The 249,336-nt window shown below is 51.7% G+C and overlaps 11 protein-coding genes across 12 annotated transcripts; 7 read left to right on the top strand and 4 right to left on the bottom strand.

Annotated features, from left to right (window-relative positions):
• Positions 1-10,121: 10,121 nt before the first annotated feature.
• On the top strand, positions 10,122-13,441 carry LOC128275072 (rab GDP dissociation inhibitor alpha). The gene is made up of 4 exons (XM_053013451.1): positions 10,122-10,223; positions 10,315-10,995; positions 12,280-12,755; positions 12,829-13,441. Exons 2-4 carry the CDS (start codon positions 10,602-10,604, stop codon positions 13,288-13,290), a joined length of 1,332 nt encoding a protein of 443 aa, XP_052869411.1. The 5' UTR covers positions 10,122-10,223; positions 10,315-10,601; the 3' UTR covers positions 13,291-13,441.
• Positions 13,442-28,922: 15,481 nt separating this feature from the next.
• Positions 28,923-32,112, top strand: LOC128271040 (beta-alanine-activating enzyme). Its single transcript, XM_053008472.1, has 5 exons — positions 28,923-29,131; positions 29,196-29,765; positions 29,837-31,283; positions 31,352-31,633; positions 31,696-32,112. Exons 1-5 carry the CDS (start codon positions 28,923-28,925, stop codon positions 32,110-32,112), a joined length of 2,925 nt encoding a protein of 974 aa, XP_052864432.1.
• A 1,359-nt stretch (positions 32,113-33,471) lies between these two features.
• On the bottom strand, positions 33,472-155,924 carry LOC128269881 (uncharacterized). The gene is given in 50 exon segments (XM_053007285.1): positions 33,472-34,552; positions 34,635-35,120; positions 35,205-35,717; positions 35,784-36,218; positions 36,287-38,557; positions 38,660-39,637; positions 39,713-40,108; positions 40,427-40,639; positions 40,713-41,861; positions 41,927-42,259; positions 42,402-42,725; positions 42,805-43,137; positions 43,326-43,613; positions 44,629-45,591; positions 45,660-46,610; positions 46,783-47,106; positions 47,392-47,706; positions 47,797-48,114; positions 49,334-49,660; positions 49,774-50,079; positions 50,195-50,506; positions 50,594-50,926; positions 51,022-51,331; positions 51,447-51,790; positions 52,526-52,821; positions 53,017-53,362; positions 54,340-54,349; positions 54,694-57,428; positions 57,498-58,033; positions 58,116-58,302; positions 58,554-58,772; positions 70,800-70,949; positions 71,028-71,171; positions 75,515-76,321; positions 79,078-79,170; positions 79,237-81,051; positions 81,226-81,357; positions 81,427-81,609; positions 82,136-86,845; positions 88,552-88,845; positions 88,923-91,313; positions 91,648-91,890; positions 92,342-92,713; positions 92,784-92,915; positions 92,981-93,097; positions 93,170-93,271; positions 93,355-93,568; positions 107,445-107,500; positions 130,028-130,061; positions 155,849-155,924. Coding segments are annotated over 50 exon segments (29,085 nt in total). The 5' UTR covers positions 155,852-155,924; the 3' UTR covers positions 33,472-34,310.
• Positions 155,925-171,302: 15,378 nt separating this feature from the next.
• On the top strand, positions 171,303-174,284 carry LOC128272499 (RUS family member 1). Its single transcript, XM_053010322.1, has 5 exons — positions 171,303-171,373; positions 171,476-171,658; positions 171,747-171,885; positions 172,044-172,355; positions 172,425-174,284. The coding sequence occupies exons 1-5, from the start codon at positions 171,307-171,309 to the stop codon at positions 172,975-172,977; spliced, it is 1,254 nt and encodes a 417-aa protein (XP_052866282.1). The 5' UTR covers positions 171,303-171,306; the 3' UTR covers positions 172,978-174,284.
• A 302-nt stretch (positions 174,285-174,586) lies between these two features.
• Positions 174,587-175,441, bottom strand: LOC128273511 (RWD domain-containing protein 4-like). Its single transcript, XM_053011492.1, has 3 exons — positions 175,235-175,441; positions 175,066-175,172; positions 174,587-174,989 (listed from the first exon to the last, which is right to left on the bottom strand). The coding sequence occupies exons 1-3, from the start codon at positions 175,340-175,342 to the stop codon at positions 174,587-174,589; spliced, it is 618 nt and encodes a 205-aa protein (XP_052867452.1). The 5' UTR covers positions 175,343-175,441.
• Positions 175,442-175,835: 394 nt separating this feature from the next.
• Positions 175,836-176,511, top strand: LOC128271039 (probable DNA replication complex GINS protein PSF2). Its single transcript, XM_053008471.1, has 2 exons — positions 175,836-176,080; positions 176,142-176,511. The coding sequence occupies exons 1-2, from the start codon at positions 175,836-175,838 to the stop codon at positions 176,509-176,511; spliced, it is 615 nt and encodes a 204-aa protein (XP_052864431.1).
• An 889-nt stretch (positions 176,512-177,400) lies between these two features.
• Positions 177,401-210,053, bottom strand: LOC128271573 (TNF receptor-associated factor 4). Of its 2 annotated transcripts, XM_053009155.1 has the most exons (4): positions 209,913-210,053; positions 208,369-208,435; positions 180,881-180,985; positions 177,401-180,092 (listed from the first exon to the last, which is right to left on the bottom strand). In XM_053009155.1, the coding sequence occupies exons 1-4, from the start codon at positions 209,975-209,977 to the stop codon at positions 178,980-178,982; spliced, it is 1,350 nt and encodes a 449-aa protein (XP_052865115.1). In that variant the 5' UTR covers positions 209,978-210,053; the 3' UTR covers positions 177,401-178,979. The 2 variants fall into 2 exon arrangements, with proteins under 2 accessions (XP_052865115.1, XP_052865114.1); XM_053009154.1 differs by lacking the exons at positions 208,369-208,435; positions 209,913-210,053 and adding an exon at positions 187,774-188,040.
• Positions 210,054-214,085: 4,032 nt separating this feature from the next.
• Positions 214,086-215,131, top strand: LOC128271038 (cytochrome b5 domain-containing protein 1). Its single transcript, XM_053008469.1, has 3 exons — positions 214,086-214,235; positions 214,512-214,862; positions 214,922-215,131. The coding sequence occupies exons 1-3, from the start codon at positions 214,086-214,088 to the stop codon at positions 215,129-215,131; spliced, it is 711 nt and encodes a 236-aa protein (XP_052864429.1).
• A 14,126-nt stretch (positions 215,132-229,257) lies between these two features.
• On the top strand, positions 229,258-230,852 carry LOC128273783 (tachykinins-like). Its single transcript, XM_053011822.1, has 8 exons — positions 229,258-229,362; positions 229,403-229,626; positions 229,700-229,775; positions 229,846-229,969; positions 230,037-230,138; positions 230,214-230,275; positions 230,332-230,463; positions 230,533-230,852. The coding sequence occupies exons 1-8, from the start codon at positions 229,258-229,260 to the stop codon at positions 230,542-230,544; spliced, it is 837 nt and encodes a 278-aa protein (XP_052867782.1). The 3' UTR covers positions 230,545-230,852.
• A 685-nt stretch (positions 230,853-231,537) lies between these two features.
• LOC128271037 (origin recognition complex subunit 2) lies at positions 231,538-233,602 on the top strand. The gene is made up of 2 exons (XM_053008468.1): positions 231,538-232,168; positions 232,239-233,602. The coding sequence occupies exons 1-2, from the start codon at positions 231,538-231,540 to the stop codon at positions 233,600-233,602; spliced, it is 1,995 nt and encodes a 664-aa protein (XP_052864428.1).
• Positions 233,603-233,845: 243 nt separating this feature from the next.
• Positions 233,846-234,492, bottom strand: LOC128273332 (uncharacterized). Its single transcript, XM_053011274.1, has 3 exons — positions 234,396-234,492; positions 234,238-234,327; positions 233,846-234,161 (listed from the first exon to the last, which is right to left on the bottom strand). Exons 1-3 carry the CDS (start codon positions 234,474-234,476, stop codon positions 234,081-234,083), a joined length of 252 nt encoding a protein of 83 aa, XP_052867234.1. The 5' UTR covers positions 234,477-234,492; the 3' UTR covers positions 233,846-234,080.
• Positions 234,493-249,336: the final 14,844 nt, after the last annotated feature.

The following is a 249,336-nucleotide window of genomic DNA, read 5'->3' as shown; positions in this document are numbered from 1 at the left end:
GATGTGGTGCCCGCGATCTAAAATTGATTTATGCGTTTCGCTTTGCGGGTCTCGGGTCTCCGATTTCTGCTTTGAGTCCGTTGCGTGTGTTTCGATTTTCACCCGAACACCCGGGCCGAAAAGTGGACCACGAACTAACCGCGCGCAGAAGGCACTTACATGTGCCGAATTTCAGACCACGGACAGACGGACCAACGAAGGGGGGCCACAGCCGGCCCTGTGCCGGCCTCTCCCGTGGCCGTGGCGAATTTGTCACGCGGTGGCGTTTTGCAAAGCCCTGCAGCAGCAGCAGCAGCACCGCCGAAGCCATGAATTAGCTTGCCCTCTGGGGGGCGGTTGATTTTTCCGTTTTCGATGCGGCACTTTCCTCCCCACATTATTGCACACCATTGACTCTCACAACAAGCCAAGGCCACCGAACCCAGTCCACCCGACGGCGGCCCTGCGGTCGACGACCAATTGGGTGAGCCCACCACCACCTCACTGTAGTATATGGCCGACCGCTGGACCGCGGGAGAAACCGGTTCTGCCGTGGCCCCGGAACCAGATTCTCGGTACTTTTGGACAGACCACTAGCTCTGGCGGTGGTTTGCGTGTTCGCTGTCACACAAACACCAAGCGACCCGCGTCCCGTCCCGGGGGGTTGTTGTGTGTCATCGCCATCCGTCAGTCGACGGCGAAAAGAGAGAGGACAGTTTGTTTTAAAAACTACTCAACTAGACTCAGCAGGGCGCGGTCTCAGCAAAATTGGAGGCCTGTTTGCCGCTGCCCACGGTGTGGTTCCATTGGCCGCCCAGCTCTTTAAAGAAGGTAGTCAAATAATGAAAGCAAACTAACTTTTGCATTCCGATGTTCGACCGACATAAATCCGCTCGGCGTAAACGGTTGACCTACCGGACGAACCACCGAAATACGTGATCGTGACATCGGCGACCGAGATGACGCCATCCGCAGCCACGCTGTCTTCATCGATCCCCCCGAAATGACTCATGACACACTTCACAACGTGTCACAACGAGCCATTGGCTCAGAGCGGAGGACCGACTTCCTTTAACGCTCGACCCACCCAGAGATTCTGTCGGAGTTGCCTTAGGTCCTGTGTTTCTGTGTGTGGTTTATTTGTCCAATTTACAACCATTCGCTGGGCGATGAGTTCCATTGGCTTGCTTCCTTTTCGCGACGGCGGTCCACTTTTAAAACCAACATTGAAGGTGGTTGGACCAAAGCCAAAGCCATGTATCGGCTTTCGGTTTTCGTGTTCCACCCCTTGATTTATGCGGTTCAAATTGGCCTAATGTGCAGGACCAGGGGGGGTACCCACTCAAGGCTGACCTCTACCATGTACGGCGCCCCCTTCCGGCGTCAGATTTGCAATCAGATAATGACGAACAATTTGAGCAAAGCTGACATCGACGCAAGCCCCCAAAACGCGGGTCCCAACACACCGAGACACTATACTTTACACCGCGGAAAATACGGAGCCAGCGCCGCGGCTCGCGGTGGTTCATGCAAATATTGTGTTGGGTGTGTGTGGCGCTTATTGTTGTGGCCGCTCCGGGTTGGGAAACCGATGACGTAGCCCGGACTTGCTGTCTCGGTCTCGCTCACTCCCGCTCAGTTTTGTTGTCTAAAATGCAAAAATAAAAAACCCTTGGTACTTCCAGCTACTACTACTGCTGGTTCTTCTTCGTGGTGACTTCTTGCCACGTTGCCCACCCTGCTTTAGACCAGGGTCACTGTACAGCGGAGGACACGCACACCTCCCCCTTGAGGGGAGGCAGCCGCTGCTAATGTTTGCGTCACATTAAGTGTGAATTTAGCGTAACCGCGGATTGTTTTTTTCTTCTTTATTGTTGCTTGTATGTTTCGTGGCACACAGACTGGCAATGGGGCGAGGAGCCGTGAACGTAAGTCTAGCACGGCGCCCGATAGGGTTGCTTTCATTTATGCGTGCCTTGCCTCGACTACTTCATAAATGCAGAACGCTACATCAAAAGCGAACCCGGTGCTAATCTGTCCATTAAATTAATGGAAATTACAACGAAAAAACATGAAGCAGCCGTTCCTTTTTATGACAGATGCGCATTGCAGTTCAATGCTTAAAGACGGGCATAATTGATCGCTGATCGAGAGCGATCATCGTTCCAAGCTTTTTTAAATGACTTTAAGGGAACCGAGTTGATACCTCCAAGTAGGTTGTGTGCTGCTTAGGGTGCGATTCGCTGGGAGTGGTCAATCATGAGCAGACATCACCAGACTTAGCGACTAATTCTGAGGATTTCGATATCTACAGAAAGATCGCTTTGATGGAACAAAAAGGCCTCCAAAACGACCGAATTTTTCCCCGAGGTTGCTGCACACTGAAGGACCTAGAAATAGGTTATAGGACTGAAAATGATGGAAAACTAGAAACAAATCACTTCGACAGCGAAGCACAAAAAGGAGGTTTATTTATCGTCGAACTAATGACAACATTCCTAAACAAATGAAAGATCACGTCTCGCTCGGGTCTGCGTGTCCGCGCGAAAATGTCTCCACACGCGGCCAGCCACACTTCTGGGTCGCCCAGCCCGACCGCGGGCTTGGGAAACCAATGGAAATGGGGCACCGAGCCAACACGACCACCATCACCCCGGAACCCACCCCTTTTTTCTTACTTGGACCCCCGGAGGCCAGCAGTCGACAGTGGCGCGGAACCGCACACAGATACACACCCCATTCACAAGACATTCACGGCAACGATCAGCTTCGCGGGGCCAGCAGTCCAACACACCAACAACAACAACACCGTTAAACTCTCCGCTTCCCTGGCTGGCCACCACAATCGACACCTCCTCCTCTATTACTTCTTCCACACAACACATGCCAACCACAACCGGGGAGACTGACCCAGTTTCTAACACAGTCACAGAGAGCGCCGGCCGTGGCGCAAACGGTGCGCTATATGGGGTCCGAATTGGGGCGACCCTTTCGCTGCTTCTCTCCTCACGGGGAGACCGTTTTGCCATTTTCTGCGTGGAGTGGACGTATCATTTCGCGTCTCGATACAAAAAAAATCCATAAAAATCCAGACAGCGAACGGGCAATCGAAAGGAGGCACTCCACTTCTAAACTCCGCCTAATAAACCGACCAAAGGGAAGGAAGGCGCGACCGGATCGAACGACCAAAAACAGTGGAACGAAATTGTTGATGTCTTTTTTTATTAATATTTAAAAATTGTGAAAGTAACCTAACCGGGGCAACTGGCGGGCCGGACGGATTCGGAAAAGGAAGGAAAAGAAGGATGGAAAATTCCAATCGAAGGAAGGAAGTGAACAGAGAAACACCACCACAACCAACAAGACACATAAAAAACGGAAGTTGATGGACCAGCGAGCCGTGGCGCAGAAAATGGTCTTGTTGCATCAACACGCCGCCGTCCGTCCGTCGTCATCATCGTCGGTTGTCGGATTTACCTCACCCGCGAGCCATCTGTTTTGGCATCGCTGCCCGTGGTGGTGAGAAAATCGCAGCTCGCGAGACGCACGCACCGTGATGAGATGAGCTCACTGAGTGAGTGAGTGTGAGTGAGTGAGTGAGCCGCCACTGTGCTGTTTGTTGTTTGTGTGCGTGCGGAAAAGGATGCTGCTTTGATGGTGGTCGTCGTCGTGGTGCGGAGCGCGTGGAAAACATATGATTTCACACTGACGGCACACCAAGTGGCAGATTGCTAAATCGAGTTGGCGCTGTGTCGGAAGCGAACAGCATCACCACGCGCTCTTTCTCTTTCGACATCTTGTTTTTTTTTGACAAGCGGAGCTACAAAAACAAACACCATCCGCGGCGCGCAGCACGCTGATGAGATTTTAAACACACCTCTTCCTTCACTCTCTCTCTCACCTTGTTTTGGCCACCGCGGATGAATCGGGTAATGCCGTGCCGTGCCAAGAAAGCGCATCCCGCTGACGCACCCCGCTGTTCACCTTTCACGACAGTTCTTCATCACGCCAACACGCCTGCTCAAGCGAGCTCACGTGTCACTAACACACACGCAGCACACGTACGCACGTGCGGATCGACGACGATCGAGCCAGCCAAGCGTCCGCCGTGGGGAAGTGAAATTTTTCCCTGCGGTTCCGCGGCTCAGAAGTTGGCCAAAAAAGTGTGACTCATGAAGTGCGCAAACATACGTACACGCGAAATTTTGGGCTTTGTTTGCTTTGGTGAGATCATCTGTCACGTGAGAGCGCGCCCCCTCGCGGTGTTGCTGTGGACAGAGTTCCGGGTGAAGCAAACCGCGTATCCCTGAGACGAAACGAAAAAGCAGTGACCAGCCCCCCCCACCAGCTGTGAGCCGTTTTGATGTCGGTCCGGACATATCCGATGTAAAGTTAATCGAATCTTAAACAGCAAACATATTGGCCGAAGCCGGATATGAATCCCGTTTGCTTCCGAACGCAAACAAATTAAAACCAAACTCGAAATGCTTGCGCTGGAAAATGCCTTTGATGTAACGACACTCGCAGTGACGCGGCCGGTCACTTTGGGACCACCACCTCCTGCGCGGTCGTGTCTGTAGCGCGCGACCACCAATCGGGGTCACAGAGCCTGCCTTTCTGTTTTTTAATTAAAAGTGCGCCACAAACCGCGTGCGACTCCACCGCACCACCTTCACGCCGAGATTCGTCCATTCTCTTTGACCGGAATTGCCCAACACACACACACCGCCCCCCCGGCGGCCGTTTGTTGTCATCATCACACCCGATTCGGATGCGTCCAAGACAGGAACAAACATTATCTAAATTTAATCACATGGCGTGTGTGGCGTGTCCCGCGTCCGGGTGTCCGCCGCCCGTGGGGATTCCCACCCGTCACATATCTCGTCGCATCTCCTCCCGGTAGCTTTCTATTTTTGATTGATCGAATGTGCGTAAAACTGGCCACGGTGTTCCTCTCGTCGCTGTCCAGTTCAGTGCGCGGCGCGAGAGGTTTTTGGCTGGCTGGCCGGTGAAACTGCGGTGAAGTCACTCCCGAAGATTCGTCATGTTTTCGATGGCGTTCCGCCGTCAATCAGCCATGTGCCAATCAATGGGTAGAGGTTTCGGAGACACGGTCCCGTCTCGTTACATTTGTCTTTGTGTGAAAACAATGTAACTTTGAATGTATCGCGGGCGACCATATATAAATAACCCGAGATTAGATGTGGCGCGATCATGCCACGCCAGATGAGCCACAGGATTCCGGAATTCCCGCGTGCTGTTAACGGTCTCGAACTGCAGTCCTCGGAACAGTCCTCAATTGACTCCACCTCAAATGGGGCAATAAAGTTCTAAAAATGTACTGCGTGGCCCCAAAAGGCCCCTCTCTAAAAATATGAGCCACCTGTGACATTGGCTAAGCATCGTTCTCTCGATCTCTCTCTCTCTTTGTCTGGGCCGGATCGTGATCTACTACATTGCGAATGCTTTCCTGCTGATTGCCTAAAATTCCTGGCCGTCGCGCGCCCGATGGCGCCAGGGATAGAGGGCGCGCGCGCTTTATATTTATAGTTGGCCATCGCCAAAACCTAGCCGAGTCTTCGTGCGGTGCAGAACCATTCTAGCCAACCAAAATAATGAGCCCAAACACCACCATTAGACCTTCCCGTTCGGCCGCCAGCAGCCATTCACCGGATTATAATCGGCCGGGCCGCGCTCATTAGCCAAATCTACGCACCGGAACCCTCCGGTTGTAACGGAAGTTCGTTCCTGCCCGCTGAAAAACTGGCTGGCTGTGGCAAGTTCCAAGCAATCGACGGGATGCGATAATTGCCCCTCCAATTTGTGGCAACCAGCCAGCCGCTGGTAGGAAAATATTAACACCTTTTTGATGCTCCCTTTGCTGTTGCTGTCTCGTTTCGCCCCCGTAAAGGGTCATTCGCGGTCGTAGAAAGATTTCAAATTACTTCCGATTCGTAACGGATCTTCTTACGAAGCTTTGAAAGAGCGTTCAATATTTGAAACGGATTAACGCTAGAGTTTAGAGTCGGAAAACTTTACATCACGACCGACGGTGGTGGTGTGTGGCTTTCCATTTCAAACAACCACTGATCTGCTACAGCCGGTTCGGCTTGAAGGTCGCTTGAGAGTTTTCCGCAGACAGCACACGCAAATGCACAAAAAGATTGCAAAATAAACCAATTCCGCTGGTGGTGGTGCCACCAGCATTCAAAAGATCATTCGTTCAGTGTTTCGAAATGCTCGAAAACAGCTGGAAAACCAGCAAACGGCAGTCTGTTTTCACTCAAACATTATGCTCGTGAGGGCTGTTGAAGCTGATGTTGGCGCAACATAAGAGGAGCGTTGAACGAGTGAGTCAACAGAAAAAAAAGCGACGCAAAATCACACAATCATTAAATCATAACCGGGAGACGCCATCGCGCCTCTCGGGGCCCGGCAGGCAGGAAACAAACAATGAGTCCATGAGAAGCCCGGCGAACCTGGCGCTGGCGGGAAAAACCATAACATTGTGGGGAGTATTGCAAAGAAATCTTTGCGCACACTTGCACGCAAACAATATCAATCGGTTCCCTCCGGCAGCATATCAGTGCCATTAGACAAAGTCTTGCAACCCTTCCTTTCGCCAGTGCGAAGCCAGTGAAACCGATCCGCTTCCAGCCTCCATTCACCCGGCCCGCGGAGTGGCGGGCGTGAAAACCGAAACTGCATTTGAACTTTCCACCGCACGGCAAGACACCGTGGCGCGCGGCCACCATCCTCCCCGCCGCACAGGCCTATGGATGCTCGATAATGGACGCCACATGTTCGCATTGTAGATCCGCTCCGATATGCCAGACACAGACACCCCATCAGTCCATTTCAGCGATTCCGATCAAAGGTTTTCGAATGCATCGGAAGCGACTCGACGGCACGACGATAAACAAAAAGAGAGAAAAACAAGCCCCGGTCAGCATCCGTGAAGGAGACTTCCGAAACAAATTGGAGCATTGGGGAACTCGCTTTCTTGGTTGCCTTCAGCTCAGTTGCCAACCTGGCCAGCGGAATGCGGGACACACGCCAATCGACGATCGCCTTTATTTGATTATCAACTGACACTAGAAGTCATTGTGTCCGTCTCGTGCGACCCTAAGGCGCCGAGAGCCTTGAAAAGGTCCGGTTTCGTCGCTAGACCCCGCAGAACGCGGTGCGCGCAAAGTAATTACATACTCTTGAAAGTTGTACACCTTGAGAATTCGCACGGCCGTGTGGCCGGACCCAGACGTAAAGCGCGGATTTGCGCGGAACCGCCACATGTGACAATTTTCTGTTTCCTGATGTGGCCGCACCATTCAACCGGTTCCTGTTGCTCCCGTGCAGAACATGCACCCGCTTCTCGCGTCGTATGTAGGTCGCATTCTGGGTAAAGCTGCTCTCTGGTCCCCGCCGACTAGCGCGGACGGACGGGACGGAAAGGTGCAAATTTCACCGGACCTTCGCTAGGCGGTGGCGGCTCGGAGGAAAACTAAAAGTAGAACGTGAGCAAACCCGCACAGAACGGCCCGAGGTGGAATGTCTTAAGATAAGGGAAACCGGTGCCCGGCGGGAATGAGTGCCGCGGTGATGCTGTGTTGCTATGCCAGGCACGGTGGCGGCCACGTAACGCCACAGACACGATCGCGGCGCCATTCTTTCTCTTTCGCGCACAGTGCCGAGGCAGAACAATAGACGGCAAGGAGCTATGGCGCGATCAGTCAGACAGCTGGCACACGGATCGAGCAACACCGCAGCAGCAGCAACACGTACGCCCGCGAAAGGTCATGGCTCGCAGCCTCTCGGAACCAACACAGCGACGCGGTGCGGGAATGTGTGCGTATGCGAGCGGATACGGATCATAAACCAGTCGCGCGGACACTGCCATATTCCGTGGCATCGCTGCAGACCGCAGGTAGGAGGCCATTCGGCCATCCGGGAGTAACAACAGTTGGCATTCAAAAGATTCCTGTAGAGATCCTGTAACGATTCACAGTGATCATGGGTGATCGTGCGCTTTACAAAATGGCAATGAGGTGCAACCGAACGGACATGTTCTAACGTGAAGGGCCCTTGGGCACGCACTAGCCACACACACACACACTAGATAGCTGTTATCTGATAAAGTCCAGTTCACCACACTGTTTACATTACCGAGCACGGCACGGGTGCCACTCGCTGTTACCCGCAGTATGTCCGCAACGCATACCCTGCCCTTTTCACAGCAAGGAGGGCGATGATCAACGAAAGGTGATGTTGGAGTGGCTCACTTTGATCACCGCGCTGCCAGGCAACGCTCCGACGATAAACCATTCGCTGACTGCGCGTTCTTCTTTGTTACAGATGGCGGCGCCCACTTCTCCCCTATCTCTGTCTCTCTTCCGCTCCAGCCAGTGGCCAGATTGTTGTGCAGTCTCTTCCTCTTCGTAATTAATGGTCAGTCCGCGGTTCTTGTTACCCCGAGGAGCGCAGCATTGCAGTCATCATCCGAGAGATGAGCAACCGAAAACGGCCACGGCCGGGTGTCGGAGAAAGAGAGAACCACTGATGGTGAGTGAGGCGCGTGGCTGAGGGAGAGAAAGTATAGACAATTCTGTGGCCAATCCGTGCGCGTGAATCACCCGCCAGCATGCCTCCGCGGTTCTCGGTTCGCTTCTTTTTCGGTGGTACACTGGTCTTTTTTTTGCATTCTTTTGCCGGAGAGCAGGTTCGTAGCGCGCGTGGCGTTCCGGTCCGTATGGCCCCCGGTAGGGTCCCACGTAGCCACCGCGCTCCAGATTACCGTTGATCGGTCGGCGTTGTCACTGGGGGCAGCAAAGCACACTTAGGACACTAATGCTTCCGTAGCATGCTTTGTGATCACAACAAAGGTATTCATGTTTTCCAGCCGCCCAAGATGATGCTGCGGCGAGAAAACCACTTCTCTTCCAGAGCAACAGGCTCGAGAGCCCCGAGGCTAACTTACTTTCTTCGGGCACGGTTTCGCTCGCTGGTTTTGCTTTGCCGCAGACCTAACGGTTAAAATCGGTCTCGGCACTCGGCACGGTGGCTGGCGTTTCGCTGGAACACACAAAAACTGAACGGCACAACGCAGTCACACACAGCCAGCCGCTCGGTGGCTCTTTTTCGATTTTCCGTGCAACGTTTTAACGGGTTTAAAATTTTAAAACACTCTTCGGATAAAATATTGGCTGGTAAAACACGGAACACACGGGGGGCGAAAAGAACTCGAACTGCAATCCTGTGGGTCCGAAGCAATCGCACTCGTACCGTATTTTTGATTTCTTCTTCTTCTTTGGCGACAAAGGAAAACCGAAAAATGAAATGTGACCCCGCGCTTAACTTTAACCGAAAACACGTAAAATTCGACGGGCTATCTCTCACACACACACGCGCACGACAAATGTTGGAAATTTGTAATTTTTTGTCTGGCTGTTTCTCCAACAGATTGATGAACCCAACTTTGGTCCTTCGAACCTGATGACGAACCTGACGACCGATTCGAAAAACGAAAAAACCCGAACACATTTTCGAACATTTGGCATTCGACGATGAGTAAACAGGTTTTCGAAAAGGATCACCGTACGGGGACGTTTGTCATTTCTGTGTTCTTCGCTGATGGGAACGTCACCGACGCGAGTGAATCGGACTGACGTGATTTAAGGAACGTTCGTTAAAGAGAAACTATTTATTTATTTTATTCGCCAATTTTATCATACTGTTTGGACTTGATTGTGCGACATAAGAAGATTGAATGTTACACAGCCAACGTTTTGTGGGCTGAAGAATAAAAAGCGCTCCACTTGTTGTAATTGTAAGTTTGTAACGTTTCGATCTGCTAGAGATTTTTCCAACCCGAGTTGTGTTGCTAACATCTAGTAACCATCGTTTAGAGACTAAGCAGAGATAAACCACAACTGCTTAGAATGTTTTGAAAGTTTTATACTCTTTTTTAACCAATTTCAACGGATTTGTGGCCATTAGAACCACCCTGTGCAGCAGGGTACACTGGCCCTGAATGTTTGCTCTCTCGCTCTCTCTCGAAGGTTTCAAACGTGCGTCAAATCTTCATTGATCTAAATATATCCCGCATTTTCTTGCTCACAAACTTTCCTTTCTTCAGAAAATTGTAATAAACTTTCGTTTTCGCGCATCAGGTCCGGATAGTGTCCAGTTGTTTTAGGCGTTTATTGTTACCGGCAACGGGGGAAAACAACGCTGAACGCCGATGTGGAGTACTGCACCCGCCAGCATAACCAGCCAGTGACAACTCACGCAATTTCCAGTTTTTCTCTGCCCCAATCATCATTATCATTGCCGTCCCAGCTTTTCACACCATTTTTTTTCTCACAGTACGGCACAAGTCATCATTTGGTGGTTCGTCGTGGTCGTGGTCGATTTTCCCATCCGTTTTTCCTTTCGCGTGACAAACGGCGTGGTGTGTTAGCGGATTCGCTGGGTGCATTCGGACAAGAGCGCCAGTGTAATTATTGGGCAAACCCCAGCGCAGACCCTTGCGACCCCTTCGGCGTAGTTTGTGGTGCCAAGAACTCTCCGTACACACATCTGTGAAGGGGGCCCGGCCTGTTCGCCCGTGAACGCGCACCGTCACCATGGATGAGGAGTATGACGCGATTGTGCTGGGCACCGGCCTGAAGGAGTGCATCCTGAGCGGAATGCTGTCCGTGTCGGGCAAAAAGGTGCTGCACATCGATCGGAACAAGTACTACGGTGGGGAATCCGCCTCGATTACGCCCCTCGAGGACCTGTTCTCGCGTTTCGCCGTCGAGCTGCCGGGCGACAAATATGGCCGCGGGCGGGACTGGAACGTGGACCTGATCCCCAAGTTCCTGATGGCCAACGGGCTGCTGGTGAAGCTGCTGATACACACGGGTGTGACCCGCTACCTGGAGTTCAAGTCGGTCGAGGGCAGCTACGTATACAAAGGGGGCAAGATCTCCAAAGTGCCCGTCGACCAGAAGGAGGCGCTGGCCTCGGATCTGATGGGTACGTAATCTATTTGGTGATGGTTCCGCGATGATGGGTGGGAGGGCCTCCCCCGCTCCGTGCCGTGGCTTGATGATGGCTCGTTCGAGAGGAATCCAGGAAATTTCGGCACTTTCCAACCTCTCCATTTCGACTCGGATTCAACTCACCAATTCTCACTCACTGCGAATCTCACTCGCTCATGACGCACTCTCTCACCATCGGCAGGGCTCTCTCGCTTGTTCGCGTGCTCTCTTTCCTCCCTTCGGTGGATAAAGTCAGCTGCGGGCCGCGCACCGCATATTGCTCTCCCTGTCTGACGGTCTGTTTTGCAAACGGTTCCGAGCAAATTTCTCAAGCTCTCCCTCTCGTTCTCCCGCTATCTCTCTTTGGCCTTTTTTATTGGTTCATTTTTCCAATTGCACAGTAACGAGGAAAAAGAAACAGGCGCAACATGAAAACACGTAATGGAGTTTGGCGGCGGCTGGCGTGTGTGGCGAAAAGGAAAAAGAAAACTACTCAACGGAAAGGGGGAAATTCAGAAAGAGCGAAAGAACGGAAGGAAAATGACACGTCGCGCTGCCCCCGATGCGGTTTGAAGTTTTCCCAATACAATCCGGTTCCGATGACACGAAGGCGCATAGCCTCAACCCCACCGCTCCTTGACGTAGGAAGCCAGCAGCATACTATGATTGTTGAAGCAAAGCTTGAGCCCATCGCGATCGAGTCATCCTAGCATGCGGTGATGGTCTTTTTTCGAAGCACGACGCAATGGTCGAATCGAGTATCGTAAATTGACAAACCGCGCTCCGGTCTGACCGCTACGGTGTGTGACGAGACCACCCCATAAGACGGCGCGTGGTCAACCGAAATGTACGTGGTGTGCCCGTGGTGCGGAAAGAAGAAGACGCATGAGTCAAATGTGAAATCAGTTTCTTTTTCCGCTTTGGGGGCCGCTTTGCTCCACCCTCGCCGGGTGGCGACAAAATGCAGCGTAACCGTAACGTTGACACGGACATTGAGCCCACGGTTTACAAACTGAACCGCCAACCGTGTCTTGCAATACTTGAAAGGCTTGGTGGAGACTTATATTTTTTAATGAGAGGCATTAGAATGGCGCACATTACTCACAGCTTGCATTGATCCGTGCTGTTGACTCCTTTTGTTTTGATTTTGATACAACCTCCGTTCTCTTCGACGAGCAAATAAAGCGAAATTCGTTCTCCGCTGGTAACCGATCGGTCTATTGAATCGTCTAGTGGTTGTATGTGTGTGGTAATATTTGTCCTCCGTTTCCGTTTTCAGGAATGTTCGAGAAACGTCGCTTCCGCAACTTCCTGATCTACGTGCAGGACTTTGTCGCGGAAGATCCGAAAACGTGGAAGGACTTCGATCCGTCCACCAAGGACATGCAGGCGCTGTACGAAAAGTTCGGGCTGGAGAAGAGTACCCAAGATTTCACCGGCCACGCGTTGGCCCTGTACCGGGACGACGACTATCTGGGCGAGCCGGCCATCAAAACGATCAATCGCATCAAGCTGTACTCGGATTCGCTGGCACGCTACGGTAAGTCGCCGTACCTGTATCCGATGTACGGCTTGGGCGAGCTGCCGCAGGGTTTCGCGCGTCTGTCCGCCATCTACGGTGGTACGTACATGCTGGACAAGCCGATCGACGAGATCGTCTACGACGCGAACGGAAAAGTGGTGGGCGTTCGTTCCGGTGAAGAGGTTGCCAAATGCAAACAGGTCTACTGTGATCCAACCTACGTTCCCGAGAAGGTACGATATTCACGGCCCAATGGCACTTGTAGATGATCCCGCTTAATGATGTTTTCCCTTCGCACACACGCAGGTACGCATCAGCGGAAAAGTTATTCGTTGCATCTGTCTGCTGGACCATCCGATTCCGAACACGAAGGATGCGCTCTCCACGCAGATCATCATTCCACAGAAGCAGGTCGACCGCAAGTCGGACATTTACGTGTCGCTGATCAGCTCGACGCACCAAGTGTCGGCCAAGGGATGGTTCATCGGCATGGTGTCGACCACGGTCGAAACCGCCAACCCCGAGGCCGAGATCAAGCCCGGGCTCGATCTGCTCGGTCCGATCGCACAAAAGTTCATCTGCGTTTCGGACTACTACGAGCCGACCGACGAAGGGCTGCAGTCGCAGGTGTTCATATCGCAATCGTACGACGCCACCACCCACTTCGAGACGACCTGCCTGGACGTGCTGGACATTTTCAAGCGCGGCACCGGCGAAGACTTTGACTTTTCCAAAATCAAGCAGGAATTGGGCGACGAGGAGCAGTAAACTTTGCAGCATTAGCAGCGCTGGCAGCGGAGTGAAGCGGAGCGGGGCGGTGCGAGAGGCGCCAAGAGAAGACTGGACGAGGTGCAAGTTGCCACTACTACTACTCCGCTGGGCATTTCGTCCCGAGACCGGGTGCTTCGATCGGGATATGGCGTGGGAGCAAAAGCTGTGTATCGGTGGACAGACCAACATCGGCCATCACCCGTTTATCAATCATATGATTCCACTAGGGGTTATTTTTTATATAAATTTTCTTCGTTCAATTATGCTTCGAACCATCAATTAGCATTATCTGGCCAATGCACGTGTGGGTGTGAGTGTGTGTGTGTGGCAAGCAAAGGAATATCGAGAGAGACACTTTCCTTTCTTTTATCCGTTTGCCTCCACGAACAATTATGCCAACGTGAGGCGCGTTTCTTCGGCGGTCTGCCGCGCTTCGGTGTCACTAGGAGGGTAGATAACGGACGGACAGTGGTCTGGGCATCGCGAATCAACTATTCTAGTAAACCCGATCATCGGCGGAATGCAACCTACGCTACTATACATTATCTCTAATGAATGAAACATGAAAGCTAATCAATTACAAATCAAACCTACAAAACAAACAAACCCAACCACTGAACTTCTACTGCATGTGCATTTGTCTGGAGCGTTGTGGCAGTGCGCGCGAGGGGAAAGCTCAGAAAGGAAAGAAATTTTGTAGGGCAACGAACACATCGAATAACGAATTCGCAAAAAAAACCTCACGCTTGATGCCAGTGTTCTCCTCCACTGATGGATCATTTTATGATAGACGGTTCCTTCCGATCGTTATAGGAGGGCAATACTTTCCCTTCCACATCCATTTCTATTGCTTTAGACTGCTATTTGTTGGCCGGTTCCGATTTCCAATGCGTTTACATTCAAACAGCTTCGAAAGACAGCGAAAAGGCGGGAAACTGAGGCGGGAGGGATTGCAAAACATAACCTGTTTAGACGCTCCATGGCAGCGATAAGAGACACTAAATGTTGATATGAATACCGCAAAAAGAAGAAAAATAAAATTTAGATCTATCAAATGTATATTGCAGTTGTGAAGAAGAACGTTCGGGTACCATGATCGTGCAACATACGGCGATTACAGGGTGGATGGGTTCAGCAAGAGCGTTACTGGATCACCTGCCATAAGAACGGAGAATGTGCTCCTTATCGGTGGCATAGGCAGAGCCAATAGATGTTACTAGAGACGGCCAGCAACACGGCGAGTGCTTCCCGAGCCACAGAATCAATGCAAGCTTTTGTAGAAAAGTATTATCGAACGGTTAAGCAATTTGCATATCTTCTGTTTTGGACCGTGTTTGGATGAAGGAGGCTGTTTTGAACCCTGTTATCGTTTCCCCACAATATTGAGAAAGGTACGTTTATCATCAAGTAGATAACGGTATCAGTAAACATATGGAGCAAAAATATGCCAGCTGGTCACTCTGAAAGAAACAACCCCCGAGCTGGATTCGAATAGTCAAATCGAAAGCATTCCACCGCTAAACTTTACTCGCAACGACACTGATGTGTGCTTATGAAATTCCTTACCAATAGAAGCCATTTGATAGTATATCGCGATCGAAACGTTAAGCGAAACCAAACATATTTGTCCCGTTTTTTGTATTTTTTTCGTTTAACAATTATTATTGCACACACACTCGAATAAATAATCATAAATCACACTGAACCGTACAATAAAGGATGTATTTTCGTTCGTTGCAAGAAATAACGGTTATCTAATGCTGAAAATTGGAACAGAATTGGTTGGTTGCTTCGTAAGTTTTATGTTTCACGGACGTTACAGCTTTAGTTCATTTCCTACGCAATTTTTCAACACTGAAAAATCGTAAAATTCTGTTCTGTTAGGAAAATGTTGAAAAATATTCTTTGCAATTTGCCGACGCAAAAAATTCCTGCGACGTTCGTTCCGTTGCCGTTTAATGAAACAAATTAGACGTCGAAGCAGAATCTGGGGACTCTCAATCGAGTCCACCGGCTGGCTGCGATACGGGTCGCAGGCGCCTTCCGCACTGTATCCCTGGTGGCCATGAGCGTGGTTGCTGGAATGATCCCCGTGGGGATCCTCATCGAGTAAGACAGCGAGTGTTACTTGAGCCGAGCCCCGGGCATCCGCGCCGAGGTAAGACGGCGGTCGATAGAGCGCTGGCAAAGGGAATGGGAGAATGACGTGCACGGACGATGGACGTGCCGTCTAATCCCGGACATCCGATGCTGGCTGCACCGGAAGTATGGGGTTATCAACCCCTCCCTAACTCAGTTCTTGACTGGGCATGGGTACTTCCGGGAGTATCTCCATCGGATAGGGAGAGCTCGGTCGCCGTAATGTCCGACCTGCGAGTGCCATGTGGATACACCGGAGCACGTCCTGTTTGCGTGCCCTCGGTTTGGCGACGCTCGGGAGCAAATGCACCGTAGGATCGGAGATGGACTCACGGTGGAGAACATGGTCCATCGCATGTGAGCGAATAAGGATGCGTTCGACGGAGTGAGCGCGTGCGTTGCAGCCATCACAGCAAAACTGCTCGGTGATTGGCGACGAGAGCAACAGCAGCCGGCGGCGCAGACGTTAGCGGCATCCACCGCACCTGCCGACCGGGAGTGAGGGCAAACAGCACAAGAGTGCTCCTTTTTTGTAAAAATGGCAGACGAGGACTAGCCCTAGTCCCCCCTTCCGAAGTAAAACCGGTGACGGTAGGTCCGGAAGGGGTAAGATGGAGAACCAAGTAGAGTTTTAGTGGCTAGGACCTCGGCAGCGAGAGGAGTCCCACACACCGTGCGTAAATGCATTTCCTACTTGCAAAATATAAAAAAAAGTCAAAGGCCAGAAAGAGAGCTCAACAGCGAACAAAATTTTCTGTCTTCTTCGCACTGATGCGGCACTCGTCGCGAACCGTTCGAACATGTCAAAATCCTTGGACACTTGGACTCAAAATCCGCTTGAAAATCATATTAAATAGTTAATTATAGGGACTTGTGTATTACGGTAAGTAACGTTAAAGTGAACGCTTGGCAATCACCAGCCCATTGGATCGCTACGATGGTAGAACAATACTGCGGCAGAACGAACAAACACGAACAAACTAACTCATCGTTACAACGTTGTAAAACGCGTATATTTCATATTAATTCATATTCAAATTATCACTTCATGTTTAATTCACTAGCCAACCGCTGCTTATGAAGGGTAACTAAAGCTTTTAAAGCTCATTTGTATGACGTAAGTAAATAAGTTGAAAAAAGAAATCTATTCAGCCTTATTAGTTAGATTTTCTTTGCCTTTAGCCCGTTTTCGCATTGAAGGTTTTCTAACGCCTTTGTGGTTTCGTCTCGCATCTTCGGTCAACATCCACTTGACTTTTTTTGTACACTCTTCCTTTGTTACTTATGCTACCATTCACAAATATGGTTTACTAGGTCTATACGTTGAGAAGTGAACTGTTTTTAACACACAAAAAACGATTATAAAATTTTTATGCGATTTTCTATTTTATTCAAAGCATGTGCCATCGCTAGCTATATATTTCTCCTATCTCTCTGCTAAATCATGGATTCCCAGACGAAAGAATTCTTCGTCTTTTTAAGTAAACTAATAAGTCATCCCATTTCGACTTCCTCGTAGAAAAACGAATGGCTGCTCAGCCAATACGTGTTCCATCGATGAAAAAGAATGATATTCGGAAAGAGCCAAGTCTGGTGAATAACGCGGGGAGGAATAGCAGCTCCCATCCAAGTGATTTGATACTATCCTGAAACAATTTTGCTTTTCGGGGCGCCTGGTGCTTCAGGCCACGGAGCACCAGGCGCCTCCATTTTTATTAGAAAAACGGCGGTTTGGTCGTTTTTCGATCACTGCATGGTTCAAATTGATCATTTGATGTGAGTAGCGATCTGATTTAACGCTTTCATTAGGTTTTAGAAGCTTGTGAAATACCACACCTTTCTGTCCCATCAGAAAGTCCGTTTTTTGGAGTCCTTGGATGCTGTTTTTTGTAAAGTCAAAATCGCCATTTTGGAAATTTTTAAACCACCTTAAGTACTGCGATCATCCACACAACATCCAAACACAAGTCCCGACAAACATTTGATGCGATTCCGAAGCAGTTTTCTTCAAGAGCAGTACAAAAATTATAATCCCCGCAAAACGACATTTTCAGGCACAAAACTGGGAAGTCCCAATCGGCAGGTACAGCCATCTTTTTAACAGTTCACATCCCAACGTATAGACCTAGTATATACAAGTTACATACTTGTAACCAAATTCTCCAACCTTCTGCAGCAAGTGATTGAAGTGAAAAAAAAATCACTGCATCAGTGATACAGTGATCGCTTGAAGTGAGCGGCCATCGACAATCGGCAAAGCAAGTGACTCAGAAAGTCATGATGCATCATCAGATGCCATGAAGTGTCGATGTCGATGGAAGTGTTGTTTTATGATGAACATGCGTTGAAATGGAGTGTATAGACATCGTGATCGGGGCCGAAATATGATGATGTAGATGATGGTGGTGTGAAGAACGAATGGGTTGTTGGTGGGGAAGATGAGGACAGCCCGCTGGTACTGAAGGAATTGAAGATTATTCTAGTCGCGTCATATATTGACCACCTTGAGAGTGTGGTTGTTGTTGGCTGACTTGCAGGTGTTGCTGGCGAACTGGTTCACCGTTGTTTTCCGAGATTCCACTACTGCTAGTCTCTCCTCTATTGCCAATGGAGCCTGTCGTTTCCAGATCGATGTTAGTTGCCACTGAGCCATTAGGTGTTCGTCCGCCACCTGCATTACCACCATTGTCAGCTACACTTCCGCCAGAAGCACTGACGGAACTGCCTCTTCCGTCAGCAATCACACTGGGATTGGACGCTATCGCACCGGTAATAATTGGTAGGTGACGTGCTGCTACAGTTGGGAGACCACCAGCGGTAGTCGCGGCCGCCACCGCACTTGGAGGTGTCATCTGCGAGAGATCTGTCATACTAATTGACTGACTATAAACAGCGGCTGACGCAGCTGCAGCAGCTGCTGCGGCCGAGGCTGCCGAGTGGGTGTTTAGGTCCATCGGTTGTACACTAGACGGTGAACTACAGGGCAATCGGTGGTGGAAGGAGTAAGGCATGCTGAGTGAGTGAAGCGAATCAGAGAGCAGGTATTGGTAGTTTTCGCGTGGCGGCTGAGATGACATTAGTCCGACAGTTGAGTTAGTGAGAGCGTTGGTGTAACAGTCAGGAACTGTTGGATGTGCTGCTACTACGGCCGCTGCAGCTGGCGATCCGTACCGGCTGTCGTACTCTGTTTGGTAAAGCTTTGCGGCTGCCACCGATGGCGAACAAATTGTCGTCGAACTGTTGCTACTGATCACGCCGCAGCCTCCAGGTACACCACCGTCGGAGCATCCTTGTCCTACGAGATGCGCTCCACCAAGACTGCCACTTCCAATACCTCCGCTCACTCCGTTACTACCAGCGCCCCCATGACTTATGAGACGCTTCTGCGAGCGTACTTTTTCTTCTCGTCGCCACTTTGCACGCCGGTTTGAAAACCATACCTAAGTATGAGGAAGTGGTTGTAGAAGATTTTTCGGTTTAATTGGTTTGAGCGTTTAGTTTTTGTTTATTTTTGTTTATTTTAATTTGTTTCACAACAGTTTACCGGGTATTAGTTATTTTATACATTCAGAAGGCAAGCGTGTAGAAAAGGATAAAAGTTAATTAAAGAGAGTTATTCAATAAAGTCACTGTTATAAAAAAATATGTGCTCAAAAACGTGTAATCATTTTACCGAATAGAACACTGTCACTGCTTGAATTGTTCGTCAATTGGGTTACTTGGATCTATGTACGTGTCTTGAAACGATATGGTCTAGCGGCTAGTGCCAGCTTGATAGATAAGTCCAATGTTAATAATTTGCGGATCACACAATGGCTGTAGAAAAGATGACTTTGCTTGTACCATATTAAAAGGAAATTTAATATCCGGGACGAGTTCATTGATTGCAAAGCTACATTAATTAATAGACAGAGTAGTTTAAAAAAATATAAAAGATGGAAAAAAGGTATTGTAAAATTACAACATTACAAGTATTGTCATATTAAAACGAAAGTGTGAAAAATGAAAATGAGTTGATGATGCAGCTGGTTGATGTCATCCGGGCTGAGAAGAAAGATAGGAAAACATTTCCAGCAATCCTGTAAAAATAACTGAAGTGAGTGCTTGACGCTCTTCGTGGCTGGTTACAGTGTTGTTCGTGGTCATTGGTTAGCTGGAACTAGTGATTGTTTCATACAAATTTTACTCTAGCTTTAGTGTCATATGTGGCCTTGAAGTCGATTTACTATACTCAATCATTTTTGCAATGACTGGCTGCATTGGGAAGATATGATCAGTATTGGAATCTTCCCTGATAGTAACATTTTCGATCTCAATTAACCGATTCATGTAAATGTTGGCACACATTTTCTACATATGAAATACGTCCGCCTGCTGTTTTATATAAAAAGGTGAGAAATCCTCTTAACTAACCTAAAAGGGTTTTTTATACTATGAGGGTTTCCCAAAATGCTGGAATTTCTCGTGAAAAACTGCAGCCTACACTTTTGATGGCCATTAAAAATGTTTAAAAGAAAAAACAAATTAGACAACATCCGGAGGAGGATTTGATGATACTTTAACTCAATTTTGATTGGTTTTGATATCAGATAATTTCCGACTGAGATATAGAATAATTACTTGGACTTTGAGTGGTGGTTTTTAGAGACACATTTTTTAACTGTCTCCAATTATGTACACGCCTAGTGCAAGCCTAAATTGTACTGATCAATGAGAATGATGCTGCTGGGGTTATTTATCCTGAAGAAATGCTGATGCAGCTCAAATGGTCCGTCGTGTGGTCTGGTCCAGCTGATTGCCTGCTCGTGGTCCTATGATGAATTCGCTGACTAAGCGAGGTGGTGCTCGCTAGCGATTCGGGTTGTCCAGGTTGCAATCTGATTCTTGTCTGAATGGGTGAGCGAGTGATAGTAAGCACCGCAAATTGTTTTTTTGTCTAATATGTTTTAGAGCAAGCTCTGTCATTGGCTTCTTATTCAATATTTTCGCATGAAAACTTACAGAATATTGTTAAAAGTACACCTAATAGTGTACAAAAGGTTTGAACAAATTTGCTCAATCTACACCTCGGCAATGATAACTACGACATTCGCTTTTACTAGGCTGTTCAAAAAGTTTTGCGGATCGATAAAAAACACAATTTTATGATTTGAAACACACTTTATTATTCAATATGGTCTCCCTGAACATCAATACACTTGTTACAACGAGATTCCAATTTGTGAATTCCATCCCTAGAGTGAGAATCTGGAAGGGCTGCCAAATTTGCTTCCACAGTTGTTATGATCTCATCATTTGATGAAAAACGCTTTCCGTGCATGTATTTCTTTAGGTCTGATGGAACCAGATGGAAGTCGCTGGGGGCCAAATCTGGTGAATACGGTGGATGCTCCAACAATTCGAACTTTCAGCGATTCAGGGATTTTTCAGGGAGGGATTGTCCCGAAGAAAAAGGTTTTTTTTGTTCTGCAAACCGAGTCTTTTTTCACGAATTTTCTCCTTCAGCTGGTTTAAAAGGTTGCAATCTCTGTTACTCTCTGTAACGGGTTCATTTTTACGGGCGGGCTTGTTAGCCCCCTGCCAACCTCTCTGTCACGCCGGCATCGGGAATCGAAACCATGGTCGGCTGCATACCAACCAGCTTTTCTTCACCTCTTTTTCTAAATCTTTTCAAGGCGGGCGAATCCCTCGTCTCCAACGATTAGATTGCAGATGGGTTTGGCGTGCCCCATCGCATTTGGTCCGCCGTATTTTGCACTCGACATGTGTGCCCACCAAACATTAGACGTTCAGCAACAGACGCTCGACTGTTGTTATTATTTTTATAGAGACTTTGAGCTTGAAGCTTCTTTCATCTCATCAACAGACGCTCGACTGAGCGTCTAATAAACGAATGAGACCCTTATAAAGACTTATGGGTGCTCCACTGGAGGAGTAAAGCCAGGAGCGAATCTTTCTATAAAAGGAATCAAAATCTAATAATAAAGGCTGCCTGGAGTCGGCAGTCTAGAGTCGAAGGTCTGATGTTGGAGTAACAGTAAATGCGCGTTGTAACTTTTTCTTAACCGGCGTAAGCCGGGTAAAGTTCATCATAACATGGCAACAACATACTCCACCACACATGTTCCCGCACTTATTTTGCGATTTTTGGCCGCTTATGTCTCGCGCTCGTCTCCGTTTTTTTGTATTTTGCAAGAATGAAAACGCGGTTACGCACTCCGTGTGGGACTTCTCCTCGCTGCCGAGGGTATACCCACTAAAACCTCCTTGGTTCTCCATCCTACCCCTTCCGGAACTTTCATCAGCGGTTTTACTTCGGAAGGGGGGACTAGGGTTAGTCCTGGTCTGTCACTTAACAAAAAAGGAACACTCTGGTGCTGTTTGCCCTCACTATCGGTCGGCAGGTCCAGTTCTGCGCATCATGCCAGAAAGAGCGTCAAGTGAGTCCTGAAACTAAGCCTGTCATCGATCATCACATCGAGGTATCGTATCGCTCTCCGAGAGCGAACCACTAGGTCGCCGATCGTGATCGACACATCTCTTTGCGCCGAACGACGGACAGGCGTCCATTCATCCACGCTTCCACCATTTCAATTGACCGTTCAGCGTTCACTTTCACCTCTGTCAGGCTCTGGCCACAGACCGTCAGGACGATATCATCGGCAAAGCCGACAACTACAGTCCCGACTGATAGCTTCAGTCGCAGAACCCCATCATACACTGTTCACTCCCTCTATACATATAGAAAACATCCTTTCACAAAACATGACCCTCTGCTGAATGCCCGGTCACTTCGGAATCCGAGAAAATTCGATTGCCGACGAACTCGCCAACCAGGCCAGACTCGAGACCGATCCAATGCAAATAGCACCCTCTCATCGGGATGGTTTTAGGATAAACTTCAATGAACTTTTGACGAATTATTTGACGAACTACTCCTTTGAAAATAAATTTTTGCTTTTTTTCCAATTTTCCAAAATACTAAAATTGTATTTTATACATAAATGGAATGAATTAACCTTTCAAATAAAAGTTCAATCATCGAAAAATATTCAGCCGTTTTTTTATAACCAAATGAAAAAGCACACGTTAATCTGCTAACCCTGTACGTAGCACGCGTAAATACAAATTTATCAGAACCTTTTGAACACATTATTGTAAAACTTCTGCATTTCTAGTACTGAAGTAAAATGTGTCCGCCCCTGGCACGAAAACTCGAAGCGATCGCTACTAGTGAGGCAACGTTACTACTAGTAAACAACAGACGTTGGCGATTAAAGTTGGTTCCGCCATCGAAGAAAATAAGAAAGGGAGAGGCTGCGCAGCGAAACCAGAGCGCTTGTTAGCTCCAGCGCTGGAGCTTCTCTCCGAGCTGTCGGAGAGTCAGAGAAGGCGGTCCGAAAGAACCGGTAGAGTTTATGTACGAGGTGTGTTCAAAAATCTTTGCAACTTTTGAATTTCCGCGGGTTACGTATATCCGATTTTCGATGTTTTCATGGCGTTAGGTTGCTACAATTGTCAGTGACTTATGGTAAAAATTTCGGCCATTTTGAGTAATCAGTAAATTTTTGACAGCTGTTTTGCTTGGACAAGATTTGCCCCATCGTCGATTTTTGTGCACTCCAAAAGTAATTGACCACGAAGCGGTAATTTAAGTTTTGGTAAAAGGAAAAAACAGGAAAAAGTTACAGGGGGCCAGATCTGGGGAATAAAGTGGCTTTGGCATCACTAGAGTGTTGTTTTGGCCAAAAATTCGCGCAGAAACAACGATGTGTTAACAGTGTCGCAAAAACCAATTTTTGTTTTTCCACAAATCCAGACGTTTGTGGTGGAATGCTTCACGCAAATTGCACATAACTTTTAGGTAATATTCCTTATTACCCGTTCTATCTTTTGGCAACAACTCATGATGGAGCCGACCCTGCAATCGAAGAAAACTGTGAGCAAAACTGTTCACATTCGACCAAACTTGGCTTTTCGACGTTCACATCTTCTTGGCCCTTTTGAAATTTTGAACCACCCAAACCAAAATTTTAAACCACCGATAAGCGCTACGTTTGGTCGTAATAGCTTCACCATAAGCTACACTAAACATTTCGATTGCGTTCGTGCTCTTAATTTCGTTTTTCATACCAAATTTGATAAAGATTCTTTGCCATCCATTTTTGGAAGAGACAAAAATCGACGATGGGGCAAATCTTGTCCAAGCAAAACAGCTGACAAAAATTTACTGATTACTCAAAATGGCTGAAATTTTTACCATAAGTCACTGACATGTCTAGCAACCTAACGTCACAAAGCGGAAATTCAAAAGTTGCAAAGATTTTTGACCACACCTCGTATACAGGCGTGAGCAGAGCATTTGTGCTGCCCAAGCGCTCGAGTTTCTTATGCCATGGCCAAAGTAAACCATTGGAAGAACAAATAGAGGCAAAATCAAGTTGTTAAGCTGGGGCAACACGAAGCGTAAAACGGAGCGTAAAAATGTTAAATCGATCCCGCTTATGTCCGCGTACTTATAAACGATCTGACGTTACAGAGTAATGTCAAATCCTCTATTTTCGCTTCATGTGGCCTCCCAGTATCAGATTGGTAAAAAAAACATCATTTCCATGCAATCGTTCAATCAATTGTTTGTAGCGACCAACTAAGAACTGAGCCTTTTACAGATTAAGTTTCATATAGATCTAGACTACATTGAAATGTTATACACTACGTCCATGAGCCACTGCGGTGGTCACTTGTATGCATACAAAATTCAAGATAGATGCCTTTTGCACAACAAATGAACATAACTACTAAGACTTACAAAACATAACATTTTTTAATTTGATGACTAGTTTTAGTGCGTTGTTGATGTTCTTGTCTAATAAACCGTAATGATGATTGTTTCAGATTATAATGTTTCGTTATTTTTGGCTCAAATGATAATACACAAACAAGAGGAAGAGACAATTTATTGCTAAGAAAGGAAATATTTTCTTTTCTTTGCGGTGTGCAATTGTGTCAGATTTTATGTTACCAGTTGTGTCATCCTGGAAGCAATGTGTTCTCTTTTAACATACTTTTCACATTCCAACACAATGACCATTAGTTCGCTACTATTCGTCAATTCTTCCATTTCAACTATTATCAGAATAATTTCTTCCTGATATGCTTATCTTCAACTATACACCGTTTAACCCTCTAACGATCTCTGTAGTTGATCAAACCATCACACACTAATCATTCGTGCTCGATTTGGGTTTCTGATAATTTTCAAAACATTATGATTACTTCTGATCAGATCTGTCTGGTCTTATGCGGAAGAAGCCACTTAGACGTTGATGTTTTTGTTCTTTTCCTTTGTTTTAAGCAACCTTTAAGAATCGTTTGAAGCCCGGACTTTCCCACCAAAAGCGCACGAGCCTGCGAACCTGACAAGCATAGCCACTGAAAACCCGAAACGGTAATTTCACTCAGCAAATCTACTTTCAACAGAGTTCTAAACTGGCAGTCGCTCTATGATGCAATGAAGTTGCTGGATTAGTTCCACGCCGGTAGTCACGGCCACAGCGCAGGTGCGAACCAGATGCACCGAGGCGTGATCAAATATATTGATTTTTATATCCATTGTCGTTCGACCCTTTTCCCACCGCTAGTCTTTTCAATACATTGCGAGGGTAGGAATTGTGTTTATTGTATGTGATCATTCTGAAGAAAGAGTTTAGCAATTTCTGTCCAATTGATCATATCCTTTCTAGGCATAGTTGTGGGACATAGTGTTCGGCAAAGACAAAGCGGCTCTCTGGGGTTGTAAAATGTCGGAAAAGATTAATATATAGGCACCATCTTAATCTGATAATCTCTCACGATGATCGGTTTTCTCTTGCTAGGAATAAAAATTACATTTGAAGTGCAACCCACCGCTCTTCAATCTCTCATCGCGCGATTTGAAAAAACTCACAGTATATGCGGAAAGGTGCAGCACGTGTTATTTCCGGTTGAAAGGGCTTAACCGTTCGCTTCACTGGTTGCCATAGCAGCCGGCGCTCTCGTCACGCATCAATGGCGGATGTACGTCCCCATCATACTAACCTCAGTGCTCTAATTGTAACGTCCTGCCTCCGCATTCTTTGTCATGAACTCTCCGTTGCTTGCTGGGCGACTCGGACTCTATCTCTGACTCGGCTGGGCGAGTCAGAGATCGTCATGTTCGTTAAATGAATTTTAGGCTGCTCAGAAAACTAATTATAAAATGTTGTTCTATTCTAAAATATAAAAGTACTATAGCAATGATAGGTAGTAGCCTAGCATTCAAGAGATTAAGTATTTTGAGTTTGACTGAGTAACAAAAACTTTGCTAGATTTAAATACGAGGAGTGTTCAAACATTTTTGCGACATTTGAATTTCCGCTGGCTACGTATATCCGATTTTCGATTCTTTCTGGGCCAGACACGAGGCCAGATCTGGGGAATACGGTATCGGTAAGCATCATTTGTGGGTCAGAAATCTGCACAGCGCATTGTTTTGGCCAAAAAATCGCGCAGAAACCTGGATGTGTGAGCAGGGGCGCGACAGCCAATTTTGGTTTTCTCACAAATCCGGGCGTTTGTCACGGATTGCTTCGGGCGAATTGCACATAACTTGCAGGAAATATTCTTTATTGACCCTTCTACCCTTTGGCAACAACTCATGATGCACCACGAGCCTGTTATCGAAGAAAACTGTAAGCAAAACCTTCACATCCGACCGAACACGACTCTCCGTGAGTTCACATCGTCTCGGTCCTCTAAGAACATTTTGAACCACCGATAAGCGCTGTTTCTGGTCTGAATAACTTCAACATAAGTCAACATTTTGAATGCGTAAGCGCTCTTAACTTCGTTTTTCTCATAATATTTGATAAAGATTCTTTGCCATCCATTTTTTGGAAGAGGCAAAAATCGACGATGAGTCAAAACACACCCAAGCAAAACAGCTGTTAAAAATTGACTGGTTATTCAAAACGGCCGAACTTTTCAGCAAAAAATTAATGACATGTGTAGCTATCTAATGCCACAAAAAGAATCGAAAATCGGATATACGTAGCCAGCGGAAATTCAAATGTCGCAAAAATGTTCGAACACCCCTAAGGTAAGTTGTTCAATAAGTTCGGAGCCTCGATAAGAAAACCACATTTTTATGGTTTTGACTACATTTTATTATTCAGTACGGTGTCCCTGAACATCAATACGCTTGTTCCAACGAGACTCCCTGATTTATAAATTTAATCCCTGAAGAGAGAAATTGGAAGGATTTTCCACGTATGAATTTTTTTAGGTCTTGAAGTCACAGATGGAAGTCGCTAGGATGCTCCATCAATTAAAATTTTTATTCATGGATTTTTTGCATTGTCAAATGACTCTTGAGACACGCTGCATTGTCCTGAAGAAAAAGGATTTTTTTCTTTTGCAAACCGGATCTTTTTTCACGAACTTTTTCCCTAGCCTAGTAGAATACAATAATAATCGGAATTTATTGTTTCAGCAGTTAACAAGTAATCCACAAACAATAATTCCTTTCACCGATTCGCCGGCCGATTTCTGGACACGAGCTCGTTTCGGACACGAAGAACCAGGTTCACACCATTCGTTTTTATGCGCTAGCCTCTTGTTTTAACTCAGGATCATGGTGATAGACCCTGGTCTCATTCATAGGGATGAGTCGTCGTACAAAATACGCTTTATCCTTTCGAAATCGCTTCAAATGTTGTCGAGAAAGCTGCATTCGAATGCGTTTTTGTTCAACTGTTAGCGGTTGCGGCACCCATTGTCCACACAGCTTTCTGATACCCGACACTGTCATCAAAATATTGCTTATACTTCCCAATGAGATGCCAAGGGCTTCTACTAAATCTCTTTCAGTCACTTGACGATGTTCCAGTATGATGTCCTGTATCTTTTCTATGATTTCAGGTATTGTATCTGTTTTTGCAAGTCTTTTACGTAGACCGTCATCAAGGCTTGTACGACCGCGTTTAAATGCAACCCATCTTTCTTTAGTACTAATTGAAGGAAAAACCCCGCTGATAGAGCAGTCGGTAGTGCTCTTCGCTGTCACGCAGCTGGCCTGGGTTTCGAATCCCGGGATCGGTTGTCACTCAACCGGCGTGATAGGGGGGTTGGTGCGGGGCTAACAATCCCGCCCGTAAAAATGAAATGTTAGAGAGAGCACCAGAGATTAACATTGTCTCTGGTGCAGGCCAAGACCGCGCAGCGGTTGTAGAGCCAAATAAGAAGAAGAAGAAGAATTGAAGGAAAAGAGTCCTTGTACACTCTCAACATTCTTTCATAAATTTCCTTTACTTTGAATTACTAATTGGAATTTTTTACTAAGGCCAATATGACTCTCGGCCTCATCACTCACAGTCCCCTGACATTCGCGATCCGTGGTGCCTGAGGGCTCTTTTCTGCTGCTGGGTCCGGCCTATCCTCGAGTATGCCTGTGTTGTCTGGTCCCCCTCGTCGCCTTCCTCCATGGACAGGCTTGAGAAGGTACAACGGCGGTTTACCAGGCTGGCCATTCGCAGGCTCTTGGGTTCCTCTGCTGGGGCTCCCCTCAATAGCGTCCCGCCACTCGTGTTTCCAATCCCTCTTCATCGTCAACCTCCTGCTCCATAATACCGATGCTCCCTCCCAACTTTCCTCACTCCCTTTCTACGCCCCTTCTCGCTGCCTCCGCGACAGACCCCCGTTCCTCATCCCCCCCCGCCGATCACGCTTCGGATCCGACGACCCATTCCTGCGGGCGATCGGGTCCTTTAATGCCGCAAGCCACCTGTTCGACTTCCACCTCCCCGTCTCCTCCTTCCGCTCCCGCATTCGCGCTTCCACCGCCCCTAGTATTAAAGAACTTAGTATTTAAACCTCAATTTGTTAAGCCACTGGCGGACATTTTAATAAAATGAAATGAAATGAAAAATGAAAAATGGTGGCGCCCAAGCATCGAGCTTCTTTGTGAATCCAGCTTTTCGCCAATAACTTAAAACTGTTTGATGCTTTGACTACTAACATGCCGATCAACTTTGATTATTTCTATGATTTTATCGACATTTTCGATGATGGGTCTGCCTGGGCGAAATGCATCTTTAACAACGAAACTAACTGAAACGGGTCGACGGAACCACAATTTAACGCAACACAATTTATCGCATCTGTTAGGCCTGTAACTCACAAACGAAAGGAACAAACAATAGAAAGTGAACGCATTTTTTAAGTGTACAGTATCAGCTTCAAAACGAGCCTAAACTTGCGATCGATGCTTCACGAGATATCGATCACTAAATGCACCTACAGTGAAAATAATGGATTTCTTTTTCCCCAACCTAATGTATATAGAAGAAGAAGAAGATGAACGAATGTTTGGGCCAAGTTGCGTGAAAAGAGCCCCTTTGTTTACATTCCGCCACTGTGGAACGAAACATAAACAAACCGCTGTCAAAACCAAAACGTTAGATCAAAATGTTAAAATGTTAGATGAATCCATTTTCTCCAAATTCAGCCAACGAAACGCCGTAAAGTTTTGCGATTCGCACCAAAACTGGTCGCTGGTGACATACGGAAAACTATGGCGCGTGATACAGATAATAGCGAGAATGCTCGAAGGGCAAAATATCGAAGGGCAACTAATCGGCGTGAAGTTGCCACAATGTCCAGCGCTGATTACCGTTCTTGGAGGGTAAGAGAATCAGGTTGTTGGATGAACAGTAATCATCAAAAATAATAGTGTCGCCCTTTTGCAGTGTAATCAAATCCCGCAACAGCTTCTGTTGCATCGATCCACGGGACCGCGAAATGCGGCAAGATGATTGCAAGGAGTGTGCTGCAGTGTTTTTTCCTACCGGTGAATGGTTTCAAAGTGGCCAAGGCTTTCAGCTACTGCTGAGCATGCGGATCACGGGGATGAAAATCTCGTTGGCAGTTGCATCGTTCCCCGTTGCCAGCAGTCCCGTGCTGGGGTTTTGTGTACGAACGTCCGGAACGACGGGACTACCGAAAACGATATTCGTGCCAGGCCAATGCATTGCGCCGAACGTAACGTCGTTGATTGAACGGTTTGGTGTGAACGAACAGGATGTTATCTTTGTCTGTTCACCACCGACCTTCGATCCGTTCGTCGTAGATCTGCTTCTGGCGCTGCATACCGGCGCTACGCTGCTGCTTGTAGCGGATGAAATACGTCGCTCGCCAACCCGATTACTGCCGGCACTCTTTCCGGCCGTAACGGTGATGCAAATGACCCCCTCCATGTTTCTGCGATGGAACCATCGAGCTGTGACCGAAACGATCCTTGCGCCACACAGCACACTGAGGTACGTTGGAAACAGACGATCGACACTGCTGCTGGTGACTAACCTGGTTTTTTTTGTTTTTGTTGAAATAGAGTACTCGTTCTTGGCGGGGAACCATTCCCGGCGTTAGTGATTCCTGCCGGGTGCCGTACGAAGGTGTTCAACATCTACGGCATCACGGAAGTATCGTGTTGGAGCACAATCGAACATGTTACCAGCCACACCACCGACCAGGTGCCGCTTGGTGCTCCCCTCGATGCGTCGATCGTATTGCAAGTGCGTAGCGTCGATAACGGCCAAATTCTGACCCCAGAAAACGCTCAGGGATCCATCGTTGGCGAGCTCTTCATCGGTAGCAGCACCCGGAAGTGTATCCTGCTTGAAGAACAGCCAGACACCAGCCACGGAGATGTCGTATTCCGTGCGACCGGCGATTTAGTGGAGCTAACGAACGAAAGGAGACTCTTGTACCGTGGCCGGTGCTGCAGATTGATTAAAAGGTTCGGTTGTCGTGTTAGTTTGGAGGAACTCGAGCGCGTCCTAACCTCGCACGTGTCCGTAGAACAGTGTTTTGCTAAGGCTCACGATGACGACATGCGGCTGGTGATGTTCTTCAAATCGTCATCCGCGGATCCGCTGGTGGAGCAAAAACTGTGGACTTTTCTACGCTCACACCTACCGTCCGAAAAGCTACCCGATGAGCTGCTTCGTATCGAGCGATTTCCACTGTCCGTGCATGGAAAGGTGTGCCAGGAGGGATTGACCAGGCTGTACCTCGAATCGCAGCTCCACAAAAGTCACCCCGATCCGGTCGTATATTTTCGCACGCAACTTATAGCGATGGGTATCGGTTTCGTGGATGACCGATCGAATAAAGATGACTCTCGAAAACATCGAAACTCTTTCATCGAGAGTGGCGGTTCATCGGTCGCGGCACTCCGGTTGTACGGCTCGATGACAGCGAAATTTCCCGATCTGGAACTTCCGGAGATTCTCGCCCGTCTGTTAGATACAAACGTATCGCTGGATGACGCGATTGCTTATGTCGATGCGCAAGTACCGAAAGGTAATGCTGCGAAAAGAAGGAGAACCTCAGCAACAGACTGTGTGCCGCCGAGAATAATGGATGGTGGCCTCCTTAAGACGGTCTGCAGATACGATCTGGGCAAGTGCATTGATTCGCGACCAAGCACAACATTTTGTCCGGACATCGGTCCCATTCTAAGCATCGGAAGCCATTCGGGCCTGTTGCTGACGATCGATGTGACCACAAACGACGTTCTGTCGCGTATTACCTTGCCCGATCGTATCGAATGCTCCGTAAGCTTTCTGGAACCCTTTCTAGAGGGCCCGGGGCTCCACGCCGTGGTTGGATGTTATGACGGATTTTTATACTGCTTCGCTCCACGAGAGGGAACGATCGTGTGGAAGTACGACGCCGGAGGGATGATTAAAAGCGCACCCTTGGTTTTGTCAGCTTCGGGCGACATTGTTTTTGGTAGTTATGGGTCCGCTTACAACCTTCACTGCCTAACGATGGTAGGTAGCAGCTAGAGGGCTATGTTGACGTAACTTTCGGCCTGAATGCATCTTTTCCTTTCGGTTAGGACGGCACGGCACGGTGGATGTTGCTGGTTGGCACCAAACCAATATTGGCTCGGCCCGTCGCGTTGGGTAGCCTGGCAGATAAGAAATGTGTTCTGGTGGCTACATTAGACGGGACGATGGCGGCCGTCGAGCTTGCCACGGGAAGCCTCGTATGGAGCAGAACGAATGCCCGTAATGTGCCCGTGTTTGGTTCTCCCATTTACTTAGCGGATCATGACCGAATTGTCTCATGCGCTGTCGACGGCGAGCTCGGCGTTTATGAGGCCACCGGTGGTAAAAAGGTAAGTGTCATCGTTCGAGTATTAGTTTGAAGGCCGTTTTTTGATACTACTTTGCCTTTCAGATAACATCCCACCAGCTGCCGGGAAATGTGTTTTCGTCAATCGCGTCTCTGAAACAGGCGGATGCAACGGTTGATCTCTTCGTCGGATGTTACGATAAGCACCTGCATTGTGTAGCGTTGGATGGTGACAAAATCGTGCTCAAATGGAAGCTCCGACTGCAGTCCCAAATCTACGCCACGCCATTGATTCTGGACGACAAGCGGACACTAATAGTGTGCACGACCGCTGGTTACGTTAACGTAATTGATTTGCGTGCTGAAACTGATGATTACACGGGTTGCAAAATAATAGCAACGCAGAAAATGGATGGCGAACTTTTTGCCACACCAACTGTCTGTGGGGATGATGCACTGTTTGTTGGCTGTCGTGATAACTTTTTGTACAAACTACAAATAAACGAGATGAAACCAAACTAACCAAACCTAAAATGTTGAGCCTACGAATCCATTGATTGATCGGTCCGGTTCCGATCTGTGGATCGTCCGAGTCTCGGGAGGAACTTGTTTGACTTCTATGGCACTGGCGGAAGCCGCGCCGCGTGATATTGTTCAGCAAAGCCGGCCGCCGTTTGATTAGTATTAATGTTTATTATCGCGGGTTTTTCTTCGTTCTAATAGTTTAGTTTCGCTTCGTTTTTTTTAACTATTCGTAATCGTAGGAGGTGCGGTTGCGTTGAGAGCGACGAAAATAGTGAGTTCCGGGGACACGTAGCCCCGTACACGCGTACCGAACGAAAAACGTAAAACAAAGTGTGCATGCGACACGGCACGCGTTAGTGTTGTTGGTTTAGGTTTTGGTGGCAGTCTTCTGAGAGAACCTGAATGCTATATAACTACACTATCTAGGTCCGGCAGGAGCAAAAGTAATGTAAAGCGGCAAACAACAACGCGACAGTTGGGGGACGGAAAACTGTTTTCTTAGCGCCATGAACACAAACGATATCGCTAAAAAAATTAGCTAAACGATTTGAGTCGATGTAAAATTTAAAAAATAACGGCAGTAAATCGTTTCGAGTGTCACAGACAAGCTAGGCGGCGGTGGCAACGGAAAAACTGCGTAGCGGAGGCAAGAAAGGTCGCTGCTCCGTTCAAGCCTTGGCTACTCAGAGGTCCACGTGTGTGCCACCGATCGCAGCACGTCAACGTGTGACAGAATATACAAAAAGGGTTCCGTTTTCGTATCTCCGGGGAAACAGACTGGGCAGTTAGAGAGTAGGAGCATCAGAATGGAGAATCGTGTAACTCCGTGAAACGTGTTTGGTTTTAGCCATCGTATTACCACTTCACGTTTACATTACTTCGCGCGACTGCTGCTGATCTACGTGCGACTTTACATTTACTGCATTTAGAAGAAGTGATCCGAACGTGTGAGGAGTAACAACACACACAAACCCCCGTTTTGTGCTACCATTTTGGGTCATACACTCTCCTAAACGCCCGTTCGCTCGCTCGCAAATCCTCCGCCGATCGTCGATCATTCGGTTCGATACATAATTATATCAAGAGCATACTTTAAAATATCAATAAATTACAGTTAAAACGTGAGCGCACCGAAGAAAAAGGAAACGTGCACGGCTCAAGGGGGCGAGCAGAGGCCGAGTGGTCCGCGTTACTCATGGAAACCACATTCAAATTTACACAACCACAATCACAAACACACACTTACATCCCTACACACACACACTCACACGCGCGCCCGCGTGCGCTCTGGTGGTTCTCGTGAACCGAAACTGATTGTGATTTGCTTCGATGTTTTTTTCTGTTGCAATTTTGCCGCACTCAATGTTCGTTGCCGTTTTAACCATCATATTAACATTAATAAATAGAGGACTAGTAACGACCGACGGAGGAGATGGTGTGGTGAGCCCTGGAATACAAACGTTCAATGGGCGGCACCGGGCCGTGATCGTGCCAAGACACCGGGCCCGCGCTGACCGATCGCATTCCATAAAAACCTTCCTTAGCTGCTAGTAAGAATTATCTGCGTGACCTAATCCTAACAAAGAATGTACCTAATACAAAAAAGGACACTGGTTTCGTGTTTCGCGAATTCGTTCGAAGGGTTTCTGGTTTCTTTTTGTTTTCGATCGGTTCGATCATTGCGAAATGTTCGATCTGCGTGCGATTTTGATCGCTTTCGTTCCGCTCTTTGAGCACACCCAAAAAAAAAAACGCCGCTTGCATTGCGACCGCGGCCAGTGGGTGATTCTGTTCCGAAGGACGGGGTGGTTTTGGGTTTGTGTTTAATTTTTTTTACGTTATTTACATTCTGATTGCTACCTTCCGCGAGTGCTGCTGCTGCTGCAGCAGCAGCTTTCTTCAATCTTTCCGTCCTTTCTATCAACCTTCTGCCTATCGTCTCTCTTTCTGACGCAGGTTTAGTTTCGATTGTCTCATTAGGGTGTTAGTAGTAAAGTTCATCTAACGTCGTGCTAGTCAATTGTTAAAAAACGTCTCGTTGACGATATCCTCATACTTATGTTTCGTTTTTTGTCACATAAACTGAATGTTTTCACTTTTGTCAAGCCTTCCTCATCGCTTTTGATTTGTCACAATACGATTCGTTTAGTGCTCCGCCGACATGGGCTTCGTTCGGCGTTTCGTTCGCCTTTCCTCTAGCCCATGAAATCGTGATGTGATGGTTCCGATGGTTCGTGATGTGCGAACAGAGGGTTAGGGAACTCGGGCGGATGCGGTAATGGACCGGTGATGGTCGGTCGTCGTCGGTAGGCCATTAGCCAGCACGAGACGGCCACCGCTACGGCAACCAGTGCCAGTAGCGCCGTAATAACGAGCGCCAGTATGAGACCGATCATCGAAACACAAATGTCCTCCACGCGCTGAGCGGCCGGGGTGACTGCAAGACACAGAGTGCGGTTATAGGATTGGATGATTTGAGTTTCCGCGAGCGCAGCCGGAAGGCTTCCTTTGATACTCACTGTTGTTCGAATCGTACGATCGTTCTTCCCGCTTCTCCAGCGTCAGGATGGCGTTCGATTGGATCGTAATCTCTTCGCGCAGCGTTCCCTCCATGCCGAGCCCATCGTCGGTGGCCAGGGCGGTATCGTCCGAAGCGCGCCTGGTTCGGTTATAGACCAGCTCGATCGTGCGATCGTGCGCCGCCTCGCCAGCGATCGCGCGACGACGGCGCCGCTTACCGTACGCGTTGGCCCCGTGACAGTTGACCGGTTGGCACTTGCCGAAACACACACGGATGTTGCACTGGAAGCGGATGTTGTCGCTCGACGGGAACTTGAACGCGTTGAAACTTGCCAGCAGGCTGTTCGTCTCGGCGTTGTACTCCCAGTCGCCGAAAATCGACGGATCCGTCGCACAACCGTCCTCGTCCGTTACGATGTACTCGTTCTCGACACTCTCCTCCATCGTCTTGGCCACACAGCTCCGTGCGAATCCTCCGTAGATGGCTGCAAATTGTGCGGAACGCGCAAAAACGGGAAAACCAAATGATTACACCGTGTGCTCCGTCCTCCACTTCCACTGGCACTTACTTGCTGGTTGCACCTCAACCTGCAGCCGCAGATTGTCACCGATTTCGGCCGAATTGATCTCCTCGCCGTTGAAGGCCACAATGCGCATGGCGCAGGTCGGCGGCGGACCGGTGTTAGCGATCGTACCGGCCGTCGTCAGCATCTGCACGTTGAAGCCGAGCGTCACGTTCTGTTCGCCCGTCTGGTACACGCACTTGATGTGGTACGCTTGCGCCTTGTACGTGACCAGCTTCGGGTGCTTCTGGATGACGAGCACGAAGCTCGCGATCCCGTTGACGTGGATGAGACCGCAGCTGCCGAAGTGCACCTTAAAGATCTGCGTCCGGGCGGACGATGTGTCGCCGGCCAGGTTGACTACACGGCGACACTCTTCGTCCTTGCTGTGGCCCTTCACGTACAGCACCCCGTTGAAGGAGGACTCGGCCAAATCGATCACCACCTGCACACCGTCGGCCTGACACGTCACAACCATCTCCGGTTGCGGGAAGTCCGTCCTGAACTTGGTCGTTTCGTCTGCGAAGAGAGTGACCCATTAGCCTGACAGCCACTGCCCGGGGAGTCCGCCGCCGCAATACTTACTGCAATGTTCCTCCGGGTTTCCGGTGTATCCCGTGATGCACTGACATACCGCCTGGTGGTTGGTGGCGTTGCAGAGCGCATTCTTTCCACATACCTTGCGCGCACACGGATCATCGCAGGTCTTCTCCGGGCTACAGTACCGCCAGTCGGAACAGTGATCGTCGTGTTCGCACTCGGGCTTTTCGCTGCGAACGCACTCGCCCCGGCCCGTCAACCGATAACCGTACTCGATCGGACAGATGCAGCGTCCCCGCTCGTCGATGATGAGTCCACGCTCGAGCGCACAAACACACCGGCCCGTCTCGTCGATCTTCAGGCCGTCTTCTTCGCGGCACGGTTGGCAATCGTCGTAGGTGGACAGTCCGAATCCGGCAGGACATACGCACTCACCGTTGGCGTTGAGGACAAAGCCTCGCTCCGTGGGACAGGGGGCCACTGAAAGAGGGGTAATAAATGCAAATGATTATTCGTAGCAATCGACCCCCAGCGGGGGACGGACTTACTTTTATCGCATTGTATCGCGGCGTTGCCTTGGTATCCCCGTAGGCACTCGCAGATCATCGTGCGCACCGGCAGGGTGTCGAGTACCTTGCAGAGGGAGTTTACGCCGCACGGTTCGGTCACGTTGCACGGGTTCACGCACTCGCCCTGGATGCAGGCCGTCTGCGACGGGCACTCGCCATCGGTCATACAGCGGTCGTCCCGCAGCACACAGCCCTGCAGCGGATCGTTCTCGAACGGTGGTGGACAGGCACACTCGGGCCGATGCTGGTACACTTGGCACTGTTCGTTCTGCGCACAGACCGCTTGCGCCTCACAGGGGCTCTCGCAGCGTCCGTTCAGACAGGCCTTGTCCAGCGGGCAATCCGTATCGCGCCGGCACCCGATCAGCTTGCAGACCGCGCGCGGGTTACCCTCGTAGCCGGGCAGACACTCGCAAACGGCCCGATGGTTGACGGCGATACATTCGGCCTGCGAGCCACACGTTTCCAGCGAACACGCCGGAACGCACTGCCGGTTGTGGCAGGCGTGCTGTCCGGAGCACTCGTCGTCCGCGCGGCACTCGATCCGTACGCACTGCGTCTCCGGGTCACCGTCGTAGCCCTGCTCGCACGAGCAGACCGGCTTGTGGTCCTTGACACGGCACTGCGCGTTCGGCCCACAGTTGCACGGGTTGCGGCAGATGCTGTTGATGCACGCCGTGTCGCTCGAGCAGTCCGTGTCGGAGATGCAGCCCGCCTTCACGACCGGCTTGCAGGTGCCGCTGCCGCTGCTCACATACCCTTCCGGGCAGGTGCAGAGCATGGTGCGGACGGGTGACGAAGGTACCACCTCACACTTGGCCGGCTGATTGCACGGGGTTAGCGACGTACACGGTTCCACGCACTTGTTGTCGATGCAGGCCAGATGCGACGGGCATTCGGTATCGTAGCGACACTCGGGCACGATCTCCGGCCGACAGTCGACGTACGGGTTACCGACCAGGCCCACCGGGCACCGGCACACGACGAGATGGTTCTGGGCCCGGCATTCTGCCCTCGCGGAGCAAGCGTTTTCGTAGATGCACGGGTTTACGCACTGCCCGTTGCGGCACTGCCGATCGTCCGGACAGTCGTTGTTGCTGCGGCACTCGACTACGTTGCACTGCACCAACGGGTTGCCCCGGTAACCGCTCAGGCACCGGCACTCGGCTCGATTCGCGCGTCCGAAGCACTCCGCTCCGATGCCGCACGGATCGGTCTCTAGGCACGGGTTGACGCAGTTACCGTTGACGCACGCCTTGGCCGATTCGCATTCCGAGTCGACACGGCATCCGATCGCCCGGCAGGCCACGTTCGGATTGCCCTCGAAGCCTTCCTCGCACGAGCACACGGCCCGATGGTGGTTGATCACGCACGTCGCGTGGCTGCCGCAAGCGCACGGATCGCGACACAGTCGATTGATACACGCCTCTTGCTCCGAACACTCGGAATCGCTGGTGCAAGCTCCGACCGGTGTTTGCTGCTCCACCCGGCGACACTCTCCCTGGCCGTCCGGCACGTGCTGGGCCGGACATTCGCAGACCATCGTCCGCACCGGGACCGTATCCTGTACGGTGCAGAGTGCGGTCGGGGCGCACGGTTTCAGTTCCTGGCAGGGGTTCAAACACTTGCCCCCGATGCACGCCATCCGGCTCGGGCAGTCTCCATCCAGTCGGCACTCATCCGCTTCGACGGCTCGCGGGCGGCAGAACGAGTACGGGTTGCCTTCGGGTAGGTGCTCGGGACACTTGCATTGCGCCTGGTGGTTCACGGTGAAGCACTGCGCATTCTGGGCACACGGCGAATCGGCCGCGCATGGATCGACACACTGTTCGCGGCGACACGCCAGGCTCTTCGCACACTCGCCATCGTAGTGACACTCGACGCGGCGGCACCGTTCGAACGGGTTTCCTTCCAGCCCCGGCAAACACCGACAAGCGGCCCTGTGCCGATCGCCGTAGCATTCCGCGTTCAGCGCGCAAGGATCCTGCTGCAGGCACGGGTCGACACATGCCCCGTTCGTGCACTGGCGCTCGTTCGGGCAGTTGGCATCGCTCTCGCATTCCAGCTTGAAGCAACCGGTCTGTGCGTGACCCGAATAGCCCGGCCGGCAGCTGCAGACCGGATAGTGGTCCTTCACGAAGCAGTCCGCGTTCGGGCCACAGTTACACGGGTTGGCGCACAACTCGTTGACGCACGTTTCGCTGCGCGTACAGTCCGAGTTCGTGCGGCATCGAGGCAGATCTCCAGCGGCTAGGAAGGGACGAGAGAGAGAGAGAGAGCTTTTAGTACAAATGCCCACACCAAACGGTTACTGGTTACGGTTACTGTGTGTCTCCGTTCGGCAATACTTACGTGGTACACAGTTTCCGTTGGCGTCCATCGTAAACGCAGCCGGGCAGCTGCAGTGGGCCTTGTGCCGATCGACACGGCACAGTGCCCCCCGACCGCACGCATCTCCGGCGCACGGATTCACGCAGTGCTCGTTGACGCACGACCGATCGGCCGTACAATCGTCGTCCACCGTGCACTCCTTTGCCGGCACGACTCGTGGCTCCGGTTGGCACTCGATGTGGGCATTACCGACGTATCCGGGCGCGCAACTACACTGCGCCCGGTGGCCACCGGATGTACACTGGGCGTTCACACCGCACCGATCGACCTTGCACGCCGTCACGCACTGTCCGCGCAAACAGCGGTCTGTATCGGGACACTCGCCGTCGGTGCGACACTCTTCCGCAACGATCGGCCGGCAGCTACCGGATCGCTCCAGCAGCATGTCCGTCTGGCAGGCGCAGATAATGGTGCGCAGGGGCAGCGTGTCGATCACGCTGCACGTCTGGTGCTGCCCGGTGCAGGGCGTTAGCTCCTGGCACGGATTCACGCACCGGTTGCGGATGCAGGCTTGCTGCGAGCGACACTCGCTGTCCATGCGGCACTCGGGCTGCGGTGGCTCGGGATCGCTCACGCACTCCACGTACGGGTTGCCCCGCATGCCCTGGGAACACTCGCAGCTGGCCTGGTGGTTACGCGCCACACAGTGAGCGGTGCGGGCGCACGATTCCTCGTCACAGACTGGCCGGCAGACACGGTTCAACCGATCGCACGCTTCCTGTTCGCCACAGTCCTCGTTGTACTGGCACATGCCCGTCACGCACGACACGAACGGGTTGCCCTGCGTGCCCGGTGGACAGATGCACACCGCACGGTGACTCTGCGCCACACAGGTCGCATCCTGGCCACACTGGGCGCCACCGTACGCACACGGATCGATACACTTGTCGTTGATGCACGCCTTGTCGAAGGGACAGTCCGCGTCGTGAGTACACTCGGCTAGAGAGGGATGTGAAAGGTGAAAAGGTAAAACGTTGCTTAAGAGTGCGCCGCGTCGCGCCGTCATCTACTTACGTTTGTAGCACTGAGTTTTCGGATCACCGCCCCAACCGACCGGGCAGGTGCAGTGCGGGCGATGGTAGACCGCGCGACATTCGGCATTGCCGCGGCATGGGTTGCTGCCGGCGCACGGATCCTGGCACCGCTCGTTGACGCACGCCATGCTCGACGCACAGTCGGCATCGACGGTGCACTCGGGCGACACCACCGGCGGTTTGTAGCAGTTCTGGAACGGATCGCCGACCGTGCCGAGCGGGCACGAGCAGATGGCCTTATGGCTTTGGGCCAAGCACTCCGCGGTCCGGGCGCACGGGTTGTACGCGCTGCACACGTCCACGCAGGCACCGGACCGGCAAGACTCGCTCGGGGCACACTCGACGTCACTGTAGCATCCCGCCGTGTCCTTGGGGGCTGCAACGATCAAGTAACGTACAGTTAGTAACCGCAACCGGATATGGTACTGCGGGGACGATGCCGACACTAAGGATGGTTATTTGTACACATTGAGCCTGTGTTATGGCAGAAAGAGAGCAAAGCGAAAAGAGGACAAAAAGAGGCTGGAATGGATAGAGCTGAAGCTGAAAAGAGGGGCTGAAAACGGTCGGAAAAGAAGGATTAGCGTTCGGCCCGCACGGGCCGTCACAACTACTACTACGAAGCACGGGAACAGAGCGTAAGCGTGAAGCGTGGAGGTGGCGGGACCTCTTCGGGTGCCAACTGCCCACTTACCCGGCAAGCACCGCTTTTCGGCATCGCCCACGTAGCCTTCCTCGCACACGCAGTACATGGTGCGCAGCGGAAGCGTGTCCTGGACCGTGCAGGTTGCGTGCTCGGCACACGGTTTTGTTTCCGCGCACGGATTCTTGCACACGCCACCGAAGCACGCCAGCTTGCTGGAACACTCCGCGTCCGTCGTACATTGGGGCGGATCTCGCTCGGGAACTGCAACGGTGGAGAGAGATGTGCATTAATAGTCCTGTAGATCTGCGGTGTACTGCGTGTGCTCGCTACTTACTTTTCTCACACGAAAACAGTGGATCTCCGGTGTAGCCCGGTGGGCAGCGGCAGTTCGCCTGATGGTTGTCCACCCGGCACTGGGCGTTCGGGGCACAGTTGCACGGGTCCCGGCACTGCTCGTTCTGGCACGACTGATGGTACGGGCACTCGTCGTTGCTGGTGCACTCCGGCCGTGTGCAGCCCACGAGGGGGTTGCCTCGGTAGCTGTCGGCGCAGTGACACCGGGCGTTGTGGTTGTAGTCCGACTTGCAGTACGCATTCTGGCCGCACTGCGTGTGCCGGCACGGGTCGATGCAGTCACGGTTGACGCACGCCTCCGTGACCGGACAGTCGCTATCGCTGCGGCATCCGATCTCGTAGCACGCCAGCTGCGCGTTGCCGGTGTAGCCCTCGCGGCACGCACAGATCGCCCGGTGGAACTGCACCCGGCACTCGGCGTTCTGGGTGCAGAGTCCGGTACCGACGGTGCACGGGTTCAGGCACTGGCCATTTATGCACGCCTTGTCGTTCGTGCACTGGTCGTCGCCGCTGCACTCTGGTCGCGGGGCCACCGGTGGCGGTTCGTCCCTCTGTACCGTGCATTGCACGAACGGGGAACCGACATGGCGGGCCGGACAGGAGCAGACCGGCGCGTGGTTTATGACGCTACACAGCGCGTTTACGCCGCACGCACCGACGCACGGATCCTGGCACTTCTGGTTGTAGCAGGCCCGGGCCGGCGAGCAGTCCTCGTTCACGATGCACTCCGGGTACTGGCATTCGGCCCGATCGCCCACCACCCGGCAGACACCGTTCGTTCGACACGGCGACGGACTGCACGGGTCCTTCGGTGGGGCCACCTTGCACTCGACGAACGGATCGCCGATCATGTTGGACGGGCACGAGCACACCGGGCTGTTGTTGATCGCGTGACACACGGCCCGATAGCCGCACACGCCCGGGCACGGGTCGACGCACTTCTTGTTCACGCACGTCCGGTCCCGCGGGCAGTCGCTGCTGATCACGCACTCTGGGTAGCAACCTCGGCCGAACGGGCTGCCACGGAACTCAGGCAGACACTCGCAAACGGCATTTTGATTCGCCACGCGACACACCGTGTTCTGGCCGCAGGGCGATGGATAGCATGGATCGGATGGAGGCCGTGGTACTGTAAGAGAGGAGTTTCGGTCGTTAAACACACACTTGTTTCGGCGGTCCGGTCCGGGAACTTACCTTCCTCACGCAGACACTGCTCGAACGCGTTGCCCTTCATGCCGTCCGGACAGGAGCAAACGGGGGTATGGTTCACGACGCCGCACTCCGCATTCCGGCCACACACTCCCGGGCACGGGTCCTTGCAGCGATTGTTGATGCAAGCCAGCGACTTCTGGCAGTCTCCGTTGCTCACGCACTCCGGCCGGCAGGACTCATACGGGTTGCCGAAGTAGTTCTCGATGCACTCGCAGACCGGGCTTTCACCGCTGGTCGGGCGACATCGGGCGTTCGTGCCGCACGGTGACGGGTAGCACGGATCTTTCGGTTCCGGACGCTGAGGAGGGTCAGCTACTGCAAGAGAGGAACGATACGCCACGTACGTCGTTAAAATTAGTTTTAATACATGGCAATTCTCGGGTTCGTAGGGTCCCGAGATTCCGGGCCAGGTTTCGGTTTCGGATCACGCAAAGTATGCAAAGCTCTAAACACTCACTTCTTACGGTACAAACACGGAACGGATCGCCCTCGTAGCCTTCGGGGCAAATACAGTTGGCAACGTGCGATGCCACGCGGCAAGTGGCATCGATGCCGCACGCATTTTGGCACGGATCGACGCACTTTCGCCGGGAGCATGCCAGGACGCGCGAGCAATCGGAATTGATCGTGCACTCGGGCCGACAGTTCGGGGGCGCACCGAGCATTTCCGGCTGGCAGCTACAGGACGGGACACCGTTGGCATCGGCGCACACAGCATTCGGTCCGCAGGGCGAAGGCTGACAAGGGTCGGCCGGTATGGTTTGGGGGGGTGATTTTTCCACTGTAATTGATCGACGGAGACTTGGTTACGTGACCGCACTTTCCCAGAGGTTCCTCAAGACTAGACTCAAGATCATTACCGATTTCGTAGCACCGAACGAACGGATCACCCGTCAGTCGGGAGGGGCAGCTGCAGATGGGATTGTGGTTCACGACCGTGCAGCGGGCCGAAAAACCACAACTACCCGGGCAAGGATCGGCGCACTTGAAGTTGATGCAAGCTTGCATCAGCGAGCACTCAGAATTGCCGGTGCACTCCGGGCGGCAGACCGGCGGACTGCCTATGTATCCAGACAAGCAGGAACACACAGCCTGTCCGTTGATTTCACGACATTGACTGTTCGGTCCACATGGCGAAGGATTGCACGGGTTAGTAACGACCGGCGATTGCTGTGGTCGGCACTGTACAAATGCGTTTCCAGCCATTCCATCAGGACAACGACACATCGGAATGTGGTTGATCACTTCGGGTCTTGGTAAAAAACAGGAATGATCGACGAAGATCTAAGCAAGGTCGTTTGAAGCGGGATCGAAAGCTGGCTCAAGCCACAGAAATTATGTTTCTTACGCTCGTCGTGTTGAATGTCACAATATCTGAAAGGATCTCCAGTATAACCCGGTAAGCAGGTACATGAAGGCAAGTGGTTCACCACCTGACAGTCAGTATTTTGGCCACAAGTTCCCGGACACGGATCCTGACATTTGTTTCTAAGACAAGCTCTGTTCGATGGGCAATCCGAGTTGAGAACACATTCTGGACGACATCCTTCGTAGGGGTTTCCAAAGTGATCCTCTATACAGGTACATGATCCAGCCCCGTTTTGCTCTCGGCACAATGCATTAGCCCCGCACGGGCTAGGATTGCAAGGGGTTGAAACCGGGGTATCGTCTGGAATGTTGCAATGCAAAACGTAGATGTTTTGTAGTTACAAAATCTGAATGCAAAATGAAAGTTTTGCTTTCCCATAGGCACCAAAAATAATGTTTGTGCAAAATATGTGCCAAGCAACTGCGGAAGCTTAGCTGTTCTTATTTTCCCATATGCTGTTCCATTCCATCCCATTGCTACTATTGCAGAAGCAAGCATCGTAGAGAAGCGAGTGTTTAAACCTTTGCATATTTCTTTGCGTGTGATCCGAGCATTGCGTGTGCGTTGATATACTGATATAGCGGTTAAAGTTGGAGAATTCGGAAACTTACCTTGTGGAATTCTCATAAAATATAGCACCGAAGCATAAAGCCAAATAAACCACTGAAATTGTGAACGTAACCCTGCCAGTAGTAACACCATTTGGGAAGCTATCAAATGCATCGACGTGTTTGAGTTTTGGCCACATCGTTTTTAATGGACACTATTTTCTTATAGATCATTTTTCTACCCAGCACACAGAATCGAATGCGCCATTCAAATCTACCGTTCAAATTTTGGTCTATTTATGCTTCACCCAAATGGTGTTACGAAGACGGTAGCTTTGCTGGATGTAATTGTCTACTTATCAATAGCCATCGACCAGATAATAATAATAATACCAGTAATAATAATAATTGTAATGCGTAAAGCGAGTTCAGCTTAAGCGCATTAGTTGTGCCGATGGCAAAACAGTGTTCCATGGCGACAGAGAGAGAGTCATGGCAGGTTCGCCCATGACACCAAGCGTTGCGCACATCAAAGCGGTGCGGGTTTCACATCACCAAAGCGGTAACACCGAGAAGCCATTTGCGATGTTGCGACAGTTCAAACTATAGTTTTCCCATGCCTGGCTCTCTCATCAATTCATGCGAATAGTTCCGCCAACGTGCAAATGGCATTACGTCTACCTTCTACCAATCGACGAATTGCGTCGAGGTGTTCATTAGGATAATGATATAGTAATAAAAAGCAAAATGGCTGTATGCCGACTTACCGATCACGGGCTGGCATCCGGTGAACGGATCTCCGGTGTATCCCGGTTCGCAGCTGCAGCTAGGAGTGTGACGCACCACCGAGCATCTGGCGTTCAAGCCACAGGAGCCGGGGCACGGGTCGGTACACTTTTGCCTGATGCACGCCTGATTTTCCGCACACTCGGTGCTCAGAATGCACTCCGGCCGACAGCTCGGGGGCGCCCCGATGTACCCGGGTAGACACGAGCAGGCCTCCCGGTCGCCGACCACCTTGCACTCGGCGTTCGGCCCGCAGGGCGACGGTGTGCAGAGGGCGCGCGGTGATTCGGTGGTCACGACCGGCAACACCTCCTTGTAGCACCGCGTAAACGGATCACCGGTGTATCCCGGGGCGCAGCTGCAGATCGGGCTGTGGTTGACGATGTTACAGTTCGCGTTCTGTCCGCACGAGCCCGGGCACGGGTCGATGCACTTGTAGTTGACGCACGCACGCTGCGCCTCACAGTCCCCGTTCTGCTGGCACTCGGGCCGGCAGTTCGGTGGGCTGCCGACCATGTCCGGTTGACACTTGCAAACCGCCACCTCGTTCTGGATGCGGCAGATGCTGTTCGGGCCGCAGGTATACTTGTCACAAACGGGCGGCGGTGGCGTGGTGTCCATTCGCAACTGTTCACACCGTGCGAACGGATCACCGACCATCCCCTCCGGGCAGACGCACGTCGGTACGTGGTTGCGCACCTCACACACCGCTTGCGCCCCGCAAACGCCGGGACACGGATCGACACACTTGTACCCCACGCACGCCAGCTTGTCCGAGCAGTCCGCGCTGACGTCGCACTCGCGCCGACAGCCGGAAAACACGTCGTACGGGTTGCCTTCGTATCCGGCCAAGCAGTAGCATGCTCCGGCGTTGTTCCGCTCCCGGCACTCGGCGTTCGGTCCACAAGGTGAAGGCGTGCACGGTGTTAACCGTTCGGTGGTCGCTAAAACGAGACAAATGTCAGTCGATCACGGGATCACGGGATCACACCCTCAGGCGCAGGCTACTTACGGGGTACGGTGCGGCTACACTGCTCCAGCGGGTTACCTTCGAACCCTTCGTCGCACGTGCAGACCGGTCGGTGGTTGATCACCCGGCAACCGGCGTTCAATCCGCATCCGGCCGCACACGGGTCTACGCATCGCTCGTTCAGGCAGGCCAGATTACTGGAACACTCCGCATCCCTGGTGCATTCCGGTCGACAGTTGGGCGCCCGCCCGATGTAGTTCGGTGCACACGAGCACGCCGGCTGACCGCCGACGGCACGGCAGTTGGAGTTCGGGCCACACGGCGACGGGTTGCATGGGTCGCTCACTGGCACATCTTTCGGTTCCTCCTTCTTCACGCACCGCACGAACGGATCACCGGTGAAGCCGGGCGAGCAGCTACAGATCGGATTGTGGTTCACCACCTGACAGCGGGCCTCGGTGCCGCACGTTCCTGGGCACGGATCGACGCACTTCCGGTTCACGCACGCCCGATCTTGGCTGCACTCCGAGCTGACGACGCACTCCGGTCGGCACATGGGCGGCGTGCCGATGTGGCCGGCCGCACAGGAGCATACCGGATGTCCGTTCACCTCGCGGCACTGGCTGTTCGGACCGCACGGCGACGGTTGACAGCCGGGCTGCCTCGGTCGTTCGGTCACTACCTCCGCCCGCGTGCAGGTGCCGGTCGGATCACCGGTGTAGCCCTCGAGACAGTAACACACCGGACCGTGGTTCTGCACCGTACACTCGGCGTTCACCCCGCACGCTCCCGGACAAGGATCCGCGCAGCGGTTGTTGACGCATGCCCGCGATCGCTCGCAGTCGGTGTTCTGCACGCACTCCGGCCGGCAGCCCGTGTACGGGTCGCCAAAGTACTCCGGCAGGCAGGTACACGAGCCGGCTCCGTCGCGCTCCTTGCACACCGCATTCGCTCCGCACGGTGACGGGTTGCACGGTTCCAGCGGTTCGTTGCCTCGGACTGCGTGTTAGAAAAAGAGAAGCCGTTCGATTAGAACCGGGTAAGAGTGTGTCGGGAGGAGCGATGTGCTGGTCAGGGTCCTGCAAACGGATACAGCTGTTACGTGCGTGGGGCGGGAGAAACAGTTCTGTACAGTGGAACGGGTGGAAAAAGGATGCATGCTTACAGGGCGGTTCTTCTGTACAGACGGAGAAAGGATCTCCGGTGAATCCGGCTTCGCACTCGCAGATCGGACTGTGCTTCACCACCGTACACCGTGCGTTAATACCACAAGAGCCTACACAGGGATTAGTACACCGCTCGTTGACGCAGGCCTGCGTCGCCGGACACTCGGCGTTCAGCACGCACTCCGGGCGGCAGTTCGGTGCGCGGCCGACGTAGTTCGGCAAACACGAACAGGCCGGCGTCGCCCCGACGGCTCGGCAGACGGAGTTTGGTCCACAGGGCGACGGAACGCACGGATCGACCGGATCCTGCACCACCGGCGTTTCTGTGCGGCCGGAGCGAGCGGAATGGAAAGAGCGGGAGCGAGAAAGCAAGAAAGCACGAGAGAAAAATACATAGAGAGAGAGAAAGAAAGAGAGCAAAGAGCAAGAAAGCGTAAGCGTAAGGATAAGAGGAAAACAATCGTGAGGTGAGTGAACAACTCAACCGACCACAAAAAAACGCTGCGTTCCCATCCGTGTGTGTGGTTGTCCTCGTCAGCGAGGGGCCACACCACGAGAGGGAGGCCAGCAACAACAACAATGCGCGCAACAATGCGACGCTCGCTTACTTTCGACTGGCACGCAGCGCACAAACGGATCGCCGGTGAAACCGAGCGAGCAGCTGCAGATCGGGTTGTGGTTCACCACCTGACAGCGGGCGTTCAGGCCGCACGTGCCCGGACACGGGTCCGCGCACCGCTGCCCGACGCACGCCTTGTCGAGCGGACACTCCGAGCTGACGGTACACTCCGGCCGGCAGCTCGGCGGCGTACTGACGAACCCGGCCTGGCACGAGCAGACCGCGTGGCCGTTCGCCTCCCGACACACACTGTTCGGTCCGCACGGGGACGGCGAGCAGGGGTTGAGCGGAGGATCGTTTTGCTCTGCAAACAACACAAGGGGGATCAGTAAAAAAAAACTACGATCGAGCTGGGTGCGATCGGCTCACAAGGCCTTGGCCGAGGCCCTCTTACTCGGTTGGCACTGCCGGAACGGGTCGCCGGTGAAGCCGGGTCGACAGGAGCAGCTGGGCGCGTGGTTCACCACGTGGCACTCGGCGTCGATGCCGCAGACGCCCGGGCACGGATCCTGGCAGCGGTTGTTCACGCACGCGCGCACCCGCGGACAGTCGCTGTTGGTGACGCACTCTGGCCGGCAGCCACTGTACGGATCGCCGAAGTACTCCGGCGCGCACGTGCACGATCCCGCCCCGTTGCGCTCCTTGCAGACGGCGTTCGCTCCGCACGGTGATGGACTACATGGGTTACGTGGCTCGTCACGATCCACTGTTACTATACCGAAGATTAGGAGAGAGGTACGTTATATACAAACACACGACTAGCTACATACAAGATACCACACAATCCATATGCACACAAATATACACACACAAACTATCGAATAGAGCAAAACTGTACAAACATATTATACACATAAATAAGTACCAGGTCCAAAAGTCGAAACTTGAGATTGTGTAAACAGATGGCTCTAGCTGGCAATTTGGTCCTCCTTATTATGATCTTTTTCATTGCCTTTCTGCTACCTGCTGAAGAAAACTGCTACCGAATCGCATCAAATGCTTGTCGAAGCTTACGGTGAAGATCGCAGCCTCCAAAAAAGTTTTAAGGATGCTGAACTACAACAACATTTGGACGAGGATGACACACAAACGTAATAACAACTGGCGCATCAGCTAAATGTGTCTCAGTACGCCATATCTCAACGTTTGAAGGCCCTGGGAAAGATCCAGAAGATTGGAAACAGAACTGAACGAAAAAAAGGCAGGAAAATCGAAAATTCAAATGTGAAATTCTGCTCGCCAGATCGCGATTGGAGTAATTTCTTCGATCGTGATCGTGATTGGGGATGGAAATTTGATTCATTTTGAGAATCAAAAAAAAAAAATCATGAGTCAGCCCGGGAAAACCATCAAATTCAACTGTAAAACCGTATATACTTGGCAAAATGACAATGCTGTGTGTCTGATGGCACCAGTTGGGTGTGGTGTACCACAAGCTCCTAAAACCTGGGGAAACCATTATTACAGATCGCTACCGACGACAAATGATCCATTTAAACTAGCGATGGCTATGGCTAAAATAGAGTTTTTAATTTCAATGCAATAAACAGGTTTTTTGTTTTAAATCTCATTTTCGACTTTTAGACCTGGTAGACATGCTCGCGCTGATGTGGGCATGGACTAATTACAGCATGCAGGTCGGGTCGCGCCGCGTCCGGAAGAAGCGATCGGGTCGTTCTTCGTTTCCCGGCGACGCACCCGCCATTTCCGGAAACCTTAGGAGCTACTGAGTATCTACATGTAAACACATCTACACAGTTCACATCGCGATCTCGTGCAGCCGCCGCCACCGGTCGTTGTCCCGCTGTCGCGAGGCGGGCAACGGCCAGAACGGAGCGACACGATTCTCGCCGGTTCGATAGTGCGCAGGATAGCGCGCGTAAGGATAGTGTGAAGGTAGTATAGTTGTGAAAGGTGAAGAGATAGCTTACAGGGTATGACTGTACACCCGGAAAAGGGATCGCCGGTGTATCCGGCCTGGCAGGAGCAGGTGGGCGAGTGTTCGATCACCCGGCAGACGGCGTTCGGTCCGCACGAGCCCGGACACGGGTCGGCGCAGCGCTCGTTCACGCACGCCTGGCTGCCCGGGCACTCCGCATTGATCGTGCACTCGGGCCGACAGTTCGGGGCGCGGCCGATGTAGTTGGGCAGACAGGAGCAGGCAGGGACACTGCCCACCGCCACGCGGCACTGCGAGTTGGGCCCGCAGGGGGACGGAAGACAGGGGTCTACGGGTTCCACCGCTTGCTCCACTTGCCCTGGAAGATGGGGACGGACGGAGGACCAGACCACGGAAAGAGAAAGGAGACGCGTGTCAGTGACGAGGTGAACCAGCAAGAAGACCCAGGGGAGGACATCCGCTTCAGCTTACTTTCTTCCGGGACACAACGCTCGAATGGATTGCCCGTGAAGCCGGACGGGCAGCTACAGATGGGGCTGTGCTTCAGCACCTGGCACCGGGCATCGAGACCGCACGTGCCGGGGCACGGATCGACGCACCGCTGCCGGATGCACGCCTTGTCCAGTGAGCAGTCGGAGCTAACCGTACACTCGGGCCGGCAAGCTGGCGGCGTGCCAATGTAGTCACCCTGACAGGAGCACACGGCATGCCGGTTAACCGTGCGACACGCACTGTACGGACCACAGGGCGAAGGTCTACAGGGATCCGAGGGCGTATCTTCGATTTCTGAACGGCGGTGGATGGCGAAAGAGAAAGGAAACAAAACCAAAAGGGGAGGTCAAGACATGAAGTTAGACGGGTGGACTGCCGCGATGGACGATGCGGGACGTACGTTTCGGTATCTCGCGGCATCCTTGGGACGGGTTGCCGGTGTATCCGGGCAGACACGAGCAGGAGGGCGAGTGGTTCATCACGAAGCACTCCGCGTTCGGGCCACACATGCCGGGGCACGGGTCGACGCACTTGTTGTTCAGGCAGGCGCGCGTTTTCGCGCAGTCCGAGCTCAGGACGCACTCGGGCCGGCACTCGCTGTACGGATCACCGAAGTAGTCCTTCAGACACGTGCACGACCCGGCGTTGTTGCGCACGTTGCACTCGGCATTCACGCCGCACGGCGACGGATGGCACGGGTTCACGATCTCCGGTTCCCGGTCGACTGGCGGGTTGCCACAGAGGAGACAGAGGGGGAAGATTAGCGTTTGGACAGGAGGAGATTGGTCGCTGCAGGCCCCAGGCTTACTTATGATAGGAGCACACGACACGTAGGGGTCCCCGTTCATCCCTTCCACACACCGGCAGCTGGGCTGGTGGTGCTGGACCGAGCAGAACGCATTGGAACCGCAGGAACCGGGGCACGGGTCAGCGCAGCGCTCGTTGATGCACGCCTGCATCGGCGTGCACTGCGAGTTGGCGGTACACTCGGGGCGACAGTTCGGGGCCCGCCCGACGTAGTTCGGCAGGCAGGAGCAAGCGGCCGTTCGGCCGACCGCTTTGCACTGGGAGTTCGGCCCACAGGGCGACGGAACACACGGCTCAACCGGTGTGTCCTCCACCACGGGACGACCTGTGATCGGCCCGCAAAAAAAAAAAACCAGGCGAAAACCAGAGAACGGATATTACAATGGGGAGGTCTCGGGGGAAGTTACGGCGCGGGCTTACGTTCTTCTGGGATACAGCGCACGAACGGATCGCCGGTGAAGCCGGCCTTGCAGCTGCAGATCGGATTGTGGTTCACCACCTGACAGCGGGCGTTCAGACCGCACGTACCCGGACACGGGTCCGTGCACTTGCTCCGGACGCACGCCTTGTCCAGCGGACACTCCGAGCTGACCATACACTCCGGTCGGCAGGACGGCGGCGAACCGACATACTCCGGTTTGCAGGTACAGACCGCGTGGTTGTTCAGAACGCGGCAGACACTGTTAGGACCGCAGGGTGACGGTTGGCACGGTTGCACCACGGGAGGTTCCTCGCGAACTGTGTGTCCATCGACCAGCAGAGAGACAAGACAAGAAACGAAGAATTGGAAGTAGGTTCAGTTGAGGGTTTAGGAGAGTGTAGGCCGACGGAGACGGAGAGCGGACACGGGTGGGGGGCATGATCTTACTTTCGGGTCGAGGTTTACACTCGGTGAACGGATTGCCCTCGTAACCGGGTGGACAGGAGCAGCTGGGCGAGTGGTTCACCACGTGACACTCGGCGGCAAACCCGCACGTACCCGGGCACGGATCCCGACACTTGTTGTTGACGCAGGCGCGCGTCCGCGGGCAGTCACCGTTCATGACGCACTCGGGCCGACAGCCGACGTACGGATCGCCAAAGTACTCCGGCGCACACGTGCACGATCCCGCCCCGTTGCGCTCCTTGCAGACGGCATTGGCCCCGCACGGGCTGGGATTGCACGGCATTGGCGGTTCCTCGTGGAAGACTGCAGATGGGAGGGTAAGTGTTGACACCGGACGCGTTAGGGTTGGTTGGGTCCACCACAAAGAATGGGGGTTTAATGGTTATCTAGGTTTTGTGTTGCCAGGCGGCACTCCTGGGGTTAAGCGTGCCGCTGGACTTCTAGTAGTCTACGTAATAGTTCTTTCGATCGATTCAAAGCCGGCGAAGCGAACATACGATGGAGTGAATCCGGCAAGAGGTCAGGTAAGCGACGGTCGAAGGGTTTTTAGCAGATAAGTAATCGAAATGCCTTCAACACGCATTAATAAAACACCTTTTTCAAGGCATGGTTGGGGTACGATGAGCAGTAGCATTACTGACGAGAAGGACGGCCAGAGGCGGAAGGGCAACTTGAGTTATCGCTGTGAGGCTTTAGCTTGCATTTCATGTTGCGGTGTCCGATCGTATGGTGCGTGTGCGTGAGTGTGTCTGCTTCAAAAGAGCAGAAACGGTGTTCCTGGGTGCCAATGTGTGTGTGTGTGTGTTACATTAGCATGTTTGTCTGTAGAAAGCGAACCAACAGGGCGGCAGTGAGACCAAGGATTAGTTGGCGCAAGCACAAGAGTTACCCAAGTGACGTCATTCACTCGCCACTCAAACGATAAAAGGATCCGGTCACGATCGGACAGGGCGCCATTCAAGTTCGTAACGGGCGAAGCAAGGATTCAGCATCAAGCAAGCAGCAAGCTGCGGCGGCTTCGCCAAAAAAAGGGCTTACTCTGGATGACGTAACATCCACTGAACGGATCCCCGGTATGACCGGCGGCGCAGCTGCACATGGGTTTGTGAGCGACCACCGCACACTCGGTGTTGACCCCGCACGACCCAGCACACGGATCGCGGCACCGCTCGTTGATGCACGCCCGGACCATGGGACACTCTGAGTCGACGCTACACTCCGGCCGACAGGCGGGCGGCCGACCGACGTAGTTCGGCAAACAGGAGCAGACCGCCCGGTCATTGTGGACCCTGCACGCCGCGTTCACACCGCACGGTGACGGTTGACACGGGTTCCTATATTCATCGTCCACCAGTGGTTGCTCTACAGTTGGACAGTTGGATGGAGAATGAATCAGTGCCCGGGAAGGACGAACAGACGCGGCTCGGAAGCAGGTGGAGCGGGCGCCCGTCCACCAAGCGAAAAGCGACCAGCGAATCAGTTGGTTTGCCTAGCAGCCTAGCGGAGCGAAGTAGCGAGGGGTAGTGGACGGGTCCACCCAAGGGAACTGTGTCTTACTTGGCTCCGGTGAGCACTGAACAAACGGATCACCAGTGAAGCCGGGCTGGCAACTGCATATCGGGTTGTGGTTGACTACGCGGCACCGGGCATTCGCACCGCACGTACCCGGACACGGGTCGATGCACCGCTGGTTGAGACAGGTCCTGTCGCGAGGACACTCACCACTGATCAGACACTCGGGGCGACAATTGGGCGGAATACCGGAACAGCTGATCTGGCACGAGCAGACCGGGTGGCCATCGAGCACCCGGCAGATACTGTACGGACCGCACGGGGACGGAGAGCAGGGATCCGTGGGGATTCGGGCGGGTAAGTCTGTAGCCACCGATCGGTCAGAACAGCGAACAGAGATAGTGACAGCGATATATAGGGACAGCAGCAGGAACGGAACAGAATAGAAGAGAGAGAACAGAGAGAGTTGGGTGTGTATGGTACACGGTTAGTGAAGAATGGTGAACTCCCAGAACCGGGTGAGGTGAGGGCGCACAAAGGCGTGCGGTGCGAGGAGCTTACTTTCTACCACTATCGGATGGCAAGCCTGTGACGGATTGCCGGTGTAGCCGGGGCTACAGCTACAGGTGGGGGAGTGGTTATGTACACGGCACACGCTGCGCGGACCGCACGTGCCAGCGCACGGGTCAACGCAGCGCATGTTGACGCATGCCCTGGTGTGCGGGCACTCCGAGCTCTGCACGCACTCCGGTCGGCAGTTGACGTACGGATCGCCGAAGTAGTTGGCCATGCACGTGCACGAACCGGCCCCGCTGCGCTCCTGGCAGACGGCGTTCGCCCCGCAGGGCGACGGATGGCACGGTTCGAGCACTTCGTCGCGTCTAATCACTACAACAAAGTTGGATACGATTATCATCATGCGGATGGGAAGGGAATTATAACGACAACAACAATTTACGCCGACCCGTCATGGGGCCGTTACGGGTTAACACCAACAGCAGGTTAGGTTCGGAGCGAGCGCCGCCGAGGGGCAGCTCCCGCTCCGGAAGCACTTGGCTGTACTGGGTGTACTTACCGACTTGGCTGCACCCACTGTACGGGTCGCCCTCGTAGCCCTCGTTACAGTAGCACTCGGGCCGATGGGCCCGCGTGATGCACTGCGCACCGTAGCCACAGGAGCCGACGCACGGGTCGCGGCACTTCTGGTTAAAGCACGCCCGGTTCGACGGGCAGTCCTGGTCGGTTTCGCACTCCGGCCGACAGTTGGGCGGCGTGCCGAGCATACCGGTCGCACACGTGCAGACGGCCCGGGTACCGATCTCCCGGCACTCTGAATACGCCCCGCACGGGCTGGGCCGGCAGGGGGCCGCAAGCGGTTCGACCGGTTTCGGGGAACACTGCTCGAACGGATTGCCGACCATATCGCGCAGACAGCTACAGAACGGCTTGTGGTTGATGACCTGACACTGGGCATTTACACCGCACAGTCCCGGGCACGGATCGACGCACCGCAGATTGACGCAGGCCCGATCGTGTGGACACTCCTCGCTACCCGAGCACTCTGGCCGGCAGGCGGGTGGCGTCCCGCGGTATCCTTCCGCGCACGAGCACGTTGGCCTTCCACCGACCACGCGACACACACTGTTCGATGGGCAAGCTGCGCACGGATCCTTCGGTTCCACCGGTGGTCCAACGTCTCGCCGGCAACCCCGGAACGGGTCGCCCACGTACCCGCGGGCACACTCGCACACCGGGATGTGGTTCGCCACGGTGCACTCCGCGTTGGCACCGCATACCCCGGGGCACGGATCGCGGCAGTGCTGGTTGACGCACGCCGCCTGGCTCGGGCAGTCCGAGTTAAGCACACACTCCGGCCGGCAGCCGGTATTGTACGGATCGCCCCGGTACGGTGAGATGCAAGCGCAGCGGGCGGCTCCATTGTGCTCGCTGCACACGGCATTCTCGGCGCACGGACTCGGATAGCAGACGTCGCGATGCGGTGGAACGTCCCGCGGTACCAGCGAGCAGCCAACGAACGCATCACCCTCGTACCCGGCCCGGCAACTGCAGAAAGCCGAGTGGGCCACGATATGACAGTCGGCGTTGGCGCCGCACGCGTTCGCACACGGATTCTGGCACCGCTCGTTGATGCACGCCCGGTTCTGAGGGCACTCCGAGCTGAGGACGCACTCCGGTCGGCATGCGGGGGGTGTTCCGATAAAGTTCGGCTGACAGGAGCACGTCGGTCGGCGGCCGTGCACCTGGCACAGTGAGTTCGGTCCGCAGGGTGATGGGTCGCACGGGTTCCGCTGTTCGATCGGTGGACCGGGTTCGTTCTGTCGCGGAGCGCAAATCACGAACGGGTCGCCCTCTTGGCTGGGACCGCAGCTGCAGATCGGGTTGTGGTTCAGCACCTCGCAGCGCGCCCCGACACCGCACGTTCCCGGGCAGGGATCGGCACACTTCAGGTTGATGCAGGCTCGGTTCTGTGGGCACTCCGCGTTGATCATACACTCGGCCTGGCAGGCGGGTGGAACCCCACGGTACCCGGGCAAGCACGAACAGAGCGCGTAACCGTCCGGTGTCGTGCGACACTTGCTGTTCGGTCCGCACGGGTTCGGATCACACGGTGTACTGTCCGGTGGGGGTAGGATGCTACGTTCGGTACACGCCACCAGCGCATCGCCCGTGTGGGTCGGCGGACAGTAGCAGATTGGCAGGTGATTGACCACCTTGCACTGCGCCCCTACACCGCACGCGTTCGTGCACGGGTCGACGCACCGCGTGTTCACGCACGCCTTCCCTAGGGCACAGTCCGTGTTGACCACACACTCGGGCCGGCAGCCGATCAGCGGGTCGCCGTAGTAGTTCTTCTTGCAAACGCACGCCAGCACACCGTTCTGCTGCTTGCACTGCGTGTTTGCACCGCACCGGATGCTGTCGCACGTCTCGCGAGGACTTTCACGCGGTGTACATTGCTCGTACGGGTTGCCGTGCATCTCGGGCGGACAGTAGCAAACCGGGCGGTGCCGTTCGACGGAACAGAGCGCATTGTAGCCGCACGAACCCGGGCACGGGTCCTGACACTGCGACTGCAGACACGCCAGGTTGAACGGGCAGTCGGTGTTGAGCACACACTGCGGTCGGCAGCGCGGATTGTGGACGGCATCGGGTGCTACGCACGGATCACACAGCGCCACATCGTTACCGTAGATCGAGCAAACCTCTCCGGCGCCGCACGGGTCCGAAGAGCAAGGCTGGCGGGTCATGTTGCGCTCCTCCGGTATCGGCACGCACTGCACGAACGCGTCACCGGTGAATCCGGACGGACAGCGACACATCGGGGTGTGATAGCTGACGCTACACTCGGCATTTACGCCACAGACCGTTCCGAGGGTGCACGGGGCGACACAGCGATGGTTGACGCACGACTTGTCCGGTGTACAATCCGAGTTGAGGTCGCACTCTGGCTTGCAGCCCTTGCGCGGATCGCCCTGGTAGTTGGGAAGACACTTGCAGACCGGACGCTTGCTGCGCGTCGTACACTTGGCATTCGCACCGCACGGGCTCGGATTGCAGGCATCGCGGGGTCTTTCGTCTGCTGCGTAACACTGGATGGCCGGGTTGCCGGTCAACCCAGCATCGCAGAAGCACACCGGATGGTGTCCTTCGACCCGGCAGTGCGCTCCTACGCCGCACGATCCCGGACAGGGATCGGAGCACCGCAGTCCAATGCAAGCCCGGTCGGCGGTACACTGATCGTCGGTGAGGCACTCGAACGCGTGGCAGCCGGATGTGGTCGGATCGCCGCTCAGTCCCGGTGGGCACCGGCAGCCGGGCGAACCGTCCTCGAGCAACACACACTCGGCGCCCGGTCCGCATGGGTTCGGTTCGCACACCGAACGGGGCTGCTCCACGCATCCCCCGCCGTACGGATCGCCGATATAGTTCGCCTTACAGTAGCACTGTTCGCGCCCTTCCGCCACGTAACAGTCTGCGTTCGGCCCACACGGCCCCGGTTGACAGAGTTCTGGTGTCACCACCGGCTCGACACAACTACGGTAGGGATTGCCACTCAGCCGGTCGGGACAGTAGCAAACGGGGCTGCGGGACGCATCGCACACCGCGCCGAACCCGCACGGATTCGGATCGCACGGGCTCGTCGGCTCCACGCAGCCACGGATCGTGTTCGGACTCTCGATATACCCGGGCACACACGTACACTTGGCGTACCCGTTGCCCAGCACGCTGCACTGCGTGTTCGGTCCGCACGGTGACGGCACGCACGGGTTCTGGGGCAGTGTGCAGGGCGTATGCGGCGGATTTCCTTCGTACTCCGGCAAACAGAAGCAGGTCGGCTGGCCTCCGATCTTCCGGCAGCCCGAATTGGGACCACACGGATTCGGCAAACACTCGTCTCCCTCGGGTACTGCAATAGATCGATCGAGACCGGAAATGAGAAATGGGAATGGGTCGCGAGGGTCGGTTTGATACTTACTGCAATTTTTGAACGGATTGCCGGTGAGTCCACGGGGGCAGAAGCATACCGGGCTGCCGCGATCCACCTCGCACATCGCGCCGACACCGCACGGATTCGGTTCGCACGGGTTGGACGGCGGGTTGCAGCCCACGCGAGCGTCGCCCCCGTATCCGGGCGGGCACCGGCAGACGGCCTTGTGACGCTTCACGTCGCACATCGCATTCGGGCCGCACTGACACGGCGACGAGCAGCGGCCACCGAGGCACGCCTCGTTATCGTTACACTGCCGATCCGTCAGACAGCCCTGGTGCTGCGTGCACTCGACGTACGCGTTCCCCGTGTACCCGGGCTGGCAGCGGCACTCGGTGCCGTGGTTGACCGCGTAGCACTCGGCATTGTCGCCGCACGACTCGCCCTGGCACGGATTGATGCATACCCGGTTCAACCGGTCACACAGCTTCTCCGGCGGACAATCTTCGTTGTACTGACACACCGAACCGGGCGCAATGACTGTTGGGAAACGGGTGGGGGTGGTTCAATATCGGTTGTCGGAACTAAAGCATGATGTCGTCGCCTAGATGTGATGCGCGCGCGTCTTTCGACATCACCCGGCCCGCTTACGGGACGGTTCGGGACCTACCTGGTACGCACTGCACAAAACCGTTCCCGTGATAGCCGTCAATGCAGCTGCAATCGGCACCGTGGTTTGTGTTGATGCAGACCGCGTTGACCGTGCAGGGGTTCTTCACATCGCACGCCCGCTGGCACACGTTACCGACACAGGCCTCCGTCAGTGAACACTCATCGTGGGTGGTGCATTGTACTGGATACGGTGCCAGAAAACACGGAAAGAGAGTGGTGTGGTTTGGTGGGTTGTGATCAGTGTGCACGTATTTACACGATTGGTTGGGAGTTTAAATTCAAAACTAGAGGTGAAGCACTCGTGTGTAAGTAACCGAACGACAAGTGCAAAAAAGGGGTTACGTGAGAAATGAGTTGAGCTTTTGTACAGGGAGAGCTGTAACAGTGTGTGGAAAGCACTAGAAGCGTTAGAGTGGTGGTCGATGATCTTACTTGGCTGCAAGGCGCTGCACTTGATGCTCGGATTACCCTCGTGCCCGCGGGGGCACGTGCAGACTGGCCGGTGCATTTTCGGCTGGCACGTCGCCGTCGGGGCGCAGACCCCATCGAACAAGCACGGATTTTCGCACAAACCCATATAGCAGGCCTCCGCGTCCAAGCAGTCGTTATGCGATTGGCAAGGCTCGGGTATTTTCGGTGATCCAGGTGGCTCTGTTTAAGGTTAATCATAATTAATGAAAGCATGGCATTAGTTGGGCGTGGGTCAGTAGTCTGCTGCAGTGCTGCTGCATGGAATTGAAACGAGCTGCAGAAGAGCTAGAGGAACTTGGAAAACATAGGTGACGAGAAATCAAACATAGGTGAAAACAGTATTGCACAAAACAGAGAAAGGTTTTGAGTGTGGTCATTAGGAGTCAGTAAAGTTAAGCAAGGTGTAGAACGTAGTAGTGGAAGAAGAAGAAAGGGGTCAGGAAAAGTAAGTATATTTACAGACACAAAGAGAGAGAGAGAAAGATAGAGAAAGAGAGAGAGAGAGAGAGCGGAGTGAAAATTTTTCCGGATAGTGTAGGCAGCTGATAATACCTCTTGCACAGGGAGTGTTAGGGGGAAGGTTGGTTGAGTTACACAGTAAGGAACATCGTGACTGTACACAAACTTCACTCTCAGTGCACTCGGTTGTGGTATTGCAGGCTTTGGTGGCTGGCAGCGATGTTGTATTAAATAGCGGTTCACTGGTGTAAGTAGTGGTTATTAATCCATCCGTTGTAAAGTCATACTCTTCCGACACCGCGGCAGATTTGACAGTGGACGTTTCAGTGGAGAAATTGTGGATAGTTGTCGGTGTTGTCGATATTACAAACGTGTTACGACTTAGAGTTACAATGTTATACACCGGCATCTTGGTCGAATTTTCCATATCAGTCATATTGAAAACACTTAAACTAGGACCCGGTAAAAGATCAAGCGCAACAGCGGTTGTTTCGTCCCTATCGGCTACAGTTATAGTTTCTATAGTGTTTACAGGGCTTGTCTCATCTCTGACTGACGATCGATCTCGTACATCTATGGTTGTCGGCAATCCAGAAGTGTAAGCTGTTGATTCTGTGTCAGAAAAAGTTGTTTCTCTAGGATATCCTGTGGTGGTTTCATCCCTGACTTTCGATTGATCTCTAGGATATCCGTGGAAGGTGTCTTCCCTGACCGTCGATTGATCTCTAACATCTGAGGTTATTGGTAATCGAGTAGTGTAAACGGGTGTGTCTGTGTCAGAAGGAGTTGCTTCTGTAGGGTATTTTGTGGTTGCTTCATCCATGAATGACGATCGATCTCGTATATCTATGGTTGTCGGCAATCCAGAAGTGTAAACTGTTGATTCTGTGTCAGAAAAAGTTGTTTCTCTAGGATATCCTGTGGTGGTTTCATCCCTGACTTTCGATTGATCTCTAGGATATCCCGTGGAGGTGTATTCCCTGACCGTCGATTGATCTCTAACATCTGAGATTATTGGTAATTGAGTAGTGTAAACTGGTGTGTCTGTGTCAGAAGGAGTTGCTTCTGTAGGGTATTCTTGTGGTTGCTTCATCCATGAACGACGATCGATCTCGTACATCTATGGTTGTCGGCAATCCAGAAGTGTAAACTGTTGATTCTGTGTCAGAAAAAGTTGTTTCTCTAGGATATCCTGTGGTGGTTTCATCCCTGACTTTCGATTGATCTCTAGGATATCCTGTGGAGGTGTCTTCCCTGACCGTCGATTGATCTCTAACATCTGAGGTTATTGGTAATCGAGTAGTGTAAACGGGTGTGTCTGTGTCAGAAGGAGTTGCTTCTGTAGGGTATTTTGTGGTTGCTTCATCCATGAATGACGATCGATCTCGTATATCTATGGTTGTCGGCAATCCAGAAGTGTAAACTGTTGATTCTGTGTCAGAAAAAGTTGTTTCTCTAGGATATCCTGTGGTGGTTTCATCCCTGACTTTCGATTGATCTCTAGGATATCCTGTGGAGGTGTCTTCCCTGACCGTCGATTGATCTCTAACATCTGAGGTTATTGGTAATCGAGTAGTGTAAACGGGTGTGTCTGTGTCAGAAGGAGTTGCTTCTGTAGGGTATTTTGTGGTTGCTTCATCCATGAATGACGATCGATCTCGTACATCTATGGTTGTCGGCAATCCAGAAGTGTAAACTGTTGATTCTGTGTCAGAAAAAGTTGTTTCTCTAGGATATCCTGTGGTGGTTTCATCCCTGACTTTCGATTGACCTCTAGGATATCCTGTGGAGGTGTCTTCCCCGACCGTCGATTGATCTCTAACATCTGAGGTTATTGGTAATCGAGTAGTGTAAACGGGTGTGTCTGTGTCAGAAGGAGTTGCTTCTGTAGGGTATTTTGTGGTTGCTTCATCCATGAATGACGATCGATCTCGTATATCTATGGTTGTCGGCAATCCAGAAGTGTAAACTGTTGATTCTGTGTCAGAAAAAGTTGTTTCTCTAGGATATCCTGTGGTGGTTTCATCCCTGACTTTCGATTGATCTCTAGGATATCCTGTGGAGGTGTCTTCCCTGACCGTCGATTGATCTCTAACATCTGAGGTTATTGGTAATCGAGTAGTGTAAACGGGTGTGTCTGTGTCAAAAGGAGTTGCTTCTGTAGGGTATTTTGTGGTTGCTTCATCCATGAATGACGATCGATCTCGTACATCTATGGTTGTCGGCAATCCAGAAGTGTAAACTGTTGATTCTGTGTCAGAAAAAGTTGTTTCTCTAGGATATCCTGTGGTGGTTTCATCCCTGACTTTCGATTGATCTCTAGGATATCCTGTGGAGGTGTCTTCCCCGACCGTCGATTGATCTCTAACATCTGAGGTTATTGGTAATCGAGTAGTGTAAACGGGTGTGTCTGTGTCAGAAGGAGTTGCTTCTGTAGGGTATTTTGTGGTTGCTTCATCCATGAATGACGATCGATCTCGTACATCTATGGTTGTCGGCAATCCAGAAGTGTAAACTGTTGATTCTGTGTCAGAAAAAGTTGTTTCTCTAGGATATCCTGTGGTGGTTTCATCCCTGACTTTCGATTGATCTCTAGGATATCCTGTGGAGGTGTCTTCCCCGACCGTCGATTGATCTCTAACATCTGAGGTTATTGGTAATCGAGTAGTGTAAACGGGTGTGTCTGTGTCAGAAGGAGTTGCTTCTGTAGGGTATATCCATGAATGACGATCGATCTCGTATCTATGGTTGTCGGCAATCCAGAAGTGTAAACTGTTGATTCTGTGTCAGAAAAAGTTGTTTCTCTAGGATATCCTGTGGAGGTGTCTTCCCTGACCGTCGATTGATCTCTAACATCTGAGGTTATTGGTAATCGAGTAGTGTAAACGGGTGTGTCTGTGTCAGAAGGAGTTGCTTCTGTAGGGTATTTTGTGGTTGCTTCATCCATGAATGACGATCGATCTCGTACATCTATGGTTGTCGGCAATCCAGAAGTGTAAACTGTTGATTCTGTGTCAGAAAAAGTTGTTTCTCTAGGATATCCTGTGGTGGTTTCATCCCTGACTTTCGATTGATCTCTAGGATATCCTGTGGAGGTGTCTTCCCTGACCGTCGATTGATCTCTAACATCTGAGGTTATTGGCAATCGAGTAGTGTAAACGGGTGTGTCTGTGTCAGAAGGAGTTGCTTCTGTAGGGTATTTTGTGGTTGCTTTGTGGTCGATTCATCCATGAAACTGTTGATTCGATTGTTTCTCTAGGATATCCTGTGGTGGTTTCATCCCTGACTTTCGATGTCTTCCTGTGGAGGTGTCTGACCGTCGATTGATCTCTAACATCTGAGGTTATTGGCAATCGAGTAGTGTAAACGGGTTGTCTGTGTCAGAAGGAGTTGCTTCTGTAGGGTATTTTGGGTTGCTTCATCCATGAATGACGATCGATCTCGTACATCTATGGTTGTTGGCAATCCAGAAGTGTAAACGGTTGATTCTGTGTCAGAAAAAGTTGTTTCTCTAGGATATCCTGTGGTGGTTTCATCCCTGACTTTCGATTGATCTCTAGGATATCCTGTGGAGGTGTCTTCCCTGACCGTCGATTGATCTCTAACATCTGAGGTTATTGGCAATCGAGTAGTGTAAACGGGTGTGTCTGTGTCAGAAGGAGTTGCTTCTGTAGGGTATTTTGTGGTTGCTTCATCCATGAATGACGATCGATCTCGTACATCTATGGTTGTCGGCAATCCAGAAGTGTAATGTTGATTCTGTGCAGAAAAAGTTGTTTCTCTAGGATATCCTGTGGTGGTTTCATCCCTGACTTTCGATTGATCTCTAGGATATCCTGTGGAGGTGTCTTCCCTGACCGTCGATTGATCTCTAACATCTGAGGTTATTGGTAATCGAGTAGTGTAAACGGGTGTGTCTGTGTCAGAAGGAGTTGCTTCTGTAGGGTATTTTGTGGTTGCTTTATCCATGAATCTCGATTGTTCTCTAGGATATCCTGTGGTGGTTTCATCCCTGACTTTCGATTGATCTTAGGATATCCCTGACCGTCGATTGATCTCTAACATCTGAGGTTATTGGCAATCGAGTAGTGTAAACGGGTGTGTCTGTGTCAGAAGGAGTTGCTTCTGTAGGGTATTTTGTGGTTGCTTCATCCATGAACGACGATCGATCTCGTACATCTATGGTTGTCGGCAATCCAGAAGTGTAAACTGTTGATTCTGTGTCAGAAAAAGTTGTTTCTCTAGGATATCCTGTGGTGGTTTCATCCCTGACTTTCGATTGTCTCTAGGATATCCTCTGGAGGTGTCTTCCCTGACCGTCGATTGATCTCTAACATCTGAGGTTATTGGCAATCGAGTAGTGTAAACGGGTGTGTCTGTGTCAGAAGGAGTTGCTTCTGTAGGGTATTTTGTGGTTGCTTCATCCATGAATGACGATCGATCTCGTACATCTATGGTTGTCGGCAATCCAGAAGTGTAAACTGTTGATTCTGTGTCAGAAAAAGTTGTTTCTCTAGGATATCCTGTGGTGGTTTCATCCCTGACTTTCGATTGATCTCTAGGATATCCTGTGGAGGTGTCTTCCCTGACCGTCGATTGATCTCTAACATCTGAGGTTATTGGTAATCGAGTAGTGTAAACGGGTGTGTCTGTGTCAGAAGGAGTTGCTTCTGTAGGGTATTTTGTGGTTGCTTCATCCATGAATGACGATCGATCTCGTATATCTATGGTTGTCGGCAATCCAGAAGTGTAAACTGTTGATTCTGTGTCAGAAAAAGTTGTTTCTCTAGGATATCCTGTGGTGGTTTCATCCCTGACTTTCGATTGATCTCTAGGATATCCTGTGGAGGTGTCTTCCCTGACCGTCGATTGATCTCTAACATCTGAGGTTATTGGCAATCGAGTAGTGTAAACGGGTGTGTCTGTGTCAGAAGGAGTTGCTTCTGTAGGGTATTTTGTGGTTGCTTCATCCATGAATGACGATCGATCTCGTACATCTATGGTTGTCGGCAATCCAGAAGTGTAAACTGTTGATTCTGTGTCAGAAAAAGTTGTTTCTCTAGGATATCCTGTGGTGGTTTCATCCCTGACTTTCGATTGATCTCTAGGATATCCTGTGGAGGTGTCTTCCCTGACCGTCGATTGATCTCTAACATCTGAGGTTATTGGTAATCGAGTAGTGTAAACGGGTGTGTCTGTGTCAAAAGGAGTTGCTTCTGTAGGGTATTTTGTGGTTGCTTCATCCATGAATGACGATCGATCTCGTACATCTATGGTTGTCGGCAATCCAGAAGTGTAAACTGTTGATTCTGTGTCAGAAAAAGTTGTTTCTCTAGGATATCCTGTGGTGGTTTCATCCCTGACTTTCGATTGATCTCTAGGATATCCTGTGGAGGTGTCTTCCCTGACCGTCGATTGATCTCTAACATCTGAGGTTATTGGTAATCGAGTAGTGTAAACGGGTGTGTCTGTGTCAGAAGGAGTTGCTTCTGTAGGGTATCCTGTGGTTGTTTATCCATGACTGTTCGATTGTTTCTCTAGGATATGTCGTGGAGGATGTCTTCCCTGACCGTCGATTGATCTCTAACATCTGAGGTTATTGGCAATCGAGTAGTGTAAACGGGTGTGTCTGTGTCAGAAGGAGTTGCTTCTGTAGGGTATTTTGTGGTTGCTTCATCCATGAATGACGATCGATCTCGTATATCTATGGTTGTCGGCAATCCAGAAGTGTAAACTGTTGATTCTGTGTCAGAAAAAGTTGTTTCTCTAGGATATCCTGTGGTGGTTTCATCCCTGACTTTCGATTGATTCTCTAGGATATCCTCTGGAGGTGTCTTCCCTGACCGTCGATTGATCTCTAACATCTGAGGTTATTGGCAATCGAGTAGTGTAAACGGGTGTGTCTGTGTCAGAAGGAGTTGCTTCTGTAGGGTATTTTGTGGTTGCTTCATCCATGAATGACGATCGATCTCGTACATCTATGGTTGTCGGCAATCCAGAAGTGTAAACTGTTGATTCTGTGTCAGAAAAAGTTGTTTCTCTAGGATATCCTGTGGTGGTTTCATCCCTGACTTTCGATTGATCTCTAGGATATCCTGTGGAGGTGTCTTCCCCGACCGTCGATTGATCTCTAACATCTGAGGTTATTGGTAATCGAGTAGTGTAAACGGGTGTGTCTGTGTCAGAAGGAGTTGCTTCTGTAGGGTATTTTGTGGTTGCTTCATCCATGAATGACGATCGATCTCGTATATCTATGGTTGTCGGCAATCCAGAAGTGTAAACTGTTGATTCTGTGTCAGAAAAAGTTGTTTCTCTAGGATATCCTGTGGTGGTTTCATCCCTGACTTTCGATTGATCTCTAGGATATCCTGTGGAGGTGTCTTCCCTGACCGTCGATTGATCTCTAACATCTGAGGTTATTGGTAATCGAGTAGTGTAAACGGGTGAGTCTGTGTCAGAAGGAGTTGCTTCTGTAGGGTATTTTGTGGTTGCTTCATCCATGAATGACGATCGATCTCGTATATCTATGGTTGTCGGCAATCCAGAAGTGTAATGTTGATTCTGTGTCAGAAAAAGTTGTTTCTCTAGGATATCCTGTGGTGGTTTCATCCCTGACTTTCGATTGATCTCTAGGATATCCTGTGGAGGTGTCTTCCCTGACCGTCGATTGATCTCTAACATCTGAGGTTATTGGTAATCGAGTAGTGTAAACGGGTGTGTCTGTGTCAGAAGGAGTTGCTTCTGTAGGGTATCTTGTGGTCGATTTATCTATCCAATCTGACTGTTCGATTGTTTCTCTAGGATATCCTGTGGTGGTTTCATCCCTGACTTTCGATTGATCTTCCCTGACCGTCGATTGATCTCTAACATCTGAGGTTATTGGTAATCGAGTAGTGTAAACGGGTGTGTCTGTGTCAGAAGGAGTTGCTTCTGTAGGGTATTTTGTGGTTGCTTCATCCATGAATGACGATCGATCTCGTACATCTATGGTTGTCGGCAATCCAGAAGTGTAAACTGTTGATTCTGTGTCAGAAAAAGTTGTTTCTCTAGGATATCCTGTGGTGGTTTCATCCCTGACTTTCGATTGATCTCTAGGATATCCTGTGGAGGTGTCTTCCCCGACCGTCGATTGATCTCTAACATCTGAGGTTATTGGTAATCGAGTAGTGTAAACGGGTGTGTCTGTGTCAGAAGGAGTTGCTTCTGTAGGGTATTTTGTGGTTGCTTCATCCATGAATGACGATCGATCTCGTATATCTATGGTTGTCGGCAATCCAGAAGTGTAAACTGTTGATTCTGTGTCAGAAAAAGTTGTTTCTCTAGGATATCCTGTGGTGGTTTCATCCCTGACTTTCGATTGATCTCTAGGATATCCTGTGGAGGTGTCTTCCCTGACCGTCGATTGATCTCTAACATCTGAGGTTATTGGTAATCGAGTAGTGTAAACGGGTGTGTCTGTGTCAGAAGGAGTTGCTTCTGTAGGGTATTTTGTGGTTGCTTCATCCATGAATGACGATCGATCTCGTACATCTATGGTTGTCGGCAATCCAGAAGTGTAAACTGTTGATTCTGTGTCAGAAAAAGTTGTTTCTCTAGGATATCCTGTGGTGGTTTCATCCCTGACTTTCGATTGATCTCTAGGATATCCTGTGGAGGTGTCTTCCCTGACCGTCGATTGATCTCTAACATCTGAGGTTATTGGTAATCGAGTAGTGTAAACGGGTGTGTCTGTGTCAGAAGGAGTTGCTTCTGTAGGGTATTTTGTGGTTGCTTCATCCATGAATGACGATCGATCTCGTATATCTATGGTTGTCGGCAATCCAGAAGTGTAAACTGTTGATTCTGTGTCAGAAAAAGTTGTTTCTCTAGGATATCCTGTGGTGGTTTCATCCCTGACTTTCGATTGATCTCTAGGATATCCTGTGGAGGTGTCTTCCCTGACCGTCGATTGATCTCTAACATCTGAGGTTATTGGTAATCGAGTAGTGTAAACGGGTGTGTCTGTGTCAGAAGGAGTTGCTTCTGTAGGGTATTTTGTGGTTGCTTCATCCATGAATGACGATCGATCTCGTATATCTATGGTTGTCGGCAATCCAGAAGTGTAAACTGTTGATTCTGTGTCAGAAAAAGTTGTTTCTCTAGGATATCCTGTGGTGGTTTCATCCCTGACTTTCGATTGATCTCTAGGATATCCTGTGGAGGTGTCTTCCCTGACCGTCGATTGATCTCTAACATCTGAGGTTATTGGTAATCGAGTAGTGTAAACGGGTGTGTCTGTGTCAAAAGGAGTTGCTTCTGTAGGGTATATCCATGAATGACGATCGATCTCGTATCTATGGTTGTCGGCAATCCAGAAGTGTAAACTTTGATTCTGAGAAAAAGTTGTTTCTCTAGGATATCCTGTGGTGGTTTCATCCCTGACTTTCGATTGATCTTCCCTGACCGTCGATTGATCTCTAACATCTGAGGTTATTGGTAATCGAGTAGTGTAAACGGGTGAGTCTGTGTCAGAAGGAGTTGCTTCTGTAGGGTATTTTGTGGTTGCTTCATCCATGAATGACGATCGATCTCGTACATCTATGGTTGTCGGCAATCCAGAAGTGTAAACTGTTGATTCTGTGTCAGAAAAAGTTGTTTCTCTAGGATATCCTGTGGTGGTTTCATCCCTGACTTTCGATTGATCTCTAGGATATCCTGTGGAGGTGTCTTCCCCGACCGTCGATTGATCTCTAACATCTGAGGTTATTGGTAATCGAGTAGTGTAAACGGGTGTGTCTGTGTCAAAAGGAGTTGCTTCTGTAGGGTATTTTGTGGTTGCTTCATCCATGAATGACGATCGATCTCGTACATCTATGGTTGTCGGCAATCCAGAAGTGTAAACTGTTGATTCTGTGTCAGAAAAAGTTGTTTCTCTAGGATATCCTGTGGTGGTTTCATCCCTGACTTTCGATTGATCTCTAGGATATCCTGTGGAGGTGTCTTCCCCGACCGTCGATTGATCTCTAACATCTGAGGTTATTGGCAATCGAGTAGTGTAAACGGGTGAGTCTGTGTCAGAAGGAGTTGCTTCTGTAGGGTATTTTGTGGTTGCTTCATCCATGAATGACGATCGATCTCGTACATCTATGGTTGTCGGCAATCCAGAAGTGTAAACTGTTGATTCTGTGTCAGAAAAAGTTGTTTCTCTAGGATATCCTGTGGTGGTTTCATCCCTGACTTTCGATTGATCTCTAGGATATCCTGTGGAGGTGTCTTCCCCGACCGTCGATTGATCTCTAACATCTGAGGTTATTGGTAATCGAGTAGTGTAAACGGGTGAGTCTGTGTCAGAAGGAGTTGCTTCTGTAGGGTATTTTGTGGTTGCTTCATCCATGAATGACGATCGATCTCGTACATCTATGGTTGTCGGCAATCCAGAAGTGTAAACTGTTGATTCTGTGTCAGAAAAAGTTGTTTCTCTAGGATATCCTGTGGTGGTTTCATCCCTGACTTTCGATTGATCTCTAGGATATCCTGTGGAGGTGTCTTCCCTGACCGTCGATTGATCTCTAACATCTGAGGTTATTGGCAATCGAGTAGTGTAAACGGGTGAGTCTGTGTCAGAAGGAGTTGCTTCTGTAGGGTATTTTGTGGTTGCTTCATCCATGAATGACGATCGATCTCGTATATCTATGGTTGTCGGCAATCCAGAAGTGTAAACTGTTGATTCTGTGTCAGAAAAAGTTGTTTCTCTAGGATATCCTGTGGTGGTTTCATCCCTGACTTTCGATTGATCTCTAGGATATCCTGTGGAGGTGTCTTCCCTGACCGTCGATTGATCTCTAACATCTGAGGTTATTGGCAATCGAGTAGTGTAAACGGGTGAGTCTGTGTCAGAAGGAGTTGCTTCTGTAGGGTATTTTGTGGTTGCTTCATCCATGAATGACGATCGATCTCGTACATCTATGGTTGTCGGCAATCCAGAAGTGTAAACTGTTGATTCTGTGTCAGAAAAAGTTGTTTCTCTAGGATATCCTGTGGTGGTTTCATCCCTGACTTTCGATTGATCTCTAGGATATCCTGTGGAGGTGTCTTCCCTGACCGTCGATTGATCTCTAACATCTGAGGTTATTGGCAATCGAGTAGTGTAAACGGGTGAGTCTGTGTCAGAAGGAGTTGCTTCTGTAGGGTATTTTGTGGTTGCTTCATCCATGAATGACGATCGATCTCGTACATCTATGGTTGTCGGCAATCCAGAAGTGTAAACTGTTGATTCTGTGTCAGAAAAAGTTGTTTCTCTAGGATATCCTGTGGTGGTTTCATCCCTGACTTTCGATTGATCTCTAGGATATCCTGTGGAGGTGTCTTCCCTGACCGTCGATTGATCTCTAACATCTGAGGTTATTGGCAATCGAGTAGTGTAAACGGGTGTGTCTGTGTCAGAAGGAGTTGCTTCTGTAGGGTATTTTGTGGTGTTTTCATTCCTGACTAACGTTCGATCTGCTACTTTTATAGGTTTTTGCGATCGAATCGGAAAAGGTGTTGTTTCTGTATATGCAATTGTTGTATTTTTTTCTGGATAATTTGTGCTTTCGTTTGCCTCAAGTATTGTTACATCAGTTGTAATTAATTGTTGTGTGGTATAATTTGCCTGATCAAAAAATGATGTGCTATCTGTCACATATTCAGTAGTTGTTCTAAGGTCAAATTTTGTCGACGTTTTCGCATCGCCGTCATTTTGTCGCAGTATATCTTTTGTAGTGGATTCGGTTTCGAAACTAAAGTCAGTCGAAGTAACGGTTTGTGCAAGTTCCTTATTTGGGTGTTCTGTAATTTGTGAGTCTTCTGGTAGCTTATCAAGGTAACTAATTGTCGACGAAGCCATCGCTGTTTTGTTAGTTTTTCTATCCTTTTGAACCACTGTGCCGGCTGGCGTAATTGTTATCAAAGTTTTACTTTCGCTTTCTTCAGTGGTAAGTTCATTGGTATCACTGCTGATTTCTAGAGCATCCCGAGTAGTGGTAAAATCGCCTGCATCACTTGTTAAACTCTCCGTTCCACGCTCAAACAAAGCGGTTGTTATTGCTGTGCTTGTTATGCTGTTAGCTGTTGTCATAGGCTCTCCGTCGAAAACCTCGGTTGGATCTGTGCTATTTACATCTGGATAAGTGTTGGTTGTTGTGTTCGTTTCTGTGTTACGTGTTGTTTTTTTTATCAAGACAAAACACAAATAAAATTGAACTGTAATTAGTCTGAGCTTTTTACAAAAACTTATGCACAATTGGTTGTTGAGTATGGATGGCTGGAATGTGTTTCAATGGCTTTCAATGTGTTCGCGATGTATGTGTGATGTAGATGTCGTCGAGTAACGAAAACTAAAAGCAATGGTTAAATTTTGCAAGTGATATTCAGCCAAACGGGTGCACTATAAACACAGTGGTGGATTAGATGGTGCCACTATCATTGCCGTGTTGGGTAAGAAGATGAATACCTTGAACTTACGTTCGTGATGCAATCTGCTTGTATCGTTTCCAACACATAAGCCGAGCGACAGAGTAGAAGCAAGCCAATAGGAATAATGGGGATCGAACTAGCTAACTAAGAATGGAACTAAGAATACTAGCGTAGCGGGATCGAATGTGGTGAATAAGTCGAAACAAAATAATCATCCTTAGCATCGGCAGGTTTGTCTGATTATATATAATCGTATTGGTATGCGGCGATTTGGGGCGAAATGCGCATGATTGTGGCGCGGCAGAAAATACTTACCCTTTACACACCCTCCAGTGATAGGATCGCACGGAATTCCAGGCGGACAGTGCTCGCAGCCGGTCGTACGGTCGGTATCCTTCTGAACGCAATTGCATCCATCGCAAAGCTGTCCCGAAAGGCAATCAGAACTCTTCGTACATTGACACACTACAATTCAGAACGGAGAAAACGTTTCGAATCAAATTATGCTCTCCAAAGCAGGCACACCGTGTCGGCGGTACTTACGCTTCACACAAACTGCTTCATGATTTTGCACTTCGCATTCTTCCTCGGCATCGCAAGGATTGCCCGATCGGCACGGATCGACGCACACTCCGTTGATGCACGACCTCTCCGGTGGGCACTCATTGCTATGGCGACATCCAAGCTCTGCAATACCCGAAAAAAACGTTATAGTCACCACAGCAACAACAGAACCGACAGAGAGAAAGAATGATGCAAGTTTTGCATCTCAGTTGATCGATTGGAAACAGGTAAATTACTTGAATAAAATTCATAGAATAGATTACATTTCAAGCAAATAGTGATGGTTGTACACATGCAAATAATATATTTGCTCGAACCCTTCCCCCGATACAGCGCGAGTGGCAAGCAGTCATAGTATCTAGCATTAGCGAAAGCTTTGTTGTTAGTGCTTATTTTATTAACCATTTCCCCTCACCAGTGAAGACCCCTTTCGTGAAGTGTAGGACTATAACTAAAAAAAGTGCAGACAGCAGCTCATGCAAAACAGGTACACTTCAACGTTCTTCCGTTTGTGAGTGCTACTTAAAAACGCGGATACATACACTACCGTATACTTCCCACACGAGAAATACACCCCCTACGATCTAAAACACTTTTATACGTCCATTCTGACAGAGGAAGAAGAGAGGAGGTATTGATGGATCTCTGATCTCAGGAGAGTTTGTCATGCGGCTGCAGCGGTCTGTTCTGCAGTAAGGCACCTTCTGGTTTTTGGTGTGTGGGAGCCATTCGATGAAGGATATACTCCGCAGTCCAGTACTCAAGGACCACGACGATGAATAGTGATGAACCAAAAAGTACGGTAAGAGAGCGCATTGCCAAGATTCCAGATCGATTGTATGGTTTTGTTCAACTCTAACCAGACAAACACCCATTCTCGTCGGTACGTGGATCAGCAGTGCAGCACCAGCAAAGCTGACATGGTCGCGGTAGATCTTCAATTTGGAACCAACAAGATATCGTCTACGATAGTAGAAGGGAGCAATTGCTGGTGGTAAGCCACAGCTTACCAAAAAGCAACACAGGGAAAACAGAGATGGTGATGGTGGATGGCAACACGATAGTCAATGTAGGAGGCTAAAATGGTTGACTACTACAGTAAGGTAAATAGATTTCTAGACAAACAAACATCTGCGTTTACCATGCATTGTACTAAAAGTATATGAATTGGGGCGGGTGGCGTCACTTTGCTAGGACATCGAATCGCATCCCGCACCCGACGCACCGCACTTGAGGCTGTCGTATCGGTTTGCCGAATGTTTCTCTGTAGCGGTGAGTGCGATTGTGTCCTCCGCAGTTCGCAGCACCGTAGGCGTGCAGGAAGAGGAGCAGAAAAAGAGAGAGGAACCCAAGTACTTGAGCGGAAAGGGGAAATGGGTTCGAGAGATAAACGAAACATTCACGAGATCAACCGCGCACAATAATCCACGGACCGCTTTGAATGGATGCCCAACTAAACAGGATAGATAGTTTTTGGTTGCGTTGAATGAATTTGGGTGTGGTGTTTTTGATATATTACCTGGTGTTTTCATACAATCAACGCTGTAACCGGTGCCGGTATCGCTATTGCACAAGCACATGGGGGTATGATTCAAGGTCTGACAAGGAATATCCTGAGGGCAGGGATTGAACTGAACGCATGGATCGGTGCAGACATTACCGCTGCACGTTTCATTGGCCCGACAATCTTCCGCCACGTGACACTGAATGCTTTCGTACAGCGGCCGAACGGTCGTCCCCATGGGATCCAGCGAGTAAGGCATAGTAGGGGTGCGCCCTTCGGCAGGTGTTGTTCTTGAGGTGGATTTGATCGTTAGACCGAGGGTTGATTCGTCTTCATCGTCACCATAGTCCTCGCCATCATAACCCGAGGTGGACAGGGGTAGGCTACGATCATCCAAAACATACTGCTCGGTGACAGTCGTAACCGTATCCTCCGTCGTGGTTGTAGTACTCGCCGTAGTCATACTGGCAGTGGTTCGCCTTTTGGTCGCCAGCGGCGTTACGGTGGCTTCACTTTTTTGCTTCAACTCGTAGTGCTTAGACGGCGACGTTAGCTCGACGAAATAGTCATCGATCGGGGTAGTGATGGCCGGTAAAGGCTCATCACTGTCATCGGGTTCTTCCAGTTCGGTAGACTTTCGATCCTGCTTCGTGAGCGTATCCACATGGCTGCCTGGCTTGGCGGTGGTTTGATTCGTTTTCGGAAGCCCTTTCGTTGTGCCCGTAGCTTCGTCCAATGAGGTTTCCACCTTTTCGGTCGTGGTTATTTTTTCACGACCCAACGGTGTGGTTGCAGTGCTGACACTAGTAATGCTTTCGGTGGAGAGATTCTGTGATTGTGGGCTCGTGCTAACAATGCTAACTATGTCGACAGTTACGTTGCTTTCGGTATCAGCAGCCATCGTGACGGTACTATCTTGCGACGAGTCCGAGGCCAACGTGCTGGACACCATGCTGCTTTCGTGTGTCGTCTCCGTTACCACGGTTGTCGTATCGTCCGGCTCGCTGGTGGTAAACTCGTCTGACCGATCAATTTTCTGTCCCTCAAAGTAACCCTCAGGATATTCGCTGGTACCTTCGGGCGGTTCGGGTGTGCTGGTGGGCGGTGTACTAATATCACCGTCCAATCCCACGCACAGCCGCAAAGGGTTTCCGGTGAAACCGGGAGGACAGGAGCAGACGGGAAGGTGTGCTTTCACTGTGCAATGCGCCCGTACACCACAGCCAGACCTACACGGATCAACACAAAGGCCGACTAAACAGTGTAATTTTTCGCCGCAGTCGGAGTGCTCCGAACAGTTGACTCTCTTCATTTCATGAGCTTTCTCTCCTTCCTTTTCTTCTTTCTCAACAGCTGCGAAAGTAAGGTTTAAGTAGTTGTGTGAGGTTACAAATAGATACATTCAAGTACATTGGTACACAAATATTTTACAGACTTCTTTTTACATTTAAACACAGGTAGCGATAGGTACATTGGTAGAAAGTATTGTAACAGCGTGCGCGTGTGTGTGTATGCGCATGAGAAAAACACAAAACACAACACAAACGCGCGAAGAAAAAAGAGGAAACACAAGAAAAAGGACGAGAAAATATAGAGTGAAACAAGGAGTCGTAGAACAGAAAAAAGGCAAAGTGAAGAGTCCACTTCAAGTGGTAGTAGTTGAAAACTCCGCGGTGTATTCTTGCAGCCGAGTGCAACAGATTACACAGTCCACGGATGGTGACTATTATGTACACAGACCAGTGCACACCGCTGAATCATGCGATATGGGTGCTAGTCACAATGAGCAACAATGAGCTTGATTAGTCCACAGAGATGAAGCGGACAGAAACACACAGAAACGGACCAGTGTGGATGGAAAGAAGGAAATAGAGTAGGAAACAGACAGACTGACAGCCAGCCCCAATTTGCAAACAGTCGGAAACGGGTCTGAACACTGTTGGTGGTTGGTCGGTTGGCCAAAATGTTGCAATAGATGGCCGCGATTGGCGCATTTCAACTAAGGCATTGTGATTTCAACGACTATTGCTTGATTTCTCCAATTAGTTTCACCGATGGTTTCGTAAAGTCAGATGAGACGGTAGACTTGGTTCGAGCGTGTGTTGAAATGAGTTGTGACCAGGTAGGAACGTTTTTACAGGACTAGTAAGGACCAGCGTAGGAGGAAGGTTGGATGGTTTTTTTCTTTCTGGGAGGGCATGAGCATGTGTGCATGTTTGAGTATCAGCTAGCAGCAGCGACAACCGTCACAGAGCGAACAGTTTCATTTCCAGTCCGTAGGCGCCAATGTGTGCCCAATATTTCTGCAACATTCGTTTTCAGAGCCATGCCGTTACCACAAGTTCTTCGACACAGAACGAACACAAAATGCGGCTGACAGAAGTCTGATAGCAGATGATAGTGTACAGATAGTCGGAGAAAATGGATGAAGACCACATAGAGTAAGAAGTAGACGCAAGGATGAGAACAGGTGGAAGTGCTCAGATGCTCAGATTGAACAGGACAGAAATCCTCTTGCAGATGCAGATGGCAATGGACGCGTTTCCAAAATTCGAGTAAATAAAAGAGAAGAGTGTGAAGATGCAAAGAAACTCGTGTCGGTGACGATTGCGACAAAGGTATGAAACAGTTAAACTATAGGCCAATGTTTGAGGTTGACAAAAATGAAGCCACTGAAAGAATTTTTGGTTCCGTTTGGGCATAAGTTGTCAAAAAGAAGGTACATAAAAACGCCCGAAGGTAGTGTCGTTCGTTCGACTTTCATTCCAAATGCCCAATCGTGATCACAGAGGTACTGTAGAAGAAAGCGTAGAACAGTGTAGAAGGCGAATGTGAAGAGAAAATGTTGTTTGAGAAGAAAAAGAGTAGAGGTCGACTATTCATCAAGGCGCTAATCGCCACTAAACGAACAGAGATTCAGAAGAAAAAGTGGGGGGTTGATGTTGGGTTGTGTTCATGTTACCTTTCAAACATCCTTGCCGTAAGTCTTTTATGAATCCGGGTGGGCAGAATTTACAGATTGGTTTATGGTCTTCGACATAGCATGGCGTGTCGTCGGCACAAGTGGTGGTCTCGCACGGATTGACGCACTGGTAGTTGCGGCAGGCCAACCCGTCCGGACAGCCACTGTCGCGCAGGCAGATCGACAGCGATGGGCTGCAGTCCTTCATGCACACGCACGTCGGCCTGTGGTCCATCACGACGCACGCCTTATCGTCCGGGCAGGGGGCCCCCCGCTTACCGGTGGCAAAGCATGGGTTCAGGCAGCGGCCCTCGAGGCACGCCATATTGGAGGCGCACCCGTCGTCCCCGAGGCACTCGCGCTTCTCCGGGGCGCACACCAGCTCGCCACTGTCGTTCACGATGAAACCGTGCGCGCAAACGCAGCCGGGTCGGTGCCGGCGCACGGCACACTTCTTGTTCGACTCACAGGCAAACGGGGCCGGCACCGTGCACGGATCGCTGCACTGGCCGCTGGCGTCGCAGCGCAGGCTCTCGTGGCAATCGCCATCGGTTTCGCACGCAACCGACACGATCTTGGGATCGTTCGGTCTCGGGGTGGCCACCTCTTCGCACTTGGGGTCCGGTTTGCACTCGACGTTCGGGCGGCCGGTGTAGCAGCTCGGGCACGAGCATCGCGGTCGGTGCTGCACCGTCTGGCACAGGGCATTGTCGCCGCAGGCACCGCGCAGCGAGCACGGATCGGAGCACTTGCCTCCGATGCAAGCCTTTTCAGTGGCACATTGCAAATCGTTCGCGCAGGATTCGTCTAGAGAGGTGTTGCGGTGATGATAAGTAGGTTTCGATCAGTTGCTTGGTTGGCTGTGTTAAACAACGTTGTCGCGGTAGCGGTCGCGTTCCGGTGGTGGAGGTCCGTCACTGTTTGATATCTGTGGCCCAGAGCGGCACCTCTACGTATTTAATGTCTGGCGTGATGTGACCAGAGTAAAGGGGGGTGGGGCGAACAGGCCAGAACAGCCGAAGCAGCCCGTGCATTGACCAATGATCCAATGATGCAATCCTGTTACTACATTTCGACGACGTGGACATGGTAGGACGACGCAGCCCCCGCCTTCCGGGTGTGGAAGATTCGAGAAATTGTTCTACAACAAAGCCCCCGGCAGCTCAAGCTAAGTAGTGCTATAGCAGGAAGGTCCGTAAACGTAACGTAAGGGACGCAAGGGTCCGCCAAAAGTCGCGTAGCTACTGTCGCGTAAGGAACTGTGGTATCGAGGTTCCGAAGACGATAAGCTAACCGTCTCTTGTGGCTACTTGTATCGCTTGCTACTCTGCACTCTCTCACAAATTGAAAACAACATCAACAATACATGCGCTCTGCCCGGGGAAGGTTGGGTTTCGTTTTGGGAATAGTTTGGGAACAGTAAGAACTGGACTGGACATTCTGGAGGCACACTCAGACTGTGGAGGGAGAAATAGCTCAGATAATATAAAATTGACCAACAGAAGTCGATATGAGACAGAGAGACAGACAGAGAGAAAAGAAAGAAATGAGAGAGAGAGAGACAGAGATAGAGAGAAGAATTGTATCAGCACTGTGTCCTAGTCGTCGATCGTGGATTTACAAAAATAAATCGCCAATATCTTGGTCCGTTCGATATGTACAGTAGCAACACATATAGAGCTACAATGTTCATCAAACGTTGTAGATGCCAAAAGAGACACTCATATCGCCTCAACGCAATAGAAGACAGAGTCCTTTAGAGAGGTTGAAACAGAGTAGGTGGAACAGTGAAAGAAGAAAAGAGAGATAGTAGTTCGGTCGAGGGAAGTAGAGAGAGTAAAAAGAAGTAGGTTTGAAAAGCATCTGAAATTGATTTTAAATACTAGGAAACGAGTGCAAAACAAACCAACATTTTGTGTGTCGTTTATATTGTTCAAATGTAGATAAAACAGAAAAAAAGAGGAAAGTAAGAGAGATTAGAACAATAAACAAAAACAGAAGAAAAAACGTAACAAACCGGTACTTTACCCAAATCTGTTTACACATACAAAAAGAACAAAACCCGTGGCCTAACACGTGCAAGTAGTGAACTATTTGTGAGAAGTGTCCCGTCCACAGTTCCCAATCTGGCGAGAAGCAAATCGATAGAGAAAGGTAACGCTAAAGCTAACGCTAGCAGCTACAAAAAAACAGTGATGTCGTTCGCAGTGTTGGAGCAACAATTTCTGATCCTTTCGCTAGGCGGGGGGAGTGCGATACGCTAAATACGGTTATAGTAACAGGCTTAACATTAATCGAGCAAAGGACAATGCACATAAGACTGCACACACGCACACACAGACAAGTTGATATGATACAAGTACAGAGCAATTTGGCGGTAAAAATGGGAGAGCAAAATCGAATCGGGTCTGGGAACCAAGGAATGCAGACCAGGGACACCGCCGTATTCGACACGGAGCACCGTTCTGGGTCGTTCTGGCCGAACGGAGGGATAACATTAGACGAACAGATCACAGATAAAAGGGCTGCACAGATTGGGTAACCGCGATGCTGACAGTGACATTTCTGAACAATAGATTCCGAGTGTGTGTGTTGCGGGGGGTGGGGGGAGGATAGTGATTTGGTTTGAAGAATCAACGCTGCTCAGTGAAAAATGTGACAAACCAAGAGAGCAACACGAGCAACAGTGGGTACAACAAAGATTCTGAATAGGTGTGTAATTGTATATGCATATAGGGTAGTGAAGAAAGTCGTGCGGTTTCTGTTTTATTCAATTTTTATACAAATCATTGCCCAAGAGTGGGAGCCCCGGAATGAAGGTTCAATCGGTGTGCAACGTTCTGTGACCCGGAGGAACAGCGCCATGCAAAGGCGAGTACCTACCGGTAAGATGGACAACGGAACGCAATCGGGTTGTAAATGTTCCAGTGCCGGTCAGAAATGATTGAGGTGTCCCAATCCTTCTGTTGCAGAAGACGTTTAAAGTTACTGTGTCCGATACTATCGGGGTGCCCACATAATACAAGAAAAACCATGGTGTATAAAACAAGTTGAGCACGAGCGAAAACACAGCTGCCGAGTGGGCGGCAGAGTAGCTAAGGGAATTAACAAAACCGTGGAGGAGTGACTGGAATAGACAACGGAATGTGTGAAGTTCGAAGTGATGCATATAAATGGTAAAATTAATCGATTTTAGAATTTAGTTGTACAGTTCGAAGCAATTACACATGTTGTAATCAGTTTTGAGCATATTCTGTCTCCTGATGGTGGTGGTAAAGGATGGGTGGTGGTGGTGTTCGTTTGACAATCAAACAAGACGAAGTGAGTTTGACCCTCCTCATTCATCTCCATGACCGTTCGCGGTAGGTTAAAAGGGGGTGTGTGCATTTGATTTAGTTTCGTGACACTGAACTGATGCATGCGCTCTGCCCTCCGCGTCGCTTCGGTCCATTTTTCCCAAATGTCGAGCGCCGGCGGGGGCCAGAGTGCTGTCATTAGATCGTAAACGGCGCTCGTTTGCCAATGTGGGGTGAATGTGAAGAAAGAGTTCCAACTTGGCTTACCTTTGCGGCAGATAAACTTGGCCCCATCCCGGACGCACTCACCCACGGTGCAGCCGTTCGTCCGGCAGTCGGTGGCGCCGTCCTCTTGGGTGCCTACAAAGGGATGGGCGAATTATTTGGAAGCTCAGTCAGCTCGCCGATGCTGTGCCGGTTACTTACAGAGCATGTACGGATCACCGTGCGGGTGTGTCGGAAGACAAACGCACGACGGTGCGCCCCAATCGGTCATCCGGCAGACGGCATTCGTGCCGCAGGCATACTGGTCGCAGTCTTTCTTCTCCAGCTTGTCTTCGCACACGCAGCCCTGTCGCGGATCGCCAACACAGCCCGGCTCGCAGGAACACTCGAAACCGTGCTCATCCTCCCGGCACACGGTGTTGTCGCCGCACGGGTTCTGCGCGCAGGCGTTCTTCTGCACCGGCTGGCACTCTTGGCGCGCGTTACCGAAAAAGCCGGGCGTGCAGGAGCACTGTGCCTGCCGGTCGACGACACGGCACTGGGCGTTCAAGCCACACGCCCCCGGAATCAGACACGGGTTGATGCATTTGCCCTTGGCGCAGCGCTTGTCCAGTTCGCAGTCGTCGTTCGTCTGGCACTCGTACTGCACGCAGCCAACCGCCGGATCTCCCTGGTAGCCGTCCGGGCAGAGGCACAACGACCGATGGTCTGACACCTGGCAGAGGGCCCCCTTGCCGCAAGCCTTCCCATTGGCACACGGATCCACGCACTTGCCATTGGTGCACGACCGTTCGGCAGGGCAGTCGACGTTCGAGCGACACCCAGCCACACAAGCGCCATTCTGGCAGAGCAGTCCGGCTGGGCAGGTTCCGGGGTTACACTTCGCCCGGCACTTGCCACGCTGGCACGTCTGTCCGCATCCGCAGTCCTTCTGGTTTCGGCAGTTCTTCACGCAGTACAGTCCTTCTTCGTCGCAGCTACACTGGCCGTTGCACTTCTCCATGGGCGGCGTACAGGACAGGAGCGGATTCCCGAGGTAACCGGCCGGGCAGCTGCACTGCACACCGTGGCTGATGACCTTGCACTCCGAGCAGGCACCACACTGGCCGGAGGTGGTACACGGATCGGTACACTTCTTGCCGATGCACGCCTGTTCGCTGGGGCACTGATTGTCCGACCGGCACCCGGCCTGACAGATGCGTCCCTCGCAGATCAGCCCACCGCCACACGACGCGTCACTGTTGCACACGGTCCGGCACGTACCCCGCACGCACCGCTCATCCGCCAGACAGTTCTGATCGCTGCGACACGTCAGCATGCACGATCCACCGTAGCAGGCGTGCCCCTTCGGACAGTCGGAACGCACCGTGCACAGTCGGGTCTCGGGCCGGCAGCCCAGCCCGAACGGATCTCCTCCAAGTCCCGCCGGACAGCTACACTGCTTCTGGTGGTTGACCATCACACACTCGGCGTTCGTGCCGCAGGCCGTCGGTTCCTGACACGGATCGACGCACTGCTGCCCGACGCACGCCAAGCTTCCCGGACATCCTGCATCCGATCGGCACCCGATCATACACGTTTGGCCTTGACAAATTTCACCCGTCCGGCAGTCATCGTCCTTGCGACAGATCGGTTTACACGATCCTGCCTCGCATCGCTCGTTCTTCAGGCAACCCTGGTCGTCGGCGCACACCGGCCGGCACAGGCCACCGATGCACGACGTCCCATCGGCACAGTTTCGATTCTCGGTGCACTGCAGCGCAGGCGCACGCACACATCCCACCTTCGCCGTCGGGCTCGGTACCATGCCGGTGAAACAGGAGCAGCTGGCGCGATGGTTCACCACCGTACAGGCCGCGTTCGGACCACACGGATTGTCCATGCACGGGTTCACGCACCGATTGTCACGGCACGCTTCACTCGCACTACAGTCGCTGTCCGCCTTGCACCCGTACACGCACCGCCCGGTCAGGCAGATGTGGCCCAGGAAGCAATCGTTATCCAATCGACAGGTCACTGGAAAGATAAGGGACGAACGGAGAACTTCAGATACCGTACGAAGTGTGGTGTAAGTCTACTACGATTGCTCTGGAAATGTACTGTCTCTTTGGTAGTTGGTCGCTAAGTTTTGTCTGTGGCTACTGAGACTCTACTGACTCTACTGACTCCGGAAACCAAAGCATCACTTACGCATGCAACTGCCCTGGAGACACTTTTCGTTCAACGCGCACTCCTGATCGGCGCGACAGCGTGGCAAGCACATCGACTCCTTGCAGACGCTTCCATCGAAACAATCGGTACTCGAAGCGCAAGAGATGGGCACTGTAATGGGAGGCAATCAGTAATGATTGTAGGTGGGGATTTGTCCAGAGTTCCTGTCTGCCTACTAACCTCGCACACACTCGGACGCCGGGTCACCGGTGAAGCCCGCCGGACAGGAACACTGTTTCGCGTGGGCACCCATCAGACACTCGGCGTTCATGCCGCACGCGTTCGGTTCGTGGCACGGGTTGACGCACTGGCCGTTCGAGCACACCTGGTCCTGGCCGCATTCGTCCGTTTCGGAGCAAGCCGCTGTAAAGGGGGAACGGGCAACGGATCAGTACCGGAGGCTTACGACACGAACGAAGATGGATATGAATTGGAGAGCTGCGCGATAATCATGAGAGCAGGATGGTGAAGGTGCGCGCCGACCTTAAGTGGTTGGTGGTCGGTAAACGATAGGTTAACGTTACTCTAACAAACGATTGATCTTTAGTGGGTGCTTAGTTGGTTTTTTGGCCGAATGAATGGGATGAATTTTGTGTTTTGCGCTAGTTTGAAAGTGGAGATCTAGAATGCTATGCGATGCTAGTGCTATTCTGTGAGCGACGTTTGGTTTATATTGCTATGATTTGGCTGTATGTTTTCGGTTGTCGAGTGTAAACGAGTATATGGGGCCATTGAAGGCCGTCGGTAGAAAAAGATTATTCAAACCAATACTAAATAAGAAAAACACACTAAAACTGGAAAAAAAAGGTTCAACACATTAAAACGACATTCAACGGAAATAAACGTGTCCTACACGCCTCTCGCCTCCGTTCACGCCCCGCGGACTTACGTTTGCAGATCTGCCCGTGGCAGTACGAGTTTTCCGGGCAGTCACCGGTGCGCTTGCAGGCCATCGGTTTCGGTTTGCAGCCGTGATCGAGATCCTTCGGATTGCCCTCGTACCGCTGGCGACAGCGGCAGTTGGCCCGGTGGCTCCGACCCGCACACTCCGCGTTCGGCCCACAGGCTACGCCGGCGCACACATCCCGACACTTGGCCTCGCCGTCCGGCTCACGCACACATTCGGCCGCCTCAGGACAGTCCGAGTCGTGGTCGCATTCGGACGCTTTCTTACAGCCGGCCGGTTGATACGGATCGCCCACCAAGCCAGCCGGGCACGAGCAGCGGTAGGAACCGCGGCTATTGCGACACTTGGCGTTCGCACCGCACGGCCGCTCGCGGCAAAAGTCGATCAGCGAACAGCCCACCTTCGGATCGCCGGTAAAGCCCGGTTGACAGTAGCACACCTGGCGATGGTTCTCAGCCGAGCAGAGTGCATTCGCGCCGCAGGGCGTTCCGGTTCCGGCTCCGGCCAGACAAGCGATCTTGCACGCGTGCCCCTCGCACAGCTTGTCCGACGAGCAGTCCTCGTCGGCGCTGCACTCAATCCGCCTACAGATGCCACCGGCATCACGGAAGAAGCCCTGCTTACACTCGCACACGGACGCGTGCTGGCGCGCGACACAGTCCGCGTTCCGGCCGCACAGCGTCCGCCCGGCGGCGCACGCATTCCGGCACTCGGACCGCCCATTGGAGTCCGCCATGCACAGCTCGTCCTCGTCGCAGTCCGCGTCGGTGCGGCACTTGAACTCTTGCGTGCAGATCCCGTTGTGGCAGTACTGGAAGTCGGGACAGGTCGTGTTGGAGCGGCACGTCGGCTGGCAGACGCCCTGGATGCACAGCTGATCGTCGATGCAGTCGCGGTTCGTGGCGCACAGGGAACAGCACACCCCACCGGTACACTTCGTCCCGGTCGGACACTGTCCATCGCTTTGGCAGTACTGAAGCGGCACACAGCCCAGTAGCGGGTTTCCGGTGGTTCCGGCGCGACAAGAGCAAACGGCCAGATGATTCTTAGCCACGCAGTCCGCACTCGCCCCGCACGCACTCTTCAGTCCGCACGGGTCGACGCACTTGAAGCCGATGCAGGTGCGGCTTCCGTCGCATTCGTCCGCCCCGGAACATTCCACCTTCCGGCAGGCCTTCTTCGGATCGCCCCGAGTCCCGGGCGGGCACTCGCAGTGTGGCCGACCGTCGCCCACCGGCGTACAGCGGGCATTCTCGCCGCACACACCCTCTCCACGGCACGGATTCTGACAGCGCCCCGTCACGCATTGCGCTCCCGCCGGGCAGTCCTCGCTGGCCAAACACTCGTTCTGGTCCGCGGCCACCGCCGCCTTGCAGCCTGGTCCTTCGCGGTTCGGATCACCGGCGCGCCCTCCCGGGCACGTGCAGAGATGGGTGCCGGGGAGGTTCTCGCACTGGGCGCTCTCGTGGCACGGGTTGGCCTCGGCACACTCGTCGACATCTTCGCAGCGTCCACCGCGCTCTGGTGCGGCCCGGTATCCTTGATGGCAGGCGCAGATCGCCTCGTGGTTCACAATCTGGCACGTGCCCCGGCCACAGGCGAGCTGTTCGCACGGATTCACGCAGCGGTTCGTGTCCTCGCTGCACGCGCGATCCACACCGCAGTCCTCGTTGGCGATGCACTCCACCTTGAAGCACCCGATCGTGTCGCGGTCCTGCGCGTCCCCGAGGTATCCGGCCGGACAGTAGCACTCGGCCCGGTGGTCCACCACCTGACACTCGGCGTTCAGGCCACACTGCTTGGTGCTGCACGGATTGCGACACTTGCCCCCGATGCACGCCAGTTCCCCGGCGCACTCGCCATCCTGGCGGCACTGCGTCGGCTTCCGACAGCCCGGATTGGCAAAGGCATCGCCGACGGATCCCTCCGGACACTGGCAACGGTACGAGCCGGGGATGTTCTCGCAGACGGCCGTCGCGTGGCACGGGCTGCGGGAGCACTCGTCGATGTCCTCGCACCCGAGCGGCGTCCCGATGAAGCCCTTCATGCAGCGGCATCGGCCCGCCTGGCAGACACGCTGCGACGGGCAATCGGCATCGGTGGCGCATCCTGGCACGCAAACACCCGCCTCGCTGCACACCTCACCCGGCAAACAGTTGTTGTTGGTGTAGCACACCTTGGCGCAGACGTCCTGGTGGCACCGCTCGCCCACGGCACACGCTCCGCCCGTCGCACCCGTCTCCGACGAACACGGCAGGCTGCACTGGTTGGCGACGCACACGTGGCCTGGGGCGGCGCACTGGTCCGATGTTTCGCAGCTGGCCGGCACCCGCACGCAGCCCTGCTCCGGCGACGGGTTACCTTCGAAGCCGGCCGGGCACGAGCAGCGCGGTACGTGATCGACGCTCCGACACAGGGCGTTCGGTCCGCAAGCTCCACTACCGGTTTCGCACGGATCCTCGCACCGGAACTCGATGCAGGCCTGGGAGCTTCCACAGTCCCGGCTGCTTCGGCACCCGAGTCCGCACACACCCGCCCCGGGAAGACATGCCTGCCGTTCGCCGCACTGACTGTGGTCCGAGCACGGAACGGCACACACGTTGCCCGTGCACTGTTCACCCGCCGAGCAATCCTTCGCGTTGCGGCACGCCACCAAACACTGGCCCCCGTGGCAAACGTCTCCGTTGCAGTCCAGATCGCTCAGACAGCCGGAGCTGGCGCGCACACAGCCATCCCTCGCCGAACCGGTTCCGCCGGGCACGAACTTGGGCTTGCAGCTACAGACGGGCGTCCGGTTCACGACGGCGCACTGCGAGTTGATGCCGCACGCGTTGACGCACGGGTCCACACACTTGCCACCGGCGCAGGCCGTACCATCCGGACACTGAACGTCGCCGTTCGGGCAGTCGCCTTCCGCGCGGCATCCGGTCAGTGGGTTTCCGATCTGTCCGACCGGACACCGGCAAACGTACCCGTCCGGACCCGGTTCACAGCTGGCCGACGGATGGCATGGATTCGGCTCGCATGACTTTAGCTGCGTACACTCGACGTCAGCGATCGGATTCGCCCGGTAACCGGGTGGACACTGGCAGACGGATCGGTGGTTCTCGGCGATGCACACCGCATTGGCGCCACAAGTGTCGTCCTGGCACACGTCCACGCAGCCGTGAGTCATCCGGTTGCAGAGCTGGTGAGCCGGACAGTCACGGTTGTACACGCACGGCACGGCCTGGCAGCCCTTGGCCAGATCGTACGCGTCACCCGTGTACGCACCCGGCGGACACTGGCACTGGGCCCGATGGTTGTTGGTGACGCACACCGCGAACGGTCCACACTGGACACCTTCGCATGCCGGGCGACACCCGAGCGCTCCACCGGCGCCGTTCGTCACGCAGTGGTCCGATTCCGCGCACTCGGCGCTCGTCAGGCAGGTATCGTGTTGCTCCGGGCGACATCCGTTCCGATCGTTCGGGTTCCCGGTGTATCCGGGCAGGCACTGGCAGCTGCCCCGGTGGTTCGCCGACACGCACACCGAGTGCGGCGGACACGTGAACTCGGCGCACACCGCTTCGCACTTCAGCACGCCGACCGCATCCTGACGACAGGCGGCCACCTGATGGCAGTCCGCGTCGCTCGCACAGTCCGGAATCGAGGGTTTGACGCACGCCGACGACACCGGGTTCCAGCGGTATCCGGGTGCGCACTGGCACTGGGGCTTCCGGTCCTCGGCCCCGACCGTGCAGAGTTCGTTCACGCCACACTCGACCATCGTGCAGGGATTGGCGCACCCGCGCAGCCCATTCTCGGTGATCGCACACACCTGGCCAGCCCGGCACTCGCCGTCGTCGTGGCATTCGGCCACCAGTTTCGCTTCCTGCTGGCAACCGACCGTCAGATCACCCGGATTGCCGACGTAACCGGACGCGCAGATACAGCTGCTGCGATGATCCGACGACACGCAAAGTGCATTCGGTCCGCACTGCACCTTGCTGCACGCGTCCACACATCGGCGCAGTGTCCGGCCCGCTCCGGCCTGGAAGCAAATCTTGGAGCTCTCGCATTCGGCGTCACTTTCGCATTGGCCTTCGGCCACGCAGCCTACCGCTCGGTCCTGCGGGTTTCCGGTGTAGCCGGGCGGGCACAAGCATCGACCCGCGTCACAGGCGGCCCGTGGTCCGCAAGCGGTCCGAGCGCACAGGTCCCGGCAAGCGCCTCGCTCGCAGGCGTATCCTGGCGGGCACTGGAGCCCTGTCTGCCCACCCTTGCCCTTGCCGCACTGGCAGCGGCGCGGGTTGTCGCAGACGCCCTTTTCGATCGCCGAACACATCACGAACGGATTGCCACCGTAGCCGGGTCGACATCGGCAATCGAAGCTTCCGGCCGTGTTGATGCAGATGGCGCCCTCGCCGCAAACGCCGCCCGTGGCGGAGCACTCGTCCACGTCCCGGCACGCCACATAAGGATTGCCGCTGAATCCGCCAGGGCAGACGCACTCGGCCGACGTTAGTGTCTCGCGGCACTCGGCGCCCGTTCCGCAGCGCATCCGGGCGCACATGTTGCGCTGCTGCGGCTCGCACAAACCGTACGGATTCCCGGTGCTGCCCGGATTGCACACGCACACGTTCTGCACCACACCGTACTCGCAGTGCGCATTCTGGCCACAGCTCGGTTCGCAGGCAGGTGAAGAGACCGCTGAAAGTAGAAAGCGATCGGATTAGTATCCGGAGGTGCCATCGGAACAGATCGAAAGGTGTGGGGGGGGGGACACTTTTCCACGCTGACTGAGGACGATATGCTGATCTGGCAGCACTGTCCGTTTTGACAACTGCGCCGCGATCGATTAGTTGATCGCCGGGTTGTTTGTAAACAACCGACAGGGAATTGTTCGATCGCGTCACGGTATTTTTGTGCAAAGTTGCAGGGTAATACAGTGGATGGCGAAAAGAAGCTTAGTTTAGTTTTAGTTTAGTAGCCAAACATCCTGGTTTTGTGATGTGGCCCTTTCTACAGTCCTCAAGTATTGGTTTGATTAATATTGCTAATTCTGTTAAATTGAGTGAGATCTTTAAGTACACTCCAAAGTTCATGAATAACCACTTGTTTTCAGTGGTTGGCTGGTCTGGACAAAGATGTTAGCAGTCTGAATCTTTGATATAATCATCCACGAGATGACTTCTTCTGGCTTGTGGATGGCCGCACTATCCTGTGGTGCGAAGAAATCTTCACCTATAAGCCTTGTTCCTTCTTGAATGATTTTTCTTTCGTCGAGTTTTGACCAGCTTTCCAGTCACCATGACCAGCAAAGGTCACCAACTTGTAAGTTTCATGTAAATAATGCATCCTTGGAGCATAATGCCGTTGCTATTTGTTTTCTAATGATGATTCAGGTCCCTTATTGCAGAAAATTTCAACTCCTTATAATGAGAGGTGAATCATACCAAAGATTCATCACTCCAAAACAGCTTTTCTCACAAAAAGCGAGATTTAAAAGCATACAAATAGTAAAATACCGTTCTTTTTTTGTATTGGCCATGGAGGTGCGGAATTTGGTTGAAAACAAGGCCAGATTTGTCTACATTCTATAGGCTACGTCGAATGATATACAAGGAAGAGAGTTGTATACCTTCTGATTTTCGTTTTTTGGCCAATATTTTAGGCGGATCAGGCGGCGGATGTAGATGATGTGTGGAGGAGATATTCAGTATACGTTTATCAACTCGTTTTGGTGTTGATTTCTTGCGGCCACAAACTTTAATATGATGAATGCCACCTTCATTTCCATACAGCTTGATTAGTTTGCCAATTGCTTGCTCGCTTTTGTCGAAAATTTGTGCAATATCCCTATTGTTTTTCCCACTAATACTCAAATTAACAACTAATTTACGGTCTTCATCGGTTAACTTGCGATATTTTAATGGTTCTGCCATATTACAAGCTCAGAAACAGTAAGATGTCTTGTGAATTCTTTACCGTACGATTCGCAGCCCTAATTTTTCATTTTGAATATGAAATCATGTAAAAAATCACGTTATTATTGCTCATAAATTAAACAAAATTACTCTAGTTGCTTTATTACCGAGCAAAACGAACGCAATTGGTGTGGAAAACTGAAACTTCAAGCTTCCAACTTAAACTAAACTTGTTTTCGCCGTGCTCAAATTGACCTATGGCCACAAATGGACGCACCAGTCTACTAGATTACATCTAAATGTCATTTTATCACCCAAATTTCGCTCTTAGAAGCTCAATCTAATATTCAACGTCTCAAAAAAGCCATTCAAATAGAAGATGTACTCGTATTTTCATATATTATTCAAATGTTCAGGAGCTAAACTTCTTTTCGCCATCCACTGTATGCTTTCCCGCTCCACCCAGATACTGCCCTGACCCCGACTTACGTGGCATGCAGATGAGTTCCGGATTGCCGACAAAGTACGGTTCGCAGACGCACTTTCCGCTGGCCCCGTCACAGGTCGCACCGACACCACAGATCACGCTGTCGCACTTGTGTTTGCAGCGGCCACTGATGCACACCTGCGGATCGGCGCACGGTCTGCTGGCTGAGCACTGGTCCGTGATGCAGGAGCCACCCGGGAACGGATTACCCATCTCGCCCGGCGGACACTTGCACGTCGGTCCGGCACTGGACACAATGCACATCGCCCGCTGGCCACACATGAACCCGTCGCACTCTGTGTCGGTGAAGAGAGAAGAAATTTGGGTGTTATTTGACCCGCCGTGCTTCAAGCAGCTCTCCGTGGGTACTTACGGGACACACAATCACCGTTCCGCCCCTCGACGAAGCCGGCCCGACAGCGGCACCAGGCGGCATGTTTCTCCGGCTCGCAGAAAGCGTTGGCCCCGCACAGCAAGCTGGCGCACGGGCTGACGCACGTTCCACGTTCGCAGGCGAGCGTTTCGGCGCAATCCTCGTTCCGGTGGCACTGGCTCTTGACCGAGCCCTGCTCCAGGATGCAGCCGCCCTTGTACGGATCGCCGACCATGCCTCCCGGACAGATGCACTTGTAGCCGCCCCGCTGGTTCACACACTGGGCACCGTAGGCGCATGGACTGTTGATGCACTCGTCCTCGTCGGAGCACCCCGTAAGCGGATCGCCGGTGAAGCCAGCCTCGCACAGGCACTGGGGCGGATCGGACGGTGTACAGCGCGCATTGATACCGCACGGGAACCGCTCGCAGGGGCTCTTGCACCGGTTGCCATCGTACGCGTCCAGATAGTACGGCGGCGGACAGACGCACTCGCCGGGTTGGATGCACTTCTCGTTCGCACCGCACTCCCGGTCTCCGGTGCAGCGTTTCTGGGCGAGCGTGCACAGTCCGTGGTACGGATCGCCCGAGTAACCGTGCGGACACCGACACTCGTGGCCCCCGATCGTGTTCCGGCAGATCGCGTCGTACCCGCACGCCTGCGCCTGACCCTCGGCACACTCGTCGATGTCCTCGCAGTGTCCGTTCGGTTGCGTCCGGAAGCCCTTCGGACAGGCACAGTAGCTGACGCCACCGGTGATCGAGATACACTCGGCACCGCCCGGACACTTGCCGTCCGCGGCGCAGCTGTCCAGCACGCAGTTACCCTCGACCAGCTTGTACGGAGCCGCACACCGGCACTCGGCGCTGTGGCACTCGTCGCACGACTGGTACGGGTTGCCGTTGAACCCGGCCGGGCACTGGCACTCGTAGCTCCCCGGCAAGTTCTTGCACACCGCGTTCACGCCGCACGCCGCCGCCCGCTGGCTGTCGGAGCACTCGTCCACGTCGCGACAAACGCCCTTCGCGTCCCGCCGATAGCCTTGGCCGCAGATGCACACACTGTTCCCACTGTACACATCCTGGACGCACTTCTCGCCCGCCGGGCACGGTGCCGCGGTGTCGCTGCAGGCCGGTGTCTGGAGTGCCGATTTGGAGCACCCGCCCGAGTACGGATCGCCGGAGCTTCCGCCCGGGCACTGGCAGGTGTAGCCGCCGGGAAGGTTCGTACAGACGGCCCCCGGTGGGCACGGATTCGCCCCGCACTCGTTGATGTCCACACACTGGCCCGGTTGGCCGGTGTATCCCTCGCTGCACAGACACTGGGCTCCTCCGCCGGCCACCAGCATACAGTGGGCGTTCGGTCCGCAGGTGATCGTCTCGCACGGATGCCGACAGTCGTTGCCCACGTTTGGCTCGGGGCAGAGGCACCGCCGGTGCGAATCGCACACCGCGTTCCCCGGGCAGTCCGCGTCCCGGGCACAGGCGACCACGCTGATGCAGCGCACGCTCGGGTCCGGATCCGGCACCGAGCCGGCCGGACAGCTACACTCGTGCGATCCTTCCAGGTTCTTGCACAACGCGTTCACTCCGCACGCCCCGACCCGGCTGCACTCGTCCACGTCCTGGCAGGCGCGCGTAGCATCGCCCGTGAATCCGGCCGGACAGGTACAGCTGTAGCTTCCGGGATGGTTCGTACAGCGGGCTCCCGTTCCGCAGCGCCCGTTCGGTCCGTGTGCCCGGTCGCACTCGTCCACGTCGACACAGCCCGCTCCGATGTCGGCCGGATTGAACGTCCAGCCCTCCTCGCAGATACAGAACGCTTCCTGGCCCTCGGCCTTGCAGTACGCCTTCGGGCCACACTTGACGTCGGCGCACGGGGACTTGCAGTGGATGCGCGGTGGTGTCCCCACGAAGCCGGCCTCGCACTCGCACCGGTACGAGCCGGGCATGTTCACGCAGACGGCGGACGGGCCGCAAACGTCGCCGGCTGCCGCCGACGACGAGCGGCACTCGTCGATGTCCGCGCACACCGAACCCTGCGGCTCGAACCCGTCCCGGCAGAAGCACTGACCCTCGATGCACTCGGCGTTGTTGGTGCAGTCGAACCCGGTGCTGCACAGCACGTTCACGTCCGCCTGCTCGCAGGCCACCCGCCCGTTCGGGCGGCCCACGTACCCCTGCGGGCACAGGCAGTTATAGCCCGGCACCGCGTTCTCGCAGACCGCGTGCTCGCCGCACGGCTTCTCGAACGCCGCGCACTCGTCGATATCGACGCACCCCCGGAACGGGTCGCCCGTGTACTCTGGTTTGCATGAGCATATAAAGCTACCCACCGTGTCCGTGCATAGCGCATTCGCCCCGCATGGATTATCTAGGCATTCGTTTACATCTGAGGATCACGGAAACAGAATCATGTGTGTGTGTGTGGTGTGCCGGTGTTTGTGTGTGTACGTGTGTGTGAATGAGGTGAGATTAGTGGATGAAGCTAAAGCGCGTAACCGAGTCCCGTAGGTGCACCGACTGCCGGACAACCGGTTTGCCGGGTTTGGTTCTAATCTTCGAAGTCACCACTGCCACGATGACTAACAGTAATTTGAATAATACTCTCCGCAAGGACTCTCTGGAGCTCTCGATCGTCATCGTGGCAGTCGCGACTCGTCCAATCGGCGCACCGGGGACCCGAGAACCCGAGGGGGGCGAATGATAAGCGTAAAGGAACTAACTTTTGCAGAACAGTTCACCGCGTCCTTCGTATCCCTGCGGACACAAGCATTTGTAGGAGCCCGGGAAGTTGATGCACTTGGCGTTCTCTCCGCAAGCGTTGGCCTTGGCGCACTCGTTGATGTCCGTGCACCGGCCGTGGTCCGTTTCGGTCAGCCCCGCTGGGCAGCTGCAGCGATAGCCGCCCGGCGTGTTGGTGCAGAGGGCACCGTCGCCACACGGGCTACCGGAGCACTCGTCAACGTCTGCGTGCGTGCGTGTGTGTGCGTATGTGTGTGTGGCGGTGATCGCGGCGGCCGCGATCAGTTTTGGGCGAATGATGATGGTTCCATGTTGTTGTGGTCGATGGTGTTTCCGGTTGGTTAGTAGCGCGCAGGCATTTGGCGTTCCAGTGCCCGGTTCCAGTGCCGTCCCCCGTGTGTGTATGCGTGTGTGTGTATGATCCGTGGTGTGTTTCCCCGTCGTACGGTGTTTTGGAAGGCAGGCAGGCAGGCGCGATGGCGCAGAGCGTGGAGTGAATGTGGATCGAAACGGGGTTAGAAAGGGTTCGAGAAGATGCGTTAGTGGTTGAACTCCATACTCCATGACACCCGTTTGACCCTTTTAACCCGTTTGACGATCATGATCACGATTGATAACGTTTCCTGTTATCATTTTAGCGATCGACTCGCTTACTCTTACCGCGGCGGCACTTACCTTGACAGTCCGTCATTGCGTCGCCGGAGAATCCTTGCTGGCATTCGCACCGGAAGCTACCGACCATGTTCCGGCAGAGCGCGTTCCGTCCGCACGGTGACCGTGCGCACTCGTCGTAGTCCACGCAACCCTGAGCCGAGCGTGCATCCCCGTCGAATCCTTGCGGGCAGTCGCAGCGATGACCGCCCTCAAGGTTCGTACATATGGCACCTGGTCCGCAAACGCCGGGCTGAACGCACTCGTCCACATCGACGCACCCATTGTACGGATCGCCGTAGTAGCCCTCCCGGCACTGGCAGGTGTAGTTGCCCGGGAGGTTCACGCACTCCGCGTTCAGGCCACACGCTTGCGGATCCACACACTCGTTCACATCTGCAATCCGAGTACGCCGAGATATTAGAGGATCGGTCGCCGGATCTTCGGACCGCCTCGCGCATCTTACCTGTACATCGTTCTTCACCGTCGCCCTCGAAGCCTGGTTTGCATTTGCACACAAAGTGCGCTGGTAAGTTGCAACACTCGGCATTTTCCACGCATCGCTGGGCGATGGCCGGATCCTGGCACTCGTCGATATCTACGAAAGAGAGTGAATCAGTGCACAGTCCTTAGAGGTTAAGCCGTCCGTGGCCGTCCTCTTACCTTCGCAGTGAAGACCATCGCCTTGGTAACCAGGAAAGCACGTACAGGTGAAGCTACCAAGGGTATTTGTACAGTGGGCGAAAACGTCACAGGGTCGGTATTTACACTCGTTTTCATCTGCAACGAAACGCAATCGGTCAGTGATGGGTTCTTCTACGGGCAAAATATGGACTTTGACTCTCGACTTACCCGGAACTTGGCAGTTGCAACCTCCAAACCCATCATTGCAGTGGCAGAGGCCGTCTAAGCACACTCCGTTCGAGCACGCTGTGCCGTCTTTATCACAATCGTCTGCAAGACAGAAGCGGTGAGTATATTAGAAAAGCTTGACCGACCGTAGTAGACGGCGACAATTCTGCTCGGCGCGTACTTACTTGTACATTTTAACTTATTTCTAAGCTCATCGGAGCCCATATAGCAGTCCGATGTTCCATCACAAAGTTTGGACAGCTCGTACAGCTGCAGGTAGTCGGTGGATTCGTTGACCTGACACCCGAAGTAGCCATCCTCGAGGTTGAGAAAAAACACTTCGTGCTTCAGGCCGAAGATTCCGACGTGCTTCCGTGACGCGGATATCTGTGAGTTTGCCTGTGAAAGATGAGAACAGAAAAAAAACCGTCAATCCAAGTAGGTCTATACTAGCCTCCTCATCTCAACATCAATACTGCACTTCAGCTTAAGAAGCTGCCCCAGACAATGGCACGGTTTAAAGCATGCGGACCCAAACCGTTGTTCCCCGTAAATGGGGTGGTCAATCCGTGAAATAGAAATTCAATGGAACCAATCAAACACGCGCGCCGTCTCCGCTCCGGAGTGTCACGTTTCCTGCTGGCCACAGACGTTCGACAATTGCATTTGGAGTGCGAGCCGACACCCGATTCTGCTGCGGCCCGCCCGTGGCGGCTATGCGTTCCGTAGAAAATTCAAGAAAAATTCAATTTAGGCCGGTCCCAGAGCAGAACCAGAACAGAAAAACAATCTCAAGTGCTGCCTCAAATTAATATCCGGCTGCACGGAGCGCGCTCGAGCGCGCGCGCCCCAGAAGCCTGTCGCCCAGGGCCAAGTCGGCCATCAGCGGCAATCGCCGAGACCGAGCCGCGCCGCGCTCTGGGTGGCGGCTCACGGTGGCAGCAGCATTAACGAATGGGGCGAACGGTGCGTAAAGAACATTCCAACAATTACCCCGCCTAATGTCGAACAGTTGAAAAAGGGCTGACAACGATGACGCGTACAAAAAATCCGAGCCAAGCCAATCCGTGGGGCCGATTGCCTTACCTTACCTGGTCCGGTTGTGGTCGGAGAATGCCAAGTACTCCGAAGAATAGCTGGCGTAACGCGCCCGCTCTCCGGCTAACGGTCCTAGAATTCGATTGTAGTTTTGAATTGTAGTCTGCCAAAAACGGGGATAATAGTGGGAGGCCACCACCGTCAGCGGCCAGCACTCACGGAAGCTTCCATCCTGCCCGGAGACTACAAATGACCCTTTCTTCGGGCTGACGTCTAAATAGGGCCTATCGCTGGCCGGGAGATTCCCTGCCGATCAATCTCCCCACAGCATACAGGGCCAGGGCCATTGATGTCTTGTTGATCATCCACGCCGACCGCGGCGAGCGTTCGCTCACCGTTGCCGCCCGCCTTTGGGAAACGGATCTTCAATTGTCCAGCGTAACCTTTTCATGTCAAGGTGCATTGATCCTCTCCCGAGGCGAGGTGTTCCTGGGAGAGTCCGCCAGCGATCGATCTAGGAAGCAATCTTGGCAAATATTGAGTGACCACACCGAGCGTGTTGTGCGAGCCGCTCGATCAGCGCTCGATCATGTAGCGCTCGGAACGCAGGACACAGGATGGAAAGGAACGATAATTGTGTTTGGAGAGTCATAAAACTCATAATCGATTCCTCGCGCGAAAAAACACGACACCGAGAGCGGACAGCGCAAGCAAACTGTACCATCATTATTAGCACTACGCTGAGTGAGGGACTGAGGTGCTGATGCCACGACCCACACAGCCCCGCCGGACATCCTAGAATCAACTCGTTAGCAAAATACACTCGGAGATTCTCACAACAGCTGCCACGGTGGAGTCTGCGGAGCCTCAGAACCAACCGGGCGAAGAATGAATAATAATTTGAATTCGATGCGTCCGATACGTGATGATAGGGTCTCTATTTTGCTAAATGCGAAGTTTAACACTTGTTGAGCGCCGAGGACCTCTCGGCGCTGGACGTTCCGCGTCCTCTAGGCTAGGCCCTAGACACACACACCGTACTGTGATTATAACTGGTTCCATAATAATATGCCTCGCGAGGTTGAAAAACGCTAGAACGTTTGACTTGGCCCTTTTTTTGGGGGGAGCTAAATGTTGCTCCTTTACGTGTGCTTACGGAAGGATGGAATTATTTTACATGAATTAGCATTCCCTGACCGAGAAGGCTTCTCTGAGTCGTCAGCTTCTCTAGTACATCTTATTAAGGGTTCTGGAATCGGAATCACGTCGTTTCACCATCCGCCAAGGATCCTTGTTCTGTCAATCACACATCATTGGGGAACCTCCCCATTCCCGATGATCATAAATCGATTCATTAGCAATACGACAAGCCCCAAAAACACGATGACGGAATGCCGTCGACGGAACAGCGGGGCAGCTTCTTTACAGCACACAAACACACACACATCCGTGACATGTGCCATGTCAATTTCACCTCTTTCACAACCGGCGATGATCGATGATGATCGCTAGGCCCGATGATTTATGGAAGTGGCCATAAAATTCTCGTCCGAATCGCAGGGGGCCACAACCAGGGCCAGCACATAGGCTGCGGCTTCGTTTGCAAAACCGGCGTTTGTTCACCGAAATTCCCAGCGAAAGCCCAGGGACGACGCAGCAGTCTGTCGATCTGTGGTCGATCTTCTTTACGAGGGGGGTTTTTTCTTTCCCAGCGGCCCACGATCCCCAATTATAAACCAATCAAAACGTATCTGGAGGCTAACCGACCGTCTGTGCTTTGCGAAACAGCGAAAGTTCCAAACGAACCAATTTTAGCACATGTTATTTCTCGGAACGGCTCAGTTACGCCGAGAGCCATCGAGAGCCGTCGGTGGGCGGTGCAATTTTCACAACTTATGACACAGGCGACTCGAGGCCACTTCCACCGAGACCGAGACGAGGTCATAACAGACTCTATAACGATCGGATAGGTTTACCATAAATTGGTCGATTTTATGTACACACACCCTTGTGGCCACATGGATATTTCACACATTAATGGCTGAGCAAACTGGTTACTTTCAAGTTCCGCCAACAGAGGGCACTTGGCGAGTGTCTTAGTGCTCCCGACCCTCTGTACCTGTAGGTGTTAAAGTTCTGATAGTTTTTCCACCCATGGGCATAGTATGGGGTGTCCCTTCTAGCCATAAACATGTCCCGATTGTTTCTCTGTGTATGACCGCCGATTGGTGGCACCCACTCGTAACTGCAAAAGGAACAGTAATAATTGTGGTGGTCGGTCGCTGGGTCGAGAACCACTGTCCACTTGCTTAGCTAATGCGCGATGCCGTAATGCGTCCGTCGATCGTGCCGGCGTTCCCAGTGCTCCTGATGATGCTCTTGTTGTGCCACAACATCAACGGCATCGATCGGCGGCATCGGAACAGTGCATCGGAACCCGTAATGAGTTTTACTGGACCGGGGCGCACACGAAAAGCTGCAAGTCACTGGCGGTCGGTCGGCGGCCAAGCTAAAGTAGTAGGCCCAGGCCACGGCACCTCAGCTCGGGGCGGATCGACCGGGTTCTCGTCCGGGTCCGGGGGTGTTTGTTTTATAGTTTTTGTTTACATCGCCACTGGACCAAAATTGAAAGACTGACGGAATGAAAACCTCATGCGGCTGGCAAAGGGCACCGCGGCGCACCGATCAGATCAGATGCCATTGGTTTTCCGACCCGGTTTGGCTTGGGCGCGACCTCACCAATCACCCGGCACACACCGCACGGGGTAATGATGGTTAATAGACGCCGAACACACAGCAGGGGAAACCACATTTCATAAACTCATCGGGGCTCAAAACTCATTCCCAACTCCAGATCCTCCGGCGGAGATAACGGCGCTGCGCGCATGTCCGACGATAATCGCGAGCGCACCCGGGCGCACTCTCTCTCTGCCTAGGGCTCCCTAATCACAAGGGATCCTAATATCTGTTCGGCCCCGGCGATCTCCGATGATTTATTCTGGTTACGACGCCGGCCACTCCGAGGGCGCCCATCGCTCGGATACGCCGTTAAACTATTAGTTAACCTTTCGCTCCGACCGCTTCGACTGCACGTACCTATTAGCGGGTTCCCCCGGTGCATCATTCTTGCCAGCAGCAAGAACCCGGCCCGGCTGTCCAATCCCTGACCGTTTATCGCGGGGTACGTCACGACGTCCGGGGACGCCAGGCTGGTACAGCCTTTCTAATTGCACGCTTAAGAGTCCGGCCGGCAATCTTCTTCGAGAAGTTCCGGGAGAACTCTCTCTCGGCCCCCCACCCCGGCAGAGGCTCGTGGTGGATAGGACGATTATAATTCATTAATAGTCCGCAATTCAGTGCAGCGGTTTGGGTTTTGGGGTCTTTGGGGGGTTCGGCCCGTTCTCAGGGACGCTGCGGCGGCCATAAATGGAGAAAAGCGTTAAACTTTAGAAACCGTAACCTTCCGTGATGGGGTGTAATGGGCCTGGGACAGACGGGAAGGTACCTAACGGGTTCTAACACTCGACACACAGCCCAGGACCCTTCGGTGTTAGAGCACCTCTCGCGCACGTAGACGAGTTAAATTGTGTTTTAATTTTTTCCACTTCTTCTTCGCTTGCGTTCGCGCGATTCAGGGCTAGAATTAGGAAGCATCGGGCAGCCTGCGGGGCCTGCGACATCCTCCATCCGCCATGACATCATCATGCGTAACGAAACGGCACCGAGGTGACGACACTAATGATCTACCTCTACTGTCTCCATGGCGACGGGCACGTGACGCGCAACGATGCACCAACCCTATTCAAACGACACCCAGCAGCAGCAGCAGCAGGTGAGAAATGGCTCGGAACTGCCATTAGCGGCCAGAAAGGCTCACTAAAATTCCGACCAACCGCGCCCGACACCGTTTGAAGTTGTTTGTGCAGAAAATTACTCCACACACACAATGGCCAAACAAACGATAAACGATTGTTTGTGCGGTGGTTCCGCACACTGGCCAAGGCATCCCGTTAATGGGTCGTTTTCTGTTTTAGGTCTTTCAGGACACGGGGTGTAAACACCGAGGGGCCGATGGAGCGATATGATACCCCGCTGCTCGTCCGCGTGCTTCGAACGCAACGTTTGATAGCAGAAACGTAATCCTGAATAATAATAATCGACCGGCCACGGCTTCTCTACGGTCACCTCGTAGCTCCCCATAGCCGTCATTCAGTCATTGGCAATTGACAAATGACAGTTCGCTTAATGGGTATGATATGGACGCAATTTATTGCTTCATTATGGCGGACTCCGGTGACTTCTCCTGGGACGACCGTGCCGTGGCGCCAAGAATGTATTTCCACGGGGTGCATACAAATTAATCCTCTGCTCGGTGCGTTGGTTGCGTTCTCCGTTACGGTGTGCCACCGTCTTTAAGATGCGAACCACAACAATGATGATGATGATGATGATGATGATGATGAAGAGGATGTGGATGATAATAGTCATAATGCTGGTGTCGCTCCAGCAACTTTGTCTTGCTATGCTCTCCGCTTAACACCGGGAGAGACGATGCTGAAGGGTGCGCCCACCAGAGGGCCGCGAATTCAATCTAGCGTCACGGCTTCTAGGCGGCCACGTTGCACCTTTTTTGCGCTACTCCCACCGAGAGTTCGCCCGGGAGAGTTCGAATATTAATCGATAAATTACACGCAGGGTCGATTCGTAGCGCTCGGACGCGCGACAGTGATGTATCGTTGGCGCGCAAATTAGATTACGGTGCTCCGGTGGGTCCTTCGGGGCAGGTTCAGGTCCAAGATGCTCCAGGGCGAAACCAGAACAAATCAACGGCCGGCGAAGACGCCCTAGAGGCCCTTCGCTCAGAGCGCGCTTAAAGTTCGCCTAACGGTAGAAGTTCGATCCATTCGATTCGGCCCCGGACTGCCCTTTTCGCCCCTGGGCGGAGTGTAAAACCGATTGTCACGCGACTTGATTGATCTACGCCGGAGTCCAGAGCCGGCGAGAACGTGCCGCGGACCGCGGACGGGAACGGGTGTCGCGCGCTATTGATTGCATTTAATTACGATTCGCTTTCGACATGGTAATTAGCTGATTCCTATCGAGGGCCCTCTCTCTCTCTATCGTAAAACGTCTGAGACTGATACGGTAAATAATGGCGCCCACAATAGGGCTGCCTGGCCTGCTGGCTGACTGGTGGACCGTTAGAGAGACCCACGACGGAGGAACATGCTGAGCGCAACATGCATTCTCGGACGACGAGCTCGATGATGGACGGAGGCGCGGCGCACTGATGTAATAAACACCGGAGGGGCCCGCCTTCGGACCGAGAATCGCTGCCGGCTCTTTTCGAGTTTATTAGGAGCCCAGGGCGGCCCAGGAAATACGGGGCGGCTGGGAGAGTGTTTGAGACGAGAATGCGAAACGATAAATTGGACTTTAGCTTGGTCAGCCATTCGGGCCGAGAGGGCCGAATTCTTCTACAGGCCGGGCGTGTAGCAGTTGGGGACCTCTGTCGGTGATCTCCAATTAGTTACCGAAGGAATACCGAGCCCCGTTCTACAACAATGCGGAGAATGTGGAAGGCTTTTCGAAGCCAAAAAAGGTGAAATCGTCATCCTCCTCGCCATCGTCGTCGGCCATTTCTCACTCGAATATGGCCGGCGAAACGTGGCGGAAAAAAACCCGGACGAACGGACCCAAAATGATGATAAATTGGCATCGACGCAGCGAGAGTGCGCTAAAAGTAAGCCATCTTGCGTACGGCGGGTCGTTGTACGACGGTTCCCGGACGGTAGAAAATTCCACAGAATTGCTCATCATTAAGGTGAGAACCGGATTTTTTATCCATCTGCTGGACTGCTGGACACTTTTGGCAATTTGCGAACTGCGTCTGCTTGCTTCGGGTTCCGGTGGCCGGTTCACTGCGCTAATGGAGATCGCGTAACATATAAGGAGGGCCGTTTGGGGCCATCATGCAGGGCAGCAGCAGCAGGCGAGTTCTGGGTTGGAGTTCGAGTTCAAAGTCCGACTCCGCCGGAGATTAGCCAGAGGGTCGTCTTCCGTTTCCGTCGCCCCGATGGCACATCAACGACAAAACGGAGGCCATTAAGTGCGCGGGGTCCAGCCACTACTTGGAGCTCATCAAGCGACGAAGCGACGAACCCGAAAACAATGACCATTCAGAGCAGAAGTGGCACATTAATTTAATAAGATCATGAGTGGCGCAGTGCGGCGTTAATCTGCAATCTGTGGAGTACCACGATCAAGATGTGGCACCTCTACGCACCAACAATTCCACGCTCAAGACCGATGGCCCACCGTGTGTTCCCCGTCCACAGGAAGATCATTCCCGGCGAGGTGAAATCATTAAGCCCTCCGTATTGCTTACACTTAATTTAGAGTACACATTTTGCGCCCGGCATCAGGCAAAAGTAAGCGAGCGAAAGAGAGAGCGAAAACCGTTTACGGCTCCGTCCGGCCACACTCCGGCAGGAGTTCTTTAATCAAATCCTTGAACCGATCTGTGTGGAATGCCGCCGCCGCCAGTGATCGCCGGTAGCGCGGCCATCGCGCTCTACTTTATTGGTCGCGACGGGATGCGGCTTGATTTAAGAGCCGGAGCCATCACGGTGGCGGCGGCACGGCGGTGCACGGAAGAAAAATGGCGTCCCATGCTGCGATGGACCGGAGTGCCGCCGCTAGCGCTACCGCCCAAGGTCAGCGCTATCGCTGAGGGTGCCTTTATCATTGTGGCAAATATTTGCGTAGCGTCGAAGGCATCGTACGGCGTTCGGAATCCATGCCACTTATCGGAGCGCTGGATCGCTGCGGGATCCAGCCCTGGAGACCTTCAATTTGCGTGCGCACGCCGTCGTCGTGCGTGCATTCTTGAGCCGACCGGCTGGCCGCTGGCCGGTGGACCACCAAATTCCCAGGCCACCGAGCAAACCTACCTACCGCCGATCGAAGCTTCTTCTTGCCCGCCCGAAGAAGATATCAATTATTCAATTAACTCATTGCACGACGCTCGACGGTTTAGTTAATTATAGGGGCATCGCGTTCCGGTAAAGGCGGCACGAATTCATCGTGCGACGATAAGTACAAAGTACGTAAACCCGATCCCGGTAGGGAGCAACCGGAGCGCCATTTCGAGCGAACCGGATCTGGTCTTCGGTTACGGTGCGAAAGAAGTACTGTGCTCTCGGGCGATCGCCGACGGGGGTTTCGGGTGTGATCGCAAAAAGTGAAAGTCGATGTCCCGGATCATATGCCTCGGTGGAAAAGGAAAGTGAAGTCCCCAAAGTGTCGTAACGCCGGGTTAGGGTGTGTATGCAAACGAGCAACTGGATATGACGGGGCGTGCTCCAGCTTGCAGAACAACATGACCCACGCTTCGAGCCTCTCGAGGTCAAACTGGTTTTGAGGTAGAAATTGCATCAACGTGAGATTCATTGCGCGAACTTCGGCGTCATGCCAATTCCACAATCTTGGTGCCTTCGCAAATCCCAGACCAGATTGAATCCAGAATCGAGCCCGCGAGCAACTGGCCTGCACCGGCCCGTTCGAGGTCCAGTTCTAGACATGTTGGGGAGCTTTGCTTCCAACAATCGCGATTAACTGCTTTCACCAGCAATTTGATGCCAGCAATCCGATAAAGCCATTACCGGCATAAATTCGCGCTTAATTCGTTGATTCGCGGCATAATTATGGGGTCCGACCGCTACCGGAGGTACCGTCCAGCCTAAACCGTGCGTGAACCGATACCATCGATATGGGGCGGTGATTTTGGTTGTGGGCTAGTGTCTGCGATCGTTGTGGATCGCGCGAAAAAATCCAATCACTGCCCCACACTTGTGCGCGGTGCTCCACCTCTGACAAATATCAATTAACACCTGAAATTATTCAATTTTCTACTATTGCTGCGCCGCTATTCACCAACAAGCGCCCGCCATGGGCCAATGATCCGATGGAGGCTCTGGCCAACACTTTTTTTATCAACGGAGGACGCTCGGCTGCGCGCTGCGAAGGAAATTGAAAATTACTCAAAGTTCAGATCATCGCGGACGTCGATTGACGCCCGCGAGGGGTGTTACCTACAGCGCCAGCGCCCGGTTGTGTTGGGACGAACATCGAAACAATGTGGGCTTTTGCGTCTGCTCCGGTCAATATTCTTTCCCGCAGAGTGCCCGCCTCTTCGACTTCTCTTCGAGCGCAGGTTCAATGTACCGCAGAATCCACACCTTCTTCGTCGTCTTCTTTCGGCACCGCGTCTTCGGCTTGAGAGTCCAACACCCTTGATGCCACGCTTCTCCGCGCCATTTCGCGCGCCCGCTTTTTGTTTATTCTAGTTGCGGACATTAACCGGGCAGAAATAGTTATTAACTAATGATTAGACGAACAGCCGAGGTGTGCGAAGGGCACCGCCCTTCCGCCCTAACTACTGCTCACGCCGTCGTTGATCAACCGGGGGGGACCACTAATCCCGCGATCGAGGTCCGAAGAAGGTCTCGGACCTCGAAAAGAACGAACAACGAACCAACGAACAAAATGCGACTTCAAGCGACGAAATGGCGACCGTGACAAAGATGGGCGGCGGCCAGCAACCAAACACTATCCTCCATTACGCGCTCTAAATTGGCGGCCCCGAGAATTCCCCGTGCGAGAACAATCGCGGGTCCTGCAGGCGGCTTGGTGACGCCATGCCACGGAACTGGAGCGCGTGGATCGAAATTTAATAGGCTCTTCACTCCAACTCTCTGACTACGGCAAAGAGGTGTTGCTAGGCCGTCTGACCGTTGCGCCGATCCGCGCCTAGCCGGTTGGCCAGCCAGCATTCCCGGCGCTAGTCACCGCTTTAAATTACCCCGGATAATACACTGATTAGGGAATTACGAAGATAAATTCTTCTCCAATCGGCAACCCCGTCTATCATTGTATCCGAACCGCCGTGGCACCGTAACGGTACGGAGGAGAGATTTAATTTAATAAGCTTCCTGGGCGCTGCTATAAGGGATCTCAATTCGACACCACCGTTGTCGGGATACGCGGACCGCGGGTTAGTTATTAGGTCGGGATGGAAGGAAAGCACTTTTTTTTATACACTTCTTTGTTGCCTGCTCTAGTATTCAATTAATAGGGCTCGCTGGACCCTGTTTTTTGCTGGAGGGCGTGAACACAAGTCGCACTCCGGACCAGAGGCTACCGGATAAGGACAAGATTTAATGAGCAAAACCTATTTTTCGCTCGCCGGACCTCCTTTGTTAATTCTGGGCGTTAGGTCAAGTCAGTTCTGATTAAATTGAACCTCTCTTGCGTTGGGTCAGCAATTGATAGTTACTCTTATTAAGACCAATACGAATCCTACGGATCTTTGTACAATTTTAAACGCAGCTCCTATACCCTATATTGCTAATACCACGAGCTGGCGCGTCAAAACAGGTCAGTGATGACACAGTCCGTCCTGCAGCCTCCTTCCAGTGGAGTGGCTTACGATTTTCCTGGCCCGCGCCCGCGATGTTTACACTCCGCATCTCCGGAGCGTTCGACACCGTTTCCGCGCGTTTAGTGCTCGATTTTTCATTCCATGTCTAAACACCCATGTCTTCAAAGCCGACCTGCTGCTGCTGCTGCTTCGCGTGTCATCCCTCCTGACCTAAATCGGGGCCAAGCGGGCCCCGCACTTTGGCCGTTTTTCCGCCAAGAAACTGAAAGAAAACAGTCATTGCGCGCCTGGCCACAGGAAACCTGGCGCGCCGCGCGCACACACACGGGGTCGGGTCGGACTTGCTGCGGACTCGGGGGACCGGTTTTGCTGCTTTCTTCGAAAATTGTGTACCCTGGCTCGTTGGGGCCGGTTTTGGGTCGGCACGTAACGTCGCCCGGGACTGGTCTCCTGCAGTTCCGACGGGACCGGACGACCGCGCGCGAGAGAGACAGAGATCGCGAGATGTGGTGGACCATTTTGCGCAAAACGGGCCCCGCCGACACGGCGCAGCGCGAACCGTAGTATGACATTTGGCTTTTACAACCGAACCCACGGGCGGCGTGCTGGGCGCGGTGGCCTAGATAGTGGTAACCTAGAGGAAGAATTCCCGACGCTGTGTGCTGCTGCTGATGCGGCGGGGTGCATCTTGAAGAATTAGGCTCGGGGCGAGCCTAGGGTAAGCGTGGAAGCTGGAGTGACGGGTTGGCTTAGGCAGCAAACTACAGTTATTCTTTCTCCCGTCACTCACTGTGGCCTCCGGGTGGTGGGGAGGTGGAACCGGGTTTGGTGTCGTAATCTGGCACGTCCTGGAAACCGGCGGGCCACAGCCACTTGCCGGGGGACTTTCCGTGATCAATCGTGGTGCGTCCGAGCAGACGCTCCAGCGAATAGCAGGTCATACGGTAGCCCGGTAGTACACCGGAGGGCCCGACGACAAGTCCCGGGAACAACCGGAACACGGCGCCTAATGGTTTAGCATTGGTCACCCGGGGGCGGCTTAGAGTGCGCGTCCTTCTCTCCCGGGCCGCGGGATGATCGTTACGCTAATGACACAGTTTCGCAGAAGACGGATACATGGGCTCTGGTGTGTGCTGCATGGTGCGGTGCCACTGAACGGCCGCAACTTGTACTCGTCGACGTCCCGCCCCGGACGGTACGACAACATTTACTGGAATACTTTTCTCATTATCGTAGGACGCAGAACACTACGCCGTTCGCCAGTCGCGAGCGATCCACGAGAGGGCGCCACTTGTTATCGCATCGAAGGAATTTCGTCTAATTAGAGTGGATGTTGCCCTGAGTTTCGTCTGGTGCTTCGAAACATCCGGCGCACGATCGATGCGATGTAGCTACTACGCCACAACTTCCCGGGCGATGATGATAAACGGTGCGGAGCTCGTTGAAGAACCTCGTTCAACACTCTTGGAGGACGCGCCACAACGTAAAGATTGTAAAATTCCTCACCAGTCCGCATGGGACGGCGGACTGGTCGTCGGAGTCCATAAAATATTCAATTTTCCGTGTTAATGGCACATTTTCAATCATAAAAATGGCACATAAACTACCGCGCGCGGAGCGACCGTAATTGCGAGATACTCCCACTTCGACGGGGCCGTGGTCTTCAGGGATGCGTTGGCGCGCAGAAATCAGTCGTGAAGAAACCGCACACACGGACCATGACGGTTTCAGACGGAACACCACGATCCGCGATCGTTAGGCGGGTTGTTGTGGCCGCTACGGCAAAGGAAGTCCTTTCCCACCAGCCTTGGCGCAGTGAGTCGTAACGACCGACCTTGAATCGATCTCTTCCGACTATCGGTGGCGCTCAGGGGGTTCATTGAGTATAAATGTGCCACAATACGGCGCGCGGCCTCGCAACGCCTCGCGAACCGCTCACTGATTGACTGGACTCTTGCGGTCCCGCACTGACCGTAGATTAGGTGTCGGTGGTGGAACAAAAAATAAATACCACAGCAAAAGGACACGAAGGCGGCGGCGGGGTCCGGCGGCGACCTTCCGACGGCGCATGGCCCGCCGGACACCGGACAAGAGCCATTCGCAGACCGCAGACTGCTGTTTTACGAAACGCAGAAGTGCCGTGAGGCCCCGATAGCCATCATTTTCACGCGCTCTCTCTCTCTCTCTGTAGGTCGTGTGAAAAATGTGCTCATCGCCGCCCAGTGTACAACATGGCGATCGGTCCGACTTCCTCCGCACTCCGACCGAATGATAACGAACGGACACATTGGCACGCCGCGTCGGTAGTAGCAGGCAGGCAGGCAGAGGTACCGACAAGACCGCCATGGCCGCACCTCTCGGCCGCGTGTGCCGTGTTGGTTGCTAATGATTTAACGTCTCTCGACGCCAACGAACGGGGTGTCCTCGATCCCCGATCGAGATCTACGTGTCCGACAGGAACAAAAAAAAAAGGCGAAACCGAAGGTGACACCGTGAACCGTGCCGTTGTAAACGATCTGGCCCCAAACCATCGGTATGGGCCATCGGTAGCGCAGGGCCGAGCGTGATGAGTCAATCCGATCCCGCCCTTCCAGCCCCAGCCTCAAGGTCTAACTCGTCTACAACTTGAAGAGGTGCAGCGCGTGGGCTCCGGAACGGGGAACCTGTCCCGGCGGGGGGCCATCGTCACCACGTCAAGTCAATACAACGGTGGAAATGGTTTTCCAATTATTATGGTCCCATCGTTAGGAACCGGGCCCGTCTTCGCGGTCGCGGTGCCATCCTATCGATCGCCCCATGCTCGCCCCACGGTCGTTCGCTCGTCCGGCGTACGTACCACAATTATATCTGGCCGCTGCCCGCTGACCGCTGGTGATCGGTGATTTGTTTTCGTGCCGGGACGCTTCCTTCTCGCGCCGGTGTAATGAAATACTTCTTTCCACACTTTCGTCCCACAATAAAATTCCAATTTAGCATATCCCCGCATCGGAACGCACGCTACATCCCCTCGGCAAGGAGTTGCGCACCTCGTTAGTGCACTTCCTCGCCGGCCGCGTCGATGCTGCGTTGGCCGCTAATTACGAAAACGTGTGGCTGCACCGGGGCACGCAATGACCGCGGGCCGAAGGAAATGCTTTGGAGGACGCCCAAGCCCACTGAAGACACTGCTGGTGCTTGATCGCTCGGCTCGCGTCCGGTAACTGATACGGATGGTGGCCCGAGAGGGGGGCAGTATAAATGGTACCATCATTTGGAGCAGACCCTGTTTCCATTTTTATACAGACCAGCTATTTACCCGCTGGGAGTTTGCATGTCGAGCCAACTCACGAGCCACGCAGCCCGCACCCGGAATGCCCGGTGGGCCTTACATCATTCCGATCCCGGGCGGCGCTACTGTTGCCCTGGGTCATCAGCAGGCAGCGCTCCCCGAGAGCGATCATGCGCTCTGGTGTAGTTTTGATATAGTGATTAAGAAGTGCCACCGTAAATGACGCCAAGCCGTCACCGGGAGTCGTTGGACGCGCGCTGGACTCGCTATGGCGTTGCAAACGGTTCTTTAAATGCTTAATTTCATTCAATTTACTTAGTTCATTGTATAATTCGTTGTTGGAGCAGCCGAATCGAGCAAATGCAGTGGGCCAGTGTTTCCAACTCATCTAATGCGATATTCTATTTAATTCTCCACAATCCTTGCACGAAACGATCGTTAAATCGAGCTTAAATAACACGATCATATACAAAAGAGATCACTGTCGTGAGCATTGAAATTATCGAATATTTAGGCGAATTACTTACCGTTCGAAAGAGAAGTATGATCCACACCACTAGTGGCAAAAATATTTTCATTTTTGCTGCAATGAGAAAAGAAAGAGAAAAATTATAAGTCAACGGTTCGATATTTAGCAATATTCTGCGAATTCCGGTTACTTCGACTAATCCTAGTCCAGCGCCAACGCCAGCGAATTTGCTGTCCATCTTCTCAGGCATCTCGTGCTCAGGCATTTCGAGCGCCCAATCCTTCAATGCTTTTCCGCGTCGCGCGGCCAACGCTTTCCCGGAGGGAAAGCCCGTTTTACTGTTATGCTTCCCGTGTCCCGTGTGGTGGGAATCCGAATCGAGAGACGTGCTTATCATCCTGCGACCCATCGCGAGCCGGTGACGGTTGCAGATCGCAGGAAACGTAACCACGCCGCGGATACCACAAGTAGCACCGGTGGCCCTTGCGTGACTCGGCCATTACCAGTGCTGGCGCGGATCGGGACGCCCGGTTTGTGATCTACTCCCGGGCATCGCGCTAAACCATTTCCGCGGTGGTCACGGCAACGACCACAGTGCCATACTGTGCCGCGGAAATAATGATGCACTCGCCTTGCAGCCGCACAGAACAGACACCGTTCGATGGAGGATGCTGAAGAAATTGGTTACCATTTTGTAGTGCGCATCGTGCGGTGCCTTCTCGCCACCCTCGAGAGGTGTGTTCCGCTGCGCGCCAAGGGGCGCCCGCTATCTGCCGGTGGCAATCGGTTCGATTCTGCATAATAAGAGGCGCCGGGTTGTGGGTAGCAAAAGAACCAAGCCAAGTGCGCCGCTTGCGCAATGCCACCGGTGGCCACTTGACAGATGACGACATCCGGCGGTGGCATTGCTGTGTTGTGTTCTGTAACATCCACCACCGAAAACCGGTGGCGAAACGAAGCGCGTTGCGAAATTACTGACGATCACTGTTTGGCCACCGCGGCTTGTGTAACAACGCGAATAAGTGCAAAACAATCAACCCAACCCTAAACGGATACGGTGCGTGGTCACTGACCAAACGGGTGGTTCGATTAGAATCTTCGGTGCTTATTTTTGGAGATTCCTATCTCCATTTAATTGCAAAGCGTTGAGTAACACACCTACTTCGTTGACATAACCCGCAGCGGTGGCTGTTTAAAACGTCGGATCGAGAGATCGGTTGGATTGAAGGAACGATTTTTGGGGTAAGATTAGGCCGGTAAACATCTTTTGATGTCGCCATTGGAATCCGCCTGAAAGCAGAACGTCATCGGACGGTGCACGGAATAGAAATAGCAGGAAAAAGCTGTACATTCTGGTCGTTCGCTTTCAAAGTTTCATTGTCATGCAGGTTGGATCGTTCTTCGATTCGGTTCGGTCCGTCCGCCGACCGTGCACACTTTCACACACTCCGGAATGCGCCGCTGTGCCCCGGAGGAATGCTAACCGGAGTGCGTTCGTTAACCTTTCGCTCCGGCCCCGGCGCTCCCGCAAGGCAAGGCGGGCAATAGATCTTTCACGGCTAGGGTAGGGTGCGCGCGGGCTCGTAAAGCCTCCTGGACATCCTGTGTCCATCCCGAGTGGGCCGCGACGGGCCGGACCGGCGGTCGATAAAATAGCGGATGACGAGATCGTAATAGCGCTCGATGGTAATGATGTATGTAAAATACAAATTCACCCGGACCCGCCCGGGACCTGGGGGTCGGCCTGGGGACGACACGGGGTCGAACACGACGATCGTGTACACACGGGCTGCCCTTGCCCTCGCCCTACGAGAAGAAGATCCACCGTCCGAGTCGGGCCGGCCGAGCCCGACAGAGCGGATCAATATTTATGATTGCAGAAACAATGAATTCCCCTCGCTTGTTAGCGAACAGAAATCGATCACTGATTTATGACTGCGACTCTCCGCCCGGCAGAGCGTCCACCATCACCAGGTAATCCGGTCCTGGTTGATCCCTGGCGCAAGCAAATACGCGATCGATAAATTTGGCCAGCCGCCGAGCGGTGGCGGTCGTGCCGGCCCCAGTGCGGATCGTCCCTATCGCCGTAATAAGAGGTCTGGTGATGGCGATGTGATGCATCACGTGTGTGAGCCCACAACCGACGCCGACGCCGACAATCATCTGCACACATGCGCCGCGGCCGGTAACGGTCGTAAACATGATAAGATTAAACGCGTGCGTACGCGCAAAATCCTATTAGCATACAATCCAAACAACGCCACGCAGCCGAGCCACACGCTCGAGAAGGACGAAGGCTCCGCTGGGCGCGTGAATAACTACGCGTAGGACAGCGCGGGCCATGATTTATGAGTACGACCCTTAATTATCATCGTCCGATGCACCACCACACCGCGGAGCCGGCGGGGTTTTCGCGGCGCGTTCTCTGAAACAATATTGCCAATAATCGGAATCGGTGCTGCCATTTTCCATTATGCTGCCGATCTCGGACGGGACACACGAACGGTCCCCAGGATGGTCTGGAACGATCGGTCCCCGTCCGTCAAGCCGTGCCAGCCAGGACCCCATCATCCGGTGCGAGGCACGCACACCGTCGTGCGCGCATTTATGGTCCGAAGATTTATGGCAAAGTCCCCAAGTTCGTCTACGGCTGAAAGGGAGTCCACTGGGGGGCCGGGGGCGAAAATGACGGAGCCGGCCAGCCCTTCCATGTAGGGAGCGCGCACCCGCCGCCAACACCCATCTCTCCGATGGTGGTCCGTGATCCGGATTCTGGTCCGATGGAATTAAATGAGGCGTGTAAAATTCATCCCCGAACCAAAACCGATCGGGCCACGATCGTGTAAATTTCCAACACAATTTATTATGCGAGCCGCGCGAGAGGGGCCGTTCGATTCACCGGAATGGAATGGAATGCACGCCTCGGGCACCGGCCAGGCGAAAATAGACCAAACCGCGCACGTACTGCATCCGCTTCTGGCGAAGATCTCGGCGCAGGTATGGCCGCTTCTGGACGCGCGATTTTGGCCCCCGGGAGTTGCGCTCGGGAAAGAAGGGACCCCAGGAAGTAGCCCGGGCTGGGCCGGTGGTTCATTAAAAGCCGAGTGTCATTTTTGCCCTTTGGTATACACGATAAATTTTGCACACCGCGCGGCCGCAGCAGGCTCCCTCCGGGGCCGATATGCCGTACGTGTTGTGGCGAACTCTCCGGGCTGGGTCGACACTCTAGTGGCGCGCAATACAATTAACGAACATCGCCCATTTGGAACCCCTTGGCGGGGGGCGCACCGTTTTCTTGTAGGCGTTGATAAAAGGGGCCATAATTCATTAAAAGTGCGCGCACACACAATTTGGCTCCCTCTGCTGGCCGGTGCACCGCGGTGTAGCGTCTTCGGGGCGTTCTGGTCCGGGTCCTCTTATGAGCTCGATAAGGCGGAGCGCGGCCAGGTTCCGAGCGTGGTAGTATTTACGTCTCGGAATCGCCGAAGGCATTCCACTAACAGCACGCACCAATGGCTACCGTGTTCCGTTGAAACTCTCCTGGAGTGGAGCTCTCCGGAATTGATTAAGCCATGTGCGTTGCGGAGGGCGTACAGATATTTCGCGCTAACCCAGGAACACCCCTCTAGATTGTGGCCCCCCGAGTGTTGATGCTGCAAAGCTGCAAAGATGTCACTATCCGCCATCGATCATCGATCGGGATGTGAGTGATTAAGCCCAGCGATTGGCGATTGGCGGTTCGCAAGGTACTTAAAGTTGGGTGAACAAATGTCAAAACATAATCCTGCAGCTCGTCAATCACGCGAGGGGCTAAGCACCACAAGAAGCTGTCCTCCTGTCCGGTGAAGCTGCCCCCCTTATACAGACTTTTGCCACGGCTCCCGTTCCGTTCCGTCGCCTAATGGGAGCAAGAATTCCTGTAACACACTCGTGCGCGAGGAGCTCGCTTCTTGCTCCTGTTGCAGCCCTTTTTAAATTCATATTCGTTCGAGAATTTTAATTGTCACCGAATGGCGACGAAGCGCGTGTTGATGTGGGTTCGATTTTTATTAAAAGGTGCCCACCGTTTGATACACTACATAAAAATACCACCGCGCAGCGTACGGCGATGTCCAGTGCGCTCCGTAGTGCAGCAGCAGCAAGTTCAACAAGCTGTTCACAAACCCGGGGACCCAGGTTTTGATGTGTCTGTTTTAAGGTAAAACCTGGTTGGCAGCGCCTGATCGTAACGCGCGCGACGCGCCTGAAAAGGAACGTCTGGCTCGGCGAGCTCGAACGGATCGAACGTCGTCGACGCGTTCGTCGATTGGCAACCAATTTTGAGACACGTTCCCCGGTTCTAGGGGGAACTCGGATTTCTGCGCGGGTTTCTCGCGGACGTTGGTGGTTATGATTTTTTTTTGCTTCGTCTCGCCTCCGTCACTTTTGCGCGGACGGACGGACACATGTTTTGCCTTTTGCGTAGCGTAATGCTGCCGAGCCGGTTGAGAAGACCAACCAGCGGCCGGCTGGCCCACCAGCTAGGCTAGGTCGAGTGGTGGGCCGAGCTGCGAACGCTATCAATTAGTGGAATGAATAATTCCAGACGCAAAGTTTCCATAATGTGGAGCTGTTTGCGAGCCGATGCTGAGTGCGCGCCCCCGGGACAGTGCCCGATAGGAAGCATTCTGCGCGAAGCGGCCTGCAATCAGCTCTAGTATATATACCGTCCCCATCTATTACTCCGGCGGAACCCGGCCCACGGGCCGACGGGTGGGTCGTAAATTTTTCACCAAAAGCCCCGAGGCTCCACAGGCTCCTGGGGCACAATAAATGTCTCCGCGAGGCTTAGAGCGAGGGCTAGAGCGATTAGTGTGGTGGAGGATCATTAACCTGCCGTTCCGCAGCAGCAGCGCTACGGGACAGAATTCCTAATGAAAGCTTCCTAACAAACGGTGCCCCGGGTTTATGGTAATCTTCTTGACAAACATCGCGCGTCGTCTCCGTCTGCCAAGCAGCAGACAGAAGCGGTCGGTGCCGGGGGGACCGCCAAAGAGACCGCCCCGCCCAGCCGGACGGTCTACACGGACCAGCGTGGAGGTCCCGGGCCTCACACACTGACGGACGGACACCACCAGCCGGTTGGCAGCGATGTTCCACCGTTCTGTCGTACATATTCGTGACAGAAATAAAATTGCAATAAAAACTTGAACCTCCTCCGCGGTCTCTCCGATCTCGCCGTCCGCCAGGGGGAGAGTGGTGCGGAGAGGAGCGGAGAGGAATCTCGGGTTTCTTTTATTGCCCGGCACTTGCATTGTGCCGCCGCGACTTGAACCAATCGGAACGATCGCTACCGCAACGCGAACTACCGGCCAGAGGTAGAGTCGCGCCATTGTCGTCGTGTTGTGCAACCCCGTGCAACCCGAACGGGGATCGCCGGAGATGTCGAGCGATCTACATGCCGGCACTCGGCAGAAGGGGCAATTAATTAGCAATTCGTTTTAATTTATTATTAAAAAATGGATTCAGCGCCGCGCGCCGGCGCGCAGTCAGCAGATCGGCGATACACACAAATTACCAGTCGATGAGGCGCTTATCCTCTGGGTGATCCCGTCAGTCACGCTGGGATTGCCTGGGTGGTGAACCTGGTGGTAGCCGGAACGGCGTCCACCGTTGGTCAGGTGCTACCCGGGCATTCCAAGTATCGTACTTCGTAGAGGCAATAAAGTGTTATTGAACAGGGAGGTCCATAAACGAGGAGGAAGCTCAACGAGCCCGAGACCTACACAGGGAGCGATCATTGATCTTCGGTGTTGCTTCGGTGAGTAGCTTACGTAGCTGCTGGGCACACCTGGTTAGAAGTTTCTAATCTTGTACGGATTATGACCGAAGCAAGAAGTCCCTTGAACCCTATTCGATGCGCCAGAAATTGCGCCATCATGTACGATCCTCGATCTTTCATGGGTCATCAAAAAAACAGGGCTTAAGGTGAAACCAAACTCCAAGTTCTACTCGCTTTCGGTGACAGGGAACCTCACGGCCTTCTTTCACCTTTAACTCGGATTCCCGCAGCCACCAAATCCGTGCCCGGGAGTGTTGGATCTACACTCATTACATCAATCATTGGCAGGTCGGCAACTGGAGGGGAAACCGGGAAGGATTGAAGAAACACACTTCCACGAACTGCGCGCGCGATCCTCGGGAGATTTCTACCGAACTCTCTGAATGGACTCTGAGGTAATAGATTACACACTCTTTGACACTTTGTCCAATCCGTTCCCTACGAAAAGGGTCTACCTTTCCGTTCGCTATCGCTCTCCGATCCTTTTCCATAAACCCCGCTGGTCCCGCGAGTGTGTCGGCTTTAACGACCCCGATCGAGCGGATCCTGGTGCGAGGATCGGGTTTCTGACTCGCCGGGACCCGCTAGCCCGGGCCGGTACCTGTTGCGTCCGTTTGAGCTACTGTAGCACAGCACGTAGCGCTCACCGCCGGCGGCGGCGGCAAGCGCTAGGAGAAAATAAATCACCGACCAGGGATCCTAAAATTGGATCGCATTACGGCAGCCGACCGGCGATCGTAGGTCCGAAGGTGTGAAAAGGTGCCCCTTTTTTTTGGTTGGCCTTTGCAGCTATTTGTCGGACGTGCTGACCTATGACGCGCGTCAGGGACGCGTCAGTAACCTGAGGCCCGGGCGCTAACGATCGGGGAGGGTGAACTGTGAGTGGGTGATAAGTGCTGGTGCCCAGATTCACGCTCGATTGACGCTGATCGCGGCGACTTGGCGCGCTGCGGATGACTTGGAGCGTGACCTTCGAGGCGCACCCGGCCCGGCTCGGTCCAGGAAGTCGGACAGTGGATGTCGGTGCGAAAGTCCGCCTTGTGTTTAAGCGGCTTTCCGCAGGTCGTTCCTTCACCCGACAGGCGGCGGAAATAATGCACAACAAACAACGGCTAAATCGCGACGGAGATGCTTAAACATTGGCGCAAGTACTGGCAAACACGCAGACGCAAAGTCCGCAAGACGATTATTGATTCTCTCGCCATCCAGGCGGACGTCTGCGTGCTGCAGCCGCAGATAATTGATAGCCAAGGCCGTTCCAGCGAGAAGTTGACGTGCGAACGTCGTCTTGGCGTTGTCGGGTTTGTCTTAAACTCTTCATTAATTCTACTCCCGTCGTCGGCAGCGACGGACGGACTGGTGTGCCGTGGGTCCCGTGGGACCCATTATCGCTCCGTGCTACCCGATGAACAGCTCTATTGGCCCAAGTCGCGGAATGTCGCACCGCGCTGTGGTCGGACCGCATCGCCGCTCGATCCTCGGCCGTCGATCTGCGTTAATCGGGATCGATGTCATGTTCCCTGGTGCCACAGAGCCCTCAGACAGAGTTTTATGGGTCCATTCTAGTCGCGAGAAGCACACACAGAGAGAGGGCCAACATAAAAGTTCTATCACACAACGGGAAGATAGGGAAGCCCATCGAACGGTCTTAATGCTCTCTTGAATGAAGTGTGTCCCGGGTTCGGTTCGGAGAATTAGTGTCACCCGGCCAGAGGGCCCCCTAACAGTAGTCGACGTCGTAGGGTAGATAAAAAGATGACAGATTAATTTACTCTTCAACCTCCCCGGCCCAGTGGGGGGACCACTTGGGACTTCCAACGGACGACACCTTCGACATCGATTGACCGCACTCTTACAGACCGGCTGCATCTGCGGACAAATTGGGCAACGACACGGGGTCGGGATCGAGACAGGCGGCCGGGGCCGATGCTTATCGGAACGGAGGCCCCTAATCCGAAATCCCGTGTCGCTGGAGATCGCTCGGGAATCTGTCAGAAACCGGACCCCGCGGCCCCGGCACGGCACCGAAATGCAAACGGGAGTTTTGAGGTCGGCCGAAGCCAAAGCCAACGATTTTATGTGTCCCAATCCCGTTACATATTGTTCCACGTGTACACGCGCGTGTGTGTGGTTTCTACGAGTTTTCTTCTCCGCCTTTCTGTGGCCGCCGCCCCTGTCTCGCGCCCGCTTTGTTGGCCACCGTCGTTTGCTTTGTTTTCAAATTTATTGCCATTGGTTTGCGCCTGCCACGGTCTGGCTGATCCCCGCCCCAAGGGGGGGTTTGGGGGTATCTCTGATTTTGAGTTGAGTTTTTTGGTTATGTTTCGGTTTTCTTTTAGTTGCTCTTGTTCGACTTTTTTTCATTTCATTTGTTTCTCTTCTCATTTCTCTTGACCTGCTTCACGCAGCACGCACGGCACGGCACACGGCCGCACAACCGGGCAATGGGCATCATTATTATCATTATTATCGTCATCAACCCCGTGTGCGCCACGAGTTTGTCTCGCAAAAGTGTAGCGAACCAAATTGGAGGCATCATGTGTACATCTTTCGGTTGCATCGGCTCGAACCGATCGTGGTGTGTGATCGGCGTGAAAACAAGACAAACGGAGCACCCGCGAAAAGGCGGCGATTGAAAACAATAAAACCACGATCGGATCAATGAACTCGCCCCGGGCTCGAAAATTGGCACCTCTCGCGAATGGCGCAATCGATTGGAAGCAGGGCAAGCCATAAAAGTTTATGGCGATTGGCCACTATCTCTTAACTACACGGTCCGTTAGCATGAACTAGAAGCTGAAATTAGCGTCCAACTTTACTAGAGCTGGTAGCTGGTAACAACTGGACACAGGTTTAACGTCAGACCGAGAGATGAATGTAGCAATGATTCTACGAGCTTCGGAAATCAGACTTTGACTTTGGAACGCGACGCTAACGACGCTTTTAGGAGTTGGAGCCCAAATCAAAGTTGAATCTTAAGTTTAGGAGTTTAGTTTCATTTTTTCCCAATGTTGCAATTGTGTTTAGCAAGGGACCCATAGTCCACTTCACTTTGGTGTACCAATTGCACCCCTCAATGGCATCCTCTAATTTAATCTCTCTCTAGTTCTTAGATCTATAATTCTATTTTTATTTAGAGACGTCGGTCGTACAAAAATGATCCGGTATTGTCTACTTATTCACTGATCCGATACATAACGAACGCATACAAGTCCCAGAGCCCACAGATCTATGTCGTTTTAGATTATCAATCAATACTATTACATCAATACTAAAACTATTACATTACACATATCTTCTAAGTCCATATCTTCAATTGCAAGCCAAAACAAAATTTGCTACCATTTGACGATATCGTTCAGAATTGACGGTGTTGGTTCTCCTTTCTTCGTTTTCGAATAATTAGGGTCCTATGGCGCCGCTAGCCCATATTGCACACTATGCAGTTTGTTGTTGTTGTGATTGTTTGTTTACGTAGCCATCAAGTGAAAATTGTGCCTCGTCGCTGAAGAAAGAAGATTTTGTGTTGCAGAAGGGAAATTTTGAAGAAAAGCTTTAATAATTCTAACACGCTGATCTGTTATTAAGCGATTCATTTTCGAAAATGACAGACATTCAACTAAAAGCTTGACACTTGGATTGACAGATATATTCAAAAAATGGCAGCCTTGTGATTTCGAAACTGCAAAATGGATAACCCTGTATTTTGGGTCATGGTTTGAACTTGCATCTTCCGCAAATCGGTGCGGAACGAAACCGATTATGCTACGCCAGTGACAATTTGGCAATTGCGCTAAGTGCCGACCTCTCTGTACCACCTTTCCCCACACATTCGGATGACATACCGTCGTCCATCGGGGCGGGTGCACTTTGTAGCAGCGCACCCGCGGGAGTTCAGTGTCCCTGTCGGAGAGGTTCAATTTTATACCCTTTTCTGCTAGCGCTTCTCTCGCCGCCGCCGCTTCTTCAATCGATAAAGTCGACAAGATTCACCCGTTGCTCTCCGGTGGGCCCGGTTTTATGCCGCGTTCTCGTCTGCGGCCCCCTTTTCTTCCGGCCCCGCCACCAAGCGGCGACGGAGAAGAGTGAGTGAGTAGTTATGATTACACTTATTGCATCATATCTACGGGGCCCGTAGTGCCCCGTTACACGGCACACACAACAACAATGCCGTTTCGTTTCGGTTCGCACTCGCCTCGGTGCGCTTGCCGGGTCGGCCCGGCCGCACGGTCGGTCTGTCCGCTTCGTTCGGCTTCTAACGAAGGTGCCTCGGTGCGCTCCGCCTACCTTGCCACTGCGGCGCCCATCATAATATCGCCGTCAGAATGTAATCGATGTAACCGATGAGGCGGGCGAGGCACTTCAGCCTCTTGCTCCCCCCCAAGGTGGCCACTGCACTCTCGCCAGAGGTCAGTGTCCCGTGGGCACTTTGTCGTTGAGCTCGGAGGTGAGGTTCGTTATTTTTGTTTTTGTTTTTTTATGCGCCGCCCCGGCTGATGCACCGGTGCCTGTGTCGTGATGCGCTGCGCTCCACGCTGCTTCCACGCGGCCGGCTCGGCGGTTCCGGCCGAGGATGCACCGCGCGAACCCGTTAATCCGCGCGAAACCAGGTTGAGTTGATGTATGGGAAACGCTGGGCTGGGGCTGGGCTGGGCTTGGACGAACCAGGCCTAGGACTCGTGAACCTCATCATTTTCAGATTAGATCAGCAATCGGCCTCGGCGCGGCCCGGCCCTGCGAGTCCGCGAATGGGCAACGAACGAGACACGTTACGGTGGCAGCATAGGCTGGCAGGCCTTCCAGGACTTGTGTCTGTGGCACGGCGAACGGTGTTGTAATTTTCGTTTATCAACTCGAACGACGCGACCAACAGCACTCTCGTCGAAGACGATGATTGTCATTTTGACCCCCTCCGTCCGGATCCAGAGACACATCTTGTTGTCTGCCCCGCGCTCTGCCAGCGGGAGGAGTCGGAAGGACGATCTGAATCAATTTGTCACGAAGCGGGGCCGGAAGAGGGACGGATGGTCGGCGTAACGGTTCACCGGGGGCCAGCCCCGTTCGCGAAACAAGTTCGTGAAACTGGACCGGACCCGCGTACGCTCCGCGGGCGGATGCGAACGTGACGTCGATGAAAGAAGGCCTCCTCCTGTCCCGGACGAGGGCGGAACATTAGCAAACGAGACCCCGCAGGGCGAGTAGAATGCGCGAGGAAGTGACTGGGCAGTTTCAATCCCGCGGGAGCCCTCAGAGCCGAGTGCTCAGCACGCCGTGTGTGTGCGATGAGAACCAGGAAGTCCCGGTGAACCCGAACCCGGGCGAAAGGGGGAGAGCTGAAAATTGATTCATCTTCGCATAATGTACCCTCTTAACCCGCCAACAAGCGGCGACGCCGGCCCCGATCCCGATCCGCCGACCAGGTAACGAGCGCTCAGGTAGCTGCTCCGGTTTGTCATTCCGCGGACGCCGGTGACTCGGTGACTCTATCGGGATCTGTCCATCGGCCATTAACTCTGGCGGTGACTCTGGTGCCCATCGGAGCCGGAGTTGGGCAACGGTTTTAACCAGCTTAGTATGTTGCCATCGTTTGGGTTTGTTTTGTTTTGCGAAAGAATGCAACGTGGCCACAACGTGAAACCGTTACAATGAAGGGTAGTTCCAATAGTACGGTGGAAGGAATGTGCCGAACATGGAAGCAATGGAAAATTCATTCATTTGGAAGGTACCCGAGCCTGGGCAAATACAATGCTTGAGTGCATAAGATTTTTACGAGTCACTGATGTTTGTCCCTTAACTCGTAATGGATCACTCTCAGCCGATCCCACCAGAAGTCGCTGCATCAAATTCAGCGGACTTTTTTACGGACAAAATTTCCAAATTCAGCGGACTTTCGAGACGTCCCCACCGTCGCTGCGCAACCCTGCGAAAGGAACAGTGTGCCTGCGTACCCACCGGGAAACGAAATCAGTCGGACCACGGACGAAGCACCACCACCGGCAGCATCATCGTCAGCAGCATAAAACCGATGACCCGACCGGCAAGCCAGCCAGCCAGCAACATAATGATCACAATAAAACAACCACGAGACGGTGATGATCGGCGCGCCCGCGACGAGAGCCACCGCCGACGCCGATTTCGCGTGATCGTGATCTTGCTTCGCTGATCGGCTCGCGCGGTTGCGTCCTCCTGCGCCCAGCCAACGGCCACCAGGAATGGGTGGCCCTCACCTAGAACTGCGCCCCGAACCGCGGGCCAGGCGAGGTGGGCGAACCGGCAGCTAATTTATATAATTTCGCTTCGATTTGTCTGACGGTTTTTAATGTTGTTACTCGGCTCGGCAGTGTTCTTTTCATTTTTTTGTTTCTCCCTACTTTTCCTGTCCCCGGATCGGTCGGGGCCCCGGTGCTTTTATTTCAATTTGTGTCTCAGCCATCCCGGAGCGGAGGAGAGCCTTGTGCACGATCGTTCTCACTGATCGCTAGCCAGCCCAGTCCGGGACCCCGGTCGCTGGACCGCACCGCTGGCGGGACGTAGGAACGGCCCACGGCCCCGGAGATCCGGGATTTGTGTGTGTGCTAGATTTTCTACTTCATTTTTCGCCACCTCGTTTTCCATCTTCTGCTTCTCTTCTGCTCAGCTGCCATGCCACTCGAGAGCGACACCATCCTAACGGGACCGGAAAGCTCCGAATCCACGCGGCGTAGGGCGATCGGCCGAAGGGTGGTGGCCCAACCCTACGTGGGGGGTTGCTGGGTGTTTTTGTTTTAGATGAAGGCCCCGGTCTGGTCCCTGCTTCCCCCGTTGCGCCACCACGGTGGAATGCAGCGGGACCAGGCGGAGGTGATCTTGTTTCTGACAATTAGGCCCCGGAAAGTGTGACGTGGCAGGGCGGAGGGCGGAATAACTTAACCCGGATTAGATATTTGTATTATGCAACGTCTCTATTGTGCGTTTTATTGGGTCAGAACCGGAATTATGTCACGGATGATACTGTGAGGGTGGGACTGGGAAACTGGCACACAGAGGGTGTGGTGAGATACCTCGTGAGTGATCGGTACATTTTTCTTCACCCTTTTTCGTGGAACTTTGTTTCTTCTTATTCTTCATCGTCTGCATAGCGCTGTTCTTGCTTTATGCTGCTTCAGGAAGCTTTTTAATTTCATGCTTTCTCGTAGATCCCCTAAATCGGACCCCGGCGTGGTGGGGTAATGAAAAGACGTCTTCGAGCAATGATTCGAGCAGTGATTCGAGAGTCGGCAATTTTTTCTATCAAATGCTGGAAGTTTCTACAACAAAACTCTGGAGAATTATTTAAAAAATCTTCGTATTTGAAAGCATTCTCGCTCGAATTCGGCTCGAATTTTAAACTAATATGTAAACATTGGAAAGTAAAGTATAAATTTTAAAATGGAAAAAAATTAAACAGTAGAAATGGATTCAAAATATGAACAAGGAATAAGCCCTCAACATTGAGCTTGACCTTCAATAAAAAAAATCCGACCTCGAAAACCACGAAAAGAACAAAAATGAAGTTTATTTGTAAAACTTTCCGAATACAAGAGGTAAGTTACAACAGATAGCAGATAGTTAGATAGATAGATAGATATTGTGCATAAATATGAGTACGAACAATGAATTTCATAAGTAGCTTCATAAGATTTCATAAGTATCAATAGCCTCTGGAACTAGTTTGCCTGCTATCCTTCTGAAGGACCCCTTTCACGTTACCTTCCGTATATTCGCGTGCGAGGCTATAAGACCGCTACTAGTACGCGGACATCCGACATCAACACCACCGTGGATTGCCCGTCGAAGCGGCGGGATTCAATTTCATGCCATTCGACATTCCCCAGAGTCCTGTGCCTGTGCCATCAGCTAGTCGTGAACATGACCTTACACCAAATACCTCTCAGCATAAATTACACGAAAGGCGGTGTCCCTCGTTTTTTTTTTCACAACAGAGCCCATCGAATCGAAGCGAACCGTCCCCGGAGTCCCGGACACCCGGTTGCTAAGAGTCGCGATAAATGATGAAACGATTGGCCCCACGTGTGCCCGCGTAAGAGCATACTCTCATTTAAATACACGGGTACAATTTATGTAGCAATTATTTGCCGTGTCACGAGCCGGCCGGCCGGCCCGACGCGAAGTACCTGCTCCACCGTCGCGCTGGATCGCTGTCAATCGCCCGGGCAGGAAACTGCGGGACCAACAAGCATGTTAGCAAGGGTTCCCCCAAGCATCCCCGAGCGTCCTTTAACAAGCGACGCGACAATAAAAGGGTAATGCAAATTTATTAATGCCCGTCCCCTTTATGCACTTCTTGGCGGGCTGCCTATCTCGGGGCCTCTGGCCCCCGACGGAAGGGCGGACTAAAAATTAATATGACCTGCCCGGGTCGGGAGGGGAGCGGCGGCCCAACATAAAAACAGGGGACCTGAGTCTGAGCACAAAATTAACACTAATTGTCTCTTGAGCGCACACGGCACAGACAGCAGCATAAAACCGGGTGGTGGCGATGGGGATTTCTATTCGCCCCTGCAACAGCAACACTATCGAATGGTGTGCCTGCATGTGTGTGTGTGTGTGCGGAATCAAAGAAATATAACAACAACACAGCAACTCAGCCGCACAAGACAGACGACAAAAGGCGAGGCAAAAAGGAGTAGACACTACATAAACGCACGCACAAAAGAACGGCCGGGATCCAGGGTTCTTCAAGGTGGACGGCCCTCTGGTGGGCACTCGGCGGACTACACGGGACCGTCGCTCCAGACACCCTGCGCGACATGTTGGCCGTTTTAAGATCGTTTTAATTACGGCTGTAAATCAGTTACAGGCAGCAGTAATTACACCGTGTGCCCCGTCCCGGGGATGTCCTTTGGCTGGGTGCCTTTCCGGACGCGCCTATCCACCTGTTCCGTGTGCGGTGCAGGCGCGGCGAACCGAGGACACCCCTGCTCGGGTCTAACGGGGAACCGGGTGGCAGGAAGTAATCGCCAAAGACACCACCACCAATCGACCACTCATCATCCGCCGGCAGGCGAGTTCCGTTCCGTTCCACCGCCGGGTGTCCGTGCATAATGTGCCCAATGCGGTCCCCATCATCATCATCAGTCCCGTCCGAACCGAGCCGAGCGGCTCTCTCCTGGAAACGGGTTCCGTTTGAAGGGTCTGCGTGAAACGAAAGCTAACTGCAGTTCTAGCGGATCCGCTGCGTGACGGAATCTAGCGGTGGCATCTTGTCCTCCGACATTCCTCCGGGCGTGGGCCCCCCCCCCCCCCGCCCCGGACGGTTCGCCATTAGAGAGCGAAAACATGTTGTGCCTGCGGACGGACACACGGTCTCGGCCAGCAAGCAAGACAGCAGAAACAGTTAGATCCGCCGGCCGGCAAGGAAATATGAATGCTAATTTTCTCTCCCCTCCCTTCCCGGCTTTCGGAAGTTGGCTGGTTCGGAGTCAACCCCCGTTTGCTGATATTACCGCATCACGCCCGCAGTCACGGACGCGGGTACTGAAGGGAAGGGCCCGCCACGCCACGGCACGACACGATAATAGCTTAAGGATATGAGAAGGTCGTTCATTTACCTTCTTCTCGGATCCGCGTGCGCGCGCGCTTATCGTGGAATGAACATGATCACCGAGGACGACGAAGACGACGAGGAAGGCAACGGCGACGACGAAGATCGCGAGATTCCTTCGCCGCGCGCATAAAACCCGTTGGCCGTTCGGTGACGCTGTTCTTGCCACGATCTTGGCGCGCGCCCGCGAGATCGCGATCTGCGAAGGCTGCGTACGTAAGGCTGATAATGTGGCCGAGTCCTGCGCCGTTGCGCAGGGCCCGCTTATGCGCGCTCATCCATCTCGTCGAATCATCGGGCTCATGTTTAATGTATGTATTGCCAAACATATGTTTATTCATATTGGATCAAAGAGCGAGAGAGAAAGAGAGAACGAGCCATTGGGAGCAATCTCGATCTGAGGGTTGAGCTGAGTTGATCCTTGCGATGAATTGCGACCGAAAGAGACTCTCGCTTCCGTTGGCGACGCTTAACTTTATTAAAACTATCAAGCGTTTATAAGGAAGTCCAGCGAGTCGAAAGTATTAGGACGAAAGAGCTACCTAAGAGCTAAGAGCTAGATAAAAAAGGCTTCTAGTAGAGTAACAACTGGTCGATGTTTCTAAACGACAAAGCTGCTAGGGGGCCATTTTAATGTTCGGTTCAAAGAAGCATGTCCACGAGTGTATCTCTTATTTTAACTGACTCGTAAGTAAGACCTTCTTGGTTTGGCAACAGTGGAAAAGGTTCCACAGGAAAGGCGTTAACACGAAATGACCCTTTTAAAGTCTCAAATGACAGTTTAAAGGACGCTCCCATAATGTTGGAATAAGCTATTAATTCGAGAGCGAGCGAGGCTCAAGGCCTTTCTTTAATCGACCCCCTTTCTTCGGCCCCGAAATTGCAGCCACAACCGCTCGATTACTTTCGACCGGCAGTGTGTACGGGAGTAGTAGCTTCCCGGGCCCCACGGAAATGAAGCCTTCTCCCGGGGCCGGCAGATTCCGTGCGCTGCGAACCTCAATTGCGTACCCTCCCCAGACTCAGTTCAGCTCAGGCCCATCATCGGGCGAGCTCTCGCGGGATCTCGGCAAATTCCTGCCCGTTTCGCGAAAACATTCCTCATTCCGAGCGTCGGGGCTGATCGGGGCCCGGTCCCCGGTATCTTGCGCAGCCATCCGCGCAGGATCGCAGCCATCGTCGGCACACGTCCCGCCGCCGCCGTCGCCGTCGTCTGCGCCGTCGTCGCGGCTGCTGCTTATCTTGCCCGCTCGATCTTTCTCTCTTATAAATAAATGATTTAAACGAAGCGAGAATTTCATTTTCCTTATCAGTTAACAGAATCTGGTAAGCGCAGAATCGTCGGCGGCAGACCGCGGCATTCCAGCCCGGGCTCGCGGACTAGAAGACGCCAAAAACACACACCGACCAACCGACGCCCGGCTGGAATCGGCCGCGAAAAGAAAACGGCTCACGGAACGATTTAATGCCAGCGAAGTCGGGAAAGTGGATCGGCGGCATGTTATGAGGTTGTTTGCATAGAGCATTTAAAGCGGACTTGAACGCGCATCGTGTGTGCGGCCATTAATTAAAGCAATTTAACACCTTCGGCCCACGGATTGGGCGCCTCGAATGAGGGCGGTTTGCTTTACCTTTAACTTTAACCTCGCATTCCGGCCGTCTGGCCGCCGGAGTCAGTGCACTCCGGCGGTTTCGTGGGTCCCGGGACCTCATTATTGAATCGCAGCGAAAGCACTTACGGTTGGCCGCTTCAACTATGCAGCCGATGATGCTGCTGCCCAGAAGCCACAGCAGCGCCCACAGCTCGGATGCCCGCGCGGAGGCCAACGACGGGTAAAATAATAATTTACTCATCCACTTTGCAACTATCGGCCGTACGATGACGACCTGTGCTGCTCTCGGCCGCAAGTCATCCTCAGTCCTTCGCAGTGCGCGTATTTGAAGAACGTTTGATTGGGGACAGGAAATTATCGATCTTCTTTCCACTTAGCCCATCATTGTCGAAAAGATTGCGGCGAGCTCTCGCGGGCTCTGACAATCCGGATGTGGCCTGGCCCGGTGTAGGGACAGTTCGAAAGGAACGCCCGTCACGGCGCAGCATAATCATGACAATTGTTTCTGTAATTTCTGCGTCTGCAGCCAACACACGGGGGAGACGCTCGATGACGGCGCGGACGTCGCAGCCCCCGACTACACCGGGTGTGTAGTGAGGTTCCGAGAACGACGATGCTCGACCCCATCGCCGTCGACGACGGGCAATTATCATGTTTCAGGCCGTTCGCAGGGTGTTTAACAATTCTACGGGTGTGCTGTGTTCCTTTTGTGCCTGTGCCCATCTCCCGTGCGTCCTCTCTCTCTTTCTCGCTGCTTCCAGCCCCACGTTAGGTTTTAGGTCATTCCCAATCGACAGAACATATAAAAATTAATGTCTGTCCGTCTCGACTCGAGGAGCTGCAGAGCGGAGTTAGGGTCACACCGGATCGGATGGCTCGAAAGGTCGCAGTGAAGTGAAAGGGGCAAAATTAATATTTAATTGATTACGACATCCGTAAGTTGGTCCGCCCCTAACCTTACGATATTTTAAGTTTTGCGATGTGCAAATAAAATGTTGTGGAGCTTCAATAAATTCGCTTGTCACTGGCCAGAAAAGCAGTAAAGCGGTGGCCACAGTTTTTTACCACTAAGAGCTCAAAGCTCAAAGAGAGTCAGAGCCTGACTACTACTGGAGTGCAATTCTTCAAACGGCATGTTTTCTAACATGTTCTCTGCTAATACCCATACTTAGTTCGGCAGCATTTGGTGAACTTTGGGCGATGTTTCAGCCGGTTGTTGCAGTTTTTGGACGTCCCGAACGTTCATCGTCTCGCAAGCTCTTACGACCTTCAGCTCTTCATTGATCCTATCTCATATTTTTTTGCTTATGCGTATTCTCTTTCAAAAACAAATGTTTAATGACTGCTCGATACTCATTTTTTCTATTTTCTGTTGTTACACAACAACTGGCTGACATTTTGGTGAGTAGCTGTCAGAAGATTCGCAACGAAATTACAAGCGATGCTCAAGTTCGCCAAAGTAGATTCAGGGAGAAGTAATAAGTTCGCCTAAGCTCCGCTAAATAAAAGAGTCAACTGCTGCACCAAGCCTCAAAATTTCGTATCAGAACAAAAAGCACAAACTGAAGTGAAGAACTACTCGAATTTGAGAAGATTGTAGCACCGCCTCTTTGGAACTTTTGATTGTAACAAGCTCAGAGCCACTGGAACACCGGGGCTCATCTTCCTGCTCTAAAGGTTTCGTTTCGGATTTTGTTGCCATCCTTCCATTGTTTTCTCCAGCGACAGCGCTCGCCGCTAGCGACAAAAACGCCATTGTGTTGTCGCCCATAAACGACGATGCCGACGAGAGACCCTGAAAACCGGAAATTATTCTACGGCGATTTCCGATCCACGCACTCAAGACGCACCGAGCCCGACTTGATTGAACCCCAGCCCCGTGAGGCCTCCGAACCGAGCGCCGTCGTCCCACCCAATGGACCCATCATCATTCTTGAAGCGGGTCGTTTTTTTGTTGTTTTGTTTGCTTTCGTTCAACCCGACGATAACAACCGGTAGAGGAAACAGGAAACACCTTCATCGCTTCCCGCGGCTGCTCGTCTCTCTCTCCCCCGTACCCCCCTCTCGTTCTCACGTTGATGATGAATCGGGAGAATCAAATTTCCGCAAAGTCGCACCTCTCGCTAGCGAGCGGCAACAACGGCCGACGCCATCGATCGTGGGCTTCGAAGAACGCGCCACGTTGGTGTGCGGTTTTGGGGGGTGACGAGGGGGGTCCCGGGACCGGTCGAATCGGGGACAAAAGTCGACAAACTGTCCGAACGTGTGCGTGCCCGGTTTGCGGAATGACCACCCGTCCGCCCGCCGCTTATTGGGGACAGAACAGCGGGAAGTCGTTTATCGCCGGGATCAGTTCACGGGGCGCGGCTTATCGTGCGCGGATTACGAACCCCATTCGAAATTCCCGGAATATCCCGTTATTCTGGCCACTCGGCGCACCATCTGTCCTCCCTCAGCCCGCCCCCCCCCCCGGGCTGACCGAAAAGTGTGACACGATCCGCAGCGCGCCATCGGCATTACGTAAACGGCGATCGTAAACTGATCGCGCCTGAGACCTGAGTGCGAAGGCGCCCGTGGTGCGCGGTGGTGTTGGTGAGAGACGCTTCGCCCCCCCTGGCCCCCTCGCACCCCGCCAGGGACGTGACGGATGCGCGCGTTGCGTTTGAATGTTTAATTAATGCTGCGCGCGCCCGTCATGGGCGACGAAAGACTTCAACGCTCGCCGTCGGCGACGAACCCGCCGTTGCCGGGCGGTCGCAAAAAGGAAGCACCAAATGACACCCGCGATGGTTATTTTTCGCGCGCAGGATGTCGGCGGTCCGAAAGCGGCAACAGTAATTTATGCGTATGGTAATTGAGGAGGCAGGCCAAAGGAACCGATCGGTGATCGTTGGTCAAACAGTGCGAACGCCGAAAACGCGATGCTGCGAGCGGCAGATGGTATCCAAATCTGAGTCGAGCTCGGCCAGCCTCGGGTGATGCAACCGACGGCCGGGGCCGGGTAACGACGACGCAGGCTACACGGCACGGCCGCCACGGCTCAAGCTCTTCCATCAGCAGCGGCAAATATGGAGCGCGCGTCTGAACCGGTCATTTCCAGGCCCCGGTTCGAAACGTGCTCCAAAAGCTGGCGTTGAGGAATGCTCCGTCGTCCCGGGGTGGGGAGGGATTGAGTCCGAACGTGCGCCGCCCGGCGAGCGTGGCGCACCCCGAAAGCACCGTTCGTTCGTGCCGAGAGCTTGTGTTTCATTCGCTCTGCACCATCTCGCTCTCCCTCGCTCAGCGACTTGGAGATTATCTTTCCGGGACGAAAAAAGTTCCCCAACAAACAAACCAAAAACGCGAACGGCCGCAGCCGGGCGTGCCGCGTGAGATCATTCGCGCGGCGACGGTGCGATAATCGCAAATCCCAAACCGAAATCGGCGCACAGCACGGGGCAGCGGCCATTAGATTCCTAGCGGTTTTGTGCCGTCCTGTTTTGTGGTTTGTTTGTTGTTTGCTAAACATTCCACTCCGGTTCTGATTCGGCCGCGTGTCGGTGCACCGCCAGCCCGCAAATCCTTTCGAATCGCCAGTGCCAGAATCGAGTTAATTGTGTCATATCGCGTCACCAGCCGGCGGATTGAGATGTGAGCTTTGTGTGTGAGGCCAAAAATGGGCGGGCGCTTGAACTGAAATCAACGCCATCCGCCGATCACTGTGAGGGCGCCCAAGGCGAGCAATGAAGGGGTCATGCAATTAGGTAATATGCAACTCACCGGCGTCACATGACCATAACTGATCTCGCGCGCGCACGGTGAGAGGTTCCATTGGCGTGTGTGGGTGCACGTGCAGGGTGGCTCGGGGGCGAGGGCGCCCGTGTGCATGGGAAATTAGTTAGCGAGCACCGCGCACACACAGCCTCACCCGTTAAAGTAGGGAAAATATGGAGAAACGGGTCAAGTCAACAGTCGGTTTGATGTGTTTCGCTTCAGCCGTAACGGCACGTTTGCCGATCCTAACACACACACACACAAGCGGGCGATTCGATGCACGCCTTCGATCCGTTCGGAAAGTTCATGCGGCCAGAGTCATTCGCCAACACGGAGCGCGATTTAACCGAACCGGATCGTGTGGGCCACCAGCTTCGTTCCGACGGACCACCGTCGGCCCCGTCGGCAACCTTGGGCAACACCTACTGCAGCGTTGCATGCGGCACCCGCCGACTTGCCGACGAGGAACTGACTTTCTGACCGGTTTATGCTGCTGCAGGCACCAAGAACCCACCACAATTATCGGTCGATCTTACAGGCAAACATATCTCACGATTTTCGGCACTCGACACACTGTTCTACCGGTTTTTTTTGCTAATTTTTATTATGCTAATAACGCATATTTTTGCAGCCAAAACACAAAAGACTTTCAAGCGACGAACCCCACCCCGAGACGTGAAACAGTAAAAGTATTTTCCACGTCCACCACCGGTGCACCGGTGATCAAATCGGATCTCACGTATGGGCGCGGGGCGACGACCATCACGATCGCACCCAACCCGGCCCGAATTGTACCGAAAACAGAGTGTAAGCTGGGGCGGGTAAGAAACTCAACACGCGGTCACGATTTTCGCTACACAACCCACACGGGCAATGCAACTGCCCTGCCCGGGCGCGGCTGGCTCGGGGAATTAATCAGGTTCGGTTACTTTTTGTTCGCTTCGCCTCGCACACCAGATCCGGGGCCCTCGGTTTCGCTCCCGTTTCGGGGGGAGCCTGCGGCCTGTTACTCAACTTGCGCGCCGCGGCGAGGTCGTCGGGCACGTCGGGCACGGGTTACTTTTACTTTGCGCCCATGGCCCTGCCGTATGCTGTCTCCTGTCGCCACGTTGGGGCCACACCCAAGGCGGCCCAAAGTTTCACTTTTATATTACCAGCCCTTTTTTCTGGAAGGGATCAAGCCACAGCAGTGGATGGTATTTAAATGGCGGCATTGTGCCTTGCACCGGTGTATCTCCTTGCTACTTTCCAGCAACAATACGCCTCATGAGTTCATCACGTTGGGCTACGTGAAGCTTCGATGTAAGCCCTCCATCACATGATTTATGCTGCTGAAAGTTTCTCAAGAACATCAAAATGACCTCGATTTACCTTCCAAAATCGGATCGGATCGGGCAGATCGTGCTTGAAAGTAGCAGCATTAGAAGACGGCGCAAACGACGGCAAGACCGCAACAGGTGTTGGAGTTGGTTGCCTTTTTTTCGCCCGGCCACCGGGGCCTCTCGCTCTCTTTACTTCATCATCCATTGTTCCATTCAACATCCGCGTGAAGAAAATGGTCGATTCGATCCGAACGAACGGGTTCAGCACCTTTCGGTAGCACCTGCGCGTGTGTCGCTGTGTGTGTGTGTCTGTGGGGATGCGATGGACGAACAATTCGTTTCGAGGGCCAAGCGGCAAGTGTTCCCGACATCCGCCCGATCCGCCGGCCCGAGATGAGATGCTCGTTGCGCCTCGCTGACCGGCAAGCGACGAAACACAATTCAACCGCTCGGGAAGATCGCGATCGCCCGCTGCCGCCAGCCGGCCGCCGGTTGTCGTCAACGTCGAAGAAACGGTCGGTGAAACGGTGACGGCCGCTTCGTACTTACCCAATATTGATGAATGTTTTCTAAGCGCATGCATCTGTGGAACGAAAAGAACGGGGCGAAAAGAAGTGCATTAATATCGTGGGCGCATCCGTTGCATAATACGAAAGGGGAGAACGGGACGGGATGACGGGATGACATCACACAGGCGGACGCCGGGTCGGGTCGGGGCGGCCGGCAATCGACACTAATATGGTAATGAACGATGCACCCAGAGCGCGAACGGCGGTGGCCCGCGCGGTAACGAGATGCCCTTCGGTGTAGGGCCAGCTACCTGAGAGGCTACCCGTTAATTAATATGCACTTATTGTCGTCACCGCCAGTAGCAACGTCGCCGTCACGTACTCGGCCGGCCAGCCGGCCATGGAGACAGCGGAGAATGGGGTGATTGAGGTGCATCCGGTGGAGTGTCGTGTCAAGAATCAGACAGTTCTGGTCGCTCGCTAACGGTCTCTCGCCCTATGCCTCTCTTTCTATCTCTTTCTCCCGTTGTCGCTTGATCGGTTGTTGACAAATGCCCGACTGTCAAAGCCGTCGAAACCTCGAAGCGATCGTGTCATCGCTTGACACCCGTACGGTGTAAATCACGATTCTTCACTCGATCGCTCGCTCTCTCTCTATCTCTGTCTGTCTCCACTCTTTTTTATGTGTCCGACCTGGGCTACCGTCAGGGCTGTAACCTCTCCTGCAAAAGCAGGTGGTAACCACTAACCCGGACAGCACATTGTGTTTATATTTAGACAAGCTTTTCGGACGCCAACGTGACCAGAATGGCGGAACACGGAATGGGACGGGCCAGCCGGGAAGATGGGCTCATCGAGTTAAAAATATGCCCTGACCAGACCGTCACTATCGATGACGCTGTTTGCTGACGCCGATATTCAGCCGTTAGTCTTTGGCAGCGGATTCCACGAAAAGATACCTCAACGGACGTTTGCCATTCGTGGGTTGTAAAGTTCCAATGCGAGATCTGCAACATTTCGTCCCGTTAATGGCGTACCACAACAAATCCGTGTTCTCCTGCCATGTTGACATGAATTTCTTGCCACATTTCATACCCTGTACACTGAAGGCTTCGAATGACCAAATATTTGCTCACACAAAACTGCGCTTCGTGTATCTGCTTGACTCACCGCCCCCCTGTTGAAGTAACCATCCACCGGGGCTTGGGTTTGAGCAGCAAATAAAAAGGCAAACTGGGCACCAAATTGGGCAGCGTGACCTAATAAACGGTCCCCAAACGGTTTGCTTGCCGAGAGCGCCAGAGTAAACGACGTCATTACGCAAGGCCCCGTATTTGGTTGGGCCAACGAAATCTCACCATCATTCTTCACGCGTTGAATCACACGTCCCCGGTGACCACAGACGTCACCGAGTCGGCGTCGGCCGAAAGATGGCCGCCTAATGTCCTACCCACAGCAGGTTTGGTCACCGCACACACGTCACCCTGCCTGGTCGCGGTCGGTGGTAAGTTATTGGTAAGGAGGCAGGAGGCGTGTTGTTAACCTTTTCGAATTCATTCTGATCCGCGCCAAGAGTCGCCCGAGTCTTGGTCGGTTGGGTGCGGTGTGCGAATAATTACTGCCGCCTCGGGTTTTCACGATGTCCTCGCTCCCGAGGCTCCCAACGGAGCTGCTACCCCCCACGGGGGGTGGCGACCCTGTCGAGATGGTAATTCTCCGAAACCCGCACTCAGCAGCCGACCACCGCCGTGTTTGCCTTTTCGGAACCCGTCATTAATCCGAAACACAGGCCAACCACAACAACAACAACAGCAACCACAACAACAACGGGCCATGCGGAGGGAGATGGGAACAAAATATGAGATGCGTCTTCATTTTTCTGCGTTGTACTTAGCGAAACAATGGAACATAATTTTGCATACTTAAATACCACTACAACCGGCGGTGGCGGCTGGCCAGCGCACCGCGCTACGGTACGCTGCGCTGCGCTGGCTGAAGTGGAGTGCTGCTGCTGCGGCCATCTTCGGTTGATGGGGAAGCGAAAAAAGGCACTCACAAAAAAAGTAATGCTGAAAACCACCGGCATCGCGCCTGTGTGTGTGTGTGTGGGAGCAGAAGAACCACCCGGGGGCCAAGGCATGTGGATCCGGATCGTTTTTTTTTCGCCCGTTCTCCGCCAGCCCGCCCCTTGGCCACCTACGCCAGCGCCACGATTTGCACATTCCTTGTTATTCCCTTATTTTCTTGGCCGGCGCGCGCGCGATACGTTGGCGATTTTTCATAAAAATGAAATTCATGAGAACTTAAGCTCGGCCCGGTTTGGCTCGGGCGGCTGCCCCGGCTGCCGGGGTCAGTTTAATGATCAACTATCGTACCACGAACCCTCTAACCCCCATCCCGGAGACGGCGGCCTACCTGCTCGTCCGACCGGGCTGCAGAATCTCATTCTTCTCTAATGCACGCTCAAAAATGCAAAAAAATGCATTCCACGGTGCTCTGGCGTTGGCTATTGGGATTTTTTTGTGGGTCCTGCAAGGGAAGCTCACGTCGCCTAGAGGTGGTGGTGAATCTCATTACAACACCAGCGGGAGAGTTCGCTCGGGGAATGATAATTCGTACACGGGATGGGTTTTTGAGTTCTCCTGCGGGGCTGATTTGGTATTCTTTACGAGCTTTGCCCTCAGCCTTGTTAAGTCACAAATCTGTTGAAATTGACCAAATACGGCTATGTAACTCCCTTAGAAGTGGCAATTCCAACTAATTGAATCGCTTCCGAATGAATCGATTCATCGTTTGAAATGCGAGAATTTCCGATCAAGATGTGATTCCCGTGGATGTTGCTCATGAAGTTATAATAGCTAATCTCGTGTCAAGCCTGTTTCTCCGTGAAATTCGATTACGACCACGGAAATATTGGTAAAAACATGGAATATTTTAGCCATCAACGCCATGTACATTCAAAAAAGGACTCCAGAAGAACCACGCAAATTCTAGAACGTTATCGTAAGCGCCAAAGTAAGTGCCACCGTAAGACCACAATCCGCACCAAACAGTCACTCGTTGCGAGTGCATTGGTTTCTCTTGAACGACGTGTTGGTTTTCCGAGCCGATAATCACTGAGAAGGAAATGAGCTTAAATAAAATGAGCTTCTTAAATTTCGTACAGTTTGAGTTGAAGACTGACCACTTTTTTGGAAATATGTTTTTAATATTTCTCAATTTGCTGCAAACCCATATCGTAAATAGTAAATTTTTCACTAAATGTTTACAATTTCCAGAAAGGAGTTTGACGTTTTAAAAGTCGTTGGATTACCCTATATACGGAGAATATTCCCAGTTGTGCGAATTTGAGACAAAACACAAAGTTTTATACGATTCCACTTCAAATAGTGCTCCCTTAAAGGGTCGACGCACGCAAACCAGCACGCCAATGCGAGTACAGCCCCGAGAGTCCCCGAGAGCCGCGCCTTGCGATACTCGATGGCGCTCCTCAACTTCCCGATGGCGTGGTCTCGTAGTCTACGTAATGAACAACGCGCGCGCGCGGCGGCGGCAGAGAAAGTTGATCGCCGGGCCGGTCGGTCGAGAGGGAATTCCTGTCGTCATTATCCGCCGCAGAACACTGACACGCGGCACTGACGCGGCCACCTCGGGTATCGGGTGTCCGGCGTTACATAAGCGCATTATTTCGCCATTTTCCGCTCAATATCAGCGCCAAGTGACGACGCATCTCGTTGCCCGCAGCCGGACCGCGAATCCTAGACCGGGAGGGCGCACGCCTCTAGGTGTGTGGCCGGTGGCGGTGTTGTTGAAGTTCATCGAAACCTGAGGCCCACCGCAGCAACCGCCACGCAGCTGAGAAGCAATTTAAATTCTGCTTTTAGCTTCGATTCTTCTTCCGCTCGAGCGGGTTCCCGCGGGTGTAGTGGGGTGGAGAGTGCACCTCCGACGCTTCCGCCGGAGCGGAACGAATTGAAAGGAAAGTGCAGAACCGCGGGCGGGCGGTCGGGCGGACAGTGGCAGGTGGTGGTGGTTCCCGCGGAGCGGAGCACGGAGTTTCCTGTTCTGCCGAGCGAGGTGAGACGAGTGAAAAGAAAAACCACTCAACACGCCGGCCACGGAACGGCAGCAGCTGACCGAAACCCCGGGAAATGGCTGAAGGGCGTTGAAAGGTGGTCTATGCTGGGGTCTCGTCGGGTGGAGTTCGTCGCCTTCGCCGGGATTCTTTTCTCCGTCGCAGCCGCCGCCGTCACCGCGGGATTAATCAACTTCTCTCTCGGACGACAGACGGCGTCCAGTCACTTTCCCAGGTCCCCGGATCCGGGGTCCGCGTCCAGCTCCACGCGGTGACGAGCGGTCTCCGGGGCCCATCGGTCACGCTGCACAGCGCAGCAACGGTGGCAGTGCGTCAACGGCGGGCCGAGAATGGCACACCACGCTGACTTGAGTCAGCTCCTATTGAGGACTTGGTGGTTTTAAATAGTTCTACTTGAAGTAGGTATTCTGGGGCCCACATCGAGTACTAGTGGTGACAACTAGCAACCAGTGACACTCTGCCCCAAGATATCTTCAGATATTCCAGTTCCATTAATTCTATTCCGCAAAGTATTGCGAAACCTATCCTTCAGAACGTCAGAGAGCGAAAGAGAGCGAAATCCATAGCAAGGCTGAAAGTGAACGTCCCGAGATGCGCCACCTTCGGGCAAACCACAACAGAACATAGCACTCCGAGGACCCTGGCTGCGCAGAAAGAAAAGTAAAACGTAACAAATCAAGTGCGAGATGACACAATAGATGACTTTCCGCCCTTCAGAGCTAGGGCGAACGGCGCACGAGGGAAAGCTTTCTAGCGTCGAACCAGCATTAAAGTCGATCACTCTGCTCCTGAGCCGGTAGGTGCCTCCGTTCCCGGCGGAGTTCCACCCGTTCTGAACCTAAGCCAACCATAAACTGTACCTTTTATAACTTCATCCACTAGATTGGCTGTCTTGCCCGAGCAAAGGTCGCCACTTGCTGCCTTTGGGGCCGCAAGCCGTTGAATCTAATCAACTTGTCAGTCGAAAGATGGTTTACGTAGCTGTGGTAGCTGCCGGCCACAGCCAGCGCCGGGCTTCGACCGAGGGCAAGGTTAATATTGGGCCCCCGTACCGGACGGGATGAGCACCGCGCACCGGGACGATTAAGTGCTGGAAGCTTGTTGTTCCAACCCTACCGATTCCGGACACATTCCGCTCCCCGTCGGCCACGTATGTTCGCTCGGCGGCACAATGCCGCCGTGCGGATGGCAGTGCAGCGATATCGAGATTGATCACCGATCACCCTACCTGTCGGCGGACTATTGACTGCGCCGGGGTTTCTGCCGGTTCTGGGCTGCTGCTACTTGACGTGCCGGAGATGCATTCCCGGAGAGGCGATAAAATCACAGAACTCGCGCGGCCGATATCAATCAGTGAGCGAGACAGGCTCTCGGCGCACGGTCTAAGTATAGCATGAAAGTAAACGGAAAAGCAAAGCAACGCAAGACCTTGGCATGAATTATGTATGGGGGGCGGCCCGTTCTGGGGGCTTACATTACACAAATCATTGACAAAGTCCGACCCGCCCCTCCGGGCGGACAATTCTGAGCGTTAAATTTTAATTTAAGATCAGCTCACGGACGACGACTAACTGGCTGGCCGCGCGGCAAGGAACCAGAAACGAACCATCCGGGTCGGCCTCTTATTGCTTTTAAGCATCGTTTTAATGAATTGTAACCACCAGCGAAGCGAAGGTTGGGGTTTTCTTTCCAGTGCCAACTATGTTTTGGGCTCCGGACTTTGGCTAGTTTATTGAACACGGAAGGGCTAAACTAGCGAATTAACGGGAGCATTAGTTAAGAGTGAGCGAGAGTGAGAATGAGAAATGAGAACCTCTCACCCAATTGATTGGTGAGAACGCGCCCAACTTCACTACGTGGGATTTGTCTTCCGCCGTTTTCGTTTGTTGTCATTTGTTTTTTTTAATGGAGAATTTTTAAAACCTTTACTATTAGGCAAACAAACAATGATGAAAAGTGGATTTATTATGATAATCTTAATCGCGAAAAGGCCTGGGTACAGTCTGTACAAAGCTTATGCTGTGCATATGGTGGAATATGAAAGGTGTGGTGTACTATGAGCTTTTAAGCCCCTATTAAAATATCGATGGACAACGCTCAATAGTCTACTTCTATAGTCTGAAGGTGATATAAATAAGTTTGCGAATGAAGTATCAAATGAAGTGGCTTATGTAGCTTCGAATTGTAATCTTTTTAAGTAAAGAATCTGGCCTTTAAACTTTATCAGATTGCCCCTTTTTTCTATGCAATTTGCCTAGCACTGCAAAAATGTAAGAATGCTCCGTGTTTGTTGCATATCACTCACCAACTAAATGCCATTTTACATAAGACATGTACATCTTCATCTGGAAGCTTGCTGGAGGAAAACGGCCGCAATATACCAAACAAGATGCGCCAGATATGGACCTCTAATTGACCCATCCCCATTTAGCCATATAACAGCGTGAAGCTGATCAGCGACCTTCACTTCACCCAAATAAACACAATAGATTTCCTTCGTAGGTGTAGTAAAACGTCTCTCTGGCAAAGCGAGAGAGAAATCTGGCAACAAGCAACCAACAAACCGGCCCAGCCACCGGACGCTGCAAAAAGGCACGCAAATTTATGATCGAGACTCTCCCCTCCGCCCGGATCATAAACGTTCGCCACGAAAGTCGATACAATAAAACGGGGTGTGGGTCATCTTCCGCGCGGTTAAAACGGTGAAAGCGGGACATCCGTGTTGGACACGGACATAAAACAACCCCGCGATCCGGCCCCCGCGATGGGTTAAAGTGCAAAAGTGAGACGCGCAGCCCGAGAGATGACGGAGTGAAATTTGCGCCGTGACGATAGTTAAAATAAATCAGCACCCCTCACGGACCACTGTCTGTGTGTGTGTGTGTGTTTGGCCGGGGATCACGCACCGTGTGGGTGTTGGGCCGCAGCCTCGGCGCTGATGACTTCATACCTCGGCTATTTCGTGACCGAAGGTTAAGTGGCTGAATGAACCGTGACGCGCGCTGCCGTTGGACTGTGTGACATTTGAGAGAAGTAACTTAAGGCAGTGCCACAAACGTTTACTCGCACACACACACGCGCGCGCGCGTGGCACTTTGCCAGAGAACCTAGACCCAGACACTGCAAGGTCGCGCTACCGTAAGGGGTCCCCACAACGGACGGACTTTAATGTTTGAATAAATAAAGTCGCCCCCCATTATTCGAAGGTGGGGTGCCTCCATCGACGGAACTGGGCGTAGGTCTACGCGACCCCCCACCGTTCGGATAGAGTGGCCGCGGCAAGGCCACCGAAGCGGTAGCGGATCGAAAACAATGCCCCACGCAGAAGATTGTGTTTATTATTGTGCGTGTGATTAAGCGGCCAGCCGCGGGCCTTGTAGTGTCTCTTGGAATATCCAGAGGCCTAGCCAGAGGTCAAACGGGGTTTGCTGGTCCTCAGAGCCCACCCTGCAGAATCCCGGCAGTCATCGTCGTTAATGAACCGGTCACCAATTGCTGCTGCTAACCGTTTGTCGCCACCGGCGGGATGCTGGACGTGGAGGCCTTCCCGGACAAGGACGCTGGCTGAAACAAATTGAGCACAGAACGAGACCTCCGGTTCGACCTCCTATCCTGAAGATGCTCTCCAGGTGTTTCTCCTGCCACCAACCATTTTTTTCCCCCTGGGTCCGCCACGCTAGAAGCGGAAGTCTCTGAAGACCGCTCAAGAGGTCGCCATCGCTCAAGTGGGGCCAACTACGGCTAATGAGCAAAAAATTCGCGATCCACTTCACGCGCTACTCTCCACGCATAATGACGCACCGTTCGATGCTGCTGGGGCCGTGGTGCGAGCGACATAGTTTTAGACAAATGATTAAGCAATACCACACGTTCGTGGTGTCCGTACTAATGATTCGGAGCGGAGTTGTAAACGTTTCCGGTAGCCGGTGGCCGCAGTGTCCCGCAGTACATTGTCGGCGTACACTTCAGTGAGGCGACCTCGAAGATGCGCCCCCCACAGCGAAAGTGCCAATATTCTGCACACCGGAACTGATTCGCCGCCAGCCAGGGTTCTGCGTGAGGTCGGCCACTGCTACAGACCCTTATCGAAGGCAGGTGGCGAAACCAATGCCGCCGCATTCGCTCCCGGTTTCACTATAATTAAGGTCAATCAGCGAGTGAAGCTCTGCGAAGACACCAATTACATAAACTCTCGCGCACGACCACTTTCTGTCTCTCCCTCTCTCTAGAATGGCCGGACAACGCATGGTTAAATCAGGCACAGAATCCAAGAAACCCCCATTTCCGTGGCACGACTCCGGGGCACTTGTCACTCGATAACAGTTGAGGCTGACGATAAATTTGTGTTCAATCCGCCTTTCCATTTCCCGGAGCAGGTCCAAGCATAATGATATCCCGTAATTAAGGGGAACTGGAACTGGTCAGTAAGCGGTCTCCGCGGAACCGTGGCACGTTGCGTTCCTCATTAACTGTTCGGCCTCAAGTCTAGTACCCAACATTCCAGTCCAATAAAAGTGTATTTCATTTATCGCTGGATGCGGTTCGAGCTTTAATCGAGCATTTGCGATCGGTTATCACGTGGTCCAGGTCGGTCCCGAGTCCGATTCCAAGGTTCGATGTACCACGGACACACTATTATAACTTTCGCGCACCGGATTGATTCATGATCAAGTTCATTTCAAACCAATGACAGATCGCGAGGCCAGTCCCACCCAAATGAGTGAATCTCCCCTAAGACACAGAGAGAGAGTGAAATGCAAAGCAAACGGGCCCGGGGTGAAAAGCGTCCTGCTCAACAACCGTACCCGGTCCCCGGCTTGGGCAGCATAATGTTACGCGCCGCCTGGCATGCGCTGCCCACTTTCACCTCATTGTGTGCGGTGAGATGTTTTCGCCCATTTCTATTTGAACTCTCACTTTTTCACGATACACACCGATCATCCACGATCCATCCGTTTGCGTTTCATCTCGCCCACCGAGAGATGACGTCAAGAGCCGCGCTGTCTTTTTACCCACCTCAGCGGTGTCAGCGTTTATGTAGTGACGGCAAACGTGCGATTTATGGACATCGCCAGGATTCGTTATGCGCCACAGCGGCTCCACAGAACCCACAAAAAAAACGATTCCAAGAATTTCTCGGGAAGTCACTGGAACGTTACGATCCGCGGCGAACGCGAAAAGGGCTGGACGCTCGTTGTGGCTCGCGCATCGTGTGGTGGTAATTTGTAACTTCCCATCGATCGATAATTATAGTACCTTCTCGAATCGGATCCCGGAGCAGCGGAGCAACGGAGGCGCAACGATGCGCGCAATTAGCCCGCGTGCGTATTCTGTAGCTGTCAAAGCTGAGACACGGCTGCTGCTGCCGGCTGCCGCTCCGACTCGGACTCCGACTCCGAAGTGGCTCAGAATGTGTTGGCCGTGTCGATCGCCTTGCTCGTCGGCCCACCGTTAAGACAGCTATTAAACCCGATCAAACAAAAACCTCGAGCCCAAACAGATGTTCGACAGGTCCGGTCGGTCGGATGCGAGATCCTTTTTGCTGCAGCCAGTGCGCCCCGACAGCAAGCTTATGTTACCCCGCAGTGCGATGCAGCGAGATGCATTCTCACCTGTGTGTGGACCTGGCGATCTCGATTACAGTCAAGAATGTTCCGGGCCGGATCGGACGGGGTCCGGTGCATGCGGCGCATGATCTATTTTTAATGAACTAACGCGCACACCTCCAGTCTCGGCACACAGTACATTTGCAGAGCCCCATTTCGCGGACCTCATTCTTTCTGCGGCTTCTGCGTCGACGTACGCCGTCCCGGCCCTATGGCCGGTACCCGGGCGTTTATGCAATCAGTGTGCCCGACTCCGCCCGACTTAGGGATCTTAGCGCCCCCGGAGGAATGTTTTTTTTTGTCAAAATTACCGACTCCGGTTCCTTCGTTCCGACTGGCGGGGCGGGAGAACTCATTAGGAAACGATTATCCGCTCGAAGATACGCGAAGTCCAATGATTTATGAGTCCACCGGCGCCGGTTATCGGCACGCGGGTAAGTGTCAGCTCACTGCGGACCCCGCTCTGTGATTTCTAACACCTCGTGAGCCACCGGGGTAAACGATTGTATTTATCCTCTCACAGAAACCGGCCAATAATTACCGCTGATGAGACCAAACTGTCCGTGTGTGGCACGTGGTGCGAAAGTCAGTCCGAAAGTTACTATTTGGGCGGCCCGCGCTGCGAATTAACTCGCCGTGAGCCACGCGTGCGACTCCACAAGAACCATAAATTACCTAATCGAACAAGAAATTCCACCACTTTGTGGCACCAGATTCTTGTTGAGGGCCATAGAATCTGCTTCTTGGCTCCGACTGTCGGCCACCCGAGGCCGCGACGTAACGCGAGGTTTCCGTTCGAACACGTCCAAGGTTTAGGGGATACATAATGCCTCCATATTGGGCGCGGACCACATATGGCGAACCACCAGCGGCAGCAGCAGCAGTAAAACCCCCAGAAAAGAGCAGCAGCAATCAAGAAAGCTTGGCTCCCAGCTAGCTGGCCACCGTCAAGATGGTGTGGCCACAGAGACACACACAGATACAGAGCGAGAGAGTAAAAGATGCTGAGGCCCCCCCATCGGGAGGGAGTATTTGGGTGCTGCTCTTGGGAAAAGCCAGCACGCCACAAACGAAACGAGGGCAGCCCCGACGAAGAAGCGAAAGAAGACGGGGAAAACGGCCGCCGTGCGATCGAAAGAAACTTTGTTATTCAACCAGCCACCAGCAGCCCGGCTTTGGCGTTGATTTCGCGACGCGACAGGCGCCTCCGGTCCGGGTGGGGCCGCGGTGCACTATCCGCCCTATCCGCCCTAGCAGAACCATAAAATCTGCGCCATCGCCAGCCGTCGAGTCGATCGATAAGGCTCTCCCCGGGTCGATACGGCGGCGACGCTCTCGGTGTTGTCGGGGCTCGTTAAGGTGAGGTTGTCAAAATCTGAAAGCCTCCACCCCGAATCGGGCGATCGAAGTGTTACAGGTACCGAGAGAGTGCGAAGATCACCGCGAAGAAGAAGAAGAAGCTGTGGTGGTCGTAACTGTCAGTGCCAGTTCGATTGGAGTCGAGCGCCGAGCGAGCGATCGAAAGGCGACCTCAATCGTCCAGCTGATACCGAGCGTACCGAGAGCGTATGATCGCGTTTCTTCACGATATGCTTCACGGACTCTCGTCCCCCCGCTCTCGCCCGGTGATGTGATTGATCACGCACAGCGGCGGGCCTCTCCGGTGTCGATCATCGCTTTAATTGAATTCATTGTGATGCGCGCAAGATCAGCTTGCGTGATCTTGCTCATTTTCCCCGCGGCCTGGCCGATGATTCTGGCAGTTTTGGTACGGGTTTTCCCCTTGCCACAGCCTGGCCTGGCGGAGCGTGCGATCGCTTCTCACTTTCCGATCGATCAGCCGCCTCGACTGGTGGGGTGAATGGCTTCTGACGAATGCCGCGCATGCGTGTGTGTGTGTGTCTGGCCGTGTCTGCGCCCTGCCTGGAACGGGGAAAAGCACAAGGACACTCTACACTCCAGGTGATCACATTTCGGGCCGATGACGGCATCACAATGGCGCTCGGCATCACACGAAAGGTGCGACTCAACCTCGAAGCGGCGTGTCGGCGTAATGAATGCGTTGTGGGCGGCCACACGGTGACAACCGTGCTCCGTCCCGGGAAGGCCCCGAAGTGGGTTTTTAATCGCAAAATAAATAAAGAAATCCGCTAGATCCGCGACGCATATGGAAACTTGTTGCCCACGAACGGCACGGCGCGAACGGCTAGACGAAGGATCCCAGGGTTTGCGGTCCCGGCCACGAGATGAGCGCATGGGTGGTGGCACACGGGGACGACGTTAATCGCTCGCTCTATTCCGCCGCCGCCTGCGAAAGTCGGCAGGCGTTTACTCATTTGCATATAATAATCGGTCGCCCCGCACCCCGCACCGAGACGTTGTCTGTCTGCTGGGGAGCTTTCACGAACCTCTGCTGAGTAATGGCCCCGGCCGCAATCGGGGCGCCTGCTTACTTTGCACAGCCGCCAACGGAACTGCCGCCGCGGAAGATTGCGCTGGAGACTTCGACTGGGCGGGTTCGTCGCTTTACCGGTGGTTGATGTCTTTCGTTGCAATTTTCGGTCACAACACCCAAATTGAACGCTAAATTCATTATTTTTCTTCCTTATTGCGATGACGGCACACCGTGCACACAAACAAAACAAAAGGTGGCCATTACGGCTGCTGCGCTACGGTTCGCAACGATTCCAGTCCGGGTTTTTTTGCTTCTTCTTTAATGACAACAACCAAAAAATAAAGCGGTCGTTGGGTACAAAAACACCAACCGTACCATTGTGCCATTGTATGGTTATAGGGTTCCCCCGGCCCGCCGCGGACAACGTTACATGGGCACTTTAAGCGGTGTGCCAGTGTTTTGTCTCAAGACGGAGCCTAATGGGAAGCGCGTGGCCGGAAGGTTTCCAAAAATTGGGGATAAATATCAGCAGCGTAATCTAATTAATTCGCTCCGTCGAACCGGCAGGTCGGTGGGTAACTGTGAATTAAATAACCTCCGGACGCGGCACGACACCACACACACACAGCCAGCCATTCAGCCAGCCAGTGCCCTCGCTCACAACTACATGCGGGGCGTTCGGAACACGATAAGCACGAAATCTTGGATCCGAGAGCCGAGACGGATCGTCTAACGCGGGCGCGTTCGTGGCCGATCGTTACGAACTCTGGTTTCTATGCGCCTCTATGCGCTCCGCATGGGGTGGTTATAAAATTTAAATTTTACGACCTCTGTTCTCCGACAGAGCTGCTCACTGCTGCCGAGAGAACAAGCCATTCAACCGCACTCTCACGCGCGCACACACGGTGATAGAACGGTTGATTTTTAACGAGTCCGGGGAGCCCGCTTTTCCCCGCGATTCTGCCAGAAATTCTTCGCTCCTGCCCAAAAGAAAGGCTACCCAATAAAGCGCAACGGGGGCTTGTGTTTACTTATGCTCGGGCGTGCTCATCAAGGGGCTTTCGTTCGGTAATAAAACACTCACTACCGGTCTGGGCTAGCCCGGCGGGCGGCACACACCCCCCCGGGGGCCGGGCGATAATTAGGCTGCCCTTTTTCTAATCAACATATTGATGCTTCCAATTCGATCTGCTCCGGGTTCGTAGCGAAAGCGCAAAGGTCGTAAAAGCCACTGGAAAACGGTAAATTCTTGCCTCGCCATTATGTTGCACGGGCCACGGGGCTCGGTGGTGCGCGCGATCACCGCGCTTGACCGATCACCACCCGGCCCGACTCGACTCAGCTCGGCTCGCAGCGCGCACCGGGTTGCCGCCATTCACTTGACGGAACGGAACGCCCCGGGGGGAGAAGAAGCGGAGCGGAGAACACAGGCAACATTTCGATCATGTACTTAGGATATCTAAAACACCAACCGGTCCCCCCCGCCACGCCCCGCCAGCAGACTCCACCACCTCTTGATGAGCGTATGATCAATCGCGGGAGGTGGTGGTAGAGAGCCCGGCGGTCCTTCTCCCGGCCCGGGGCAAGAAGGATGATCGGTGCCGAGTGCCTCACCGGGAGTCAGAAGGGACAAAGCAAAAACGAACAAAACAACAGACGGACGATCCAAGACTTGTTCTGTCGGCCCCGTTGCGGCCCTCGAACGAGCTGCTCGAGGATCTGCTTGCACGACTATTAACATAACTGTTTTCCAGTGCGCGCGCAAGAGAGACAGCGGGACCCACGAACCAGAGCGAGAGAGAGAGAAAGCACGGCAGGAGGCCCGAACCTGAAAGCGAAGCGAAACAACGTTCACTGCTCGATGCCACGGGCCCACCGGAGAAAGATCTTGATGGAGGCGGCCCGCCCGGTGGCGCTGGTTGGGAAAAGTGGAAAACTCGCCACTCGTGGCCATCACCACCAGCCACCAGGCAAAAAGCGGCCACACATAAATCCCGCTCCCGCGTGCGGCCAAACATTGTACACACGCAGTGGCAAGAAGGCCCAGCTCGACCGCGGAGTGGAGCGGAGCGTAAGACGCGCGTGAAACCTGAGTCGGCCCATGTAAAGCAGCCTTTTCCGGCGGCGGTGGCTGCGGCGGCGGTGGCCGGCACGCAGCGCCCGGGCGAACGCTTGTTGTTTCATATTTAATTGCTCGTGAAAATGTTATCACGTGCACGAGCACTCGCAACGCACAGACACACGCGCGGAGAAGTGGCCGAAGCAAGTGACCACCCGATCGCAGCGTCGGTGTAGCCGTTGCGTGTGGTTCGCGGAGACTCACACGCCGCAGGCCGGCGAAAGGCAGAGAAAATGTGAGCCGCACTGTGGTCCGGCAACCGAAACGATTACACGCATACGGCACACTGGTCCCTGCTAAGTCCACGGCCCAATACTACGTGGGTTGGTAGCGCTGAAGCTGAGCGAATGCGTAGTTGGCTTATGAAGAACACAGACATTTTCCTTCCCCAGCATAGGAAGAGTTTTCCAACGGTCCCAACGGTTGCCCCAGAGTGATCTACGAAACGATCACTTAGAGGGTTAGATCACTGAGGGTACAACATACGAGGATGACTTGAAAAGTGTCCGACCTAAGAACGATGCAAGACACTTTTTCTGAATTTTATTTTGATTTTGTCTCTCACTTAGTTTGGCGGTCATCTAGCACCGTTTAAGGCGATGAACTTTAGGCGATCTTTCCGCCAGTTGTTGGAGTTTTTGGACGTCCCGAAAGTTCATCTCACAAGCTCTAACGGTATTCAGCTCTTCACTGAATTAATCTGATCCTATTTTGCTTATGCGTATTCTCTTTCAAAAACAATTTTCTCGAACGATGATTACACAACAACTGCGCAGAAACTTTGGTGAGTAGCTGTCAGAAGATTGACAACCAAATTCACAATCCACATAAGGTCGGTAGAGGTCGGAAACATATCAAGTCACCAGTGGTAGTTAAGCCACAGTGGCTCATCTACAGTTTCGTTGTCCTTAAAGATAATCATGATGTGGCTTTAAAATAATCATCAAAAAACTTCCTACCTAAAATCTATCTCAAGGAACAAAATCTTTAAATATCATCTGATATTATAGTTGGCAGACGATGCCTAGAAACGAGCCAAGCTTAGGCTCGCTTAGCTCTGCGCCCATCAACCCACATAGTATGACCACCACGCTACGACCTTTTATCCCTGCATACGTCACATACTTCACCGTTGGAGAAAATGGAGTGCACTTTAGCCGTGGTCCGGCCACGGCTTTAAAGAATGTCTTTAAAAGGCACAGGACTGCTGCATGCTGCATGCTGAACCGGCTCTTAACCACTGGCCACTCGAGCTGCTCTCTTACATCAGGGCTGCGACCGGTTAATGAGCAACACGCGGTTGGCCGCTGGGCATCGGCTGTGCCGGATGTGCCGCCATCGGAGCGCCAAAATGGTTAATAGAATGCATAATCCATTCATTTTTATCGCTCCCAATCCCGAGCACACGGGTGGGGAGTGCGTGACTTACGCTGGCTTATCATGCTCATGTTTACCCGTCTACGCCCGTCACGCAACGGGGCAAAGAGGCCCCCCGATGCAAATGCGCACACAACCAGACCACCGCGCGCTCGGGCCAGACCGCGTTTATAATGTTTGACGTTGATTATGTCCTACAAATAACTGTTAATGCCGGCCCCCTGGTCCTCCCCCCCCGGTTTCAGATTGCCATCTAGGTCCTCCGAGGGCCGAGCGCATGAAGAATGGTTACTGGTATTTAAAGGCTCTCGGTGACGACGACGACCAAGGCGTTGCGTTGTCGTAAATCCCGTTAGATGCGTTTCGCCGGCGAGTCCCCGCACACACACACACACGCACGCACGCGTTGGGCGCTCAGCTATGCTGGAAGGGCAGCCCATCTCCGCCACTGCCGGCACCCAATGCCGCAAAACCTGTTGCATAATGAATTTAATTGATTCGAACGCCGGAGCTGTCGGATTGAGGTGGCCCGCTCGCCACGCCACGCGATCGTGGGGCAGCCACCGCCGTGCGTTGGCTGGCATTTGAAGTGGGTCGTGACCTTTTTCTCTCCACCTTAAACCACGCCAGTCCCTCCGCGGGGTTCCACCCCGCGGATCGGGAACGGAGAGAAGCGCCGATGTTTCCACGAGGCGTGTTTTCCTTTTGCCGATGGGTAAACAATAAACCGTCAGCCATTTTGACATGAGTGGGAATGCTGGCCGCCGGCCTAAGCCGGCCACGGAGTACCGGAGAGTCCGAGGGCCGTAAATACCGTTGCGGTGTTGCGGAGTACACGCTCCAGTACCGTGCCCGGATGAGGATGCAAAACTTTGCTGCGGGTCTTTGACCGGGAACCCGGAACCGGGAACGGAAGGACACTTGACGCAGCGAGGCAGCCTCTTGTGCAAAACTCCTCAACCGTTCTGGAGGCGCCCATCTTCAGTTCGGTTCGGCTGGAGTGCAACTTGCGCTCATTACAATTACAAATACGCGAAGAGGGCGAAAAGGGATAGCCAGCAACACAGGGTGTGGAGCGAGGTACCAGCCGGTCCCGGCGCCACCAGAGTACGACGATTAGACGGCTTAGAGCCGATTATCGGAACTCTAAAAGGCGCAACTTAAGAGCATCAATCAATCCTCCCCTCCCGACGCGAGATGACGTCGTTATCGACTTCTTAGGGTCTTGGACCTAAATTCCAACTCCGAAAAACGGGCTCTCTGGCGCACATTCGAAAGGTGCGTCCGAGGTGACGATGGCGACAGCCCACGAACGGAAGCTGCGCCGGAGCTGCGCCCTGACAACCAATTAGCCAGCTGAGCTGAGCTGAGCCTGAGCGGCTGCTGATGCGGCGTCGGAAGGCGCTCCCGAAACGCAGATATGCAGACGAGCGGATGGACGGGCTCGAGCATAATGAAGGCCCTGGGCCCTCTACGATGCGCCTCCGAGCGGTAGTGCTGAAGGTGCTGCCTCGTAGCTGCCTCGCAGCTGACAACGATGACGATGATGACGGCTATAATGGACATAACGATCACGCCGGAAAGAACGCCAGCAACGTGCGTGCGTAGGACTACTCGCTCCTTAACCGCGCCAAGATGCACGTCACGGGAATGTGCGGGCCCGTGTGTGTGTGTGTGCCGGATGAGCGGAGGCCCAGCCCCAGCCCGACAAAGTCTGCCCGGTTTGATAGTTATAATTTTATCATGGGGCCCCTAATGGGGCCGCGGGAGATTACGCGCGTCAGAACTCCTGCGCGCGCGCCCGCGCCCGTCAGAACCGAGGGAAGGGTAACGAAAGCGAACTGAGAAGAAACTGAGAAAAGGGAAAAAAACGCGGGGTAGACCCACGGGCCCACGGTGGCTGGCGGGTGAGTCAATAATGGAGCTCGGGGGCTGTCGGAGGAATTGTCTTTACTGTCAACCAATCACTAAACGTGGCCCCCGTAATTACTCGGGACCGTTGTTGTGGTTGTCGTTGTTGTTGTTGGGGCCACCGATTTATTTGATCGGTTTGTCGGCTCCTGCGCCCCGCGCGCGGATTAGGTTGGGCCGGCAAGTGATGTCGGAGCGCTTTTAAGGCAGAGCCCCCGTTGAGTATGATAGGGCCATAAAATATGGTACTAATAAATTGGGTTTTTAATGCGATTTCGTTGCGCATAGTTTTGAAGGGTCTATCGAATTATCGAGCTTCGAGTTGGAGGATTTTTGGTATTCAAATGGGAGTTCCATTAAGCTATGTTAACATAAATTTGAAGCGCATACCTTAACATTGTCTCACGTTAGCATCTTATGGACTTAAAGTCTGACTCCAAGTACCGAAATCCTAAGTTGCAGTAATTGTCGTTATTATCTATTAGCTGGGACGGACAGACTTTAGGTTGATGCACTGTCAAGAGTTCGAACCGATAAATCGTGTACGTTTTTCCGACCAACCCCACGCTGGTCGACCGTCAACAATGACGTCGGACAGGTCGTTAGACGCAAAAAATAACACGATCACGATGAAAATGAGGGAAACACACCGCCCAAGAGAAGAAATCCACTTGTCATCGCGTGATCGTGTGAGTCTTTGATCGAGTGCCTCGAGGTTCGGTACAAAGACAAAACATACAAACCAGAGCAACCTCCCGCGGTAGCTCTTGACGCATCGCCGAGCGCCGACTCATTACCGGAGGCCGCCAACCTGAACGCAACGGGGTCGGTCTAATAATGATGTTGGCGGTTTTTTCTCGTTCGATCGAGTTGTCGAAGAAACGGAGCATAGAACGCGCGTCGCCAGATGTCACGCCTCTGCTTGGCGGTCTGTGGCCGCCTCCACACACGAGATGGGAGTCGCAATTAATTGAAAAATGCTCGGCGGCGTCCACATTCGTCATACCAGGTCCTTCAGGGCTTGGGAACCGTCAGCGACTGTGAAAGCCCCAATAATTCTTTAACCACAAATCCAGAGCCCAGAAGACGGCTGGCCGATCCGTGGGCCGGCAGTCTACGCGTCACGGCGACGGCCTTGCCTTTAGTAAGAGCGATCATCGATCATTGCGATTAAACGAATACGTCTCGTGGCGTCGCGGTCGTAAAGTGGCCCATTTCTGTAATCAATGCTGGGTTCTTAGAAAGGCGCGACTCTGCACGACTCCATCTCGCCGACTCTGCGGCCGTGGATTGATGTCCAGATGTCGAGAGACGGCGAGCTATCAAATGACAATTTCATTAACAACGTCCATCAATCGTGTGCCTTTGGCCTTTGATCAACTTCGGAGACTTTGGGCTTTTCGGTGTTCGCTGCTGGGCAACGGCAACAGTTAATGAGAGAGTTAAGCAAACGGGGTCGACGCCTTTTCGGTGCGTCCGAAGGGTCCCTTGCCTCTCGGGTCGGGAAGGTCCGATGAGAAAAGAATGGAAGTGAAATTTGATGACTCCCCGCTTCTGGTGCTGCATTCGGCCATGTAATTACCGTGGCCTTACAAAAAGGCGGCGTAACAAAACGGAAAGGAAATTCATAAAACAGAACCCCCGAACACGCTGAAGGAACACAGCCCTCCCGGGTGCCCCTTCGTTTCGCCCTCGGGAAGGGCGATGTAGCGATGCTTCGAAGCATATCCATCACGGCGCAAGGCGCTGGTGTCGTCGTCGTCGTGGGATTGCAACATTCTTTCTCTTCCATAATCCATGCCGCTGATGGGCCGGCGGCTCAATGCTGCTGCCTGCTACTACTCTCTGCGGGTCCGTGGCGTTACCTTGGCATTTTTGCATACCGCGAGTGTCTCGCTCTCCGTGCTGCTCCGTGGCCTGGCCTCAATCATCTGCCTTATAAGGAACTTTGGATAAATCACGAAGCGAATTTCGTGTGCTGCAATGGGCGCAAAAGTGGCACGATTCACAGTGCGCGCGCGCCATTGACCAACATTGTCCGCAGGGAGAAAGCGCCCCCGGTGACTGCAACGCCAGACGAAGCGACGAACCCATCCTCCCGGGGGTCGTGCGTGTTCTAAGTAAAATAAATGACACCCAGCTTCCAGCAAATGGCGTCGGCGGCAATGGAATCCGGCCGACAGCCCGACGATGTTCCGCCGCCGCCGCCGCTCACAAGGCACAAACATCAAGGTGCGTCGTAAGCCGCGCAGGATAAAGTGCAAATGTACACCCATTTGCTGGTAAGTGTGCAACGATTACGGGGCCCACCGCACTGCAAGCAGCAGCCGCGTGTCTGCGGACCGCACGACTTGGAGCAAGCCCCCCCTTCCCCCCATTACCGGTTACCGTTTGACGGATCTGCAAATAATAAGGTACGAAAGTAAAATTGATGCGCTACACCGATCGGTCGGTCGATCGGTCGCGGTTTCGCACGGTACGGTATGGTTGGGTGGTTGGCGCGGGCACACAAAGCACACACAGAAACACACACACATATACACGCCTTTGAAGATTGCACGGGGTGAAAAAGCGGAAAAGGCAGACGAAAATGTGGATCACACCACTCGCGGCTCGCAGCAGCATTCCGAAATTGAGTCTTCATCACACTCATTTGAGTCGGCGGCGCCCGACACCTCCAAGTGGCAGACCTCATCTAGTCATCATCATCACTTGAAGAGCTGGAGCATCGTTTCCAATCTGACAGCGTTTAAAGCGCGCTTTAAATGGTTCTACGGTGCCTCTTTTAAATTAAAGTTTTTAGTCAGGTCACTTAAGTTGCGAGCCTCCTGAGTCAAATTGGCGCTAGTTTTGGGCGTAACTAACTGACTGAACTTATTTGATAGAGAAAAGGTGCACTATGAAGGGCTATGTTTTAGCCTTCACCGAAATTTGTTGTTGTTATATCAAAACTACACGTTATTCTCGCCTCTTAATATATATCTCTTTGATTATTGTGATGTGGTGCATCAAAATAAATGTCTTGCAAATGGCCAAGCTATCAACAAAGAATTCCTTTTGACTGTTTTGCATAGTTTGCGACAAAAGAGACCTGATGGAGAGACAATTCTTGATTTTCGCAACAGTTGAGATTGGAGCCGAAACGAAGAGTGTGTTGAAGGCTATTCCTTACAAGAACTTTTCGGACCGTTTCGAAAATTGGAACAACTGTGATTATAGATGTATTGAGTAGAGTAGGCACACGGTTGCAGAAAGCAACAGAGATTAATATTGTCTCTGGTGCAGCCTAAGACCGCTCGGCAGTTGTAGCCGGATAAGAAGAAGGGATTATTTCCAAGGTTAAATGAATTTAGAAGAATAAAGAAAGGTGTTTCGAGTTATAAGCGAATTCCCGATTTAATGTAAAATCCTACTTGACACTGCCATCGTTGTAAATCCCTAGAACGGTTCCCGCACTAATGTGTTCCTCATCGCACAAACGCATAATAAACGTTTACTCCACGGGACGTAACGCCCGCCACAACGACCCCCTCGCCGTCGACGTCGTCGCCGGCATCAGTTATTCATTTCTCGCCGACCGAGGAGTGTCAACCGGGAAGCGAGTGGATTGGGTGGCGCACGTTGGGTGCGCGAAAGGTAATTTCTATCACATTAAATATTTCACTTCACCGATAGCCCGCAAATTGATTCCCCAACGCGGTTAGCGCCTCGCTACAATGCAAGCGACAATCAATCACACACCACCACCACGGGGCGATCGCAGCACAGAAGAAGTGGGGCCGGACGTAGAAATGGCAAGGGCGCGAGATAAATCGTAAATCCTGTGCCGCCTCAAGGACGCACCGCCGTGGACGCGGTTCGATGCCGAGCCGAACTGATGACTTTCGAAATCCTTCGGTCGGTCGGTCGCGTTGGGTTTGGCGAAAGGAAGGCAAAAGATCGCGCGGTGAAGGGAACCGATCGCCGGTGGCTGGTTGATACACTGGGTGTGATCGCGAACTAAACCGATCCGCAAAATGCGCCACCTAATCAAACACGTAGTCGGCGTTTGAAGAGAAAATAAAACCCGCTCGCCGATGCAACGCTGACATTGACAACGGTGGTGCACCACCGTCGCCCACCGGCGTGTGTGTGTGTGTGTGCTCCAATGTCACTGCAGTCCGCGGGCTGCAGTAGGCTGAGGATGACCTCATTCCTGTGCGCGGTTTGCACGCTGCTGTTTGCTAGAGTCAGCCCGCGCTCAGTTCACGCAGCTTCGTTGCGTAAACCGACCGCCGCAAACTCGACAGGGGGTGAGCTGTGAGCAACCACCGGTTGGTAATGGAAATCGAAGCGCTGGGAGGCCATCACCGCAACCCACATGACTGCAACCACGCGGGCGCACGCACTTCGCACTGGGATCATGTGGGATCCGTTCTGCGGTATCCGCTGCCGCTCTTTGAGATGCATCCGAGACCGGGTGGTTTTGCGCACGGAATGCCACCCGCGGCTCACTCGATCAACACTCGATTTGTGGCCACTTTCCTGATGCGAGCAACAAAAAAGCTTAGGGCCGGAGACCGGACCGGGCGCCATTCGATCGACACCCGCCCGGAGGCATCAAAACTTGCATCAAGATGCCGTTTAATGACTCCTCGATCGATCCGAATCGGAGCGGATGGAGTCGATTATCGGCAGTGGAGGGCAGAACGATGGAAAGAAGCAGAGAAAACGGCCAGCCAATTTGCATACGGCCACCACCCAATGGCCCTCCGCCCTGGGGAGGCCTTAGGACGATCGGAAACCCCCGCCGCAGCAACACACCGCAATGACCGTCTCGGGAATCACAATCTTTTAATCGCCAATAAATTAGTCCCCCCCCTTTTGATGATGATTATCACTCCGGCGCATGAGTTTACCGATTTAAAGTTATGTTTCTTTTTTCGTTGTTGTTGCCCTGTCCACTCCACTCCAGTCTAGGCCTAGGACTAGGACTCTCTAGCCAAGATAATGGGGGAATAAAGCAACAGCCAGACCACAAACACCTGGCCCAGACCCTGGACCTGGGACCCGTGGAAGGACGCAACCGCACTACCGTCCTGGCGGAACGGTGCGTGTGTGTGTGCGTGTGTGGTCGCGGGACCTGTTATGCTAGGCCAAACACCAAGCCCGGGGCGGCGACGGCGGCACCGATTTAACGGCTCGCTGGAGGTTCGTCACCTCGCTCGGCATTCAAATCGCGCGCTGACGCAGCGATGAAGCCCTGCGCGCGCGCGCCAAGAGGATGTCAACCGGTTTCGGCCGCCGGTGCTGATCGAAATGATCTTATTGAACCCTACGCCCCAGGAAAGCGAAAGAGAGAGAGAGAGAGAGCGAGAGAGTTCTGGTTGGACGGACGAACGCTAAACGTTCGCTAAACATACGGTTCCACCCGGTGATGTCACCCGGGACTGGGACTCCTTCAGTTTAATTGGCGCGTTATCATCAGCACGCCAATTGATGGTGGTGGTTTCCGGTGGCCCGGGGTCGCCTAGTCGAGTGGAGTCAAGGTAAGGCGGAACATCAAGCGCCACCTACACCGGCCACGTCAGCAGGGAACCTTCAACGGGTGGCCATACGGCGGTGAACTGAAACGGGCCTGACACAACGCCAACAAAGCGACGGCAATCCCCCCAACCCACACACACACAAACACACACTCAATCCAATCCAAGGCCGTTCAGAGTTCCTCCAGTCCAGTTGCTGGCAACTGGGCAGCAGCAGCTCGATCGAAGGCACTTCGAAGGGGCGAGCGAGTTCGCCCACTAACTTCTGACATTTACCGCAACCAGTTCGGTCCCCAGAGTTCCGTCCCCAGAGTCCGCAACCAGAGCGCCTTAAGCCGTGCGACATTTTGGCCAAATCCGCTTCGCTTCGCCTGTTGTCGCGTCGCTCGGTTTCGGTGGTCGCCTTTTTTTTTGTTTGTTGCCCCTTTCGGGGAGCTTTTAATAATTTTCGTACGACCAGCCTTTTCTCCGCGTGACCTTTAGCTAGGCCGCGGACACGCGAAAGGATCGAATGGTGGACCAGTGTTCCGGTCCCCTCAGTTTCGCAACTGACATTTTCGGGTGTTCAGCAACCGGTTTTCTGTGCGGTTTTGCTACAGGAAAAGGTCTCGCACCATGCAAAACACACACACACACAGAGGGGCAAAAAATCGGCGAACGAAACAGGCTCAACGCCGTGCAGCTGCAGCTGCAGCCTGTCGCCGCCGCCGTTCAGACCGATGACGTGACATTCGTGCGTAACGGAAACTGAGTGTTTTGGTGCTCGCGTTTTAATGGGGAGGTCCCCAGATTGGCCGCACTTTGCACTGCCGCACTGGCACCGGCGCCTAACACCGCGCGCCACGGCCATCTCTTCCGCTGGGGGCCCGCTCTGCCTGCCAATGGAGGGCTCGATAATTGTAGATAATTGGTGCTGCTACCTTACGGCCCGCCGCTTCTAAGACGATGCGGCACAACGAGACAGTACTGCTGCCGGGGCCAGGGTATTCATTATTTCAGTCACCGTAGCCTGGCCGACGACGACGCTGAATCCAAGACGGTGGCCGATGCAGTCGCAAGGGTCGTTGGCAGCAGCACCGAGCCACCGACGATAGTTTAATTAGCCCGCCACGCCACGCGAATTAGCCGAATGCGCGCGTGGTGGCAGTTTTAGGTCCACCGCCTAGACGGCAGGTTAATTACCCGGCTAGCGATTACCGGGCCGCCCTTCGGGTGGGTTTTGCGGATCCCTCCCGAAGATGGTAGAAGTGATAATTCGCAGTGGAACGCGCGCCACAGATGCGTGCGGTGACTCCTGGTGCATCGAGGGGAACTTGAGGGATATCTTCATGCACCGATCTGCGCCACCCTTGCGGTGGTGGCATAATTATTAAACATATCGACAGGCGTATTATCAACATGTCGCCCATTTGCAAAAGATACCCCCTTTGGCTTGGCGGGGTGCAGAGCGGCATCACTCACCGGGGTCGGTTCGGGGTAGCATTAATTGCTTCCTCGACGGAACGGAGCGGCTGCTGCTGAGAACCATTGTTGCCGGTGCATTGTGATGCCGTGGCTCCTTTCCGGGCCGCCGCGGCCGCCACATCGGACACGGCGACGGTTACAATGTTTGCAATTTGCTCTTCTACAGCCCGGCGGCAGACGTGCCCGATGCCTGCGAGATAGCCGTTCTTTCCCTCGAGTGTCAGACGCCGACACCGGACCGGACCGTGCCCCGACCTGTCAGCTCGCCGCATCTGTGGTGCGCGCGAGTGGAATGCGCGAAATGGCACGGATCGTCGACAACCGGTCACTCTGTCAGTACATCACTGATAGGCCTCCGTCCGTCAGTCGGCGCGCACAGGTCCTTGATGCTACCGCGAACGCCCCGGTCCGTTGGAGGTTGCTGTGTGTGTATTGACAACTGGCGCGGTCCGCTGGAGAACCGTTCTCGCTTTGGCTCTCCGGTCATCTGCACCCCGGAGGGATACAAGAATTAATAGATGTCGATTATGGTGCCCGGTGCCGCCGGACCGAACACCCGGTTGAAACAGAAGGACAGGAAGATCGAATTAAGATACACAGGGTCTCTCGGGTCGGGGGTTTCGAGCAACGCGCTGATCTTGTGCTGTGCAATCCGCGCGTTCGGTTTCCAGCAACATCCGCGCGTTGAAGTCACTCGCACGTGAAACGGAGAAAGTGTACGAAAGCCAACCGTTCGGAATTTGCCTCGTGATCGCTTGGCGTGCCGATCGTTTAGCTATTTTTTCTCCCTTTTTCCGCTACCGAGAAAACCTTGTTTACGCACGCCGAAAGCGAAGAAGCGCCATTTTTCGAATTACACGCCATCTTACACGGCCGGACTTTCTAATGTTTAATATTAATTTCGGGGTGCGCTGCCCATGGCACACTGAACGAGTGAAACCATTACACACTGACGGGCGCACACGGCACACGGTGGCTGCGAAAATGGCGGCCAAATTGGGCTCCTGCTCGAGGCCATCGCATTTTGTGAGGCGCGGGCTTTTAAACTGGTCCGGACTTTTTTTCTCTCAGAGACTACAAGCTCCTGCTGCTGCAGGTGAGGCCACTTTTTGTTACCGTCAACGTGGCTTTAAAAATAAATTGAAAGTTTGCGTGAGTGTTTGCTGTCGTCGATTTTTACATAACGTCCGCCGCGAACCGATCGTCAAATGGTCAACATTCGCGCCGGAATCCCGAACAGGAACCCTTTTTTGTACCATCCTGGCACCACACAATTTAGGCACAATCGCTTTTCGTGCTTCGCTTTTCCCCGAAAAACGACACGGCCACGGTACTGCGGATCACGGACACTTGCCGCTGCGGACTTACCATTTTTCACCATGGCTGCCCGTTGCCATCGACGAAGGCAACACCGAAGGGAATGATAAAGAAGATGCTGTTTCGATACACGCTCTCTCTCTCACACAAGCACAGAAACTTTCCAAGTCACGACGAATCAATCCGAACAGCAACCGATCACCGGCACCGCACGGCGCACCGATCAACCCGTTTGCGCGCTGCTGGCTGCGATTGATCTCCACAGCTCCGCAAGTGTGTTCCAACTTTCCAAATGTCGTGTACTCGCTCTCGCACTCGCAGGCCCGTAGGTCGCACAACACTAGGACACTAAACGGCACGACCGCAGCACTAAGCTTCACGGCTTCCCAGTGACGCCAACAGCAGGCCCAATTCTGCGCGCGTTGATCGTCGTATCGTGTCGGGCGCACACACTTTGTTGCAAAACACACACTCGCTGTTGATTCGCACTCTACTCGCAGCAGCGCCACCAACTTCTGTTGCTTCCCCCAAAAAAAGCCCTCTTTTTGCACCAAGAAAAGCGCCCGGATGGCGAGGCACACACCGATCTCTCACACACTTTCACAAGCGGCTCGCGAAACAGCGCCGGAAACACCCGCGAAACCACGCGGGCAAGTGCTGCTTCACTGGATGATTCTGCGCAGCCTTTCTGCCTTCTGCTGCTGCTGCCAGCTCTCCCCAAGACTTCTGTTCTTTTTTTCCTCCTTTTTTTCCTGTTCAGCGGCTTCGCTCCACTACAAACTAAGGAAAAACACTTCCAGTTCGCTCCAAGTCTCAGGCAAGACTGATCGTACCGATCGCGGACCGTTCGCCGAGTGCCTCTCGCCCGCCGCGAGCAAAGTGAGTGCCCCGCGATCTTAAGTGGGCGAAAAGCCGCGCACCTCACAGGGAGAGCGAGAGAGAAGATGGCCGGGTCGTGTGATGCAATTCTCGTTCGCGTCTCGGACTCTCGGTGGTGAGGTTCGTCGCTTGCTGATCGTCGCGATCTTTCGTGTTGCGCATTTCTCTCGCAGATCGTGACCGTGAATATATCCGAATCGCAACGCGCGTCACTCACGCAACTCGCACCGAGAGAGCGGGTCTCTCTCTCTCTCTCTCTCTCTCTGTCTTTGGCCGGCGATTCCAAGTGGGAGTTGGGAACGCAAAGCTGTGGGTCGATCTTAAGGTCAATCATCCGAAGGGTTGGCACCTTTTCGGGATTTTATTTATTGTTCTTTTCAACGCCGCACCACCCGCGACGCATGAGATTTCACTGGTTGTGAAATTTGTCCCCACGCTCGTTGTTGTCCCGTGAGCGATACGAGCTGAAGTTACACCGAATGTTTATTCGAATTTTCGTGCTGAAGGTCGAAACGAAAGAATATATTTTGAAGCGACGGCATTTTCCGATAGATTAATTCGAGAACGGCAAACAGTCCCCGACCAGGATCAAGAGAAATGCCTCCGTCACGGCACAGCGTCGATGACATCATGTGTCACCGTTTTATGCAAGATCACCCGGGGTTCGATCGCATTTCGGCCCCGCGACCCGTGCTCGGGTTGTGCATTTCACTTCACGCGGCACATGCGCTCAGTGAGTGCCTCTCCGCCGTGCGATGTTTTCTCTCAGCTCATCGCGAAAACATCGCATCGACGTACGGTTGCTTCGTGCGATAGGAAAGACATCAACGGCGCAGAACGCGACGAACCTGCGGCCGTGCGACCGGACCCGGGACTGAACCCGGGAACGGGTCAATTGCACTATTTGTCAGCGGGCCCTTTTCGCTCCGGTCCCGAGACCGGAAAAGAATCGAGATTTAACGCCTGCGCACATTACGGCCCGGCTACATTATCCCGGCCCGGGCCGGAAGGTGCCAAAAGGGTGCGCGCGACGAGAGGCCACAGGTACGTGGAACGCATCGGATAAAAAGGGAAACCACACACATTCCAGCAGATGATGTCGAAAAGACTGTGTCCGGGCATAAAAAAGGCCCAACGACCTGTGCGACTGCGAAAGCAACGAAACGAAGGTCCGCGTTCCGCCGTCGGGTTGTCGGGTTGTTGCCGGGTTGTTTGTTAGCAAACATTGACCCGCATCGAAAGGCGAGCAGCGACACAGCGATCCGGCCGGCTTCGGGCCCCGTTTGAGTTTCGAGCGCCGCCGTTGGGTGCGCGGGGCGCACGCCGCTCCGATGCTGATTTCATATTTTTGTCATCTTTTTCCACCGTCCATTTCTTGCGCTTCATTTCGCTCCAAGGCACCGCACCGGCCAGCGATTGCATGGCCGTTTTTCGGGACGACCGAAGGCTCCTCCCCACTGGGAAGGCTCGAAAAAGTGAACGAAACCTGGCCGAAAAAAACACGAAACGAAACGGAATGTTTTGTGCGAGACACGCACACCAAGGACGCTCGCTGGTGTCGTCGGGGACGGTCGAGAAGGAAGCAGGGAAAACAACCACACAGGAAACGGACGATTCGAACCGCAGGACGGCCGGCCAGCCAGCCAGCCAGCCCGCTTCGGAACACGGTGACTCCGTGACTTCCTCCTCCTGCCGGCATTGTGTGGCGTGGCGGACGCGCACACGGGGACGCGCTACGAGGCGAACAATTCGCCGTCTGGGACGTCCTGGCGGCGATGATACGATGATACACCCATCGAACACTTTTGCTTTTTGTTTCCCCTTTTTTTATTTCATTCCATTCTCCGGGTTTTATCATTGTTTTCTTTCCTTGGCTTTTTTCCCGTCCTCGTTGTTGTTGCTTCAACCTGTGGTGAATCTTCGGCGCGGGTTGTTTCAACCATCCTTCATTCTTACCGTTTTCTTGTGTGTCTGTTCTTATGGGTGTGTTTTTTATTTTTGGTTTTACCCGATCGTCTTATCGCTCCGCACATATTCTTCTGCGCCGTGTATGCATCATTATTATGATCGCTATTATGTTGTTGGTGTACGCCGGAGGTTTCTTCGCCAGGCGCGTCGCGTGTGCACCCGGAATGGCAAGTGGTTTGCGAATTAAGAAGTTGAACTAAGAAAGGGACCCGACCTAGAGTCAACAATTGACTGGCCCCTGGGAGGGCGTACGATCGGGATGCCATATCGATCGTCGGATACATCGGCATACGCGCTCGGTACGTGTTAAATGGAAAATAATTCAATTATATTTCATACCCCTGGACACGGGCCGGATCATAAATCATGGCATGGACCCGGGGCCCGGTCCGGCATTGATTCGTTACACGCCACGGCCACGCTGGGCAGGTTTCCGCTGGGTTCGAAGTGCTTATCGATCGCTGCTCTCGCGTGCGGAATGTTGATGAGTCTTTGAGCCTGCGCTCGGCCAAGAGCCGACTGGGTCTTTGCTTAAGTTTGCAACATCACCTACGCTGGCCGCAGTTCGAAACGGGAGCGGATCCCTGTCCTGTTTCGCGCAGAACAGAACAACTTAAGCAGCAACAAAGCGTACATGACAATGGACAATACTATTTTACACAAAACCTTTCAAACCGCTTCGCACTCGTCTCGCAACTCGAAATCAACAATGGCGGGCCTCTGGGAAGCCGAAATGGAACCAAACCGAACCAGATCCATCGATAGTGACCCACCTCCGATCGATGTCAACCTACTTCTCGGCGCGCCACTCTGTATCGTATGTGGCGAAATGGAAAAGAGAAAAAAGTAAGTAACCCATCACTAACCGATGACACACCAGCGGTCCCCGACCGCAACCGCGCTGCTGCGGCTAACACACGGGACCACGAAAGATTATAGAGCTGTCGTCGTTGCCCTACGGGAAAGAGGCCCCTTCCCGAAACGGGGACGCCTCACGGTATGGAAGCAATTTTACGGTAAATTACGTATTCACCAATTTCTCGTCCAATTCCAACCGGGCGAGCTGCGGTTCCGGGCCCGCCCAGCACGGCCACGGCCGTATGCTAAACGACAAAAACCTGTGGCACCAATCGAGGGCCGGCCCACGGAACAGAAACCCCGCGGAAGGTGTTCCGATACCGGAGAGACCAGAGCGAGAGAGAGCGCGCGGTCACACAGCATCCTCCCGGCGGCGGTTCTCAAATTATCAACGTTTGATGCGATTAATTGCTGATTATTGGCAATCACGACGAGCGAACGAAACTTCGCTGGCCCATCGTACATTCCGTCCGTACATGATGGCGTACACTTCTAACACATTCGCTAGGTCCGCTGGGTCTGAGCCTTCTTTATGGGCCACGGCACGGTCCGACGCGTGGAAACGCGGATTTTCTTTTTTATGGCCATTTTCCCCGTTCCATGTGAAATTCCGCGAGCCGCTAAGAAGAAGGTTCTCAAGGTCAGCCATTAGATACGGCGACGGGACCGCGACCGCAGAAGCCCCGAAGTGTTCGCGCATCTTCCGAGGCTAATGTCTTAGGCTAAATTATGACTCGGAACCTCGCACGTATGTGAGGCCGGCCGGTGTGAGAAGAAGTTTCGAACCCTGCAACCTTTCCGATGGGTGCTCGTGATAAGAGCACATAACGGCGGCCACGGGATGATCCTCCCGGTGGACCTCTCTCTCTCGAATGTGAAGCCTCCGATCGATTGCGACTCCGATCGGAGGTGACGATGTGTGATAATAACGAATAGTTGAACACCGTAGCGAGGGGGAACGAAAAAAACGGCAACAGCACAGTTGAAATAAAAATTAAATGCCCCCCCCCCCCTGAGGCGCAAAAAGTGCTGTGCGGCGCTGCACATAATTTGCGTTCTTCCGCGAATGAGCCTCACGGAACCGCATGGCTACAACCTTTTTTTTACCCATTCCTTCGAGTGTGCAATTTGCGACCGATCGGACGATGCCGCCATCGGGCGAGGCGTCCCGTTGCACTGCCTTGCTCACGCCTTGCTGATGAGGATGAGCCCAGACGCTAAATTTATCCCAAAACAGCTCATCGCACAGCGCAGCAGCAGCAGCATCCAACCTGTTCGAAGGATCCGATATATAATTTTTGCTCATTACAATCCAGCACGGCCACATCCAGTCATCGGGAGGTCAGCCACCACCGGGGTGAGCTCCCTAAACCATTAGGAGATGAGATCATAAAATCTCAACGGCCGTTTGATTGTTTGCTCATCCCGTGTGCGGCGTGATGCGGATGGACATTCTTTTACCATTATTTTAACCCGTTTTTGCCGGTCTTACTCACCGCGATACGGTCAAACCGAACGGAACGGGATGGAGCGGTCAAAGATAGTGATCTCCGTGGATGTCAGCGGCATGTCAGACCGAACGGTACCCGACGATCGTGAGCATGATGCTCACGAAAGCATATGACGCGCTTCCTGGAACACAGGCAGAGAGCTGACACCAGCACAAGATGCGATTATAAAAGTGTTAGTGAGCGTGGCTTTTTTCTGGTTTTGGGTTGATTAATTGCAAAGCATGATAAACGATTGCCGGCCGGAGGCCAGAGATATGGGGCCCGTTGTAACAGTCATCTTAAAGGCTCGCATAACCCAAATGCCAGGACATTGAAGACGGCATTAAAATTAGCAAAACATCCACCCAATTAACAGAGCAGGATTTAAAAGTCGTTAGTGTTGGAGATCGTCACCAGGAAGAACCAGTTTTCCAGTCACCACCAAAAAACCAACTTATTTGTCCACCATTCGAAAAGGACTTATCGTGCAGCCTTCATACTGGTAAAAAATGATAAAAAGCGCAGCGCTAGACATCTGTTTTTAGGCGCGAAGATGCGCTCGAGTCACTCTCGCTGATCGATGCAGCAACGGACATCGACAAATGTGAATATCGAATCGAATGGCACCCCATTGACAGGCGCGTTTGCTTGCAACCAATAATCTTTTCATCAAGCAGGCTACGGCGCGGCACGCATAAAAAAAGCGCCGAATTATCTGATATTAGACAACACGTGGTGTGGCCAAAATTCGCATCGATGCGAACGGTCGAATTGGGCACTCCGGGCCAGAAAACAACACCATAAATTTCGATTCGAGCGCATGTTAGTCGGTCAGCGCGAGACCCGGTTATCTACCCCACGGGGTTGCACTTTGCCACCGAAAGCAGGTTACGGCACAATCGTCCGTCGAAAGGGTGCTCCGAAGCGCCCGGAATCAATTATCTCGATCCCATCCGCCTGACAGTGGGAGATTGTGCGAAGAAAAACACTCCGCTCGGCTCGGCTCGACTGGTGCCACTTCCGGATCACCGGGGACGTCGGGTCAAGCGCAATAGATATGTTGTGCCCCACGTCCACTCCACACCACAACAACAAGGCGTACAGTGGCGAAGGGTTGAAGAAACGGAACGGAATGGAGCGAAGAAAAAACAACAGACAGGCCGCAGCAACAACACCCCGGCAGCGACAATGTCGGCTGCGGCATCGGAATGTCGGCCGGGGTGCGATCCACGATCGACGATTATGATGATTGTTTAATCTTTGCAATCATCATCATCACCGTCTTCGGCAGAGCATGATTGTTTGCGCACGTTCCGCGCCAGCATAAAACGTCGGCCATCGGCCATGCTAGAAGCCGGGTTGAGGAGAAGAAAAAAAACACATCAAAACGTTATTATGTCCGCGCGCGCGCGTGTGCGCGGCTGAAAAGCAATAGATGAGGGGCAGCAAAAACAACTTTATCTAAACTGCCAACCTAACGGCAGATTTCCAAGCGTCGGCGGCCGCTGTCGTTGGCCGTTTTAAATAATTGCATTGCCTTTCGAAGGCGGCAAGGGAATTTCGCCAGCCAGTGGGCGAGACTACGGACATGGCGAGCCAAAAAGTTCCTGCAAAAACCACTTCCCGTACAGCTACATTCTGGCGTTTCCTGGGGAAAACAGTTTTCCGCGAGATGAGCGCTCGCCCGTTGCCCAACCGATTATCATTCAGCAGTTTCAAGATCAACAAGAAAGCGCCCTCATATTCGAAAACGGTTTTCATTTCAATTTCAATGCGGAGCAAACCAACAGTCGAGCGAAAACCGAGGCCAGTTCCGTATCGTTCCGGTGGATGAGACGCGTGTGTGGTTGGGTGAGGTCTGTTGCGGCAGTCGAAGGTGAACTACCTTAGGTGTCAGACAGTCTCAACGGCATTTAACTGAAAGTAAGAAAATGAACCGTTAAAAATGGTTTCAGTTTCTGAATAAATTTTTAGTTAAAAATCCTTGCCAGTTAGTGACAAAACGGTGACGTTGTGAAGTTTCCCGAGATTCTAATTCATGCCGGATACCTGATTAAGTGACATATTCTCCTATTCTATCCTGTCGTTCGCCTGTGTATTTCCCGGTGTCCTGTTTATGTTTTCAGCAAAGCTTGGAAAGGGAAAATTCCAATGGAAACCCAATGGTGTTCCACCTTCGAGCGCACATCAGGCGCGACGCCCGCGCCACAAGGTTTAGGTCGGCGAGCCCACAATGTTGCGGCCGCGAACAAACATCCCGCGCAAACGGGTCACTGTCGATGGCTAATTTGTGGACCAGCTCGACCAGGCGAAGTTATTACAGGTGCTGGACATCAAGGACATGTTGCATCCCGGTAAACATTTACTCCACCCCGGGACCCCGGGCTGGTCACAAATCAAGCAAATTTAATAAACGCTCAGTGTATTAATTGCACCCCGAAGCCGAACCTGACGCCTCGGCCGGCGGTGTCGGTTGCATTTAGCATTTCCCAACCTTCCTGTTGCATCACCATCAGCGGCCTGCGCTGGCACTGTTGTCACCGCTCAAATGTCGGCTCATTTGTTTCTCATCTTAATTCACCGGACGGAGCGGACGGACAAGACGGACAGGCTTAGAACAACAGCACCGAAGGGCGAAGGCTTCCGTTTTGGGCCATCCTCTTCCCGTTTGATCGATGACGATAGAGTGCCTAGTCAGCATTCCTCCGGAACGACATGATGGCTCACGTTTTTGTTGGCCGCAAACGCGCATTCACCGCGGCGAGTGCTTGCCAAACGCTTTTAATGCTTGTGTGCATTAATGAGGAAAATAAATTATCTGTCGTGGCTGGCTGGTGGCCAACACTCACGGGTGATCCTTCCAGCGCCGATGCTTATCAGCAGACTCAGACGTTGGGCTTTTGTTTGGGAAGGAACAGAACATCAGAAGTGTAGTATTTGGCACACACGGACGATAATATGGCGATTATTTGCATGCCCGGGCGCTATGCAGCACGAACGGTGCAAGCTGGGAAAAACGGGGAGAGTTTGAGTAATGATCCTTACAGTTACCGATAATTACTATGCCACAGATAGACAACAAGGCATAAAAAGTGCTCGACGATCTGCGGCAGGTAATGGGTGTCTTACGTCATCGGTTATGTTGATTCTACTTTTATAGCATTAATATTCATCGTTCGCAATAATTTTAAACAATCGCGCCAATCTTTTGCATTAAGTGCCGTTTTTTTATTTCTACTAATTACAGATGTCGTCATTTTTGCAAACTAAAGACCAAATAAAATAATCCTCATCAAGCTGGTGACAGGGGTCGTGTGCCTGGATTCTTACGCCTTGCCGTTGCCGCCAGTAAAACAAGACTTTGATTAATTACGATCGACCCGTATCATGGTCTCCTACTTAATGGTGCGGTTAATCACATTCCCGAAAGCCGCTGACTGCCTCTGCAATCGATTGAACTTCACCGGGGCGCGTAGGAGCAGCTAATTTGAAATTTGTGAAAATTTGCCTACGTAAAATCGGCGATTCCCCAGCCCCGAGCATGGCCGTGTAACTAGGTGTGACATCATCTTGTTGGGTGAGTTGATTTGGCTAATGCCAACAACAATAAGAACGGTTCCAGACCGTTTATGGGAATCCCGATGAAGAGGAGCTTGAGTTTTGAAAATTTAAATTTTTTCCCACATCAACATGATCGTTGACACGCTGACCAGGGGTTCTTAAGGTGAGAATGTTTTAACAAAATAGATTCCTTTTCATAGTCTAAGAAGTTGATATGAAAGAATGCTCACGGTGACTGTCCGCTTAGTATTTATAGCCCCGAAACCAGTCGGTGAAGGTAAACATTCTTTCACCGTTTCTATCGAACGTATAATAACCAGATTAAAGGTTCACCTTTGTTAGGTAGATTTAGATTAAATTGGTTCTTTTTTTCAGCGACACCGACACTAGGAATCGCTGCCACCGCTGCCAGTGATTGATGAGCCCTAGACCTTGCCGCGTCTCGCGCAAAAGGTTTCAGATTGCTCACGGAGGCAATTATGACATCATCGACTTCATACGCAAAATAAGGCAAGGTTCTCTATTTCTAGCCACCCGTCCTCCGGAGCCAAACGGAACCTTCACGTGACAGGCTCGGGATAAAATTGGTACCCCTTGGTTGGCGGCAAGTAAATGGCCATCCGCCTACGCCAAACACTCGACCGAATGACAGGCGGCCGGGCTACAATGTCTTCGCGCCATTAAAACATCGGTTTGATCGGCCCCCCCCCCCCTCCCACGAGGGTGTTGTGCCAGAGCCAGTCAGGGCCAACGTCTTCGGTGGCGTTGCATTGCTTTTTAACGCGCCTAACTACGCAACGCACAGTGACCATTTCCTTTCCAGTGCCTTCTTCCAGTGGATGCACGCGGAATTACCAAACGCAATGCCCACGAGGCCGGATGCGTCAACCAGATGCGAATGAGTCAACGTCGGCTGAGTCGCTGGAAAAAGCATTCACCAAAAGTCCAATTTATTTCTCCTTTGGCTGCGCTTTTGAATCAGATTCTTCCTCCGAAAGCTTCTTGCGCTTCTCGTGCAGTGCCAACAAAACAGCCTTCACGAAACAATCCGTCTGAGCCCGCCGCCCGGTGGGTGGGATTCCGAAATTTGCATAAGACAGCAAGACGCGATTTTTCTGTTTAATTTATAATCGCACCGAACCCTGCGTGCAGCATGAATAGCTTGAACCGATGACATCACTTGGGTCGCATATGCGTGCGTATTCGATCTAAATTGAACCCCTGTCCCCGGTGGGGCTCCAAGGCACATTTGTATTGCAGCCGCCCCAAAAGCAATGGAAGTGATCTGACTTGACACATACTCCATTTTTCAGGTCCACCGTTTCGAAAACAAACGCCAACTAGGGAGCCGCTACGGAGCTCATATGCCAACCCAACCTTGACTTCCCGGCGTGTGTGTCATGTCTTATTACGGGGGCACCGAAATGGAAGGCTCCCAAGGAGCTTATGATTGATATTTATCTATTTATTTGTTCTTCTAATGCAATGCATAAAAGTGAAACTGTGTCTGTCCTCCGAAGCATCCTGAAACCGAACTGAACGGCACGAACTCGTTTATTCAGCCGAATGTTTAAAGCGTGGCTAGCAATAACTGACTTAACGGCTTCAAATATCGGAATAGTGAAAACTTGAAGGTTCAATTATTAGATAACTCAGAAAAGCATAACTACTCCTTAACATTAAACCTTTTCTATGACTTTCCGGACACTAGAAGCTAAAGAGATGTCTTTAGTATGTTGACTAAACAAAAGCTTCATTATTTTGATTAGACTCCATGTACAATAAGGGTAAATTGTCTGTTCTCAGGGCGGTCTCCTATTACTCGTCAACCGATCCCGGCCTGATCCTCATGGCTTCACCTTTGCTTTTCTCCTGCTACTTCCATGGTCAAGAATCTAGTCCGAATCTCAAACCCACTTCTAGTCCCGTCTTAAGAACTCGACAGGTCCCAGTTCTCCGCAAACTACATTGTAGCATATTGTTGGCATGTGCGTCTCCCGAGCACCCGGGAACGGGACTCGTGGGAGAGCGACCGGACAATCTGCGGCCGCTTGATTCAATTACCCATCAACTGCGTCACCCCATCGGCTCATTGTTTGGTCATTCGGATGAAGTAATTACGGCGTCGTCGGCCTGGCCGCCGTTTCGTTCGGCAAATCGCTCGCGCGCAAAATGAAAACCGGCGCAATTACATTTGTTCGGATGATAACATAATTAGCCCTACGGCCGGCGCGAGTGCAGTCTGCATCCGTAATGATCGCTAGATCGCTGCTCCTTAAAGGGACCCAGCGTGGCTGGCGTCCGGGTCTCCAGACGACTCCATTACCGTTGGCGGGGGGTGCACGATAGGTAGAGATACTAGCTACCAATTCCGGTATTGAAGGTTCTCAGCGCGCTGCGATCGTGATCGCAGCACGCGGCATACGCGCCCCCGGGCGCCCCGACAACTTCGTATTGCTTTCAATTAAAACATTCGATAATTGTAAAATGTTGTTTTACTACAACTTAAAAGGTTTCTTCACGCCACCACCCGGCCCGCCGACCGTTGCGTGTGTCCGAACGGTGCAGGAACGGTCTGAAGTCGTAGCACCCCTAATGGTGATCGCGGCGACACGAATCCAGCTCAGCCTCGGCCCGGAGCCGGTTGTTCGATGCATCCACTTTTCGTTAATAGCCCGTCGACGGAGCCGGAGCCGGTGCCGGAGTGCTCAATCTTGCCCCGCGGGGTCAGAGCCGTCGCTGGATGGGGCGCGTGATGATAAATGTGGATAGCTCATCGGCAAATAAATGGGCCTCCGGGAGCACTGTCAATATTGATTATTCTTCACCGATCGCTCCCGATCCTCCCGCGGTCCAGGAGGTAATGCAATTATGCATTCGCACGAAAGGCCAGTCAGCTCTATTTACCCACAATATCTTCATCTGTGGCCGCCCAGCGCCGGTTGAGAAGAACTCTCAGGAGCAGTTCTTCTGCCGCGCAGCAAGAATCTAGTGTTTGCGTAGTTGCCAAATTTCGTGGAGTGCGCTCGACCTCCGGTGTAGGAGTCTGTCCACTACGGAGATGTTTGTCCGGATTTCGCAATTCCGCCGGGGCGACCGAATTGCTCAACCACGGACGGCTTTCGAAACAAACGCCCGTCGTCGGCCGGTGGTCCGGTTTCCGGATTTTCCGTTTTTGAACCGAACCACCCGTGATCGATCCACCCACAAACGGATGACCATTTTCGGAGGCCTCGGCCGGGCCGAGAGTGCTGGGTCGCGGTGAGTAACCAAACCCGTTGCGAAACCGAATGATACATCGGTCTGGAGCGGCGGACCTGAAGTTCGCCTCCGATACGGGAAAGACACAAACGCCGACTCCAGCTGGTCCGTTGACCTTTTCGGTGTCGCCCGTTTGCGGCCGGCGAGCGACTTCGAGTCACCCAGTCGGGTTGTGAAGAAACAACTTTTAAACACTCCAAAAACACCGATCATTCGCTCGCCCAATGATTGCTCGGTGGATGGCCTTCGTAACGTTGGGTGGCAAAAAATCATTAAAGCTCTTATTGTTTTCCGCCACACGTGGGGAGGCTAAATTAAGTTCCACAGCTGTTGCTGAACTGATGGGGGATCGATTTGTTAGCAAATCTGTACGGAAATGGGGCACTGCCGAAGAAATCCAATCAACGCAATGTTTTTTTTCTTGGGTTAACTATCCAAAGACACAGTAAATTCAAATCATTCTTATAAATTTTGTTTGTTTTATTACGTTTCGAAATTTATTACAGCTTCCGTTTCAAAGGTCCACGGAGCGCAACCTTTACGCAACGCTTTAATACGGTAAATAAATATGAATTAGTTATTGAACGAGGGAAGTTCGTGTTACTCTATTTTATATCATCCTTCCGAACTTCTTTGCGAGAAATTGTACCGACTTATTGGCGATAAAAACCAGACCAATAAATCTACAAACGGGCGTTCGCAGGTTGTGCAAGTTTTATGTGAATTTTACGCAACAATACTGATAAGCCTGAGGCCATAAACCAGGAACCGTGAGTACCGTCTGTGAACTGTAAAGGCAGTGAAATGTAAAGTTCGGTTCCGTTTGAGTCACGCACATTAAACAACCTCATACCGGTCGATGGTGGCAAAGTGGTCGTAGAGTTCACACTTTGTCGTGGGTTCCAAGATGATCCCGTGGGCGGTGGCCTGGAAGACGTGGCGCGTACGGGACCTTGACACCGTCCAAAGTAGGCCTAAATCTAACCCGCTGATCAATCATAATTTTCCGCCTCAACTGAAGTACCACCAACATTTGCGCGATCCACCCTGAGGTCCGTTAGCGATCCGCGCCGTAGAACAGGATTCTATCCGGGGGCGAGATGTTTGCGGCTCTCCCGGACGGTTCATCCGTTGATCCGGTACGATCCTCCGGCTTCTGGCCTCGGGGTTCTTGCACGGGGGTGCGCCCGCTGTTGAGCACATATGCCATAAATTGGACATGTTGTTCCTGCGTAGGACGTGCGGGTTGCTCGCTCCGTTCCGATCGGTTGCCGGGCGTGTACGGCGAGCCAAACGGAACGCTAAATTATAGACTCGCTCGCTGCTACAATTACAACGCACACGGAGGCGCCATAGTCTTTGTTTCAATGTCGCCCCACGCCCGTGGGTGGGTGGCTTTCATTTATTTATCTGTTGTGGTTTTTTCTTCTTTTTGGGTGTCGAATCCATAAAACCGGAAATTGTAGCAAACTTTCGAACTTTGTGCTTTGAGCACGGGGTGTTTGCTTCCGTCGATCGAGCTTGACAGTTATTTTTATGGCCGACAGTTCCGTCTAGGCGTTGAGGACAGCTTTTCGCAACAGCTGTCCTGCTGTTTGAAGTTAATTGCCACAAACAATGACAAACCTAATGGTTTTGAACCTATAAGAGTCATACGACTATGTAAAGTTGGGTACGCTACAATATATCAAACAAGCCGCAGAACCTTCGAATCCTCGGCCCTACATCTTGCGACACCGAAGGCGATAAGCTAGAAACACTTGGTGGCGGAGCGAATCACCGTGAACTGGAGGCACCCATATCCGCGAACGACAGAAGCCGTTCCCGCGGTTCCGGGAGGCGGCTGTTTGAGAAAGCCGGCACGGCGATCCGAGGATGTGCGATCCCGAGCCCATTCTGCATCGATAAGATGCAATTGATCACAAAATAAATCTCCTATTACGTCGTGTAATATTGTTAGCGCTCTCCCGGCTCACCGGCTCGGCGGTTCATTGCTTTCACTCATCTCCGCCATAAATCATTTGCGTTGGGGCACACACACTTGGGATTGCGCCGCCAACTTGCTTCACGCCGGGCGCAATCAGCGGTGTGGCGTGCCCAGATTCTAATGGCACACCCCAAGCCGATGTGCTGAGCCGATTCCCATCGTTTCCGCAGCATGAGAAACGATTACGCCGGGTGCACAGAATGAAATGGCGATGGTTCGCCCGGGAAAGAGAAAACAAATAACAGTGTCAATACGAAAATTCTTGGCTTTGAATTATGGGCCCCCGGGACACGGCGGGGGCACGTGTGCCTCATGCTGGGTCGGTGTTTTCTTTTGAGGCCGCATGTCCTTTTCCACGCTGCCTTTGCCCGCCAATCGGGCGGGCCCAGCCATGATTGTTTCGCCGTTGTGTTTATCTAACCCGAGTATACCACACGCGACCGTGCACCAAACACGGAATGGCCAAACCGAAAACGATATCCCGTGGTAGAGGTTACCGCGAGCAATCGGTAATCTTAAAGAATTGGGAAAACAGAAGAGATGGTTTATTGGCCCAACGGAACTCTAGCGTGTTGTGGCGATCGGAGCCATCGGTAGTAGTTCCTAGGGGCCTGTAGAAATCTTGTAATATTTCTTATATTTTATTTTTGTGATCGGGAAGACTAGTATTACGCGTACTTTTTCGAAAAGACGATTGCTACGACGAGGTCGCTACAGGCCTACAACCGGCATTTACAAATGGATTGCAAAGTTATCTACTCATCATAGGGAAAAACAGTTCTTAACAGTTCTAGTTTAAGATAATGTTGTATTCGACACTTCGTCCATAGATCATCCGACTACGAGGCTCCGATTCACCGGTTTCTATGCGAAAGATAGTTCGAAGTTAAGTTGGTGCTTAATACTGCTCGTTCCTTTCTTTTAATAATAATAAAAAAAGGTGATCATTATTGGGAAAGTATTATTAGTGTTGTAACAAATTGTTACTTACAGCTGTTACCAACTTGACCATACCATTTTTCACCGCAATTTGTCCTAAAGCAATTCAAAGCAAATCTCAAAAGGGACTCTGTGTAAATTCAAAAGACATGCAAGACGATTTATTATCTGAACATGGTATAACAGTAAACAGGGATATTTACACGCAAAAGGAACGGTTTTCGTAAATTATTATCCCACCTAACTGTCGATTCAAATCAACAATCGGGAAGCACCTCCTAGGTCGTTTTGTTCGTGTCGCAGCCTTCGCCGCTTCCAGCAAACGTCACAACACTGGAGCTGTCAAACGGGCACGGGGAGCAAAAGTCCAGTCCATCAACTCCTGCGGACGGGACGAATTATAAGTATTGTTTCCCATTTATTTGTTTGTAGTGCAGGCCACGCTGCACAAACGTGGTGCGCGTAAAACACCACCGTTAACCCGCCCCATCGCATTGATGTGCGCGCGTGCCGTTTTGCGTTGACCGGGACCGTGTTTTGCGGAAGTTGAAGCACACTCGAGAAGGATGAAAATACACTTCCGCGAACAGTACTGCTCCAATGGGGAGGAAATCCTGTACGTCACTCCCGATCGTAAGTGTCCCCTCCTCCCTGCCACGCCAGCAAAGCGAGCGAGAGAGCGAGTTGATTAATTATTTAAAATCCTATACGTCCCTTTCCGTCGCATCGCAAAAGACCAAGACTCCGTGGTGCGCGTGACGGTGAAGGGTGAACGACCGTCGCTGCGGAAGCGTCTCAGCATCAAGCGGTTCCTGCAGCATCTCTTCCTGCCGGTCGGCTACCCGGACAGCGTGAGCAGTGACTATTTGGCGTACCAAAAGTGGGACACGGTGCAGGCATTCTGCAGCACTATTAGCGGTAACTGCGGAGCCTCGTTGTTTGTGGGTCGTCAAATTTAGTAGTGTGTTTACGTTTTCTTTCGTTTTTTTTTCGGTCGGTTGCCCAGGAACCCTAACGACGCATGCCATCCTCAAAGGGGTCGGTGTCGGTAGCGATGCCATCACGCCGCTGTCCGCCACCGTTACGTGGGTCCTGAAGGACGGGATGGGCCATCTCGGCAGGATACTGTTCGCCTGGTGGAAAGGGTAAGCACTAGACATGCCACACGGCGGACACGCCACTGGCCCCGTTAGTGAGTTCGATCGACCTTGGCAGGTGGATTGCCCTTGGCCGTTTAGCACAAATTAAGTTTTTGATTGCTATTTTTAACCATAATTTTGGGTGTGTTTTTTTTGTCTTTCAGTTCGGAATTGGATATCGATTCGAAAAAGTGGCGCATCCGAGCGGACGTACTGAACGATGTGGCGATGGCGATTGATCTGTTCGTGCTGCCGTACTACCCGAAGGCATCGACGTACATTCTGTGCGGTACGACCACGATGAAGGCGATAGTCGGGGTGGCAGGCGGTGCGACCCGGTCCGCCCTTACCCAGCACCATGCGCTCCGTGGCAACCTGGCCGACGTGGCGTCGAAGGACAGCGCCCAGGAAACGTGTGTCAATTTGATCGCTTCGTTCTTGGGGCTGTTTCTGCTGACGTATCTCCAAAATCAACGGTACGTTCCAGCGTGCCTCGGCTGGCGCGACAATTATGGGGCAGGAACTTAATCGTTTCTCCTCCACAGGATACTGTACGGATTGTTCGCGTTCGTGACGCTCGTTCACATTTACGCCAACATCAAAGCGGTCAAAGCGGTATGTCTGCGTACGTTCAATGAGGCACGCTATCTGATCGCCCTGGAGGAGTACTTCAAGTCGGGCATGATGCTGTCGCCGAGGCAAGTGAACAAACTGGAGCGCGTCACCGTCGGCCAAACGGTCACGCTGACGGCGCGCGTCAAGATTGGCTGCTCGGTGCGTGAGCTGACCGAGTTCTACCGCAACTGCTACGACCTGGAGAATCTGATCGCGTGTTTCGATTCGCGCGAGAAGTTTCTCATCGCCGAAACGCGCCACTACGTCGGCGTGTATCTGCACTTTTACGTGAAACCGTTGGACATCATCAAGTCCTACTTCTACGTCGCCTCGTACCTGCAGGACAAGAGCCAGCTGCGCGACCGGTACTGGGAGATACAGAACAAGTGGAACGAGTTCCTGAACCTGGCCCAGTGCGAGGGCTGGAACATGCACGCGCATCTGCTCAAGACCGACGAATACCGGCTCGATTGGAGGATATAATCGATGGTCGATCCGTCCTACGAGTCTGCCGTGTGTCGCTGCTCTTCCGCACTCCCTGCTCACCGGCGGACCACTCGCTTTCTGTAGGCGTTCTCTTCCGCTCCCGTACCCTTGTGGCACTCACACGCACCCGATATCCTCCGAAATGTTGCTCCTCTTCACGCACGCACCCGAGGAGTAGCTATATGAGTGCCAAACGGAAAACAAACGATTCAAACGATGTCGGCAACGCAACGAGAAAATATCAACGAAAGCACTATCGCTCTAGTCAGTTTAGGTGTAAGGGCGTAAGGGCGAGTGCACCCTCTTTCTAGGACCAAACTCCAGTGCGCGAGCGACGCCACGAGTGATCACACCATGCACCACCGCAATGCATCGAAACAAAAACAAAAAAAAACGCGAAAAAGGACGACCGGCGGCAAGAAGGGACTCGAATCGAACCATATACCACACACAATAACGTGTGCCTAACGTCCAAATTGATAGAACGTGCCACCCAATAAACGGGTGCGCATAATTAGCATACGATCGTACGATCAATCGATCGTAGAATCACGTTCCAGTGGCATAGGCTCACACGGCACTAGTCGGTACAAACCTCGATTCCTGAAAAGTAATTAGCGAAAGCGTGTTGAAAGCAAGTTATTAGACTATTTTCTATCGTTCACCTAGCAGCGAGCCACTGGCGTAGTGAGACTTTTTAACCATATCAATTGATTGGAAGGAATAGATCGGCAATGACTAGGCACTTTTCCTCGTACGAAGACTGGCGACTGGCCACTAGAGCGTCTTCGGTTTATTTTTGTATCCAATCGGAATAACTAAGCCGCATGCTGGCGGGGGCCGTTTTTAAAAAGTGATTTTAGATATGTGCAATTTTTTATTCAACCATCGGATAACGAACCTGACAAATAATTACGCGTCGCTTTGAGGTCTCTTTTGCACGCGTGCCCGCACTCGTAGAGCGATCGGTCAGCCTGACTCCTTTAGTTACGTTCCACATGCCTGTTTGCTGCCGCTTTTATAGAAAAGTTTGCGCGCTTTGCACAACGCATCGAAGACTACAGCTTACACACGCAACACAAGCTTACGGATGTTTTAAGAATTAGCCTATTTAAAGCACACGATTTTATGGCCATTTTAACTGACACCGCAGCAGCAGAGATAAGAAAGCGGAAACCGTCTGCGCACCAATGTATGCTTCACCTGCTGTGATACCATTTTAGCTCAAACTGGCAAACTATTTCCATTAGCAGATTTTTACTACATTATTAGCACGCTGTAGGATAGTGGTCGCGGAATCGCGGTTCCGTTGTACTCTATTTTCGCCACGCGCAGCAACACGAAAGGCTTCAGTTCGGCATGATTTAGTGGGGTGTGGCCAGAAACTAGATTCGTAAAACCAAACAAAAACTAACTTCAATCGAAGCAAAACGAGTTCAATTATCGCACGAATGCTGCAGTAGAATTAAGGCGTGAAAACGGCATAAAACATTTCCATTTTCAAACCAAAGTCGTCGACCAATGCTTTCCACGGTTCGGTTTGTTTTTATTCCACTTTCGTTGCTGGTTCCCGTCGTAATATCACACAACTCAACCCTTGCCGGTCCTATTCCGGTTTCCCACCGGTCTGCGAGAGATGTTTAACAATGTCCACCCAATTCCAGCCCCGTTGCCGATTGCCTTTACTGTCCACCCGGTCCCATTGCTTCCGTTTCTGTGCCTTCGTCATCTGTTCCCGCTTCGGTTCCTTGCGGTTTCCACGCGCATCACCCGACTCGTCGTCGTCCCCATCCGAGTCACTGTCGGCCACCGGATCTTCTTCCAACGTCGCATTTGCCGTTCCTATTACACCCTGCTGCCCTTCGCCGGCATTACAGTTTTCGTCCGTCAGCAAATCGTCTAGCTTGTCTTTGAGGCACTCAAATAGTGTGTAAGTCATACCGCAGCCGAGCCACTGTTCGGCCTCTTCACGCAGGATCGATACGATACTATCTTTCGCATTCCGTGAGCTGAAAAGATTCGGCAAATGGCAAGCATTAGACACCCATCATCATAGCCCAAAGCACGTGCTGGCGCTTAACCTACAGATTCCTGTTGTAGAACGTCTCCAGGTTGAAAGTAGGAAGCTCTTCCGGATACTTTTCGGTCCAACATATTTCCAGCAGAAACGATTTATTGCCTTCTTCTCCGTACTGCAAACGATGGTTTGGTTAGAAAACGAAAGCTCCCGCAAGACCAGCCCGTTCCAACGCACCTTGTACTGATACGTCCCTGAGTTCACCTGCTTGAAGGCACTGTCGCCTTCGTAGATGGATATTAGTGCTTCTCGTTCGTCATTTTGCAGCTCCTTCGTATCCGACATATTTCTACCGCTCGCTAGCCGACGGAATCAGTCCAACTTCTCGTTAACCCAATGATTGCAAATTCTATACACAAAACCTTTTACACAACAAGTGGCTCACCAGCCACTGTTTATTTGTTTACTTTAAAGAACCGCATGACGTTTAGTTTGCAGCAGTCATTGCGCAACACAGGGTGGTCTCCTTAAACAAGAATATCATCTTTTCCTAGCTTGCAGTAGATATTAAACTAGTTTAACCATTCCAAGACGTTTTAAAATAAAGCATGAGTACTCAGAAAAATTATCAATTAATTTCAAGTTAAATCTGGAACCAACAGCATCTTTTATTCCTGGTGCAAAGTTGATGGTTCCTTACACACCTTGGTTCCTCATCTTGTCCTTTCCGCACCTTGTGCCATCTGCTGTCGCTGTCAGTGGGTAGAAAAACCGCGCAAAATTTGTTTGGCTAGTTCTGTTGTCAGTTTTGTTGTTCTGTTACGAATAAACGGTCCCGATGGAACCGTCTGAACTGGAGTTTATCGGGGAAAATTCTCTCATCGGTGTGATTCCGAATTTCAATCACGATGCAATCTACCTTATATCCGGCACGATTGAACCGTTCCGTGGTGGGGCCCCGCTGTACGTGCCACTGTGGTTGGCGATTCACTTGCGGCAGCAACAGAAGTGTCGTATCGTAGCGCCACAATGGATGGACATTGATTTGCTGGAAGATATTAAAGAAATGGAGAAACGAGTTGGGTAAGGTGGCCGTGTTTTGATTAGTCGCGCCCGATTCTAATGACACACGCATTGGTTGTAGCACGTTCACCAAAATGCCCAGCGCAAACTACATGGTGGAAGCGAAGCTGATCCTTAACACGGCCCCGGAAGATGTGCCGTCCTCGGATGTGATTAAAACGCTCATCAAGGACATTTACGATGTGCGCTCTGCCAAGCTGCGTACGACGGTGGACAATTTCCTTAAAAGCGAAGGTGCCCATACGGTCAACCTGGAAAACGTGACCGTCCTGGAGCTGCACACAATACAGCCGCTGCTACCGCACGCGATGGACTTTTTGGGGCGCATCGAGCAAACGAAAAAAGCGGTCCGCTCGCACAACGTTACGACACAATCGTTTACCATGGCCGGAACGAGTGGTCTAGGAAGTTCTGCCTCAAATCGGTGGTAACAGCGGGCAGCGTTTGCGTGGCATTTTGTAGCGTTAACGATGCCGGAAAATAGTTCGATAGTATACTAAATTTTGTAGCTTGTCCTTTGCTTTGTATATATTTTAATAATGCTTCTGATTGGGATTTATCCGTTCAAAAAGTAATTACTTCATTCTTATTTCTCGATGATCCGGCGTTTCAGAGGATCGGACTTTGTGGCTCTCAGGACCCGTTGGATACAGAACAAAACTCGCACCAGCTGAATTGGGCTCATACTGAAACATTGGCAAAAATATTGTTTGACCGTGCAATATTATTAATTTCTCGGATTTTTCAAAAATTGCTAAGTTTTTTTCGGATCTCTGTTCCGCCTTTTCTCCAAAACGACTGAACCAATCTGCGTGAAATTTTGTGACCCCGGACAGTGAATACAGGACAGGGGGCCCTCCCATACCTCTGGTGAACGGGGGCTCCCATAAAAAATCTGGGTAAATTTCAGCAAAACCCTAAGCGAGCGAGTTTTGCCATGTATCCAGGGGAGCCGAGATACGTGACCACGAAGTCCGATCCTCTGAAACTCCGGATAATCGAGAACTGAGAACGAAATTAGGCGTGGTGACGCACGCCCTGCACAGCTAGTTTGTAATAAAAAATCTAACCTTTTTTCTGTATATAATAGATATCTTAAATAAGTAAGTATGAAATGAATTGAATAAAATGAATGTAAAAAGTAAGATTATTGTTATATTTTGTTACGCTCGAGGGTACCCCAAGAAATACTTTACCTGACACATTGCGTTTCTTGCGGCACCATCAAACAGTGATACAATTGTGATATTGAAAGATATGACCCCTGACCATACAATAAAAACACACCCCAACAAACGTTTTCTGGTTAATTCAGTCGATTGCTCACACTCGGTTGTATTTCGTCTTTTGCCTAATCACATATTTTTACAGCTACAAAATAACGAAAACACTTCCCGAAGCTAGTTCGCTGGTTATGGTACAAAAATAAAGAAGATGTCCTTACAGCTAGAGCGTGTTGTTACTGTTGCCCTATTCTCTAAGTGCGCGCGCTTCCCGCGAGAAGGCGCACGCGTTCGTCGTAGATGAAAGTATCTTAGTATGCGAATGAGATGGTTTTCTAGCTACGGGAGTGGCCCCACCGAGGGGCCCCACCACACGCCACACTTCCGGGCCGGACGAAGGCTGGGCGATGGGCCCTTTCGATGGGCACTTCCACCAAATGAATGAAATAAAACAAAAAGACACAAACAAAACTGAAAAAGAAACACCACTAATGCTATGTCCGTCGGCGCGAAAAGAGCGAAATGGGTGACGCGCGTTCGCCATAAAATTCGAATATAAATGATTGAATAATGCTGCGGTTGCTGTTAAATGCCCTACAATTCTAAGCGGTTAACCTTACAAGCTAATGACTCGAATCGAAAGAAAGAAGGGTTTATGACAATGTATGATCGCGGTGTGATCGCTGCATGCGAACATGTAGTGTGTGTGTAATCGAGAGAGCGTCTTTATGTGACAAGATGGCTGGGGTTTCAGTTGATAACCCATTTTTCAACTCAACGAAAACGGTAACCAACAACCCGTTACCCGTTGCGGGAGACGCGCTTTTGATGGCGTTTTGGTTTGGCGCGAGGCGCGCACCTTTTGTATGTAAGTTTTGATTGCGATCGAACTTTGCCTAAACGTAAAGTAATCCAAACAATGATGCTTTTCGCAACGCAATTTGCTGACATTTTCTCTGCTCCACAACGCATCGCTGCGTTTCTTCGTTTCCTTGTGTAATGACCTCACATTATGACCGCTCTCTTCCGCTCTCCCACTCCTCTTCGGCTTACTTGGCTATATGTACGACCTAACATTAACATACATGCTTGTGGTGTTCCACGCCCCGTTGAAGACGCTTGGCTTGTGGCTCAGTCCTTAAAAGCAACAATGAGATTTCGAAGCTGATTTTCGTTGTATTGCGCGCGCGCGGCGTGATTGTGTGTGCTTTGCCGTTTTGTACCGTTTCTTACGCGTTGCGTGGCCGTGTGACTTTTTCTTTACAACACCACACAGCCAACGGTTTCTTCTTACGTACAAACAGAAAAAATGAACCCTCCCGCTTTACCGGCAACCCAAGCTCGCGCCGGATTCTTCCCGTTCCGTTACTTGAAACCAGGAACGGAACGGGAAACAATGGCCGCAAGGCTCACACACGTTGCGTGACTATACACCTCTCTCCGGGAGAGATCTTCACACGATCGTCGTGACACGGCGGCGGTTGCTAGGATTCCTCCTTCAGACTATCCTCTCTCCCTCAGAAACTGCGATCGGGAGAGAGCGAACGAGAATATTATGTACAACCGGAAAGGGTTCGCGGGTTTCGATAGAGCGAGCTTAAACTAGTTTCAGGGCTGTGCGCGGGCAGGCGATGTGATTTATGTACAGATGTGTTGGGGGACGGACGCCAGGGTCTTCACACGGCCACTATCTTGCTCGGGTCCACCTTGACGCGCAAGAAGACGGTATCGTCACGCACGAACGGGCGCCGGTTGAGTAGGTCGTGCGAAACGAAGCGCGGAAAGCCGAACCCGAGTGCGTCCGGTTCCGTCGACGGGCGCTGGAAGTTCTCCCACGTCGGGTCGGGCACGAACGATTCGGCCACTCCTCCCTGGCCGCCTCCGCCGCCACCGCCACTGCCCAGCGTGCCCTGCTCGAACAGCGTGAACGTGACCGAGTGCGAGAAGGGCCACTTGAGCAGGGCGTCGTACTCGCCGGGCAGCACCTTAATGTAGACGGACACGTGCGTGCCCTCGCCGGGCCCGTTGCCGTTCAGGAACATCGACGCCTGCAGCTTGTACCCGTACTGGCTGGTGTAGAACGGTGGTGAAACCAGCTCCAACCCGTCCTTCGTGCGTGCCTCCTGCATCTTCACCGACCAGTCGCTGATCTTCCACAGGAGCGTGCCGGTGTAGTTGGTGCTCAGCTTGGCCATCGCGCTCTTCAGCATGTTGATCTGCTGGCCCTGGCGCCCCGACAGGGCGACCATCAGCGAGAGATGCGCGGACGTGTTGGCCTCCAGGTGGGCCTCCAACAGGTGGCGCGGGCCCTTGAAACGGCAGCCGGCCTCTTTGAAGGTACACGGCACCGTCAGCGCCTTACACTCGTCCCGCAGGTGCGCATCCAGGTCGGCGCGGGCAAACGGTCCCACGTCACAGCGCTGCGGGCACGGCACCGGACTCCGGGGGCAGGTGGCCCCGTGGGCGCCCAGTGTGTCCGCGCTAAACTCGCGGCCACAGTGCGGGCAGCGCCGCATGCGCTTGGCACAGTCTTTGGCACGGTGGATGGTCATGCGGCCGCGCAGGACACGCGTTCCGCACTTGGACTCGCAGTAGATCGGCTCGGCCGTGCACGTGCCGGCGTGCTCCTCCAGCCCGATGCCCGTGAACTCGACGTTACAGAACTCGCAGATGGCGCGCCGCAGGATGCAGGTAAACGCCAGGTGGTCCGTCATCATGACGCGCGGGATCTGCGAGCCGCACTTGTTCGGACACTGGATAGCATCGTGCTTGCAGGTATTCAAATGAGCCTGGGGACGAGAAAAAAAACAAACGATCAGTACCCAGTGTGCCAGCGAAGACCCCAGACAACGATCTCTACAGCGACCCAATTACAACCTTCCAAAAACTAAAGTCGCCTAGGTCCCCAAAGGCGTTACGACCAATGAACCACTCCACTCGCGGACCCCCATTATTGCTGCGTAGGCTAAGTAAGCTTCAGCAAAATTAATTAAGTTAAGACCGGGACATGGGCCGGGCCGGCCGGGAACTTCAATATCGTGTGGGTCCAGATCAAGCGGTCCCAGGCCAAAACCAGTTTCCAATCGCCGCCGCCTGCGCAGCGCACGCCTGGTGGGGTTTTCGCTCACGCGGATTATTCGCGCAGCAAGGTGAGAGAGCACTGAGGGGGGGTCCGCGGTGCTTAATGGAAGAAGCCGAAAGAGCCCCCTTCAGTGAGAGAAGGTGTTTGAGGAGTTACCTCAGAGGCTCACAGAAGCCGCCCGAAGGAGGTTAGGCCTTTTTTTTGCACTTTCCTGTGCGATGGCGGCGGCGGCCATCATCAACGGGTGGTTGCACTTTCTTCCACCCCTTTCTAGAGACGAATGACCGGCGAACGGATCCGAAAAGAGTGTGTGGTGGTGTGGTGATCGCTGTTTTGCATCGAGCCCAGCAATAGGGAGCCGCACACACAGCTGCGAACCGAAAAACAAACTCGAGCGTTTTGATTTCTTCGCGCGGTGGCAAAGGAAATAATGAAATGAAAGAGAGAAGCGAAGAGGCCGCTAGAGTGTGGCCAAGGCACGATGATGATAATCACCTTCAATTTCCTCAACTCGTCGGACCATTTGCAGCCTTGCTTGTGATGGATACAGAATACCAATGAGCCCATAATGGCCTTCTCGGACTCCGGGTCGGGATAGATCTGTGGGTAAAAGAGAGAGAGAGGAAAGAGAAATGAATTAGTTAAGCTCCGTTTTGGGTTTGGCAAGGCACGCAAAAGATGTGTCACCGCGAACGAGCGAACGCCGATTTGGGAACTGATCGCAGCGCGCTGCTGATGGCCATAGGATAGTCGAATTGTTTATAAACATTGTCTCAAGACTGATCGTGCGTGACGCGATCTCATTAATTTAAACTGTCAAACTGCATTGTTGATGACTGTGTTGATTTGGTTTGGCCAGTAGCTCGTCGATCCACCGTTCAGAACAAATTTGTGTCCGTGTGTGCCTCTCGGAATGGGAGGACGATCTTTGACCGCAACCAGGGCGAGGATCACGTCACCCGCGACGGTAAGAACCAAGCGGAGAAGGAAATACCCATTCCGCCGTCCGGATCGCCGAAAGTCGGAACGGAAATCAAAACAGAATAATCAAAACGAAGCATAGCGGCGCACGAGGCCTGACAGAGAGACCCACAACAGGGAGTGATCGTCCCCAACCCAGCCCGAGGCCGGGGTGGATGAGGAAGGAAGGAAACCTTTTCGATGCTAAAAGCTTCCCCCCAAAAAAAAACTCCGGTTCTTCAACACACACACACAGTTTGGTCGCACTCGGACAACAACAAAATACCGTTCCCGCGGGGGACCGGAGAGCGATGATTGAGCCGCCTTCTTGTTTTTCCTTGCTGCTATGGGTTCTTTGCTCTCCCGTATCTGTTTCTTCCCCGGTGCCGGTGTGTGTACACGTTGGCCACGGCCTTCCGCTGCATATCAATGAGTTCATTCAATGCCGAGAAAGAAGAAGAAGGCGCATCCACCCCAAAAAGCCTGCGCGCGGCGAAGAAGCGAAGCAAAGAAAACATAAGCCACAGAGAGGCCGCGGGCGCACCGGAAGAATTCAATCAGATCCCCACAGCAAAAAGGTTGCGGGCAGTGATAAGGGTTGTGGAGAGAGCGGCTCCCCCATCAGGAAGGAAGGCGCGCGCGCGCGCATTGGAAATTATCGAGACCCGATAACGGACCAAAATATTTACCCAACCTAAAAAGGGTTTCTGCTCCCCCTCGGAAGGAATATGGATTGTTTGTTCTGCCAGCGGCGGCGGCGGACTCCAATTCCCGCGGGGAAAAGTGGCAAATATCTTAATTTCCACCATTTTGGGATGATCACCACGGAACCCCTAGGGGGCCCGCGATATAGCATTAACGGAAGAGAGAAGATCGATCATCCATGCCGGCCGGAAGTTGTTATGGCAGAGGGCGTCGTCCCACTTTACCCTCTCTCGGACGTGGATCAACAACACCGAATTCCTGCGGCGCTTATCTGTCGCGCGCAGCCGTCGACGGCGTCAGGAAATCGTTGCCCGATCTGCGCGATTCATTCCACCGGGTCTGGTCGCGATAAGGCACCATCATATCGCACGACGGCAGTTGCGGGTACACACCACGTCACGGCTGCCGTGAACAGAGAGTGGCAAAGTCTGACGTGTGGACCTTCATCTAAGCTGAAGGCCCCCGTGAACCATGTGTCGACAAACACCCGGAGGTCGACCACTCTACCGGGCGAGTCAACTATGATCGGCCACCAATCGCCGCAGAATGGATGGAAGTCGGACACTCGGTAGATCAATAACTCCCGAGCCTGACCAATGACTCTAAGTGAGAACTTCTCTTTCTCTGGAACTTTTTCTGGCAAGTTCTACCTCAGATCTCAGATGTGGAACTCTGTCTCCCTTCATCTGGTTCGGAAAGGATTTCCCCTATGATCTATCGGGTATCTGGAACCTTCGTTTTGGAGGAAGAGCTACAAAACGGTACCCAGACCCGGGACCATCATCACCGGTCTGCCACGTAGTACACTTTCCACAATCTCGCCCGAAGGTGGCCGCTGCCGGCCAGCCGGCTTGCGACAACGACGCGACGACGATGGCCTACAATGTGTGTGCAAACAACAACCTCTCATAACATTCCACAGCCAACGCGGCGCGGACGATGGCGACAAACGCGGCTAAGTAAGCGGATTTATGTGGGAAAATGTACCACACACCGTTCGCCGGACCGCTCCGTCTCTCTCCCTCTCTCTCTTTCTCGGTCTCTCTCTCTGATTAACGCGCGGTGCTTCTCTACGCAATACGCGTTAGCCTCGTTACACTTAGGGAGGCGGCGTTTGGTGCGTCGCCACGTCGGAACAGGTCGCCGCCACCTCTTTAGAGGTTCTATGAGCTCGGTTCAGCTTATCGGTTCCACCATCGTGATCACCCAAAATCAAAGTCCAGCACTCGATCAGGCTCTCGATCGATCGCGTGTTGCGCTCCTTCCACATGAGAATATTCCCACAAAAATCGATTGAGGTGAAGGATGTCTGAGAGCAGATGTTCGTTCGTATCAACCTCCCTGACGTATTACCGGTGACTGGAGGTCACCGGAAATTGTGCTTTGGCGAAGGCTTAACGCCAAAAAATTAATTATCGATCCGTAAGGTCGCGCGACCCCCGGCATTGCCCAAAAAATCACCGATCAATGATATCACCGGGGCAGCCTTCGGTGGCCTTGGCCCGCCTTTGGCAATGCATACTGTCGGTTGGACGTATTCGCGGGTGCTACTAGTTGGTAGCCTTTTTTTCTGTTAATTCAGACCTCCTTTCGTCCTAAAATGTTCAATCGATTCTCCAACAGTGTCCCACTTTAGATACAATTCTGTGTCGCGAGGGACCAGAATCTGGTGGCATATGGTTTATTTACTGAAGCGACCCCCATTCGCAACTGCATCGTGCCCCGCCAGACCAGCACAGTGTCTGTGTTGTAGCCGTACAAGACGACAGCAAAACACAGCATAAACATCACACAGACCCCCGCACCGTACCGCGGGATTATTTATAAACTGCAACTCCTCTCTCACAACAATGTCGCAACCGGCACCAGCACCAGCCCCAGGAGAAAACGGAGTTCAACCCGTTCATTAAGGAAACGCGACGCTGACAGGAGCACATTTTTGCGTACAACACCACCACCGCCGCCACCGGAAGCAAACGACGCCAGGCTCGGCCAAAGAAAGCATAAAAACCGACCATCAACATCACTCTTTTCTGGTGACGTTTCGTAAACGGCCATTTCTTACAAAAAATCCAATCCAAAGACTCCAAAGTAGTAGCTTGGGCTCTGAGAGCCCACCGTTCGTGTCTTGGAAGAGGGCATTCCCAATAGTGATCCACCGTATTTCACAAATGGCCCCCTCAAATGCCCCCGCCGCTCCCTGTTTTGGCCGGCTAAGATAGGAAAGCGATCGCGGGGCAAATTGGGCCACAAACTCGTTTTTCTAATTTCTGGCCGGCTGGCTCTCCCAAATTGTCTCTCGTTCTTTAATGACGAGACGACACACATCACCGAACGGGACACAATAATAATGACTGACGACCGGACCCCGCGCCCCGCACTACTTTTCCTTCCACTTGGCTGCTCATCAAGGGCACGGGACGGTCACAACCGGCCGCTGTGTGATAAGCGGACGCGGGAAGGTTGATTTAATTTTTACGACCAACCAACCCGGACGGCCAGGCGGACGGGCCAATTTCTCCCGACTTTGATGTGTGCTGGGCGGGGTGTGCTGCTGACGGAGCAGCAGTGCTTCGCGTGCCGTGTCTTTGACGAGCGGGGCGCGCGCACGCCACGTATCATCCTTCCGGTTGTAGTCCGGCGGCCGGTCCAAGACACAGACCATAAATCATCCACGGTTGACCGCGGTCGCGGAGGAGCATGCGCCAAACACCGGCTCCGCGCGCCCTGATATTATGCTCTCTGCTGGACCGTGGCCTTTATGCTGCTGCTGGGCGCAGCCGCCGGCAGCACACCTTTTCAATTAGACACCTCTCGAGAGCGAGCTCAAGAGACGATCAAACGAGGGAGAGAGAGTCTCAGGACGGACCCTAAAACAAACAATCGAATAGGCGAATTAACGTAACTCCGTCACGTCTTTTGGACTGGCCAATTTCCGGCGCAGCAAAATTGGACCAAGTCGACAGGGAACGCCATTCCATTCGATGCAAATCACAGGAGGGTGCAACGCGATCGTTTGCAACATCAGGCAGCAATGGTCAGAGTTTGATTAAACGATCGCGCCCGCGCGCGGTTTCCCATTAGCGGACCCTTAATGAGATAATTTCACGATCATACGTCACACTCTCTCAATGCGAAGAACCACCACGGTCATCGTGAGTGAAATCTTCATTCGCCCGGACCAGCAACAGTTTCACTTTTCCCAACCATTTCCACACCAAAACCCACCAATCGATTTCGATGCGGTGCCGCATCGGAAAAAGTGCCCCTTTTTTTGGGCCTGTGCCAAGGGGAAGGCCAAGTGCAAACACAATAAAAAGCAATCAATTGCCGATGCGGCCGCCCGGCTGCTTCTGCTGGTTTGTTGTGTCCCGGGGCTCATCTTGAAGCCTTCTCCCCAAAAAACGGGTGGATTGCTTTCTTAACACTCCGTAATGGCGGTGGATTATTGGATTCTCACCAGCAACGTGAAGAAGATCACACCGACATGTGTGTGTGTTGCGTGTTGTTAATTTAGGCCCCGCTCTAGGCGGCCCCGAGGGGTCCACATCCCGAAGTGAATGGATGGCACTAATTTGAATCGTTCAATTTACAACCGTTTATTGCGACAATCGACGGCAGGCCGATGGAAATAGGCCGGGGCCACAGCCCAAGCGGGCGAGAAGCGGACGGAGAAAACCCAATCTTGCGCAAATCCGTCCCGGACACACACAAACTAGTAATGCGCGCGTAGCACCTCTGCGCGAGAGGCCAACGATCTAAGGAACGGAAGTTTCGTTCACCGGAAGTAGGCTGTAAACATCGGAACAGGTCCGACGCACACCCCCCGAGACGGCCCAAGAGTGGGACCCACAACGCGCGTTACACGACGCGGCCCACGGACGCCACCGGATCGAAGAGAGAGCTCCAACGGCGGGCACTGTATCACTCGAAAATCTAAATCAATACCACCGAGCGCGAAGCGGAAATTTGTTTAGTCCGTCGTCGCCGAGGTGTGTTTTTCTATTTGCTGGCTACCCTATGCTCTGGCCACCCACCCCCGGTGTGCTTTCGATTTTTTCCTCACTTTCACGATTATCATCATCATCATCCGTCCGTCCGTCAGTCAGTCAGTCAGCCGGCGACGCTATTTTCGCCGCCGCCGCTAGTTTTCCGCTTTGCCGATCGATTACCAGCGAGCCGAGGTGGGCTAACTTTCGGAAACAAAAGTAAAACACACATCCCGCCCGCGAAGGAAAATCGAAAAGAAAATCCCCATCGACCCCGATTCGGAGCGCACCTTTCGTGTGGGGGGCTATTTTCTGGCGCAATTCGCCAAGCCAAATCGAATTAAGGGGCCGGATCACCAACCGACCGACCGGCCGGCCGGCCGGTGGGAAAAAGGGAAAGTGAACCCCGTGGCGGAAAGCTTGCCAGCCGCTTCAAGTTGTTTGGTTTGGCTACTCCTGGCTTCTTGGGTTCTCACTTTAGGCATCAGTAGAGCAATCCGTAGATTGTCCGTAGATCAATCGGTTAGTTCGAACACCGACGACTAACACTGTGAAATGTAACCTTTACAACAGTTCCTAAAAAGAATACGAACCCAAATAAGCGTTTTTTGCGGGAAGATCATTCGCGATCCGCGGTGTGGGACACACCGCTCCAGCACAGCACTAAAACCGTTCTATTCTTCAGCCCACACACGAGACTTATGCGCACGACAGGTTATTATGCTCCCGCGCGTTAGACGTGATGGAACAAACCGACTTCGAGTGACTGACGGGGGCCATCCCACACTCTGGCGGAGGAACCCGCCTCTTCAGAGGGACATCTTCCAGCCGCACACGCTAAGAACCTTCTTCAGAAGCCATGACTGGGGTTGGTTGCTAAAAATACAACCGATTTATTTAACTCCCTTCTGCGCTGCTGGGGCTTCGCGTTGTTCGTTCGTTTTGGATACTTTTATTACTCTGGCCACCACATGCCACCATCGTCAGGGGCGCTGATGGTGACGACTGACTGCCGGCTGGTCCCTGATGGGATCCAGCGGCCCCCATAGATCGCCGCTCCACGATCACTTGGCCGCTTGGCGGGCTGGGAACTATAAAAAGAAAAGTGGTGCCTGGCAATGGGCCCCAGGTCCACCGGTCTTCCAAGAAACATCTCCGACACCAGCAGCAACATATTCCAACATCGCCAACGCTCATCAGAAAAAGCAAAGTGCATCAACGGGAAGCGGCGCTGCTGCTAAGGGGGATCATCCCGGGACACGACACCACACAGAAGGGCAGAGCAAGTAACGTTTCTTCTACGGAACTAGGAGCCATTCTTGACAGCCTCGTCTTCTGGTGGGCCCCACACGCACCACTAGGAGGTGAAATTATTACAAGAATGTTGAAAATAAACACTTCACCTGCCCTCAGACCGGGCCGCCACCGCCGACCCAATGGCCGGCCGGAAAGAATATGTAAAAAACAACTCAATGAAGTTGTGTAAACATATTTACACGTCCGCAGATGCCCCTTGCTGTATGCTGCGGGCCAAGAATGTGGCGACTGCAACACCCGGACCCGGAGCCGCCGCCGCCGGGGCGTTGTTTTAATGACTATTTTTTCGGTCTTCCCATCACACAGTTTCACAGACCACAATTCAGAGCCAGCCAGCCAGCCAGGGTTTTTAGCATATCTCTCCGGATGGGTGGCCAATAGGGCACCAGCCAGCTGCTTACCGCCCGCATTACTTACAATTTGACTAATTTCGGTGATGGGCACGTTCGGTGGTGGGGTCGGTGGGGTCGGTGAGGACGATGAGTACGACGGGGACGAGGACGACATCGTCGTGTTGGAAGAGGAGGTGGTCGACGTCGAGGTGGACTTGTTGCGGGCCGGCGGTGCCGGTGGTGGGGGTGTGATCGGCAACACGTTCACGTTGCAATCCTTCGAGTTCCGGTTCGGTGAGATGCGGGCCGGAAAACTGAGCGTTTTCGTCCACTGCGACAGACTGCGCACCATGATTAGGGAGAGGTTTGTCTTTTTTTCCTGATTTTTAACTAAACTTCCGAGACGCAGACAAGCTGCTGGCGATCATCGATCGAGCAAAAACGGACTGACACTGGCACTGGCTATCATTTGATCATATGTGCAAGTGTATTAACCACGAATTTTCCACCCACCCAACACCACACGAAACGGAAGCAATAGGGCACACGGGGGGCCACCAAAAAGTTAACTTCCTCTCGTTCTCCAAATTCAAGAGGCACAACAAGCGCAACGACAATCACTTTTCAGTGTCATCCAACACACACCGCGGATTTAAAGTTTCGCGATTCAGCCTTTTCTCACTCACAGTCACAACTTTTTATTCGATTCGAAATGCGGCTTGTCTTTAAAATAATCAATTTCCAACGAAATGGGGCGAAATGTTGCATCAACAACTTTTCAAAGTGCCGTCGAAGATCGAAGCACTCGTAGCTCACTTTTTCGTCTACCGATCTTTTTCGGCTCACTTCTGGCGAACAACTGATCAGTGGAGTGGATTTTCAACGGCCTCTTCGATGCAACTCGCACCGTGCTCACGCACACACCCGAAGCGAGCAACGGAACGGAAGCAGCGCTATCTCGCTCGCTCGCACAGTTCGCCCGATGCTGGGCCAGCTGATGTTTATGCTGGCCGCGACACTCACACCGATGCGACCGGTACGGTGCAAAATTGTGCCCGTATGCTGTGCGCACGATGCAATCTCGCCGTTTGCAATCGTGTTTGGGTGCAATTGTTTTGAAAATCGTTCCAATTGCGATCGGGCGGCGTTGGAAAAAAAATGGAACAGGATTTTGGAGGATGGAGGCAGGATTTTGAAATCGTGAAGCACCGTGAAGCTGAGCGGTGATGGGAGATGCCAGCTGTTCCCGGACAGCCTTCACAAGGCAAAGCACAACACGACCCGTGCTTCTGTGTGTGTGTGTGGTTATGTTGTTTCCTTTACCCTCCTGATTCATGGCTCGGTGCGCGATCGAACGTGTCCGTTCCTGTGCAGGCAGGCACTTCGCTGGCACAGTTTCAGGTTGGGCTCATCGGGGGCTTTCGAAATCACCGATTGGCCGCCGCCGGTTCTCAACCTTCTTCTCCGACCCAAGGGATCTTTCATATGCGATGCGCAACACACCCTTCCTTACGATGAGGTGCGCTCCCGATCATGTCCGTTCCTGTTGATCGACGACGACGATCAACCGACGACCTTTGGTAGGGTGGTCCCGTGACCGTTTTACTTCGAGGAGGTGGTTCCGTGGCCGTCGTGCCGTGTTTACCCAACACGGTTGCGTAGCAACACGGTGGCGTCGACTCGTTCATTTCCGGTGTGGCCACGGCAGAAGGCACTCAAGCGACAAGCTTTTCGTGGCTGTCGGTTGACCGGTTCAACCTGGCAGCATGTGACAAAACCGGAGCCTCACCAGCAGCGGTTGATTGGTGCCAATGGACAGATAAAACGGACCATTCGCCAGGAGTTCGTGGGGAGAGACCGGACAGCGAAACCAGTCGCGAAGGAAATAGTACGAGTTTTTTCATTGTTTTTGCTTTCTTCTGCAATCGGTTTGTAAACGATTTGCTCGCTGCTGCTGCTGCGAGTTTCCGGTCGTAATAGAGAGAGAGAGCCCAGAGAGACGGCATCACGATCGGCCCAAATGGGTCGCACACACAATTGCAAATCCTGTGCCAAGGGTTCCGTGATTCTCACACAAACATTTATCGATCCGAGCCGCGGTGACTTCAATGACCGATCGGAAGGGGTCCTCTACTAAGAATCTAGGGACCGGTCAATAATTCTTTCAAAAGCCGGGGCCGGGCGAATGCCGGAGTCTGCAGATCTGTTTCGCCAGTCGCTAATCGGCCAGCAGACCCATTTCGGAATGCACAGAATGCAAAAACGCTTAAGAATATTATTCGAAAGGCCGTTAAATTAGCTTCCGGATGCTTGACAAGCGTAGCCCATAAGCGGTTTAGGGACGGGGCGCTGAAAGGTTTCAGGAACCGTTCACTCAATAACTCCATGCTTTGGAAATTGAATTCTATTTCTGACGATTCGTTGATAAGTTGTTTACCGTTAGACGGTTTATATTCTTGAAGCCGCACTCCTCAAGAGCTACAGAAAGAGTGTGTTCACAGTTGGGAAAGATATTTACGGATCTTCACGTCGTTTCCATTTCGTTGAGCGGTGTCCTTCGGCTCGACCGGCTCTGCTCCGGACGTTCCATTCTAAAAGACACGACCTCCGGGAGCACATTGTGTAAACATCTGCCACATCGGTAGGGCTGTGCGTCCTCAAAATAAACCGGTGGAATGGAAAATGGACGAGAAAATGAAGTTACACTATGGCTAGGGGTCCACGATGTTGTCTCAGCGCCGTGAAAGTGTACGTGAGCCGGGCGAAAGAACGCAACCTTCCCCGAGTTGTGTTCGTACCAATCCTTTCCGGAGTTTAGCACCACGGGAGTAGGGAGACAATATTTATCCAAACAAGCGATAGTACTTCAAGGGAGATGCTTTAACTTTCCAATCTCTGTATCGCTACAGATTAGCTTTCTTCGAGTGCCGGCGAATTGAAACACGCCCCGGGGACAACCTGTGCCTCTCGACGGTCGGTTGTGCAAACCGCTTCTTTTAATGTCACAATGGCAATCATTGTGGTCCAGTTTCACCGGGCTCGGCTGGGCGCGTATCACGTTTAATGAAATTCAATCTTCAATCAATTTCGCTGCTGCTGCAGGGTGCTACGACGGTGAAGCCCCGTGAAACCTACGCCCCGTTTCGATAGAACTCGCACCGTGCACCGAAAAGGTCAAGTGTTTGTCCACACCACTCCCGGGGCCCCCCCAGGCCCGGCCCGGCCCGAGACGCTGGAAAAAATGGCATATTTCAAACCTCATCAGCGGCCTACGCTTTGCTCTGCGTCGTCGTGATCACAATTTTGCCCGTGTTTCCAGCAGCTGCTGGCCGGCGCAGCATTACGCAACGTCAACAAACCCATCAGCATGTCGGAGCCCACAGCCTCGCGTCTTCCGATGGCTGGCGCCAGCCGACGCCAGCCAGCGGAGATAGTAGGTAGCCGCGTCGCCGTTGGATAGCGCGCCCGGGCAAGATCAACTGTCAAATTATCTCTCGTGGCTCGTGTGTGTGTCGTGGGAAGCGTGGCCATCGAGTTCACCATTGCCGCGGCCATCGAACGTCCGAGTCCGAGAGCGGTCCACCCATTGGGCTGATCGGCACGGAAAAGACACGAAACTGGTTCCGCGGCTTCGCAGACATACATCTGCACTTGGTTCACGTACGCGCTCGCGCTGATCACATTGTTGTTGCGCCTTTCGAACGGCAGATTCTTCCGAGGATCGATAAGTTGGCGGAAGTGATCAGTGATCAGTACTCAATTCCAACCCATCGGATTCGTTCAATTATGATTTTAGATCCTCGTCGGAATCATTATCATATTTTTATTACTTTAAAACCCTTTTTTTAATTTCTTTTCAAACATAAACAAGCTTACCCCGTTTCCAGTACGGCGTACTAAAATAAGTTCAACTACATGAAGCACTCCATGCGCCAATGATCTTATTTCTACGAAGTCGTTAATCTCGAAGAAAAGCATCGTCTGGGTGGGCCAACCATCCTAAACGATAGTCGATCAGTCGAAAACACATAAATTAAAAGACATGACCGTCAAAAGGGTGACTTCCGGTAGCAAGAAATTAATAGATTATTCCCAGACCTTTCAACAGGGCTCCAACTATCAGCATCTCCCCAGATGCGACTCTCTAGCCGAGCTCCTCCGAAAGACTTATCAATTCACTGGTACTATAACGATGACTTATTGCGTCGGGGATCGGCCGCAAACGGGGTTGGGGCCAGCTAATGTTGTCAGCGTTTAGCCCGCGGGCGCTGAAGGCTTTCGCGGCGTGCGTCCTCTTCGAGGGCACACGAAGGAGGTACCCACGCTGCCTCGTGAGGCTGTACCAGGGCGCGATCGGTTGACTAATGCCACACGGGGAGCGCGGCGGGGACGGTGATGCAGAAACACCTTCACCGGTCCCCGGGATCCGGGAGCGAGGTACGCAAACCCGGACAGGCACGAACATGTTTGTGCCGGTCCGGACAGAGACTAGACGCACACACACGAACGCAAACGCGATCGCGTCTTGGCGAGCTGCAGATCGCTGTCGTCGTGTCGGTCGTAGCGGTCCAGCTCTAACCGCCAGTTTTGCCGTTACGATCGCCTCCGGGCAAGGTCACAGAAGGCCGTACCAACACAGCGATGCAGCGCCCCGATGCTCGGAGCCTCCTCGCAGGCGATCGCATCCTCCGCCGCGTTGCAGTTTTGCTGTGCGGCGAAATGTTTGGAGAAACTCCGTGGTGAGATATTAGCGCGAGGCCAACGGTTTTTCTCTCGAAGCCGGTCTCTTTCTCTCTTTCGGGGACACTGCACCTACGCCGTTGTGCCAATTTCTTACCTTTTACCGGCCATCTCGGTGCATTCCTCCGCCGACGGGACGCGGTCAGCTTTTCTTCTTTTCCGGCTGTCACTCGGGCCGGGTGTTGGAAAGTGAACCGTACGCGAACCGTTTCGCTCGCGCAAAAAGGCGGAAGAACCGCTGGCGGCGCGTGAGAAAACCTGACTCGTCCGTTGCCGTTCGTTTTTATCTGTTTTCTTATTTTTGCAGGCCTCGGCCTGGCAGGCTCTGGACCGGTCTGGCTTGGGTTTTGTGTCTTTAGCATAGCGAAATGGGCTTGGAACGAGTTACGGGTTCCAGGGGAGTCGAAGCGATCCCTGCCAAGCGTAGGAGTTGGCTGGTCGGCCGCAGATGACAGTGGCTGTGGACTCGGACCATGGCATCTCGATGCAGTCGGACGACATTCCGACACTGTACTATTCTAACATTTGTCACACCTACACACAGGGCTGGATGGGCAACCCGACTTCCCGTGTCTTCGTTCCTCCGACTTATCTGAGTGACGTAAGACGTAAGTGACAACTAAATACTTACTGCGTTAATTACGTCCCAGAACCCGCTAGTTTTCCTGGTTGGTCCAACCCGCTTTCGGTACCCGGTTCTTCCACATTCTTCAGCGTGGCGTCTGTGGAGTCTGCATTCTTTCGAAAACCTCTTTCCGTTTTCGTTATCAGTTTGGCCACCGTGGTTCAGCTTCCTGTTCGTCGCTGAACGCCCAGCACTAGGTGTCCATTATTTGAACATATTATTCACGCCAACGGCAATATAGGTGGCACCACTGGATAAGCTTTTTATCTTGGCCCTTTGTGACCTATTATTGGTTCCGTACCGGAATCAACAAAGGCACCACATCGGGGTACCTTCTGGGTATCCCTGGGGCTTCTGCGACCGCTAGATTGGGATAAGAAAGAACACTCCACCGGTAAAAGGCAAAAGTGCAACCGAAACCTGGCCACAGGGTGCACACACAGACAGATAGTGTGATGCACCTTTTGTATCGCTTGGTGATGGATATTTTACGACATCTACGGGTATCGGCCATATGAGTCATTTCGGGGCAGGTTCGAAAAGTGTCACCTTCGCTCCCGTTGACAGTTCGGGTTGGGACCGACCGTACTCGGTCCAACGAATTGATTATCTGGCTGGCGGCTGCGAAGGGACGGTGCTGTGCCAACCGAGGAGGGAGTCGGTTCGAATGATGGCCGGCCATTATCTGCTCACACTGTCCTTCTAGCGATTTCACTGAAGACATTAGCCCGGAGCCCAAGATCGGGGCAGGTATCGGGTAATTTTGGGCTCTCCGAGCTTACCCGCACAATGGACCACCCTGGGCTGAGTAGAGTAGAGACAGATAAAAACGGCACCCGGCAAGATCCTGCTCTCTGCGACGAAATTATGCGCCGAGACGGTGTTGGGCCAAAATATTGTGGCCCAAGGCGTAACCGCGGGTCGGTTATCTTTCAAATGAAATTCTAGTTGCCAGACATCGTAAAGCGCGGCGTAACCAGAAAAAACTTTGGCGTACGATCGCACACTAAATCAGGGTGACATGGCGAGTCGGCAGATGCGTCAACGGTTGAAATATTTACTTTCAATACGCGGGCGCGGTACGCGGAGTACCACCCGGGGGGGGTCTAACAATAGGGACAGATAATCGCCAACGTTTAACACTGGCCACTGACTTGATCCCACGGCACAATTTCCCAGCCGCAGAGGAGGGGGGCGACTCTGAATGCACAATGGACCCCGTGTCCGTGCGGTGCGCGTGTGCGCTTACGCCTCGCCCCATCGGAGGACGAATAAACATGAGCCTAGTCAACAAATTTGTTACACACCGTTGTAACGCTGGGTTATGGTGCCTTGTGATTTATCTACTTTATCTGCCGGTTTATATGTTCGGCTGCGAAATGAGCCGAATCTGCAGACCGCCGGAGATTTAATAAAGCGTGACTGCTTCATGCCGAAGATCGACCAAGAGGGACCTGATGATCGATTACACAACCTGGAATCCGTGTAATAAAGGTTTGCGATAAAACCCACCAAAAATGCATCATCGCCCAACTGGTGTTCTGGTGACAGACTTTCAATAATTTATTGTGCAAAAAAGGCCACAGTATTATTTGCGCATTTTATTGTCCATTATTTGAATGTCTACGAGTGCGTCGTGAACGCAATCTTATGGACCGCAGAGCTGCAGTCAATTCCGAAAAGTTATTGTTGTTTCACCAAAATACTATGTAAATAGCGCATTTTAACAGCTGGCGGATGCCTTATACGTTGACGATGGTGCAATGGTGATTTATTAACATTTTAATTGAAATGCTTCAGTTTACGATCTCCGGTGGACACTTGGCGCGAACTCTCGAAAAGAACGCACACTCGCAAATTCGACCGTATTTGTTCGGGAAGAGTCGATGATGGCGACCAATCTCGGGACGAATTCTCGAGACGACGGACCGATCGAAAGGCGGTTTGGCGATGGTTTTCATCCGATGCGAATTGCTGTTTTGCCGCTTTCGCCACTCTTTTAAGCGTCTTTTCTTGTTCTCGTTGATCGACGGCCGTTGGATGATGCAAGCTCACTCGGTGAGTGATTCGGCACCGTCGAAGAACGTGATATCACCCGCGGATCGTCCACGGTGGGTGGGTTCCAAGAAATGCGGATTGCGATATTTATTTTAGTATCTCCAAAACCCGCTTCTGGCGCTTCCTACCCACACTCGGATCGAATTATGTGGTGGGGATCGTTTTAAAATGGAAAGTAACGCGAAGTTTGTTAACTAACTCCAAGAAACATCCTGCCCTGCCGAACCGGGTGCGGGGGCACTTACCAATTGTAATGAATTTGTGGGTAACTGTAAAAGAAACATACGCCAAATTATAACGCATCCGAGCGGCCAATCCCACTCTCACGACGCGTACACGCGGCACAGGCTCAGGAAGTGATAATTTGCACTAATAACAGGAAATCATGCCGCGGCCGGGTGGCTGCGGCCGCACGAAAATGAAACTGCGGGCCGCGGGTGGGAGACCGGCCCGGACCCGGGCTCCGAAAAGAGGCCACACGGTGCAATGCACTGGCGCGAAGAAAGAGAGGCGAAAAAAATGTGCAAACCGCAGCGACCACCGAAGAAATGCAGATGTTGCGAAATGTGTTCGCCCAGTTCGCCGAACGCCATCGTCCCCCGAGGGGCCCGTCCGGACACCGGACTCCGTGCGTTGCATGAATGAATGGTGAATTTGAGGAGCGGTGGCTTCGGCTGGCCATGTCTGGCTTCGGGGACAGCTGTGGCCCCTTGGTGCGAAATTGAAGCCACCCCTTTCTGATGACACAATCAAAAACACGTGAATCGATTTCCCTGCGAAGCGCCTGCGAGGTGTTGGCCCAGCCACAGCGACAGCTGCGCTGTTGAGACCCTGCCAGACATCGAACATTCCACCGAGAAAACACACAGAAAACTCAGAAGTACATTCCGCCGGCCAGAATGGACGCCCGGCCACTCGAATTAACCTTCAAAGGTCGTCCGTGGCTCTCTGGCGGAAATGATGAGCGAACGATCGAAAGATCGACCGATAGAGACGTAGCGCTAAAGGTGATCGCGAAGCAACGGGCGCAAGAATGCGCACGGAATTTGATGGAACGAATCGGAATTCCAAATGGCCGTGCGATCGATCGGATTTTCTGGTAATGTTCCACTTCCGGAGCATCCAGCTGATTAGCCTCGCAACTCGATCGCAGGCTCGTTAGATCGCTCGCTCGAGATCGTCGAGATTGAACTTACTTTGTCATAACTTGTTCATTGAGCGAATGAGTCTCTCAGGACTTCTTTCGGTGGCCGAGTTCTGCGCTAGCTCCTCAACTCATTGGGACAGCTGCTGGGAGCGGAGACTTTAGTAATCAGCTTTTACTGCCCAGCTTAAAGTCCCGTCGCTTTGGGACTTAATGAACGGCCCGGTGTTCGACCAGCTGCTGCTCCATCTGCGTCTCTTTCGCGGTTAAAATATTCAACATTCGCCCGGACGGCGGGCGATGATGTGACGGCATATCACGACTTCAATCATATCGACACGGACAGGAACATCAGGCGTACTCTTCTTACGGCGTCATACTTTATTCACTCCACGGTCTCCACTGAGTTCGAAAGTGCTGCAGATTCTACCTCAAGAGGAGTGTTCAGGTCCAGGAGTTCAGAGACGCTAGGGTGAGCTTCCCAGTCTTGCGACCAACAATGCGGTTATGCTTGTTTATTCTACAGCTCCACTCGTCGGAAATTCGGTTCACCCTCAGGCGGCAGGGCCCGACCGTGGTAATGGAAGAAATTAGATCCATTTGAATTTCACGCACATCAAACAACCTCAAACTGGCCTGAACGGTCGTCGGAACGGGCCCCACCATTAATCACCTCCGAGGAGTTGATTAAAGGCCGTATGGGAGCCTAGCGTTGACTAGGGGTCCGTGTGTTGGGAACCCTAGGTCTCGCGACACCTGGTAACCCTAGTAGCAGAGGTATCGCCGAGAAGAATGTCGTTTGTTATCTGCGCCCGCTAAGAGGATCAACGAGGAGCGGCTTAACGGATCCACGGGTTACATCATCGGCTGCCATTACTGTTCGCGATAATGGCTATGCAATGGTACGGGACACCGGTTGGACCGCAAAACTGGCCGCACTACATTCGCCGGTCCTGCAGGAAGATCCCAGCAGGCGTAGCGCACACAATGAGCGCTAATAGAGTGCGAGAGTCGAACCTGTTCGTTCCATTACGGTTCTCGGTTTTAAAGCAGAATATTATTTCGCCTTAGGCTTCGCCTGACTTTGGACGCAACCTGAACCCTGGGTTGGCCCAAGTCTCACGAACGAGGAGCTTGGTAATGATCGGGAGCGAGCCATCCGGGCAAAAAGATCGCACAGATCGTTCGCCACAACAAAGTATGGCCGAGAAATTATGCCGCCCGTGTTCCGTGTTCCGGGCGCTCCGCTGATTCCGTGCTTTATTAGCATCGATGCCCGATCCTAAGGTAATCTGAATATTTTCTCACGTAACCCCGGAGCCTCCCGTGTCGAAGGATCAGACCTGAAGGCCGTCGCCCAGGGTGGGAACCTGGAACATGGAACCTGGCGCGTGAAGTCTGACGTCGGGTCTGGCCATAAGCTAATTCGATTTCGTCCGCGACACACAAAACCAGCCCTTGCTGGACGGACGGTGGGCTCATCTTCCGAGGCGTTCCCTAGGTGCACAGCACTCTGCAAACACTAAATGATGATAATAATCAATAATTAACGATTCGGTATGCAACACTCTGTTTTCCGGGGCCGCCAGGGCCATGTCGGGAATGTCGGTCGGTTGGTCGGTCCGTCGGTCGGACGCTCGCCATATCTCGCCCTCCGCCAGCCGCCGCATGACGGACGATTTGTGTTTGATTATTGGTATTTCTTTCTTTCGGGTTCGTGTGTTCTGGCGGCCATCAGATCTCTGTTGGATGATCTCTCGCGTTCTAGCGCGGGAAAACCCATAACCGGCACGTCCACAGCGCTTCCGAAGCCCCACAAGACCACGAGGGCCAACCAGAACCTGAACCGCATAGAAAAAACAACACCCGACCTACCGGATAGGACCAGAGATTGACGGAAGACCCGCGATCGCGCGCGCGCGCCCGGCCAAGTCGTGAGACAGCAATTTCCTGTGGAAGCGCAAGGAATTCGGCTTTTCCCACCGTGCGGCCACAGAACGTCCGCATTCTTACGACTTACGAACGATAATTGACCCCGGGACGGAGCAAGTGAACCAGTCTCATTACCGGGGCCCGCTCCGACGGTGCGTTTTGCGTAATGATCTCCAAGAAGACGCTTCTGGCGAAAAAAATTGGCAAAACCCGGTTCTTCGCCCGAAAACCGGACCCACCCGCCGGACGGAAGTGGACCATTTGCGAGCGACCAAAGCTGGCCACAATCCGCAGTGAAAGTGTGTGTGGTGATCGACAGAGCGCGCGAGAGAACCGTGGCCTGCGTTGCTTGCGTGTCCGAAGCACCGAAAGGCCTTGCAATGTCGACCAGTTTTGAGGTTAGGAACTGCCGGCTGCGTTTTATCTCCCCCTTTCTGCCGTCTGCCGATTCGGTTCTTACACTCTCTTCTGCACTCCGCGAGCGGAGTGGAAAATGGGCGACCAAAACGGGGCAGAAGAAAGAAAAACCAGAAACGGACTTGGACACCGCCATTCCGCCATTGCAAAACGGGAAAAGCAAGTTGGCGCACTAGTCGCCGGCTTTCTTTCCTGTCTGCCCGCGTTGCATGGCGTGTGGTTGCGGTTGCCAGTGACCACAGAAAAAAAAGTCACTCATCGCCGGAATCGCTTAGCGTCGCCTCACGCAAGGAAGTCGCAAGGCCACCGTCAGGCAGCAGCAGCAGCAGCAGCTGTCGATCAGTTTCGGCGAGCCTTGCAGGGGTTTCCTTGTTTTGCGTCAGACTCAAGGAAAACTTCGGACGCGTTGTGACAAAGTATCAAAGACAAAGTAATGTATGAAAGAAAAATCCTATTTTGCAAAGTACAACTATACAGAGAATGCGAATTGTTGATAGATTTAGATGAAGCCGATTTGACCGACAATTAAATACCGGACGATAGTTTCCAATGGCTAGACAAGACATCAACAATAAAAACCTGGTCCGTTCCGACAATGCAGAGTGTCCTCAAGACCCGGAGACACCCTTTTGGGTCGGTTACACTGCACGGTGCAACGGAGGCCCCCCTTCCGAACACCGGTGACCGTTACGCAGGGTGAGAACAACGCGAGTTGTCTTGGGTTTTTTTTCGCCACGGACACGCCATTTTCTGTCATTTGCTTGCTTTTGCAGCACACACACTCATCTAGGTTATGTTTTTGTTTTTTGCTTCGCACAACGCACAACCTTACCGAACGACCTTTTGGCCAGCGAGCAGCGCGTCTCGGTGCATTAACGGTGGTCAGAATTCAGTTTTTCAGGCTCTCAAAGTAACGCGAAAAAATGGACGATCGCCGCCAGCTGAGGCGCGTTGTTTCGCTTCGAGCGCCGTCGAACGTGACGCCACTGCAACGCCTGCGGTCTGTGCCATTTTCACCGCGCAGGTGCATCCTAGGACCCGATTGTCGACGACGTGTGCTTGCGAAAGAATGTTTGGCGGCCGCGATGCCAGGAACTCGTTTTGTTTGGTGGTGTAAACTGTGCCATTCTGTGAGGGCTCGGAACCGTCAGAAGGGTTAAAATAGGGTCGTTTACTAACTTTAGCAGTTCCAGTTCCCAACCGATCGGTATAGTTTCTGACGTTTGAGGCTCCGAAAATAAATCGGCGGTCGTAGAAGTCCTCAGAGAAGACTGATATTGAAAATTATATTGGTAAGGTTCTACATTCCAGATAACACACACTAAACAAAGATCCCAAAAAAGGACGATCGCTTTTGTCTTAAAAATAATAGAAGCCATTTCAAGAATATATTGTTTACAGCACCCTTCAAGAAACCTTTGTAAGAATAAGATTAATAAAACCATCTTTTCAAAATCTATTTATTTCCGCCACAAGAATTCCACAATTCTTGTTTGAGAACCAAGAAAGTGATCCAGAATAAGAAATTTATAAAAGGTAAACATCGTTGCTTTTTGTTTCAAGAATTGAATTACCAACAGGGTCTGCAACTTATGGAACATTTTCTCATAGAAAACAGAATAGTTCAAATGAATGCAGATGCAAATGAACTACAGCATCGCAGTTGTGCTGGGCCACGGAGAAGAAGCTCTATGTTTTGTGCATTCACTGTCGAGCGGCAAGTGATGGACCATCTTCCTTCCTTCCATTGCTCTCGACTTATCTCATAAAGCATGACGCACGACGACGAAAGGGTGACAGAGGCCAGAGCAACCAGAGGTTCACCCGCAGCAGCAAAGTTCAACGAACGTTCGGTGAGCAATCAGTCATTGTAGGACGAGAAAAAAAACCGTTGAATATTAATAATCTTGTGCATTGTGGCGTAACATCGCTTTTTTCGTTTCGTTCCCAAACGTAAAAAGGAGATCCGGAGGTTCCATACCGATGCATTCGCTGGAAGGATTAATGGAGGTCATTGATCGGCCGACGGCCGTGGCGTCCAGAGGAGGTCGGCGTTGAGATATGGAGTGACCTGAGGAATCAACACACACGGTCGGTGCTAATAGGATTAAATGAGGGCATTCGAAGGGATTTCTTGATCCCTTCACGGATCGGAATTATCGTAGGGCATACAATGTGATACTCATATAGCTCGACGGACTAGTTTGATACGGACATTTCACAATTGCGGCGGTATAGCGCTGTTCGGTGTGCATAGAAAGGGTGAATTGCCATGGCTTAGGAACTGGACTTATGTTAATCATTATGTGATGGATCGTGGCTCCAGCGTTTGATTTGACGCACTACATTGCCCGGCATTGGATGACTCAGTCACCAAACTTTAACTGATTTCATCCTTCTCAAACTGAAACAGCTCCTTCCGTGTCGAAACGGAGGGATTTCGTTCGGAGTCTCTGTTCGCTTCATTACTCAGGCGTCCTCACATTTTACGCTCACAAAAAGCAGATGTTGTCGAAGAAGTGGACCAACGCGGAGAACCGATCGCGTCGGTTGCACTTTGATTTAGGACTGCTTTTGCTGTCCCCGTTTTCCTTTGCCCTCGGTATGCTGCTTTCTTACTATGTGCTGTGGCTCTCTAGGCGGCTCAGGATTGGGTGCAATCTGAGCATCCGATCACTCCGGCTGAAGATGCTTCCTGCCATCGGAACAGGACACCATTTCTACACACACACACTGGCAGCCACAGGAAACCACACACGGCACACAGCAGTGGCGATGGTGTGGTGTGGATAACATCTGTCGGCCTGCAACATGATCGCATTTTTCGTTCCATTTTTTTTTCGTTTTGGTCGCCATTGAAGATTCCTTTCGGAGCCCATCCTGTCCGTAGTATCCTCTCGGGTGCTCCCGATGGCCCGAGGGGAAAAAGGATAGCGGCGTAGCGCCCGGGGCACGCATTCCAGCATCTCTTCCGGGCGAAACATCCTGTCGACGGGGCGCGCGAAACGTGCCACACAGATTTTCGGGCTTTTGGGTTGTGTTCTTTTCAGGTCTTTTCTCTCGGCTTTTTTTGTTGTTCCTGTGGTGTTTATGGAGTTCGGAACCGACAGAGCCGTAACTCGATCGGGAAAAAGCGGGCACCGCTGAAGTTTACTTCCTGCTTTTTGATCGACCAAACTCGGTTCCGATTTTTTTCTGAAGCCCTCGTCATAATGCACCCATAGCGGTTCAGGAAGTTCCGGCAAAAAAACCAAATTGCAAGCTGAGTGCAACAACTAAATAGATGGCCAATTCCATGCTTGAATAGGTCCTGCAGAAGTGTCGGCCTAGCACTTCTGCTGTTTAAAACTGTCCATAAAGGCTTGAAGGCCAGTAATTTGCCTAAGCATCTAATTACGAACGATTTCCCTAGCCTTGAAATGTGTTGAAAGTTTGTTTAGTTAGGGCGAAAATCTTTTTACAAAAGGTTTCTATTTGTCATTCGCTTTTGAGCCGCGAAGCAGCGCCCTAAACCGAAACCACATGTTGTTTCAACGGAGCAGGAAGTGGTCAACGATTACAATTTGCATTTCATTTGCAATTTGTTTCCATCGAATGTTTGGCCGTTCCGTCCACAGCTACCCCGTACTTGAGGAGTAAAACGTACCCTCGCCTTTCCTTCTCATTATCGGCGCCCAAAACCTGAAAAGACGAGATAAACACTGTACAGTTTCCAGCAATCACTCGGCTCGGCGGCGCGGCTGGCCAACATGTGCTGTGCAGATCCCGCATTTCGATCGCCGAACGCCGTGAAAAGTGTGAAGCAGCATAATTTACAACGCTCCAGCCACCCGTGCTTCGTGACAATGCAATCCTCCCACCAATTTTGGGTTGTTGCTTCTTTTTTTTGGGAATGTGTGCGTCAGTTGTGTGGCTTTTCACGCGCCATATGTTGGAAAAATTTTACGACGCCAATGCCCAGGAGAAACACCCTCCCCGGCGCGGCACGAGATCCGTAAAGAGGATAACAATTAAGGGATTTTGGTGAGGGCTTTATAGGGGTCAGGCCAGCGGCGTCGTATGATAAGTGGCGATACCAGTGGCGTGGTGTATTTGAGGTCCGATTTTTCCCCGATTCATCTTTCGCCTTTGGCGAAGAAATACCTTGCGGGGTGCGAAACATGTGTGGTTTTCCCTTTGCAATCCTGCACGGAAAATACGGCAATAAAAAGCTTCCCATCACACGGCGCTAGGTGGACGTGAAGTGGCGCTAGCGGCACCACGTGTTGCCGCGCTGACCACCTTGAGAAACTATTCACATTTTAATTTCGAACACCATTCGAGGGATCATAAAAACCGTGGGCATCGATTGCCGTAGGATCGTCTCCCGCTGCGGCCAGAAATTTGTCCCAGAGCCGCTGCTTGAACGGTCTGCACATGGTGCAACGCTTAAGCTGCAGCACAGCCCATCAACGCCCTGGGTGCACCGTCATCAAATATAAACCTGACGATGTTCCCATCTGGAGGCGAGTGTGAACGATCCGTCCGGATCCGGGTGGAGTCCGGGCGTGAAGTAAATTCTCGCCACATCATTTCGTAAAATTAGAACTGTCTTAATCGTGGTCGCTTGCTGGTCGCCAAGGGACGCCGGGGACCATCATCGTGCGGGCCGTAAAGCTGATCCCAAGAACGTAAAGGAATAATTAGTTTTATAGTCTCAAATGTGTGCTGGTTAACTAACGCACGGCCGTGCGCTACATTATTTTACGATCTGTGGTCCATTCACGCAGAGTCCCAGAGCGGAAAACGACTCAGTGTTGGAAAGTTATAGACGATAAAAATGATGTTTACGAAGTAATCTCTCTCAGCCTGAGGCTTTTTGAGTCGGCCATTTTGAGGGACAGGCCCTTTCATAGTTATTAATGCTATTGCACTGCTAAGACCACTTGTGGGGGCTGAGGAGCGAATAGTCCATACGGATATCAAGTACAGGACACTGTTATCCAAAAAGTCCTATGGAATACCAATGGAATTGAATAAGGTACAGTCTAACCATGATATATAGACTTTCTGTGTATGTGTAGGGACACGGCTCTGGGTTGGCAGTATTCCTAGACCCTTGAGATCGCCCTAATGTACACTTCCGCCCAAAAACATTTTTTCTAAATTCTGAATTTAATGTGAAAATTGTCCTAAATTAAACATCATACCCATAATGATAGCGAAGGATCCAAGCAAAGGGCCCTTCTTATTAGGAGATTTTAATTTGAACGCAATTGACAAAATCCTGTAATATCTATCCGGTTTCTATGCGGTCATAAGCGTAGAAGTGCCGAATACGCTATGGAAGCGGTTGAGCTTGATACGACGCATTACCCCTTCGAAGTGGACCCTACCCTTTATTCAAATGTTTCCAACTGGCCGCGCTCAGCAGCTGTCCTGCATTGTTCCCAAACTAAAACCCAGGGTCCGATGGCGTATCCTTCGGTATGTGTGTCTACGTGGGTCCTGAACGCGTGCTGAAATCCGCTCCCCTAGTGCGCTCCTGGAAAGTTCTATTTCCAGTAGACCACGAAGTCACCCCTCAAGTGTTTCCGGTGCGGTGCGTGCCCGTGTTTGTGTGGACCGGAAGTGTTTCACCCCCGTAATTTACATTCTTCCACAAAATCAACCCCATGTGACTAGGATTCCAAGTACCCACGATGACATATGGTCGGTGCATTAGGCCGTTATTTGTCGCCAGCATTGACAGAAAGGACCGAACGAATGTCCTGCGGCGGATAAAGGGGAAACACTGCTTCGTCAGAATGTGTGCGCTAATCAACAGGGTGTTGCGGAGGGGCCACAGACCGTGTATGAAAATCTCCCGTCCACCGGAGCACACGCAGGCGCGTGTGTATCGAAATTATGGGCAATTTCAGGCCGTCCCCGAGTCGATCGGTTCGCTCGCTCCGTCCGCTTTCGGTGCCAACAATCAACAGCATTTAATTGGTCGCCTTTTAGAGCTCATTCAGGGGTGACGCGTTCGTTCGTTGGGCTTTTAGGACCCATCGAAAGGACCCTAGCAACCGCGACGGCAGGCGTCCTTAAATGGGAAAGCGAACGGTATGGCATCCAGCATCTGGGCACCCTGCGGGAACACGGACCATCTGCTCTCTCTCTGTGTTTCGATGCGTTCGGTTCCTCTGCGAGGCCGTGCCATAATGGCTTCATGCACCGGAGAGTCGTCGCGACCGGGCGGATCGAAGCGTAACTAGGCATGGGGCCGGTAATATCCACCAGACCGCAGAAATGCACGATTAGGTTGAAGTTGTTGTTGCCGAGCCGAGCTGTGGCTGAGGAGCGAAATAAATTGCAACACCAGCGACCAGCACCAGGTTTACCGCCGGGTTCTTTACCGCAAACCGCGAGGGTTCATGAACTTGGCCAAACAGTTGTTGTTGTGCGGTTGCGAGCACCACCACCACCACCAGCATAATTGCAACTTGCAACGCCTAGCCTCGCGCCGGAGAAGGCAGAAATCAAACTCGAACTCCGCAGTTAAGGCGTTCTGGTGTCTGGATGAAGTTGTTCAACTGGAACCGAGGGGCCTGTGCCCGTGTAATGTTATCGTTGTTTATCCGTTGCCGGTTGAGTGCCGTTTTGGCCGCTTGGGCCCGCTCTTTACATACACAGCAAGGCAAAAATTGCGGCAGGACTGATATTCCATTCCAGTAAAAACTTGTCAGGGTTTGGTTGATTCACTGCCAAGAAGAATGCATGAAGTGCTCCAAAACAATGGTGGATATACGCGGTACTGATTAATTTTGAAATAAAACATTGACTTTTGATAATAAAAAAAGATTAAACCATGTAAATTCATTAAAATTTGCCCTGTACGCAGAATTACCTATTTTATTGACCAGGCCAAATCAGACCGCTGTCAAAATAAGTTGTAACACACCTGTCACTTTTGACATAAGTATCACCAACATAGCAAAAAAATGACATAAACTAGTATATCTAAGTACAGTAGTAGTTTGGTGATCATTGGTTTAGTAATGGCTTGAGTACAGTTCAAATTGTATCAGCTTCACACAATTACCTATTTCATTGACCAGCTGTGTAACTTACTTCTTTCTGGTTGACATCCGCTGCGACCTGCAGCGTGCCGTACCGAAACCAAAACTCTTTCTGGATTACTTTCCTCATTAATTATTGCGATAATTATTTGGTACAAAATTTATTAAAAAAAGCAGTAAACACGTTCTGTGAACTGGCATCCTTTGCGACCGTTTTAAGGAACGAGTAGAACGGAACTCAATAAACCCCAAGTGGAACCCCCAACTCGATTGCAACAGAGTGGTCCGATACTTGAACCCTAAGCGTAGCGATCGCTTATCAGAAAAGGAAATGAGCATTGCGTAAGGAACTAATGCGCGATACATGGACCTCAACATGCATCATGTTTTCCAACGGGCCGCCCTCCCTCCGTATTCCGATGGGTTCTAATTGAAACGAGGCGAAAGAGAACGACTTGAACACGGTACTCGAGGTTCCCGGGCTTGGGCGGGCTCTTGGCAGGAGTGCCTGGGACTGGCTCGGGCCGTTCATTTCCGGTGCAACACGTGTTCAATCAACGAACCAGTGTTTGAGCCTCGTACCAAAACAGACCCCAAACACAGTTTCATTGGCTTTTTTTCTCGCCCATTTCGATCGTACAATAATTAGGGATATTGCGGGGTGCGATGGTTGAAAAAGGATATTTAATTCGTAATATAGAAATTCAATCGTGGCAGTATGAGATTCCAGATATTATCCTCACAATTCCGTGCTGAACGGTCCCGGCCCCTTGCAAGGATCGTTGGGAAAACCGTCAGCGTTCCGTGTTGCGCGAGACACGCGCATCTGCTTACGTTTGTACACACACACCGGGCGCGGCGAATGTAATTGGATACTGTTGTTTATCGAGCGACCCATCCTGTGACAGGGCCGGCTGCCAGGATTTGTTACGGTTCCGGGGCTTTCAACGTAAATCATATCGAGCGTTCGTTCCAAAGGAGAACTCATGTTTACTCTACGTAATGGCTTTCCACCAACGAAAGGCTTAGGTTCGGAACAGGAAAATCCTCCGGATCCTCCATCCTCACTAATTCAACGTAAGGATAATAAGTTAAAGCCGCCAACAATCGCACGCGATGCATCAATCCCGGCGTAGGATATTTATTTCAGCGCAAACACCAACGGCTCAGGCGTTGGTGGTGCATTTCAAACCCCTCTCGACCCTATGGCCCGGCTTTAAGGGATGAGTTTGATCAGATGGGCCACTCTCAGGCCGACGTGGGTTTCCCCCGAACACCTGAAGGTCTTCCTGAATCTGTGGTCTCCAACCAATTCTCCTCGACAATGGCGTCGCCTTGAAATCACTCACCCATCACAAGCCCTCACCAGGTTCTGGTCAAGTTTCTTCCGGCAACAGACGGACAGGCCAGCGAGAGGCTACGGCACCGTAGGCGTACCCGGGCCCATGCATTTAATAATTTTGAATCATTTAAATTAAATGTGAAAAATGGTCACCGCGACGGAGAATGTGGTGGACTCAGAATAAAGGCCCGAGTCTGACAGAGTCTGGCACTGAGGGGCAAAAGATTCACCCCACGCGGTAGTCGGAAGGAATTATCGGAGGGGTTTCGTTCATGGCGATCTTAAGTTGAGCTAAACTTCACTTTTTTAACAATCCATCTAAATTTTGACCATTTTATTTATTTTTGGGTAGACGTCCAAGGATGCTTTAGAACCGAAATGACCGAAATACGTCGCAAAACTCTACAGAGCGTGGGCTCCGGGCGTTGTCAAACATTGAATATTTTACAAATTAGATTTAAATATCAATTAAAAAAATTAATTTACATTCAAATCATGTGATGCGGAGGCCAAATTCAGCGTGACATGGCGGAGGGGATTTGTACCGAATGTTGCACACCTTCGTGTTCCTCGGTTCGTAGTAATCCTACGCACCGCGTCGTCCATGGCGTCCGTCATCGGGAGCAAAACTCCCCCGGGTTTTGCTGCCAAAAGCGTCGGCACACCGTGGGAAATAATTAGGAAAGGAATTTCCATTGTCGGCCGGTGGGTTGGGCAGCCCGGCCGGCTTGTTTGCGGTCAGCCGCGGCGACGTCGAGAGCCACAATGTTGTTTCGCCTTTTTCACCACCGGCTCGCTGCTCCCATCAGTCACTGCGACGGTTAATGTCTTTATGTTCACATGTCACCGTGGCGCACCGATGCTACAGATACGCGGCGGTTGCAGCGCGGAATGTGTTTATGAATAAATTACACGAGGGGATAACGAAACGCACGGCAAAACAGGCCCCACGAAAAAAAATAAACAACGGCCAAAACCGAGGATGTCTGGCGGACTCGGTGGGCTTCCGACGTCTTCCGGTGATGGTCCGGTAATTAACTCAATGTGACCTTGTTGGGCCACCGAAGCTGTCGCTAAGCTTACAGAACCGACTTGGAGCGGCCATATTTTGCACTCCGAACGCATCCGAAATCCCTCGGAAGTTCCAACACTCACGAAGCGCTTCTTGAGCTTAATGGAAGTGACCGTCGTTCGCACTTTCGAGTGTCAATTTGCGAACGTTTGTTTTTCGGTGGGAAAAACGGACAAACTTTCAAGTCCCGCCCGGCTCGGCTCGGCTCGGCGATTTGTCTCCCGGAGTTCGAGCAGCCTTAATGATGAAACTTGGGCAACAAGCTGCGAAGCGGGCCCAAAAGTGCCAATAGTAATAATAAAGAACTTACCGTCGCGTAGTCCTTCTGCGATGTCACCATATTTGGCACCGGCTGGCTCACGATTAAATTATTCTCTCTGCCCAAAGTGGCCCGAGCGTGGCGTGCGTAGGTGAACCCCCCCCCGGATTGATCCGACGATCGCGTGGTGCCGGCGGATTGCAGGGTCGACAGGGCAGCAGCAGCGGCAGAGCGACGGAACCGTGGCAGCGGAAAAGAAGATGAATGGAAATTCATTTATGTAGGTTTTTTTTGTTCGTTCACGACTCTTAAGCTGCCGTGTCCAGCGCCTAACGTCTAATGGGTGACCGGCGGACAAGTTGGAAGAAGGAAACTGTTCGGGTTGGAGTTGCTGCTTAAACCGTGCCTTAAAGGTAGGTAGCCCACGCCAAAATGGTTCATATATGGGAGGTATGATGTAAACCGGAGAATTATCTTCACATATTTATCAACACGCCGCGAATTCAAGGTTCCGGCGATCGGTGCTACGCTTTCGATCGGGCTGTGCTTTGGGGCCCTACAGGCCGATCGATAGAAGCGCACCGGACTATTAGTAGCACCAGCGCGCAAAAGTTGGTCCATTTTCAGAACAAAACCCGGGACTTCGTTAAAACGGAGCTGTTCTACTAGTTCCACTGTACCGAATTCCGGACTCCCACACGGCTAGTTGAGGGGGAGTGATACTTCCTTAGCGGTCGTCTGTTGCTAAATTAAGGCCGGTGAATTAAACGCGACCGAGATTCCGACCGGGTGCGAGGTGAAAATATTCAAATCTTCAAATCTTGAGCCGTGGGGCGATCGAGTTGAATATTTAATCAAGCCTAATGAGTGAACATGGCGAAATGGCTGGCAGGTTGATGGGCAGAATGCAGCAGGTTACCAGGTGCGCTATGGCGTGTTATTCGTGAGCGAGAAGGAGAAAGAGCTTAGACATTGTGAAGCCTTTTAGTATCTTTCAAAGATTGTTTTTAAATTGAGTTGATTTTCATTTCATGAGGTTCATCAATAACCACTAAACTCTAACCTATCCTTGCTAATGAACGTTGCTTATTAGTGGAATGAGCTATTAAAAGTATAGCAGCAGAAGTGCTACAAATCTTCTAGGAATATGCTTCAATATGCTGAATTTTATTTGTGCCAAAAGTAATATGATTTATTTAAAACCATAACATAGGCTTAGCGCTATAATTAATGAATATTTTAATCTACGAAAAACAGAGCTTTAAAAATAAAAAATAAACTTTCAAAATGCCACACTTCTGATAATTGTACAATATTCCCAATTTTACCAAGTATAATTCACAAGAACAAGAATGGCTTTACCAACACTAGATCCATGCGTTTAGCATAACCCTAACGACCAGAATCATTAATCCGATACAGATTTGCGCAAAAAGATACCGATCAAGTTGCTTAAGCAATAAGTTATAATCAAAAGCCACTGAATCTCCGCGATCAAATCCGCCTATCCCATCTATCACATTCTTTGCCTTTACCTTTGCGTCTAACATTTGCCTGTGGGCCCTGAGGGTTCCACCCATAGGGTTGTGGCTTACCTAATGATCTGCAGCAGCTCGGTCCGGATTCGGGCCGCACTGGAAACGTTGCCGATCGCTGACATTTTGCACGCTGTCGCCCCACGCCGCTGCACTGGGCACACTGCACTTTCCAAAAGTCAGACTCCTCCCCGCGGCCAGCCAACCAGAGTGCACGGGCTACTACGAATCCACTGGGCACCACCGCACCGTTTGTTCTACTTCGGCCAGAGAGAGCGAAAGAAAAAAAAAACTGCACAGAAACAGACACAGTTTCACCTTCTCGAATCACGCGGCGGCTTGCTGTTTGACCAAAGGTGCTGCTGCTGCTGCTGCGCAGGACACGCTCTGCGCACACATCAGTCGATCGTGAGGAATAGTAAACAACTGATCGTGTGGCACTGCACCGCACGCGAAGTAATACGGTTGTTGTGCAAATGCGCCAAGGCTCCGGCAGCGGAGCGGGTTCACGGGTTCAGATCGGCAGCGGGGAGCCCGAGTGGCCCACGGGTGTGTGTGTGTGTGTGTGTCTGTGGCCAAGCGGTGTGTGCGATTACCGTTGCAGAAAGTAGCAGGCACGTCGCGGGCTGCAACCTGCCAGACAACAACAAGTTGCAGTTGCAGCGGCTCCGAAGAATGTCATATGAGTAAGGGCAGGCTTAAGTAGTACAGGTGGCTCCAGAAAAGTGGATAATTTCAATTAAGTAAAAGAAACTTATAGAGGTTGACTCTTCGCGTAGTATGTTGCGAAGGCAATGTTCTTTTTATCCACGATTAATCTTCACAATGATCTAGTGTCGATTACTGTACCGTCACGCGACCTGCAGATCCTACCAGTTCTTGGGCCAAACATCTGCGCGGCACTGTAGATAAACTGCACATTGTGCTGATGCGTATGCATTTGTCGCCCGTTCGAATACCTGTTCTGTCCCGATTCCCGGGGACCCGGCGGCGGCCCGGAGACAATGTTCATCCATCCATCCGACGATCCATCCATCCGTGGGCCATCAACGGCGGCGGCGCATCGCACATCCTCCGGGCCGTCGGATAGCCACACGACCACGACGGGTAATAATAATTCCCATGTCCCAAGCGTTATTATGCTGTGTTTATGCTTCTTCGTTCACTCCCGCTAATTACTAGCCGGTTGGGGATGACGACGACGACCTGCGGCTTCGCGTGCGTATGTGTGCTTGCGCACACACGCAGAATCGCAGCCGCCGCAGCCGTCGTTCTTTGTGTCAACCGGGACTCGGCCTGCCAACTGCATCCAAACCAGTTGTGGACGATCTGCCTGCCTGGGCCCGTTTCTGCATTCGATCGCGAAGATCGGGAGGCGCTATGCAAAGAACAGCCGTACGAAGCGGTTCGACACACTTTACACGGCGCGTTTAATGCCACCACGGCATCTCTGAGCACCACACACACTCGACACCGCCACCGCCCTAATCGCCTCGGCTCGGCCCCTTTTAGCAGCCTTCGCAGCCTGCGGTAGTTCTCACCCGGCTGAAACCCCCGGGGGCTGGACATTTGATGTCCACCACCCAACTTAATTGTGTTTAGTCGCCCGGGCGGCCGCATACCATTATAATCCTGCGCGCCCGGCGGGCGCAGCACCAAAACCCGCTCCGGCCGCATCCCGACCGCTCGATGCGGTGAGCAAAACAATAGGGGCGTGCGAAAAGCATTAAGCCACCGCAGCAACTTCCGTGTAAGGAAGTTGGCACGTGATTGAAATCCCAAACTCAAGCGTCGGCGGCCGCGCGCACGGAAATCCCGCTTCGCTTCGAAACGATCCGCATCCGCTTTCCGGGCCGGGCCGGTCGGCTCCCACCGAAAGAACATTCCATCCCGGAACCGGCCGTCGGTCGATTTCGGCGGTCCCATTCGGGTTTTATGCTCAGCGTAAAGCGAAGGGAAAAAATGGCGCCCGTATTAACCATTCCGGAAAATAAAACGCCTAACCAAATGCCGGATTATGTTTAAATGAACAGGAATCATAAAACAAACAAGTGGCGGACGCTTGTTTTGGCAACAAGCAACGCCCTGTGTGTGTGTGTAGGGCTGAGAGATCTGCGTATATGGTCCATTTCTATGCGTATGCTTACAGAATGATTAAATTGATTAAATTTGACCGGAAGTCCTTGTGCATGTCTGATGTCTCATGTATTGGATCAATTGAATTCGAAGCAATACAGCTTATTAAAGTTTAATTGATTTACTTGAGTTTCAATTATATTTGAGTTTAGTTTATATTTGTCAATCATATCGCCTCTTTTAGCTTCCTAACAAACAATATCAAGATTACAGAAAAAAACAGATTTCAATAGATGGCATTTCGGACACTACGACCAAATGAAGAAGATCGATCGCTCTAGAGCTCGGCCCTTTGATAGAAAAACACTCCTTTCTTTTTGCACTAAATACTCTCCTTGATCAGCCCCATATGAAATCAGGAGAGGTCTCACTGATTGAACATGCTGCGTCCCATGCTTGCAAACTAAAATCTAGCCCACAAACAGCTTGCAATGCCAAAAGCCTAAGCACCTTACGGGAATCGAGACCCAAATTGAGAACAAATACTCCAATTAGACACCTGGCGGCTGGGTTCGGGGTCCGATTGGGGGGCTCCGAACAACAATTTCCCAGTTTCCAGTGTGCTCGCCTGTTGCCTGCTCGCATAAATTCGGCATTTGGATACCCGGTGGTGGTTCCGAGCTTCCAGAGACCGATGTTAATGACCAGGACCAGGAAAACGGAAATGGCAGCCCTACATGCGCGGCCCACCAAACAGACACCGGTCGGAAATCTGCTTTTACTATGCGAAGATCGTTACGTTCTATCCACCGCCCCAGCCGCCAGGCGGTTTGATGTGCCCGTTTTGATATTACAACCATTATCTCCCATCTTGGGTGGGTCTAATTGTTGTCGGCGGCAGGCGTTGCGGTGGTCCGGCTGGTTCCTTCTTCACCGCGAAGCGTGTGTGAGTAACGGTGCAATCAGCCACGGCGCAGTATTCAAATTTAACCTCCGTCGCGTACGGGAACGTGGGAAGCGTGTGGCGATGTGGAACTGCTTGAATGTTTGGACGCCGTTGCGTAGCCCGCTCGCCCCAGAGGCAGGCTACGTGTCACCCGTGGCGTCCCAGCTACTGCTGATAAGACGCTGATCGACAAACCTCAAACCTAATCAGGTATTCCGGGTTTCGGGCTGCGTGTTGCTGTTTGGAGAACTTAAACTCGATTCCCGGTATCTTACGCGACTTTCGCTTCAGGGAACTCCGAAATGGGATCATCAATCACGAAGTCGTGACTTATCGATGGGTCCGACTCGACGACTTCAATCCAGCAAATGAACTAAACGGACCTTCGACCATTGTTATCGGGCGTGTGTATCTGAAGCGATCGGTTTTCAACAACTAGCCATTGTTTAGCCAGGTTCAGCCGTCGAGCAGAGGATCCGGGACTCCACCTCGAAAGGCGTAGACCAACGGAAGCATACCGCACATCAGCTGGCGAGCATGATGATGGTGGCGTAGCATACTGATGAAATTGTAACCCTTACTTCCTGCGGCGTTCTGGCCAGGGGCCAGGGTCCGCACGCGATCAGTTCTATCTCTTCCGTTCCGTATGGGTTCCGTTTTCTCCAACCAGCATAACCCCGGCGCGGGCCCTGCGTCAACCATGCCTGACCGGGCCGGGTGAGCCCACCAACGCGCTCCAACGCGGCCAACGTTCGTGGCACGTGTAAATTGGTTACCCATCATGAAACCAGTCCAACCGCCCGTCGCTGTGGGGTATTAAATTCATCTTCGGAGCTGATTGATTACTTCGCCCGTCACCGGATATTTGGTGCAAGCGCGCTGTGTACGCATTCCTCATTCGGTTTTTTTCTTCTACGGTCAACCCTCGGAACGATGGGGAGGTCTGGTGTTAATTTTGACACCCTTCGACGCGCTCGCGCTCCCTTCGACCGGACCCCACGGCGTCGTGTGTGACGATATGGAAATGAAACGAAAACTGAATGTGATTGATTGCTGGACGCCGTCTGTGTCATCGGGAGAAACGTCAACGAAGGCGATGACCGAACCGGTTCGAACGAAGTAACCGCTGTGATCGAAGTAAGCCTCGTAACGTTCTGTTTCTGTGGTTTGGTGGTGTTCCTCAACTTGGCGCTTTCAATCCCCTCCCTTGTATGGAGTCGCAAATTATCAAGTATTACCTACCGGATGAAGTGGTCATTCATAATGAAGCAACCAGTGCTTGGGTTAGCTTTTATGGGTTGGTCCTCGATATCACTCCGCTCTTCACGGTGGCTCTGGAGAAGCAACCGACACTCGAGAAGGTTTGCAAAATTGGCACCAAAGGAGTACGCAGGAGCATCCCATCCTCGGTAGCTTGAAATGCATGGGACTAGAGTGCAAGTAGAGTGTGGCTTTAGTAGACTTATTCAACAAAGTTCCCAGCCACTTGGCAGACTTGCCCCGCCACCCGTTTGGCAGCTGTTGTGTATACTCCGCCCAAGTCCCAAACTAATTCTCCGAACCGCTCGGCTTATCGCCAAATTAGAGTGTTGGAATCTTAATGCTGCCCGCCGTCGGGACATCCTACCCCATTGCAGCGCTTGCGGTGGTTGCTGGCCTTCGCGGGCAAAGATCTGAGTTCGTTCTTCACCGAGAATCCGATCGCACCGACCGAGCGGACCAACTGCCACGGCAAACGGGTTCCCATATTTCTGCCCAGTTTGGAGCGCAATCCGGTCACCGGTCGTCGCTGGTGGCGTGATCCGTCCCTGGCGATCGGACGCGTAACCCGCTTCGCGTGCCCGGTCAAAATCATCAACACACTAACATTCCACGCCACGGAAATGGTCGTTTGTTGCGAAGATACCGTGGCCGTGGTTCGTCAGAAGTACGCGGAACGTTACAACGACGGTGCGCACCAGTACGAGTGGCGAAGGGATCTGCGTCGCGTAAGTCCAGTTTCGGTGTGGTCCTTCTCCTTGGTCTATTCGGCTAATGCTACTTGCAGGGCACCGAAAAGGGAAAACTTCGGCTCGACAAAACACTTCAAGGTAATGGATTCTTCGCCGAGGACTTTGGCACGCTGCCGATCATTTGGATCTTTTACATCTCACCCCCCGATGACGACAACGACGACGACGATGACGGTGCGTCTGTTGATCGCGGCGATGATGATACGGGTTCTTTCTCCGGGAAACGGAACCCAACCGGTGAGTAAACCGCGCGAAGAGGAAGTGAAATGAGTGACCAGCAGCCCAGAAAGTTGATGCTTTCGCATCGCAAAGCTCTAATGGCCACAAACAGCCGGGCCGGTGGGAGTCTACAATGGAGCGAACAAAAGCAGAAAAAACAAATTACAATATAATAGAAATTCTTGAAATTTTTCCAAAGACCCGCTTTCCACCCATTCCGTCAACGCTCCAGACAACCTTCACCCCAGCCCAGGTGGGGCGAATAGGAAACAAAAAATGGGACCAGAGTTCAGGTGTTGGTTCACCTGGCATGGTGGCGTGGCGCAGCCACCCAGTGTTTATGTTTATGCTGCTTGGCCCATCGTCTTTAAATGCGTGCGGCTGGAATGTGTAGGCCGCCCGGTTCCGGCAACTGTTGGCACTGGGGAGCGACGGCGCCCAATGGTTTTTTTTCCAGACCGGTAGCTAAATGTTTGATGAGCCATCCGGTCGCGGTCTTTGTTTACTTTTTCGCGCTCCTAATTTATGGGCCCGAGATGGCCCAAAGATGACCGATGAAAAATGCCCGGCGTCCCGGTGATCAGCCGCGTTTCTTGAAAGCTCTACCAGCGCCGCGGAATGCGGCTGCAATTTGTTAGATTGTGGAGAAGAGTGCTCAATTAATTCGGTGTGAATAATGGTCCCCGGGGGCACTGATGAGGGATGAAAGTGGCACCAATTCAATTGGAGCAACCGTCGACGGTGATTTGGAGACAGCATACTCGGGCAGTAGCATCCGGGACGGAGAACTTTACATAGGAAAGCTGCATTTCAGACTGACAAGATTGACAATAAGATTAGAATTCTTTAATTTCGAATCTATAAAAAATTAAAAAGACTTCACACTGCAGTAACTTCAGTTATAAGCTTAAAGACGATTAGCAATACATTGAAAACAACTCTTAAAACTATTTGTTTATTCGAAATATTCACTCATGTGATATATTTTTTATGCTATTGAGACATGAGTCAATACATTTTATCTAGGACAATTTTTTCAAACCAATAACGTTCGGTGCACAACACAAAAATGCGGTCAGATGGTGGATGGCTGATCGAACGGAGCGAAGCGATTCATTGTTGAAAAGGGCCTGTCACGCGTGGATCAAAATTAGGCACAGACGAATCCTGACGGCTGATCCTTGGCCGATCCACCAATAAGGAGAGACAAATGCCCAGCACCCGCCACGCAGCATGCACCACAGAAAGCCGGGTGCTCCGTGTCGGGCATCCTTCATTAAACAAGGTGGCCTGCTGCCAGATCGGCGCCAGGTGGTTCGCCCAGCATTTCGATTTCTTTAAACTGTTCCTTTTCCGTCCCTTCTTTTTCACCGTTGCCAATGTCCAACCGTAAGCGAGCCAACGAAAGGAACCAACAGTGAACCGTTGCCACACGCCGGACTCACTGTGGCCACGGGAGAGACATTGATTGTGAAACCTATCCTGCGGGTGCTTCCAGCGGCAGCACAGCTTCGTACGGAGCATACATTTGGAGTGAAAACATCTGCCGCACTCGGCGATGGCGAAGGAGAGCTCCGATCGTGATCGTATCGACCGCACCCATGCATCCGCCTAGTAGCTGGACACCAGTGAGGGGTTTGCTTCGTGTCCCTTCGTGATTTTTCTAACGGACAGCAAGAATGGGCATGAATTTGTTAGGGACAAATATTGCTACTATGTAACTTACTTAAATTTAGAATGAATAAAAAGATGTTTTATTATTTTAAACATTGTGTGAGTAATATTGTTTCTAAAATTTAAATTATTAGTTCATGTCGAACGAATACTCTCCCTAGATGGCTTTAACATGATGTTGTAATTACCTTTATTGTCAGTATATTTTCAACTCCGAACGTCTGACTATTTTTAAACGGTGCAACGGCAAATCAGGAACCATGTTTGCTGACGATGCGCCAAAGCCGATCACTTTCTGTACAACAAACATTTTTTCCGTAACAAAATCATCAGGACACACCGAAGGGCGGATAAAGGATAAGGAAAGATTGAACAGCAACAACACCAGTATACCTCCTGATGCGAAGGACAGGGACAGAGCCGATCGAATTTTGGGGTAGGCAACCAAACCAAACAAATCCACGCATCCCCGACGACGCCGTTTACACGTGCGTTTCTGTATGTGTGCGTCCCAGAAAACAAAACAAAAAGGAGCATAAATCGGCACGCGACAGCTGCATGTTTTCTTGTTCATTGGGTTTCGGTGTTCTTCGTATTCTCCGGCGGCGGGCTTGTGATCATGCTGCAGCAAGTCGCGGCTGCTGCTAAATGGAGGACACATCCTACGGCGGCACATCCTTGAGACGAGCGGCAGACGGCATCATCCCACCGGCAGTTGGCCTGTTTATCCGACGTGAGCCATTAATTTACGGGACGACGAAAAGGCTTTCATACGATGAGGCGATGATGCTTATCGCCGTAGGTTAGCTCAATCATTAGCCGCGCTATGGTCGTGGCCAGGCCAGGACGCAACGATTTTTTGTATGTTTGAAAACATAATTTTGTCCTCCATGTGTTGGGTGTGTGCTGTTTTTCGTGGCGTCACGCTTATCTGGAGAGGTAATGTAGATGTTGATCGGTCAATATTCCAAAACGCGTTCATTTTCTTGGATGTGACACTTATTTATTGTGAAATGTATGGCCAGCTGAGGTATAAGACAAAAAAACATCTGTTGACTTGGAATGCGATGGGTAGTTTATGTCTATTTTAAGATTTTCATAACTTCTTCCAACGAACTTTCCGTTTTTTGAATCCAATTTTGAAAAGCCCCCGAACGTATGCAATTTGCTTCACGCTCCACGAGATGGCGCTATCTCGTTTTCGTGCGTGCGCATTGCGAGACAGAGACAGCTACTGTCCGTAGAAGCTGAAAGGGGTAAAAGAGCAAGGCAATCGACGGCGACGGCTACCCTTGCAGCACTGGGCTCCTGGTAATAAATTTCACTTAAAGTGTGCAAGTCTCAACGCCATTTTATATCTCGTTGGTGCGGTTTGCTGCGCACTCCGACTCGCGGTACCTCCCCACGAGAACCGTGTGACAACGCTTGGCACGCGTAGTTGGTGCTAGTTTCCTCGTTGTACCCGAACGACCTTGGAGAAGAAGAACAGAACCTCCATATTAAATTAGCATCACCAAAAGCGCGAACAAACGGAAATTTCAAACGCATTAATATAAAAACTGTCCCTTTATGGCAGTCACTAAATGGCAAACCATAAAAATGGCCCAAATTCATAGGAGCTGATGGATGTGGATCGTAGCTCATATCGGCTATCTTCCCTTCACCACCCTCGGTGCAGTTAGAACTTGCAGCTTCCCCATTCGGGGGCCCTTCGTAGCCGCATCCCGCAAGCGCGCAATCGCCGGGCCACGCGTTGCCCTTTACGGCAAAAAAGCTGAACCCCGACAAGCCCGCCGCTCGGGATGCACACAGATGCTTCTGTCCTGGCAGCCTATTCCAATTAAATAAGCAAAACACAATAATAACAATAATGTGTTATTTTATTGCTACCATGCGCGACAATTTGTTGCCCATTCGTCCGGCCGATTGTTGTAGTTATAGTTTAAATTTGTTCAACATCTCTTAAAACTGGAAAAAAAGCACCTTTCGTACTGCGCCCCCGAATGGTGCACGTGTGTGAGACACCAAATCGAGCAGATGACGGTTCTGGGCTACCCGTCCGACGGGATGGGCTCCTAGTCGCATTTAGATACAAGCGAAGCATTTGGTGTTTGTTCTAATATCCAAATTGCGCTGGCCTCTGCGAGTGTCGAGCTCTCGCTTGCCGGCGTCCTGTGCGCCGGGCTGCGAGCCTATTAGGGCGAATGGTCAATTTTCTTCATCATCACTATGATTATTGTAATCATTAACGAAGCCGGCTGCCGGCTCTATTGCAGTTTAATGCCATTTTTAATAGCGTGCCACACACAGCAGCCATCAGCGATTGGAATCGGCCCGCGGGCCTGGGGTGTCATCACCACACACACCCCGTGGCTGGAAAGACGAGGGGGTTTCCCCGCGCTAGGAGGGTCGGACTTCCGTCATGATGTGCCGTCGTGCGACCTCCTGCGCCTGGCCTGCGATCCCGGTGATGGAGTTTGTAAAAAAATTTATCAATATCACAGCAACCGCGGGAAGTGCACGGAACTTCGTCAGACGTCGCACAGGAACACAACATCCACGACGAAAGCGACACTTTCGTGTTGCGATTTGCCCAAATAAATTACAGCAAAAACGTGTTACGAGAACACGCCTTTAAACGCAGCAATTTAACAAGTTTAAATTAAATTGTAACAGAGCCCATTTCCGACACGCTTGTTTCGAGTATATATTTTGACCACAGCGCGTAACAGTATGGGCTCATAGTGCACAGAGGAATTTCTTGTGCCGTAGAAAGAGTACACAGGCTAGCACCGACCTGAAAGGGCAAGTGAGACAAACACACAGTGCACCGTAAGCGCCAATCTCTCACGGACGGTAGATGCGCTAGCTCCTCGTTGGGCTGTGCTCCTGGTTGGCTATACGACAGATTTTTTGGCGCACGACGCAGCCGACGACGAGCGCCTGGCACGTGCTGCTGTGCTTATTTGCGCGGATTCGGCGTTGACTTCTCGGCGGTTCGTTGCTGACTGCACACCGGATCCCGTGTTGCCAGCGGAAGCTAAAAAGACTTGTTGCCAGTTTAACATACGTAACAGTTCGTGCCTTCTTTAAGAAATGTATTACGGCGAGTCTCTTTCCATGGTTCGTAGCGGGACACCTGGGGCGCGCTCCCGCGGGGTGTTGCTTCTTTCGCGTGCCGCGCCGGTGCGTGCGCGGGTTTTTTTTCGGCTTCCTCTTGTATCTTTTCGTTCCGCGTGATTTGCCTACCACCGTCGTGGTGTGGTGTGGCGAGAAAAAGCCAAAAAAAGCACACGCCTCACGAGCCGGTGGTGGGTGAAAAAATCTCACCACACACTCTCGCACGGAGAGTACTACAATGTACAGCGAGGTAACAGGGCCACAGGAGAAATCTTCAATTACGCGGTGGTACCAGCCACCCCGGAGGTACCGAGTACTTTTTTTTTCTCCCTTCGCACCACACTCGCGGACGGCGTCGAGGACGGCGGGGGCTCCCTCTCCGGCCGTGCGTGTCTCTCGTGCGATTGCGCTCCACGAGCTGTGCAGGCTCCGTCGTCGTCGCCGGTGGTCGGGACGTGTACCGAAAGTGCACTTTTGCTACACGCGCGTGTGTGTGTGTGTGTGTGTGCTTACGCACGGCGCCCACTCGGGGAGGGAGTTTTTTATGCACGACGCACCACCGGAACACGCCTCTTGCCGGGGCTAGAGTGTGCTGAGATTGGCATACTGGCTGCCAGCGGAAGGTCGCTGCCGGTATGTGACCCAGTGTAAGTAGGAGCACCTATTCTAAGCCTCTGTAAGTAGAAGAACCTATTTTAATGCTTCTCCCATACGAGCATTTAACAAATGTTAGCGCAAGAGTCACAAAAAGGGAGTAGCACGTGCGACGGCTGTACGATAAGTTCCTTTCGATAATGTGCAAACTTTACAGCATCAATCCCATCTTGTGGCACAAGCTGTCGGGGATATTTTGAAACCTTGACCATCAAGGATGATACGATGTAACAACCTGTTGTTTGTCGGGTCATATAATCGGTTTTGGAAAAGGAACCCAGTACCGCTTGAGGCCCAAGAAAAGTGGCGGTGAAGTTAATTTTAAGGCCAAACTGCCTTTACAGTAAAAGCTCATGTCTGCTAATTCGTGCTAACTGGTTTTCTAACAAGAGTCACAAAATATCAGCAACAGACCATCAATCGACCGACAGTAGAATAATTGGTCCATTAAAGACCAGTTGAATAGTTTAATGGATGTAAAAGTTACAATTTTTAAAGTTAAAGAGTACGGCTGCTCAGACCGCTTTTTAAGAATGAAACAAAGCGAGGTTAGTGCAACTGCCATCGGCTATAGATGATTATTCCTTTTAATATGAGTACCATAAACATTTCAAAACTTGAATGAAGCGCCTTGTGCGTTGCTTAGAATGGATGCATTGTTGAAACGGGCTTAGAAAATTATTTACATTATATTAAACATTACTATTGATAAGTGGCGAATCAAAGATAAAACCGTATGAGGCCCAGAACACTAATTTAATTTATTTTCGAACCGCAGCGTTGTTTAAAGTGTTTGGCACGTGCCTTAAGGGAGGGAAACATGACCAACACACCAAAGACTAGTATTTACTTGGCTTTTGAGGTAGTAGGTTCCACTATATGGGTCAACGTAGGGTTTAACGTCGTTTTTATGTAATTTTTTGGTCCCGCGAGTTTTTAAAATTTGGTTTGCCCTTTTAAGTATCCCACCATTGCCATACTGTATACAATAGAGATATGGTCAACCGTTGTCAATTAAAGTAAATGCTCTGAAAGTTAAATCTGCAGATAAAAGCGAAACTATCGGTCCGCTGTCCATCTCCGTTTATGCACTCAGAGAAGTGAATTAGTGGTAGGGCCCTAATGAATGACCGGGAACTCCAGCTTCAATGTTTAAATTTAAACTCACGTTCCATACGCTGGTGGCGAAATGCAGCATTCAAAACCAATTCTGAAATATCCTTTGTCCAGGCTCCGGGCCGGCACAGGATGCGACCCAGGACTGTACGACCGAACACACTGGACTACGGTAGTTCTGGAAGCAGAAAAGCACAATGGATGGGTCTGAGCGCCTTTTCAACTGCCTTAAAATCATACATCGGCTGTCGGTCTGGCGGCTAGAAGCTGGAGACATGTAACAGTTAGATTCACATTTCAGCCCCCATCCTTGTGCCTCGGCACCTGAGAAAAGTGACGCGAAAAGAAGTCAGCGCCGAACGACGACGACGATGAAGATGAACAGCCCGTTATCGTGATGGACATCCACCGTCGTCGCCGCCGTCCGCTCCTGTGTCGCGGACCCAGGAGCTGGTTTCAATAATAAATAAGGTGCCTATCTTTTGTGCTTTTTTCTACAGGACGCCATTTTTACTGTTTCAAATACTAGAGAAAACAAAACGATAACGAGCACGCGGACGTGCGCCCCGGGGCCGGTTCCACGGAAGCTGAGATTTGAATGTCCACAACCGGAGTTTAGGGAAGTTGGGCGCCTTCGGCGAGACGATTGTTGGACATGACATGGCCTAGGCATACATCATCGTCAGCGATATCGTCCTGTCCAGGTGAAACTTGTAGAAGTTCGACGAAACACAACAAAACGGGACAGCTCATCATCAGCGCGGACAGAACTTTTCCATTTATACTCGAAATCGGGGCCTCCGGAAGATCCTTGCCGTGAGTCACTTGCGATTTGAAGGACACGAGCAGATGACGAGCAAACCGCTCGTGTGCAATATTTGACTTTCAAATCGGGCGGCGCACACGCAACAGCGAAATGGCCCGATACTACTTCCGGCGAACAACGTGCCGCCGACAAAATCGAACCGCCGCCGCCGTTCGTTTAATTAATGGACAGAGCGTGTAACGGCCACGACATCATGATAACGCTTCACCTACCTAATACGTCGGTGGGCAGGCCTTAAGATAACGTTTGGCGCTTAACGGGGCCTGATAAGTGGATCAGCGACGACACTGACGGCGAAGAGTGGTTTGCATTGGGTGCCATATGGTTGACATTGACTTTACCGCTGGCGGCCGCCAACATTGTGAAACATGGGTTGCTGGCTCACGACTTCTCGACGAGACCATCCGGCGTGCGTGCTACTAAAATGGCCGATTATTGATTTCGAAAAATCAGCGCACGGTTTTTCCGGAAAAGGATGAAAGAGAGGTGATGTGTTGCGATTTATATCTGCTCGCCCTGTGCGGCCGTTTGGCGCAAGCGTGACTGTAATCCGATCGAATAATGACTCAATTATGGGCCAATTTACTGAACTCGCTGGCAACAGGTGCAGATATAGCACTCAGATGGTGCACCACGTTGCAGTTCGAGTGAACTGGAATCCTAAATAAATCCGAATTCGCCAGGATCAGTGACCGCTGGCCACACGTGTTTGAAACATTGCAGCGCGGTTCGCTCGTTATGGAATTAAATTGAATTCGATCGATTGATTAGTTCGAAATAAATTAAAACGCTCACAATTTTGGTGACTGGTGAAAACACTGACAAAAACTGACAATATTTCGTATATTTCACATTGAGTCCTATGTAATAAATTAATCTGCAAGCGAAATTGATTGAAAACTCTCTCCCAGTTTATTTTGATCATGACTTCTCGACTGAGAGTGGCGAGATGAACAAAAACCCATTCAGTTCAGGGACACATTGAAACATTTTCAACTAATTTATTGATGGGTTTTATTCTTTATTTTTACTTATTGATAGTTAATTTTATTGACCGACATATCCAGTAATCTCTTGTAACTAAATTAACCCAAATTGAGGGTCAATTATGATTTCAAAGATAACACCGCCAAGTTCATATTTTGCACACGATATCTGCTCCTGGCCTCCTGATGTCTATTTCTTGGATGGACACACGCCAATAAGTTAACATCGTATTCCGCAGTTAAACAAAACAAAACCCTGCAAAACGCAATTCCTTACACAAACAAAAACAAAACATACACAACACAACACAAACAGCAACCATACGGAGTTTTTGTATCGTTTAAAACAGGCCGTTAGGTGCACAAAAAAAGTTACGTTCGACCGCACGTTTGGACAAATAGAAGTCTTTGTCCGTCAGTAATGATTTATTTATATATTATTATTAGATCGTGTAGAACCTTATTGAGGACCAATTCTGGCTGAAATGGGGTTTCGGAGTAAAATGGGACTACCGACCTTCCTTGTACGATGAACAGCAATGACATTGTCACATTGGAATACCTTATATCAATCGGTATATCCACCCAAAAACAATTGGTCTAAAAGGCTGGCAATAAACAATAGTCGACAAACTACCAATTGGTATAATTGGAATTAGTTTTGTGTTAAGAAATTATTTAAATCATGCGTTATGCTTTCTTCAGACAAATAAACCTGCAGATTTCTGCATAAATTTTTTTTTTCCACGTTTCGAAGGACCAAACTGGGGGTTGGTTTTTGAGGAGAAATCGGGCTGTGCCCGTTAAGAAAACTATTTGTTTACTGGTAAAATCTTAAAATGATACTTATGTACTAACATTACCCAGAACGATACGCGCCTCTGAGCAGACAAGAACTGAAACGGATGCTGGGCGGCAATAAACACCTCTCAAGTAGCGTCCTTTAAAAACAGCACTAATGTGCTAATTGCGGTACCCGTTGAAGTTGATTCGATTGTACCACCGAGATCCGAAAATCGCGGAGAAAACCCGCGCATTTTCCGAACTCAGGACCCGAGCAGTGGCAGCAGCAACGTGTTAAAACGATCGTCCCGTGCCGTAACTGCTTTGAAAGCCCGCGAACGCCCAACGCATGCGTTCGGCTTGGCGGAGTTTTCCGAGTGGTTCTATAAAAGGTGGCCAGTATCGCGGGCAGCGGATCACTCATAACCGGGTTTTTCACACGACCTGGTGTCGTAGCACCTGCAACCGGCCCGCCACACGTGGACTACCCGATCGATCGACCAACTGCGGCCCCCAGCGACTGCTGCACTAGTTGGCACCACTTTGTGAAGAGAGCCCGATTTTTTAGTGAGTTTCGTAGCGCCATTTTGTGCCATCCTTCGCGTTCTTTACTAAACCAAAAAGACGCGGGCCCTTTCCGCAGAGTTCCGTCGGCCTTCAGTTGATCTTGGGTTTGTTCCGATCCTTCGGCTTCCGGGTGCCCTTCCGGAGTTGTGCCCGTCACGAAGCCAATCCCGGGCCAACAGGTGAGTTCGTAATTATTACTGCACCGCACGACTTTGGCGACCGTTCGAAACTCTGAGCCACCCCGGGCCAGAGGCAAGGCATTCTGTTCCGTTTGCTCGCAACGCAGCTGATGGGCCACCGAAGGGCATCTGAATTTTTAATGTTGTTTGTGAGTCAAAGTGATAATAGCGGAAGGATAAGCGAAACAGGAACCATTAGAAACGCCCGGTGTTTGTGTGTGCGCTTGGATGCTGTTTGGTGTAGTGGCCAGGGATTCGTGAATTATGAGTTGCGAAAGATGAAAAGCGTTGCTTCTGCTACGTGGCTAATGAGTGGTGCGAATGATTTAAATTCTAATTTAAATTGACATGGCCAGTCGCTGGGTGCCCTGAGGGTTTCTGAGTTGAGCTTTATGACGCCCCAACGTGACAGGACACTAAATGCAAACCACAACTGAATAAACATGCCGAGAGTGTTTGTTTGACGCTACATTTCGTGGAATATAGTATGTGCATCATGGTATTACTGTTTTGTCATAAAAAAACAGCGTGTTAGTTGTACGATGGAGTTTGTTTTATAATCTATGTTATGCCAACGTCAACTTGTTGGTATTCACCAATCATCCTAACGATAGCGACAAGCAGTCTGTTATTATAACTTTTTCACATTACAGGTTTAAATTACAAAGGAAACGCGTACGATTCGCTATTTGTTCAAACGAAAGTAGTTTGTAGAGAACAATACATTATGGCCTGTTCTAAATACTGAGATATGAAAGAGAACGCCCAACAATTTGTTGTGTTTCGTAAATGACACAAGTCTTCATTAAAAATGATTTATGATCTTGAGACCCTTTTCAGCCGTCAACTGTACATGAGATACATTTTATACAACCTCCAATGTGTCAATAGAATTTCTAGTGAACTACTTGTGTTTCGTTCAAGACAGAAACCAACCATTGAAACTTAATATAGTTCGAGGCGATGAAGCACTGTCGTTGCTGCTTCTTACAGATAGAGATGCTTCGGGCAGCAAGCCGATGACGATCTGTTGTTGACACGCTGATTGACACGCTGAAATTGACACGCTCAACAGAATTTGTTGTAGATGTGTTTCAATAATGATGCATTAAACGGTTCACGGCCTACTGGCTAGCCCTCAGGCAAACTGGTTAGTTTCAACCTTGATACGAAAGGACGGTGACCGAATCATGATCGCCCAAAACCCGCACACGTACTGCTCGCCGCACGTTAATGACCCACGAGAACGGATATTGTCGTTGACCTTTTCTCAGATGTCAGATTTAAGATCACGTGCAAATGGACCCTTTCGCAAAGGCAAATGTACACCGGAGGACCTTCCTGGGTTTGCATCACTGATTTTGCGTTACCAAGTTTTCCGGTGCCAAGTGCGTCCTTCGAAAGATCACGAAAGATGATGTCCACGGGCGGTGTATTGTTTGCCGGCCACTCTTTTTGAACACCATCACCGCAGAAGAAAAAGGATACTCGTTTCGTGGTTGTTTTTTTCACTAACTAACCAGCTTTACGCTTCGTGTCCGTGCGTACGTGAGGATAATCCTTATGGCGCGCAGGATCGCCGTGCATTACCTGGTCTGTTTTGCCACTCTGACCATCTGGCCCATATTAATATTCATGCTAGAATACGTGACGACGGGAAGAACAAGGAACAAGGATGCTTATGTATTAATATATCACTATAAATGTAGACGCAATCCGCGGTGCACGTCCTTGAGTTCTCTAAAACCGCATCCTCCTTCAGGTTTTTTGCCGGTTTCCCGGTCCGTTGGTGCTATTTTTCTCACGCCATCACGCTGCGTGAGGCAAAGTGGCGCGATGGAATTAAATTTACCACAAACTCCCCGAACCCGAGAGAGAGTGAGAGAGAGAGAAAGAGAGTCCAATTTAATCGTTCTGCCGGCAGTAGTTGTGTTAAATAAATCGGAAACAACTATCGAGGCCGAGGCGGTTCGGGAGCGCTCGGAGTCCGTCCGTTTGTTACTCCGTTTTCCACCCAGTTTCCATTCACTGAAGCGCCACCGGCCTAGTTTCTGGCAAGGACGGGACCGGGACCGGAAATCACATTATGCCCGGTCCCGGACTCATTCGCCCGAGTTTCACATTTTTGTACCTCATCCTTTCGCGAATTTTATGATTTAACTCCACGATGAGCAGCTTTTGCTGCTGTGTAGAAAGCAAATAGAGAAACACAATTTAAAAAGAATACAACACCAGCTGCCACTGACTCTGCTGTAAACGGCAAGTGTACCTAAACATAATTGATGAGCAGCGGTTGTCTATGCTAAGTATGAAAAATGGACGACGAGAGCTCGGTTTGGAAAAGAACAGTATGGCTTTTCGATACAACACTGCAAAAGCAGTGGTTTGAAATGGCTAAGACATAAACTATTCAAATCTTTTGAAAGCTTTTAGAAAATATGTGGGTTCGTGAGTAACAAGGACTGATAATCGTTTTAGTACAACAAATTAAACGAGGCCCTCCGAAGACCAAAGACCCCATATCTTAAGCAGAAAAAAGCACTAAAACTAAATGTATGTAAAGAACCTGGACATAACACGCATTAAGGACCACAATGTCCGCAAAAGGACCAAAGGTGGCACACGGTAACACAATTATTCCGTTTCGTTGTGTGCCGAAGATGCAGCACTATTGAGGTTAGCTGATCGCAGAATCGTTGTTGACGTGACCATAAGTGTCGTTTATGGGGACGATGTGTACTCGCCTTGTGCGCTGGCATCCTTTCGATATCCCTTTTCCTTCGATACCTTTTCCTGTTCCATTAGGCGCCGATAGCGGAAAGGAAATAATATTAAATAGCAATTATTCTTCATTAGCGGTGCGGCCAGTTACCAGTGCCATATACAGATGGGTTTGAATAGTTTTACTGGACCGATCGGAATTGAATTATAGCAAAAGTTAGCATCGATACATTCGCAGGTACCCGGTAGGCCAATTTTAGAAAAGTTGCTGTGATACGCGTGTCAAGGTTAATTGGAAAACCGAAGCGACCTTTAACGAAGCGCATTAAAATAATTTACCTTCAAAATGTTCATCCGGCAAAGGTTGTGCCTACGGAGAGTAGGTTTTCGCCGGAACTTTACCGGAGCCTCACCGAAGTCGAAAATGACCGTTAACTCGTTGGCGATTCTTTCGTTTAATTATTCTTCAAATGTAACTTTAATAAGATAGGGCTATATAATATGCATACATTTAAAGTCTTCTTCACCATCACTTCATCTGTTTATTTTAACTTTTAAGTTCGGTGGCAAAAATTAAAATCAATTATGCATTTTCACTTAAAAGCCCGTTCATGTCAATTTTCATAGCCGACCCAAGAAAAAAGCTTTGAACTACATAGCCCACTTTCATGTACGAGTAATTGATCTGAATTTTCCTTTTGGAAACTTCGTTACGGCAAAGGGTGAAAATGCGTGTCAATTTATCATACATTGATTGGCACTCGAAATTGAACTATAATGTCGAAGAGATTGACTACTCACGCTCACTACTTACTTCTATTATGTTTTTTTTCGATTACTCATGCATCGTATTATTTCATTCGCATACGTGTATTCTCTAAATGCAGTTTGAAAGTTTGAGTACAGCCGATTCCGAAGTTCCCCAGAGTAGCTGGGACAGATGACGTGTACAATTTATGCAAACACTACCAGCTCAGCCAGCATTATCTTTTCCACATTCACACTTGCGACCGTTACGGGGCAAAAACGGGGCCTTCCCTTCACGGTGAGACGCCCACCGAAAATGATTACATGCCCATGCTAATTTTGCATGAGACTGCCGAAAAGTCTGGCCGCGGCATTTACGTTTGAATCCTTATCGCCGCTATCGGCACGTAATCAATTTGTGTACTATCAACATACGTTTGCGTGAGTAGTCTTCTGGGAATGTTTGTCCCTTTTTTCTGCTTCGTTACTCCTGAGTGGCGGGCGCAACAAAAAATCGGAATGGCCCAACCGTAAAAAATTCGCACGCTCGCGAATCGATTCGTCATGTTTGCAGAACCGATTCGATTGCAAAGTTTGTTTGAGCTGTTCATTAGTTTCGCTTGTTTCGTTTCACTATTGTCACTTCGCCGACATCGGTCAGATTCCGCCGGACGCAGAAAGCCAATAAAAAACATCACGGGTTCACGGGTTCATACCGGTACCGAGCGCGATAAGGATAATTAGCACTTAGCGCTCAGCCCAGGATCAGCTCACCGGAAATGAACGCATCGATTGCCGTGCTCACTCTCACCTGTCTCTTCAAAGTGTGCGTAGCGGCCCAGGTAAGTGGTTCCGGTGAATTTCACCCCGGCTTGCTGTTAATTGCATTAACTGCATTATCCATTCGCATTCGCCATTCGGAAGGACCTTCCCATCGAAACAGCCGATGATGGAAGAATAAATTACATTTCGCTCACTGGAAACGGATACACCGATAGCGATCTGCCTTCGGTTTCGTCGGCCTCGCCGATCGGCGATGCTGGCGACGGATTAACGCAGGGGCTCCTCCGGTGGACTTCCACGGCCGAGGCGAAGGATCTGCTGCCACGGTTGCTGCGTAGGAACCCGGATTTGCTTGACAGTCTGAGGTGATGGGTGAACCGCCACGAGGGAATTACGGAAAAACACATTTTAAACCGAAGTCATTTTACGCATTTTTAGCGCCGCCTTGGCATCCGATGGCGAGTTGATCAACGAGCAGGATAATATGATCGATCAACCGGACGATGTCCTTTCGGTAGGTTGACTCGAAGAAAGAAATGCCCACAATGCTCACTTTGCATTTTCTTTCTGTGGGGCTCGATCAGGGTCATCATGCCAAGGACGAGGGATTCTTCGAAGGGTACGATTCGATGCGAAACTCGTACCCGAAGCGGGCACCGACAGGATTCACCGGGATGCGAGGTCGGAGGATTCCTTCCGGATTCAATGGTACGCCGATCAGCGTTCGGGAGTCGATCAGCGGTCTGATCAGTGGGTTCCTTTCCTACGCTTTCAGGTGTCCGTGGTAAGAAGTCCTTCTACAGCTGGAGAAGCCACTCGATCCCGGGCAGCCAAAACTCGTACAAGGATGGCAAACGGGCACCGTCGGGTTTTCTAGGTACCGTTTTCGGTGAGTAGCAATCGCTGGAGGGCGATTTTTCTAATCCACCGATACGGTTCTTTACCACAACAGGAATGCGTGGTAAAAAGAGCTTCGACATGGCGCAGGATCAGCGATGGAGAATGGACGATCTGGTAAGTTCGATATTTAGAAGCCATCTCACACGTTGTCTAACATATAAGTTTTGTAGTTTGCCAACGATCCACCGAAGGAATACCCCAGCTATTTGATACTAGACCCAACGCTGGGACCCTCGCTGCACATTAACCCAGCGCCTCCGAAACGAGTTCCCAACGGATTTATGGGACTTCGAGGAAAAAAGGTTAGTACTGTTGCTGCCGAAGTACTAGGCCCTATCTCTCTAGTCACGGTTTTCCATATCATTTCCCAGGACTGTTGTTAAATAGGCTTTCCGGTACAGGAAATGGCAACTGCAAAGATCGCAAAAAGGGAACGAAAAATCGATGGAAAATGCAAATACTGTCAGCGTATCAATAATCTCCTAATTATCGTCTACTGGTCGAGCATCTGCTGTTAAACATATCATCGTGGTCATCATTATCAGTGCCGGGCGTGGTGGAAGTGGTAGCAGTAGTGCCAACGGAGCAGTATTATTGGAACATACTTTGCGTTCTGTCGTTATCTACTCTCTAACTACTCTGAGCACCGATAAAACGTGTCCGTGTCGATGATGGCAGCCCATCACTCTGCCCTGCGGCTGCAAGCAAACAAAAGGAAACGAAGCGAAAGTATTACATCAAACATAGAAACACAACCACACAAATTATAAAACAAAACTGGCTTCTGAAAGAATTATAGCACTGTTCAAAGTACGTGTGATCGACTTTTATTTTCTGCCGTCCAAAACAGTCATCATAAAAATTGGCCATTAGTAGATATAAATTGTACTTAAAATTTATTCAGCGTGTTTACTTGTTTTATCCATCTATCGTTTGCAGTGTTTGCGTTTAATTTCGTTCGGCACGCTCAATTGTTTTGCAAATACGTTGCGTCTCCAATGTTGATTTTGCATAAGCAAACTGAAAACGAAAAAAATTGCTGCTCTTGATAGGTTGTTGTACGAATTACGCACATCAACATTCACCATTGGGTAAATACTAGCTCTAGCAATGGAAATGGACTGTTCTCTTGAATTAACACGTTTCATCTCGCACGTTTCGTTTTCTCGTTTTCTCGTTTTGATTTTTTGAATTTTTGAATTTGTGTTCTACGAGCTAGCGCCACCTAGCGGACGATTAGTATCGTGCTGTCGGGGAAAACTGTCAAACTGTCAAACAGCTGTTTGGCAAGCGGATTGTTGACATTCATTGCGCGCCAAAACTACGAAGTGACAGTTCCTCGCTCAGATTCGTTTCCCAAAACATCTTCAACGAAAATGTCTCGACGCAAATCGAAAATCGCCCTGCGGAAGGATATCGCCGACGAAAGAGTCGCCTACGAGGATGACGACTCACACAAAGCCGGTGAAGAGCCAAGCTCCGGATCTGAACGTGTTTCCCCGATCGGCAAAACCGACACGCCGCGTCGCTCACAGCGTCCACGGTCGGCCAGTAAGAGGTACTCGCAGGACTTTGTCTCGAGCAACAGAAGTCCTCGCCAGGCACGTAAATCGGTGGCGCCAGTCTACACAGTTTCTGACAGTGATGAAAGTGAAGCAAGTGGCAGCCAGGAGTCGGACGAGGATCTCGAGCTACGGTCGGACGAGGAGGACGCCCTCGAAGAGCTGGGTCGTAAAGTGTCGGCCACTACGCTATTCGAAGAACGGACGGATGTGGCGGGACAACACATCTTCGGCTTTCGCACCCCGCGGAAGCGTCAGTCGATGAGCGCGGTGGCTGCGTTGGCAAGCGTCCAGCGGACACCACAAACACCGCGTACTCCGGGTGCGCTAGCCGCCCGTATGCCTCGCACACCACGCACACCGGCAACCGGTGGTCGAGCGCAGACGTGGTCGTCCGCTTCCGTCACCAAGACACCGGCTCATGTCCGCAGTAGGGCGAAGAAAGGTAACGTACACGGAGGAGAGTAACCTGTGATTGATTTTCTATATCGATTTCACAAATTGGTCTGTTGTAGCGATCAAGAAGATCCTTCAGGCGGACGAGCATTCAGATTTCTCACCCGACGAAAGCGATTACTCGCCCGGAGCTTCAGAGTCGGAATCGAGCGAGTCACCGTCGGCGGGCTCGGATGCAGAATCGGACGGTGATGAATCGGATGAGAAACCTGTTGAACCGAAAGCAACTAAGCCGAGGGTAGGGCGCCCGCCGAAAACGGTCCAGCCAGCCGTACCCGTTCCGGTGCCTATTCCTGCTGCCACCACTGGTCCTTCGGCTCCGGCAGCGGGACGTCGTGGTCGCCCCAGAGCGGTAAAGAAACCGGATCTGAAGTACGTTCCGTGCAGTGACGAGTACTTTTCGACACATGCCGGCTCCTCGAAAAGCGTCACATCCGATCACACACTCGACCGGCTGAACACACCGCGTCTGACGCAGGACGTGTTGTTCCGGTTGCTGGAGGAAACGAAAGGATCGACCACCGCTCGCCATCAGTCCGGCATACAGGAGCTGCTGGACGAGTACGGTCAGAACTTCTCCCGTTGGCTGTTCCTGCTCAACGAAGGCTTCAACGTGCTGCTGTACGGGCTCGGATCGAAACGGACGCTACTGCAGACCTTCCACCGCCAGGCGCTCGCCGATCGTCCCGTGCTGGTGGTGAACGGTTTCTTTCCAGCGCTGACCGCCAAAGACGTGCTGGATGCGGTCGCTGGGGATCTCCTGGACCTGCAGCTCCAAACAAGCAACCACAACGAAACGCTCGACGGCATCGAGCGCGAGCTCTCTTACCTGCCCACCACGCACCTGTTCCTGCTCGTACACAACATCGACGGAGTGGCAATGCGAAACGAGCGCATGCAGGCCGTGCTATGTCGATTGGCTAGCATGGCCAACGTTCATCTCGTCGCTACGATCGACCACATCAATGCGCCGCTCATGTGGGACATGTCGAAGCTCAGCCACTACAACTTCTGCTGGTGGGACACTACGACCCTGCTGCCGTACAGCGTCGAAACGGCGTTCGAGAACTCGCTGCTGGTGCAAAACTCGGGCGCACCGGCCCTGGCCTCTATGAGAAGCGTCGTCGCTTCGCTGACATCGAACGCTCGCGGTATCTTCATGATGATCGTGAACCATCAGCTGGCTAACGGCGGTCCGGGTAATCAACAGTACTCTGGCATGCTACTGAAGGAACTGTACTGGGCGTGCCGTGAAGCGTTCCTGGTCAGCAGCGATGCCGCATTGCGCGCCCAGCTGACCGAGTTCACCGATCACAAGTTGCTGCGCACCAAGCGCACCGCAGACGGGGCCGAAAGCCTACAGATTCCGCTCGACCACGGACTTTTGCAACGGTTCGTCGACGAGCAGAAGAGTGATGCGTGAGTCCAAGGCTTTCGTAGAGGGCATTTATTTATTTATTTTAATTTTGTGCATTTTCTCGCTAAACCTTCACTAACTGATTCAGCTGATAGTTTTACTCTACTCTTGTTAATAAATCGATCCGGCATAGTTCGTCTCTCAAACGACGGATTAATTTAAACGAAATGTCAGCTCTGCTCAACTTTTGTTCCGTTTTAGAATAGACTAGCAGACCCGGTGAACTTTGTTCCGCCCTAGAGGGGGATTTTGGATTTTATCGAGCTCATTTTTTTATTTATTAGGATTAGGATAAATTAAAAACATCTAGTATTTTAGCGATTCTTTTTCGATTTTCAATTTCGATTCAGCAGTGTTAGTCTTGCGTCTCGCTCAGGAATACTTTTTTCTAAATAAGCTTGTGATTTACGATCAGTCAGCCATCGTTCGACGTGCCGCTGACAGTGCCCCTTTTTGAGAGTCATATTTACGGCTCCCAGATCGATCATAAATAACACTCCGTTATATAGGACTCGACGCACCGTCCCAACCGGCTTTTGCAGTCCGCGCAGCTTTTTATCATGGTCTGGTGGAGAAAGATTAAAATAGGATTCGTTATCCAACGATTTTGGTTTGCAGGAATCATCCGAATACTGTGTTACCTGTCCGTCGCAAGAAACTCCCTTACTACTGACAGTGCCATAGCCACAGTATTTTGCGCCGACACTCTTGCACCGGGAACAGGTTGAGGCCTGCAACAAAAGTTGTCAATTACACTGTCTATTGTTTCACCCCTTTCTCCACCCTGGCGGTCACTTACATATGCATACACTGCAGCGTCCGCCACGGCAGCCGTGCATAAAACGATGGCAAATAGGATACACACACTGGTCGGCTTCATATTCGCTCGGAAACGTTGCAAGAAATGATGAACCGAAGCCATTGGGCCCGGTACTTTTATACGGCCCCTATGCACCTGGGCCTGGGCCGCCGGTTGACCAGGGGATTCACACAAAACGAGTTGATTCATCTTTCGATGAACGCATTCGTTTATTGTGGGTAGAAAGGGGCTTTTTCGCACAAGAAAGCAGATACCGGCCGGTGACCTAGATAAAGCTCAACACCAAGCATGTAGAACAACTCGTTTCGATTATGGTGCTTGACCTTCACCTGAGTAAAATAAATTCAAACAAAAGATAACAAGATAATGTTGTATCGAACATGCACCTTTGCAACAATAAGCAACTTTTTAAAAAGGTAGGAAACATGTAAACAACTACAAATTCAAAAAAAGAGGAAGGCTTTTGACCTAGATATCCAGAGCGGCCTAAACTCGCTGAGGCTAGAAAAGAACGGTCGACCATCCGTTATGAATGAGTCTCTAAATACGGGCTACAATCGAGCCGCTCGATTGAATTTACAGTTCCCGCAGCTTTGTTTGTTAAAGCAAGCTCGTCAATCGAAGCTGAGAGAGCGACACGGTTTAAGATCCCGAAGGTTGGCTACGGCTGATAATCGAGAGATTCGCGTAGATAGTAAAGTACTTACCATTGCTGTGCTTAACATCTTTGATTGATGGAGTCAGATCGAACGCTTTCCCGTTGAGTAAACATTGGGACAAAAAAGGGAGGACAACCGCTCCATTGGTGCTCCAATGAACAAAATCGCGTTTGGGCCATCTTCCGGTCCGCTTCCCTTATCTAACGCCAACGACAAAACGAACCTCGTGTTACTCGTTTGAAGCATTTTGGCATTTTCCAGGATAACGCCAGGACATGGTTCTGGGAAAGGCTAAGGATTTTCTTTATAGCGCACCGGAAGAAGTTTTCTTGCAGATTTCGTAACGCATCCCTCGTGCAGGACACACTTCAAAATGGACACGAAGCAGAATTGTGTTTCGATTTTAATGGAAGTGGATTGTTAATGTAATGTTAACTAACTTTGCGTTGGAAAAGTGAGAGCAAATGAATCTTGTACGGATTATGATTCGTTCAGCGAAAACGGATAAGGGTGATTAGCACAAGTATGATAGGGGCGCATTAAACAGATCTCTAACATCACAAATCTCATCATGGTGTCGTTTTGATACGATCTTTTTTTTCCTTTCCTAATCGTGTTTTCGTAAATCTCTCGTTTACCCATTGGGAGCGTATTATTTTCCTCGTCAGCAATTGATCGCTTCGTGGTTCTTACTATTCTGCCTTCAACATTGTAACCGAGAAGAAGTGTAGAAGTGTTCCGTTGACTGGATATCGCTCCGGCACTTGGAGGTGCTTCCCATAAGTGCACTTCCGCCACCGCTCCGGCCGGCACAGCGAGCCCACGAACAAAAGTTCTTCGCCGTGAGGGAATTGTTCGACGCGAGTTTCGTGTACTCTCTTTCCCTTGTGCACCTTGTGTCGTTGAAACAATCGACGCTCTGGCGTTGCTTGTTGCCGCATTGATGTCGTTACAACGTGTTTGTGTTTCTTGAGACGACGCTATCGACCCCGATGTGGCACTTGAACACAGCGCAAGGAGCACACCGTTCCGTTGGAAGTGATTTGAGCGGAGCATTAAATGCTTTCGCTTAATGTACCGAAATAAATGCAGTTTTGTTTGCATATGGCGGTACCGGGAGAAGAATTTTTCATTAGTTTCGTCTGATCATCGCGCGATGGCCTTCTCCTGGTCTTAGCACGCTGCTGCGTTCTGCATCAAATATATCTTTTTTCGCAACTTTTTGGATACCTTTCGAGCCAACAATGTTTGTAACAAAAGTGGATAAGTGGAGGCATAAGGCACATCTGCAGTGCTGTCCCAGTCCTGTGCATCAGTCACCAGTTGGAGCGACTGTCACACTCCTTAAAACAACGGACCGTAAAAATAAATTGCCTTCCCGCAAGCGACTTTCCGAGCGGGTCGAAAGGGAGACTGCATTCGGCGAACTCCTAAAGACCCGTCGTTGGCCAAATTTCTATTTCATTAATTTATGTATTACCTTATAACTCCATTACGGGACCATTTCGGGGCGGTTGTTGGGGCCACCCAGCAAACCGGGGTTTATTGTTCCACCGGAGGGGACCGTCAACGGCATCGTTTGGCGCACTGCAACGTACGCCACGGAGCAAGCAGAATTATTCAAATAGTTTTGCAATGCAATATGTGTGGTGCTCTTGTTTGTGTGTGTGTGTGTCTGCAATGCTTTAAACCCTCCTGGGCCGGGGTGGCAAGTGCCAGGACTCTGCTCGATTATGAATATTAAATTCAATCCAGCACCCAGCAACCCAGTCCTTCTGCAGTCTCAGTAAGGACTTTCTCCGCTGCTGTTGCTGGTGGTCTGGTGCATTACTCTGGCGGAAATCTGCTTGCCCCACCAGGCGCAGTCCTTTCCGAGCACGTCTCTCGGGCCGAATGCGATCGAAAAGCGGCGCCGATTATTATTTCCTCCAGCTGACAGCGGCATTTTAATTAGATCGTGGAATTGATTGCTCTTCTATTGCTTGCACGGCACCGGCCATTAAGCTTTTTCGAGTGTAAATATTAAACGTATGCGCCCCGCGTTAACGTGTGCGATGGCAATAACACCCGTGTGGGTTACGAGTTCCGTGTGCTGGATTTGGCACAAGGATGCCTTGTTTTATGGGCCAACCACGCTTTCTCGAACGGCTCCCCGGCGATGGCGCACTTCATTCGGTGTCAATATTGATTTGCGTATCGTGGCGGGGACTGGAGATTTTCGTAAAGTCGTAAACGGATGAAGGTGACGACTTGCACCAGGATCTTTGGCTCGCGTGGGGAAAAGGATATTTGAGGCTAAATATTGACTCTACGTTTTAGTCGTTACTGGAGTAACTGCGATACTCGGGCGAGGAATATGAACTTTGCTTCGTCCAATAAGTGTGTCAGGGAGTCGTAAAAACCAACATTCCAAAGGATTCTTTTGCTTATTCACTAGCATCGTTGGTAAATAAGTCGGTAAATAAATGCATTTTCAAGTTTTAGGTTTTCTTAGAAATTACCTTCTCGACAACGTTCGAAACGACGATTCAATTTCTTAAAACGTTTTTAAGCTTTTGACGGTCACATGTTAGATAAATTGAAAAAGGATTGAATGAAACATTACGAAACGATGAAGGCAGCTATTTAATCAAACGATCCAAAACCCACCCTTTTGCCTCTGTTGCGTTTACGTTCTCAGGAATCCCAAAAAAGATCGGCAAAGCTTCTTCTACTAGGTATGAATAATATTACAGTACCTTAAGGATCGCTCAGCCCTGCGCCAGATTAGGTAATAAGGATCTCATGCCTTGGCGACCCATAATACATTTATTATTATTAGATTATTACTTCAATTTATTGGATTGTTCATAAATAAAGGATTAAATTTTGAAAAAGTTTGCAATTTAAATTTTTCTAATAAAAATATTGGTTTGAGGTCCGTGCTGAGTTGTTTAAACGCAATCTCATTCTCAGAGTAAAAATGGGATAATAATTATTACAACGAAAAATTAAGACAATAGCTATTACTATGAGAAACGATTTTAAATTTTTTGAAATCAACCCAGTAATGTCAAGGCCTTCTCAAGCTCTGGGACCGAAATCGACTCCATGACCACCTGGAAACACAGGATAAAGTCCTGCCTTTGTGACATCAATAGAACAAAGTTAATCACACAATGGCTCCAGTTATCGTTTTCGATCGTTTTTATTAATGCTTCGCTTTATTATTTACGCTTTTTACACATTTTAAAATACTATTTACAATGCATTCGTTTCGTTCACAAATGGGCGCCACGCCACCAAAAGCTCCACCGAGTTGTCGTGCCATTTATCACGTGCCGCGCAGTGTGCCACGTGCGTGCTTTCCCCGGCGTGGCATTTTCCGCGGTCCGCTTCTTGGCCGTTAAAAATGGCCCAAAAAAAAAAAAGCCAAACAAACCTGCCGGGATGCCGATTCGTTAACTAACTTTTTGCATCCGCCAGCCGTCAGCCACGTTAGTCCGGTCGAACCCATATGTTGACTCGACCCGTGCTCAGGCCGGCACAGCATAGCCGCTTCCGAATGCCGTGGAACATCCGGTGCAGCAGCGGAGAGAGCAAAAAAAACAGAAAAGCCCAGCTCAAATGAAACATACAGCTTTCCGTTAGTAATAATCGGGTCCGCACTGTTTCATGGGACAGCAAAACACATCCGCCGCGCGATGCTGGAGATGCTGGGGATCGGGAAAATGGACCGGCCCGGACAAAGTTCCGCCCGTCACCGGACGGTACGGCCTCGGTCCGAAACAAAGACCTACGAAATGAAGCAGAAAGTGGCCCAAGTCCTGGAGCTTTTTGAAAGGGCAGCGCCTAGCAGTGCCAGTGCCTTCCGGCAGATCGGTGGCGAAGTGCATTCGAAGTAGCTGCAACGTGTTGCAAAGTTTAAACCCGAACAATATGCCCTTTAATGAGCGCACCATGAGAACCCGTTGAAGGGGCCATAAATAAGAGCACTTTCTGTTGCCCCGGGCGACAGTGGTGCAATCAAAGGTCAGCCCCAGGCTTCCACTTCGACGTGCACTGGACAGAAAGTAACTGTTTTCTGGCTGCGGTTCGGAGTGCCACTTTTTCTGCTTCTGTTTGCTGTCGGGTTTGCATTTCGGTGCATAAAGCTTTGCAACGCTTGGGGCGCATAGAGCGTCCCATCGGCGAGGCACGCTAATGATTAGAAGGACCGAACTTTTAGAATGTTAATTGAATTCAGCCATTGTTCTGCATTAGTGTGTGCGATGCGTGAGAAGAAAGTTAGCGACACACTATGAAGTCATAATACTGGTTTGGTAAAATTTTTGGGGTAATAATTTAGTCTTTCATAACAATTTGTCCTGCAGGCAGTCCTAAGCTCACAACAAGCGAATCGCACTCCAAGAGGTCCTCTAAGGGATCCAGTTATTAACCGGCTCACAGCATGATGTCGGCCCAACTTTGAAGCCCCATCGACTAGCAGTACGGTTCTCTGCTGGAGCCTGGTTTGAGAAACTGTCTTGTGCATGGAGCGGATCGGCCCATCCTCGGAAGAATTGCGCCAGGACGATGATATCGTTGGCTAATTTTCCTGCGGAGACCGTTCCAATGCAGCAAATACTGCGGAGCACAAAACCGATACAGGAAGTGGCGTATCGGGCGCCTATTAACGAGAACCGACCAGGCCAGCACCCTTTCCGGCACAACATTTGTGTGCGCTGATTATATCGTGCCGGAAGACGTTCCATCATTCACGAAAAATCACTTCACCAGTTGCGGAACCCGCAGGCGGCGAGCTAATCATACTTCGACACCATTCCAACGCTGGACCCAGCCGGACACACTGCGAAGATGATTAACACATCCTTACGGCGGGTCGTGGCACAAAAGGTATCTCGGGTCAGACTCCTCTTTCCAGGCCCTGCGTCCGACTCTTTTTCGATTCGTGTTGCTCTTATCGATGGCACATTTTTCCGGTACCGCCAGCCGGATGAGAGAGGATTAGGGCGCAGAATGTGTGGCGTGATTGGCAGCCGGCTGCCACACACACACACACTCGAGCCTATCAATGGTTAATCCTCGTGCATAAATCCCCTACCCGCTGTGCTCGAATGGCGTGCTTTCCTTAGGGCTGATAACGATTACGATCCAGGATGTCGGCCGCAAAGGATGTCCCACTGAACTCGCAATGCCGCCCCGCGTGAAGTACATCAACCCCGGCCTAACTTTCGGAGTAAACTGAAATATGTCGACCACCGAACGAAGCGCAATAAACTCACGAAGGCCCGATTTTCTCCTCGCATTGAATGTCCTTCGGAGATTTCCTTCGGACCTTCTTCGGTTTCGGCACCCGAACCGCGTAGGGGAAGCCGCTGGTTTCGGAGCTTTCACGTTCGTCCTGTGGTTCGTGTCCTTCCCCTATCGGAACTTGTGGGGGAGAGGACCTCGGCAATCAGAGAGAGACAGCACGCGAGGACGCAGCAGCAGCGGCCCTGTTCACTTTTTCGATGGAGCACGTGAACAGCACTTTGCCACTAAAGTTGTAAACACCGCCAAAGTGAGGCGGTTACAGAGTAGCTATACAATTGTCGAACAGAAACACTACCAAATTGAATTGTTGAAACACTTGTTTAATTGTGGTTAATTGAAAAAAGTAAGCGTTCGTCGAAAGTAGTCCCTAACAATTGATTTACGATTGAGCTGATTTTGTATTTTTCGAGCACTATGGATGAAATGAATCAAACATTAAAAAGGGATGCAATGGATGAAAGTTAATCAAAAATGTAAAGGTAGACTTGTATCACCTACAGTTTACTAATATGACTTATTACTGAGGGAGACCTCCTAGTCTTGTCTCCCTCAGTAATAACATCTTTAACATTGTAACACTAACTAATACCAAGCTCTTACGTTTCCATGTTGGCAATGCTCGTTTGACGTTAGTCCGGGAATGTCGCGAGGTCCTAATTACTTCCGCATTTAATAATAGGTCCTTTAATTTAACAATACGACTTGGAAATGAATCAATTGCTAATTGCTCATTATTTAAAGGTCTTGTAATCCAACAACCTTCTGGATGTACCACACAGAATCGTGATAATTCTTTAGTGTTCACACTAAAGGAACAGAGGGAGCGAAATAAGCATAAAAATTGGACTTTGCAGAATCATGAATCACTCCACCGGCAGAGAGTGCGAAGCCTCAAATGTGAGAATATTGGCACACACGCTCCGGGTGGGGCTTGGGAACGCCGCGCGTACCGAGGATTAATAACTGACGCCACGGCGAGTGCACTTTTAAATTTTAAATTTTGACCCAACGAACTCCGGTGGTCCGGCGTCACGTGCCCCATCCGTCACCGGGCATCGCTGATACGGATTAAAACTGATAATCAGCCGTCCGTGATGGCATGGCGCGTAGCATAATGTATCCGTGGGGGGAGGGAATGGCCGCATCATGCCGGTGAACAGTGTGCCGGATGGGAGCATATGGCTCGGTACATGCAAGACGCCCACCGGGTGAATGCATTTCCGGCGTTTTTTAATGCCACCCCGATGTGTGTGGCGATCGCAGGTTGTTTTTTCTTCGAAAATCACACGCAACATATTGTGAATGGGCGTTGATCTGTTCATCACACCGTTGGGAGTTGCAGTTAATCAGCGGCAACTGCTCACTGGCTTTGCACAAAGGAACGATTAAAAACATATTTCGAATTTCCTGTAATAAACTGTAACCTTAATGACGATTTTTTTTTAGCATTTATCTCACCTTCTTAATCAGTATTGGAATGCCAACGATGCTGTGAATGCAGTTTGAGAAAATTTACATACGAAATCGGAATGGTCGACTCAAATGGGTGTTTGTAAGAAACCAGAGCGCGGTCTGTGTGGCTTCGGCTCCACTCGATTGCCCATACCGGAACCGGAATTCCGGTGCGTGAGCACAAGATTAATGGTAACGCTGACAACAGACGATATCAAACGATAAATTATCCGGCCCGTTTCTTTCGATAATCAAACGCACAACGCGGGAGCAGCATGCAAAACTTGGAGCATTCACGCAGCAACCGACGGCTGTGGCCGTTTGACAGACACAACACAACTTGCAACATGTTTCTGGTGTGTTATGTCGTCGTCGTCGTCGTCATGTGACCCCTATCCTGGGCGTGGACCAGCAGCAGCAGCAGCCGTGTCAAATGATCAAACCCACGTTCTGGCACGTTTTTCGTCCCGGCAATCGAGAGCCTGGTCGTTGGGTTCGTCCCGGGCCAGCAAACGATGTTTTCTAGTGTGGTCTGGTTTTGTGGCGTGTCCTCATTGTTTTCATCCAAGTGATGCAATTACATGCGACTGGTAGCCTAAAACTTTCGAAGAAATTCCGAAGCCGGTAAGCTTAGAACAATTATGAAAAAAATATGTAGAAACCATCCTTTGTGTATTTTCTTGGCAAATTTATGCTTAACCATTTTCTATTGATAAAAATGAATTTATTTTATGATGTTTGTGGAAAGTCATTATCGAACCTTCGATGGCAATCTCCAACAGGGCCCAGGGTGCCAGTTACCCGATTTCGCGTTGTTCATCAAGCGTGATGTTTTTTTTTCTCCAATCCAACATACGTGTACATAACGCGTACCAACATTTATCAAACCATAAACAAGGGGAGAGAAAAAATAACAAACCGATCCCAAAACGGCAACCCGGTGGCCAAACATTCAGCCAGCCGGAGTCATTCGGCGAGGTGAGTCGTTGCTTTTTACAGCCCGTCCGGGTTCGGTGTTCCTAATTTCACGACTCTGTAGGTTTTTCCATCTCCCGTTCCGTCTCGAGCCGAGATTGGACGGCAGAGCGCCGAGGGTTATGCTTCAAGTGCGTTTCAATTTCTGCACTTGACAGCGCCTGGATATATTGCAGCTTTATCAAACTTGTTTTTCAGCGGCCCACACCGGCACCGGGGGTTTTTGGTCATTGTTTTGTTTCGCCTTTTTTGCGCTCCCCGTCGACCGCGTCGTCGTTGTTTTATGTTGACCCTTTCCTGATTGCCCTGTCGCAGTGGCAGTCAATGTTCTCGGTGCTCGGTGATCATGATCGTGATTGTTGTTTTAATGCACCATTCGGGTCCTGGTGTGTCCTGTAATGGGGGACCACAGTTCCGGCACGGGTTCTTTGGGACGTGTCACGTGAGACACGTATCGGGTTCCGGTATTGTGTGATTGAGCCGTGCGTCGCTGTTGTTTTGGCCACAACACAATAATCTATTTCTGACATTCTTCAACGACACGGATCAACGATGCGGATTTATAAACAATTATTTAAACAAATAAAACAAACTCTCAATGTTCGGTTAAACGATTAGAAACGGCATGAGAAATCAAACATCTTTTCAGTCCACCCATCCTGAGCTGCCCAAAGCAGGATTTTTTGTTGCTTTATGTTCTAACATCGGTTTCCGTGTAACAAACTGTTGGACAAGATGACTCAGGTCGAGAAGACAGGAAAATCCGACAATTCCCGGGTGGCGATCCGCTTAAGAGGATATTGTCAGCAAGCGGAGTTCCAGCGAACCGTTTTTTAAATATTTGCTCTTCCCGAGGGAGTTGGCCGGTGGAGATAAGCCCTAAGCCATCGTGCTGCAAACACGTGCAAACACCACCGCACCGCAATGAAAAAGAAATCTTTTCCAGGAACCGTGTAATGACGGCCTTGTCCGTTAGGCTAACAATTATTTGTGATTTTATAAGAATACCGCTATCTATCATGATGAAAGTCCATGAATCTCAAACATGTTTTATTCCCAGTGTAAAAGGATACATTGCCATTTGACTCCGACTAAGGCTCACACGCAAAAACCTTAAAATGGCTACGATTTCTTCGTACGAGTGAGCTTCGGTGAAGTTCCCGGAGTTATCCCGGAAATCACGGGCATCATGGCCATTGGAACGATCCGCAAAAATTTTACACTCCAAGAATAAGTAAAATCCCACCGCCCCGGAACGTAGTGTCCGTTCCGGAGCTGTCGGTTTCGTGCCACCGTCGAGGAACGACTTCCTTCCCCAAACTTTGCATTCGAGTTCGCTCGCTCAATGGCACGCGCAACCACCAGCCAGCCAGCCATTTGCATTCCCGTGTCCTTCCGGCAACGTCCAGTGAACCTCGTCATCCGCTCTGGCATTGACAAGACTTTCTCGTAACTGGAAGTTGGTTTGGCGCGGGGCGCATATTTCGAAAGTGGTTTTCAATAGAATGGCTGCCACGCTGCAAAGGAATGCTCGGCCCGGCCCAAAGCGTTCTTGTTCCGAGCGTTCTGGTTTGTTGCAAAACATCCAAAACCGAGAACCGAGAACCGAGAGAGGGCTTTAAAAGTTTCAAACAAAAGACGGCAATCGAAACCTATCATTTGTAAGCAATAATTTATATCATTTTCCTCTTCGATGCTGGCAACTTTGTTCCCAACTCCGAATACGCACTACACACACATTAGGCACTTTTGTACCATTTTGGATGAAACAACGAGGAACAAAATAGCGGCCGCTAATAGTGACTGTGGACAGATTTTATCTTCGGAAAACTATTTCTATGTTTGAGGTCGTTTTTCCCCACTGAATGAGATTAAACCAATCACTCAGCTACCGTATCGGTTCCGTACGGAGATTGATAAAATTGACTCGACTGTAAAACGTTTCTCAATTCTTCGACATTCCGAAAAATCTGCGCGAAAAATCCGTTCTTCAGGATCATTGCGTTGGATACTTTCTAAATTAAATTCCCACGACGGGGTACTGCGGCTTCGCTCCGGCCGAGCACGGTTCGGGCTTAGCCACAGCCGCTCCCGGAACCGCACACGTCACTCCGGGTCTTCGGAGCCCGAAATCCCCAAGGAGCCCGAAATCACCTTAAACTCAATTCACCACGCACAATTGCGGCTGATGACTAAGCTTGTTCGAGCGCCTGGACTTATCGGTCGTCCTGCAGTTTCCTTTTTTCATGCGCTCTCCTCATTCTCCGGCCGGCGTTTGTTTTTGCTCCCCGGGCGTGGTCCTGGTCTGTGGGTCACGTGGACACGATCTCGGTACGGATCAAGGACAAACTTCATTAGCATCATCATCAAGTATCAATTCAACTTCATTTAGGACATTTTGCCAAACTCACCGCCGCCGTTCCCCCGGACCCGGATTGCCCGGCCTAGCGAACAAGCGATCGGGAGGCGAAAACCCGACCAAAGGCAAGGAAGCAATCTTATCAAATTAACTTAGACCGCTCAAGGTTTACCGCAATATTAGGAAGTTTCTGGGGTTCTTGTGCTGTTGATGTATTTTCTTTATACGGGTATGATTGCCCGGCCGCACATGCCAGGTCATTTCGGTCGGGGAACGGTCTTTTTCACAAACTTTCATAAACGATTTTTCGGAGGAAATGAAAATTTGTTATTTCACTCGACAATGGGTTTTCCTTCATGTCATTCATAAATAAAGTTTCAGTCTTCATTTTTTTCCTACTTTATGCTTCACTTTTGAATTATTGTTTTATCAAAACAATTTATTAACGTAGGAGTTAGTTGTTAGTACGAAGCTTATAATAGATGTTCAATTTTAATTTACGCGCCTAAGGCCTCACTCGCTACCATCGCAAATTAAACTGTCAGCAAGAATTTATTCATATGCCAACATCGTCTTTTATTGTGAGGTGGCTTGGAAAATAAATTTAGCGATCGCTCATGGTTATGTTTTAATTTATGCTGATTTAAAATAGATGAAAAACGGTAATGATTAGTTACTTAACTTAACGATGCAGAATCCAAATTTAGACATTTGGACGGTTCGATTTATGGGGAACGATTAACTTAAGAAAAACAGAATCGGAAACTAATGGAACTCGTTTTGCGTTATTTGCCCAACGATTGACTCAATAAGACTGTTGAGAAGCTGTTATAATGAATGCACTATATTTGTATAATCAATTTGCACACATTTGACTAAAAGCTACCATCATCCCGAAGTGAGAACCTGATGGCCAGTTTACCTCCAATGCGCAGTGTATGTCTGAACCCACGGTGGCCATGGAGCAAGCGTGCAGCAATGGAGAAGGAAGCTGGAATTTTTATAACACTCACGTACCGAATCTTTTAGCAAGTAAATCCTGCCAGCCCGGAAGATTTTGTTCAACAAGTTTTCTCGGCCCAGCCCGGTGCCTTGGCCAGCGCCCGATACCGGATGCTACCGGTGCACCCTTGGCAGCCAGAGCAGTCATCTTGGGAATTTCAAGGTGTGTGTGTCAAGTCTTCTTCATGGAGTTTTTTTTTTGGCTTTCCTCCAAGAACCAACGAGCGGCGTCCAAGCTTTGGCACCGTTGGCGCTAATAGGATTCCACTGCGCGTTCGCTCTCACGAAGTTACTTGGGCGCATCCGCCGTCGAGAACCGCCGTCAATGAGCGCTAAAAGGGTATTAAACGAGATTTGCATTTTGTCAAATAAAGAGAGTTTATAAATTGTTTTTGAAACTAGCCCAGTTGAAGCAGTTGCCACCGGTGGTAGCACCGCCGTCGCCACCATCCGTCACTCCGGGCACCGGGCATCAGGGACTCTCGCCGTGCCGTGAATACCGCGCAACCTTGGCAGCGGTCCCAGGTGCGACTTTTAATAGCCCGGAAATATGCCGGCTCCATCCTGCAGCCGTGCAGCCGGCTGACGGCAGCTGAAGCTTAAAATGCTGGAAATTTGCATAAAGTATAAGTTTTCAAGCAGCCTAATTAAGATACATTTTACGTCATTATGTTAAATGCCTCACTTTTTTCACTTACACTCGGCCCCGTCGGACGCGCCCGTCTAGGGCTCCGCCAGATGAGATTGACCTATGGTGTCATAAATTTTTGCCAATGTTATTTTAGTGGCGACCGGGTGCCCTTGCTGTCTAATCCTTTTCGCCCAACTTCCGCATCGACAGATGAGCCGTTCGTAAGCCGTGGGTCTTACGAAGGAAAGAGCCTCAGCATGGCGATGTTTTAAAAAAGATATGAATAAATTAATCTTACTTAAACGAAAGTGGTAAAGAAGAAGCTTACTTCCTAACATTTAGCCTGATGTTAGGTGTGTCTTGCAGTGATGATACCATTGATTAAACAAGTAGAACGTTTTTCTTTCACTAATTTATTCAGTTTCATTAAAAATGTAGAGTGTTCATGAGTTTAGTAGTAAGTCCTTTTTAAAATAATCGTTTTGCACGAGTGAACGCCTCGTATATACTACATTCACCCCAACTGAAGCCCTTCTGGTTCCCTGCCAGTTTCATTGTGAATTATTAATTTCCCCAACAAGCTTTTCTTACTCAAGGCAATGCCATTAACGGATGATCTTCAGGGATGGGTTGCCAAAAGCGACACATAAATTATGCTACTCCAAGCGGCAAGCTATTTGAGTGTTGCACTTTAAAGCTCTACTGATCTGCCCTAACATTTATAAAAAAAAACACCCTTCTTCCAATCAATCAACACTATTTTTATGACAACGCTAATGGTGCCCAGGCTGTTCGCTTTGGAGTGTGATACGCGTGCAGTGCCTCGGACAGTGTCGGACTATCACGTAACACAAAGTAACTCCTTACCCGCCCATAAAGTGTCGTGTATCTGGTGGCAGCAATCTAAGCCGGGCCAGCCAGCTGCGGATTGCACCTTCCAGCGACTGGTCACAGTTTGGTGCCCGGAACGGACAGAAAACCACTCCGCGTATTGAGCACCCGGCCACCGCAACCGGGCTATAAATAAATACTTATCGCCCATTGCATTGTCCTTCTCGCGTCCAATTCTTATGCTTTTAGCATACACGGCCCCGGTGCCCGGTGGTGCTACGTGCGCGTTGTAAACGTGCCTGATTTATGCGCCACCCCGCCGCCCACGAGTGGAGGTGCCACAGCCTGAGGTCGGAGTCTGTCGCGAAAATGGATGCAACGCGGGTTATGATCCGCCAGTGCATTTACACTTAAAAACCTAATAACTGTCCGGGCGAGACACGAGTGACCGCACCAACCACGGGAAACACAAACACACCGTGGGCACCGTGACGAACTCAACCCGCCGGGCAGATCGCACATTATCACCCTATTCCGCGAGTCCGCCGTGTCTGGTCGGTGCGTCCGCCGTGAGTCATAAACAGAGAGTATGCAACTTTTGGCGGTACAATTTCCATTCCGGGCTCCGCTCAGTGTGCTGGTGGCGTACAGCAGTATCCATGCCCCGGGAAGGTCCATTTGTTTGGCCCCGTGCACGGGCAGTGATGTTTCGTAAAAGTTTTTCGTCTATTTCTGCCCCTTGTTTCACCCGCTTCAGAATTTCACCTGCCATTTTCGAAACAGGTCACATGTACTCATGATCATCACAGGATCAATGTTTGTATTCCAGACACTCAACTGTTCTTTCCTCGCGGTTTGCGTAAAAAAACATTGGAAAAACTATGGATTCTAATGAGAAATACAGATGGTAGCTCCTTCCAATATTTTAATGATCAATTGTATGCAAAAAATCCCATTAAGCAGTCAAGTGTTGGAATTTATTCTAAAAAATATCGGACACGATTCGAAAGGACGCCAGAAAGTGGCTTCTTGTCGGCGGACCGCGGCCAACCCCTTGACCCGTTTCGCAGCGGACACGCAAGTCACCTTCATTTCGACATCATTTTTCATCCGTCCCAGAAGTGCCAGCAACAGAGGAGAGGATTCGATTTCGGAAGAAATATTGCGTAAAACCTGACCCATGGTGTCGGAGAGAGAAAAAAATCATCAATAAATCATTTAAACCTTGCCGCAATACAAAACCGTACGGAGCGTATGCAAAAATGCGTTTCGCAGCGTTAAACAATGATGGAGACGCATGGTTATTGGTGGACGATGGAGACGTCCAATTACGGATGTGCCGGGTATAGGAAACAGTACACTAAAGGGCCTTCTAAACGAAGGTTAGGGTCCTTGCACTTTACAAAAAGTCCCATGGCGAACTAATATTAAAAAGTCTATTGCCTATTGTTTTTTGCAAAATATAAAAATTCCACCATCATCCGTAATCGAAACTTAACCAAAATGAGTGCAAAATTGAACTAAAACACGCTATGGTCCGTGCAGTTCTCTGGCCTGCCGGCGGCCTGCAACGATCGCCGACCTGTGCCTATGAAAGGAGCACACTGATTGATTGTGGGATGCTCGCATGTTTATGTTTGGGCACCACAGGCACCCCCTTCGGGCCTTTTGATCCCAGGCAGGACCTTTGTTGTTTGGCCGGACCGACACGGTCTG

Source organism: Anopheles cruzii, chromosome 3, assembly GCF_943734635.1.
Source record: "Anopheles cruzii chromosome 3, idAnoCruzAS_RS32_06, whole genome shotgun sequence".
NCBI lineage: Eukaryota > Metazoa > Arthropoda > Insecta > Diptera > Culicidae > Anopheles > Anopheles cruzii.
This window is presented reverse-complemented; position numbering and strand designations above follow the sequence as displayed.

Coding starts and splice junctions, on each gene's coding strand:
- LOC128275072 (XM_053013451.1), top strand. CDS start 10,602: ATGGATGAGGAGTATGACGCGATTGTGCTGGGCACCGGCCTGAAGGAG. Junction 10,996..12,279: donor GCTGGCCTCGGATCTGATGG/GTACGTAATCTA, acceptor TTCCGTTTTCAG/GAATGTTCGAGAAACGTCGC. Junction 12,756..12,828: donor CAACCTACGTTCCCGAGAAG/GTACGATATTCA, acceptor GCACACACGCAG/GTACGCATCAGCGGAAAAGT.
- LOC128271040 (XM_053008472.1), top strand. CDS start 28,923: ATGTTAGATGAATCCATTTTCTCCAAATTCAGCCAACGAAACGCCGTA. Junction 31,284..31,351: donor ACCTTCACTGCCTAACGATG/GTAGGTAGCAGC, acceptor CCTTTCGGTTAG/GACGGCACGGCACGGTGGAT. Junction 31,634..31,695: donor AGGCCACCGGTGGTAAAAAG/GTAAGTGTCATC, acceptor TTTGCCTTTCAG/ATAACATCCCACCAGCTGCC.
- LOC128272499 (XM_053010322.1), top strand. CDS start 171,307: ATGAAAATACACTTCCGCGAACAGTACTGCTCCAATGGGGAGGAAATC. Junction 171,374..171,475: donor CCTGTACGTCACTCCCGATC/GTAAGTGTCCCC, acceptor GCATCGCAAAAG/ACCAAGACTCCGTGGTGCGC. Junction 172,356..172,424: donor ACGTATCTCCAAAATCAACG/GTACGTTCCAGC, acceptor TCTCCTCCACAG/GATACTGTACGGATTGTTCG.
- LOC128273511 (XM_053011492.1), bottom strand. CDS start 175,342: ATGTCGGATACGAAGGAGCTGCAAAATGACGAACGAGAAGCACTAATA. Junction 175,173..175,234: donor CAGGGACGTATCAGTACAAG/GTGCGTTGGAAC, acceptor CATCGTTTGCAG/TACGGAGAAGAAGGCAATAA. Junction 174,990..175,065: donor ACGTTCTACAACAGGAATCT/GTAGGTTAAGCG, acceptor GAATCTTTTCAG/CTCACGGAATGCGAAAGATA.
- LOC128271039 (XM_053008471.1), top strand. CDS start 175,836: ATGGAACCGTCTGAACTGGAGTTTATCGGGGAAAATTCTCTCATCGGT. Junction 176,081..176,141: donor GAAATGGAGAAACGAGTTGG/GTAAGGTGGCCG, acceptor CATTGGTTGTAG/CACGTTCACCAAAATGCCCA.
- LOC128271573 (XM_053009154.1), bottom strand. CDS start 188,040: ATGGTGCGCAGTCTGTCGCAGTGGACGAAAACGCTCAGTTTTCCGGCC. Junction 180,986..187,773: donor TCACCGAAATTAGTCAAATT/GTAAGTAATGCG, acceptor TTTTACCCACAG/ATCTATCCCGACCCGGAGTC. Junction 180,093..180,880: donor ACGAGTTGAGGAAATTGAAG/GTGATTATCATC, acceptor TCTCGTCCCCAG/GCTCATTTGAATACCTGCAA.
- LOC128271038 (XM_053008469.1), top strand. CDS start 214,086: ATGGAGTCGCAAATTATCAAGTATTACCTACCGGATGAAGTGGTCATT. Junction 214,236..214,511: donor AGCAACCGACACTCGAGAAG/GTTTGCAAAATT, acceptor ACCCCATTGCAG/CGCTTGCGGTGGTTGCTGGC. Junction 214,863..214,921: donor GGCGAAGGGATCTGCGTCGC/GTAAGTCCAGTT, acceptor TGCTACTTGCAG/GGCACCGAAAAGGGAAAACT.
- LOC128273783 (XM_053011822.1), top strand. CDS start 229,258: ATGAACGCATCGATTGCCGTGCTCACTCTCACCTGTCTCTTCAAAGTG. Junction 229,776..229,845: donor AACCGGACGATGTCCTTTCG/GTAGGTTGACTC, acceptor GGGCTCGATCAG/GGTCATCATGCCAAGGACGA. Junction 230,139..230,213: donor GGCACCGTCGGGTTTTCTAG/GTACCGTTTTCG, acceptor TTACCACAACAG/GAATGCGTGGTAAAAAGAGC.
- LOC128271037 (XM_053008468.1), top strand. CDS start 231,538: ATGTCTCGACGCAAATCGAAAATCGCCCTGCGGAAGGATATCGCCGAC. Junction 232,169..232,238: donor CCGCAGTAGGGCGAAGAAAG/GTAACGTACACG, acceptor GGTCTGTTGTAG/CGATCAAGAAGATCCTTCAG.
- LOC128273332 (XM_053011274.1), bottom strand. CDS start 234,476: ATGAAGCCGACCAGTGTGTGTATCCTATTTGCCATCGTTTTATGCACG. Junction 234,328..234,395: donor ACGCTGCAGTGTATGCATAT/GTAAGTGACCGC, acceptor CTTTTGTTGCAG/GCCTCAACCTGTTCCCGGTG. Junction 234,162..234,237: donor GAGTTTCTTGCGACGGACAG/GTAACACAGTAT, acceptor TTTCTCCACCAG/ACCATGATAAAAAGCTGCGC.